General features: G+C 40.3%; 5 protein-coding genes across 25 annotated transcripts; 2 read left to right on the top strand and 3 right to left on the bottom strand.

Annotated features, from left to right (window-relative positions):
• The first annotated feature begins 58,294 nt into the window (after positions 1-58,294).
• Positions 58,295-88,720, top strand: GALNT15 (polypeptide N-acetylgalactosaminyltransferase 15). Of its 2 annotated transcripts, none has more exons than XM_054192644.1 (11): positions 58,295-58,465; positions 59,405-59,953; positions 65,203-65,369; positions 66,532-66,736; positions 75,074-75,241; positions 75,850-75,967; positions 76,748-76,942; positions 80,591-80,722; positions 81,809-81,910; positions 82,666-82,806; positions 83,749-88,720. In XM_054192644.1, exons 1-11 carry the CDS (start codon positions 58,440-58,442, stop codon positions 83,893-83,895), a joined length of 1,950 nt encoding a protein of 649 aa, XP_054048619.1. In that variant the 5' UTR covers positions 58,295-58,439; the 3' UTR covers positions 83,896-88,720. The 2 variants fall into 2 exon arrangements, with proteins under 2 accessions (XP_054048619.1, XP_054048620.1); XM_054192645.1 differs by lacking the exon at positions 58,295-58,465 and adding an exon at positions 58,874-59,198.
• Positions 88,721-88,825: 105 nt separating this feature from the next.
• Positions 88,826-105,015, bottom strand: DPH3 (diphthamide biosynthesis 3). Of its 4 annotated transcripts, XR_008465033.1 has the most exons (4): positions 104,823-105,003; positions 104,595-104,669; positions 103,949-104,123; positions 90,538-90,665 (listed from the first exon to the last, which is right to left on the bottom strand). XR_008465033.1 is itself a non-coding variant. In XM_054192664.1 (3 exons), exons 1-3 carry the CDS (start codon positions 104,928-104,930, stop codon positions 90,522-90,524), a joined length of 327 nt encoding a protein of 108 aa, XP_054048639.1. In that variant the 5' UTR covers positions 104,931-105,013; the 3' UTR covers positions 88,826-90,521. The 4 variants fall into 4 exon arrangements, 3 of the variants coding, with proteins under 3 accessions (XP_054048639.1, XP_054048640.1, XP_054048641.1); XM_054192664.1 differs by lacking the exon at positions 103,949-104,123 and having other exon boundaries at positions 88,826-90,665; positions 104,823-105,013; XM_054192665.1 differs by lacking the exon at positions 90,538-90,665 and having other exon boundaries at positions 102,556-104,123.
• OXNAD1 (oxidoreductase NAD binding domain containing 1) lies at positions 104,985-123,646 on the top strand. Of its 16 annotated transcripts, none has more exons than XM_054192655.1 (11): positions 105,003-105,089; positions 105,692-105,764; positions 108,257-108,332; positions 108,428-108,571; positions 109,334-109,496; positions 109,754-109,817; positions 113,080-113,186; positions 116,721-116,862; positions 120,113-120,355; positions 122,486-122,594; positions 123,277-123,646. In XM_054192655.1, the coding sequence occupies exons 5-11, from the start codon at positions 109,366-109,368 to the stop codon at positions 123,429-123,431; spliced, it is 951 nt and encodes a 316-aa protein (XP_054048630.1). In that variant the 5' UTR covers positions 105,003-105,089; positions 105,692-105,764; positions 108,257-108,332; positions 108,428-108,571; positions 109,334-109,365; the 3' UTR covers positions 123,432-123,646. The 16 variants fall into 16 exon arrangements, with proteins under 16 accessions (XP_054048635.1, XP_054048632.1, XP_054048627.1 ...); XM_054192650.1 differs by having other exon boundaries at positions 108,424-108,571; XM_054192662.1 differs by having other exon boundaries at positions 108,257-108,571; positions 120,113-120,149; positions 120,258-120,355.
• A 5,916-nt stretch (positions 123,647-129,562) lies between these two features.
• On the bottom strand, positions 129,563-229,621 carry RFTN1 (raftlin, lipid raft linker 1). Of its 2 annotated transcripts, XM_054191255.1 has the most exons (10): positions 229,253-229,621; positions 218,750-218,905; positions 188,821-189,007; positions 175,744-175,852; positions 161,445-161,868; positions 157,215-157,418; positions 148,347-148,462; positions 137,470-137,573; positions 135,916-135,997; positions 129,566-132,547 (listed from the first exon to the last, which is right to left on the bottom strand). In XM_054191255.1, the coding sequence occupies exons 2-10, from the start codon at positions 218,892-218,894 to the stop codon at positions 132,116-132,118; spliced, it is 1,803 nt and encodes a 600-aa protein (XP_054047230.1). In that variant the 5' UTR covers positions 218,895-218,905; positions 229,253-229,621; the 3' UTR covers positions 129,566-132,115. The 2 variants fall into 2 exon arrangements, with proteins under 2 accessions (XP_054047229.1, XP_054047230.1); XM_054191254.1 differs by lacking the exons at positions 218,750-218,905; positions 229,253-229,621 and adding an exon at positions 214,564-214,588 and having other exon boundaries at positions 129,563-132,547.
• Positions 229,622-250,596: 20,975 nt separating this feature from the next.
• On the bottom strand, positions 250,597-268,709 carry DAZL (deleted in azoospermia like). The gene is made up of 12 exons (XM_054190589.1): positions 268,353-268,709; positions 267,928-268,050; positions 264,215-264,349; positions 263,829-263,920; positions 262,397-262,448; positions 258,406-258,472; positions 257,943-258,076; positions 256,452-256,529; positions 255,540-255,590; positions 253,045-253,149; positions 252,187-252,285; positions 250,597-251,437 (listed from the first exon to the last, which is right to left on the bottom strand). Exons 1-12 carry the CDS (start codon positions 268,707-268,709, stop codon positions 251,384-251,386), a joined length of 1,347 nt encoding a protein of 448 aa, XP_054046564.1. The 3' UTR covers positions 250,597-251,383.
• Positions 268,710-288,358: the final 19,649 nt, after the last annotated feature.

The raw sequence follows: 288,358 nt of genomic DNA, 5'->3' as shown, positions 1-288,358 counted from the left end.
GAAGCTACCAGAGCAGAAACAGACAAACAAACTCTGGCTCACAGTCCCTCCATAATATTTCCTGAATGACTTTGTCCTGACAAAGGACAAAGCATACCAGCAAAGGTGTCACCATCACGCAGCTGCAGCATTTCCACCGGGTTCCAGGAGATCTGTGGCTCCCGACATCTAATTTGCCTCCCAGCCTAAGGGATGGACCCAAGAGATGAAGCCCCCTAGTCTTTGCTGTGTTAAGGTTGCTTTGTGCCACTGATACATGGAGGCAGCAAGGCTGGAAATTATGATCAGTTAAAAGACGATCTTAATGTTGCTTCTTCATGCATGTACATTTTGATGCACCAATCATTTTTAAATAGCATTTAAACAAGTAGGAATAAAAAATTCCCTTTGCAAATGCGAATGCTCCAAACATCTAGGACTGTATGCTCCATTAACTTTCAAGGAAATAAAGGCTCATGAGTGCGAATATTATTGTTGAAAATGAGATCTAAGTCACTTAGATCTTAGAAAGTCTTATGGCATGGCTTTCAATTACATGCTTGAATCATTAACGCATGTACAAAAATAACATTATAAATGTGTATAAATATCTACTTAATGGACACACATGTTCACATGTATTTAATTTAATTTTAAGATGGCTTTTGCATACTATCTGTTTCCTCTATTTATGGCTAGGACTGAGCTAAGACATTCATTTGGAATTTCCTCGTCTTCAGCTTCTTGTAACTTTCTTCTTAGGACAGGTGTTTGCTTACACCTCAAAATTACAATAACACCTATTATAGATAGGAAAAAACACGCACTTTCAGCTACTTTCTAACATTATCCAAACACTTTTAAAAAAATTACTCTGAAAAAACGCTATTCAAAAAAACGAGCTTCAAAATAAGGGTATTTTTTGGAAAGAAGAGATCTGCTGAGAAAACTGTGCTGTTTAGCACCTAGATATGTAGATCTATACTCATGAACTGCATTGATTTTAAAGGATCTGCTTGGAGTGGTAGGCTTATACACATACAGGCTGGGACATCCTGCTGTATACAATTTTCTTGCCTCTCAAGCACTCACTACAGATGCATTTCTGTTGTTTCTTAACCACTTACACTGTACTTTATTGGAAAAAAACACCAGTAACTCATATAACTTTTGAAAAGAATAGATTTTAAAGTTTTTGAAGCAAGAAGATTTTTTGTTCTGTATTTGACCAGCACCAACAGCACTACAATCGGCCTTTATGTTGCAATTACATTACAAGCTATAGAATAGACCAAGATAGACTTGACAGTTGAGATGCAGGTAACTGAATACCAAAGAAAAATGTGATTTTTCCAAGAAAGATTTATGTCTTTATACATTTTGAAGCCTTCTCTTGAATCAATATATAATAGACCACACCACTGACTTATACTCCAAATATTACACTTGCTTGTATATTAGTCAATTACCATGCCAAGGGAAGCTTTTCGTTTCATTTTTACTCCTGGCCCTGGTGTTTGTTTCTGCAGATTGGACCGATTCAAAAGCCAGTGACCTTGGCTAATTTGTGAAGGACAATTAACACTCAAGCAGAAGTGTTCCAAAATCCACCTACCGCTAACTTGCCAAAAGAAAGGACAAAGTCATAAAATGCACATTAGGGTTGAAAAAGAGAGAACCAAAAAAAAAAGACAGAGATTACTTCAATCCTGAGGAGGGAAAGACGACCAAGAGAAACTGAAGCAGGAATAAAGTACCCTAAGCAGTGAATTGTTTTCTTGAATGCTTGGCAAACTTGTGAGGGAGCCTGGGAAATAAAGAATATAGGGAAAAATACAAGCTCCCTATTCATGGTTGCTTAAAGAATAAAAAAAAGGCCATGGATGCAACAGAAGAGACCAGATGAAATATGAAAAATACATTATGATTCAGCACTAGAGCCAATATATTCAGAGTATTGGTGGCGTAAGTATTTTCTCACTGTTTAAGCTGCAGCAAAACACAAATGGATCTTCAAATAGAAAAAGAGATTCCCCAAATCCACCTCTATTTCTTCTAGGACTTCAGTAAGAGGAAGAATTTGTCAATAGACCCCCAACCTCAGCCCACCTTCCCACCACTAAATGCCTTTTGGAAGCTTAACTTTGAACTTTACTATCTTCATGTTTGCTAAAATTATTCTACACACTGATTTTGCCTCAGGTACTCTATTAGATGCTTTACAAAATACTTAACACACTTGTATATCCTACCCTTGAGAGGGTCTTAGACATCTTCTCGTTGATCATCCTGTTGAACAGGTGAAACTCAAAAGTTTCAGCGGGGGACAGGCCAGGGAGGAGAGGGACAGCACAAATTCTTTGTGGCAGAAGGCCCATAATTTGAATCATGACATGGAACGCATTCATTTCAAGCACCACGTCTACAAACAAATCTCCCTGGATGACAAATCCTTCCCCTAAGTACACTATAGCTAGTCAGAAGCACACGCACCTTGGGAGCATGTAAATACTCTGAGACTGGTTAGAGCTACCTACATCTTAACATCATATATTACAGCTGTTTCAAAACAATTGAGAATTTCAAATTACATTGGCCGGATCTTCTTTATAGGTAGTTGCATTGTGCTGGAGGTAGATCTTGGAGAGCAGACACTTCAGTAGAGAAGACTGCTGTGAAGCATGACCTACCTTTACCTTCCTTCCTTCTTTTCTTTTCTTTCTTAATAAGCAGAATTATTAAGACCATCGCATTACACAATGCAAAGCAGAAAATCTGTTCATCCAGGGCTCTCATACAGAAACTAATGTCTGTGGTTTTCAATGCACTCCACAATGGAAAGCGGAAGCCAGCGTTCCCACTTTGTAAGCAATAACAGGGCAGCACAGAGAGTGGAGTGACTTCCCCAAAACCATGCAACGCTTTGGCGACAGAGATGGAAGAAGAATCCGCGTCTCTTCGCCATACTTTAACATCTTTATCCTTACCCGAACAAGGGAGCAAACTGAAATGCAATGGAGAGGAACTTGTGGCAACCGCTACCCCTCGTTGAACTGTCCCCTTATAATTGCCCATTGAATTTTGTGCCCAACAACTGCAGCAATGGGAAGGGTAAGAGATGAACTGCAGTTTAGGGACTCGGTGTTGACAGAAAGGAAGTAGCAAAGATGTGGTGACTAATCTCAAAGCCTCCCTGGGCTGAACTGCAATACAGTCTGGGACTTCAGCAAAAACCTCAGTCTCCAATGAATTGTCGTGTACTATAGCTTTATAACCTTGAAAAAAAAAGCCACCAAAAGCTTTTGGACAAACCTCAAAACCACTGTCTGATCGTGACGTTCATAACCCCGCTGAGTACAAAACCTGGTCTGCAGTAGGGTTTAAAATGTGCAGATCTGAACAAGAAGAATGGAGAAACAACAGAATAAAATATTTCCTGAAAAAAAAGGTGAGAGAGTATGAGAAACCTTACGTGTTTTGTTCATGGTGCACATCTGTCTCCTCTCTTTAGCTTCTTTGGCAGTCAAGTTGAAATGCTTGAAGTTCTTCTTTTAGCCCTGTAGAACTGCTACCTGGTTTTCTTCACCATGAACCTGTGAATACCTGGATTTTGCAAGAGAAAAATTAATCAACAAACTGAGATTTTTCCACGTAGCCCCAACAGGGAAAAACTACTGGTAGGCGTAACATCTTTTTCATTTAAACACCTGGGCAAAGCACTTCTCAAGTTGTAAGTCAGTCTTATGGTAACAATTGCAGAAATTGAAATTATCCTTATTTTGAATCCTTTCCTATTATTCAAAACTAACTTTGTCTTGCCAGGCAGACATATGAGCCTATATCTTTCATAAGATAACTAGACACAAGGCAGTTGCCTCCTCTTCCAGTGAGTTGGTGGTATCCCTCATCTATTCAATAACGAATACTGGCCTAAACTTCTTATTTTTAAGCTCTAAGCTTTATCCATGGTTTTCTTTGGAAAACTTCTCCATTTCGGTCTCAGGTTTTTGTGCTCCAAAGGACTGAGCAAGCTGCTGAAGTTTTTCCTCAAGCTAATAAACCAGTTGGCTGGAACGATTTAAGAACAAAGTCCTGCGTTTGTATGCAGCATCTTTAAAACTGTAACTCACTTGCAAGGACAAGAGCAGTCACGAAACAGTAACTTAGCTCAAAATAGGTATGCAAATGTTGGCTGTACTGGATCACTAAGCCACCTGCTAGAAAGTCATTTGCATCTATTTAAGCAGAACGGGGTTTACTGGAATACACACTGCTCTCTTAAATATCTGTTAGGATCTAGGCAGGATGAAATTAATTTCTTAACGAAAAAGGTCAAATTCTGCAATCCACAAAGTAACAAGAATTTTGAAGAGCTAAGAATGACAGGATTAAGAATGCCTGTGTTCACATAATCAAATGAGTCTCCAAGATAAATGCCAAAATCACTTTAAAGGCAGATGAGTTATCTAATAGGCTTATATGAGGGAATGCAGCTCTCCCTGCAGTGGCAAGTTTAACACCAGGGCATGCAGCAGCCATTCCAGGTGAACAAGCTTTCTACAGAATTTGAATCAGAACGCTTTATCAAAGCAAAGATTTTTTTCTTCCTGCAAAGACGACACCACGCTGAAGTGCCAAGCGTGGCAGTTTCTATAATGTAATACATCTGCCTGCCTGTGATCACCTCTCCAAGATTTGAAGTCTCTGTGTTGCCAACAAACAGCCATACCACAGAAAATGTTTGATCGAACTGAAGTATTTTCACCCCACGGGATCATGTCTGGCCCTGGATCTTTTCCAACGCTGGTTCGTGCCAGCGTTGCAATAAATCCGTTAAAAACAGCAGAGTTGCAGCAGCATGAGTCTACAGTCTCCCTACTTTCATCTGTTAAAACAGAGGTGACCCTTTGCTGATCACTACTGAGACCAATGGAAATCTGTACCTGCTACTGAGATGGAGCCAATGCCTTTATGGGCTGAATCTTTAATCAGAAAATTACAGGCGTGGCTAGACAGCTACAACAGAGACAGAGCAGGCATCAACAGCTTTGAAGCAAGTACCCCTTTATAGAAAAGTTTTCCATAAAATTGTCTTTCCTAAACTTTCCTTGTGGGTCTCATGATGTGCCATCCTGTATAAGTACCTCAGCAGGGCCTAATTTTAGGATGCTGCTGTCAGATGAGGCGGAAGGGGTTTACGAGAGATCCTGGACACAACCAAAGCAATCTGAGACTTTGCTCTTCGTTGTTGACTGGAGACTCACAGTGAGAACACTGCTACAGATTTTAGCAGCAGTGCAGTAGAAGTATACCTAAATAGCTAAAGTACTACCAAAGTAAAAAGTAAATGCCAGTGAACAAATGGAGACAATTTCAAGAATGCTCATTAGATGATGTAAGCATTCACATAGCCTGTTTACATATCGGTATGTTTTTGTTTCTCTACCAGTATTTTTTCTGCAGCATAGATCTATCTGTATGAAATCTATTCAGCACATAAAACCTAAAGGTGGAACATATGTGTCTGATAAACAGCCTGTTACAAGCTTATTGTATTTCAGGATTGTTCCACTTCAGTTTACAATTTGTTTTATGTTCTTTTGAAACTGTTTCGGTAAAACTGGGATTAATTTAATACACATTTTATTAAAATTGTTTGCAGTAGAGTAAGACAAAATTATGAAGTACAGCAGATATTGAAGCACTGAGCTGCCTATAGTGTTTAGGGCAACTAAAAATAAAGCATGTCAAACTACGAATTCCACAAATTTCCTTATTTCCTGGCCCCACTCACCCTGTCTCAGATCCATGTTAGAGTGAAAGGTCTTTTATACAATTCAGCCTTTCCTTAGACAATATGATAGGTATATCATTAAATTATTTCCATGCAGCCACTGTGTTCAAACAATAAAATTCCCAGTCCAGCTCATTTTGTAAATATGCTATAGCTGTTCAAGGGCTCTCTGAGCTCATGCGATTGGATTGATGGCCCTCAATGGTCAAAGGAAGGGAAAATTATCTGCTGGGATTTTTCCATCTGGTTTACATTGCAGTTCAAACTCTACAGATCAAAGAAAAAGCATTTTCTCTTTCACTGCGTTATCTAACATGAGCCAAAGCATTTTTGGGCCTGTTCAGTGGAAAAGCAAGAGAGCACCGCTTTATAGAAACTACCTCTATTTTTATTAGTTTCAAGTCACTTTTAAAAGTCATAATACATAGTAATAGGCATGGGCACCAGCCATGTGAGTGCTGGTACAGGGAGCTGAACAATGAAATCTTTTCTCAGTTTTTATTTCGTCCTTAAGAAAAGCTGTGACACCCATTCCTAGAAAGCTAATCAGATGCCTGCAAGTTTAGAGGCAAACATAAGCAAATTTTTGGCTTTTCACCTCCACAAATCAATAGCAGAGCTACCAAACTCTTTTAGAAGTTGTAACCCTATCCAGCCTTTAGGGCTTGGGCTGAAATGCAGCAGTCTAGAAGACTCAGTTTAGTTACTCATAGAGCTTTGAAGCCTTCGAAGGCAGATATGCTCTACTTTCCCTTTCACCCACCTTATTTTAATCTTTCTTAGTTACATCAACAGTCTCTCTAAGTCATAAGTTCTGGTGCTCACTTCTTGTTAGCTGGCACCTAACCATGTTGCCTAGTAGCTAGAGATAGAAAAAAGCCTTTTAAAAGAGAGAAACCAAAGGAAAAAAACCCACAATGTGCAAGGAACATGGACTCTTTTGCATCCTGAAATTTCCAGGAACATAACAAATAAAGAAGCTTTGAACAGGGACACATTCTTTTCATGACAGGGTAGTGACTTCCAAAGAAAACCCCAAACACCCCACAACCGAACAAAACAGCATGAAGTAGCCATAGTTTTGTAGGTTTTGTGTCTCTTAGGCATTAGAGAGACTTTTAGTAGCTACAACTTCACAGAGAAATGAAGGATGTCAGTTGTGCAGTCACTTTGTTATGGACTGCTTATGAAGTCTTTTAGTCATGTCACTGTTTCAATGGGGATCAGAATTCCAGAACTTTTTGAAACTTGCTGGATTTAAACCTAGAAGAAACATCAAGATGAATTGGATGTACAGAATGTACCCATTGGATCCCATCAGATCTTGGTGAGAAGACCCTCAGTCAGATAGTAGCACAGGCAACTCAGCGTGCTTATTCTACAAAGTCTGTGAAGAGCCCAACCTTGCAGGAGGTAAGAAGCACACATGGGAGCAAGCACAGACATGCAGAGTGTCCCACTCTTGGAAAAAACTTCTCTGTCTGCAGGAAAACCAGACATTTTTACACCAGTCTGTGAAAAGGAAAAGAATATACCTAAGACCAGTGCAAAGCACACATATTCCAAATAAAAGAAATTTCGGCTTCGGAAAGGAAAAAGTATCAGAATTCAAGAGCTAGATACAACCACTGACTGGAATATTACGTTGGATTTAGATGAGATGATTATTACGAACAGGACATGACTACACTGATTAATGTGACATCTGAATCTAAAATAAAGATTTTGCAGAAAAAGTTGACTCATGTGGAATACAGATGGGTAAAACTTAAGGCATGCACAGGGCAGATTATTCCCAGTAAGGAAAAATAAAGCCTTGATAAATAAAAAAGTTTGCAATTGCCTATGGAAATGGAATACCTGTTCTTGGGTTGAAAACACAGCAGACCATATAAAGACTTTATAGTGCAGAGGATGAGAAAACCTTGAAAAGGGGAAATGTTTCCATAAAGAGGAAGAAAATAGAGTACAGCTCTGCGTGAAAGCTGACGTGCTGTAATTGTGGGCAGCCACCAAGAGGGGAAGGTCAGCCCCCTTTTGGGACTGCAGCATCTGCCGTCCTCCCATGCATTGGTCCAGCTCCACCAGTCCAGCTTGCTCATCTCCCCCAGAGCCACTTGCTGGTGGTGCAGGGGATCTGTCTGGAGTTGAATCCCTTCACTGAACCAGTTCCTGCCTTGACCAGACATTTAACAGCCTTTTACCATAACCAGGCTGTGCACAACAGGGGATGGAGGGGCGGTGGGACTGCCTCTTCTGGCAGCAGCCTGCAGTCAGACCAAGCTCCACATGGATATAAAACTCAGTGTGCGCAAGAGTACACCAAAGGAAGAGACAAACTGCCAGCATGTAAAGAAATACCATAGGCACTCCATTACTGTCTGTTTTTAATATCAGAAAACCTCTTAAAAAAAATAAACATCGTTTAGAACTTATGACAGAAAAGGCAGAATGAAAACAGTCTGAAATTGCATACGCAAATACGTGCAAGCAAACGTTAAATCCACGGTACAAGCTTGGCCTGGGAGTATTTGTTGTTGTTGACTCTGGGTAGTAGTTCTGCATTACTCCTAGAGTCATATAATCATAGAACATGTTGGGTTGGAAGGGACTTTTAAAGATCGTCTAGTCCAACCCCCCTGCAGTAAGCAGGGACATCTTTAAGTAGATCAGGTTGCTCAGAGCCTCATCAAGCCCGGCCTTGAATGTCTCCAGGCACGGGGCCTCCACCACCTCTCTGGGCAACTTGTTCCAGTGTCTCACCACCCTCATTGTAAAGAACTTCTTCCTAATGTCTAATCTAAACCTCCCCTGCTCTAGTTTAAAGCCATTGCCCCTCGTCCTATCGCTACATGCCCTTGCAAACAGCCCCTCCCCAGCTTTCTTATAGGCCCCCTTCAGATCTGGGAGGCGGCTATAATGTCTCCAGGGAGCCTTCTCTTCTCCAGGCTGAACAACCCCAACTCTCTCAGCCTGTCTTCATAGGAGAGAGAGTCTTCCTGTCACTATCCAGATCTCCTCAAAGAATATAATATATGATCTCATTAATAACCTCTATATTTAATACCTATGGCAAACTCGCTGAGGGTAATGACACATTGGATCACAATTTGATTATTATGTTTTGTGACAGCTGTGATTTGAATGACATTACTTCATAACCAGGGAACTACAATTAAGCTGTCTTATGGAAAACGGTGTCAATATTGTTAAAATGACATTTTAAAAACCTAATAAGTTAAGTTTGCATAGGTAGGGGGTATTAACCTGCAGGGCAACACACCTGGGACTATCACCTGTTGAAATCCTATATAATAAAAGTATTAGAAATAGGCCACTAACGTTAAAAATAAGAGTATTGTAAGTTCTTGCAAATACAAGGAGAAGGTGAGATAAAATAAAAGTGTTACAGGCATAAGCCTATGCACATATATAGTATGAAAAACACAATCCTCATCCCAGAGGCACTCATCTCTAATGAAGCTGCTTCTGTGGGTTGATTGCTATGGTCCTGAGTACAGCGCAGAGCTCTGTATTTTAACTCCTGCACGGCCTTGGGTTTTAGCTTCCAAAAGGCACTGTGGGAATTGGGGCAGCTTTTCAGAGGAAACTAAACAAGGACTTGAGGCACAGAGAAGTTGCAGAAAAAAAACCCAAACCACTTAAACCAGATGAGATTGAGGTGAAAGTCAGTGTGGCACTGAAGGTTTCACAGAGTAAAAACCATATAGCCAGCATTTAAATTCTGTGCATCAGTGACAGGAGCAGAGGAACATACAATGAGATGCCCTGGGTTTTTGTGAGTCCCCAGGCATGCACACATTTTTCCATGCTAAAAAAAATGAGCAAACCATGAATTTAGGGAGAGAAAGCATTTCTGTGACAACTGTAGCACAGGCTAATTTCTAAAGGAGCTCCATAAACTCCAGCAGAAAGGCAGTGTGAGCCAAAGGAGGAGAAAAAAAAATGTATATCTGGGAATGGTAGTTAAATGTAGGTGGAATGAAGAAAATCTAGCATGCTTTTTTAGTATTGCTTCCTAACTGAGTGCAATCACAATCACCTTGGTGTGTGATGTTTTATTCAGGTCTAGAAAGAGAAGGATCTGGGAAGTAAAGGAAAATGGAGTTCTTCACAAACTTCAGGATTGTAGGATTTAAAACAATTCATTATGTATTTACTGTTAGCTCCTCTGCTGCTTATGAAACCGCTAGAAATAGATTAAAGTTTAATGTAATCATTTGTCATGCATACAATTAAAACAAATCTTTCAGCTGATTGTGAATTGTTTACAGAGCCTAATAATTACCTGATATATCCATTTGAGACAGGCCAGCAACTACATAGTCTGTCTTCCTGGCTAGATACGCAAGAATAATTTCCAGTCGGAAAGGATGGCTTAGAAAGCTTGATTCTCTTGGAGAAAGTTGGCAGTACATGGAGAGGCAGAAGATTAAAAAGCATTAGGCATTTTAGACGTGTAAACTTTCCTTGTGAGGGCAGTTTACACTGCCTGATATGTCCTTTTCCAAAATATTATCTTTATTGGTCAGAAGCCCAATTCTCTGGTCACATTCATGGGCAGCTCTCATGAGAGCCCAGACTCAGACACTGAGGATGAGAAGCAGTTCTTGAACTCTGTATCGTGGATGATATGAAGAGGAATTAAAAAAAATACATCTCGTTCTATGAAATAAATATCACTGCCAGCTTATTGCAAATACTTGTGGACAAGATGCTCAGCAGATGTGCAAGTGTATAGTGTTACTGACTTCAGCAGCACAAAGACAACTTATTCTGGGTAGAACAAAGCCTTGAGCCTTCATAGTTATCAAGTTTTACTTCTGTGGAGGTTTGCATGGATAATGCTTAGATTGCTGAGCCATTTCCAGTACGCAAAACATGGGGCTGAGCAAAATTATTTTTTTTTAAATAAAATGAATGATTGCCCTCCAAAAATAGAAGCCTTGCACAGAACACAAGTTTGCCTCTTGTTTCAGCTAACAGGAATACCTCTCAGCTCTAAAACTTCACTCTGTCAGCCTCATGTAGTGCTTGTAAAGTACATATGCCTGTATATCTGGATATATGGCCTGCTGTGGTAACTTTCTGTTTGCTGCTGCTGAGGAATTTTGTTTGGCATGTGAAGTGGTTGCCAGCAACCACATATGGCATCCCAGCCCCATAGGAAGGACTTTATGCAGAGTTACACCGTGCATCCTCAAATGGCCCCAAGCCTGCAGTAACGTGGGCAAACAGCCCTGGCAGCGGCTGCCACCTTATGAGGCAGACGGGCTCTGGGCAACCATGTGGGCTCACCACACGTGAGCAAACCAAGGAGCAGCTCCGCCTGCGAGGCTGTACTGAGGGGACCCCCAGAGGGCTGTCAAACGGGTCCCATCCTCTACCAGCCATGGGACCTGGCAGCGTCACCCAGCATCAGCTGCCAGGCATTTTATGCTTTGTAAGAGCTAAAGTCCACTGAGGCAATTTCAACCAGTCTGGTTCAACCACTCAGCCATTTTTGTGAATTGTTAAAAGCCTTATATGGGTTGAAGTTTGTAATTTTTTGACTGTACCTGGCTGCCCAGCACAATGAGGTAATACATCTCCTCGCTAGGTCAGGCCCGGTCCCACAAGCCATGGAGAGGTCCTGGCACCAGCGCTGTTCCATGTCTGCCTACACAGGCCAGATGTTTGTGTTTTACAGCCTACAATAACAAAGACATGAGGCCCGCTGACTGCAGGCAACAATACTCCAGCATCTCAGACCAGATTCAGGTTTTGTCTTCGCTAGACATTCAAGGTGCTTGTGGCAGTTTTCTGTTGGCTCCTGAAGACAAAAGCTTTTTCCCAAAGGATCAGTAGATCAAGCTGAAATACCTGCTGTGGACTTCATCCTTAAGACGACCTTCATAGTTTGCTGGAGCAAAAGGGATTTTTTTTCCTTTGGAAAAATTCAACAGCGGCAGTTAACCTCAGCCACATGTATCTACATTGCTAATATATTTTTACTACATTATTGAAGCCTGGTGGATTAGAAAGCCTGCTGCATAAATTACACTTTGCAATCCTTTGCCAGAAGCTCAGAGGGAGACTAATTTTAACCAATCATCATCCCATCTCCTCCTTATGGGCTGTACTAATTTTCAACGGATAAATTCACCACAGCATTCAGGGTTCTAGTTTCTAGGCTTTTTTTTTTTTTTAAGAAAACAGAATTATATGATTACATAATGCAGAAACACTTTCAACACATTACTATTATGAAAAAGTAAATAAAAATCTCAAGTTTTATGTGCCTAGAGTTCCTGCTTTGGGAAAAGGCTTGGTACAGGGGAAAATGATGCAAGAAAAGCACCTTTGGGCTTTAGCGCATGACTCAGAAGCCATGAGATATTGCTCCCAAGGCAAACTGACACCTGCTGCACCTTCTCTTTACACCGTGGATGAGGGTGAGAGTGGCAGCACGTTCAGGATCATTCCAGTGAGCAGAGCTAGCCAGAGAAACCACAGCAAGGAAAGAGCCTGTCAGAAACCCTGGGGTTAATGAACCATGCAGCAGCACCTCAAGACTCTCATTTCATTCCAATGAATGGTTGTAAATGGAAATTAAAACCACCAGCAAAGCTAAAACCATGAAAGGAGGAAGAGATTTACACTCACCTGCATGGGGAGTTTTGAATCCCTCATTCCCTCAAGACAGACTCTTAACTCACCCAGCAGGAACTGTGGTTTGTCGGGATGCTTTGGCCGTACAGATTTTCCACATGAACACCCAGTACATATCATTTGTAGTCCATGAGCTGCATGTGTTACCAGGGGTGGGATCCACAGTCAAAAATAAAGCGAAGGTGAATCTACATGTTAACCAGTTTTTACTCACTTTTTTTCTTTTAACGTGACCTGTGAGAGCATACTTAATTCTTTTTCCATATTATAAATACTCATGCACACCTGTGGGGCACCTTTTTTTTTTTTTTTTTTTACTTAAGAGCTGTTTTGTTATTTTTTGTTTTAAGGTCTATGAGAAAGATTTCAGGAAGCTGTTACTTTTTGAAGGTCTTCCCCAACTCACAAAAAAAACAACAACAACAACAACAACAAAAAAAGTCAGCTGTGGTGATCTCTTGTGATCTCTTTTGGCAGCGTGTTCTGCCGTAAGCAGCCATTTTTGGATCCTCCATAACAAGGAGGTTAGCAAGGCTGTAGGCTACCAAAAAAAATAAATTAAAAAAGTAGTAACGAATACTTATGAGCTGAAAGCAAGTCTGAATTGCAAACTGAAGGCATTTTAGACACAAGATGCTTGATGAGTGGTTGCATAGCTGAAGAGAGATTATTTCATCAACAGTTTTTCATCTAAAATAATTCCCACCATATGAAAGACACCTTCCTCTTCCTTTTTTTTCACTTTTATCTGTGGGAAAACTAAAAGAAAAATCTTAAGGGGTAAGCTGACTTAAATCATACATCTCTGAGTTTTTGAATTAAACTGTTTGGTGTTTCTGTTTTTTTAAGGCTCGGGGAGCTGCACTTTGAGGCATTAGTTCCCATTTTACTCCAATATATTTTACCAACAAACTGTGGTCAGATCAATGCTGCATTTCATGGGAATTTTGATGATGGGTTAGCAGAAGAAATGCAGGTCAGTCGATGAGCAATGCTTACATGGAATTGAAGCACGAGACCATCAAACTGTAAATTTCAAGAGGCACTGCAACAGCAGAGGGGGCACGGGCTCATTTTGACCTGAGCTAGAACAAAGTATTCCTACCCTGTACAACATACTATTCCAAAATATTTTGATCAGCACCATAAAAACAAATCTAAATTAATGCTTTTCTCCACTTGCCATTCCATGAAATAGAATTGCAGGCTTTTCACCCTAACTGTACGTTTTTGCTTTTGAAACAATCTGGCTTCTCCAAAAGAGAGAGAGTTCACTTCTCCTTGAGCTCTAATGACGGCTCATCTCTCTCTCCTTGGAAGAGGTGGTAGGATGATGGACTCAGCGTGCAGCTGGAAAGCTGCTCTCCAGAGCAGCTAGAGACCCCAGGGTGTGTAATTCAAATAGGCAAATAACAAGTCCTTCTTGGTATGTGTCTTTCAGGAAAACACATCTCTAACACCTACGGTCACATCACACACTGAACACTAGCAACATGTCATTTAAAAGCAGGAATAGATCAAACTTTAAGGAATAGTGAAAAAAACCATAGCCAAGAGGTATAGAAAGCCATAACTGTAAGCCAGCTACACCAGTAAAAAGTTGAATTCACACGGTTGGGAGAAGAGGAGCTTTCTACCAAGGTTAAAAACAGGTTCCTTGTGGCAGCAGCGTGGAAAGAGATGTCACTGCAAGGAGTCACGGTTCCCACATTCTCAGCATGGCTGAGCAGCCATCCAAGCAATAGGGTGTCACACACCTAATTCCAAGAGGAAAAATCCTGCAGAGAGAAGTTGTACGATAACCACTAAAGGACAGGGTGGGAAAGGACTCAGTTAAGTCTCAGGCAGGATGAATTTGGCAGTTGTTAAATCCTGTTATTTAGGTCTTTATGAATCAGGAAACTGAGTTTGATCTCAGACCCCCTGTGGTAGCAGAAGAGGGACCAGGGCACTAACATGGCTGACCATCTCGATACGACTGGCCTGCAGAGGCAATTTCCCTGTCTCAAGTTTCAGATCTGCTGAATTTCCAGGATTGTTCAGATCAGCCTTAGGAAGACGTTTCTTACCCTCTTTTACTTCAATTTCAGTATAAAGTAGGCACAGAAGCTTCCAGCCTGGAAGCACTTTAATAAGCGTACAACATGCAACCGCGTGTCTGGGACAACAAAATAACTGATCGCTGAGATAGGAAAGCAGAGATGGGCAACTTGACCAGCCACAGATGGCAGAAAGGGGAGAAGGCTTTCTGACCTCTTTCTTTTTGGGAGATCATGAGCAGGGACAACCCATAAAGGTGTCTAGTCTGCTTTCTGGAGAGCAGTAATAAAACTCCACAAACGAGTGTGATACAGGATTTCCTTATTAACAGAGAAATTGAGGCAGAGGTGGATATTCATATGACCTAACTGCTGATACCTACCACAAGTCTTTTAGATTCTCTGTAGGTAATAGTGAGAGAGAGAGACAGATGCACCTCCCTAGGGTCAGCCAGTTTATCTCAATTACACTTCTGCTATAAATCCCCTTCTCAATAGAGGAAGCATCTCTGTCTCTCTCCATTAATAATGTTAAGAAGTCTAGTTCCTGACTCAGGAGCATAATCAGTGCCAGAAGTTTGGTGCTGTTAGTACTACCAGGTTGTCTTTTCTCTTTGTAGTGTCAGAGCTGTAGAGCAGGCTGTTCTCTGATCTTTCCTAATGAGTCTTGTCTGCTTCCAAACAAAAGAAAAGCACGGTTTGCATCTAGTTTGTGATTAGATACCAACACACTGGTACCAGATATGCACACAGCAAACAATAGTTTTACAATGAAAGACAAGCTAAATATTAATAAACATCCCAAAGTCTTCTTCATGGGGACCTACTCACAGAAAACAGCTTACAGGACTGTGCAAACACAGGGGATCGCTGTAAGTCATCACTGATACTATCCCCTAGCTGCAATAACATGCAGCCACAAGGACACTAAAGAACTCAAAATAAAGATAACAGGCAAGCTATATATATACACACAAATAAAGCAAACAAAACCATCCCACCTTCTGCTGAAAGATTATCACCAGATGGTTGGCTGGCTGACAAGAGGTAGCCCATCTCAAGCAAGATATAAGAAGAATAGGCCAGGCTGTAACAGGTTTTATTAGGCCAGCACGTACATTTGATGCAGTGCTTGAGCTTTTGGGGGTACGTATGCCCTTCTCTGGGTCTGAAATAGAAACAGCAACTACCCAGTAAACTTCCCAAGTATACATGGGAACAGCCAGTCTGAGTTGTGAGTGTAAAACCTACACCTAGACTGTCTTACTGTTTGCGTGATGCTCCCCAGAGAAAAAGTTCAGCTGAGAACAAATAATGATTTCAGGCCAGGTGGTTTCCGCACCGCCATTTGCAGAGGTGTTGCCTGGCCCTGTATGGGCAGCTGTTTTTAGAGAGGGACGGTGTCTTTATCAGCAAAGATGGTAGAAAGCAGCAAAGCAGCAAGTAATTTTCAAGCTTAAAATAAAGATAAAAGCCAAGTGGAAACCTGCTCCACAAAACTTTTCTCCTTTGAGCTGCCTTCCTCCTAAGGAGGAATGAATGTTTTGTCCTGAAAAATGCTATAAAGGAAAAGCTCCCAAGTATTTTTATTGTTAAGGTTTCCTATGTTAGAAAAACAGTTAATTTTTTTCTCCTAGTTTTAGCCTCCCTAACTCAGAAATATTTAAGCATAGGAGAAGAAACAGGGAAAAGAAAACAAAAGAGTAAGAAGGGGCTTTAAACTCTAGGAACATTTTTTCTGCAGTGAACTCAGAGAGACTGAAGTTCGTAACAAAAGTTGAGCATGTAATATTTTCCACTGCTTACGGTTCCCTTCTGAACTTCCATTTTGTGGGAATACACTTGGATCACTGCTGACCTGTCTCTGGAAAAGGCTCGCTGTGTATTTTGGCTTGGCTTCCTTCCATTTCTACTCCTCTAAGTCTGTTCCCCATTTCAACATCTCTTATTGCCACATTCCCAAACATGTTACACAACCCTAAAGAAGCAATTTATAGGAATATTAGTAATTCAGCTGTGAACAAACAAGCACTTTTCCCTTTTAACAGATCGTTCTCTCCTGGGAACCATAGTTATGTGGCTGTTTGCTCACTTGTTTACAGCATTGCACTGGATGCGATATTTAAACAGGCAAATGACTCAAAGCTGTATAAATCTGTGAAAGCCAGTGCTCTCCAGCAGCTTTCAAAGCAAAACCTGGCTGGAAATATCCCGTGAAGACTTTTCCAAAAGTGCCTGGAAGAGTCATACGTGAGCGTGTAACCTTCCTATAGCCAACCAAATTGTGCCAAATGAGTGTACAGAGGATACTGCTTTGATGTCTACAGCCTGAGGCAGCACCATCCTGGTAAGAGTCCTGAGCACTCTGGGAATGTAACCCATCACCAAGTACAGGGCACTTTTGTAATGCCAGCAGATGCAAGGATATGAGGCTGCATAACTTACCCCAAGACTGGAGTTACTCATAAATGATAAGTAGCTTAAAGGCAGTCTCACCAAGTGTACTGAATTTCCCAACTATTGCCTGATCTCGCAACCCCTATTTGCTTGAACACTGGCTCCCATGGGATACGCCTACAGGCTGTCCGTTTGCCAGGTCAAAGACCTTAGTTTTCAGTATTTTATCAGAAGATTACATCAAGTTCAATGTCAACTTGTCTGGAAAAAGAAGACCCCCACCATGCGAGCTTAAAACCCAAGCCACAATCAAGAACTTTTCATCTGCCTCTCTGCAGAATAAAAGCTTCTGATTGATAACATGAAGTGTATTTTGCTGATCTTCAGTTGTCCTTTTTACCCTGCTCCAAACGTTGCCACCCCTGCAGAAGAGCTTGCCGGGTGGAGTATCTACTTGCCACAGTTTACAGCTTGACACATTAGCATGCAATAAAACTACTGACTTCAAATTTATGCACTCGTTACAAGCTGCAGTTCATGGTCACATTTATTTCTGCTTGGCTCTGCCTCCAGCACTGATAAAGACCTTCGGAAAAAGGTTTGTGGCAGGCACTAAGGGCAGTAATTCCTCAAGCCATCTCCATGAATTCCACCTCCAAGTCAACCCAAAGGAAGTCCTGTAGCTGTACCGTGCTCTACCATCATCATATTCATCCTCTGCCATGCAGTCGGTGTAACCTAGCACCAGAGCTAAGTGGAGAACTGTGACCCAGAGCTACTCAACCTCTCGCAGAAATGAGAAAGAAGTCTAGAGACACCCTCTGGATCTGAGCCAGGGAGCACAGCCACAGGCAAAGCAGTGCGCTGCGGAGGCAGCAGTCACAGCCGGTGGCTGCCTGACACCAACCTGAAGGTAAAGCAAGTCTACTAAACGCAACACACCCAGCCTCATTTGTGAGCACACAAGGAGATGGCCTCACAGACAGAAAATGAGATTTTTCCATGTAAGACTACTCCAGCAATCCAACACAGCCTGCACTAGCTCCACTTACAAGCAGATTTTATGTTTTCCTGCCCCAAAGTGGTGAGCTCTGCAAAGAGCCAAACAATGGCACAATGTGTCACACAAAGAAGTTTTCATGAGAAAGACTCTACTCAGATGTAGGCAAAAATAAGTATCTTTATCACTGGTGCCATACAATTACCATTAATATCCTCAGTCTGAGAATGTGGGTACAGAATTACACCCACATACCTGCTCCGGAAGCGACAGATGTCATTCCCACCATACGTTGTTTCCTTTTGACATCCTAGCAATATCACTGATGTTTTTTCTGCCTTCAACTAGTGCCTACCTATAGGACAACACCGTCAACATCATTGCAGGGGCAGTGGGACATCTAGCTACTGGGTGACATGCAGTCAGCACGCAGCAACTGTCCAACCAGTCTAACTGGGCATTTCACCTACCACCTTCTTATCTGATAGCAGGATGTCTCTGGTTATGTACACTTAATGAATGTGTTTTGGTCAGGGGTCACCAGGGATGTGTGTGTATCGATAGGGCTTGGCATGATGGGCCCTCAATGGCTCTAGAGAGCTAATCTAGCCCAGAGGACCATTGGATCCATACACTTGAGCTTATTTGGCCTGGCAAATACAAGTTGCTGTCTATCTGCCACCTCTCTCACAAGTAAAGCATCAAGAAAAAGCTATTTTTTTAAAAATAATCTTACCAGTAAAGCTGAGGAGCAATGATGAAGCACAGGGCAGGGGTAGAGGCTGCAGGTAGAAATGTCATAAATTGCTGCCCACAAAGCCGCCGAATTGTGTAATACACCCCCAGCTTCTAAATGTCAGCACTAACGAGTAGGTTTTCTCCTGTTTCTGTGAGTTTTCCATTTCTTCCCAGGGCAGAACTGAAGGCTACGTAGGCAGTAACAAGGGAATGAGTAGGCAAACCAAGTGACAGATATTTGTCAAAAAAATTGGACAGAAAATTCCCACATTCTCGACAAGGATTTTAGTTGCTATAGAATCACAAAAATAGCATTGGGCTATAAAGGCACTGTAAACCAATACTTTTCTCTCACTGTCCAAACTGGTAGAGGGGTAAACAGGAAAAAAAAATACAAAATGAAGGCCAGAGCCATAAGCTATTGGGAGCCTTTGGGACAGAAGAAAAATAGGTTTGAGCCCTCCTGTGTGAACTTTCTGGGAAATAATAAAGTTATTGAAAAATTGCCATATCCAGACTCAATATAGAGATTTACAGATGGCTGTAGCAGCACAATATGACCTGTCAATTTGCTGGCTCCCCTCATCAACAAATACTTGAACTTCCTTTTGAGAACATTTTATCCACTTTCAGGCTGAAATACAGTACATCCCAACATACCAGGACCTTATTAGATGTGCCATGGAGATACTAGGGATGAATCTGGGGGACTTGTTACCCAAGTTTCATCCTGGGGGAATTTTAACTTGTCAGTACTAAAGCAAAGCTCAGAGAAGATGCATCACCCATTTTTTATAAAACATTTTGAAGAGATAATAACCTGAAACACAGTCTTACTAAGACTACCTGGACTGACTTTTAACTGCCTAAGGAGAGGCCAGAGTATCCCAGGGCTAAATGTCCTAAGCCAGAGGGAAGAACAGGCTTGGGCTGGAAGAAATTCAGAGGAAGAGGCCCAGGGAGTCCTGTGTGCTGTTTCTGCCACAACTGCAAGGGATGGAGGGTATAGATACCTCTTTCTCTGGGCAAGCACAGGACAAAGGTAAGGGGGGAAGACAATGCAATGCTTTTGTTAGAAGCAGCTGTAGCCACAATGGGACACAGCTATGACAGAATGGTTCAGACTCCACGTTTGCTTTCAGCCCCCTCCGGCCTTGGTGTCCACCCAGATCTTCTTGCCACTGCAACACTCAGTCTGCTAGCCCAAGTCCCTCGGTGCATGGTCCAGTGGGACCTGGGGCCTCCCAACCCCACCTGGCCCGTAGCTGCCATCACTGTGTTAAAACATCCTTCAGGGTGGCAGCGATGTGGTGGAGGTGGCACAGGACCAGCTCAGGGCTGCTCCTCAGTTCTTTAACCACCAGGACCCTTCTCCCAGCATGCAAGCCAAAACCCTTCCTCTCTTCCAAAGTACCATTCCTCTCTCAAACAAAGGTTAATGAATCAGAATAAAATCAGGCAGGGCATGGGGAGGCTGATCATGGCCAGTGATGCCCTGCTAGTGCCACCAGGGCCATGACAGTCCCAGCCCTTGCCTCGAACATGAGACCATAATGGCAAGCGGTGCCTGTGGGTGTTATTTCATTACGCTGATTGCTGCTTTGGTTTTCACCCTGCATTTGGAAATGAAAGCAACTTTTAATCAAGAAGAGGACAAAACACTGAGAAATGGGCAGGATTTTTTTGTCATTGGTGAGGGTGATGGCACAGCAAGGGTCTTTGCAGCATTTTGTTCTGCTCCAAGATACTTCCCACATAATTAGCCCTCTTGCCACTGTGAAACTATTCAATATATACCTTCCCTAGTGAGCAGTCCCATCTAACCACAGCAGTCAAGTAGCAAATAACACTTTGATTGTCCGTGCTTACATTTTCCATCTTCAGCAGAGCAGATATTTTTTTTCCATTAGATTTTCCAACCACTCTTCTCCCATCCATGACAGACATAAAAGAGGGTAGTTAACTCATACCTTTCCTGAGGCCACCTCATTTCAAAGTCTAATATCTAGATCCTCAAGAAAACTTGTTCTGTTCCTCTGGAAAGTGAGGGGGAGAAAGCATGAAATGAACAATTCTATTGTGCCATTTATGAGTTTGTGATACCAATAATGCAATTCTGTTCCCAAATCCTCAGTTGTTCTTCTCAAGACGATTGACTTAAATGTGAGTACTCCTACTCAATGGTTTCTTTTCTTCCAACTAAATTCATACTTTTGAGGTAGGTTTGTTTGTTTTTCCCCAAAATACTCGATATCCTTAAGCAGTGACTAAAGACAAGAAGATTGCTACTTTTCAAAGAAGCCAATCCTGTGAGAATTCCTGTCTCCACTCCTTTAAATGCATTAATAGGAACAGGAGAAAGGCAGAAGGTTCCCCCAAAACACATGGCTAATACAAACCCACAATAACAGGCTCTGGCCCTCATATGGTCCCAGGGAATGAATGCATCTGTTTACTTCTGCAGAGCCCTGAACTCAGATAAATGAGGATCACTGACTTCACTCTACCATTAAATCTCTGCCACATCAGCCTTCCACCATCACTGTCCAGGATCAAGAAAAATATTGTAGAACTGTGAAGAAAACCCAAGGTATTTTAATTTGGCTTTGCACTTATTTGTGGCCTATGTGACACCTGCTTTAATCTGGATTTTAACTTCCTCTCAGAAAACATTTCTAACTCATTAAAATTACTCACAGTCAAAAAAACCCCAAACAACCAAAGACCAACAAACAACCACAAAGCCCCCACAACAAAAAAATCCCAAACAACCAGGGAGGACAGGGCAGGCTTGTAGTCGTTTATGGTGATGGAAATTTGGTGAACACAGGGACACTTCCTAACTGATCGTTTTGCACGTTGTCTGCTTGTGGCAGAGAAAGGCAACCAGATAACAACAGTGAGCATTTTGTTAATTATTTTCCCCAATAACTTCCCCAGTTAGCTATTCCAAGCAAACCCTCTAAGAAAAAATTGTTAGTTTCTCAATAACATCTAACCTACATCTTAGTAGCCGCATCTTCCTTCAGCATTTAGACTCTACAATATGTTTGCTGTTTAAAAAAAGATTATGGTAATTATCGAAACCTATACGAGCTAGAATTTTATTCTGAAGTGGATTAATAATTGCCAGCTTGTTTTTCAGCAAGTGAGAAGTTGGAGAGCTTTGTGTCATACCACAAGGGCAGCAGAAACTGAAGAATTGGAGGGTCAGGAAACACAAATGGTGAAAAATTATTTTGAAGTATAATGTCTGAAGTTAATAGCTGATAGCAAGGTTAACACTACTGGGATTATGAAGCTCACACAGCGGAAAAGCAAGAAAATAAAAAAGGCATTGTTTTTATCCAATTTACCCCCCTCCCTCCTTTTTTTTAATAATAAGGGATTATTCCTCTCAGTCGGGCTAACATAGCTTCAAATAAAGTCTACTTCCTTTTCCTCTAAAAGATATTGTTCATTTTCCTTCAGGTTGCTGAGCTCACTTTCACACTAAGCACAAGTAGCTCAAGAGTTGTCTCAGGATCACTAGGGGATGGGAAGACCAAAGCTTTTTAGAGAAATGCAGCATTCAAAAAAAGGTATCAGTAGGTAAGAATTAGCATCAATATCCTGTGCTGCTTGTGTCACTTGCTTGCAGTCTCACAGCACTGTATATTATTGACCAGGTTTGCATAATGAGAAACTGGGACACTGCTGATTTAAGCTTAATTCACATCCAGATGCAGCAAGTTATTGTTTTTATCACCTGTGTCTCAGGGGAGCTGTTGAACCAAACAGGCACTTTCCTTACAGGGAAAAAAACATGGGTTAAAAAGGTAAGAGTAGCTATACTAGGCCAGAGTGCTGTATCCTCCATCTCAGTATCCTTTCTTAGACAGGGACCAGTAAGAGATGCTGAAGTCAGACTATAAGAAGAGGCTAAGCACACAGTGATGCTTTGCCAGAATGCACTCCCAGCAATTAACAGCTTTAGGACTTCTCAAACCAGAAGCACACACTCATGTATCCTAGCTCCTAATGAAGTTTTCTTATATGAGCTTGTCTAGTTGCTTTTTGAACATGGGTAGAGTGTTGGTCCCCACAGCGCTCTGTAGCACAGGCTGCCAGAACTTAACTATGGATCATGGAAGAAAATTCCTCTTCCTATTCTAAACTTTGGAATCTGTTATTTCACTTGGCATCATGTAACAGAAGTAGAGAAAACAGTGAATGACTGTTCCCTGTCTACCTTCTCTGCTACTCTTTATCTGATAGCTCTCTATCATCTTCCTCCCTCCTAGCCATTTCTTTTTCACATGAAGAGCTGTAATCTATTTAGACATGCCTTGAAAGGAAGACATTGTGTACCTCTGATCATTGCTGCGTTCCTTCTTTGTATGCTTTCTCTTTACTCACCCGTTTTGAGAATGGAGAATTCATGAGGTGGGCACACCATGGGCTCTTACAGCAGCACAACTGTTTCTCCTGGTTTTCTACTCTATTCCTTTCCTAACACCACCTAATACTCTTTTTGCCTCTTTGACCCTCACCGAGCACTCAACTGACAATTTCAGAGAACTGTCCAAAATGATTCAAAGATCTTTTGTGATCACTAGTAGCTATTTCACAGCCTATCACTGTATATGTGAAATTAAGGCTGTTCTCCAACACATACTAATTTGCTTTTATCAACAAAAAGCCTCAGGTGGCATTTTGTCACCCAGTTATGAAATACAATCTTTCTACACCATTTTGAAGTAAGTTCTGTTTCTCCTCTGAAACTTCATTCTCTATCCCCCTTTGGCAGATCACCCACGAACAATTTGGGCAGCGCTGGCTCTAGTATTGATCTCCAGGAGACTCCAGTGATCTCCTTCCCTGTAAAAATACGTTATCTATTCCTCCAGTTTGAGTGAGATTCAGCGTATTAAGAAAAACATCTCATGTAATTTTGTGCACGGCATAGCCTGTATGGTGCCAAGTACATTTCCCTTAAATCCTACGTCACATCTGTCAGCTTCGTGCAGACGTCTTGGGTATCACAGAGCATCTCAGGTGGCACAAAGTGCCTATTTTTAGGGCCACTGAATCCAACTCTTTGTTTCCTGCGTCTTAACAAGTTACTGACTCATATAAGGACAATCACATCGCTTAGTAGTTTTGTTCCTTTCCAAGTGTTTGGCAAAAGCTGTTTTGGAAATCCAGACCTAGCACATCAATTTTGCACACAATGCTAGTAACTACCCTGGAAAAGTCTCTAATAAATTTGTGAAGGATGAGGTCTTTCTAGAAAAGCAATGATTACTCTTTCCTACAATACCTTATTTATGTATCTCCTTATGTGTCTACTTTATACTACACTTCCTACAGTTTTTCTGGTACAGACATCAGAGTTAGTGGCCACTAATTCCCAGATCCTCCTGAAAAATCTGTTTTATAGACTGAAGTCACATTTGCCACTTTTTCATTGATCTGGTACCAAGGCAGGTGCTATATTACAGACTGAAACAGTTCTATTTCTCCACACTAAACGTTGATCTGAAGACCCTGAACTAATCCAAGCGTTGGCTCAGCATAAATTAATCCATGAATTAGTCTGTAATCCACACGCCATGATCACCCTTCCGTAAAAATGAGAGAGGATGTGAATCTAATTCTTGGTCTAGGGCCTTTTTGCGTTTAAAAGCTATAGCCATACCAGCAATTCCTCCTAGGGTAAGCACAATTAAGAGCTGGCCAAAAGAGTTCTTCTGCCGGTGTGGTTTGTATCTAGTCCTTAAGCAAAACATGCTACAGTAGCAAATGGGTTTTTTGGCCAGCATTTGCACCGGGACGATACTGCTATTGCCACATCAGCAAAAGGCTCTCACTCCTCACTGGTATTTCTATGCCAGCAAAACTTTTAAAGTGTGGGCTGGGCCTATATTTTAGTGCTTTCCCATGGCTGCCCAAGGGCCACAGCAAAACATCATCTCTCCACAGCTCTGTGGCCCCGGCCCCAGGTTCGGTCTTCTTCCTCCATCTTTCCCTCTACCTGTGCTTTCAAAGGAAACTACCCTCAGCTGCTTAAACCCCTGTCTCCCACTGTGCCCACGCCGGACACATGCCACCAGCAAATAGGGGAAAGACAGCAGGGCATGGATCATATATCTGGATTTTCCCTGGTGAGACAGAGGTGAAATCTTTTCGGGGATGTTTAATCCATGAGTCATCACCATCATTAAGAACTGAAATCTTCCTGTGAATTCAAAATGTGAATAACTGTTTGAATTGATTAAACAATACCTCCTTTGGCGTAATGAGTAGTAAAAAATAAATAAATTGTATCTAAGTGAGTATACTGTTGTGTAAAGCTGTTTTAGAGGAATCATTGCTCTTGTCCACAAGGGAATCTATCTGCAGATGGAATTTACTCCTTTATAGGGATCTTATTTCTCTGTAACATCAGATGCAAAATTTCTCTATTCTGTGCCTCTGAAGAGATTTATTCACAGCCACTCTTCTGGTAAGATACTTGAAACTTGTGGTAATATTTAGACGAGGTCAGTTTCTGGCTAAAACTAATGTGTTGCTGTAGATTATTCTTATCCTTAGCCAGTATCATATCACATAAATGCATTAGGACATTTTCCTGGACTACGATGCCTTTATACGTACTGGAACAACTACAGAATAAACAAACAGAAAGGCGTTCCCTGTGGCTGACTTGTGATTTGGAGTTCTTTCTCAATTCCTTGAGCTTCATTTTCTGCGTATAAAAATAAGCCCAAGCATCAAAACTCTACAACTGTTGCTTCCTCTAATGTTCATCCATAGCTACTTTTCTGAAAGGAATACAGTGAAAAGAAAGGTGCAGCCAGAGAGCAAGGCATAGAGCAGGTGGCCAACATCAGGTGAGCAGACAGCAGCTCCGTAGAGGGCTCCACAGCTGCTTCCCCGGAGCACAGCAGCACAGGATGCACACGGGGCCGCTGCGGTGACTCCAGATGCCCAACAGTGAACCAGCTCACTTGACAAACATTGCAATTTGGACAGGAGCATATGGTGCTTCAGGTATTACCCACACAGGTGGTACAACTCTCATTCCCCCTCAGGATTTCAAAAGTCTAATTTTTACCTTGGGAACACCATAGAAATATTGGGCTATAGCAGCTGGAACAAAGCATTAGTTTAAGAGCATGAAATTAGAGATATTTTTGGGAGTGGATACGGTTGACAGTAGGCTATGATAGGTTAAAAAACCCAAACAGCCGTGATAAGTAAATATCTCTGGGGGAAGGGTTGAGGATGTGGTGGGAGATTCCAGCTAGGTGGATGCTTTATCCCAAACATCAAGAGGAAACTTGCAGATGTTTCAGGGCCTATTTCAATATGCAGAGCTTGAGTTAAGAGTCTATATAACAGATGGCAGTTTCTGAGTCACTAAACGTTATTATTTGGCAACAAACTTATGCTCTCTCAACCATTTCTCAAGGGATCCTTGCCACAAACTGCTGTGAGCGTGATGTGTATTCTGTAACATTCAATTGCAGAGTTTCTAAACCAACAAGCAGAGCTCCATATAACTGTAGACACAGATATATATTTACATAAAAAATCTAAATTAAACTTGGCATATATCAGCCTGAGTCAGAGAAACCAACACTGGAGTCCAGAGGCCCACCATTTTCTGTATATTTCTGGATTATTTATGCTTGCACCTCACTATCTCCTAAAAGATCAAATCTTTTCTTCTTTTTTTTTTTTTTTAAGGTAGATTTTTATGAAATTTCAGTAAATATGACAGGGGAATTAAATCTTAAACACCAATATCTGGCACAAAAGCAACTTTCTCTTTAAGATGTCTTTAAAAAACAACCAAACCATATTCATAGGTTGATACCAACAATGCCACTATAAGTATTACGCTTCCCACTCAATAAGTAGATACAGGCTTAGAATACACCAAAGGATTCCAGTACCCAAATGCTTCCTGATTTCATTTAGTCCGAGTTTGTTGGGATTTAGGTACCAAAACACTTTACAGGGTCTGGTCCTGTGTATCTTTGCAAGACTATTAGAGGCACTACTCTCAGGGACAAGATTAAGAAGTCTCAGCTCCAGTCTCATCCTCAGTTTATTAGGCTATAACCTTTTCTCAATTGCATCAACAGAGTTAAAAGCAATAGCACATGACCTTCCTATGATAAGGCTCTTTATCACAGCAGCTTCCTAGAGAGTCATAGTGTCTACTCTGCAGAGCTAATAATAGACAACATTCCTACAGGAACATAATTCATGGGACTGCACGCACAAGGCATGCACCAAAACCTCATAAAGCACCAAATGAATCATGCTCTGAATAAAAACAAACAAGCTGCACACACTGTATAGTGAAATGTTCAATACAAGCCATCTACAGAACAGCTACGTATCTTAAACCCAAAAGGAGAGAGAAATGGTAGAGGGTAGGCAATAGCCAAATGATTGCGTATCACATCTTGGGCAACGAGGTTGCTATTTTTGCCTCTGTGGTAACTCCTTCTGCCTGTTATACATTTTATTCCTATCCTGTAAGGACCCTTGATTAGGAAAACTACGAACAACAAGAGCAGAAACTACTCACAAGAGATCAGTACGGTCTACTTAAACCTGGGAAAAGGAAATACAGAAAAGGGGAAAGGACGGCTTTTCTTAAAGCAAAACAAACCTCCAGTGTTAAAGCATCCCTCTTTCAGAAGGAACATCCTCTTTCCGCCCTCCCCTGTACCATGCCATGCAGTTTATCAAGTGAAAGTCCGCCAGATGAAATGCTTCTTTCAGCAATATGCCAGCGATATCTAGAACTGCTCATAATAGAAAGCAAAGTCTGCAACCATCTTTTGTAAACAACATTGTTGCTTGTAGGCACATATGTGTCTAGAAAGTGATGACTCCTTTCACAGTTGCCCTTTAAATTGTTGGTTTTGGCACAAACCTGCATTTTTGAAAAAAAGAACCAAGGCGTCATGTTACAGAGAAGAAAGACATTGTGTTCCAAGCTGGAAAAACACCCTCCTTTTCCCGTGGGTTTTGTCTATCAACACAGAGCAACAGAGCTTCGTAACCTTAATATTGAACGCTGATGTCAAGGTGACTGCTGTTATATCCTGTTCACTGGGCTGGGTATGAAAATTAACTCCAACAGTGCAAATGGTAGTAGCAGTTTGGGAAAGGAAGCAGTTAAAAAACACTGACTAAACTAGTCATAAATAAAGAGGAGATGACCCTTGTGGTTAATTAGCATATAGAACCTCTTGGATTTTGCTTTTAAAGTTCATGTTTTTCCCTACTATTTGCTTTACGCATACTGCATTTTTATTTTGATCTGGTGATGATTCATAGACCAAAAAAAATGTGTCTGACTCAAGGAACAACAAATCTATCATATGGGTAGCATCACAGCCTAATCTCCGTTGCAAAAGTGTATGGAGTGAAATCCTCTGCCTTCTGAAACGTGCAGGAGTCTATCATTGAGTTACTGAGTTCAACAGGGACAGGATTTCAGCCATCCACTGAAGGTATTTCTAAGTGGTAAGGCAAGGCAGCCAGCGTAAAAACATACTGGTTAACATCAAACAGTTCTTAGGCAGAAGAATTTTATGTTCATATAGTTTTGCTGTTCGAGAGGCTTGCAGGCACACTAAATGCATTTCCAAAGTCAGGGTTTACGAGCTCTCCTTCTGCAACTATGTAGATATGCAGAATTAGATGTCATTACAGCCAGCCCTTTGTGATTTCTTCTTCTCCTGTAATGTTTATAAGGTGTCCCTGGTTAGCAGCGTCCAACAACTCTAGAGAATTCAAACATTTTCTGACTTGACTTTGCAGAGAAGCAGACAGTAACAGACATGAGATATTCCCTAAGGATTTAACCTTGCCAAGCTTTCTCCTCCTCTATATTTTGCACTCAAGTAGTGACGTCCATGCGCCTCTACTGCTATCTCACCTTGCTCCTGAGCTTTGACTAGAAGGAATAGCAGCAATAGTTCTGCTTGTAGTGACTTCACTTCTTACGACTTTAAAAAATAAAAAAGTCAAAACAAAAAAACTGCTTTTCTTCCACCACATAGGAAGCAAAGCAAAACAAAATATTGACTCACAGGCTAAAATAGTTCCCTAAATCCAAAGAAACCTTTGAAAGTGATGGGTTTTTTCCTCCCGTAAGACAGACTCTGTAATCTTTAGCACATTCTTTTGTTAAGTAACATGTTCCATCTCACTTTAAGAGAGAAGCCGTGTAAAACCACCTCACCTTTTTTCATCACTACACATTTTTACAGTTGTTCTGTTGCTGCTTCAGGTATTGTAAAATGCACCAGTTCAGTCAAGTGCTGTTTCAGTCAGCGTGAAAACAGGCACAAGAAATTCAATGCCTTTCTAGTTTCTTTCCCTTCCAAACTCCCATCAGCCATCATTCCATCTCTTCACAAACAGCATCCAGATGTTAATAAACATCTCAATCTTACTGTTTTTCAATGGCACAACCTTTTTGCATTTAGCTTTTTTTATCATTTATTTCGTCCACCCTGCAGCTTTTGTTGTTCGCTCGTATTTCCAGCTCACCACGAAATATGTTGTATGAGTGTCAACAGAAGAATTCCTTTAACATGAACCAAAATAACATTATTTGCTTCAAATCCAGGCAAATAGAACCTGCATTTAAATTTATACTCATTGGATCTTCCACTAATATTTTTCTGGATGAGAATTTAATGTGGAGCATCACTAAGTGTTCCAGTTGGAGTTCAAAAGTGAACATTTATTTTCAGAGTTCACAATAACAAAGAGACTGAGGATCTTTTATATATTTTTTAAATGTGCTTCCTTCAGTAGAAAATAGGTCCCCAGGTCATGAACTATGGAGTGTAAATCAATACAGGTCTGACAAGGCTGACAAGTGACAGAAGTAAAATATACAGCACCTTGCACAGGCTTTGCAGCATCACTGAACACATTAGTACCTTTACATTTAAAAAAACCTTCTCACCTAAATTTATGGGCATGCTGATCTTGACTAGAGAAAGGGATTTTAGTAGCTATGGGAAATACAAAAATATACTACAATGTTTTTGCCACAGTTCGCATAATTGTGTGTATAGTGATAAACAGTTGTTTTCAACCTGAGTTCAGTGGACTCTGGAGCCTCCAGACTACTTCTGAGAGGTCTGTTTAAAGTAATGAATAAAAAAAATAAAGCAATGGCATCTTTTCCGGGTTTAATTCTGCTAGGGAGTCATCCTCATCTCTACTGATCAAAAGTGCTTGAAATGATTGGTACAACCTAAAGGAGAATGAATTATGTTGCCTACTCCATGACCCTGACAACAACAAAAATTGGCAAAAAGTGTTGCTAAAAAGTAGTGGCCTGTTCCCAGAGTCTTGGAACTGAGGCTGAAACAAGGGAAAACTCCCCAACAATGTACTACCTTCTCAGGAAGGCTCCTGAAGGGAACCTGAAAGACTCCAGGTTCTTAAAAAATGTTGACAGCAAGTCTGAGGAATGGCAGAGTTTCTCAGGGAATCTGAAAATTGCAGACACCAGAGACATTACACCTTCGAAAACCAGCTCAGGAACTGAGATGTGGTGCAAGTCTGAGCCAGACTTTTGCTAACTGAATCATGACTCTCCTGCTGCATACCCTGCCCTGCAGAGAGGAGGATAATCTTGTTTACTGTTGAAAAGCTCACTTGTCTGGCTGCGCTTTCTGCCACAGGACTGAGGCTTGCTATAAAGGGTTAAGCCGTTGTCTCCAAGTAATATTGTTTAATGAAGCTAATGGGTATGCTGGGCTTGCCAGCCCAAACTGAAGAGCTAAGAAAAGCCAAGGACTTTCAAAGCTGTGACAAGGGCTGGCAACATCAAGGTGATCAGGCAAACATGGAGCAAACAGCCTATGGACAGCTAGAGCTCTCCTGGCATGTGGAGCCATGACAACGTACAAACACTGTCCTTGGGCCTCACGTTCAGATCTTCCATCAGGGGAATTTGCTGCCAGAGCACATGCTATTTGCTAACACCTAGGGTCAGAAACTGGTGGGACTGCCAAAGCGGGATTGAATCAGACCAAAACCTAACCAAAATCCATTCAAAGCAATGTTTTTAAGTTCTTGTCAAATTCACACCAGCCTTCCCAAAATGTTTCTGCTAATCAGAATAACAGCTCAGCTAAGATCAATGCCCCCAGGTCGGTGCCAGACAAGCACCAGGACTGTCTGCACCAGTGCAGGTCTGCAATGCTGTGTTATATCCTATACCATCATAGCCTACATCCTCAACATCCATAGGGCTCCCTGCAGGGATGCTTGGTGCTGCTCAGGGTCCTGCCTGACCTCTGCTCCCCATTAGGACTCCCACACTGTGTGCTATCACTGGCTGCTTTCCCTTCCAAGATGGTCATTTTTCCAAATCAAATGGGTTTAAACTCTCTTGGGGTTACCAAAGTGGTTAAGAGCCCACCAGTAGCCTGCATGGGAGCAGAGCCAGAACAAATTCAGCCAGAGCAAAGTCCAAAAAGAAGAGAGTCATGGTTCAGCTTTCTGGTTTTAATTCTCCAAGGACTTTGCAAAAGAAAGAAAAATTTAAAGGAAATTGAATTATGTAGAAAATAACAATTATTATTACAGCTCACCTCTAGAGTCTCCTGTAAAGTCTGAGACCCGTGGGCTAGATTTTGCATCAATGGAGTCCCTTGGCTCAAAGGAGCTCCAACCCAAACATATAAGAGTGGAAAGGAAGAAAGAAAAACAGGGCAAAGCAAGCTAAAGCAGGGTAGGGACTGTGCTGTCTTTGAGCACAAGCCCTGTGCTCTGCTCCAGAGCAGCAAGGTAGGAGAAGAAAAATCCACAGAAAATGTCTTGGTTACAATCCCCCGCTCATGCCACAGTTTCAGGGTTGCTATTTGCTTCCTTGTGAGAGCATCTCACTTTCCTTGAAAGCTTAGATTATTTTTTCCCCCTGCTATCTAGACAAAAAACTTATCAGGAACATGAAATGAGATCGCAACTCATACGCAGCAGATGATCTGTTATGACAAGCTAAACAAAAATCAGTTGTGATGTGAGCGTGATTACGGGAAAGGCCTCCATTATTTTGGTTTGGTTCTAAATAATCTGTGGTCTGCAGCTGAATATTTGTTCAAGGAAATAATGGGTATAAAGTGATCACTGACTGTACACAGCAGAGGATCAGATGCTATTGGGTTACACTTCCCCAGAGAGGCAGCACTAAAAGTCAGAACACTACTGCCTCAATAAAAATACAACAAGTTAAAAACAACTCCAGACTGTGACAGTGCAGTCACTACTTATATTCCTACCCACATTTGTGTAACAGTGTTTACTAATTTTTTTCCCCAGGAGTAAGATTTCAAATAATTGACTACTCTTCTCGCTTGCAGTCTCAAAACTCTGCTCTTTTAGAGTCTTTGTAGAAAAAGAAACAGACTTCATAGAGTCTGAATTTGTTCACTTCCTTTCCAACTACAAGGTCCTCTGCAAACTTGATCATTTATACCCAAGAAATAGCTCCAAAGGAATCACTACAAGGAAAAGTGTTAAGAGATGATTATCAATGCCTGCGAAAATATTCAGGCACAAGCTCCAGATTTCACTTTGGCCAAGAGGAAACATTGAGCTTTTGTTGTCAAATTAGCATCAGAAACCTGGAGAACCCAGAGACACAGCAAGGTTCATAAGATGCTCTCTAGCTCCATAGAATCATGGCTATAAACAGGACTTTTCAGCAAAGTAGGCAAAATTGGATTTTGGCTCTTCGAATAAGGAGCTTGAACCAGAGGTTGAGCTCTTCCGATCACAGGAAGGACAAAAGAAAAAAAGGGGGCACAGGTAGGTTGCAGAGCCAGAGAAAAAGACCTGTGAACCTTTGAAACTGGGCTATCTGCTGTTCTAAGGAGAGAAGGGGAAAGCTGGTGGTCCATAACTCTGAGTCACGCCTCAGATACCCTATTGCCCTTCCCTCAGCACAAGCACCCTGGACTTTGAGGACTCCCAGGCAAACAAACTAGGATTGTGACTTTTTCTTTCTGCCTAGGGCAGCTTTGATATTCCAAGGGAAGGTCCTGGCTACCTATATTATTGCATCTCTGTGAGATGACTTCTGCAATGAGAAGTGAGGAGCTCCATTAGAGGATTCCTAAAATATTTTGAGGTATCAATCCAGTTTATAACCGTTACAGGAAGAATCATTCTTTTGATGACACAGATACATTTCACTGCATTACAACAGTAATATTACACCACAGTTTGTGAACTTTCATATACTGCACTTGGGACCAATGAAATGCATCCTCAGGGATGGATTGGGATCCATCCAATCGGATGGATCGACCATTGGGATGGATCAACCTGTTTCGTTGCACCACCAGTTAAGTCTACTTTGGTGCAAGGCATAATTGAAATATCAAGTTACAAACTCAGTAGCAAAATATTAAGATAATTAGTTGCTGTCATGACTCAACACATAACATTTCCCAATACTACACGTCACACACATTCATGTCTAGGATTTTCTTGTATGGGGTGGAAGGAGAGCAGATGCTTTCCATATCATACAGAGGTCTCATCAGATAATGCTCCACAACAGCCCATCCGCTCAATTATTAGAAAGGTTTTAAAGATATAGGAAATCTGGCATAGTGCCAGATTAAAATTCAGGATCACATTCACATCAGGACTAAACAATGCCAAAAGCCACTTAAGGATTTGGTACAAAAAGCCAGAAATTCAATACTCATTTCATGAAATTCCACCACCCAGAATGAACACAAATCGAAAATGAAGTCACTTGGATTGAAGACTTCATATATTTTAAAAAAAAAAAAAAAAAACCACACAAAACTAAAAACACACACACACCGTGATTTGATCAGTTTGCTGTTGGCCTATTTACCAGAACATGTTTGCCAGGAAGTTTCAAGCCAATGCAGTCAGAAGATGACTATTTACTCAGCTTCTTCACAGTTACTCTCTTACACACAACTGTAGTGGGCATTAGGCCCACTACATTTCTCTAGATCTTTAGAGGTGACACTTGGTATAGCCCCTTTGTCTGTACTTTGACTCCCATTTCAACCCTTCCTGGTGTTTGCTGAGCACTGGTTGAAGCTTGTTTACGGGAGAAGTATTCTAGACCAGCAGGAAAAGTCACTTTTCAATAAATCAGTAGCTGGCCTGTGGAGTCATGCATGTGAAATTGTTAAGTCAGTTCCTTCCCCATTCTGTATCATCTATTTTATATAAATCATTCATGAGGGTTGACTGTGGGTTTGTGGGTTTTTTTTCGGTTTGGTCTGGTTGTTGTTTTTTTTGTTTGTTTTTTAAAGAGTATGCAGTAATTCTATAAAGGATCATGTAAAATATTTGTGAGGTTTAGATAAAATCCACCTGCTGCATGGATGCATTACCTACCAAGTCTTACCTCAGTTGGTCTGGATTTTATTTCTTTTGGCTCCATTTTCATAAAGTTTCCCAACCTTTCCCACTCTTTCAAGCCACATAGTCTTCTAACCAAGGAACTTAAGAAACTAATGTCAATGAAGTCTCTTCGAAGCTTTCACTTTTACTGATTTTACCCCTCCATGGATCACAAACCCTGATCTGACCAGAGCCAGATGGCATGAGTATGCCTAACCCATTGTACTAATGTTTTTGGAGGGGATTACTCAGACAGTAAAGAGCACATACCAAAGAAGTAAAGAAGAAATACTTTCTTCTTGCTTGCACTGAAAGAAACAAAACAGCACTTAAAATGGACCCCAAGTTATTTAATTTGATGACTTCTCTCTGTAAAAAGGCCAATATTAAATAAATAAACAAACTATATGTGTAAGGATACCATGAGACAATGACATAAATGAGTGAGTTTTGCCAGACTCAAGTTTCATCTCTGCGTATCACTGCTCCCAAAGGGGAACAACTGTGCGGTTATCATTCCATTACACTGATGCATTGCTTTATCTCCTTCCAGAAAGTGAAAAACTAGAATATTCACCAACTGAAAACAGTTTTGCTCTTAAAAAATGATCATTTGGTTTGTCCACTTCATATTAGAATGAAGAACTTCCATTAGCCAAGGGCTTATCAGCACTTCTTGATGAACTGATCTATTAGGACCGATGTCTTTGGTATCCTTTTGTTTTCATCTGAATCAGTGAAGTGAATATCCTTTAACCTCTGATATTTCACATTTATTTCCAATAAAGAAAAACCCAATATGCATCACTGCATTAGAACAAGTGCCCTAAAAGCACGGTGTTAAGAGTACAATCATTATCTTTTTCACTGTAGCACTTGGTGATTTAGCTATTCAAAACAAACAGCATTCCATGACTAACATAATAATTGCATAATGATACTAAATAATACTAAGAACAATAAATTAAATACATTAAAGCTTTCTAACAATGTTTTTGGAGTGGACCATGAAAAGACTGTTAATGAGTGACCTGCAATTTATGAGGAGCTGGGGGAGTAGACTCACACTAGGTGTTTGTCTTAGGAAATGGAAGGGTAGGAGAGACAGTAGGCAGCTTTGAACAATCAATACATCCCCTACCGATGGCCGCACAGAGCTACAAATACACTGATTTCACGGACAACAGCAGGAAGATGACAGAAACACTGCTGAGCAAATTGCAGCCCAGCAAAGCCCAACCCTCTCTAGCCTGGCAGGCTACCTGGTTTATCCTGGTGGTGGGCAGGGTCGTATGGCACGATCAGCCCACAAATACGCTGCACAGCCGTTACTTTCCACACACACCCATGAATCCAAAGCCATATAGGAAAGAGAGAATCACTTCAGTCAGTTCACAGGCCAGAAAACTTCAGGGACCATTTATAGACTATTTGATATGAGTGATCATCCTTTTTATGGATAACACATTGAGTAGGATGAAAGAATGAAACTCTGTGTACCAGCTGCCCGGTCTTGAGTTTTAAACTTATAAACAGACTTTAGCTTATAAACACTCTCTACATACTAATTCTGGGAAAGATTTTTGGAACGCCGCTCTGCAGTTGGGTGGAAGAAGTACAGATGAGTCATGCTTTTTATTGGTTGCATAAACTTTCATTTCTATTAAACTATTTTCTGAACATGCATTTCATTTTTTTTTCCTACTTGCTGATGTTGATTTGGCATTGTTTTTGTCTGCACCAGAATAACAGTGGTTGCTGTTTTCATGGCATTCACATTTTTGGTAACAACAACAAAAAAATAATACTGTTTTCCCAGCATTCATCAACCCAGTTTATCACAATTCCAGAGCTGACAAGTTGTGGCTTCTCTATGGGTGCAGTTAAGCGTATGCTAAGCATAATATTCATCCTGGCTCTCAGCTGGATTTCACTTACAATATACACCACCTAAATCCAGAACAGCTCCTTGTAACCACGATCATAACCCAGTTCAGACAGTTAATTCAGGAGAGGAACATAAAAATACCACAATAATATTCAATGTGCTTAGGACAGCATCATTATAACCTACTAACATGCTAATTATGGCGGGAAAGAACCTGCAAGCAGGTAAAGACTTTCTGCTTCATGCTGCTTTGATGGAGCTTAGCATATACAAGTAAAGAGATATGGCACACAAAGCGTATGGTTGGAAGGTCAGCCTCCATATACGGCTAGGCTCGTCCAACAAGACTGAATGCCCTCACTGGGATACAGCCTGGGACATCCAATACGGGGACGAGGACCAACAGCTCAGTGGTCCTAGAAGTCGCCTCTACAGACATTCCAGGCAGGAGCATATTGCTCACAGCAGGTGAGGTGGGACAGAGACCCCCAGCTGACCTGATCCAGCCCTCCACCTTGCTCTGCTTGAGCATCAACACACAGATGAGGGAGATGCCCGGACTGGGAAAGCTCAAGGCTGGTTTTTGCCCCCCTGTGACAAATCCTGCTGCTCACTCATGGACAAGTGTGAAAAGTGGCAGCAATAAAGATACCAAAGGATGGTGTCCTTACAGGAAATGGTCAAACATACACTCATGTTGTGAAGGATCTGTTAGTCTGCACGCAACAATGAGAACAGGAGACATTTCACTGATTTTTGCGTCCTTTAAGCTCCGCATTACCCAAGAGCTCTATTCCACTTTCTGAGGTCACCTGGCACTAGCTTTATGTGACCAATGCACCAACACTTGCATTCCCAGCTCTAGCACAAAGCATTGAAAAGCTGCAGGTATCATCTGCTCCTCACCGTGCCATGAAGACATACTACAGGTATCCATGTCTTCCCTTGTCCCGCTGCATAGTTTGAGGTTGTTTTTGAAACACAGTTCACTGCCTGCCTTTGGCTTTGCTCATACTTGTGGGAGGCCAGCTTGTCACCTGGTATGGAACTAACACTTTCTCTCTTCCAGGAATGCAGCTTCTCCACTGCAGCACCACCATATGCCTCAGCTCTGCATGCTGAGGCAGATAATGGGAGAGAAGAACTCTGCCTTTCAGTGGGTACACTTTATTCTGCAGGGTTTTTTTAGCCTAATATTCTCTTTAAATACTTGTAGCATTATTATAGAGCACAGAGAAAGAGCGGGACAATTGCTGTCCTTTCACCTTAGCCAGGAGGCCAATTTATCTCAGTATCTTGTATCAGAAATGGGGGCTAGATACTACTGTGAGCTTGTAAGCCCATTTTAAATGTTCGAGGCAAATAACTTAGAAATATATTAAATCTGGGTAGTTTAATTCCTTGCCTGCCTAACATTTGGATAGCTCCTATAATTTTTTTAATACTAAGCCTTTAGGCCTCCGCTAACTAAGCTGGAAATTGTATGTGGTACTTTGATTATTTTATCTGTTTAAGTGTATTTAGGTTTTCCAAAATAGCTGTAAAGAAGAATTAAATTAATCTTAGATGCAAGATAATGAAAAAATATCCAGACTCATGGACTACAAGATTTGGTAACAATTCTAGAGGGAATCACAACAGTTTGAAGTGAAACAAAGCTTATTAGTCCTCTCCACGCTTGATGAGCTGGGGCCACTCTGATTGCATTGGGGAATGGGTGGGGAAGGAAAACCTTTACTCCTCATTCCCCCTTTCATTCTCTCTAACTGGTAATCAGCCACGTCTCACCACCCGAGAATGAAACTGCCCCACAAATATGTTACACACAAATAAAGGATTTCATATTTTTCCATCATCTCTAGCATCCTATTTTAGGAGGCTGGGTTTGGCTTTTCCCTCCTGCACCCCCTTTCCAGCAATGTTTGTCCCTACTTTTCCTTTCCCAGTTCCTTGAGCCTATTTCAATGGAGGCTCTTGCCGTCCTTCCCCCCCTTGCCTCTTGCACATTCACCTCTTTGCACTTGTTCCTCTAATTATAGTACCTCCACTTTTCCATAAAACAGGCTGGCATGAAACAAGTAACAAGCAGCATTGCCTTAAATGCAAAGACAACGTTTAACAGAGTGAGCGGACAGGAGGCAAACTCCAAGGAGACAAAATTGCAGTTACACAGCCCACACTGAGGAATGTCTCCAAATACCCATGAATAAACAAGATGTAAGAGAAGCAAGGGCATTCAGTCACAAAGATGGATGAAGTAACAGTTTCTTCTTCTCAACCGCTTGGCATTTAAATATATCAGTGAGATGGCAGCAAGCCTTGGCTTTAGCACAACTTGAGCCTACAAGGATAACAGTTCGTATCTCTGCCCTTGTGGGTGCCACATTTATGCCTTGTCAAATAGTAGTGTGAGAACATTTGCAGAGTTTTGCATGTGATTGTCAGAGACCTCCCAAGGTTACACTAGTAAACTCATGTAATAATAGTATTTATTGTTCTTCTTTCTCTAAATGGACACCAATTAGCCTTGCACTTTGCTGACAAAACCTTCCCGTTCCGCTCAAAATAGAATCTTGTGTTCAATAATACAACTGCTCAACATATTGTAGTGTGCTTCATCTGAGTCACGGCAGCTAAGTGAAAGGTAAAGACCCAACACTGACATTTTGACTTCTGTTACAGTTAAGCAGTTACGAACATGGACAAAGCAAAAGTTATGAAGTTATGGCAGTGAACTTGCCGCCTTGCCAGAATCCAAATGGATGAAGCTTTCTTCTCGGAATACCAGTTAACAGATATATGGATTCAATTAGCCCCAGTCCAATATGAATGGTGCATAATTTACCTTTATGTCAAGCTGCCTTATAAATCAGATAGCTTTACAGTCATCTGCCTACGAGGACCTTAGCTGCCGTTCTGACTGGCTAACACCATGTTTTGTCTATTTATGCACTGAGAAACAAAGGGGTTGTTTTTTTTCAGTTCCTATGTCCTTTAATTTTTGCTTTGGAAAGAAATACAGTGAATTTTCCCATCCTTCTTCCCCTGCAGCTCCTTATTAGAGGGAATAAGAGGGAGGGGAGGAAGGAGAATATGAGAAGAACAGCAGAAGGAGGAAAAAAAATATGTGAATGGCTCAAGCATGTCCTCATGCCTTCAAAATGCCAAGAAAGGATAACTATTTCCATTTCACTTTTTTCCTCCAGTCTCAAGCGCTCCATGGGAGAGGAGATGATGACTGGCTAAAGGCAGTAGGAGGTACACCACAAGCAGCAGGAAACCTAACAGTGTCTGAAAGGTCAGAAAGGCTTCCTCTCTCCATGAATTTGAAGTTGTGATGTAGAGCCCAGCCGTTTCCTTCTCCCACTTCACTGCTTACAGGGAGTGTTATCCCCAGTTCACTCTACATCAAGCTTTGGGGGAAGTGTTTTTCTCCATTGATTCTCCAGAGGTGTCCACTCATGGCCATATCCAAATACCACTTGCACAATTCATGTGCCACTAGCATTAGTCACTTCCCCTTCTTTTATTCCCTAATTGATCCAAGGAAAGCAAATGAGATAAGGCACACCACAAGCAACAGTTGTTCACTGAGTGACAAGAGCTTAGGCAAAATCAAGTTGAACATGAGTCTGGTAGGGCAAGAATCTCATATGAAGATTCTCTACCAGAACATTCACAAGAATGACATTAAAATAGATTTTGAAACATCTAGAAGCCTTTACAGTAACTTAATCTGTATTAATAAACAAGACATGGGCAGGACATAAGCCTTAACCACTGGGTCAAGATAATCCCCTAGCATTTAACTGGCTAGCATACTGCCTGGCATGGTTCTGGCATATCTGAACCTTAATTCAAACTATGCTCAGACAACATAGGCCAGAAATCAGTCCTTTTAGAGAAGGTGGCCAGAGGTGCACTACACCTGGCATCCATGCAGCTGGAAGCTGGACCATACCTCTCTTTCTCCCACAGAGGCTGGCTTGTGAGATATACTAATATAGACATATCCATAAACTTCTGGTGGTGGGATACCACCAAATATACAACTGAGAACTGCTCCCAGAGAACAAGGCCTGTTAGTGGGTGATGCAGCATAATGAATCCTCAATGGAGCCATGAAAAACGCACCCCATGGCATTCTTGGCATGATAACACTGGCAGTTGAAAAGCTTGTTGTAGGGGAAGATTGGGGTTTTTTTACCCCTTTTCCCCTAGACTCCTGAAAAAATCCAGGGGAGATACAGACCCTTTGTAGTAAACTTAAACCAACAGACAATGCTTGCATTTTGGGGGGGTTTGGGGTTTTTTTGTTTGGTTGGTTTTTTGGTTGTTTTTTTTATTTGCCTTCCATGGTCCACAGATTTCAGAAACAAACTTACCTGGGAAAGTCACAGTTGTAATGCAGTAGATCTACTTTTTATCACAAACCACCACTTCTGATATGAATTAGAGGTCAGATCTTGCAAATGGTCAGTCCTCTGAGAAGCAGCCATGAATCTGTCTGCTCCAGAAAGATACTTTGGGGTGAGGTTTTTTTCAGGGCAGTACCTTGTCTGGAGATCCAGAGGACACAAGTACACGCAAGGCAATGCGCCTGGCACGACTCCCAGTACCACCACACCGAGTAGCGTGCTGTGTCCCGTAGCACACCTGGGACAGCAGCAGAACCTCCCACAGTTGCTGTTTTCACTTTTGTTCACTTGCACAGATACCAGAGAGTTTGCACTCTCTGCCTGCGGTGACTGCTATGTGTCCCTTGTCAGATACTCTTCTCAGCCCTGGGCTCAGAAGCATAAATCACCCTGTTACCTGGAGGCAGCAAGCCTCGTCCTTTTCATAAAGCAAGCACCTGAGCACTGCTGTCAGCAGGGAGGCCACTACAGTGGCAATCAAATAGCGTCAGATCATCTAACCAAGAGCTTGGCCAACCCAGATCTCTGCCCCTTGTGCGCCACAGGGTCTCTTCTGGTGTTCAAGCTGCCTGCAAGGAGGCTTCATCCCACAGTCTAGTTAAGCTGGCTGTCAAAGAAGATTATCTGGGCATTCAGCCTACATATTTCATTCATATTTTTTGTGTTGATACTAATTTATGCATATAAATAAGCTATATATATACATTAGCTTTTCTACATTTTAACAGCCAAGTATTTCTGAGATGTTAATAACATGGCAAAGCTAATTAAACATTGAACATGTTGCTATGTAGCTAGCATTTTAAGGAGAGCTACAGCTGCTGGGATGGGATTTCATTTATGTACAAGAAAACATCCTCTTAAAATAATCAGAGATATATTATTCAGAAAAATACAATCTCAAACTATTTCAGCTGTCAAAATAATCAAAAATCTGATGAGAGCAAATCAAGCCATTTAACAATTGTATAAGAAAGCTCCAATTTACAGGAGGAGGTGAGGCTTGCTTCTCTTATACCCTAGATGATTGTGGCTACAATAACACTATCTATTTATGATGGATTTGGATGAAGTAATCCAGTCTTAAATGGAACAAAAGGAGATAAATACATATTAATAAAAGCAGAGATAAAAAGTGTCAGCAGATATGCTAAGTATCTCCCAGTTGTCAAATACAGAGATGGCAAATATCTTTTAAGAGTTCAGTAAATATCTACTCTGAATGTTAACAAGCGCAGGCACACAATTTAAACAAAGACTAAAGCAGCAGGCAAGCCATACTGCACTGCCCCAGCTGGCTCTCCTAGTAAGCATCCTGTATCATCATGCAAAATTGTTATTTTCCTATTCTTGATTTATATGGTAGATCAAAGTCTGAAATAGAGTTTTCCATACGAAATGCCATTGCCAACTCTACTTCAACTCTGTTAATGTAGCACTACAAAGTTCCATTTCTTTTTGTCATTTCCATGTCAATCGTTATCTCTTTAAGCCTCTTTTTTTTTTTTAAATATTACAGTCTCTATAAGCACCCTTTGAAATGTGAAAATAAACCTAACTTATCATAGCTTGTCGTTCTTCTCAAGCATCACAACAGCTATACTGCAGCTGTACAGACCCTGGCATCTCATATTGTGCCTTCTGATAGCTGCGCAAACTGCAGTGGGTTTACACAACAAACGTCTGCAACTTAAGCAACTCCGTAGACAAGACAAATATCCAGTTGAATGCCTCTAAGTAGCATCAACTCATCTAGGAAGAAACAGTTAGCAAAATTAAGTATCAAAACCAGATATGGTTGTATCTGCAGAGGAGTCAGAGATGATAAATGGCATAGTGGCTACATTAAAATGGAAAAAAGTCATAATTTAAAGCCATATTTGTTCTGCAGGGGAAGCCCAAACTTACCTCTTTGGCTACAGCAACTGCATATAAAAGGATAGAAGCAGGCCCCATCACCTCAGTATTACTGAGGCATTCTGAACTCTTGAATGATTTTAAAGAATTGGAATATATCCAAGCAGGCTGAGATACAGCGCTCCCAACTCATGCAAAATTGCCCTTGAAATAAGGAAGATGTTGGCACACCATGTTGGAGCAAAAGCAGACTTTTGTAGTGGGATGAAGCATTGAGCTATTTAGACTAGTAGCAACAAAGATTAGACGCAGCTAATGACGATGTTTTATATAAACAGAATCAAGCAGGTTATATCCCAGCACTTCAACAGCCTTCCCTCTTCCAGACAATCCGTCACCCCTATGATGTAATAGGGAAGCCTCCAGACAGGAGAAACATTTTCCTATGCTGCTTTTCACTAAGGTCTAAAGATTCACTGCAGAGTTATTTTCACCAATTGGCTCCCACAGGTCAAACCCACGTGTTTAAGACATGCATCTAAAAAAACTATCACTGTCATGTTCCCCAAGGCAGCGAGACATAGGGAAGATTTTGCCAAGATTTAAAACAAACAAAAAATCCTACTAAGACTGAATGCCAATATGCAAAACTGGTTAAGTAATAGCCCTGCATAAAAACAGTGACATGAACCTTGCATCCCAAGATTGTCCATGCTCCTAAATTTGGGGCTTTGATTGCTAAGTGAAAGATTGTCTTCATGAATGTCTTTAAGGAACAGGCAATATAGTGGCCAGAGATAATTGCTTGCATTCAAAGCATAGCACGTTCTGCTAAAGTTCTGCTAAAGCTCCCATCTTCCAGGAGGAATAGCAATCTGAAAAGAGAGAGCAGCTGCTGGGACGACCCCTTGAGCGGACTGCAAGGACAGCTTCTTCCACAGGAAAATGGGAGACAACAAATGAGGTCCCATGGATGTGATCTGAAATCTCATGGGATGGTAGAAGATGGGTGCTCTAATGATAATTTGTGCAGAATATTTGCCTTGAACATACAGAGAATATGACATAAAGACTTTAACCTGAACTATAGCCACTCTTTTTAAAATCCTCCCTTCACTCCATACTTGTCTGTGGGTCTTCAGATCACCCCAGCTTGAACTAGTAAATTTCAAGAAGCTAGAAAGCTCTCTGGCACGACCCGTGAGGGTGCAGAGGAGACAGATTTGATTTTTCTCAGTTTCACTCCTGAAGCTCGCAGGCTAAGAACTCCATCCCCAGAGAGGCAAGCATATCTCTTAAGTGTGGTTAGGAATGAGGCAAATTGGTTGATCCAAAAGACTAGAAGTGGTATGGCTGTTCATAAGCCTAGGTGAGCCACTAGCAAAGTAAACGTAGAAGATAATACTGTTAAGAACCACTTGATGTACTGTGCCCACTATCTCATTACAGAGAGAGTTAATCAGCCAGGGCTCAGACCACAAATGAAGAAGACTTCTTTTGCATTTAGAGACACTGAGGAAACCTGGCAAGACTTCTTCCAAAGAACAGAGACTGGCTCAGGTAAATGAGCCCATCTTTGCTTCAAGAGCAACATGATCAAGCATTTTTTTTATATTAGCAGAGAAAAAAAAATTATGTAGTCGTCTTACATCTTCGTGCAAAACATTAACAAAATGACCACACTACAGCAGAGAGTATAAAAGCCATTTTCATTAGAAATGGCACAACTGAGACTATCCAACAGTAGGCTACAGCTTAGCAAGTGTGAGTTTAAATCATTGTAATAAAGTGCAAATTTAGAAATGTAACAAGCAATTCCCATTAGCGTCAATTAAGGGCTTAGCAGAAAACACTGTCAAAACAAAATGCACACTGTAAAAGATATAGAATGAGATTGCGCCGTATTTAATACTCTAAATTAAAAGACCCCAGTGGAGAATGCATGGCTGCCTGATGACATTTTGTTTGCTAGAAGGTTGAAAAGAAGAGTACCCGCACTGTTACAAATTCGTGTTGGAGTTGCTGAGGATTTAGAGAGATATAAACAGGCAAAATGAATCCCTGAATCTGATTAGGATTCTTTACATATCATCCATGATAAGACCCAAACGTCTGTTTTTTCACAAGGTATAACACAGTGGTTATACAAAAATCACCACTGCAAGTGAACCTGCTGTTTAGAAATTTTAAGAGGGTTTTTTTTTTTGCCTTATTCCAGAAATGGTGAGAAATAATCAGGCACAAAGCCATTCGTTCTGCAAGACAGACAATAAAGCAGCAAGCTGCAGCAGCCAGCCACTCTGGCATGGCAGGGCACAAATGGACTTACTTTATCCAGCAGCAACACAGTTAACGTTCCTGAGGAGACCAGAAGATCATATAATAGAAAGCAAAGCACACCCCAGAGACTAATTGAGCATAACAGGCCCTTAGGTTGTTCTAACACATCTGAAGTTTTGCATCACATCAACATGGATTGTAAATTACTGCCGTTTCAGTGTTTGTCTCAAGCACCACCACACATGTAAGTACATTTTCAGTCTGTAGAGAAAGACCTGGCAAGAACAGTTCTCTCGTTAAGCAGCGTTCATTAGCTGGGACTGTGACACAGGGTACAGCCCCACTGCGGGAGCCACCTTCAAGCTGCACAAGAGCCTCAGGTCTCCCCTGAGGGAGAGCCCTGCTGGGCAGCAGGTGATGGGAGACAAGTATCCCTGTCCGCTGCCACAGGGCACAGTACACAGGGATATTCTCCTGTATTAATTTCTGACAAATAGCGCACAACGGCAATTAGAGCAGAACATGCAGGGTCAGTTGCTTTGTTTTTAAGATAAATTCATTCTCAGAGCAGTCAAAAGGCATCTCAGAGATGTGATGATAGTCTTCCGCTCCAGTAAAAGCATCAGGACAACATAGACCTATATTAAAAAAAAAAAAAAACAGCAGGAAAAAACCACACACACCGTAAGACTGAGATAAGCTTGGCATAAATGGAAGGAACGTAGGTGCATTTTGCCTGGCACAAAAGCAGACAAACCCACAGTGATGCACAGAACATGATTTGGCAGGAACCTTGGAGGTCCCAGTTCGAAACCTGATCTCACATCCACTGAAATCAATGCAAAGACTTCCAGAGACTAATCTAGGCAAGATGCAGACTGAATCCTTAACCAACACAAGTGGGGAATAAAGTGGGTGATTGTTTTCAGGGAATTTAGTATTTGTTTGAAACAAGCTTTTCCAGGAAGAGTTCCCTAAAAGAAGGAATTCCTGTCACAGTAAAACATTTTTCTTCACCATTATAATTTTATTTTTACTTAATTTGCCTTTAGATTAACTTTAAAAGCACTTTAGTGGCAGCACTTCAATACATCTCTGAGTGAACAGAACATACACCGTGAAACATATGTTCCTCTAGCTAGTTACTCGTTGCTAGATGTAAGCTTCAAAATCATCCCTCTCACCACCTTCTTCTCTTTTTAAAATTGGTGACTTTACACAGTTGCACTCTTTGTAGTAAGTACCATTTCAAACAGCATTTGCCTGAACAAATCTGGACTCCTAATTGGGTTTGTAGGTTGGATACAGTTTAGGTGTGTTTGTCTGAGTCTTTGCTGTTGTCTCCAAACAGACAGTGGCAGGTCCTAGAAGAGCTGCTTTACAGTTAAAAACAGTAAATTTGATCCATTAGTAAGTTACCATTTAATTATGACAGGCCTCAGAAAGAGTTTGAAAAGAGGCTGAATGGTTTTCAGCTGTCAGTACTGTCCAGATAAAGTAGGGTCAGAGAGCTACCAGGTTTAGTGCAACAAAATTGTACCTGTGTAAAAATTACCTTCTGGGAAGAAGAGGTTAGAAGTCAAGCTAAAGAAGGATGCAGGATGGTGTGCAAGACCTCTTTGTGAAAGAGGAAAATTTCAAAATATGTTTTCCTAAAGTGACCACATGAAATTAATACATGTTCAACCTGCAAGAGATCACGTCCTACTCATACATAATTATGATATTGTTGCAATATGGCCTGCTTGGGCAGAGAGATATGAAAGGCTGTTAGACTCATGTTAAAAGAAGCACTCAGCCCAAGGCTCTCCATCAACACTGGAGTACTAAACAGCTGCCTGGAGACATGTGGACACAAGTTAAGTGTCCATAATCTATGCACTGTACCCACAACAGAAACCAGTCAGCACAACATAAGGGACAGACAGAAGCACCCTCCAAACTGCCAATTTATCATCTCTGACCTATACATTAGCATCTGGGGAGGTGCCACAGCTCCATTCAGGTTTTGAAGCCACCCCTTACAGGCCACCCTTCTTCCCCACTGCTGCAACCACTAATGCATGCACTTGCATTAGAGACAAGAAAGAATGGAGCAAGTGCAGGCTGGCATGGGATGATAAGGGCATATAGGAACAGAAGGCAGTAAGGATATAGGGCATCTCAATGGGACGAGGTCTTGATAGAGCACACCAAGAATGATGGTTCTCATCAGGATTCAGCCAGTTTGCCCCTCACTTTGCACATTGCCCCCAACTAATAGTAATCAAGAATCTCTCCCTGTGAGCCTGGAGCTACCTCCACAAAAAGACTCGGTGTTTCCTATTTACCACATCACCACAGCTGTAGGCCTCATCCACTTGGCATCCTGTCACTAGACACACTCCTCACATCAACTGAGGCAACAAGTCCAGCCAAATTAGTTTACTGCTGTTTGTTTCTTTGGTTTCCAACTCGTTCTTCTGCCTCAGTCCTCCCTTGGCACTAAGCAATAATTGAGCAATAGTGTATGCATCTCATATTTCCACTAACACAGGTTCAACACAGAGCACAAATCACAGAGACAGATGTAGGGTGGGTGTGAACCTCTGCAAGCTGGGGCTGCGATGCCTCAGTCTATGAATAGATGTCCTGCTGACTAGTGGGCAGCCCATGCATCCAGAACTACAAAATATCCAGCATTAGCACTCATCAAGGTTCTCCTGGTTTGAAGGCCGCCCTCATAGCCATGTCAGACATTTTTTCCACACCAAACACTTAGTATTGGGAGACAATGGCAAGATCCTCACATACCACAGGTCCCTCATCTCTCCACACCATGCCAGAAGCGTGGAGCAGCTGAGTTTAGGTAGCCTGGGAATCTGTGGATTTGCTTTAAGCTCAGTGGAAGCAAAACATAGCATAGGATGGTCTGTTTTATCACACTAACACAAAAAATCCGTCAGGAGACATGGGAGAGGACAGAGTCCTGTGGTAGCAATTGCTATCTGCAGCAGAGAGAAGCAAACTGCATAGTCCTCTGATCATTTGCAGGAATAATAGCTGTGATGTTATAGACCTAGGAATTTTTATTACAAGCTCTGTATGAATTATATGATGTCACCTTACATTATGTAGTACTGTACTGTTTGAAGGATACTCTTTAAGCAACTGTCCTGTTGTAAGAGATGAACAAGTCTGTTAGCAAGTCTGAAGGATACAGGCTGCTTTTGAATGCCCCTTTCATCGCAAAAGCTTAAAAAAATACAGTGAACAGCAAGTAAATAATTAAATATTGCAGGAAAACAAGTAATTTTTGGTAGATGTTAACAGCCACACTGAGCTGAGGATAACAGCATGTCACAAGCTCTTTCTGCAGCACTCAGAGCTCCAGTTAGTGAACCCACATTTGGAAGAACCAATGGAGGATTAGTAGAGACAAATCTCTTATCCTAGTATGCAGAAATGTCCTAGCCATTTTGATCCTCTTTGTAAAAAGGATGTTCTGGCTGCAATCCCGTTCCACCGGTAAATTTTCTTTTATGAGGGATCTGTCATTCAGAGCTAGAGGTGTCTGCACCAGTCAGTTCCACCTACATCTAGCTGTAAGGTTACTTTTTTTTTACAGCTTTGTAAAAGAGCCTCATTATGGCTATTAATATGTCTGATGCTACACTATGGTAACTGGGAACTCAAGGTATGACACCCTGATCCAAGCTAAGAGCAGCTTCCTTGAACTTAAGGGTTCCCTCAATTTGCTGTCCGCAGTAACTCCAGGCTTTACACAACTACCATTAAGGTTAGGCTGACATTGCAGAGATGCTGTATGAACAGCTGACATAACACAGGTCCCATCGAGAGACGGTGGAAATCTAAACAGACAGAAATGTAGGACATAAACAGAGGTAAGCGATCCACCAGCAACAGCTAAACATGAGGAGAATCCACATCTCCTCATATCTCTCCTTTGTGTAGTTTCCAGGGCACTATCACCATTAGCTACACCTTTCTGAAGCAACTTTCAAGGAGTTTGCTAATTCTCTCTACCTTCCTCCACACATAGATAGCACCACAGGGCATATGCTTTAGTGTCGTTGACAGAGCAACAAGTAACAGAGTAGTCTGTACAGCTTCCAAAGGAATTGCTGGTTGCTTACACTGCGGTTATCCTAATACCACTATGCGTTTCCTGGTTACTTCTCTTTGCAATGTTTATATGAGAACAGGTGATCGTTTCATTGAAACCAAAGAGCCTAACCTAGTGCAGAGACTAATTACAGTATAGCAAAAAAAGACATATATCCAAGCTGATATCTATTTGTAGGAATATCATTTTTTTTCCATGTTGGAAAATATCCACTTATTCTTTTTTAAATTAAACTCTAAGAAGGTAATTTGAAAGATAAGTCTGGAATCTGTCCTTACTGCATGATTCTGTAATTAAGATAGAATTCTGCAAAGTATTTCCGAAAAGTCCCACGCTAACCAGGTACTTTTACATGGACAATAGTTGTTCCACCAAGAATTCATACAATACTTTTCTTAAAGAACACCATCCACAAAGTATTGAATTACTGGTAGCAATGAGACAGTTTCACATCTAACTTGAATGGTTTTGATTCTGTATATTGCATCCAAGCAGGCAAAGCAAATTTATTCCTTTGCTTTGCTAGTGTTGCTTCCCCCTGGCTTCTAAATAAAATATCAGAGGTGTAACACAGATTAGTCACATCTGAGAATTTCCAGCACATTAGTTTGCCAGTCATTAGCAATCTGAATGGAGTTCTGTGTAAAACTCCCACTAAGAAAGCAAAACGCAGACAGATTTTACCAAGGGTTGCTCAGATAAAGAAGGAGATCCTTGAACTCCTTTGCAGGAGCCAAGCAAAATGCACTAGCTTGCACTCCCAGAACGTAGGGCCAAGGGGAAAACAAACAGAGCACTAGCCTCACTTATTGGCCCTGTGCCCTTTCCACACCATAAAATGGCTGAGGCAACATGGAAATGTTCTCCCTACCCTGCTGAAACGGGCCAGCTTGCTTGTATCCTCATTTCCAAAGGCCCTTCCTTTACTATCAGCAAATGCATTGTTTCTTTTTGGGTGCTTGTATGATGTTCAGTGTTTCACTTTCCATAGCTGGAGGTTTGTCAGCTTCCATACTGTCAAGGAACACACGGAAAATGCTGCCGTGCAAGAGGGCGAGAGAGAGAATGAGGTGCAGTTTTGTATGTAATATGATCTACAGACTTTCATACTGCATGCAGTAGGAATAAAAGGAGTCATTAGTGAGATGAAGTATAAATTTTACACTCCTGTAGTCAGTTACTTAACTGATCTTTCCAGAAACTTGGCAAAAGAAGTGTACTGCAGCTATGCATATATATTATACTTAATGATGGCCATTAAGCCTGCAGTCACAAGATTCAGTTTGCCTTTTGCTGATAAATTTGTAGTGCAGCCTCCCAGATTTTGTAATAGTTACTGACAAGGTACAAAATAATAGTCCTGTGAAATCATGACCCTGATTAGTAAAGGGGTAACCGCACCCCCCTCTTCAACTTCATTGGTCCCAGTGCGTTTATACCAACAATAAATTTGGTTCATTCTTTGAAGATGAAAGGTGCTATAACATGCACTTTATTAAAACCACTATAAAGACTTGTTATTTTTGCTCATATACCTGCTGAGTGATGGTTTCCAGAAGTCTAACAGCACCCCCTGAACATGTACACTCACTGTACTTTCTGGCTTGGAGAATTTCTCTTAAAATTGCAGGCCACTTCTCCAGCTTTTGGTGTACAGCTTCTCGTATGCTCCAGGACTAAAGATCACCCTTTCTATAAGCCAGATAGCTATGTGGGAACACAGCTATACTGTAACGTAGAAGTGACACAGCATCTTAATAGATGGAGATGATCCAGCAGACCAGGTTCAGACTCAGATGCTGATCTTGACTCTTGACCAGGCCACGGACTGGTGGGTTTGGGTTCAGGTGTGGCAGTGCCAAATTCTCATCATCTTTGACCCCAACCAGAAATCTCCCACAATCTTTCTAGCAATGATTTCTTCCCCTGCATGACAACTTTCCTTATATAGGAAAAATCCCAACAAGCCTGCAGGACCATATTTTAACTTCTACTGAAAAATTTCCTCCCTCTCTTTCCCTTTTGATGCAGAAGGTCTGAATCACCGTTTCCCAAAACTCACACTTTTGAGGCTGTAAACAGAAATGTTAATGCTAGCAAAAGAGTAGCCCAGGTTCCTAGTACCCACACCATGATATAAATCTAGTCACCAGGCTCTTCCAAAAAGGATGCCATCTCCAGGTATGCACCTTTAAAAGTAGTACTCTTCCTACCAAAGATCATCTGCTTAGCATTTTCAGTTTCTGTTGTATGGATGCCAAGAGTATGATTTCTGAGAAGCACTCAAAGACCTTGAACAAAAGCTTTGTTCAAATTACTAACTTCAAGCCTGCCTCCTGAACTTTCCTTTTCTCCCCATTTAACAGCTCTATCATTCATTTCAATTTCTGTGAGCATTAACCAGCCAACTGGCTTCTTAGACTCCATCTGCTAACCACCTTCACAAACCAAACATCCCACCTATGCCTAGAGAGCCTTTTTCCTAAACAGAAAAATAAAGTTAATTTAAAAAAAAAATCAAGACTTAACACAAAGAGGAAAGGAGTTGGTGAAAAAAAATCTTGATTGTCTTGTGCCATATGAAGCAATTAAGTAAGAGAAGAGAAACAAACTTTTACTTCCGTCAAGAAAATGAACTGGAATAATCAGTCGCATATCTCAGTTTGTGTTCTTGTGCAGTTCAAAGCACATCCAGACTCTGGTGAATGACACTAGTTTTCCCTGGCATTTGACAGTCAGAAATCCCTGCCTCAGTGACCTTTACAACCTGGATGATATTTTTGCAGGCATATCTTTTAAGAGATTAATCGATGTCTATTAATGATCTGTCTTGCTTATGATCGAAGCACTAAAACCTTTCATGTCTATTCCTATTGACTCTTGTTTGGCAGTCAGAAGTGACCACAGCCTGTACCTTCCACCACCTCTGCCCCTTTCTTAACTTGCCAACAAGTGAGAATTTTTAGATATTTAACCTATTGTTATGGCAATCCTATTCCTTGTAGCTTAGTTTCCAAAATCCCCCTTGCTATTTAAGTTTTATGTGCAGAACAGAAAAAGCTCAGAAAAATCACACAGATGACTCTTGCAAACTACAGACACGAGGAGGCTTTTCTTGTAGCAAGTGTCCCTTGTAGCTGCATGCCTCATCTCCTTCAAAGGCTATGTTTGGAAAGGACACCCTTTTCCTTTCTAGCAGAGCAGTTCCTTTGGAAACACAGGCTTATATAAGGAATGTAATAAATTAACACATATCTCAGCTGTCTTGCCTCTTCCTTCCACCCTGTTATTCTTTTTAATGTCTTGCCAACATGAAGATATTTTCATTAGACTGTGAACAAAGGGGTCTCATGCCCCTTAGCAGATTTCCTTAATCGAGGTTGTTGAGTCTCGTATTTTAAGACAGAAGAAAATAGTTGATCCAAAACAAACCAGGATTCACAGTGATTGTCACAACATGGAAGCAAGTCTGCTTCTGCCGGAGGATTTGCTTTAAATCATTCTCTAAGTTCCAGCCGTTACTGAGCAACTTCCCAGAGCATCACCGTTAACCAAAAATGTATATACATAGCAAGTTTTAAGAGTATATTAACAAATTAAAACCATATACTTAATTCAGCTGTACAGAATTAAGCGCTATACTGCTAGAGGGATGAGAATAAGAGTTTTCATCTATTCCAGTTAAAAAAAAGGCAAGAAAGGAAGTATCTTCAGCAGTTGGTTTACTCCTTTCTTTAGTCACCCTACCGCAAACCAAACAGAGCACATAGGACAGGATGGTAGGACAATCAGGTGGAATGGACACGTGAGTCATGAGAGTACACCAGGTTGTTTTTATTTTATATATTTATACTGCCATACACACACACAGATATAGTATATACACAGACTAACGTTCTACGTGCACACACACACATTTCCTTTCTGTCTTTCTCCTTAAATTCAATCCTGCTCTTAAACATGTAGACCACACACACAGCTCCCACAGATATCAGTGGCAGCGCATATGTGTATTTTGGGGCTAAACCTAATTTATCTAGCCCATCTTAGGCATGAAGCCCAGTTTCTTTTTTTTTTTTTTAAACACTGCTTTACATGTAACTTTTATTCACTCTACACAACCATCAATCCCAAGCAAATATAAAGAAAAGCACAGGGTTTGTTTTGGATTCCTGAACAAACGTTTCCAACATCTACATCAGCATACAGTGTTTCATATTTTATAGAATATCCGTCCCATCATGAGCTGCACATGAACAGGGCAGCATGGCTAGGGGAGGAATCTATGCCTTTATTTTTGAAAGTTAACTTTTACATACACACAGCTGAACTGCATCATAAGTTCAGTATTAAGTCTTATGAACATAAGTGATTTTAAAAATTGACATTAAAAAATAATAAGAAAGGCAACAGGCTTGCAAAAATTAGTATTCTACACATTCCTCTTACCAAATAATTAAAGAATATAAGTCTTGTTTGTGAGATACTGAGAGAAATCACATGTCCAGCTCACACACATGTGATACTAACATAGCTTAGTTTCATTTTCTCTGTATTTTCCTCAAATTAAAAGCTAAAACACTGTAGCCTTACCTCAAACATCCACCCCACATTTACTGTAGCTCTTCATCACAACAGCACTCCAATATATGCCCCCGTGCTCTCATCTTACGCTCACCTGCTACCCAACTGCAGCTCATTAAGCTGCACACCTGCAGTGACTTAACTTGGGCTTTACTCAGCTCTTAACTCACCCCAGCAACAGCGAAATCATTTGTTCTTCATGCTACCATTAAATATTGTCTTCTCATCAGGGCTGTCACAACTATGATACTCTCTGGCAACTTTCCTGATAAATTAAACCCCTAATATTCAGCAAGTATCTGAAAAGCAGCTATTTACTATACCAGATACACACAAATATATAACTAGAAAAAAAAAAGGTAATTTCCAGCTCAGGTGATGCTGATGACCATTGCATTGAAACAGGTGTCATCAGTTGTGTAATTGCATGTTACTCAATACTTTAGTGAGTCGAGAGATGCAAGAACCATTTAAAGTTTTTTCTTTTCACTTAGCCTAAACACCATTTTATTCAAAAATAGTTACTATGGGGACAGCCTCTCCATATGAATATTGTGACTTTTAAATGCTGTCTGCATTTAATGTTTCTGGGAAGCATACACTGTTCATGTATCTATCTCCTGCATATGCAGAAAGAAATAGAGCAGATGTGGAGTTAGAGCTGCCCACCAGGGAAACTGTACTTGGTAAGGAAAAAAGATTTTGCTGTGGGTGTCTTTAGTATCACTGAGACTTCTAGAGGTGTTCTGTTTGCAAATGGTTTCATGGCCTGTTCTGTGGAAGTAAAGTAAATTTCCGACCACAGATGAAACTCTACGGGCAGAGTTCCCCAGGGGGAACTTGTGATGGAGATTTCCTTCTTGTGAGCCTCCACCCGTAGAGCTGAATTTATCCCTGAAGTAACTCTACTGATGGTGTTAATACTACATGAAGGATCAGTTTCCCTTACCTCATTTATTTCATTTTCACAGCCAAAAAGGCCAAGCCAGTCACTTCAAAGGAGTAAACCACCTTATTTCCATTTCCACCTGTGCAGCTACAGCAATTTAGAGACAGCTAAGAACTTGTCCTGCTGTCTCTAATGGTGGGTTAGATTTTATGGTCAATGTGGGATGACTTTCTAGTGAAGGATTTTGACAATAATCAACAAATGGTCACAACCAGTTTAGTGCTGGATTCAGGTTACCCAGTTGGGTTCCTGGGGGCTGAAGGTATACAGAACCCTCTACAGCTTAAGGATATTAATAGCGGCTGAGTACAAGAGGCAGGAGGTTGTGGTGGCATGCGGGTTGCCCACAGTGCTTGAGATGTATCATTTCTAGGTTGGCTAATACTGATCAAAGGTCTCACACCTCCCAGATAGCTGGTAACTGTCTAAGGCTGTGTTAGAAGCTAGGTTTCAGGCACAGAGTACGACTACTGCCCTTTAAGTCCTGAGAGCTACCATTTCTGAGTTAGCCAGAGCCTGTGGTGCAGGAAACCCAGAAGCTGTCACTCCTGTGATATGTTCCGTTTAGTCCCCAGCAAGTGCTGCTGACCTTTGTGCCCACAGAACTGCTTTTGCAAAGCAGTGCAGAGGTCCATGGCTTCCGTGCCCTGTTTTACATTGGCCACGTGATTTATGAGCAGAAATCTTGTAAAAATGGAATTTCAGCTGTATTTCCTCCACTGACAGATTGGCAAACATCTTGTAAATCACAATGCTAGCACCAAAAGCCCTGCCAGTGATCAACAGATTTTATCAAGCTTTCTTAGCCTCCAAAACCAAGTTCCACAGAATCTTGTTCTAATTTATTATTAACCTGCTATTAGAAAATGTCATTGAATGAACAATATTTGGTGCAATGCCAAGTACACAAGCATCTGCAACACCTGCAAATAAATTATATCTTGTGATAATCTGAAAGTACGTATTTCTTATTGTACCCTGGGAAGAATGGGGAAAGTAATTTGATTATAAAACCACCACAAATCCTGTACACCGTGTAATCAGTCTCATTTTATGCACTGACTTTCTTCACATCTGTGCAAATAAAGCCATTGTTAAAACGTACAAAGAGCTGTGGCATATAATACATGCAGCTATGAAACCAAGACTGCTGCTATGTGTTGAGTCTTTAAATGGAAGGTGGCACATCTGCTTTTGGCATAGGAGTGTAAATCAATCCAAGATGTTTATTAAAGAGTAAGTAACAACCTGTCCACATGCTCTTTCCTCCATCCAGCCTTTGTTTTGTTCTTTCTTCGTTATTTTCCTGGCAGTTAAATACAGGCTCTGCACATTGAAAGTATGTGTTGTTTCTTCATGTACGGATAATATAACATGTCACATAATATTTAACGAGTATGTGATGGGGAATGGTTTGGACAAAAACGCAAGCCAAAATGAGGTGGGGAGGAAAGGGTAAGTACAAACAGCTACACCACAGTTGACTGAAGGGTTTATTTCTCTGGATAAGGCAACTATGTTTCCTAATACTTTTCAAATTAATAGTAAGACCTAGATCTGATTTCATGTTCTAGCTCTTGGCAATTAGTGAGCAAAGTTTGCAACAGTGAAGGATGGTGAATATTTTCTTCCTCATCAACCAGAAGCATACAAGCATTAAAAAAATTGAGGAGTCAACACAGCTGAATTTTTATTTACTGAAGATATGTATACTTTCCACAACCAGGTCTGCCTGAGCAGGACTGGTTAGGAGACTAAGTCTTTCAGCACTTGCATGGGTTGACCAGCAGGAAAGACAACACAATATTGGCACTGGTCAATACTGGCCCTGGAGGTTGGCCCTTTCTAGAGCAATTGCTGATGTATTTGGCACAGCGCTTGTAACATGTTCCTCTCCCACTGACTGAGGAGCTCTAGGATCTGCTGTATGAACAGCAGCCCGAGGACAACACCACCTTTTGTGGGCAGCCATTTTTGTGGGCTACCTGCATGAAGCAGCACTTAAGAGAATGGAAGTGTGGAAGAAAGCAGCGCCTCTAGGCCTGAGGGTAGAGCCTGGGGCATGCAGTGGTCCTTCCTCTCCTCATCCAGCACAGGAACATGTCCTAGGATGCCTGGGGAAAGGGACTCTCCCACAGCTATGCAGGAGGGAGCAACCCATTCTGTGTCCCAGTGAAGGGCCTACTTTGTGCTTTTTAGTAACCATCGAAAGAAATAAAATACCTTGAATGTCATCTTCTTGACTTCCAGGTGGGGAGGTGATAAGGAAGTGATGCTATTCTTCAAGTACATTTCGGAAACAAGACATGTCTTCTCAGACTGAAGGGCTCATCCATTGGAAAGACAATCCCTCTTTTGTTTGCTGGCAGTGGAAAACCACAGTGCTTTCCTGGGTCATTTTTAAGAGACAAGGTTGGAAGACAGACTGTTTGACACATGATGGTTCAAGAAGACTCTTTGTGCAGATGGTTGTGTGATGGGGATGGCTGTGGGAAAGCTTCAACAGGGAGGTCCATGCTGGACAGGGAATAGAGGCTGCTGGAAGTGTGCCACCCCGTGTTTTATACTTGCACATTTAAGTGACCAGGCTGACCTCCAAACATCTTCTGTAATTGTTCATTTCTACTTTGTTAAAATAGTCAGGATATATTCAAAGGCCAGATTCTATATGCATATGTTCCAGTGATAATATTACCTATCAGCTCTGTCCCAAAGGTAGCAAAGATTGCTGTGAATTTATTAATTGGGTCTCTTTTCATCTGTAGCTGAAACATAGCTGCACAAGAGACCCAGGTGGATTTGGTCAGCAACACAGAACATACCAGGACAGAATCTATACAGCAGTTACCACTGCAGGCTAGAATTATCTTGATCAGAGTTGTTAACAGCACACTGTTACAATATTTTAGCCAGGGCAAAAATATTAATTAAATTAAATCAAAATACTTGGGTAGATGAGAAAAGTGAAAAAAAAGAAAAAAGGCCAGTCATACTTTCTCTCAATTATTCCACACATTCTTAAGTTCCCCCTTTTCTTTTACTTTCTTTTATTTTCTTCCGTATGCCTGATAATGGGACTCTGTGAAACTGAACCTTTTGCAAATCACTGGTGCCAGCTTTTTGCAGAGTGTTTCGGACAGGTCTCTTCATTTCCATTTAATTTTGTCTTTCTATGGCTGACACATATTGTTATTTAAATGAATGCTTTTGAACTCATATTTTTTTAATGCAAATGTGTGCTGCTTCCCTACTGAATTGAAAACATCAACAATTGTTTTTTTCCCTATGAAAAGTAGGATAAAGAGCAATATTCTCAGGGCTGAAGGTGGGTTGGGACGTTACTTTTCTGTGAATTTAAGCTAAAAAAGGGAGACACAAACAATGGTGAAGTATCAAAATATTGGATAAATCTTCCTTCTACCGAAGATATGATTAAAGCAGTATTATATCTTCTAATGAGCAGCTGAGGTAGAGAAGGTGCCAAGACACAGCAGACTGGTCACACTACCTCAATACCTTCTGTATAAGGCAGTTAATGGAGTACACAGAAGTGCCAGGCACTACATGCCTCCAGCAATTTTAAGGTGCTCTATCCAGTCCTTCCTTTTGAAGGCCACGATTCATTTTGCTTCAAAATTAGCTGTCCTCTCATTTTTATTTTAAATTTTTGAAAGTTGTTTACCAGGAACCATAGGCTGAGCTTACAGAAGTTCTTACAGGGAAGTAATGGGAAAGAAGGAAAAAAAAGACCAAATCCCTGGTTCCCTTTAGAGTAGACTGCATTCATGTCTTCTGGGTGTTTTTTTTTAACCTGTAATGTCTAGAAATGTATTTTTTTAACAAAAGGTGAACGTGGAAGTTCTTCGGTAATCACATGCCTCCTGGAGCTGGAGCTTTCTGCTCATCAAATATTACAAGATATGCAAAAAACACATCCCATGCTCCCAGTGTCAAAAGGGTCAGTAACACCTGAGTTACATCCATGCTTGATCTCTGCCAGACCAAGAGGCGTGTGACACTGAAGCATGTGGACTGTCTCAGCCCTTTTCCCATTGGACAAGCAGCCATTTTTCAGCAAAAAAATGCCACAGTCCATGCCCACTAGCACCCATGCCAGCAATATTAGCAAACAAACCTCACAGACTGAGCTCCTCTTTTAATCACAGAAGTCGTTGTTTTCTTTCAGTGTCAGTAGTTGTTGTTCCGGCACAGGCTTTCTACACGTTATCCCTGGACTATTGAAAACTTGAAGTGCTGCTTCCCCTGCAATATCAAATTTATGGATGAGGAGACAACTCCAGTCTGCCAGGTGATAATTTGGCATCCTTACGTCAGTGTTAAAATCCCTACAGCTGTAAATATTTATTGAAAATGAAATATACTCATATACTCCAGCTAGCATATTACCCTATGAATAAATCTAGCCTTAAATAAATCATGTGCACTCCATCTTTTATTCAGTTTATAAAATTCTTGCATCTTGCTCTGAGCATTCTTAGCTTAAAACAGCTATTCAGAAGTAGAGCGATTCGTGGTATGCCTTGATTTCTTTTATAATACAACGTTTTGCTTCTTATATTTCACCTCTTACAGCTTTTGCAAAGTTTTGATTTGATAGGACAAGAACAGTGAGGGCATTAGGACCAAGAGAAAGACGCACACATTGCTCTGTATTATGTCTGGCAAAGTGCTTCCTGACTGAGTGCCGTAGTTATGTGTGAAACAAAGTCAGGGACCGACTAGTTCTCATCTGTTGATCACAGTTAACTTGAAGCCTCTGAACGGGGGAGAGCTGTCAGATCTGCTTTCAGAGATAAGGCGCTTCAGTCCAGGCAGCAACTGGAAACTTTGAAGAAGCAAGAACTACTCTGGAAGGAAACTATAAGAAATGGGATTTCTTTTTACTTAGAATTTAAGAAGGAAAAAAATGAAACTTTAGTTACTCTTTTCATCTGCTAAACCTGTGCTTTCTAAGCAAGCTGGGACTCTGTCTAATAAAGGATCTACTTTATCTTACTGGATCCATGCTACCTTTTACTACAGTAAGTGCAATATTAATAGGAATGTTATATTTTGTCTGTAAATAGAGAGGAAAGCATGAAACGGCATCAGTGAAATGCGAGGGGAGCAAAAAAATCCTCTTGGCAGATAGTGAAAACCAGGGCTTTACTGCAACCCGAGGACTGGAGTCTGAGAAAGATCCAAGTGATATTTAACATGACCATCTGTATCATTTTGTCACCAACAGTATGTTCTTGAGGAAGAAGTGCAGATATGGATCACGTAAGCTGCAGTTTCTCTTGTTGTTGCTGATGCTGGGCTTTTTGCTACTGATGGTTACAACGCTGAATCCACCACCCAGCAACCAGCACAGGGAAGGGACTTTCCAGCCGGTGGAGTTCAACCCCCGGGAAGGGTATCAGGTGGACTTTGCGGAGACCCAAGAGATGCTGGAGACCCAGGAGGAGAGCCAGCAGTATTACCCCCTGGATGGGCTGTCGCCTTTCATCTCCCTTCGGGAGGATGAGTTGATCGTGGCCGTCGTGTCGCCCACCGGCAAAAGGAACCACAGCAAGGCCAGGAAGGGCTACCGGGTGGTGAAGCAGCAGAGCAGGCGGCCGGAGGGGAGGGCAGAGGGTGACCCGGAGCCCCAGCTCCTGCCCCTTCCCCTGCAGGCTGGGGAAGGGGCTGCTGCTGAAGGGGAGCGGCCGCTCAGCCTGGAAACCCACGGCTTTAACGAAGCGCTGAGCGAGCGGATCTCTCTGCGCCGGGAGCTGCCTGAGGTACGACACCCGTTGTAAGTAAAACAGCCTCTTTAATCTCTGGGAGAAAACTCGCCTCTTTCCCCCGTCGCCGCGTACCCCGTGAACCTCTCCCCCTCGAAACCCCGCGACTTTCCTATCAAACCCTCCCCTCCGGTTCGGGATAACGTGTTTTTGCCCACGCCGTGTGAGGAACACGCACCCCGTCCCCCGCGCGCCGTTCCTCAGAGCTCCAGACTTCCTCAGAGCAGTCGGCGGGAGCCCCAGCCGCCCCAGCCGGGTCCCACAGGCCGCCCCGCCGCGGCCGCCCCCGCCCTGAACCACAGCCCCCGGGGACCCGGAGTCAGCGGCAGGTGCTGCCGGAGCCGGCAGCGGCTCCATGAAACACCGACGGTGTTTTCCAGCCCGGCAAAAATGGAGGCTGCGTGGGAGGAAGAAAGAGGGGGCGGCGACGGGGCGGCCGGGCCGCGGCGGCCCTGCCCGTCACCACGGCAACGCCGCGCCCGCCGGCCGGCCGGGCGGGCAGCGGCGCCCCCTGCCGACGGCCGCGGCGCCCCCCGCCGCAGCAGGTGCCGGGCGGCGGCAGGGGAGTGGGGCGGTGTCTGCCCCAGACCCCGCCGTTGTCCCCCCGTTGTCTGTCTGTCAGTCTGCCTGCCTGCTGGGGCTGGGAAGGGAGTCCGAACGGCGCCCGGGTGCCGGGGCTGTGCGGGCTTGTCGAGCGGGAAAGGCGGTGTCAGCGGCTCAGGCTCGGCCGGGCCCGGCCCCAGCCCACCTGACTGCGCTCAAAGGACCCAGCCATCCCTTCATGGTGGGCTTCTGACAAAGCTGTGGGGTCACGGGGCTTACGGGGTGGTAAAGGAGTCAGGAGTTGGGGCTTTCAACTCTTTTACTATAACAAGTGACCTGACAAACGCTGAAAGGGGCCTACAAGAAATCTGGAGAGGGGCTTTTTACAAGGGCATGTGGTGATAGGGTAAGGGTAATGGCTTCAAACTAGGAGAGAGTAGATTTAGACTCACCACTATGAGGGTGGTGAGACTGGGACAGGTTGCCCAGAGAAGCTGTGGATGCCCCATCCCTGGAAGTGTTCAAGGCCAGGCTGGATGGGGCTTTGAGCAGCCTGGTCTAGTGGGAGGTGTCCCGCTAGATGCACCAGAAAACATTTTAAGTAAGACACAGAGTATATATAATATTTTTTCTAGTGGTCATTTTCATATGTTTAAAGACAGATGGTGGCTTTAATTCAAGGGGACAATCTTAAAGGAGAAATGAAACAGTGTTTTCTACACTTGCTGACTAGGTTCAGCGTTAATTTGGGTAATTCCATTGAATAATGAAATGCTAATATTGTTTCAGTTATTTTTCACAATGCTTCACTGGCAGCTCTTTGAACCATGTAGTTCAAAGAAGGAATGATGATCCTGGTTTACTGCCTGTGATGTCAGCCAAAAAACAGTCTTATTTTGGCAGCTGAAGGGCCATCCAACAAGAGACAGGTTTAGTTAATACTAATCTTGGTAAGATTTAAGCCATGGCCTCAGAGCTCTTGGATGGGTTTTCCTGTCTGACTAGTTACAGCCTGAAGAGCCATCAACACCACATCTTACAGAGCCCAGATTGAAACCATGGATCTGAACATCTGAGGTTTCACAGTTGTTCAGATCTAAATCCAGATCATAAACCAGCAGCAGAAGTTTACCTCTAAGCCTGTCCTGCCCTTTATGGCACAACACACAAACCACAACGATATTTTTCAGGCCTAATTTACTCTGGGGGCCTGGCTCACAACTCTGTCAGTCCAGTTTTATACCAGTGTCAAATGACAGCGATCCAGTAATGAATGAAATTGCCTATTACTCTATTCTGTTTGACTCATGTTGCTCCTAATAATGGCTGTTATTATTTAGTTAGAGAAAACCCAACCAGTCAAGAGACATTTCGGTGAGTTAGGTCCATGGACTTGGTCTCCCTCATTTCACTTGAAATTAGACAGCAAATTCTTCACACCAGAAGCTATGTCTACTAATTGTGAAGCAATTCCAGATACTGTAAAATAAAGCTGGCCAGGCTGCACACTTGTATACTTCATGTTTACTCTTAAACCAGGGTGTAAGGTATAAGGTAAATGCCATAAGATACACTTCACTGTTGTTCCTTAGAAAATCACATAAAGAGGTCTGTTGTGCTTTGCATTGGAGCAATGAGCAGCATAACTACAGTTTCTTCTTATGTGCAGAGTACAGAGCTCTGCTGGAAATAAACCAGAGCCTGTGAGCTGTGCTGTGCTGTGCCTTAACAGCCCAGGATCCAACTGCCTCACCTGGAAAGCAATAGTTTAGACCTTTCTCACCCGAATCCAACTTCTAACATAACCCCCGTCTCTTTGCATGCCTTTCAGGTGAATGTTTTAATCTAATTTTCAGATGCATAAAACTGTGTCTCTTCCAGCACTCCTACTGATCCCACAGTAAAACATACCCCAGTAGATGAATCAGGTACCTTGTTTTGCCGCATTTACTTTGAGAACCAGTTTTGAAACAGCCTGGGTCTGTGGGTGAAAAGGCCTAATAACTTGTCCAGTTGTAGTAGGAAGTTGTTCTTCCCCATCAAGACTCATTCTCTAAGGTACTTTTGTCCCTCAAAGGGCTTTTTTGCTGGTCTCAGTTGGTCCAGCTGCCATTGACACCCTCCTGGGACAGTGGACCAGAATCAAGCCTGCCATTGTGACTTTTATGATGGGGTTGTGCCTGTAAAAAAGTCTGGTTTCCTCTCTCGGGCTTGAGCATCAAACGTATGCAGGCAAAGAGAACTCACAAGCTGTCTAAAAAGGTTTTAAGTTTCATTACAAAAGCATAGCTTCCACCTGAGTGCTGTTGAGACCTGAATCTCAAGGAGACATTTTCCTGAAGGTAGGTGGGAGTCCCCGTCGGCAGTGCCTTTGCCGTGTCAGAATTGCTCTCCTGATCATTGCTGCTTGTTACGATTCCTTATTTTTCACAAATTGGATTAAATCACTATGTCTCATATCAGTCACAGCCCTGACTTTTTGAAATGCCGATTTATGATGGACAGTCTATGAAACTGCTCCAAATTATAGGGAAGGTATTTCTGTATACCAGTACCATTTCACATTTTTCTGAAGATTAGATATCTATATTGCAAGTCTTTGCTGATCTCCATGGCAACTAAACACTCACCACCTAGGTTGTGTATTCAAGTACAGTTGTTTTCAATTCTTTTCCAATTAAGATTCCACAACAGCCTTTTTTTCTTGCTATAACCACAGTACTAGCAACAAGGCATCGTAGTATTATGGTGCAAAATATAGGTGCTTATAGCTGTACTGAATGTTCCTGGTTGGAAACTGCCTGGTAGTAAAAGGACTGTATCAGATCTTCACTTTTCTTAATCACCTCTAGATTCTTCTTCCTGAAAATACAAACACTGCCACATGATGAAAGTATACTTTTCTCCATCCTGCTGAAAATGGAAACAATTATCCCATATGAAATTGTGAAATAACAGCATTGTAGATTACAGAAAATTAGTAAACCAAGGACAACACAGATTCATTAGAATGTAAAAATCATCAAGAAAATTTGCCTCTCTATACAAAAAGATATTAATATGAAGCAGTATAACTTTTTATTAAAGTATAATAAACTATTATAATTGTGCTCATTTTAAATTTATATTCCAGGAAGTGTATCTATAGTATTCATTTATTTGTATTTGTTATTAAATCATTCAGACTATGGATTCTCTTAAATGATAAGCAGGTTTATGGCTGGATAGTGTCTAGCAGCGTAGGGCCTCTGTCCATGAATAGGACTAAGTAAAATGGTAATAAACATAGCAGTATTAAAATTATATCCTTCGCATGAGCTTCTGCTGAGTCGCTAATTGTTTAACAACCGCTGTAAAATCTGTATGATGATTTGCTTGGCAATACAAAAATGCTGAAATAACAATGGGCCACATCCAGCCAGTTCAGTAATTCCTTGAAGAAGTTCTTGCTGCTAGAGATTAAATGAGTTAGGAAACTGAATGACTGCTCCTCAGGAAATGAAAAGATTTTAAAATGTGTTTCCTTTTGTAAGCAAAGCAGATATATAGGCACAGTCTTTGCATCTCTACAACGGGCATTTGAAGGCCTTTTCTGGAAAATGTGCATCCTCATGCCAGTATAGTGTATCCTGTCTCTCTGAACCAAGACTGGTCCATCAGAAAACACTTTTTGTCATGAATGCGATTTGTAGATCCTTTACTTACATTTATGAAATCACCATTGTTTGATGAGGGTTTATAGTTTTCGTATACAGTTTCTGTGAGGATGAATAGGAAGTGTTTTTCGTTCTTAAATGCTGGGGTTGTCAAAGCAACATATAATTCACTGTAATTTTGATGGAACTTTTTTCAATGTCATGGGTGAATTCCTGGCCCCATGGAAAACTGAGGAGCCGTGTGCCCCAGCTGGCACTCTGGAGCATCTCTACAAATGCCATACAGTAACCCATGCAGCCAGGTGGCTTGCAGTAGATTGTGTCAGTACCTGGAGTTGTAAAGTAAATAGCAGAAAATGGCATAAAGATAATCTACCCAGCTGAGAGCCTCATTCATCAGTGATTCGTTTTTATCAGAAAAAAAAACCCCAAGCTGTATAAACTTTATAGGGAAAATACGTTTACTTTCTTTTGTTTTAGAAACAAATGTTTCTACATTTGTTTTCATTGCCCATGTAAGGATCCATTTCTTTCCTGTACAGGACTGGGATGTTAGCTTCGTTCACTGGTCAGGCAGTCCACAGGTACACCAGTCTGTTGTGCAGATGAGTTATTTTGCTTATTAGTCTTACAGGTACTGGACTTCAGTTTACTCTTTTCTGTGTTACTTGAGAAAATGTGGAAATTGGTGGAGGCTGACTGACTTCCTTTATTCCCCTCTCTGCTTTGCTCTAATTGTCTTCAGTTTCTCTTTCTTTGCCTTCTGGACTGTTTCTGTTGAGCTGTGTATTTTCAAGCAGCCAGAGCAGAATAAAGTATCCCAGAATACAGCAAAACATTCCTAATTTTGCATTTTAATTTTTATAATGTCATTCCTGTATTTTCACTTTGTATTCCAGTCTTGGGCACCTTAATACATCCTTCGCTTAAGTAGAAGTGAGACAATATCTTAAACTGCTTTCCATCCCTGAAGGTTTAGGTGTAGCTTACAACTTTGCTCTGAGAGACAAGCAGCCATTTGTATTAGTGTTTTAGTGTCTCCCTCATTTTATCCCATGCAGGTGCCTACAGCAAGAATATGACTCCAGTCTGCCTACTGCTAGTGTCATCATCTGTTTCCATGATGAAGCCTGGTCTACCCTGCTGAGAACCGTGCACAGCATTATGGACACGGCCCCCAAGGCCTCCCTCAAGGATATCATCCTAGTCGATGACCTCAGCCAGCAAGGTAGTCCCCGTTTCTCTGTATGTGAGCTCTTTCTTCCAAAGCTTCAGGGAACAGAATCATAGAATGTGTTGGGTTGGAAGGGACCTTTAAAGGTCATCTAGTCCAACCCTCCTGCAGTAAGCAGAGACATCTTTAAGTAGATCAGGTTGCTCAGAGCCTCATCAGGCCTGGCCTTGAATGTCTCCAGGCACGGGGCCTCCACCACCTCTCTGGGCAACCTGTTCCAGTGTTTCACCACCCTCATTGTAAAGAACTTCTTCCTAATGTCTAATCTAAACCTCCCCTGCTCTAGTTTAAAACCATTGCCCCTCGTCCTATCGCTACATGCCCTTGCAAACAGCCCCTCCCCAGCTTTCTTATAGGCCCCCTTCAGATCTGGGAGGCGGCTATAATGTCTCCCTGGAGCCTTCTCTTCTCCAGGCTGAACAACCCCAACTCCCTCAGCCTGAATTCATAGGAGAGGTACTCCAGCATCTTCATCTCATGGATCATATTTGTGGCTCTCCTCTGTCCTCCTCCAAGAAGCATGTGAGGAAAGTAGAAGGCAAAGAGGACCCTCAGGAAGAGAGATAAGCAAAGCCCTGAGCTGGCAGCCAGGTTTCACTCTTCCATTCCTAGAATTCAGCTTAGCCTTTCAACTTTGAAATATGTTTCTTTTTTCCCCATCATTTCCAATCACTCTGAACATTCTTATTTTAAAATAAGATCATAGTATGCAAATCTTAGCCTTCCCACTGGACCAGATCTGCTGTAATAATTTCCAGACTTGGACTTTGGCTGAAGCATAGCGTGGAAAACTCCACATTGCTAAAGTAATCCAAAGCGCTTGGGAAAGCCAAACACCTGTAGTATCTCACTCTGATCTGCGCCTTTTATGAGACGATGAGAGCATCCACCTTTTGCTGAAAACAGGAGAGGAGGCTATAAAGTTTCTCATAGGAATAGCTTCACACCTAGTGAATCTCAGTTTCCATTAGTCTCTACTTCTCTTTGACATTATGCTGCTGTGGGAATACTTGGAACGTGACCTACTTGGCCATGTAAAACAAATACCCCCAAAACATTTTACCAGCAAGAAGTAGCATCTCCTACTACCTGTTGCTTTTCTAAAACAGCTTGAATCAAAGCTAAAACATTTGATTGACCATTCTGTTTCTGACAGGGCCCCTGAAGTCAGCTCTGAGTGAATACATCTCTAAACTGGATGGTGTGAAACTAATCCGGAGCAACAAGAGGCTTGGAGTCATACGAGGTCGGATGCTAGGAGCTGCACGGGCAACTGGGGATGTCCTCATCTTCATGGATTCACACTGCGAGTGTCAGAAGGGCTGGCTGGAACCCCTCCTAGCCAGGCTGTCCAGCAACCGGTAAATATCCCTGTGATCTCTGAGCTCCCTGCATATGCTAATTTCTGCTGAAAGAGATGTACTTGGAAAGATTTGGGTATTTTTTTTATCCTGTCCTTGTTACCGTGTTCCTTCTGGTCATATTGCTTTTATTTTCTACCTTATCACCACATGCATCATTCTGATATGTGGGAAGCAGGATAGGTCACGCCGCTGGTAACCCTCACTTCACCACAGTATCACTGAACTGCCAGAGTTTGTATCCAGTTAGATCTATAAGAAGTCTTCCTGGTTGTCTGAATTAAAAAAGTTGCAGTCTCAAGCTGTTTGGAAATTGGCAAACATCCACGAGAGAAACTACTGCAAGACTCCATTATTTTTAGTTTTTATCTGTCTCAGTCATGAAGCCAAGGCTAAAATGCTTTGTCCTCCTGAGCCAATTTGGCTGCATACCAATGTCACTTGTACCATCTCTGTTCCACAGAAAAAATAAACTTTCTGGGCAGCCTAAACAGTTCTAGCTAAGCACAGGTACTTTCACTGACATCAAACCAGCAAAGGAAGATACAGATTTGCATTTTCTGAGTCTTTCATGTTTAGGGTGGTGCTTGGGCCTGCTCGCTAATGTACAGCTGAGCTCATCTATGCAGTCCTCAAGTCCTTCAAAGAGATTAAATCACTGAAAATGTTTCAAGAATTACATGGCAGTAAATGCTTTACTAAAGAGACTTTTCTGAAAGAAAAATCTGTACATTAACTTGTCTATCATTACCCATAAGCCACTTGGGAAAAAATGAATAATTGCTTGAGGGAGTAAAAGAAAAAATACATCTTTAAAACTCTTACCAGACCGTTAAATCGTCATATTAAAGACCTTCAAAGGCTGTTCCCAGGCACTGGAACAAGCTGCTTTTATGGCTGATTATGTTTGCTTATAAGAGAATTATTTTGAATTTTTAGAAATGAATACATAATTCGGATGAAAACATTAAAAATACTGCACGTAAGAGTAATGCTGCCCTAGAATGTCAGGACTATTCATATTATTTTTTGTCTGCTGACTTATTAGATGGTTTATTATGAATATACTTCATGATTCTTCTGCCTTGAGGTGTAGTCTATTGTTGATGTTCATGCAAAACTCCTATCTGTATCAATCAGCCAGTTATTCAAGGTTGTATTGCTGAAATTAAAGAGTTATAAAAAGTCTCAGAGGAGAGCTATAGTGAAGGGGGAATTACAATGGCAACAGAGAAGATAGGATCCCACCACAATTGTAGTGATTCACTGTCAAAAATTATCTCAGCTAAGGGAATGTAAAGCCACAAAGCCTACCATAGCTCTGAGATTTATGTAGCACTGTCACCAGGGGGTGAGAAAGGGATTCTCTTCCCCTATAGGGCTCATATGCTTATTTATTCCTCCAGGAGAGCAGACTTTAACACTGAGTTAGCTAATTGCTAATTGGATCCATGGAGCAAAGGTAGAAGGATGTTTGGATAATAGTATGGTCTAAACCATCCTTTTCTGTGTGCTGCATCAGTCACTGTGTCTGACCCTGGAAGCTTTGTCACTGCTAGCGTGGAGAACCTGTGCCATTCCCCAGTGCACAGGGAAGACATGCTCCAAGGCATCTGGCAATCACTTTCACTCGCTGTCCTTCTCTCCCCAGCTGAAGAATGGTGATAATAACATTGACCTGATAAGGAAGTTAATTCATGATTTTTCCCAAATTGCCTGTAATGCTTGTGTAGAGATTGCTATGGAAATGTAAAGCATTAGCATAGTCAACTTGGCTTCATTTAGCAGTTGAGGAGCTGTTAAATTGAATCATGTGCACTCCCTGAGACTACCCAAATGAGGAAAGTACAGTGAAAAAAGCTTACAGTGACTGGTGAAACATTCATCATTCCTTTTCTTAATGTACCAGTCAAGCTGCAACTCATGCGCTTTTGCTGGAGAGACAGGATGGGAAAACACTTAATCACCTAAAGTGAGTGAGTTGTTTGCTGGCAAGGAAAAATGCAGTCTCTCCAAAGCTCAAACCTTTGCAGAAGCTCAGTGGAGCTGGAGAGAGATTTTAACTTTGAAAATTGTGATTAAGCCTGATTTTCTAGACTCCTGATCAGATCTACCACTATTATTGTGACCTGTCTTAGAGTGATGCCAAGAGATCCTTGCCCAAGCTGAGACCTCACTGTGAGTTCAACATACTTACAGAAAGGGAGATACCCCCGGTTCCGAGTAGCCTGTGGTAATGACAGACAGGACAAACATGAGAAAAATTGTCCCAGTTTTACAGGTATGGAAATATTTGAGAGATGCTTGACTTGCTCTGGGTGATGACATTTCATTTCCCAATGTGATGGTTTATTCACTAATCCAATCAAAATTATTTTCCCCAAAAGCGTTGAATCTTTCTAAAATCATTACACATGCATTTATGGGCACCTTGACTGGGACTAGTTCTGTGAAGCATACCTACCAAACTGACTGGGAAGCTGTGCATCAGCTTAGTATATCGCCTGGAGAATGGTTCAGCAGTTTGTAAAGCATCCCTTGGCATTTTGATTATTCAAGGATGAATACTGTAGGCACCTGGACAATGTTAGAAAACTAGATGAGATGCCCCACAGATCATTTCATTTGGCAACTGTTTGTGTTCCAGGATAATTCCAGGTAAGTAGCATGGTCTACAGTAATGCAGCTGTACAATTATTACAGTCGTCTTTTGAGGGGTTTGCCTTTACCAGGAGACTGCAGGAGACAGCTGCTATTTTGTTTTCTGTCCAAAAGCAGTGAAAGGCAGAGGGGGCATGTAATAAACTGTGCCATGAAGCCTTGAAAAGGTTGCTCTTCTAACCTAAAAACAGTGTCCCTTAAAAACTGATCCAAAGTGTCGTTCCTGAGCATACTGCATGAAAGCAAAATGAATCTTGCTTATATTCTTGACAAGGAATTCCACCTCTAAAAAAGGCATGGACACCAGAACTGTGGCAGAGAGGTGGCTTGCAAAGAGGTAGCTTGCCCCTATGACTTTTCCCCTGCTCCTGGTTGCAAGGGCTGTTTCCCTCTGTGCCAGCGCACTGCCTACCTCACAGCTCAAATACTATGTTAGGAAACAGAAGCCTGTGATATTATTAAAAGAAGCCTATCTAGTTTCTAAAATTCAAAGTGCCTTTACTTAGCACTGTGATTCTAGGTCACTAATCTTTGATGAAAATGCTGTTAAACAGAATAAGAAATTAACATAGCAGTGGAAAGGTAGCTCATCTGCTGTTTGCTCCCATTCTGGACTGAATGGGAGCCTCTGCTTGTAGATACAGGAATAGAAATAGAGTTCTGCTGTCCAGAAAATTTCTGTGTGGTTCTAGTTTTATGGTAATACACTAGAGAGAAGGGAGATACTTTGCACTAAAGTTGAACAGCTTCTTCATCTCTTTTCATCTGATTCTCCACTTCTCAGTGGCCCAAACCCCAGCCTTTCAAGCTACCAAATACATAAACCATCTGTTTTCTACCTTCTTACGGGCTCAGGGAAGCATGATGTTATCCATCCAAAGCCCACACAACGCCAGCATCTGAGCATGCATTTCCGTGCTACTCTCCTTGTTTTGAAAACCTTCCATGTACTTCACATATAACAGCCTGCTTCCTGAGACTTCTCTGTTGCCTAATGCTTTTGTATCCTCCATTTGTCAATAACCCTCATTTCAAATTCAGTAAATTAATGTTCTGCATTTACATGGTATGTTATGTGAAGATATGCTATCGCTTTGCAGTCTTTGACAGTTGATCAAGATCAGTGGGTGACCTATTTTAAAGAAGTTGAGGTAAAGAAACTGAAGACAAGAATCTAAAGCCAAAAGCCAATACTACTGCCAAACGTAGGAGCAATGAGGATTTAGGCATGATTCATGGCACAGTGCCCTGATTGTCCAGTGTAAAAAAGGTATTGGTTGCTCCTACAGATTTTGGTACCCCACATACAAATTTGAATATTTTAACAAAAAAGACAGGTTCAAAAGATTTTTTTTTTTTAAATAAAGGATTCTGTTAGCACTCTACCAAGCAGAGACTTGACGTATATGTTTAGTGCTTAGCATATGAGTAGTCCATCAATTCAAGGAGACTGTTCATATGCCCTGAGTTAGTCTGGAGTTGATCTGTAAGGCATTTTTAAGTAATCCTTTATACCATAGTTTTACCATTCCTGATCACTGCATTTTATCTTTTTATTAACCCTAACTAATTTTAAATGTTTTGCATTACTATTTCCCTGAAGACTTCAGCCAGCCAGCGAGATGTTTTCAGTGAAACTGCCGTGTGCTGTGGAACCAGTGTGGGTTCTCAGTTACTTACTGAAGTTTTGACTATGTGCAGAGCCAGAAAACTTGGACTGCCTGGATTTCCTAGCTATCCAGTTTTTACAGGGAATGATACCCTCTGAAACTAGTTGAAGAAAGTACATAATTTTCATGTGGGTTTTTTTTTGTTCCTCCTTATTTAACGTGGGATTTAAACAGATTAAAATGAGTTCCCTTCCCAGCAAAAGAAAGTATAAATCAATAAAACGCACTTTCAAAAACCAGTGTATCTAAAACTTCAAAACAGATGTGTTAATTAAATCTCCCTCTCCTCATGTTACTTATTCTAAAAATATAAAAGAACATAATGTCCATGCTGACTGTAAAGGGTCATGGGAAGACATTGCATTTGCAATTGTATTTGGTTGAGAAATCCCAAACCAGGAAATTGTTTTTGTTTGGGTTGCTCTTTTTCATGGAATTGTGACCTTTTGTAGTTCATGTGTGTTCCAAGCATTTGAAATATTCGCAAATTAGTCAAATGGTTCAAAGTCTTGCTGCTAGTTGTATTTGAATTTCCTGTTTTTCCCTTTCCTTGGATTCCACAGAGTAAAATTAGCAGTAGTTTGCCAGTGTGTGTTTCATTTCAAAGTACTGAGAAGCTGCTGACTGTCTGCCAGTTACCCAGTTAAAAACAAAAAGAATAGCTAAGAACATCTCCCAATTTTCAATTACCTTCTGTTGCAAATTTGCATTTACAACCACGCAATCATAAAACCGTCACTGAATATGCAGAAAACAGATCTTTTATTAAAAAAAGCATTAATAGCAAAAGATAGGTAATGCACTGCTTGATTAAAATTGGACGTTGGCCAGTTTTCACACAGATAAAGTTACTGGATTCCTCTATTTCAGATCTGAAAGACACTCAAAGCATTTAAAATTTCAAGAAGGTGTTTCTATTGGTTTCATCAGACCTACACCAGCTTATACTAGGTGAAGATCTAGCATTACAGTTACATACTCTTGAAAATTGTTATCTTGGTATTCTGAAAGAGCTACTAGAGTAATAGCTCTAAAACACAGTTATCAGTTTGTACTGTATAATTTTCTGGGAAAGAAGATTAGATTTTTATTTTGTTCTGGTTTATTGTTGAATTTAGGCAAGGTAGAATGTGACCTATCTGGTGAGTTATTTTTGGCTGTCTTAAACACTGTAATTTTCCATGTCATAATTTGCAGATAGTTTGGATAATTGCTTGGTCTCCAAACCATCAGAATCCATTACATCACTGCAGGTATTTTTCTTGAAAGGCATTGAAGAGTCAATGCCCAATAACAAGCACATCAAAAGCATGCATTAAAAAGAAAGGATTATTTTGACAAGAACTGCTATTGTGGTGCTTACTCTTATAGCAGTTGCACTGATGCTAGAAGCATCATTGGAGTTTGGAGTTTTATAGTGGCAACAAATTTCAAGTGGATCCAAAAAGAAGGACAGGTTTTAAATGGCTGAAATGATATGCAAATGCAGGATAGTCTGAAATGTCTGGATCATCTGCTCCAGAATGTATCTGATCCAGAATATACCTGAGCATAACTGAGCATCCACATTGTCCCTGTCTGGAACTATCTTGGATATGTGCATGTGATATAGTCTCCAAGGTCAAGGTTTTTTGAATGGTTTAGTCTACGTTTTCTCCTCTGGCTTCCACTCCAATACACCCTCCTGATATTTCATTCTTGACTCTGTAATTGTAAAGTGAATTACCCTGGGGTCATTAGTTTCTCAGTCCTGTCTGGATGAGAATGGATAGGCAGGTAGCAATAGATAGCATTCATTTCAGCAAGTAGCAATGACCTGAGGTACAACTCGAACTACACTCCTAACCAGACAGTTGTCAGAGATGCTCATACACTGGAGAATGCAGCGGGATGTAGAAATTACAATTACGTTGACTTTTCATTTTTTGAAGTTTAGTCATATAAAATCCATTTAATTTGTCATCTGGATTTTTCTCAGCATATCCAAGAAAAAACATGTGCTTGTGTGATTCCACTGGGACACTACCTTTTAGTAACTTCTAGAAGCAGTTAGTTTACTTTTCATGCTGTTAAGTGAGTAAAAGTTAAATACAGCTTTCAGTAGAAGGGCTTTTGCTGGCTGGAGTTTGAGGTGGTTGCTCCTGCCCTGGATAAAAAACTGTGTCACAGGGGTATCACCAAGGGAATCACGGAGGATATAATCTTTACTATTTTTATTATCATTTCTTTCAATTTCTTCTTGAAAGAAGAAGCATGACAACAAATCACTGCCTTAATGTATATGCCTACAAATGTTGCAGGTGACCATAAAATTTTCTCTTCTATTTATAAATCCAGTGCTTGTTTCTAAGAGTGCCTATTATTACCTATTACAAAGGCTGGTTTTACACCTGAATGGAGAAATATAATCACTTCTCTATTGTAAATCTTTCTGCCTTTAGCTCATCATAGGACAGTCTGCTTTTATCAGGAAACAAAGGAATAACCGAGTCATGTTAACGCTATAGTCTGCATAGATCATCTTCATACAATTCACTGACAATCAGTAGTCTCTGTTTCTCCATGCGCTTCTAAAATTCTCTACAGGAAATCGCAACTGTGATAAAACAAAATTTGGAGTTTCCCCCCACCCCGATACTAAAGAAACATTAGTCTAGTGATTGTAAAGTCAGAGAAGATACGTCAAGATTACATTAACATCACCCAGAGCTACCATCTTCCTTGCCTGGTGCTGGTCTCTGCCATGGAAAAGTAAAAAGGGCTCACTGTGTTGGAGACTTCTGAGATGACCTTTCTTCATTGATAATATTATGTTTTAAGCATATTTCTCTCAAAAGTGATCTCTGACCAACATATATATCTTTAAAAGAGGAGGTAAAACCTTCTACTTATTGCCCCAGAATTGACCATTTCACTTCTCTCTCTCAGTTTTAACAGGAAGTTATTTTCTAGGGAAAGAGCTACTCCAGAATAATTTCTTATATGGATACTCTTACTCTAGAACAAGAGTAATTTTTTCCAGTGTACCTTAATCCCTAGTAAGTGTTACTGTTCTTTCTCCAAAGGACCTTCTGTCTAGAGGCAAGGCCTTACACTGAGACCAGAGGTTATCCTTTTTGCATAACAGAAAAGAAATGGATGATGTTCTTCAACACTTTTTTTCCTGCAGTCCCTGATACCATTGCATTTATACTTTGAAAATTCCCAAATGCGATACGTCATTGACCTGGAAACAAGGAACACTGGTGGCTCTTCTGAACTACCAGTTAATTCCCAGATGATGTACGAGCACACTGTGAAATACCATGACATGTTTGCCATGGGGAAATGTCTAATACCTCTTCTCAGACTAATCCAAATTTAGCTGAAGTTAGAAATGAATTGGAGGATTGCTACTTATGGTGCAATGGCTCTGTTCTGGCTCTTAAAAGTAGATTCCTCACTGTGACAGTGTATTTGCAAGAGCATTTTAAGCTTGTGATAAAATACAAACAGAAACTGGCTTGTGAACGCAGTGATAAATGTTTTTGCAGAACAGCTGGGAGAACAAAATAAGGATAAGTGCACTCTTTGTTGGCCTGAAGTGACAAATTCATGAAGTGTGTGGAACATCTACAGGAAAATGAAAGTGTTTGGGGCCAAAATCATCTTTTGCTATGGACTTTGCATCCATGCAAAGTCTACAGCATCAGAGGCTGGCGCCTCTGTGGGACATAGCTTTATAAGAATTCTGATGGTTAATTTGTAGCAAAATCCTGCATAGCTTTAAATGACAATGTAAGGTACAGGTTATCAATAAATTATTGATCTTCAGATTCCTCACTGCAGGCTCAGTATTCCCATGCACTGAGCACCTGAGCTTCTATCAGCAGGGAAAATAACGGCTTTTAACATCTAGAGGAGTGCTTGTGCTTGACAGTGTCAAAAAGGAGAACCACTGTTTACTAAGAGTAGTGAACGTAATTTGCGGGTTGGCTTTGAAAATAAATTATATTGTCTTTTTCAGAAACAGTGTCGTCTCCCCTGTCATAGATGTCATAGACTGGAAGACTTTTCAGTACTATCACTCTGTGGGCCTGCATCGAGGTGTTTTTGATTGGAAGCTCGATTTTCATTGGGAACCAGTGCCAGAGCGTGAAGAGAAGGTACGACAGTCTCCCATCAGCCCTATCAGGTAACAGTCCATCAGCCAATACGACTCCGCTCAGTTCAGCAGCAAAACTGTACAATTTGGGTCATCTTCCAGCTAACAGAAGAGAGACGTGGTTAATTGCATATGCTTGGTTAACGTTTTTTGAAGGGATAGGTTTTTGGTTTACACTGACTTTGTTTGGCCTTTAGTAAATCATTCTAACTGTATTGCAGTCATACTTTCAGCATGACAAGTATTTTCCACACATTGAGGCAACTAGTATACAACCTGACCAGACACAGTGTGGAAGTTTGTAGGGAAAGCAAAAGATAGATCATGCAGAGTTAAAAGAGCTGTCTTAATCATTATCTGTTTGTCTGTTGTTTTGGCTGTACGTGTATGTAATACTTCCCACTCTTCTGAGCTTTATTTAATACTTCAGCCCTTGGCTCCCTTCTCCAAGTAAATACTAGAATTCAGATCCAATTATTCTTTCTTTTGGGTAGATAATCAATTCATTGAAGCTTATACGGAGTAGTATTCAATCATTTTGCAATACTATCTCTATGGAAATGGCAGGATTTTCAGCCTTCACGTAATTCCCTATCCAAAACTAAGGCTGTTCACATCCAGACTTGTTTTCTACAAAGGAGTCCTGTGGTAGCTGGTGCAGTGGTGGCCATGGATCGACATTACTTCCAAAACACCGGAGCTTATGATTCTGACATGACCACGTGGGGAGCAGAAAATCTGGAGCTATCTATAAGGGTAAGAACTTTTTAATTAAAACATCAAGCTCTGGTAACTATTGGGCTTTTAAGGAACCTGAATGAAAAGGCAAGAAGCAATTTATAAATGCATTTAAGTGCAGAATGTCTTGGGGTATGGAGAATATCGCTTTCCTCTCAGATATCTATCCCCACGCTCTGTGATCTGACTGTACAAGAACATGCATCTGCTGTGAGTTAGGAGCATTATGTCAGGAGACAGAAGTTTTACTGGCTATCACTATCTGCCCAAGGACAGAGTCACTGGTTTTGGCACCTTCTAAAAGCTGCCTCTTCTTTTTTGGCATGTAACATGCACCAAAGGGAGAGTAACCTTTATTTCTTTGCCAGCCTGTAGTTTTAATACCAAACTGTTTATATTATATTGTTTGCATTGATTTTTGCTGGATACAAGGAGGAACTGATACTAAAAAGCAATGAAATATGCAGACACAAAGGGCACAGAGTCTTTAATGTCCCAGACAAAAGAAGGTAAGCCCCCAGGCCTCTTCACTACACTGCACTGTTTGCGCACAGAAAAACATAAAAGCATATAAATAGCCATACTGAGTCAAATCAAAAGTCTGTATCTTCTCTGTGTCTCTGTATCGGTGGGAAGGAATATATGAAGAAGCACATAATAATGCTCTTGCTGTTTCCTGCAATGTGGAGATTAGGATTTCCTGAGGCAGAGTCTATAGTAAAGGAGCTTCTCCTTTTTAGATAAAAGTAAGCAAAATAAGATAATCTCTTTTTGTGCCTTCACCTTCTTTTGTTTCAGACCTGGCTCTGTGGTGGCTCTGTAGAAATTATTCCATGCTCCCGAGTTGGGCATGTCTATCGAAATCACTTTCCCCATGCTTTCTCCTATGAAGATGCCATTGTGAGGAACAAAATCCGAATAGCAGAGACCTGGCTGGGCACTTTTAAAGAGAACTTCTACAAGCATGACACAGTGGCTTTCTTAATCAGCAAGGTAAAGATATCTGTAGTGGTTTATTCCTGAGGGAAGGAGTGCGTGTTGAGGTAGGTGAAGGGGGTGGAATAGAGATGGGGTGTCTGTGTACGGTCAAATGTTCAATGTGCGTGGTGTTGGGGGTAGTCTTCTTACGAAACCTTCCAGTAGAACAGCTGTCAGATCAGGAAGGAAAGAGAGAAACTCGTACCTAGGTGTTGTTTGCTGAAGCTATCAAATCTCTTAGAGTATGACTCCTTCTGAAATGACTCCTTCAGCTTGCCCAACAAGCTGTGATTTTTTTGTCCACCAATAGTATATGGAGTGTTGCAGTGCATCTGAAGTGGAAGCTAGTAGCGCTGTGTGCTCAGAAGGCCCTCCTAGAGAATTCATTCTTTGTTACTGAAGGTCTTCCTCATGCGATTCATGAGGATATTCAGTAATATTCACGGGCACGTGGCAAACTATGATGTCTCTTCTACTGGAAGGGAACATATCTGAGTGGTCCATTGACAAAAAAGGTGATTTTTTTTTCCTGAATTGACAGATGTCCAGAAGCAACAACTGTCTGTAACTGAGAAAGTCAGATCTCAACATGGCCACTATTTACAAGTTACTTTTTAATTAGAAGCATCACTCAGGCAGCAGTCAGACCTCCAAGGATTTGGATTCCCAGCAGTTTGTATGCTAAGACAGGTTTGCAGCCAGGTGTGTGGCGTGGCCCTGGCATGCAGCCACACTTGAACTGCCTGCAGACTACACACCATCCAACAACTACAGAACAGCCACACTTGTTTTTAAGCCACTGTGTAATCCATTGCAGATCAGGATCCGTCAACAGTCTGTATATCCTATGTATTACAAACCAGTGGATGTTTGTTTATTGGGAGTCATGCAGCTGTGGTTCATGTTGTTAATGTTAACCTGGTAATAATGTGAAGTTGTTAATGTTGCTGCAGTTCTCAGGAATTCTCTGGCTCCAATACCCTTTCTTGTAATGATATCCTCTCCTACAAGGCAGTGGACAAACTTGGGAGCAGTTGTGAATGAAAACGTGTCATTCGTCTTCTTGTTCATTTAAGAACGCCATGCTTTTAAGAACAAAAAGATTCACTGAAAACAGTTAGGCAGAGCATGGGTAGGTGCTGTGCAGAGTTTCCCATTCAGTTTTACTCATGCATTTCAGTCCTGCATGCCTCAGTCATTGCAGTGATGGCCATTGTCTAAGCAAGTCAGATCCAGCAGGAGCTGCATTGTATTGGGGAGAGGAAAAGTTCTGTGCGTCAACGTGGCTTCTCTCCTGTCACCTAGTCTGACATCCTTATACCCCACCAGTGGATGTGCCCCTCCAGGCAGCTTGCTATGCTAATCCTAGAGTCTGAGGCTATCACATTCCTTTTTTTTAATCTACTTTCACTTTTTCTAAAAAGCTTCTCCCTCCTTGTATGTGTTGCCGGTTTGAACCCCACTGGCCAGAAGTTCATCAATTGACTCACAAGGGTTACAGACATGAAATTACAAGGACGATGCTAGGCCAAGTCTTTTAAGATGGGCAGTTAGGTCTTTTAAATAATTTAATAATTTCATGAGGGCCTTTCTTGTCAACTCAGAAGCAATTTTCTGTACTAAAAACTACAGACATCAATGATACCATTTACTAACTCTAAGCACCATGACCTTTTGCCTAAGAGTTTATTCTAGCCAGAATACTTTTAGTACTCCTAAGTATGATGCTCTTTCAAGTGATCAATTTTACGATCTCTGTGCTCAGCATACCATAACATAAAAGGCCTTTTTCTCTCTTTCTTTCTTTCACAGCCAATATTTTCAGTATGTCACTGCAGCGGGATGTTATTCAAAGGGCAGAAGCAAGCGATGACATTACTGCCGCTCAGCTGCAGAGGGGCCCTCCGGGGATTTATTGCACTGGGAGGGCAAGCGGAGCCACCTATTGGCCACTAGAAAAATCTCCGTGAGCCTTGACGGCCGACGTTGCCCTCTGCAGAAAATAACTAGTGACCCCCATTTAGGTTGCTTTATAAATCTTCCCATTTTATGGTCTGAATCGCATCCTGCGCAGGATTCCCGTGGGGTGAGCGTTAATGCAGATGAATAAGGCCCTTCCCAGCTCTCTGCTATTTCAGCTACCGTCTCTTTTTCTCCTTTTCTTGTGTGGTTTGTTTATTTAATTTACAAGCAGTTTCCTTTCTGATTGGTTTACAGGGTTAATGACTTTCTTTACATTATTTACAGTATTTATTCGGCATTAAATGCAGACTGTAACTAGTATGACAAAACGAGATTTACTGCCATTGCCTTCTTCAGCCAAAGCAGAATCTCATGAGAAACATCTCTTGTTAGGGGAAACGTTTTACTTCTCTATTTCCCTTTTCCAAGAAAACCTCTTATTGAATCCAAGACTGATACTCAAGTGTTGAGCTTTGCCTGTGCAGCTTACAGGGGGTGGCAAAAAGTGCCCCGTGGCATGATTGATCCCTGCCTTTAGAAACTGATACCTCTCCATGGATCTCCAAGGCCCTTCATTTGTCAGTGTTTTCCAGGCATGTCGCAAAGTCCTTTTTTTCTTTCTTATGGATGCAGAGAAATAGCTGGTCTGAGGAAAAGTTGAAAAGTAATTTATGGGCAATTCTTTGCTTATGTTACCAATTTTAATTTCTGACGTAGGAATCCAGACCAGTTTCCTGGAATCCAAACCTGCATTTTTAAAAAGTAGAAACTTGAAGGGGGACATTTACTGCTGGCAAGAAAAAGGAGAGAGACTTTTAAGGGTGGTGAAGATATTTTTAGTATCAGGGCACTGAGAGAGTTAGAAAAGTGTTTTATGTGGTTTTGCAACTGAAGGATTAGGCACCTGCTTAGAGGTTTTCAGAACCCTGTTAGCCATCTTCAGTGCTAAATGTCCTCAAATATTCAGGCTCTCAGTCCTTTGCAGTGCAGATGCCTGTAGCTGCACCAAGGTTTGAAGGCACTTTTCTTTTTTCAGAACAGAGTTGCTACCAGGAAGGGTGAGAGTTGATATTGTGTGTATATAATTCAAGAAAACACATAAATCATAGAAAAGGGTTTATGACATTATAGCCACAAAACACATTGACTTACTAGATCTAGTAACTGTCAGATAATGTGATAGACAATATTTTGGGCTAAATTCTGTCATCACTTACATCCTCTGATCATGGAGGACTGACGATAACTGGGTAATTTGGGCTATTAAAGGCCAGGAAATTGAATTTTAATCAGCAGGGCAAATTCTATACTGAATTACAATCTAACACAATCCCACTGATTTCAGTGCAACAAGTATCAAACTTGTCCCTGACTTTTTTAATTATAAGGATGACAAAGACCGACTTATCTTGCAGTATAATAATCATTTTCAGAGGAAATACTTATTTTCACAGTGTATGCTACTTCTGACACATTTACTTCCATCACAATGCCAGACTAAATGCTGTTTTAGCACAAAATTGGAGGAAAGCTATAGCTGGTCCTCCTCCTTTGCATATTCATGAGAAATATATAGCGATATCTATAACATGCAGGATAGAAGAGGTGGTAGAAATAATTCCTATGTAGTCATTTTTACTTCTATCATCTTTAACACAAATAGACTAGTAACCTTGTTGCCCCTGTGCTTTCTCCATAAAGGCAGAGAAGCCGGACTGCAGTGAGCGCCTTCAGCTACAGAAAAGACTGGGCTGTAGAAACTTCCAGTGGTTTGTATCAAATGTGTACCCTGAACTCTCCCAGCCTGAAGACACACCAAGATTCTCTGGCAAGGTAAGAGAAAGCACACTATAAAGAATGATTAGTGGTTTTGCATTCTTCAAAGACCCCAGTATTGCTTCCATGTACTAAGTACTCAGAGAACATAGAGTAAGAGGCTGTTCCTGCTTTGAAATGTTTATTATCCAAACAGCCAATGCAACTAGGATGGAAAGAGAAAGAAAAGGACAGAGGAGACAAACATTTGGTCCAAATTCTCACATAAACATCGAAAGCCAGCCAGGGGATGAACCCATATTGTCTGAATCAGTTCAGTGTCACAGCTCAGAGGAACCTAACCTTAGGTTCTTTAGGTGCCATTAGTGAAGGAAAAGAATTGTGTTGCCTTACGCAGATGGCAACTGCAACAGCAGCTGATATATCTCTGTACTGACCCATGTGCATGAAGAGAAAAAAGCATTTCTTCAGTCCTGCACTTCCCCCAAGGGCAGAGGTGGTAGCAATAGCAGTTCCCTGGCTGACTGTGTACAGGAGGCAATATTCTCAATGTTTTCTTTTAAAACACAGAGGATGATAATTACCATTCATTAAAATATGAATTTCTTCCATTACTGGAAAGGGCTTTCCCCCAACAAGGCAACAAGATCCACTAATTAAGTCACTGCTTTCTGTAGCCAGATTTTACTGTGTCCTTTTACTATTTCGTCTGTTCTTTATCATCAAAGTTTGCTTGAGAAGAGTGTAAGAACTGAGTGTGGATCACAGGAATCGTCACGTTTTTTTCTTCTGGAATATCTTAATTTTTTTCTGAATACAGTGTCCAGTTGAAGTGCAATTTTCCATTAGCATAAAAATGTTGAAAGATTTATTTTAACTATCATAATAGTTAACACCAGAAGTGGGTATCTCTAACTTAAGCAAAACTCGTTGAGTAACACTGACCTTTGGTGGGACTCTGCCTTTTGTATCAGAGCAGTTGGCAAGTTCAATATGCAAGATCGAGTCTGAAAGAAAAAAATACTGCCTGAATTCTGAGGAAAAACATATATCATAAAGAGATATAATCACAAAAAAGTTAGCTGAAGGATACTTTGTTTGTATCTGATTGTGCTTTATTTCAGTATAAACCTTTACTTACAGCTTTACAATACTGGTGTTGGCTTCTGTGCAGATTACAGACCTGGAAGAGCCATTGCAGAAGGCTCTATCGAACTCTCCCCTTGCAGTGACAGTCTCACCCAGGTACTGTAATACTTTAAGAAGAAGACAGTCACTCTGACATGTAAATGGTTGGGTTGACATTAGCGGAAATACTGATGTGTTAAAAATTAGGCATGTGCTAAGGCAATGATGCCCACTCCTGCAGCTGCGTGTCATTTGAAAAATGGCAATGTTCCATATGTCACTGAGGCCAGATACCCACACTTTGCTCCAGCAGACATCATCAAGTGCCTATTTGCTAGTAGTAATTGGGATGGGTTTCCCCATTAGTGCCTAAAACTGCAGTTTAGTGCCTGAACTGCAGTCAAAGACAGGAGGGAAATTCATATAGACTTCCCAGCTGGCATTAGACCAGCAAGTTCATGCGTTAAAAGAAGCCAAACCAATACAGACTGACTGCAGACATTTACTCCAAGTCCCAAGCAAGTTTTGCTGCTTACACTTAGCTCAGGGAAAGCTGCAGGCATGCTTCTAACTGCAACGTTGTCAGAAACAGCCTTCTGTTCAAATATTTATTAAACTAGAAAATTTTATTATAGGATGGGTTTACTTTATACATGATTACAGTCCACAAAGCCTTTCCTTAGGTAAATAGTTATGCCAGAATTAGCTAGCCGGGGCAATTGCTTTGCAGGGTCAAGGCTGTTGGGTGTCCATCACTCATGTTGGGATTGCATCTTAACAAACATGTACAGGAAATTATTTTTGGAATTAGCATTTTAAAATGATTTGGAATGTCCTTCTGTCGTTGTTCAAACAAACCCTCTCTTTTCCAGCACTTTGAATATAACAGCATGAAGGAAATCCGGCTTGGTTCTGCTCCGCTGTTTTGCTTTGATGTCAGACACGGGAAGGTTATCCCTCAAAACTGTACAAAGGAGACAGACAACAGCCACCAGCACTGGGATGTCCAGGAGGTCAGTAGTGACTGCCGCGAGGGGAAGGCAGCTGATGGTGACTGTGGGATCACTGAGTGATTGACAGGATTCATGTGTGGGGAAGGAACGAGGTATCTGAAGGGCAAGTTTCACTTCTATACCATTTTCACCCAGGAAATTTAGGATGACTCTTGCCCATTTACACTGTCTATGTGAAACAGATTTGGTTTAAAAATACAAATTGCAGGAATACTACCTAAATTCATATGGCCTTGTCCTTGTACTGGTCTTACAGGAGTAGAATCAGAATCAGTGGCTGTGGAAATAAGAGCAGGGCAAATCCTTGCCCGCTTCTTTTGGATACAGGAAGGGCCTGGGAATCCTGAACTCTCCCAAATGAGAACTCTTTGGGAGTAGGGCAAACACTAAAATTCCTCCTGCATTGTAAGCAAAGAGCAAACTTCCTATTAGAGAAATTCAGTATTGTTCAGTGGGGTTCACCCAGCAGAGCAGGAACTGCTCTACAAGACTGAAAAACGTCATGCTGTAGGACAGCCTGGGAAAATAGCAGTTGCTGTAGTTGTAGGGATGCTGTAATCTTCTGGTGCAGTTCCTACTGTAATTTGTTTTGATTCCTAAGGGAAGCAGTGGTCCTTTTGAAATTTTGTGGCCTGTAGTACTGTAGTTGATGCTGATGACAACCTGTATACCTGTAAGAAACAAATAGTGGTGGAAAAGAAATTTCTTGAATTCTGCACCTACCGCTCCTATCAGCTTTGAAAGGAATTATGAATACTCACCATGCCCTGGGCTCAAAGCTAAACCTAATCATTATATTTAGAGCAATACTTAAAAATTTTTGAGCAACCAGTCATTACTGGTGATCTATTGTATGCCAAAAGTTTCAGAAACGTGGCCTAGCTTTTACTGGAAATCCCTTATTTTTAATTTGTTCTTTCTTTCCCTTCTCTCATCTTGCAGAACGGAATGATTGTCCATGTCCTTTCTGGCAAATGCTTAGAAGCAGCAAAGAGTGAAGATGAGAAGGACTTGTTTTTGTGTGTCTGTAACAAGAATGCAAATCAGGTGTGGCAATTTGAACAATCCCATGTGCTACGTCAGAGATGACTGACAGGTCATGACAGAGATGACTGTGGGAATCAAATTTCCAAAATTTAACATTACTTCTGTTTGGGATTGAAGATACATTTCCTGCATGGACAAGAAAGATGTTTGTGTTTGCTGTAGCATGCAGGGAAGTTAGGAAGGTCTCTCCTTTGAAAGCCTGGTTCAAATAGTTGCCGCCAGTTCCTGGTTTATTCAGCTCTAGCTAAAATTTCTATTTATTCTGTGAAGCAGGGAATAAAGATACTGTGAGCATCAATAGATTCTCAATTCTGCTATTGCAGAAGACAGTTAAGTTTGCCCTTTGAAGGAAACGTGGAAAATTGGCTGCCAGACAGCTTGTCTTTAGCATTCTGTGACTTCTGAGGATACAGGAAAACGAATGTTTGTGAAACTTTTGAAACTGCAAGAGGAAGCCAGCCAAACCAGGATAAGAGTTTAACCTTGTTTTACAGTGCACTTGACTCATATAAAACAAAGTAGGTTTTGTATGCATGAAAGTAGTGGATGTTTTAACGTGTAATAGCTAGAAGTTTGTTTTCCAACTAGCCTGAGCCAAATGTCTACCCTCTATGAGATTGCACAGAGCACAAATTAGCACTTAATTAGGCACTAACTGCTCTAGTTGACTTGGAACACCAACAGTCCTCAGCGTTTGGCACACCCTTCCTTACATCCTTCGTCCACAGTCTAATTTGGATGGGATAAGACTGAAATATTAACAACTTTTTTTGTTGTTTTAATGAAATTGAAGAACAACTTTTCAGGAAACTTTTGTGGAATATGGAAGAAGATTGAACTAGGTTCGAGAGAAGGGTAAAACCTTCCCTGCTTATTTTGAAATGGGAAGTATCAGTGGCATCCGTTTGCTCTTACAAATCTATGGGATGAGCTTATTATTATTCCAGTGACAAAGGTGCTGGCTGAAAACAGCAAAGGAAGGGAAATGGCAGGTTTCAACAGTGGCTACCTAGGAAGAAAATACTGCTGCCTACTTCCAGTTGCCTGCATCCTGAGATAAGTCTTTCACAATGTGAAAGTGAGTAAGTCTTTCACACTGTCAAGTTTTAGCCAAGAAGATCTTTTAGATTCTTGGTGTTGTAGGTCTCCAAGCTGTTTTTCCAAAGACAGTAGCATACAAAATTGTCTAAACAAGCTTCTTCTGCAGAGCCCGCATCCCTGCTGACCTCCTGTCTTTCAAAGAAGTGAAGGAGAGTTGATGTTAGGTAATGAAAATGGTCTCATACAGTAGGCACTAGCAAAGCAAACGTCTCTTGGTATTTTGTTAGGGCACTTTCAATTTTGGAGTTAAAACCAATAATGACGACACTTTCCAAGAGCCTGCTAAGATAGAAGAACAAAGATTTGGGAGTCTTCCCACATCAGCACCACACCTGATTAGTAGTATAAATCAGTCATAACCATATGTATTTATTAAAGGGGAAGGGTATCCTTAACGAATCTTAATTTGTTTTTGAGATTTTTTTCAAAAGACAGAAAACTGGGGGTTTTTGTAAAATGTAGAGCACATTGTTTGAACTTTAGACAAAGGAATAACAGAATATTCTGCTCAGAGCCTTCTAGTCACCTGCTCTTGGTAGATCATAATAAATTAGCTTCAAGCATACAAAATTGGTTACAACAGGAGAAAAGAACAGCATTCTGTGATGTGTTGTCCAAAATATTTCCCAGTGGGGTCTCTGCTTTGAGTGCAACAGATTCCACACCATGTCCAGGCATCACTCCAATTACCCTAATTACCACTTACTCTGATAGCATCAGAATCTAATACCATTTGCTGATGTGTCATTTAAAATTTCCTGTGACATTCTTGAAAATGCTTCAACTTTCGGCTGAAAGGGTGGTAGCAACTTCTTCCAGAACACCAAGTGATCCCTATTCATTGCCCAAATCTAGGGTGAGGATTTCTAAATGAGAATTTCTAAAATTGCATAAAAGATGAGTGAGATGCTGTTTTAATGACATGTGATTCCTTTATTTTAAATTAAAAGTATGCCAGATTTTTTAATTATGTATTATTTATTATATTTTGGACTCTACACTGGGAATATCATTCCTTCAGCATTTAGCTTAATGTTAAAAGAGTGTGTATACAAATATGATAATTGATCGTAAGTGAGATTTATCACAAAGGAGAATGAAAATATTTTTGTTTTAGAGAGGAAAAGTTTGGAATAAAACTTAAGAGATGATGTGGACATCCTCATACTGCTTTTTAACATAATGGTAAAAACCTAGAAAATAAGGTTTGCTGTAGGTATATGTACAACAGAAATATATGTTACATAATACCTCTTCCAACAATAAAATGAAATTTATGTTCCCGTACCATTTTAAATGTAATTATCATTATATTTGTTGCTTTTAGTAACAGTGTAACTGTGTGTTTGGTTTCCAAGAGAACTAAACTCCAGAGCACCGGGTCTCCATATGGGGACAGCCAGGGGACACGGACTGCGGGCCATACTATGGAGGACGCTTCCCTCTAGTATAAAAATAACTTATTATTACACACACACAAAAAAAAAAGAAAGGGAAAACATCTTTCTCCTCCTTTTCCTAGTTTCCTTCCTGTATGCCTTCTAAATGGATCAGTTGGTTGTACCAATGCTGTTTCCCCATTGGGGTGCTTTACACTCCGCCCCTGTTGTTAGATCCATGAACTAGACCCTTCTCCTCACGCAGGTGGTTACAGGGGGCTCAACCTCTGCTAAAGGTGCTGGGGTGTCTTCCTCATTCTTGCCCACCTGTCACACACCACTAGCAGACAGCGATGCTTTGAGCATCCCAAAACATGAAAATACTTTTAGCTCTGTATTTAGACAGGGACAACATTTCAGGTTCCTCTGATTCCTATTGACAGGAGAGAAGCGTAAGAACAAAACGTTTCAGGCAAGAACGGAGTGGCAGTTTTGACTTTGAAGGCCTCCAAAGTAGAGCCTCAGGCAAGAGCAAAGGAATTCCAGCATAACAGGAGTAAACATCTTATAGTCTAACTCCACCTGTTTCTTTGAATTTGGCAACCTAGCCATAATGAATGCTTGGAGCCAAACCCACCCACGAAGCTGAGCTAAAAGGTCAGATTGCAGAACAGGTCACCTTTCGGTTGACAACGCTTACTAAACAGCCTGGTTTGTTCCTCTTCCAGTTAACTGGAAATTGAAGAATATAAAGGCTTGTAATGTTATTCAACTTACTTTTAAACCTAGACCCAGTTGATGCAGTTGGTATTGGCCATAGTTTGGGGTTTGACCTGTTTGGTGAGGTGTCATCCCTGACGTAGAGAAACAGAATGGCAGCATTTTTCTCCGTGTCTGAACCTGAAGTGTGAACAAGGGGAAAGATAGAGCAACCTTTATGTTAAATCCTGTAGCACAGAAATGTTCAGGGCATCTCTCAGTCCACATCCAGGTGCCTCCAGGTCCTTCCTTGGAGATGCTGATTGAGCTGTAATACTGTCTGCTTACTAAAACACAGTAGCTGCCGCTGCAGATTTCCCCAGGAAGGAATGGGGCTATGCTGAGGCAACCAAGACAAGAACAGAAACAGCCTAGATTTCTTTTTATAACAGCTGGATGGGGATGTGCGAGTGAGAGTTTTCAGTTTCTGCCTTTGCATCTCATTTTATCTCCAGCAGTTTGATTCAAATTACAAACACGTTGGGAGTAAAAAAGGATCATTTCGCAAATATTGGTAGCTTCTTGGCTCATGTTGTCAAGCTACGCAAACTGCGCCACTTCTGCCCTGAATAAAGTCTATCAGTGCACAGTGAAATGTTTTATTTTTGTTCCTCTTCATTGTGATGTGATTGGCTGATGCTTCTTTTTCCTCATGCTGCAGAACAGCTGGCCTGCAAATAACCCCATCGAAAGCTTCCAGTGGCAATACCTTCATTTAGCTGTCACTTAATGGTCTTACAGAAATGTAGAGGAGGACTCGGCCGCCACAAACATCTCTTAGAGGGGGCTTGATTTTATAGTCCTTTGCCATAATTTCTATCGGTTTCAGCAGAAAGGTCTGAATAGGGACTACAGAAGTAGAATCCCTGGAAAGCACGATCTCTGGCTCACGATCTTCAGACAGCCCACAGCTGTTTCTTCACCAGGTGGCTTGGAAGGATGTACTAGGAAAACAAGCTGGCTACATGGCTTGGGATAGCAGAGATAGCATTTTTGCTGTCTTTCTAGCTGCAAATGGTGGGGTTTTGTACAATAGCTATCCCACTTGGGGATTATTATGCATTAGACACATGGGATGGGATTCGCCTCTGTTAACTGCAGCCACCTAAACAGTAGTCACAATTAAGCTAATTGTCTAGGCTTCTTTCTGTTGGTCAGCAGAGAACGCTTCCAGAGGTAACGTCTTTCTTTTCAAAGACAAGTATTTAAACAAGATGGGTGAATCACTATCTAGAAGTCCTTGCTTTCTCTACTGATTAAAGAGGGAGTCTTAGTGATTAATTTAGATGGCGCGTGTAGCTTTTAAACTGGAGTTAGGTGGAAGGAACATCATCTGAAGGGTACCCAGGCTAAAATCCCTTCCCAGAGCTCAACCCCAGTGCCCAGCTCTTCTGATTCCACCCAGATCTGGCTTTAGGCACAGAGATGACAGCCAAGAACAAACTCCCTTGCTACTATCCACAGTTTCCTCAAATAAGCTTACATCCAACAGCACATTTTTTTCCAGGATAGCTTCTCTGTTCACAAACTGAGAGACCCCACTGTGTAGGATGCAGTGTCACAGCATGATTTGGTCCCAGTGGAATACGAATTTAAATTTTCAGAAAAGCCTCTGTAATATTTTGAAGATGTTAACGCTAACATTAATGCTAAATCTTCTATATCTTTCTGCTGAGTAGGCTAGAAAGTTACAGCAGAATTTTCATGATATGGAACAAATACAGGTGTCAGGATTGTTAGCAAGGTTCATTTTAATTTGAACCTCAGTTACATACAGACCAGCCTAAAGGCTGAATACAGTACCCAGTTTCTAAGTAGCTACACAACGGCCTTTGTTAAAGTCCATGACCTTTGGTAATAATATCATGTTTATTTACACTAACAGTAATTTTGCATTATAAATTGAGAAGATGGTGAAAATAATCCATTTTTTAAAAATATGCATTATATAAAAATACTAAATATATTTTAAAACAATCTGAACTATTTTGTGCAATTATTTAAAAGATTGCTACCATGAATTTCCATTCTTTGTTGTATATTTATTAGTCTCTCAGTCTTACAGACTGAAAAAAAATATTCTAATAATGTCATATCGTTATAGGCATAAATGAGCCTTAAAGGATTACATCCTTTGGTATTATGTTTTTCACAGTATTTTTTCTTAACTTCTTAACTTAATATCCTATTAGGTGAAAAATGATTTTTTGTTACAGTCTCTTTTTCATCATTTAATGTGACATCTACATGAAAAATTTAATCACAGATATGAAAGAAAATCAACTGGCACTTCGATGCATCAGGAGTTCATCTCTCAAGATTTAGAATATCAGATATTTATATCTGAGTACAAGCCATTGGGAGGCTGCTTCAAACACAGCGTATTCTGTCAATCACTCTTTATCCATATGGTTTGGTATTACTGAACAAACCAAAAGCGGTCAGAAGCTGTAGCCAAACCAAAATGTTTAATGCGAAACAGCCCTATGGAGAAGATAATTCATTGCATTAGCGTCTTTCTCTTTTCTCCTGTCCCTTTTATTAGTACACACGGCCTGCTTTGCCCGCTTAGAAATCAACAGCCAAGCAGTGAACGAAGAGACAGTTTCATAATCAGAATATTTCAAGTGGGCAGATGCATAAAACTCATCGCATCAATTAAAAATAAGCCTTGCGGTAAAATTCTCATTGGCCAAGCTGTCTATCTAAAACACTGGCTTTCTGTCTTCTTATCTAATTTGTGTATGTGTCATATCCATTGAAAACTCATCATCTGCGGTGCCAAGAGCCGTTTTAACTTACAGATCAGTCAACAAATCATGGAGCCTGAAAGATGGCTTAGTCTGACCGAGCCATGAATGCTTCCCGAGTTCATGCAGCTCGGCTGATGGATCGCCAGCTGCCGTAGCAAGCTCCCGGGCGGTGGCAAGAGCCGCTTCTTCAGGGCAGTTTGAGGCTGATTCCTTTATTTGCAGAAGCAAAGGAAACATTAATTTCCTAGTTTCTGTGGCGTCTGCGCAGATACGCACACGTACAACCTCAGGAACGGAGCCTGGTGCTGATGCTAAGGAAATAACTTTTAGTTTTACATAAACAATGAGCGGTTTCAGCTCCAGCTCCTGCTGTTGGAACACCCTCCTGCGTGCAGCCCGTGACAGCGCTCTCAAGGTTCCCTCGTGCCAAGAACAACCCTTAAATCGTTGATGACAGGGAAGGGTGAAACAAAATAGGTCTTGACACTGAAAAATAACTTGATAAGCACAATAAGTACAATGAGGCCATAATTTGCTAATAACAAAAAAATGCCTGTCTTTTCTGAAAAATACAGTCTTTTGTACATTTTAATTCAACGTTAGACATTGTAACCTGATGCTCAGGCTTGGCAGAGAGTGGTAACTCCATTTCGCAGAACATCCAAGGTTTCTGAGTTCAGTTTGGTTTCAGTGTGGAACAAAACCCAGTGTTTCCTTTACTCTCTGAAACAGAGCTGGGATTCTCACTGGAGCCACAAAGAAAGATGTCTCTAGGCCAGGCTGCCCATGGCAAGGTGCCCGATTCCGCTTCCTTGTCGTCCTGTCGTAAAAAAGAACATTTTCCTGTGGGACAGCTTTCTTTCAACAAGCTGGCAAATTTTGATAAAAATTGTTTTGCCGGAATTTTCTCTGCCAGTGCTAGTGAAAGTCTTTATAACAACTACATGCTAGCAAAGACTGCAGAATCATCAGAACGGGGAAAATCAATGTTCAATTTTTAACAGAGGGAAAGAATAGGGGAAAGTGGCAAATGGGAAAAGCTGAATTTAAGTTCAATTCCCAAGTACATCCATCCATTTCTTTTTACAACACCTGAGCACTGTAGAACAACCCAATGGGGCTACAATGATAGCAGCAGCCTTGGGTTTATGTTGCAAATACTGACTCCTATTGGAATGCCCGGCAGGGAAAGCTTTTCTCTACATTTTCATGCGTTGGGCCATTTGCTCTCTCTTTGCTGTCATAGAATCATAGAATTGCCTAGGTTGGAAGGGACCTTTCAGATCATCTAGTCCAACCATCAGCCTAACTCTGACAAAAACCATCACTAAACTATACCTCTAAGCACTATGTCTACCCATCTTTTAAAAACCTCGAGGGATGGTGACTCAACCACTTCCCCGGGCAGCCTGTTCCAGTGCTTAATAACCCTTTCAGTGTAAAAATTTTTCCTAATATCCAGTCTAAACCTCCCCTGGTGAAACTTGAGGCCATTTCATCTTGTCCTATTGCCTGTTACATGGGAGAAGAGACTGACACCCACCTCTCTACAACCTCCTTTCAGGTAGTTGTAGAGAAGGATGAGGTCTCCCCTCAGCCTCCTTGTCTCCAGGCTAAACCACCCCAGCTCCCTCAGCTGCTCCTCATAAGACTTATTCTCCAGACCCCTCACCAGCTGTGTTGCCCTTCTTTGGACACTCTCCAGCACCTCAATGTCTTTTTTTGTAGTGAGGGGGCACAAAACTGGATGCAGTACTCGAGATGGGGCCCCACCACTGCTGAGTACGGTGGGACGATCACTTCCCTAGTCCTACTCACGGCACTGTTCCTGGTACAGGCCAGGATGCTGTTGGCCTTCTTGGCCATCTGGGCGCGCTGCTGGCTCATATTCAGCCAGCAGTTGACCGACACCCCCAGGTCCTGGGAGTTGTTCCTGTCCCCAGCACCTGGGGTGACTTTCATCTCTCCTTACCTGCAAAAGCAAGCTCTAGAAGGGAAAGGACAAAGCAGGAGTCTGGGGATTAAGGACCCAGAATCAAGTCCTCGAAGCAGTTTCAGCTGGTGGTAGCTGCCCTGCTGTTTAATATCTTGGCATTTGATTCACTCTTGGTTTCCGCTAGCATCTCACTTGTCAGATTTGAGCAACCTGAGCCTTCCCCCACAACTCAACCCTCCTTGCTCTAACTTGAGTGGCACAACAAATTACCCGAGCATTGCCCAAATGCAAGAAAAGCCTGCCTCCCACTCCTCTGAGACATGGCAGGAATGCATGAAAATCACTCTGTGTCGAAGGCAAAGCTCATCTCTTGTGTGCAACAATCAGACGTTCCTCCAGTCTGCCTAGGGCTAACCCGAGCTGTCAGCCAAGCCACTGGGGGTTTCAGTGACCTGGTACTCATGTCCACCTTGTGAGAATGCTCTAGTGTCAAATACATGGGTACATTGTGCCTCCTTTCCTTATTATTTTTAGGACCTCTAGTGGCAGAAAAAAAAAGTCATTTGTAGAGAAGATCATCTTGGAAAGCTCTTCATGTGAAAGACATGAAATACCAGTATGGCCACGAACTCCAGCCTGTAAGGAATGAATGCCAAAATGCCATTTCTTTAATTAACATTTTGGATTTTCTCCAGGAAGAGTTATCGCATCTTTTTCCTTCTCATACAGGATACTGCAAAATAATAAACTGAAATGGAGCTCTCTGTTTGTGGAGGGTAGTATACTTTTTTGCTAACCAAGGAAAGTCATGGTACACTGATTTAAAAAAAAGGTATCCTTTCTCCCCTCTGGTACCCCAAAACCCATCCTACTACTCTTTTGAGCACAAGTTGTCCAAATCCAGGGCTGCTACTACATAACTCAATGAAAGACTAAAGTCTGCCAGGAAAATATCCAAGACATAAAATACATTTATAGCTACTGGTGATTGTTATTTTATGCCTGTCAGTAATCTTTTTAGCAAACAGGTATCCTCAATTATTGATATTTCACTATGGGGTTTCAAGGTGACTCTGTAGATGAAAGATTTAACCCCTAATTTTCTGTTTCTCAATAGGAATACTCTTGGCATGATGAACATTGGAAATGTACAACAGGCCATGAAATTCTGTCCCTCCAGATAACTTGCATTTTGGCCCTTGGCACCAAAAACGTGTTGGTTTTTGCCTGTAGCCCTTAACTAGACCATTCCAGCTGTGCCGGTACCATTAAAACCTCCCCACCCTGTGTGGATCTAGTTCTGCCAGGCCAGTGATTTCCTCCTCTGAACTGAGGAGAATATTAAGTTGCAGAAAGGGCAAGAGCTATCTATACCTGCTCCTATACTAGATCTCATCAGTGCAATTCTGTTATTAAAAATGTTTAAAACACACCTGCAAAACAAATAGTAAAATGAATAAAACCCCTAGATGTGGACAAAGTCTACATCCAGTAAGAACATAGGAGGGACGTATCCTTTTTTCTTGTTTTTGGCAGTAGAAAGACAATCCTAATGGAGAACACAGGAGAGCAAATAAGAGCAGGAGAAGTGGCAGGACAGAGGAGGTTATTTCTCAGACTGAGAATGTGCAGGTGGTCATTTGTTCTACTGAGACCAAGATTTCTCTTTTTTTGGCTGGACGTGTCAGAAATACGCACAAATCTATACTTGAGGTTTCCTCCCTGCCCTATTTGGGAGGCTCATCTCGCTTAGCTTTCTGGTTGCTTTCTGCTGGACTGGCTATAACGAAAAAAATGATGGAATTTCCACCAGTAAAATAACTATATTGTGAACTATGGACAGTCTTGGAATTGTCATTTCTTGGCAGTCATGCGCAATGAATTACAATATGCTGCATCTGGGGGAAAAGATGGGAAAGAGTCTGCATGGTAAAGATCTGGATAATGCAAGAATGAGCGAAAGTAAACAGTATTTCACATTGATAAAACACATTTGACAGGTTTAAAATACGACAGTCAACTCAGTAAGAAAGCAGAATATTAAAACTGAGGCATTTCAGATTTTCTGAAAAGGATGTGTCTTAACAGCCGTTGTGCCTCCAGCCATGGGTGTAGCTCGTCGAAACTCACTGAGGCATTTTGCTCCTCAGTTGGTGCTGCACAACCGGTCAGGAGCACCGGGAGTGCGTGGAACACAGTAGAGGTGCGTTCGGGTCCATCTGACGGTGGGGCCAACAGCGCAACCTCATGAAGCAAGTTATGGCGATTGAGGCTGATTCTAATCAGGTACCTCACATCTGGAGGGTATTCTAATAGAGACTGTATAGCTGCCGAACAAAATAAGCGAACAGAAAGAATCCAGCAGACACATACAAAAAAAAGAGAAATCAGACTCATTACTCACTGAGAAAAGTCCCCTGAAAAATTAAGTTTGGGGGGAATCAAAATCAAATCTACTCACAGATTGATGTCAGGTGCCAGCCTGCATGGAGGGATTGTGCAGGGTGAGAAATACTGTGATATTTTATATTGACTTCTTCAGAATGAAAGGATTCATTTCATAAAAGCTGAAGTGTAAGAATGTGTTTCAGTTAACACTTTTGGACCGAACTGATTTGTATGCATTTAAGATTGCTTCCCCTCTCTCCTCCCTATTTTTCAGTTCAGGAAGAGAGAAAGAAAAAAAAAAAACAGGAGCCAGAGCTGACTGAGAGCAGTCGCAGAACGTGCCCTGTGGCACTTCAGATACAGGACTGGCCAGGATGGCATCACGATCTTAGAAATCAGTTTTTTGTCTATGGTTCTGCCTCACCCTGAGCTGTAACAGCCTCAGACGTGAACAACACCGAAATGCACTGGCCCAGTCTGATCTTTTGGCTGAACACGGTGAAGCAGTAAGAGAGCGTGAAATATTTATGAGAGACAGTCATGAAGGGCAGAAAACCCAGAAATTTATTATTTACTGCACATGTCCTTTATTCTCTGTTCATGAGTAATTCATTTAAATTCTGCCCTTCTGTGGGGTGAAGTGGATCTGAAGTAACATCCCCGAAGCTCCCTGAGCTACCACTGCAGATTTAGGCGGCTGTGCTGGGTGGCAGGATCTGCCTCGGAGCACTTTATAGTAGCTGTGTCTCACAGGGCTCCCTGTGCCTCAGGTTCAGAGTATCCCTAGCCAGCTTAATCTCTACAAGCTGCCCTTGCGAGGCAACCTGCGAGTGTGTTTACAAATCTAGCACGGTAATTTCTTACTCCTCGGGTTGATTAACCTGTCAGAAATTAATCCCTTTCTTCAGACCTCTATTTTTGCAGGTGCTCCTGGTATAAACGCCTCCACTGCACAAAAAAGCCGAACTAGACAAAATGTGCAGACGCTTTATTTGGCATGGAAAGAACCCAAGGACACGGCCCCTGCTACAGTTGCAAAAATAGAAAAAAAAGAGTGTGGGGAACTTGGCCTTCCTCGATGGAAACTCGACATTTGGGTGGCCCCGCTGCAGCCTGTGTGGGGCTGCCAGTCCCTGTCTCTGAATGAAGAGGCTGGCTTAACCTGGACCGCTATCAAATCCTCCCTCCGTCAGACCGTGCACTTGGCAGAGGTACTGACAGAAATTCTCTGGCTGAGAAAGCGCAATCAAATCCCGTTAGGCGTCATATCTTGAGGAGGGGCGGTGGGTGGTGGGTGTCTATTCGTTTAAAACACTGAGAAAGTTTGACTGCGGTTGTTTGGCGTTTTCTCCGGTTGCTGATTTATTTGAATTCTCCTTCCGTTATGAAAATCCCAGACTTGAAAAAACTATCAAAGGGTGGGGAACAAAAAAAAAAAAAAAAAGGATCAGAGTGTTTTCTAGGGTCCAGATTAAATTCTTCCAGTGCATATCTTCTGTACATCTTCCCTCACTTGCTGTATGCACAGGGGATAACTATGCAGCCCTAACTGCTAGGTTACTTGCTAGGTTTACCGAGAAAGAAACAAATTCTGAGATTAGTGCCTGGAACAAACAGCTGGGGCAGGAAAAAAATCCTCCCTCTCATCAGCAGGAGGAGGTGGGACCAGCGCATCGCCCCAAACCGCCCCACCGCCATGTGCTCTCTGTGTGTGTGCACACAGAGGAAATCCGCATGGGAAAGGCTTAGGGATCAACCCCCTCTCCCGCTCAACCTTGCTTCCACAGCAAAATCCCATCTCTAGATTGCTAAGCAGCTTGGAGCGAAGATGTAGGGATCACAGAAACATCTTTTCATGCCCAAGGCAGGATGCCAGCTTGGTGGGCCATCGCCTGCTCTCCCTCGGGCCTTATTGTCAAGGGATATTAAAAATACAGTCTTGGTTCCAGTTAACAGCGCTGCTTGGACTTCATGAACCATCCCTGGCTGGGAGCATGTCTTGCTGCTTGCCATGTCCTTTTCACAGTCCTACAATGAGGGATTGCATTTGCCCATCAGTGTCCCGCTGTGCACCATCCCAGCGTTTGGGAATTTTCCTGTTTGTCTCTATAGGAAACGGATTATGTTCCCGACTCCACAGCTTTTACTTGCCCACGGAAAGCTCGTAGGCTCTGACCCCAGGCTGTTTGCAAAGCCTGTCAAAACCCATTTGTGTATGAAGATCGCAGCAGCGAATATCACAGTTAAGGCTAAAAGGCAATTCTATGCCAAGCTCATTCTAGGTCACTAGCTTCCTAAGGGTATTCTTCCAAGAAATAGCTTTATCTTGAGTAGTTCTGCAAGAGGAGAGAGACCGTGAGTTACAATTAACCCCTTCTTCAAAAGGAAAAGCAAGAATTCTTCATTCGGTCACATTCATCACTCACAATTTATTCAGGATAAGACTTTTTTTCTTTTTTTTTCCCCCGGCCAGTATTAGAAAATAAAGCTAGAAGGAAGTAGATTTGAATGAAAAAAAAAAATATTCTTTGCCCTTTCAAAAAGGGCACTATTTTATATGTGCATCTTGGGCAGCATCCACACTCCTTTTAGAAAAGTAAATACAGTGTATTCAATTTTAAAAGAAACCTCACATTGAAACACACCACCAACTCCAGCCAAAGGCTTCACCGCCTGGAAAACCCAGATACCCATCAGGAAAGCCACTGTAGCAAAGACAAAGAAAGATGAGAGGCACACAGACGCGTCTTTGAAGAAAGAGATGAAGCCATGTAAGAAGTGCAATATGGCTAATTAAAAAGAACACGGAAGGGAAGTAACAAATTGCAAAACTAAACAAATAAAGCCAGCTAAATGATGGGAGGAGAAGAGCATTAACCAGTCTGGGACAGTCCTACCAGAATGCATGGAGCTGGCACACCTTCATCGTTAGGAGGTTGTGGTAGAACAACTACCCCAACTGGGAGAGACTAGCAGAAAGACCACCAGACCTGACAACACCTGACTCAGATCACCTTGTCGTCTTCTAAAAGACATCTTGGCCATGAGCAAAAGTAGGAGAAAGACATGGTTACTCTGAGGCTTAGATTCTAAAAGGCTTTTTCCTTAATTAAACATCAGCTCTAAGACAATGTCAGCCTAGCGCTCAACAAAGCGCATCAAAAAAGCACATCAAATGTTTAAGAATTTTTAGAAAATAGAGAACAGAACAGAGCACAAATACCATTATGCCAATTGTGTGCATGATGCACCTGCGTCTAAAACTGTGTACAGTTCTTATCTCCATCCCTCTCAAAAATGGTGCCGGAGACCTGGGCAAGGTTCAGAGACGGGCAACAGAGACAATTAGAGGTATGGAGCAGCTCCTGTGTGGAGTGGCTGACTAGACAAGGACTTTACAGGCTGTCAGAAGTAACTGAGGGGAAATAAGAAAAAATTCTTAGCAGTCATCATCAGGAGAGAGAGGAGAGAGCAGGGAACTGTCCCTTGCTGTCCCAAAAGTTTTCAAATGAACTAGGGAGCAATGGGTTCAAAACAAGCAAAAAGAGATCCCTGTCTTCACAAAGCGTACTTAACATGTGTAATTCCTTATATCCATGGGATACAGGGGATTTTAAGTTGTGATGTGGATTCAAAAAGTGATTAGACAAATTCATGGAAATATACATTCATTCATGCTATTAAACACAAAAGCATCAGTCTCAAGAAGTCCATGACTTACAAAGTGTGTAGTAGGGTGTTCTAGGGAAGTACTCCCAAATGCTTCCCCTGGTTATCGTCAGACTTGTCATTAGCTGCAGGGCAGTGCTGGGGATGGGATGGGACTAAGGAGACCTTTGGTTTGCCCTGAGACAGCCAGTTCTGCTCTGATGCACCTACCTGTTTTGCTGCCACAGTTCATCTCAGCCTCTAGGACAGCAGCTTTCTTTACTGGCTCTGAAACGGCACTCTGACAGGTGGTTTGTCTGTATCTCTGCCTCCAGACTGTTGTCACATCTAAATTCAGAGTCTGGTTCTCCTAATCAATCTAAGGGAACTACACCAGAACCCACCAATGTGGTAACACCTGTGCAGTGCACTGGGGGTCACTGAAGCCTCTGCATAATATAAAGTCAAAAGTATTCTACCATAATGAGAGAAAAGGTAGGATAATGTAGGGTTTATATTTTACCTACTGTTTTCGATATTTAATTACATGAAAGATTAATCTTAATATCTGCCACAAGCTACAAAATCCGTTCTAACCTCTGCTACGGAGTGATACAAACCGATAAATTTATGCTGCAGTATACAAAGCTCAGTTGGAGCTCACCAGTCTATTATCTGAAAGATAAAATAAATACCAGACGCTTGCATTGGCTTTGCATAGGTACACAATTTCCACAGAAAGATGCAGCAACAGGCCTATAATCAGAGATATGCAGAAATTACAACTGTTAAGGAGTATCTATTTCAATGTATTTTAAAAAAAACAACCAAACAAAAAAACCCAACTCCCTTGAAAAACGTAATTTTTTCCTAGGGATGCAAAATAGTTATTCTTCCTGAGGTTATACCAGAAACTTACATTTTGTGTAAACACATGTAGGACCACACACAAAAAGATCATGCTCAGAAACGTTGCAGCTATTTAGTGTTATGATGGACTGGAATAACTTTTACTTGAAATAAGGAACATGCCAAAAAGTTGTTTTCTGACTTGTCCAGCAGGACTACAGCTGAGACCAAAGCAACACCATTTGCCATGGAGCAGAAAGCACGAAGAGGGCACTGAAGGGGTGACTTATGGGTCAGTGTATTGCCAGCTCCTGTTAATTTTACCCTGAGTCTTGTGATAGTTGGATCTTTCCCTACAGCAACAGCTTCAGAATTCAAACAGCATGATAAGGACCTTATGCTTTGACTCAAAAATAAAAAATAACCACCACACAACAAAAAAGCGAATATTGGTAGCAAAATGAACATCTGAGCCCTAAAAGCTTCAATCTGACAGAATAAATTTAAAACACCTTTTTAATACTACAGTTTTGAGACAAACTTAGGATCTTCAGGGGCCCAACTCGTAAATTTTGAAAGCTTGGTTTCAGCAACATCAATGAGCTGACTGAAAATCTCTCAGGGAAGTGACTCTGAGAAGAAAATGGGACACTGAAAATTACACTGTATTCATCAGAAAACAACTGAAAATATGGAAAAGAGAAAAAAAAAAGACCTTATTTAACAATATATATGTGGGGCAAATATTCATGAATTAATTACTACTCCATGAATGCAAATTAAATTACTTTTCCACTAGAAGGAAGAGAGCAGGCATAAAATCATAATACTCACAAGTGAGTCTAGTTGCTTCCTTTGGAAACATTCCACAACGATGACCCCTTATTTGGGGCTTGCAAAAGTTTACTTCTCAATTACACAGCTGCCAACACCAGTATCACACGTATTTTGAATTATTCCCTTAGATCACCACCTGCTGGCAGAGCTCCTTCCTTCTCTATGGAGGAGAGGAAAGACAAAGAACACGAAGAACGAGGGCGGACATTGAAAGCAAAACGCGAGGGCTCACGGGGCTGTTCCTGCCTGAGGTTGGTGGACACCATGATTGATCTTTTGGCTCAAAAAAAAAAAATCTCCACACAGGTAGAGCTCTAAAGAACTCTCTGAGAGCCCCACTTTCTGCTTGACCTGGTTAAAGGGCTAGAATTGCATGTTGCAGCACATAACCTAATGCAGAAAATACCCATTTGTTGTTCACTTATGTTGTTTTAGAGATATAATTCTTACAGTAGCCATGGTGATCGCCTGTCCGGCTGGACGATGGCGCTGCCGGATGGGGCAGCTCTGATGGTGACCTTCATGCATCACCCGGCCTTGGGAGCAAGCTCCTCTTGGCTGGCTGCGCTCAGCGGCAGGGCAAACAGCATGGCACTGGTTTTCCATGACTTGACAGGAAGCCTGTGCTGGACTGGTGAGCTGCCAAGAACTTTGGAGAGGTGACCACCTGATACGCAAACAGATCGAAACAGTGACAGCAAGGGGTGGAGGAAGGAGTGATGACAGGTTGCTTAAGCCTTTACCCTCTTGGTTAGTCCCTTTTGACCCACTTCCTCCATGACAGCTGGTGCCATTGTGACAGCAGTTTTCCAGCTTGGCACAGCTTCCATTTTTCAATGTTAATAAACACCTACCACTACAGTTAGCCTGAACTTAAACTGTAATAGGCATGGAAACAGCATACATAGCAACTGTTTTTCTTAGTGACAACACACAGCTGTCAGTGCATTTAACTGAAATTTTGAAGGCTTATTTGAAACTAATCAGCATTTGCTTCTTGGTAAATGGACCTGGTAATCTAGGTAATGTTCTTTATTTAACTGATGTTCTGCAAAGGAGGTAATTTTTTTGACTGGTGTGGAGAACCAAAGTTAAAAATTGTGATGGAGGGAAGAAATGCCAAGGTGTTAACGTAAGTGTCCTTCAGGACGTTACAACTTCCCTGACACAAAGACAAATGGAACAAGTGCAACAGCTTAAATTGGTGGCCTCATGACCTCAGCTCTTGGAGGTCCAAGGTCGCTGTCATGGACTTCTGGAGCAACTATTAAAAACTAATCGTGTACGCCACTGACGTACAGGCACAAGGAGTCAAAAGTACATGACCCTCTCAGCAAGTTTCTTTGAGATGCAAACAAGAATCTGACTACTCGGAGAAGCTAAGCCTTTTTAGTTTAATGAAGAACAAATTATCTTTATTTCTCCCATAAAATTGTGGCTAGACAGCGTATTGCTTGTTTTCAATATTATATGGGAGTTTAGTGGTGTTTAACAGTGTTAACAGTGTTAGCAATTTCAGAGCATGAATATCTGAAGTTGATCTTGTTCCAGCCTCTCTAATCTCTAGTGAATACAACTTCCTCCATTAATGTTCACACGATGCTGTTTTCATCACACTGGCCTCCTCTGTGCAGAGTCAAGGACCTAATCAAATACATAATCAATCAATCTGCTGGTCAGATACAAACAGCAAGCAAAAGACTTCTTTGTGTCCTACGCAATGGCCTTTTTCGAAGAGAAATGAACCATTGGTTTCTAATAATATGTAATACACCCGTAACACGTAAGGGGCCTGCACGCCGCGCAAGAGCCTGCGGTGCTCTGAAGAAACCCCATGACTGAATTCCAGAAAAGGAACATTTCTGATGGGTTACTCAGATTGCCCTGACTGGTGTTTTGGAATTACACAGTACAGAAGAACTCTAAAAAGCTGTCTGCACTCACTGGAGTCAAAAGTTTCTTACAAGTTAACAAAACACAGAAGTGGGCAGCTGTTTGGATGAACTTTGTTGCTACAGAACTCCACTCCTCTCTGCAGAGCAGAATGGAAAGCCACAAACCAGCAATGGTTTTTAAACGCCTCTCTCTGATTGCCAAAAGCCAACAAGAGAGTTATATGACATCCACCCTTGTTTTATCTCCTTTTTTTGGAGACAGTAACTACCGTCTTGAGATCCTCACGACACTGCAATAAGACTGAGTTGAAAGCAATTTATGTGGGCAAGTGTGGCCACATCCTTTTCTAACAAAGTCAGTCACAACACTTTACTGGTGTTATGCTGTAAAAAACCTCCAGAAAAGCAAATGTAATACATACTTCATTAAAGCTTTGATATAAACTATGTAACCAAATAAACTTAATGTGCCTATAAATTGCACTATACAACTTGAATCCTGTCCATATTTGGTAAGAATATGCTTATCATGAAACCTTAAGCATTAACAGTCCCTAACTGATGTATTAAAGTAACTAATTTTGCTAAAGTTTATGTTAAAAAAGCCATTACCTCTATTTTAGGTGAGCAGGGAACACTACAGAGAATCACTTCAAAGCTTGTATTAGCATAAGCCAGTAAAATTCAATTGATAAACACTTTTTACAACCATATGGAATATAAATAGTTTTCTACGCCAGTGTCATAGAAGTCTTTGTAACAGTGCCTTAACTTCACTATAAAATGAAATATAGTCAAATTACTTATGTAAAATCCATGCACCTTTAGAGATGCTACACCTGTCAATTTACTTTGATGTAATTACTTCCGAGCATACACTCTCTGGTGTTCCATTTGAAACTTACTCTACTTCGTTTTATGTAGAAGACTTGTGGAAAAATCCTTAAGATATTTATGCAGTAGAAATTTCAATAGGAGCTTGAACAGCGTTCCTGTAAATTTGCTTTATTGCATCTTTCAATAGACCAAAACACTTTTTCTTAGCTAACGTGAAGAAATTCCAGTATCATCACCACAGCAGCACCAACTCAAGACTTCTGGAAATCATTGTGGCTGGTGCACAAACACAATAAGCAATGGCCCATTATAACCACTAGTGCAGTTTTAAATATCTTTATTTAAATAGACAAAATAAATATTTGATATAGCTAACCAAAGTACCACAGCTTTTTTTTTTTTTTTGAAGCACAGATATCGAAGTAACATGAGTGCCACCTTCTGGTTTAGGCATGAAAACACTTTGGGCTGTGCATATTGCATTCAAAACTTCTAACTGAAGGGTGCAGGTTTTTTTCTTTTTTTTTTTCTTTTCTGTTTTTTTAAGAATTAGAATGTTTATCTTCAACATTCACAGAACGTTGTAAGAACAAAAATAGTTAAATGCAAGAATTCAGTAAGACTTGCTTATCTTTAGTGCCTGGAGAAAAACAACTAAATAAATGCTGCATGAGTATTTTTCCCCAAATTTAACTTCACAGATGTCAAATCCTACTAAAACACACGAATGACCATAATTTTAAATAAATACTTAAATGCAGAGGCTTCTAATACAAGACGTAGTCTTGGAATCAATGTACTTTGAAGTATATTCTACCAATTCTTTTCTACCCTAAAAAATTCCTTTTTATTAATTGAAATGTGTGCATCTCCTATCCAGGAAACGACAGAAACCAACAAAGGAAGACTGAGAAATTCAGCAAATGTACTACTGCAAATGGCACAAAGAACTGCAGCCCATTTTATATTTGCTGCAACAGTCAAATCACAAAATTGTTGAGAAAATATGGGTAAACTACAATCCACTTTGAGTTCAAGTCCATTTGCACATTACTAGCTGTGCAGTGGTAAAAAAAGTTGGACTCCTTTTGTTTCATTTCACACAACACCCACAAAAGTACATCATTATTATGTCAGAGAGTCATTCGATAACAGCTACCAAAGGTGTTCCAGAGCAACTGCAATTCAAGAAACCAATTTGCCACAAATCAAGTGTTGCACCCACTGCACATATAAATACAACTGCAGCCTCTTTGTACTTACAGTAGTAAAAACAATTTACCAACAGCATTGGTTCTGGGTCTCTTAGTTTTCCCCTGTATTAAACGTGGGCTGGAAGTATGTGAGCCCACATCCTGGGTGATACCACACTGGATCAAAGCTGTAATTCTGTATGGCATCATGTCATACAGACTTCTCAATTTTGTCTCTCAACATTTCAGCTCCCCATGTCATTTCACACTGATACATGCCCACATGTCACCCACTTTTCTCCATAGGCTAAGAAGCCACTGCTAGATAAACGTTTTAATTTCACAACTCCGCATATTTCTTCTGTATATTGACTTCCTGTCAGTTGGGATCATACTCCTCAAATACATACGGCAACTTATGTAATTTTTAAAATGTATAACCCTTTTGAACAAAACCCATTCATGTGTTGATGTCCCAGCAAATTCTCATTCAAATTATGAAGACAGTCGGTTATTGCACCTGTATCTCACAGTAGCGAGCACTTCCAGGAAGAGGACCATGTCTCTTTCCACAGTTGCCATGCCCTTACTTTCTTATTCTAAAGCAGCAACGGTTCAGGATGCATTCATCAGCATTTAATCAACTCCTTGTTTGTCAAAGGTTCTGCAACGACTTCATCACGCATGAACTGTTCCTAAAGACAGCAAACAGAATTTTAGTTGATTTTCATTATTTTTGGTCTCCTCTCCCTCAAAAAAAACAGCAGATAAACATTTTGTTTTCTAGCCTGGGTATAGGTGGTATGAAACTGTCTCCCAAAACATGAAAACCATAACATAGCTACTCGGTAAGAAAAAACATTAGGCTAGCTGATAGGGCTGCTAGAGTCATAGACAGACCCTGCCACCACTGATGTTTTGCCAGTGTTCAACCCCACACTTACACAAGCAGGCATTTTTTAAACCCCAAACACGGCAGAAGGAGACCAGAAAACCAAGAGATGACGCATGAGCCGCAGTCACAAACAGCAGAGCCACGAGCTCACCCAACTCTATCCCACCTTTACCACGGCCTTTTAAAAGCTGCCACCGCGCCTTCCTCAGGGGGCGGCGCGGCAAACCGGGCCGCCGACGGGGCACGCAGGCCGCCGCCTCCCCGCACCCACCTGGTCGTAAATGACGCGCAGGATAAGGGAGCAGCTAGGGCAGGTGGCCACGTCCTCGCCGTTCTCCAGGTCCTCCTGCAACAGTCCCCAGGAAGGAGACAGTTACCGACCCACCGCCTCTCCGACCCACACACACAGACACCCCGCGGCCGGCGGAGGCGTGGCCGCGGCCTAGCACTACTTCCACCCTCCATCTCCCTCCCTCCCTCCCTCCCCGCCCGCCGTTACCCGCGTGATGAGGAAGCGGTCCCCGCAGGGGCACGGGTAGCTGTAGGTCTCGGTCTCTTCATCGTACTCGAAGTCCTCGATCTCCACCTCATCGTGGAACACCGACATGGCGCCCCGGGGAGGGGGGGGGAGGAAGAGACCGGAGGAGGCGGAAGGGACGCAGGAGCGGACGCCCTCTATCACGTGACGAGGGCGGGGCGAGAGGGGGGTCACGTGACGTGGCAGCGGGTAGGGGGTTGTTGCTGCGGTAGGGCGCGCGACCCGGGGGTCTGTTGGGAGGGAAGCGAGGGGGAGAGCGTGGGGCGGGGGGACCCTCCCTAGTTTGTCCTCTCATGCTGGCGGGAAGTAGTTTGGCGGCCTCGGCCCACCCTCGGCGGCCGGTACCCTCCGCTACTCGGCCTTGAGGGTTATTCCCCGCCCCGGCCTCCTGCCCGCCTCGCAGGCGGCGCGGCAATCCCGAGCGGCTGAGGGGGACACGGAAGGGTACTGCCGCCACCTTGTCCTTCCCCGCCTCCATGGGCCGAGGCGGGAGGGCGGCCCTCCAGCCTTTCGTGCCGCCCTCCAGCCTTTCGTGCCGCCCCGCTTCAGCCAAGGGCAGGCTTCTCCCGTTCCCCCCCCCGTCCTTGGGCCCCTTAATGCTAGTTGAAAGGGGGAAAGCTTTTTTGGGTGATGATTTTTACAGGAGGGACAGTTTGGTTAGAAGGATATGTATCTCTTACCGATCTGGGCACTTGCTTTTGGTAAAAGATGTCTTATCCTGCTTGCTTCAGTGTCCTTGCTTGCCCCTCAACACTCTCTTGCATTAACTTATCTAGTAGGTTGCTCTTAGGTGTGGTAGGAGTTGACTAAAAGTAACTCTCTCCCTTCAGATACTGATGTAGGACTGAGGAAAAGAAGAGATGCGGTCGTAGATCTCAAGTGATATTAACCCAGGGCCAGAGGGTAAGGAGAACGAATGAATTGCTTGATTATAATTCTAAGTGAGAAGGAGTCATATACAAAAGAAACACTCATTTCTGTCTGCAGAGCAAAGGAAGATGGGGAGTATTTGGAATGGCTGTTTCTGTAAGGGCTTGGGTAAGAAGAGAAGGAAAAATAAAGGGAGAACATCCCACCAGACAGGAGCTTGGGAGGCTGAAGCACTGCGCTTCTTGGAGGGCAAGGAGTTGCCAAAGAGCTGGATGAGCCAAGAAAGTTGCCGAGATGGCAGATGGGGGAGAGGCTGTTCGCATTTTGTAAAAGCATGACTCAGACTTTCATATGGTAGAGGAGAACGAGGGCTCATTAAAAGAGATTTTGGAATTTATTAGTTACAGTGTAAAAATTGCAGTTGATTTTTATTGTGCTTTTTCAGGATTGGAAAGTGATTGATGATAGTGTAAATGGAACAAGTATCTTGAACTACTGTTCAACAGTTGTTTTTAATTTAGGGTAGAGTCTCAGTCTTAAAATAGTCTGTATCAATAGAATCTTTCAGCTCTGACTTCAAAGTTGTAGCTTGTACAATAAAATAAGCCTGACATTTATTTTGTTTTCAGTATTATGTATTGATACTGAACTTTTGTTTGTTTTGTTTTTGTTTTACATTTTCATGTGTAGAACTGAACACGTTTGCTTTCTAAATTGGTAGCAGTGAAAATGAGAATAAGGCTGGTTTTAAGTGCCTGTCAACATAAGCAGCAGAATTAAACTAAATATAAATAAACGATCCAGAATCTTTGTAGTGGATTTTAAAGTTAGGCTACCTAATTTACCAGCAGATGTCGCTGTGTTTACTAGCAATTAATTACGGAAAGGGTTTTGAGGATGTGAGGTGATTAAAAAAAACTATGAAAAAAGAATAATTAAATCTTTATTCTCAGTCTTTGGCCTCTGAAGCAGAGCGCTGGATTTTATGTGGTTCATTGTGATGATTTAATTAGTCACAGCTATTGGCATAAACAGCTTACATAAGGATGTCTACTTTCAAACATCCTTCATTTTTACTTTGAATTAGTTAATGTGGTAGAGTGAAAAGCTTGAAAACATGAATCAAAAAGCATCTGAAAGCCTAAAGAAGTAGATGTAGATGGATATAATCAAGATCTGCTATCTAAAAGGCTCCAGATCATAAAATGATCTCATGAATTTGAGTTGCTTAATGATTTGTAAGCACTCAGGGTTTGCAGACTGAACATGCTGATATAGAGGAGCGTGACTTCTTCATTAGATGTGTACTTTGTCTTGCTAAAATAATTTAAGAATGTTAATACTTTTGTTACCGGTAGTTTGTCCACATTTGCATGGAGAAAATGCTGAAGTATTTTGTTTAAATATGGTACTCTGTAGATGCTATGGCAAAAAAAAGTTTAAGTAATTTTGCTCACTGGTGGTAGATGAATTTTAAATAATTCCACTTTGAAAAGTTGCAAGCTGCTGTGAAATTAAATGCTGAAAAGCTATTAAAAATTATGGACAGTTAAAATCTACAGGAAGTATTTTTTGTGCGTGAAAGTGGGCATTTTGAGTAGTTACAGTAAATGTATTCCATTTCCGAGCAGCCTAATTTATGAAAGCTCTGCCTCCCGTTTGTACAAGATTACAAACAGGGCAAATTACTAAGTGACCAGCCAACACAGCTGTCAGTGAAAGCCTAGAGAGTATAGGCCTGATTAGTTAAACAAGCTGGATCATTGCCATTTCAAAGGATTCAAAATGAAAAACAAAAACATTTTGAAAATAAATTACATGCTTTTAAAGAATGCAGGAAAAGAGATTTAAATGGAAGTAAAAGATTAAGAATGCTTTAAAGAAGTAATGGACTGCATCATAGAAATAATATGATAATTGGATAGGTGATGATAATATGATAGGGAATTATGCTAATCCATTTTAGGAAAAACAAAGGCAGATTTACGAGCAATGAGAAATATCTCTTCACTTACTATGAGCCTGTTCCTACACTTTGTAAGTGAAGGATATTTGTGACTTATTTTGAATATTGTACATGTCAGTTTATCTTTCTCTGTCATAGCTCCGTTTGAGCGTGCAGTTTTGAAGCTTCACACCATGTTTCCACTGTAGCTTGTGTCTGCTACTTCCTTAACTCTTTAGAGATGTAGGTATTGTGTAGAATATATGGAAGTATGAGGGATTTACATGTTTTTAAATAAACCTGTAAACAAAGTTTTATTTAGTGTTTATAAAATTTTCCAACTAGAATGCTTTCTTTATCAATAGAAAGGGAATGCATATTCAGTGTTTGTCTGATCTTCTTCCAAATAAAATTGTTGTTTAAGCATTGAGAATCAGAGATATGTTGGCTGCAAGGGACTTCTGAGGGTCACCTAGTCAAAGCTCCTGCTTGGAGCGTGACGGTTGCCAGCACTGGACTAGGCCAGCCCCAGGTGCAGACCTTTGTACTTCTTTAAGTTCATGAGGTTTCTGTTTTCCAGTCCTGCAGTGTCTCAGTGTTCCTTTGAAGTGAGGCCACATCACTCAGCATGTCAACCATCCCTCTAATTTAGCATGGTACATTCTGTCTCTTCACCCAACTTAGTGATAAAGTTACTGAACAGTACCAGCCCTGATAACAACCCCAGAATACTCTTACTGTTGTTAGCCAGCAACTGAAGCGACTTGAAGCCATCAAGCCTTCAATTCACTCTGCCTGCCCAGCCAGTTTTCAACCACTCCAACAGTCCATCTGGCCGCAGCTTCCTAAGGAGTATGCTATGAGAGATGGTGTGAAAAGCCACAGGGAAGTCAAGGTATATTCATAGAATCATAGATTGTATCCACTGCTGTCCCCTTAGCTGCGTGATCAGGCATTTCCTCACAGTCAGTGTTCAAATTTGTCAAACATAATTTGCCCTTGGTAAATCTGTGTTGAATCTCCCTGATTACTTTCTTAGCTTTCACACAGCCAAGGGGACAAGCTCTGAGCATTTTTCCAGAGATTGAGGTGGTGCTGACTGGACATAGGAACTGCTTCTTGCCTCTCTTAAAAATGACCATGCGTTAGCCTTTTTCTTGTTAATTGACGACTTTCTCTGAGAACTGTGTTTCGTAGGTAATAGATAAACAGTTGCCTCGCAAACGTGTTAGCCATGCCTCTTAGCAACCTTGAGTGTAACCTGTCTGGCTCTGTGCATTTGAATACATCCAGCTTCTCTAAGCAGTTGCTGGCCCTACTTCTACTTATGCCTCTCCTTCCTCGATGCTGCTGGTACCAGCAGAGGTCTGGGTGCAGGCTTTGCCTGTGAAGACTGAGGGAAAACGTTGAGTACTTCAGTCTTTTCCGTATCATCTGTGACTAGGTTGTCTTTCCCGTCAATCAATGGCTGCACATTTTCACTTCTTTATGATACTTTCGTACTTTTAAAATTCCTTATTGTTACCCTGTATGTCTATTGCTAGTTTTAGCTCCAGCTGAGCTTTGGCCTTTCTGATTTAATGGAAATACAGGGTGAAAATAAGGCATGTCAAACAGTGGGTATTTTATTTAACAAATATTTATATGGATTTTTCAGGAGCTGGTGATTCTGAAGACAGCCTAGTCATCATGGCTCATGCTACTATTCATGTGGGGTTTACTGTTCCTCATTTACTGAGAGGTGCTAGCAGGATTTTTCCCACTCATTCAGCATTGGTGGTGTTGAGGCACTCTGCTTTTTGTTACTGCACAGTGAACGGGTATGTTATCCACATACAAAACCTTTTTTTTTTTAAAAAAAAAAAAAGTCATAGTAACACCGTCAAAATGAAGCCGAGAAATTATTACAGACCTATAAATACTTATTTAACTCCCAAATATATATTTGTATTTAATTCTTGTTTGGACTTATGTCATCTGTTGTCTGGATTGCTCTGGTAAATTGTTACGTTAATAGAAATTCCTATCTAGCATAGCTGTCAAAATGACAATTATCTTTGTTTGGTTTTTGTTGCAGCACAATAAAATCAAAAAGGAAAATGGATCATCTAGACAGGACAGCAAATAATTTTCGCCAAGAGGTTAGTGTTCTGTTCTTTAGGATGTAAGTAATTTTTTTTTGGTGTGAAGAAACTGGATAATGGTATTTGATTCTTAGGCTTCATTTTGTCTTCTACTGGACTCTGTTTTACTACTTTTCTCCTCATTTTTCATTTTGATATTGTAAAGCGAGTGTATTTTGTGGTCAATGGGTGAAATGTAATGAGTTATAAAAATTGTCAGTGACATGTAATGCTGCGTAATTTATGTTGAACAAGAAATTAAACAGAATTCTGGTCAAGTATGGATTATGATAAGTAATGAAAGCACACTGAAACCCATCATCTCTACACAGGCTTCTCAGATTTTTATGGATTTCTACAATTCTGGTTCAAATTTGAGATTAAAAAAATGCGGCAAATGTCCTTTTATAGGTGGTAAGATTAAAAAGTGTAGACATTTTGAAGGGAGACATGACAGTTGCAAAAAGGATCTTACTTTGTATCTATTTTAATTCAGAAGTACAAGGAAGATAGAGCATTACTCTCTGTCAAAATCCAGAAATGCTAATTCTGAATCTCAGTTTTGTGCAGCAAGCATTCTTTTTCATTATGCTCAGAGGTGAACATACTCTTGTACTTCATATAGGTATTTCCTTTCTGTAATTAGCTAAAGTAGATGTTTTAAAATTTTTAAATACTGGAAGAATATGACTTCAGGTCTCAAAAACGTTTCACCAGTGAAACAATTCTGCATTTTTCTTAGACTTTTCAGCAGAAGTATGGCGCTTTTTTGGCTGAAAAAAATCTCGTCTTTAATTCCCAGGAACTGGGAAACAGTGCCCAGTCTTTCTCCATTTTTAGTTAGCTTCTCTCAGTGTTAAGGAGTAGTCATTTGTGACAGGCCAGTCCTGTGTGTGTCACAAAGCAGGACAAACTCTGTGTTCTCAAATGCCCTAACAGTTATTAATGTGCATGTATGTACGTCATTAAGTCTTCTGCTACATTTTTCCCTTACTGTGGGTATAGTTGAGAATAAGTCACAGGCCTAGATTAGCCTTGCTCATGGACATATGGCTTCTCAGGTGGATCCAGTTTATGCCAAATTAACTCAGTACATGGACAGAATGAGTATGGAGATGGCTACGGACAGATGCACATTCTTGTTTACTTCTGACATGAAAAAAATGCTTGCACTTGAGTTTTGCAACCATGTGTTTTTTATCTTGGATATTTCTGATTGCTTGGCTGGATTACTTTTTCAGCTCAACATAAATGCTGGGTAGCTGGAAAATATGTGGAAAATGGATACTTATGAGGTTTTGGAAGCTCTGAGGTGGTGCAGGGAACCGTGTAAGGTTTGAGAAAGAAGTTGTATGGGATAGGTGAAAGAGCAGGGCTCAGTTCTGGTACTGCAAATTCTCTGCATATCAGAGGATTATGCTGTTTCTTTTTTAATGCTTGATTTATTCTTTGTTACTTTATTTCTGACTGCCTTAAAATCAGTTTATTTTAAATCCTCTGCTTGGTTTTAAATTCCATATAATCAGCAGTTGGCTTCCCTCAGTCTGTATTGCCTTATTTGGCCACTTCAGTCCTGTAGAAAGATGAAAGAATCGTAGGTCTGTGTTACATTAGCGTGCATGCTACACAATATTGCCTGTTGAAGAGTGGTAATGGGGAGGACCAGGGCAAGAAAAAGTGCCTAACACTTTCTTGAAATACAACAGCAAAGTCTGGAGTCCTCTGTCCTCCTCCCTCTCACTGCAGCCTTGCTCTGGGTCTGTTGGATATTCTTGTGATGGTCCAAAATACTGGTTGAACATATTTGATCACCCTGATTCAAATTCAATTTTTGCAATAACTTCATAAGAATTAAATTGCCAGTGCTCTGTCAGATGTATCAACCAAAGAACAAATTAGAGAGTGTACTGAAGAGTAAAGAAGGGAATGAAGAAGATCCAAACTTAATGTCCATTTCCTGCGCTTAAGGTTTCTCTATCAGAACAACCATTTAAATCGTGTATCTGACATTTCTCTCATTAACTTAGAGTGATTGCTTTCCCCTTTTAATACTGTCTGCTAAAGTGGAAAAGAAATGTATGCTACTTTATTTTAAATTGGCAAATGTCCTGCTGTTTAATGGGACAGTGGATGTGTTCAGATGTTGGTTTATGAATAAATTAATTTCCTGCCATGTGTTTTAAATTAGAGCATAGTTGCTTAAAGTTTAAATAGTTCTTTAATCTGTTTGATGTTACACAAATGAGAAACGGTAGAGTTGTGGTGGTATTATTAGTATTTCCTAGTGTGGTAAATGACATCTGAATTTTTTAACGGAGTGAGATCTGCATATTGGCCTATGTAGGAAATATTTAGGGCATTACTCTCTGTGTAGAGGAAAAAGGCTAATAATTATAACTCAAAAATAGTTGAGGAGGAAGGGCAGGGAGGGGAAGGGAAGAAAATCCACATTGCATCCACAGTGGGCATCAGAGTTTAAGTGGGGAGCTCCTCCCCGATGGTTCTGTTACAAAATCTGCTTTTCATTTAGAAAAGCATTATTTTTCATAATTTATTTTTTTAAAACTCTTTAAAAGTGGTATCAGCTATGGCTCTTACATCCCCTCCCATCTGGTTGCCAAACAAAAACTCTTCTGTTAACTTGCAATGAATGGTTGTGTCACTGTTTCCCCATGTTCATAGATCACATATGTGGTCAAATGGGTATGCGTCTAAAAGCAGTAACACAAGGCTCGTTGGTTTTCTTTCATTAATGCGTTACACATTAATGCATAACCTTTCAGTAGTGCATTTAATTACTTAAGTAAAACTAGATACAGATCCAGAATTCTCCCTGGGACTTCAGTTGCAGCTGATATTTTATGAGTTTTCTTTGTCAGTCTTTATATCAGAGATCTTTTACTTTGTTGCTGGAAAGATACAGGAGCGTTTGCCTTGTATAGATGTCAAAAGAATCTAGAAAGTGGTAACTAGCAATCGCTTCTTTTTATCGTTATGTTCTCTTCAACTGAAATAAAATAAGTTTGTATATAATCTTGGAATAAACCTGACAAAAGTGCCACACGTGGTGGACTGTAAGTAGAAAACCATTTCTCCATTCAGTGACTGTGTAAGTGAATCCATTTTTATTTCTCTACCCCAGTGAAAAAATATTGGTGCTTTAGGTAATGAAATGCCACAGGTAACACGCAAAGCGGTAGGTGTCTCATACACAGATTCTTGAGTACTTTTGCTGCAAATGATATCTACGTAACACAATGGTGTATTTTCCTTTTGTTAGGTAATTTCACAAGCAAAAGTGTGTGGAATCACCAATGAATCGAAGACAGTCAAAAGACTTCGTTTGGCTATCGCAAATAAAGATTTTACTTTCAAAGCAGGACAGTGGTAAGATCTTCCAATATTTGTGGGGGAAATTACCAACAAAATATTAAAAGGCCTGTGATACTTGAGCTCTGGAAAAAAACATTAATTTATATAATGTGATGTTTTATTATTGAGTGCTCCGTGAAATAGCTGACATTTCACATAATTTTATGCTAAAATTAGTTTTAAAAGGGCAAAAATCAATATTCTTTAAATGTTCAGTTTGATTGTTTCAGTATTTTCCTCTGGTTTATGTATATTACATTGTTTCTTCAAGAATACTTTGAAGTAGGCTGCACTTTAGTCTGCAAGCTGTCTTTACTGTCTTTATTTACTAGTTATCTTCACAGTGGAGCCGAGACTGATGCTGATTTGCAAGTTACTTAGTTTTGGTTTATAATTAAGTCAGAATTGCCTGGTAACTTTAATTTCTTCCGCTAGAAGTTTCCATGCTGAAAATCAAGCCTGTTAGGTCAGATTAATATATGAATATAGATACTCAAACTTGAAAATAAAAAAACTTGAATTATTAAGCCTTTGAAATAATCAGCTGTTTGTTTAATCAACCTTACAGCTTTTTTTTTCCCAGGGAAATAGTGGATTTTCATGGTTGTTTTCCTTCCTTGTTAAAAATACTCTCCACTCAATCACTTTTTTTTTTCCTCTTAAAAATTAATTTAAAGCTCTGAGCATTTCCTTTTGGCGTTGGTCATTTAAATGTTCTTAAACTTTTTATTGGCTTAGGCCATCTGAAAGCGGTTTTGCTGGAATCAAAGTATAGCTGCTAGGGTATTAACAGCGTATGTTACTCATGTAGTGTTAATATGCTGGCTTTTAAATTTAGAACCAGAACACAAGATGTTGATTGCAATAATTTGTTTGTGGAGTAATTTGCTGCAGTTTTTGCACATGTGCAGTGACTCATATTAAATTCTTGCTTGCCAGTACTTGGAAAGTGCATTTACCCTCCAAAAATGTTTTAGAAATTATGATGCTGAAAACTGAAAGCTTTAATTATAATTACTCTTTTTCATTTTTTTCTTCCTTGAAAGTATTCTAATGCTATTGTAAGGGATACAGCAACTTTTCTATACTTGTAGCTATGAACTGTGGTTGCATTTTTTGATGAGTAGTACAAAACACCAGTCAACGATTTCCTGCGTAGAAAAGGCTAATTTGTTAGAATTTGCTTTAGGAAGACATTACAGCCAAAGATTGTCACTAAAACACATATATTTTTTTGAAAGTGTTCTAATTATCAAGTTTTTCAGAAGTAAAAGTGAATTTGTTTTGCAAGCACAAAAAAACCTTACTTCAAGTAATATTGAACTGTTACCTGTTTTGATTTACTAAAACATGCATTGAGGTATATGCATGTTATAAATACTTTGACGAAGTAGCTTTATGGTTTTAATATTTCTGATCTCTTCCTCCAGCAATTGCCAATGGTTCTTCTTTTCTTAAAGATTTGGCTTAGGTAGCCTTTAAAAGGAGGGAAATGAAAAACCACCATAAGATCTCCGTTTTATATCTTTTTGCGCCTCTCTCTGTTGTGGATTTAAATAGGGCTGGTTTTTTTCCCTTTTTTTCCTTGTACAACTACTCTTTTCCCTTAAGCTGTCACAGGCAGCATTTCTTCAGGAGTCCTCTTATCCTTCCTACACACAGCTAAGATGAGACAAGCCATCAGAAATGCAAGCTGGTCCACTGTAATATAGTATACTGTGCACTGAAATCTTTCATAATTATGTAACGGGAAAAGAAATAGTAATGTAGAAAGAAACATATGCCTACATTAGTACTTTAGGAAGGTAAAAACTATGTTTAGTTTAGATTTTACAGCAATGTTTAGTTTTGTATGTTCCCCCCCGAGTCACAAATAATGTTTCCCTTATATGTCAATCAGAACATTTTTACTTGAATGCAAATTGTTACCTTACAGCATAAATGTAACATTTTATCTTTTTTTTGTTGTTATTAATGTAAGCAGTAAGATTATTTTCCACAAGAGGGTGGTAAAGAGCTTTAGTAGCATCTTGCGGTGTTCTTTTATACAGTAAATGCTGCAATACAAGAGTTGTCCTTTCTAATCTCTTAGATCCTTACCTCCAGGAAGGCTGAGCCCCATGGTCAGTGGGGCTGCAGAAGCTGAGGACAGCAAAATAAGCCTTCTCAACTGGTTTTGGTTGTTGACCTTTCATTTGCAGTCAGATACCTCTATACGTGATCAAATTTATTAGCATAAAGTTAAAAATTATATCACTATAGTATTGTATATATCACACTTTGTGCATTTTTTGAGAGAAAAATGGGATATTTTTCTTTGAAGGGTGAAGTTTTGTGGGGAGAAAGCAGGCAAGATTTTTTTCTTTAAAAAGTAGTGAACTATTCAAAGTGCTTCTCTCCTCCCTCAAGAATTTGTGATCTCCATGAAGAATACAGCCTTGCTGTTTGAAGAAAATATCTGTGCAGTGGAAGCCAGGCTGTATTTCTTGTTGTATTCTCATTTAACTAACACTGAGCCAGCCTAACTCAGGCTTGAATTGAATAATGATTTTCTAGTACTTGGCACTGCTTACCAGCGCGGTTCTTCCCTAAGTGGAGCAGCACAATTAGTTTTAAACCTTTGTTTTCTTTTGAAATACAGGGATTTTGTTATGTGCTGTAGAAAATTAAAGTATTTTAAGATTTATGCAACACCGAGGAGTTTAAATGTTAGATCATAAACTGACTCCTAACTTTTTCTGATACTGTTTGGAATATCAAAGCCTTACTTTTACAAAAATGAATTATAGCTCATGTGTAATAATGGCTTGCCTTCCATACTCTCTAATTGCTGGTGTTGCAAAAGCTTAGACATATGTTGCCTTCCAATCTGTAGAAGCTCATGCATGGTTTACTTTTAACTTTAAAAAATATTGTAGTAATTTATTCCAGTTCAATTTTCTATCAACTAGAAAAAGATACCTGCCACCAGGGGGCACTGCAGTTCAATAGGTAAAGCAATTCTGCTTCTAGTAACTGGTTTTTCATATAAGAATTTTTTTTACAGACTGTGGTTTTACTTCACATATTTCCCAAGAAATATCTTCTCAAGAAACGAAAGTGTCTAATCAAAAGTAATTTCCCTAAAATTATTTTTCCAATCTTCTTATGTTTCAAAATTGAAGAGCCCATCAAAGGGACTGAAAAAAGTGAGATTGAAGCCACTCTGTCAGACCATATTGTATTTTTGTTATAATATGCAAATAATTTACTTAAACACTTAGAATTCTAGTCTGTTGTGAGATGTGGTATCTAATGCTAAAAGCAGAACCGTTTAAAAACCTGCTAGTTTAACAAAGGTGATGACATGTTTCTAGATGAAAATAATCTTAAATAAATGGCATTACTCAAGATTAAGTCCTTTTTTGGAAAAGTTACGTTATGGAAATGAAGATGTCTTTGTAAAGGAAGAATAATTAAAACAAAGGCAGACATTTTGGTTTGGTTGTTGTTTTCCATGTTTGGGGTTGTTGGCTTTTCTTTAAACTTTTGTTTCTGGTCTATTTTTAGGGTTGATTTCTTTATTCCTGGAGTATCTGTAGTTGGGGGATTCTCAATATGTTCAAGCCCTGGCCTGTTGGAACGAGAAGGAATATTAGAGCTGGCAGTAAAGTACACTGCTCATCCTCCTGCTCACTGGATTCACACTGAGGTAAATGAGATTACCTGTTGATCGTGAGATTTGGATGTTTATTTTTTTTCTTTTTGGGCTGGGGGGAGAGGGTGGTGTGTTATTTCAGACCACTTTTTTGCTATTGACTGCAAAACTCCTGTTGACTTGTTGAACCGTTTTTAATAAAACATACATCTTAAAACCTTTTATTCAGTAAGGGAATGAAATTGGATGTTCATGCGGGAATATGGTTATTGTGATCTTTGACTCCACTTGTGCTTGGTGGACTTACAGTGATATTGTAGTTAAGGTGTATAAGGGTTTTTACTCCTTTGGAATTCATGAACTGAAAAAAATTGAAAAACCTCTGTTAAAACTTGTGTCCCCGAGAACAGGCTGTGTTACACATTACAAAGTTACATCTGATAAATTGCCATCATGCCTGGCCCTTTCTACAAATACAAACTGGGAATCATTGTCTGATAAATACAAATAGAGATTATTAAGGGGGAGCAAAAGGAGATATTTAGATCACTGTTTCTGAAATAACAAAACAAGAGAATACTTCAGAATGTCTATAGTATTCTTTTAAATATGCAATATTTTTGTAATATTGACACAACCCAAATCTTGATTTTTTTGCTATATTAAAAGTCAAGTCTGACACTTTGGCGTCTGGCAGTGTTTTGTTCATCCGTTTACCCCATTTAATTGTAGTCAGAAGAGTCCTGTTTCTGCTGCTGATCATATTTCATAGATGACCTGTCCTATCAGCTTTAGTTCTTTTCACAACCCCCTGTGATCTCTCCTATTTACTGTTCTCTGCCTGGCATTTGTATTTCTTAAATGTGGCTGCAAGGTTTAGATTGACACAGTCTTTCAGGTTTACAGATACTTCAGTTTTGTTCAGTGGCGAACAGTTGCAGTAAAGATTGATGCAAAGTTATTAGAATTGAGAATATCCAAAGCGGTGCTAATCCTGTAGTTAGCATGTGACCATCCACAGTATTTTAATTGCTGTTATAGCAAGTTATAGCACTGGAACATAAACAAAATAACCTTTTTTGAGATGTGTAGAACTAGTAATGTATGTGCCAGCAGAGCACCTAATACTGAAGAGGATTGTGTGGGTTTTGGTATTGCTCTTTAGAGAATAGGGAGGCCTCACTTCATAATTCCCAGTCTCTGGAGGCTCTTTTAGGATTTTGTTTATAATGACATAAAAGTCAGTTTGCTGTTGCTGAGTTTTCTGGTTGAATTTATAGGACAATCTTTAGTTAGTGGGTAAGCCTAGGTTAAAACTGATGCTGTGGGCTAACCTCCAGGGTATATACGGACTCTTCTAGCTAAACAAAAGCGCATGCTTTTCCTTAGGAAAGAAGGGAAAAAAAAAAAAAAGCAACCTAGAATTTGAAAAGGTTGTATATATGGTGAAAAAACTCTGATACTTAATTTAAATAATTAACTTTTAAATAAAGTTATTTATAACTGAAGTTGATATGTCAGAGTAAAAGATGTGATGACTCATTTATTCACTTTTTTCATAGGTATTTAGAGTTGTTCTTCAATATTATTGTATATAAAATAAAATTCAGGACAGTGTACTTTATAGCTTAGGAAAGTACAGCCTTTTATTTAGAAGAATGTATGTGTAATTGATTGCTTTACTTCTCCAAGCCATTTCAATGCTGTATTTACAAACCAGGCTAAAGGAAAACACTTTCTCACCATATTACTCTAGACTTTATTGGGTTGTTTTAAAAAAACCTGACATTGCCATGGTTAACACACTGAAGTATGTGGGAGACTGCTGGTTAAGAGAGAGTCTTCCCGTGTCCTATGTCCCATCCTGATGAGCTACAGCAGGTTAAGGACGCAGATTGGACCAGAATGAAATTGTTTCAGAGATGCATTAATCCAGGAGTGTTCCAGATTCATGTGGCAGGAGGAGGACATAGAATATGGTATCCTTTGTGGAAATAAACATTTTTGGGGGGAAACAAAGTAAAACATGGTGGGAAAGCCTGGCAGTGTCCATTGAAAAGGGAGAGAGAAGTTAGTTTCAGATAATAAATGCTGGTTGTCTTACACTATAATTGAGAGATAATACTTTATGTAATAATTAAGAAAGGCAAAAAGCTTTTTTTTTAATGGTCAATGCTCACTACTGTAGGAACCTCTGTGGTCTGTGCAGTACCTGTGTCAAAGGGCCTCCTTCCTCCTCCTGGTGGAATTGTTACATATTTAGACCTTTGCTTACTATACAGGTGTCATTAATGAAAATTCTTTTGTTTCAAGCACTGTTTCCTGATATCAAAAATATTTTTTTGGTTGAAGTGTTTTTATTCTGTAAATTATTAACTACTAATTTTTCAGCTTTTCTTGTAGCTTTACTTTTTTTTTCTTCCCTCTTCTCCTTTTTTCCCACCTTCCTTGGCTTCCCTATCCTCTTTATTTTTTAAATGCTGTATGTGATCTGAAGTGAGTTCGGTTTTCTGCTTCTGTTTGTTCTGTGGGCTTACGGTGATGTGGGAGAACTCACCTGACTTCTCTGTGCTGCAGTTTCACCCTTCATACGGGGATGCAGTTTACTAAGAAGATATTGAGCCGAATGTTTTATTTGCTGTAGTTTTAGTTTTCTGTGTATCAGAAAACATGCTTTGGTGAATTTCTGTAAGAAAGGATTTCTTACATACGAACGGAGAGGAAGAGAGAAGGTTTTCCCCTGATTTTTCTTCTTCTGCAACTCTGAAGTTGCAAATGCAGAAGTGGTTCTGCAAAAAATATTCTTGTGGATACTTGCTTCATGTATGCGTGTTTTTTATTTTTTAGGAATGGGGATGGAAAAACCTTTTGCATCTTTGCAAGTCGTTCTGACTTCCTTCTGTGACCTCATAGCAAGGCCTTTTTTGACATGACTGGGTTTGGGTAAACGTGTCATCTCACATGTTAACCTCGGGTTTTCACAACCCCATACTGCTGGTGAAAAACTCTTGCATGAATCATTCCTCTTTCAACTCTTAACAGGAGTGGGAAGGGGAGTCACCACCCTGGCTTATCAGAAGAGTGAAACTTCTGAGACTTGAACTAGATCCCTAGAGACACTGAAACAGATTACTGCAGATAGCTGGAAACTGCGCGTTTATTTTAAAGTACTCCAGTTTTCCTTCACTGGTCAATAAAAATAAAAAATTACAGCCCAGCAAGTCTTGTGACTGTGGTGCGAGAAGAATAATACTTCAACTTTTGCTTTTAGTTTTGAAATGAAATATCTTCTTTTCCATCCTAGTGTACTCTTGACTCAGAAGTGGCTCTGCGAGTGGGAGGTGATTTCTTCTTTGACCCTCAGCCTGGTGACTCCCCTGTAAAACTAGTGCTGATAGCAGGGGGTGTTGGAATTAACCCATTGTTTTCTATGCTGCTGCATATAGCAGATCTTCAGGGATACCAAGAGGGTAAAGGAAATGGATACAAAATGGGAACAGTGAAGCTGTACTACAGTGCAAAAAATACAAGCGAACTCTTATTTAAGGTAAATAAAAAGTTTTTTAAAAAAATAGATCTCAGATATTCAGCTATTAGTGTGTGTATTGTTTTGTTGACAAATTCCAGAGGACCCCTCTGTGTAAGACAATGTACAGAGACAAATGTCCCTTCCTGCCTCAAATCCCACGTGTGTTTTAATTACTTATACCAGTGTACAAATGGAGGATGTTGTTGGGCATAACTGGCCTTATTGATTCACTGATAAGTCAGCCCTAAGTGTCTGCATTTGACTATAATCACATAAGACCATCATAGTATACTAAAGATTATATATACTATAATATATATGTGTATATACACACTAATAGTATGCATAATGCTATATGCTATAGCCACATCATTTTAGTACACGTTGCATTGAAATTTAAAGACTAGCAGAAGCAATTACATCCAAAGGAAATAGTTTCTAAAATAATAGGGGAGCTTTATTGATACTGCATTAGTTGTTATTGGGTACTAGTGTAGGAATAAAGGATTTATAAGCAGTTCTTGTAAAATTGCTTGTAATAGTACTTCATCAACGTTTCCTCAGCTCTTAAAGATGAGGTGTCACACTCGGCAATTAAGGGTCACTGATAACATTTTAGGGTCAAATTAGCATAGCTTCTGTAAAGAATTACAAAGGATAGCACAAAGGATAACTTTGCTGCTTCAAGATGCTATTTAGCTGGATTTTCCTGATTTTGTTAGGACTGAATGTGACCCTCGTTTCCTTGTGATGGCTGGGACACTGGGGATAGGCCTTTTCCTTTAGGTCGCGATTGCTCAGCTGTCTGTTTCATTTTATACACTACCTTAGTAAGCTGCAAAGAACCTGCTGAGCTGTTGAAATTCTCCTTCGTTCAGTTAAAGAGAGACTGTCTCTTGTCCTAGGATACTAGAAAATAGTACTGCGGCGGTTTATGTCACATGTATGATACTTGCCCCTTTCTGTCCGTGTCACTGAATTGCAGAGCAATAGGTCACAAGTAGGCGTTGTGAATGACTGCAGGATTATTTCAGCAGGTTAAGTCCCACCTTAGGCGTGCTTTCTGGCGTGGTCCTAGGACTTCAACTCAACAGGATGTGATTAGTTTCAAAAGTGCTATCAAATTGTACGTGGTTCCCTATAAAGGGGACAGAAGTTGAGAGTCACATGCAGAAGAGCGAAAGCAGGCTGAGGTACTAGTGGAACAGCGTACAGCAGCATCTCTCTGTGCTGCTCTTCATTCCAGCTCTTCTTAGGGAATCAGAAACAGATTTGTCTATTAAGTAGAGTCTGTCTGGGGTTATTTTGTTAAGCTGCCCATGGGCAGACTGCTCAGTGTAGTAATTAGTTAGTAAGCAAACCCATAACACAATGAGCTAATTTACCTATTCACAGAATAGAAAATGTTTTTATTTCAGAATATTTTAGGAAAGAATTTCCAGTGTCCGTTCCAGCAGTGAAAATCCCAAATAGTGCAGAATGTAGACAGTAAAGAAATCTTAGTTTCAGAGCTAACTACAGCATCTGACTGACGGATTTAGTTGGGTTTGTTTTTCGTTGGTTTTTTTTTTTAACTATGATTTGAACTGAAGCCACTGGGGTTTTGGTGGTAACTGTCACAGTTGTGACTCGGGGAACTGAAAAATCACAGAGTTTCTACTCTGGTAAAAATAGCATTAGCATTACGCTGTAGTTGGTTTTACTTGGAGAACACAAGAGAGTGAAAGGTCTAGTCATCTTACCAGAGAAAGCAGACAATACTCAAAAAGTTCCTAGCAAATGGTAAATACCAACCGCAGGGCTTTTTTTTAAATGGAAAACTCATATGGAAGTGGAAGGAGGAAATGTGAGAATTTGCATGGGGAAGAAACTGGGAAAGGACATAACCGGTTCTTAGATCCAAATCTTACAAATTGCAGCCTATGTAAAAAAGGAGAAAACATGGCTGGTAGTGTACTCACATTCCAGCTATGGAAATTCTGTGTACGTGTACAGGTCAGCCCTGCAAAATCAAGCCCATCAAGTTCTCAGCGCTGAAATGCAAAAGTCTCGGTACTTGGTAATAATGACTGGTGTTCTGGGACCGCATGCATACATCTGCTTTGATTTAATGGCTTGTGGTATAAGCAAGTGTGTTTAATGTTACAGAAAAATATTCTTGGTTTGATGAATGCATTTCCTGGAAAGATCACATGTCGTTTCCACGTTACCCAGCAGAGTTCACAGATCTGTAAAGAACTTCAGCCACATGTTACAGGTAAATACACTGGCAACGCACGGAGGCGATTTCTAAAATCTAAGTTTGATTACATCCTAGAGGATGAAGTTTAATATAATTAGTTCTAGTGTATGCATAATTTAGTAGTTTTACATTTAAAGATTCAAAATGAGATGTGAGTTACACCTAAATAATTTCACTGTACGTATTATGCTTTGGAGAAAAATTTTCCCTTTGCAGTTTTTGTTTTCATTTCCAGTAAACCTCCTCTGTTAATTCTAAACTTTAGACTGGTATTTCCCACTGCAAACTTTATTACAGAAGTTATTAAGTATTTACTTTGCTTAAGGTGGGATTGTTGAAGGATAAGCTGACTGCTTGTAAGAAGAGATACTTCATCGTGTTTCTATTTCTGTTGTGTTTGAGATATGTTGGGTTTGGTTTTTTTTTTTTATCTGAATGTGGGATTTTTAGCTGTATGTAAGCCATGCTCCTCTTCAGTGACTAGTATCTCATGCATCCCAACTGGAAATACTGATCTAAATTCCCAGAAGAACAAATGGTTTTGGAAGCCTCAAATCTTGATACCTATTATTCTTAAAACAGGCCTGGCATTTTTGAGAAAGGGGTGCTTGAAATACCTCTAATCAGTCATTCTTTTTTTTTAAATTACTTCATGATTAATATTTCTGTTCTCATTTCCTACTTTTTTCTTTGTCAGAGCGAAGAATATCTGAAAAGGATCTAGAAAAACATGTATCTAAGGATACTTTATGGTACATCTGCGGTCCACCTCCAATGATAGAATCTATATCCAAACTACTGTCCAGCATTGGTGTTCCTAGAAACTGTGTTTTCTTTGAGAAATGGTGGTAGTGACACCCGCTTAACAGAAAAAATATTATTTGTTTCTAGTGTATTTTAATACGCTGAAATGTACAGAAAATGGACTATGAATTATTTGGAAGATTTTACTTTATACATGAAGATGTCCTCAGTCATGATGGTGTTCCTTTAATTTGTAATGCACTTGTAATACAGTGCTGCTGCTTTGGGGGAAAAATGATTTTATATTAAAGACATTAATTGTTCTGGGGTTTTTCATGGTTTGCTTACTTCTTATGGGCGGCAGCGCATTTTCACTTTACACACTTATTTTGTTAGTCAGTTTTTACAAGCGTGCTAGTGCCTGATTCAGTAGTTGCAGAGAATCAGGTGTGCAGCAATGCCAGGTCAGTTTATAATAAATAACAATTCAGGCCACGACTTCTGAATCTGCCCCGAATTGTTGTGCTAACGTGTCAACACACTGCCTTCCCCCATTCTAGATAATAAATTAATATTTTAATTAATATAAATATTAATAAATTAATATTTTAATAGAAGTAGAGTTGCTGTGTTCTGACTTCCTTCTCTTGACACTTCTTGTTAAAAGGAAAAAAACCAAACCTTTTATGTGGTTTGTCAACTGTGTTGACAGTAAAAGGCATTTTTTCATAATCATATTCAGACTTGAGTTTAATTTTAAAATAAGAATGTGTTAAAAATCTGTTGGCCTCTGACAGAGCTGTTCAGAGTTATTCATGGGAACCTCAGAGAGCCCATCCAGCTTGTGCTTCCACGTGCCACGTCCTCAAAAGCAGCAATGGCCAGCACCAGCCGAGACAGGAAATCTCCCTCCTCCTGCTTCAGTGCAGAGTTTTAGAAGGCTCCAGCACATCCCAGTTCTGTTTGGAAAAAAAGTCTCTGTAAAGTTTGTTCTTTTAAGGTATGAGTTTTTACCTCTAGGGATTACGGCCGATACCGAAGTCCTGCCTCAACTTGCAGAAAAACTCGTCGTATAAATGTTGAGAATAACAAAAAGCCATAACGAGTGAGTTAATTATCTGTATAGACAGTTCAAGTCCTTATGTGGCAGAGATTCCCGCTGTACATTTGAAAACCTCAATAAGGAAAACTTAAATTATTAAAAATACTAAATTATTATTGAATTACTAAAAACGTTAAACAGATCAGGCCTTCTCTTTATTAGTGGCTCTTTTCCTGGAGTTGGATGTTTCAGACAATAATCAGATAGGTAATGCAGCATGTTTCTTGCCATCAGCATCCCTCTGCTCTGCCTTAAACAGAGGTTGCAAAGATACCAATTCCATCACCTGGTCTCCAGCCTGCAACAGAACTTTTGGTATGAAGCACTTAATTTTTTTTCAAGGATTACATCCCAGTGCTTAGCCAAAAAGGCCTCCAGCCCAGCCGTAGTCCTCTCCCAAGAAATCATTTCAGCTTCAATATGCTGAGTTTAGCCTCTAGTCTTAACCTCTTTTTATCAGTCTCTGGTATGTTTTAACAGCATGTAGGAGGAGGGGCCAGGCTCTTTTCAGTGGTGCCCAGCAACAGGACAAGAGGTAACGGGCACAAACTTGAACACAGGAAGTCCCACCTAAACATGAGGAGGAACTTCCTTACTTTGCAGGTGGCAGAGCACTGGCACAGGCTGCCCAGAGAGGTGGTGGAGTCTCCGTCTCTGGAGACATTCAAAACCCGCCTGGATGCGTTCCTGTGCACCCTGCTCTGGGTGACCCTGCTCTTGGTGACCCTGCTCTGGGTGACCCTGCTCTGGCAGGGGGGTTGGACTAGGTGATCTCCCTTCCAACCCTACCTTTCTGTGATTCTGTGATACCTACTGCCACGTCCACATTCAGCTCATCTTTAAAAAGCAGTGAGACAGCCTAACTGGGAAACTCCAAGCCCTTGCTGGAAGAATGCTGCTGTAATTGTTGCAGAAGTTGGTTGAACAACTAACTGAAATACTCCTAGAGCTTTTCAGCAAACTGAGCTTCAAAGAGAAAAATCTGTATTCACCGCGGCTTAGAACAAACAGAACTTAAGGAAACGGGCTGTATTTTGGATCAGGAAGAGGTAAACTCTGAATGATGGACCTTAAAGAGTTGCCTTTTGGGGACAATACCATGATTCCGTGATGAGGGTTTGCCCATAAGTGTTCATCTTCTGGTGCCTGCAGCCTCATCCCCTTCAGCTTGTGCTCCTCTGCCATGTGGCACTATACGCAAGCTGAAATGACTCACCTCCTCAGCGGCCACTGCAGACCCAGCGGGGCTGTCTCATCAAATTCCCTCCCACTGAAAGGAGAGGAAGATTCCTTCTGAGTATCCCTATTTCAAGGAATGGTTCCTGGTTCGTTCATTCTAGAATGTAAATAGGACTGTGCTTGTCACAAAAAATAAAACCAAGGGGGTTTTGTATTCACAAAGATCGCAACTGACATGTTGGAGCTTGATGCTTGAAGGAAGCAGGGTTTTTTTTTTCCTAGAAATGTGCAATAAATTGCTATTGGGAAGCGCTGGTGCCCTAAAATAAAAACCAGGTGCTAGGCTCCTGCATGTTTTAACAGTGTAATGGTAAAAGATTCTGAGAAGCCTTCTGATGTTGTTTTCCTTATGACTTCTAAATCATTAAGTGGATTATACACTGGTTTACCCTTTTTTCCCTTAATGCACATGCTTTCTTCAGCCCAAATGACATCTCTTTCACATACCACTCCTCAGACTCGCACCAAAATGTCCATTTAACAAAAGGCATTTCAAAACCCTTTGCTTCTGTAATCATCCTCTTTCCCTCTAACCTCTTTCTGTCAACCCCTGTTACACTCAGCTTGAGCCCTATGGAGCAAGGACACATCTCTCTAATTGTACGGGCTCACCCGCCTAAAGAGTAGTATTCAACCCCCACACACACACTCTCTCACTCTCACTGCACCAAAATATGGAGGAAAACTAGAATTTCATACCCCCCCCAAATAGCAGTAACCTCCTGTCACTGTTAACAAGAAGCTCTTTCTTACCTTGGGCAGTTCTCCTGCCGAAGGGCACGGAACACCTTCACTCCGTAACGCAGCGAATGGTCACAAATGCCATTTCTGAGCCAGGAAAATTAAAATCCCCGTCCTCCGTAGCCTTTTCCTCTTGACACCTAAGAATCTTTCGGAAGTCTCTTTCTTTCTAGAATTTAGTGGTCTTGTAGTGAAACATCAGTTTCACCTTGAAGTCTGTTACTGGATCCGACTCCACCATAATTGAAAGAAAAAAAACCCAGGAAAATTAACCTATATAAACATATGCTGTATAAATAAATAAATGTGGTATTAGCTTACGCTGACGGGAACAGAGAACAACCCCTGCTGTTCAGCAGCTACTGAGTTGGAGAAATATTCTCATCACATTGTCGAATCATAGAAAAATGTTTATTCCTCTTATATTTGTGTCATCAGCTAAGGAGTGATTTGAGGAGAAAAAGTAGACTGATTTTTTTTTTTTCCCCCAAACAAAATATGAGAGAGATGCAAACCATCTCTTTAAGTTAAATATAGATGTATAGATGGACAGGTGAGTTACTGCTTTATTAGACTGAATCTTTTTCTTCCTGTGACATTTATTTTACCAGTTCGCCGTGTGCTCATCTGGTACAATAAATATGAAGTATTCCTATAGGATTTGCCTTCATTAACTGGAAAAAAGATGGGCTATCCAGTTATCATTACGTCATTTTGGTTAGTAGGGTGCTTTTAGAATGAATAACAGAAAGCGCTTACATTGAAAAGTGTCTTTTTTCCCCCTTTGGCGTATAGGTAAGGTACTGATTAGAGTCCACCGCCACATGCAGCACCACAGGCACCTTTCTGCCGACGGAGCCTTTGGCAAGGATCATCCTCTAAAGCCAGAAGCGCGTCTCCTCTAACAGCCTTGGAGACATGAATCGCATCCACAACTCTTAATTCATAGGGGCGTTGGTATTGTTAACCAGCGTTCCTCATACTTTTGAGAAGCATTTATCAGCAAGAAATTAGTATCTGCTCTTCTTATACTCTTCAGACCTGGGAGGATGGAATTCCTGCATAAAAAGCTGATCGTGCTTCATTTCTGCCCCGTAATTGGCTCCCTGAGGCAAATGTACAGATTCACGGCAACTACAAAGAAAAAGCAGGGTATCCGAATGCAGAGCCCTTCCTCTGCTCACCTCAGAAACCCAGGCTGACAGAGCAGCCAAATTAGGGGAAAATAAAAGTAGTATATTGGTTTGTTCTTCGCTTCATTTCCACACGTGTGTTAAAGCTACTTTGAGGTATTTCAGTGATTCTGTTTTCAAGTGCACAGGTCAAATAATCAATGAAATTATGCAAGATGAACTGCTAGTCAAATTGTCTGTGCATTTAACCTCTCCTAAGCTCTACGTAAACTATTGAAATTATATTATTATATTAATATGTACTTATTAATTATATTATATATTATTATTCAACATTTTGTACTTCTTACCCATCTTAGCTCTACCCCTCTACCTCTGCCCCCCGCTGTTTATTTTGTTATAAAACCTCTTTTCCATCCTGCCTTTAATTCAGCCGCTCCTCGTTGCCATCTTCATTCGGCCTTTGACGTTTCTGCACTTGTCTGAGCTGGGTCCTCTCCGTTGAACTCATCCCATTTGACGACTGTTGTCTGGCTCAGATGACCACCTGCTCTAACACCAGCACAACTCCTCCCGACAGAGTAGCCTGTGTGCTCCTCCCTCAAAGACAGGCGGCTCTTGGGACTGGTCTATACACGTGAGTTTTGTGGTCTAACAAGGCCATGGTCACATTAAAATACACAAGTGCCACTTGCGTGTGCTGTTGTGCTTCATTGTCACCAGCCGGCATCGGTACCATGTGGTAGCACAACCCATCGGGTCGTTCCCTAGGCATGCTGGCAATACTCACTGGTGTCTCCTTCCCTTACAAGAGAGGCATGGTAAGATTAGTTTGCATTCTTACTGGGAGATTCTGCCCAGTTTAGGGGAAAAATAGGTTGGCGTCTCTCTCAGTGGGAAAGGAAAGGGCCTGGCTTCTCTCTCCACCATCCGCTGGGGGTGACAAACCCTGCTATGGAGCTCAGAGTAACTGTGGCTTCTCCGGGGAAGAAGTCAGTATGGAGTCCTGCCCTACCTCTGCGGCCAAACTCCCATTTCAGCTTCTCACCTATGGTGAGTCTTTCCACTGTTGGTGTGTTTCTCCACATAGATCAGGTTTTCAGATACAGGAGGTTCAGCTCTGGCCTAGCCCTTTCTCTTCTCCATTCAGGCTTCAAATAAGGTGATGACCGCTTGCTTTCACTTCCTTGGCCACTCTGGTGGTCTGGCTTTTTCAAGCCCAAAAATGGCAAAGGCAGCTGAGGTAAAAGGCAGGTAACAGCTGTGCAGCCTTGCTGCCGTACCCCAAGCCTGCCTTCCCCAGCCCTCATCACATCTGTATCATCCCTCCACCAGGTGATTTGAGCTCTCTCACTTTACTTGAGACAGAGGCATGGTGAAAGCACACACACAGAATCACAGAATGGTAGGGGTTGGACGGGACCTCTGGAGATCATCTAGTCCAACCCCCCTGCCAGAGCAGGGTCACCCAGAGCAGGTTGCACAGGAACGCGTCCAGGCGGGTTTTGAATGTGTCCAGAGACGGAGACTCCACCACCTCTCTGGGCAGCCTGCCACCCTCAAAGTAAAGAAGTTCCTCCTCATGTTTAGGTGGAACTTCCTATGCTCAAGTTTGTGCCTGTTACCTCTTGTCCTGTCCCTGGGCACCACTGAAAAGAGCCTGGCCCCATCCTCCTGACACCCAGCCTTTAAGTATTTATAAGTGTTGATAAGGTACTCCCTCAGTCGTCTTTTTTCCAGACTGAAGAGACCCAAGTCCCTCAGCCTTTCCTCATAGGAGAGGTGTTCCAGTCCCCTAATCATCTCGGTAGCCCTTTGCTGCACCCTCTCCAGCAGTTCCCTGTCCTTTTTGAACCGGGGAGCCCAGAACTGGACACAGTACTCCAGCTGCGGCCTCACCAGGGCAGAGTAGAGGGGGAGGATGACCTCCCTCGACCTGCTGGCCACACTCTTCTTGATGCACCCCAGGATGCCATTGGCCTTCTTGGCCACGAGGGCACATTGCTGGCTCATGGTCATCCTGTTGTCCACCAGGACTCCCAGGTCTCTTTCCACAGAGCTGCTCTCCGGCAGGTCAGCCCCCAACCTGTCCTGGTGCATGGGGTTATTCCTCCCCAGGTGCAGCACCCTACACTTGCCCTGGTTGAATTTCATAAGGTTTCTCCCCGCCCAACTCTCCAGCCTGTCCAGGTCAAACTCCAGACAGCTGAACTAATTCAGAGTAATTCAAAGTCACAAATTGGAACTGATTACGTGACCAAAAAAAAAACCAAAACCATTTGCCCTTTTTAAACTGAAAAAAACATGGAAGTTCTCCTCGAATCTTCCCAACCCTAAGCCGCTCCCGCGTTTACAGGAACAAAGGTTTACATCAAGTTTTCACTTAAATAAGTGCCACTTCCTCATAGAGCCTCATGTGCTCCGTCAGACTGGTGACAGAAAACCAAGTAGCCAGTTCTCCAGCCCTGGTAACTCCTGCTAATTCGTGGTGAGGAGCTTCCCTTCATCACTACTGAGAGATCTCAAGTTCCTCCTGTTGGGGACAAACTGTTGGCAGTTGTGCAAGTACCACAAATAAGAAATCTCCTCGTGACCTTTATTTCTCTTTAGTTTTTTAAGCAGTTGGGATCCAGTTAAACAAGGTCAAGCTGCAATTCAATAAATGCTTTATATTCAAAAGTACTGGGACGGTTCTTTCTACTGCAACACTTTCTACTAGTAAAATGTTCATTAAATACAGTATATTTTTAAACAAGATTAATACAAAGCTAGTCCTTGAAATAGAAACCATCAGTAGAAGGATCTTATGCTAATAAAATTTGCAAACAGGTACTTAAAACTGTACAGAATGAAGACCTTATATTTAAGTAGAACAACTGAACCTTTTTTTGAGGCTATCGGAACTTCAGTTTAATGTCAAGAAACAGAATGAAATAATTGAAAAAAATACCCTCAGAAACCGAAATTAGTTACAGTCCTGCAGTTAAACCACTGAATTCAAAATAAAAACTCTTTAAGCAATGAAAAAATACCACCGTGCTTTGTGTGTGTGAAATCGAATGGTTTAAACTTGAGTGCCGTTGTCCCAATTAGATGAATATTCAAAGTGCTCTCACTTTTTTCCCTTCTCTGCAATGTTCTGCCAACTGTCTAATTTTTAGGCATGGAAGATGCTTTTGAACCACTCTAGGTGCACATTTGATACAGAACATAGTTTTTTGTACAACATTTTGATTTGAAGACTAAGGAAAATTATCAGAAAGAGATCAGTCAAGGGAACAAACAGCAAAACGCTTGCAGAGTTCTCCCTTTAGACAAACAAAAATCAGGGGAATTCAGAATGTATTTCTCACCTTGTTCCCAGATTACTTGACCACTTCTACATAGGGATGAAGGTGGTTAAGAAGAGAGAAACTACTTCCTACATGTTTAAGAATACTGAAGTACTTGGAGAGCATTGGCACAGAAGCTATATTACACATGTACATTCACTTGTAAATATTTTAATGTAGCTCCAAACATAAAAATGCTGGTAATTTTACAGAATTCTGTTAGGTATCAGTCCCAAAATATGGTTCCTTGTATTAAAAAAACCCCTCTATTAAGGTATTTGCGTTTTGTAAGGTGATTTAGTGACATGTGTTGGCCACTGACCCCTGTGTACAACTTCAGTTCCTTCCCAACACGTATTTCATACCAGCGAGGAAGTGCTGCGAAATCACCTGGAAGAGTCAGGAGGTACCACCTAATTGCAATTTTAGTTGAAGAGCCACTGAAAGAAGTACATTTTATCTGCTTTTTTGTTTCCTGTTTTCCTATCTTCTGCAGCCCCCACAACTACTGATGAACTGCTGATTGGCAAAGAGAACAGAAACGTGAACGGATAGGAAATTGCATTTTATATCGGAATTGTCTGCCTCACGCAAATTTACCATGGGGTTTGTTTACCCTGTGTGCCTAAAATAGGTACATAATTTCCTTATTGCTTAAAGATCTGCAAGAGTTAATAAACTTCAGAGTATCAGCAGTAAGTATGCTATAGGAGATAAATACCGATAACAGCCATCTTACCTAAGCTTTCCAATTTCAGCCTGTTTTAAGCCCAAATACCAATTTCATGACACTACAAGCTTAAGGACAAAGTAACATATGGCACAATAACTTCTCCAGCAAAGATACGTGGACAAGAAAGTATTACAGAGCAAAATCTGACCAAGTGGAACATTTGCCCTGACCTAGATAAAAACCTAGTTTGCTGAGGTCGGTCACAGTAACACCCGAGTATGTTTTCTGTCCCTAGTTTTTAATTTAAAGTGTAGCTCTAGGAGATAGTGTAGGGCATTTCCCACTCTGTAAAGTGGATAAAATGGAATTTTGTAATTAATTTCCATGGTTTAAAAAACCCAGGCCCTGCAGTTACTTAAAATACCAAGATATCGATGTGCTAAGGAGCAAAGGAAGTACAATGCCAAAGAAATGTTGAATTGAGCAATGGAGTTACCGATGGCAATTAGCAAAATCTGTTCTTTTGTCTTGGCAAAGTATCAGCAACTCACAGGACTGGTGAAGCGCGGCTCTTATTCACCAGAGCAGCCCGTGTCCTGCCCTGCCCCATCGCTGCCATCGCAGCCGTCCGGTACCGGAGCGCAGTCTCCCGCCTCTGTTCCCGGATCCGCACAGCAGCCAGATGTGCTCTGGCTGAGGCTGACCTGCACGTCATTGTCATCAGTATCGGCAGGACACGTTTCTTCCGATGCCCTATCGTGATGGGTACCTCTGTCGTCGGTCCCTGCTACCTCATCTCCCAAGTCTATGACATCATCCAGCTGCTGTTCGGGATCAGGCTTTGTTGCTGTTGAGATCTGTGCTTCTAAGTTTCTTGTGTTCTCCGTGACTTCAAACTCCTGCTTCTCCTCTGCCATTTGCTTCTCCTTAGTACTTAATTTGGCCTTCATGGATTTCTTCGTTTGTTTGTTGTGCGTGTCATCTTTGGAGAACCTCCAGTGAAACTACAAGTAAGAGATCCAAATGTTAAAGGCCACTGGAGCCAATCTCACGTGGGCATTTGCTTTCCTGAGCACAAATTGTTGTATTGTTTATTTTTAATTCAAAGACTAGCTTGACCAAACAGACCTAAGATTTTAAAAAACTGCATGACGAAATCAGACGGTTTAAGATTATTTCTGCCTACACGTATATATCTGTTACGCAGAGAAAAGAGAACGTGACGCATTCTGCTGCTGCTGCTGTTGCAGCTGCCCGGTGGGTTCCTCTCCACACGCTGTGTCACCCTCGAGGTCTGCAGCTCCCTGGCAGCCAGCCTGCGCTGTCTGCAAAGCAACACTATGCAAAGCTGCACGAGGGCAGAGGGAGGAAGCAATCCTACGGCGTTATTCCAATGGTTTTCAGCAGGTTAGCAGCAGAACTAACGCTACACCCAAAACTATATCCAAACAGTAAAATACTCCGAACCATTTGTATGAAAGGTTTTTGATGAGAAAGCGTGAAGCTGCCTTTTGCAGCACTCGCTGCAAGACTTACCACAGCTGCCATTTCAGAAGCACGGCTTTAACTACTATTTAAAAAAAAAAAAGGGAACTACCACTACCTTGAAATACTGACTTGACAGGTATAACATATATAAAGGCTGACAAATATGCCACTAATATACCTGCTTCATTTGTCAAAAAATAAACGGACCTTCCCAAGGGAAGCCAGCCCATGTTCCAAGCCCCTGCTGAGCCACCCTACCCAAGTTTGCTAAGTACGTGTCAATGTGCACAGCCATTTCGTCAGCAGCGTCCACGCTGATGGAAACTCAGGGACGGGTGGGGAGGTGATGTTTCAATGGCAGAAATAATCTCAACAGGACATTCAGCAAATTCAGCTGTGGTCCAAAAGCTATTTTTTCCAGTGCAACCAGGTCTATGCCAAAGTTGGTCAAAAGAAGGACTCGTGTTCATAAATTTTTGATCTAGTTATTCCTTAATCAAAAAGACATTCAAAACCTACTAAGTTTATTAGATTTCAAAGATGGAGCAATGCTCTTTCCTTCTCCTAGCCAGGATTTAATGTAAAAAGAAAAGAAAAAAAACCCCTGGCTTTCACAAAATTCTTCTTGGTTTTACTTGGAGGAAGCTATGTTTCATTTAAATATCATTACCATTTGGAGAAAGAGGAAAGATAACATCTCAGTTCTAGAGCTCAACTGTTTAAAATTCAGAGACACCTGACAGGTGACAGGGTGATAAATGTGATAAATATCAAACTGTAGGAGAATCTGTGTTTTATGGGCAGATGTACGTATACTTAGTCAGGTATTTATATCGTATTTCACAAAAATGGATACAGCCAATTTCTGCTGAAAGAAGCATCACTTTTGTAGAAAGCGAACAAACACAGTTACCTCATCACTGACTGAACACTGCACTAGTAAAAGCGCTCCTGTCTTACTGAAGAGAAAAATAAGTTTCTCTTACTGAAGAGAAAAGTAAGTGAATACGAAAAATAAACATGCATCCTTGCACGTTTCCTTTTCTGTTCCTCTGGCTAAACTGAAGAGCAGTTGGTTGGAAGAAAGGAGGGATCGCTTTCCAACGCTGCAATGTCCTTTTATTCTTATCAACCTATTTCTCTCCTCCGAGGGCTTCTCTATAAACGTTTTAGACATGCTATATCACAGGTTAGAAAAACCCCGAGAGCCTGTGACGTATGTGTAGAATATTCAGCAACTTAATCAAACGCTGGGTTTGGCATCTTTGAAGTGACTCACAACAACCACTTACAAACGTTGAACTGGTCTTACATTTCTTTATATAACTATAATCAACGTACCCCATTTTTCCTTGACCTTTGGTATGAAAATGTGCTGTAGTAATCTCTGCCCTCAAATACGTCTGTATATTTAATACTACCAACGACTAAATCCTTTGTTTTGTCAACCAGACATTGTTAAATAAGTTTTTATATCCCCAAATGAAAAAATTTAAACAAAGTTTTGAGTCATCCAAATGGTATGCATTTGTTATTATAATACAAGAAATCAGTTATCACACTGGTTTCTCTATTTGAAGTCATACAATTGCTTACAGGTTCCCACCCTTTCCATTAAAACCACACACAGTGGTAGGAAAAGGATGACCAAATAAATACAGGCACTCCAACCCTCATCCCAAGATCCCTTTAATCGCCTGAAAACAAAGAGGAAAAAATGAGAAAGATGGGCTTTGTAACACATTCACAGAAAACTCTGGGCTCCAGCTTCACTAACAAGGGAGGGTAAATCCTAAACCACAGTCGTGCTCCCAGCAGTTCTCTCCTACTTCAGTCAGTTCAAACACTCTCCTGGTCTCTGCTGTATCTAAAAGACGACTTTCAGAGAATCTGGCTCGAAAACAATGAGGGGTTCGGAGATGAAAACTATCTGAATTATCCAAAATGTTGGGTAAAATGCTCATAGTGCTCAGCTCCGCTTAGCATTTCTGATCTCCTACTCTAGCTCAGCTTCTGCCGGGCCTCAAGCGCACCACTCCTTCAGGTGACAACTGGCGAGCCAGCACTCACATAAGTGCACGGAGCTAGACTAAAAACGAGCCTGTATTAATTAGCAACCTCTTCATCACGTGGTTTCAGAGATCCTCTCCATACGTCACCTGGATTTTCTCATCCCTTGCCTACTGAAAGGGCAAGGCAAATTCAAATACTGTAGGAAGGTCAGCACTTTCCCAGTTTCCAATTGAAACCAGTCCTGGTATTTCCCTCTCAGCTGTACAGCGTGACAGGTTTGGGCAGGGGTTCCCACAGCTACACATTTGAAAATGGAAATGGGAATACATATGTGTATCCATACACGTACATCATTAACTGTCAGCTACGTTCTTGGATAATTTAGCTGGATTCAGGAGGCTTTTTTTGGTTAAATTCTAGCAGAATTCATTAACATCCACACAACAGACAAACACCAGCCAAGATCCGGCCTGCACGGTGCTAGGCTCTATCAAAACACGCAGCAAGAAAGAGAGAGCAATTTAAATAGAAAAGACAGGCAATGGGTGAGAGAAAATAGTAGTGGTTCCACCTTTCAGACAGTGAACACGGGCAGAGAATTTTAGGTCACATATGGAGGTTTATGGCCCAGCTGTAAAGAGAAATCAACATCTCTTCTGCTGCCGTGAGTTCAACAGAGAATGAAATACAAGAGCTTTCACATCATTTGAGCATTTTTTGTTTCTCTCATTTGAACAGCTTCATTCCTTGTGTCTTGCTACTGTAGCACAGAAACGCTGAGTAGGCCATTTTTACTTCTACGGGAAATCAAGTACAATATTAAAATATCTCCAGTGAAAACCAAAGAAACCAGGAACTCAAGATTATTTACCTTTGATTCTCTCTTCTTTGCTTTCTGGGGCAAAGAAGGTCTCTGAAGAAATACAATTTGCTTTGTAGATAAATTCCCCTCCCTGAAAAGAAACAAATGCACACTCCTGAGAATGAATTAAATTCACATCCAGCATCATTCAAAGCGAAAATCCATCTCAGTCATTTATTTCTGCAGGTCAAAGAAGAATAAAATGAAGAATGCCCTAAACATTGCCTGTCCCCAGTGTCTTTGAGCAGCCTGGTATTTTTTTGGGGAAAAAAGAGCAACTGCTCAGCCTGATAGAGCCTGTCATCCTGTGACATACTTTCGCTAAATGTTTTAGCGTTAGTGCGTAAACACAGAATAAATTGTTTGGAACAAAAAGCAAGAATTCCAAGCGCCCCGGTGCCTGTGTGTAGCAGCGTCTCAGAGAGACAGGAGTGCTCCCTCTCTCCCCACTGGAGCCCCGTTCTGGAATGGGGCTGGGTGTTCCCTACAGGTCTGTGGCACAGCAGGAGGCACAACCAAGTGCCACCAACGGTCAGACTGGGTGGGTGCCCTTCTGCGCTGCCTGACCTGTGTTACTGAGGTTATAAATGGGATACAGGAAGCCAGAAGAGAAAGAAAACCATATTTACCTTTAACAGACAGGGCTTACAAATCATAATTATGATTTTTCCATTCATTCCTATATTTAAACATATATGAAAAACTTAAATACCATTTTTCCCCCAGCACAGATGGCCTTTACTTTTTAGGCTTTTATGTGTAGGAGTAGTCTTCATCTACATCTTACAAAGAACCAGGCGTATTTTTACTCTTTTAAGATAAAAAATCATGACTGATTATATTGGTGTATATATAAATCTATTCCTGACCAGCGAAAATCCACGATGCGCCATCTTCACAATTGACAAGTGGGATGATTATTTTTCACCACAGTTATGAAGAATATTTTTAAATGACTTGCATTTATATTTAAAAACCTCTGACTTTTAATAATAGCAAAGTAGACCACAGAATGATTACATATGCGAACAAGGCTACTAAAGTAATGATACGCCAATCTCACATGGTTCTGCTCAGCTAGACAGTGTATACCAGCAGCATTAGACAAACATCAATTAAGAATAAAATTACTTTTCTTCAGAGAGGCAGCACCTCACTCCAAATGTTATCACAGGTTTTGTTGTTGCTCTAAGATGAGTTACTGTGAGATTCAGAGCAGGAATTTCACAATCAAGGGGTTTACAGAGGGGCAGAGACAATACCCAGAAGGTTCATGCAGAAACCACACTGCCACCTTGCAGTATGACAATACCCCGAAAATTCATGCAGAAACCACGCTGCCGCCTTGCAGCATTTTGCCCGCCAGACACGTGCTTCCTGCCCCACGTCGCTTGTGATGCTCAGAAAAGCCAGAGAACAGCTGCAGCAGGGTTTTGCAAGGGCAGCTACCGCGTTGCACGCAAGGAAATCCATGCTGACTCCCCAGAGAACTGCCAGTACGGACTGTGGTGCTCATACAGCAACTTCCCTGGCCAAAAGGCAGTGCCCATCCCCTCTCCCTACCTGTTTGTCTTCACAATCGGAGTAGGAAGCACGCACGTCAGCTGCCAGCCATACATGGCAAGGGAATTCAGCAGCGGAACGTAATCTGTCTGCACTTCAACTCCCTAGGAAAGAAAAATCAACAGTTAGCATCATCACTTGGAGTGTGACATTCAGTATGACACACAAAAAAAAAAACAAACCCAAGAAAAAATAAGTGTGTGGGTTTTCTGGGAGGGAGAAAGGTTTTGGTTTTTTTTTTTTGTACTGAAGTGGGTCATTTTTTATGTTCAGCTAGGCAGGAAGGAATACGTTCGAAAACATGAGACGCGGGACCAATCACCCGTATGTTACAAACTATTAAATTAGTTTGTTTAAAATGGTAAACATCTGGGATCTTGTTTTTACACTGCCTGAGTCATCCATCTAGCTTTAGATGATTCCAGATCTGAGCAGGACAAATTCATTGTATTTTATCAATTATCTCCTCCCGAGCAAAAAGATATTTAAGTAGTTAAAAAACTACAACATTGCTTTGCTTGGATTCTGCTCTTGTCTAGGCTACAGTAAATCCTGAAGATCTGCACAGTGACATACTGGTGCGTTGGATGGATGGATCAAAAGCAAAATAGCCAACAACAACAACAAAAATATAAGTACAGGTCTATTCCTTTTATCACCCACAAATACGCATCGCTTCCTTGTTGTTTGGAATGATAAAATCTGTGGGTGAGACCAAGAGTGTTGCTTTTCAGTGCAGAAGTGTGGCTGCAGCAGCAGATCTACCCAGCAGAGCCTTGCTAATTCTCTTTCTACTAAATGGCAGACCCTGTAATTCGCACAGGAAGAACCACTGGTGGTTTCAACACAGACTGCTCCAGTGCGGTGTCTAATTGCCAAGACTGCCAGTAATTTTAACAAATAGATGCAAGAGGACATTTACTGGTTTTTAATTTTAATAAACACAATGCAAGCAAATGGTAACTACTAGTCTCTACAAATATGACTACATTCCATCAGAATAACAATTACATTTGCCAAAAAGCTCAGGCACTTGCACTGGTTTCATGTGCACGCACGAGTTTTAACTGCCAATTCTCAACACTGGGTAAGGCACAATAGTTTTGCAGCTCCAAAAAATCCATTTATTCCACAGTAATAAAATAGTCATTTGATCAGAACTAATCCAAATCCTGCTGTAGTTATTTCAAGGTATTTTAGTGAATTCCAGTCTGAGCTATTCCTTTCTTCAAACGAATGTAATTTAGGTCACTTGATATCTTCATAACTGAATGACTGCCTGACTGTACCTATTAAAAACCTGATCATGACTACAAATGCAAATAGCTGAAGAAGCTGTACCCCTCCTGCTTAAAAAGGAGAATGTTTAAACACTCTACTCCAGAAAGCGTATGGAAGAGAACACTCTACTCACGTTACTTCTGATTTCTGTACAGAGGCTTTCAGGGATTACAGAGCGACTGCTACTTTACAACACCCCCATGTACAGACCAGAACTGCTTACTCCAGGAGAGGAAAGAGGTGCCCTGCGAGAGGGGAGCAATACCAGTGGCCTTTGACTCACGTCCTCTGAAGTGATCAGAATTTATCCTACAGTTGCGATCGTGGTAGATTCACCCTCCTCAGACTCCCGTCTCCCTCCCTAAGACGGATATTTCCACCGTCTTTCCAGTTTTTCAAATAGAGTGTCCAAGGGTAATGCAAACATTATGACACATCTAGATGCCTTTAAGAGCTAGTGTCTCCAGAAAACACATTAATAACACACTGAGATTTATGAGACTGGTCAACAACGCCTCCCAAAAATAAAGACGAAAGGATGCAACGTGAGCATTATGAGGAAGGTCGGAGCATCCACCATCGCAAGCCTGCCATGAGGCGCCTGGGCGAACACATAAAAAGACCTGACCAAAACATTCCCTCCAACAAACAGCATTTATGGAGGAAAAACCAGAAGGGGCTCACTCATTTAGAGGGTGGCAGACTAGCAGGTCAGGAAAGACTGGCACAGCAGACCTTGTTTGTGCCCCAAGCAACATCTTATGTTGCAAAGAGGATTTCTGTTTTGAATTCATTGCCTAAGGTTGTCGATTAGCCAGGAGAACCTTCTCCTTGCATCAGGATGTGCAACAAACGTCAAAAATCAGAGGAAGATTACAGCAATGAGGAAGGACATCAATACCACGCAGAGCTCATTTGGCTGCTGCAGAAGCCCAGTTGTTTCAGGGACGCGCTGTCACTGCTGCCACAGCCCACTGTCCCTGCAGGCTCCGAGCGGCGAGACAAGGCTGGCTTTGGACCTGTCTGACTTGTCAGGATTAAGCATCATCTGCAGCAGAACATGTTGTATTTCACAACCCCAGGGGTGCAGAAAGGAAAAGAGCAGGTAAGCACATTCAAAAGTGTAAAGTTATTGGAAAATAAATTTAAGATTAAAGTCAATTAGGCTTAGAGAATTAAAAAAAAAATATAAAAAACTGGAAATGTAAAAAACTCTGTTGAAAGAGTGCTGTACAACTGTTACAAAAAGCTGACCTCTTATTTTTCATATGTGCTGGTACCTGACACCACAACCTGAGTGTTAGGCTGTTGGGAGGAAGGAAGCGTGTGCATTATGCCGAGGTGCACACCTCCTCCCAGCTCCGCATGCGCTTTAACAAGCTCTCTCCGACTCTGCACGACGCTTCACTGGAGTCAGGCACCGCACCTCTTCCCCAGGCCCCTGGGGGAATAAACTGCTCCTAATAATTGCCTGCATTTGAAGATGATAGACAAGAGAAAGAAGTCACTCCTGAATAAACAGGTGTAATTCATACGGGCTTCAAGCTCCTTACTTGCAAATACAGGTAATTGAAGCTTTCTTTAAGACCACAAGAAATGACTTCATCCTCCCCCTCCTGAATCACTGGTTGTAATCCTATCCCACGACTGGAATTTGTGTGCCAGCAGGAGTCAGGGTTACACAGACCTTTAATTGGTGTCACATTAAATGCCTTCCAAACCAAAAATGCTTCTCAACAAACAATACACTGGGGGACGGGTGCAGAGGAAAAGAGTCATCTTGTATTCATTTTATATTTAACACAATAATTAAAATTATTTTATCTACTATTGTTTGAGACAATGGAAATAAAATTTCAAACATACAGTTTCATAAGACGAAATTACAATGGCTCTTTCTAGCTAGCAAATATTGGATTTGAACCCCAGCAGAAGCAGAAAGTACGTGCCAGAGCTCTACTGAAAAAGAAGCGTTCAAATAATGCGTCTCAAACTGCGAGACATTTCATTCAGTGAAAGGGTGGAAAATTTTAATTAACTTGCTTCCCACTCTCCTGTGGATGATAAGTAATCTCTGATCACACCTTGAGTGTCAAGAAGCCAGAGCATATCGAGCTAGGTTTTTCCCTTCACTTGCATCACATGAAAAGAATTCATTTTATTTATAGTTGTACTGTTTGTTTTCAGCATTTTCTCCTTTCACAGTTGCTTCTGCTCATTAGAAAAAAAAAAAGATTAAAAAATGATAACGATAATATCTAGGGCAAGCTACACAAACAACTGCATTAACAATTTTTCTTTTCTTTTCCCCCCCTACTGAGGCAATTTTAACCACAGCAAGACAATAAACAAGACGACTACTAAGCTCTTGTGAGACAGAAAGAAGTTCTTTAGAAATCATTCTTTCCTGGGCTAAGTGGACGTGATTTAGTTACAAGGCATCTACGGACTGTCACTATTTAATATTTTTTTCCAACGTGGATTGAAGAGTGGAAGATTGAAAATCCCATTAAATAAACCTTAATAAAACCTTTATCAGCAAATCCTAACAGACTGCGTACTAAGATCTACAGACAGATGGCAAAGAGGATGGGAAGGAAAAAAACATGAGTCGCTTTAAAAATGTAACCTACTGTTTGTGGGGGAAAAGGGGCAGTGTGTTCAAACCCAGCTCCTTACAAAAAAATAAGAGGGAAAAGCCTGCGAGGGTGGCAACGCACACCCCCAGCCAGGGCTGGTTACTGGTCCCCACTACTGCCAAAGCCAGAGCTTTCTCCTAGGGCACTGATGGGAGGATGAGGAAGGTGCAAAAGCAGGACTTGCGCCTTAGTGGAAAAGAGGGAAAATAAAATGAGAAAAATTGAATATATGGCCTGCCTGAGAATGACCCCGTAAAAGCGTGCTGCAAATGTTTTATGTTTGCAGTAACACAGCTGACACGGAGACTAAATCCAGGCTCTAAATTTGTGCATCATTTGCCTTTTTCCCTTTTCAGGCGTCTTCCAAAAGGTAATTTCTGCCAATAGTATAACATTATCTATCCATTAAAAACACTTATTGGAAGCAAAAGAGAAGTTTCAGAAGTGTTTCCGCAATAAAACTTGGGACTATGCTCCTCTACTATTAAGCTGCTCCTAAATTTCCATGCGTAACACACCACAGGACCTTGCCAGCAGACACTTGCTATGGACCGTTAGCTGTGGAGCAGAGGGGTGTGGGATGGCTCCTGCAACCTTAGAAACCACCAGTGGCTTTTGGCAGCAGATGGGTCACTGACCAACAAACTAGCTGCCAAACTGGGACCTTGGTGAAAAGTTAACAGAAAAAAAAGTAATAAACAAACCCACAGGCAGGCTTTTTGCTCTTATGCCCATATTGCTCATATTCTGGGCATATGTAATTTAGAGTTATTTATGATTACTTAAGATACGTGAATTAATGCACTGTGAAATATTTTCGAGACTATAATAAGGCTGTAACACTATATGGGATAGCATCCTGTTAGGACAGTTTTTCAAGATGTATCCAGTCACAATTTCAATCCACACATAGGCTGCTGAGTAGCATTCACATCTCTCTCTACATACAGGGTAAAATAAAAAAACAACCAAAAAACCCTCCTGTGCCCACAAAGCCCACTTCTCTGGGTGACTTCCGTGGATGCAAATCCTACTTTCTAGCATATGTATAAACTAACAAGAACGTTTGAGTGCTCCTGATATTGCCTGCACCTGTAACACAGAAGCGTATCGCACAGAAACACAATTTTTCACTTATAGAAGCACTGGATAGGTAGCAAAAGCTCCCCAAGGTGAATGTGCTGACATGGAGGGCTCTCCACAAAGGAAGCATGGAAGCATCATATGAAATGAGTTAAACTTACTATTGCATAGACAACGTACATGTGATAGGACAACTCCACATAATTGGCCATGGGGCTCAAGAAATAAATGTGATCGGTACATCAGTACATTTTCTTAAATAACTCTGGCATTTTACCTTAAGGTAAGCGCTGATTTTACTGTTTGTCCATCAACGGTTTGGGGGAAAAAAACCCAGCACAGAAAAACACTACCTGAGAACTTGTACACTCCAGGGTGCCTTACCACACACTGCCTGTTCATCTCCACGCAGCTTCCCCAACCTAATTTCCTTTGGCCATAATTTATTCTCAAACAAAATCTGGCTCTTGCAAATGCACCACTCCACCATTATGGAAATTATAACCTATTTCCACGCGAGAAACGCAGCTGAAGCACCACAGACCCTCTGCTGCCAGCGGGTTCAGGCAGCAGGAGAGCAAACATTGGCACTGCCCTGCCCTTACGCGTGGGCTGCGTGTGTGATTTAGGGGGTTCCAAGCACCTGCTTCCCGTGCCCCTCAAAATGCTGAGGGCCCTCCCAAACCTGCCTGGCAGCAGCGTAGGGTCAAAGAGGCGCATTCACCAGGGCACTACTGCCTGGCTACAGGTGACCTGCTGGGGAAAAGAAGCATGGCTTGTGTCCCGCGCGGTTTTTTAGGAAGTCAAAAGAGGACTGAAATACTTTTTCTCAGCTTGTTCTTAAGTGGAAAGTTCAGATCTGGTATGCTTACTTTTTCCTGAAAGATTTTACAAGTGAACAGAGAACTACTTGTCTTTGATGCTGTCACAAACCTAAGCAAAACGTGACAGATAGGAAGCAATTTTTTTATTTTTTTTTTTAATTCAGACTGTTGTAAATCATGTGCTTTTCTGCCTGCTTAGTGCAAGTGCCCTTTACTGACATGGAAGAAGTGTTCACTTTGTTAGACTTTCAATACTGCCAGCGCCACAGGAAAGTATCAGGAAAGTTCCAAGTGTGTACTGCTAGATTTTATTACTAAATTTATCAAGAACACCAAAGAAAGATTAGTTTGCGCATTTTAATCCCACACAGAGCACATGTCTACTGAGTTCAGCAGACAAATACGTATATATGCCGCTTTCATATCTTACATAAAAAAAAACAAAAAAAACCCTATAAAAATCTGTTGAAGAGGCTCCTGAAAGTGGGGTTTTTTTTCAGTTTTTCTTAAAAAGCAACAAGAGGCAAAATGCTAAAATATTATGCCCAGACAACACATATGTCTTCTGGATGGTAAAGAGGGTCACTCACAGAACTGCATTTCATGCCCATCGCCATCAGCTCCTTTGCTGACCGGGTCATGCCTTTCTCCCCTGGCTAGAGACAGCAGAACGTAGCTTAACTGACATATGACCTAAATCAGATTTACAGACAAATCAAATCCTCGTTTCCAGGGAATTTGTTTCAAGGCTTACATTAAGGCAACTTGCAACCTAGGCTCAGCAGAGATCATTTTTTAAATCTTCTGATATGTTGTACTTTGAAAGGTTTACCATGTCTACAGCAGACACTGACCCCATTCAATTCTGCCAGGGAAATGGCAACACCATGATGTATTTGAGACTTTAATTCATGTCAGTACACCAAAGATATATGGCATAGCAGAAAATAAAAAAGTGATGAATCACCAGCTGAAGATTTTCAATGAGAAAATACCTGTAAATTAAGGACAATATTTTCAAAATGAACAAGGTTTCAGAAGCAGAACAATGCAGAAATCTAAAATAGATGTTATAGCACTCAATTTTAAAGACAGTATTAGCTATTTTGTCTTGGGTAATGGGGAAGAGAAGGTGACAGATTAGAGTTGGGGAGAGGAAAATCATACAGGGTCTGATTAATCAGAACTGTCTACCCACATTTGCCTACGCAAGCAGAATTAAAACCATCAAACAAGTTTTAGTGCTAGATCTCAGAGGCTGCGGTGGAAATAATATGGGCTGACATTTTTAGAGTTAAAGTGATAAGGATGAGAGCAGCATTTTGTCATTAGGAGTCCTGTGGTCATTTGCAGAGGATGCCACAGCTCTACTTTGAGAAGAAAGAGTTAAATTACTCAGAGCTATTACATCCTGTCTGCTGCTTGGCGGGACCACATACTGTGACAGCTGCGAGCTTTACATCCTCTACAAACTGACATTTTACACACATACTGAGTGCATCACACTGTTCAGCTTGTTTTCTCTATTAGCCTTAGCAATTAAAAAGGCAGCACTTTCTCTGCTGAGAAGTGTGCCAACCCCTCTTTTTTGCCTTTATGGTTAAACAGCAAAACTTTACCTTTTCATTTAGAAAGGTTATCTTTTCGTTACTAAGGGCACCGATACATGCTACACGTCTTCCTTTTTAAAACAGCTTTCTTTTGTTGTGGCTGGGATTCTTTTGTTTGTTTCTTCTATTTAATTGGGCTACAGCACAATAAATTTACATTCAGTTCAGACCACATCTGAACAAGTCCATAGCTCATCCAGATAATCAAATCTGATACAAATTTAAAATAAGGATCCATTATACACATTTACGTCATGCTGCCCATCAGTTCTTCCACTACCTTGGTACAAACAAAAATGACAAATGGAAAAGGTTACTCTAGATCAGAGCTGAACCTATTTCAAAAAGAAAAAGAAAGTCTACATTAATGAGTCATTCCACTGCTCCATAATTATCTCTGTGATAATTATACTTTGAAGTACTCATAACAGAAACAAAGCCTTTACTGGCTTTTGGACATCTTCTGTCACTACTGAACGTTATCACCTTCCCTCTGCATCCCCCGTTTTACAGTCCCTTCCTCTGCCACTGCATTATTCCATGTTTATGGTAAACAAAGGTGAATTCTGATAGGGTTTAATAGAGAGGCAGCTTGGTCTTCTGGGTACGGCACTGGGCATGTACCTGCAGATCCCCCAGCTTCCAGTCTTTCTTTCATTCATTTGATGACTTTGCCTATCTCTGCCTATTACGTCTCAGAAAGCATGAAGCATCAAAAACCCAGGCAGTTATTTAAATGTTAGGAGAAGAAAACACAGGCAGTCAGCTCTGTTTTTCCTGTAAACGGGTAAGACCTTTGCAAGAGTTCCCCAATGCCTCAACCTCTTCCTTCAGTAGGCTTTTTCTTCTCCATATGCTTCCACTTGCAGGTTGGTAACATGTTCATAATGTCCCCAAAAAGAAGGGCACTTGATCTCAGAAGAGCAAAACTGTCAGGGAACATACAGTATTCAAGGTTCAGACTGCAGCAGAGAATAATCTGATCATAATGGCGAGCTGTGTATATGCTATCAGTCAGTTTCTGAAATTGCACATACCAAATCTTATGTTTGGAACAGGCGATTCTCCACATTAGCCCTCACACAGACATGGGTGCAGCACTACAGCATCTCCTGACACACCAGATGGCATTGGGAAGTTGGTTCCTTAATCTGTTCACCAGCTGTGTCTCCGGCATGGGATTGCTAGAATTGAAGACAAATGATACTCCACCTACCAGGGCCCTAACGCTTCAAGAGGCCCTTCTAGAAGATACTAGCATTTTGTTCACCACACTGCCATCACAGGATCTCCATTATCAGATGCTGTGCTTGTCATGTAGCTTGAGAAAAACTTTCTTGTGTCCACATAGAGGAAACTAAGAGGTGCACAGGGGGCATTATGGATAACTTTGTTGCAATATCCTACTGAGACAGAGAACCTTTCACTGGTTGTCCAAGAGCCAAACTCATTCTGACCAAGAATCCATTTAACCCAGAAAGCTGTCCTCAACATGGCTATAAGTGACAGCTAAGGAAGAGTAACATATATTGGGGCAAGCATGTAGGATACCTGCCTCAAATGTTTTGTGTACTTTCTCTCAGCATGCCTGGAATCCAGTTTGTGCAGTATGAGACCATTCTGTGATGTGAGCTGAGGTATATTAAGTAGGGAGGATCAGGGGGTTCAGTTAAAAAACGCACTCCTGATCCAAATTAAAATGCTTGTATAAACAGAGATAGATAAGGTAGAGGAAAAAACAACATTGCTTCCACCTGAAGCCATCTAAACTTCTTGAACCCTTTCTTCAGCATTCTCCAGAAAGGAGTTCTACAGATCCGCTGCCTGCTACACAAAATATTACCTGAATTATTTCCTTTTGGTTTGTTTTGCACCTAGCCCCTACTAGTGCCATTTGACAACCCTTAGTTCTTATACTGGAAGAGACAGCAAACAGTCAATCCCGTTTACATGCCTCACATGATTTAGGAGACCTCTACCTATTCCATTCCCTACAACTCTTTTCCAGGCTGAAAGAACACACCATGTGAAGTCTTCCCAATATGGAAGCTGCCTGTATCACTGATCTTCCTCGCTGCTCTTCTCTGAACATTTACCATGCTAACGTAACCTTCTGAAACAAGGTGCTGCCAAACCACGGTTTATACAGGAGTATGTAGTCGTATACACTTGCCGTTCCACCCTCTATTCTTTTCCTAACAGTTTTTTGCGTATGGTTAACATTAAAGCTTCTTAACATTTGCCTTCTTGATCAGCACTGACCTAATGCACTCATGGAACCATCTGTCATTATCCCAAACCCTTGCTCCTGAGTGGCAACACCGCGATTTGACGCTAAAAATGAACAAGAACTTCCAGTCAAGTCTGTAATAACTGGAATAACATTAAATGTAATATAGGAATCATTTGTTCAGATGCACACTGGCACAAGAAAAGCTGCCATTAATGCGCTACACTGTGCTTCAAGAAGTTTCTAGCCATCATTATATGTCAATTTCTTGCTACACTACAAAGTCATTATCTAATAACCAAGCTCTTAACCCTAGTCTCCTGGAATTTTACACATTTAGTCTAGCATCTGTCTCATTTTCCCTTAATCCATCCTTTTGGCATGTGTGTGCCATGCTTGTCTTAGGCTTTTACACCACTTACAATATATTCCAAGCGAAAAGGTCAGGCACTGCCTTTATAGATGTATAACATCTATTTCTGGCAGACTAGAGTAATCAAATAAAACAAAAAAAAAGCTTCTAGGAGTTACACAACAATATCTTCTTTTCCCCCATGACCTTTTTGCTTCAAGTCACAGAGAATTTTAAGGCCAGCTTTTCAACTACTTATCTATCAAATTTGCTGTGGAAGATCAGTACTGACCTGATCTAAACGGTGTTTCTCCTGATCTGAGTGTGCACTTGGATCAGCAAAAAGCCAATCTGTGACACACATGGTTTGTTTATAGGGACCCATCCAGGATATACAGCGCTCTCAGCATATGAAGGAGGTCAGACAGAAGCGAATGCAGTTATCTGTGCATTCCTACTGCAGCTAAGCCTACCTAGAGGGATGCCTTCTTTAGAACTGCAATGCTACAGTGACTTGTGTCATCATGTTGCCCTGACAACCAGTGGAGATCCCCTGTACAGTTAATCCAGCAGACATCTGTAATTTGGGACAGACAGCCCTGAGTTTCATTGCTCACCATCACTCACATTTCCTACCCCTCTCCAATAAAGCATGGAGATGACAAAAATCAAAAGTGCACTGTACAAACCTAGAGTGTGGTTAAATGGGTTACCGTTACGTTGCATCCTTTTACCTCAGTTGCCCTTCTGGTACTGTTGAACCACAGATCAGTACATAAGAGTCTGCCTCGCAGTCTCCAAGTGTTTTGATTTACCAAAAAAAAAAAAAAACATCAAAGAGGAAAACTGCGCTCATACCTTCAGGACGGTCCACTGCTCTACAACAATTGCATCGTAGCTCTGTGTGGTTTTACTGTCTTCCACAGGAACATCTTCAAAGAGAAATACTCCATCCATTGTGCCGTGTAAAGAATCTATGAAAACACAGGGTGATCTGTGAGCTTTATGGAATGCACCCCACGTGTAGTGAGGCATTTGAATTTATTAATAACAAATTCTTCCAAGGATGTCAATAAAACGTGCATAGACCTTCCTCTGATAGTCGAGCTCTATTAAATGAATGAGACTAATATCTCTAGCAGTTTTTAAAAGCAATCCTACTCTCAAATAGCAAACCTCACTATCCACTCTGTTATTTCAGAGTTTGTCCTCAAAAACCACAGCTCTCCCATTTTGAGCAGGCAAAATTAATTCAGTCCTCAGTTCAGCAGTATTGCTCGCCTACCTAAAGTTATGCCTACGCTTTGGGGGCTAAAGGCCATGTAATATGACAACTTTTCGAGGGCTTTTGAAGGTACACTGATATTAATGACCATACCCATTCATTCACACAAGTCAGAACCCTACATATGCATCAGCCTTTGCAGTTACAGTGATCTACATGGACTAAGGATGATCTGGCATATCTGAATGGTGTGAAAGAAAAGATACATTCATAACCATTTAATCAATTTATGAAGGCATTTTGACCATCTGGTTTAGTGACTCTTTATTCTCATTTGCATTCCCAGCACATTCAGCCTTTTTTCAGACAACACATACTATTAAAGTTACTTGAGCAACACTTTCTCCTTCAACTTAGCTGTATAATCAGCAATCACTCCCATACCCAAGAACTCAAGTTTTGTCAGCTTCATGACAGAAAAGAATCAGAATAACTGGAAAAATTACTTACCTTTCTTTGCTAAAATAAGCTAAATGATGAAGCAATAGAATTAGATTTAGAAAAACTGTAAATAAGCAGTACTGTACTCTTTATGAACACAGAAAACTCCTCTCATTGTCACAAAGCGTGTTTTTCAACCTTTCTAGTTTAAACAATACATTTACCCTGTATGAACGGTTATAAAGTCCTTGCTCATCTCCTCCCTAAGTGCTGTATTGTGCATAATAGTTTCTTTACATTTTTAGGAAAACTATGTTCCTTGCACCGGTATGATATATGTTTTTGAAATGCAACCACAGAGGCCAAACCAACAGATTCCTGAACTGACAGGAGAGTCTTCTAGATAAGTCTGGTTAGCTGCCTCATCAGGTCCTCCTGCTTTCCCTAGTGGATGTTATGAGGTCAAGAAATGCCAGTGGGAAGGCATCGCTGCCTCCAAGGGAAAACATGTATCAAACTCAGAACCAATTTTCACAAAGGAGACAGTGAAGAGGATTAAGAGGCTTCTTACCTCTTGCAGACACAATCTCAGTCAACATCTTCCAATGTCATTATATGATCTAAATTCAATTTATTATCTGGAAATAATAAATTTGTTGCAGGCAAAGCCCACAACAAACCAGACTCGTACATTTGAAGGCTTATGTCTACAAACACAACATAGCAAGACTGTTGCTGCAGATGTCAAGCATTTTGCGCATCCCTTTGCTTCTATTTGCACGGTCCACTACTCTCTCTTGCTGCAATTTCAAGATACCAAGTTGTACGTGAGCAGATGCAAATACTCATGGCTAAACTACAACAGTATTATTTTTTTTTGCTCGGTTGTGAAGGAAAAAAGTTGTAAACCAGTTACTAGAGACTCTGCTAGGGATTCTGTTGGGAGACTCAAAGAAATTTTAGAAAAATACACTGTGTACTTTCAAGCTGACTGTCTCCCCAGACAAGTTCCCTGTAAGTCCATTTAGAATAAAGAGGGATGAAGACTCCTCACCACTACAGCAAGCCAGTATTACACATCGCTCCAAGGAGGACGAACTGGACTACAAAGCAAACTCCTGTCATCTACATGAATTTTTCATCTGAGTGAAGAGAACAGATACTTGTGAAACAACAGGCCAGATCACTAAGTAGCTGGGTTGCAGATTAGAAAACATAGCGAGAACAAATGGGTACAAGAGATAATTATCTTATTTCATTCAGAAATGGCACTCTGTTAGACCCCACACTTCAAAGGGGGAACCAACTCAACTTCTGTATAATGTACCACATTACAACACCCACACCCATACCCAAATCTATTCTAGAATGCATAATGTACAAATAACCCTTTAATTTTCCAAAGCAGGGATGACAGGACAGCACCTAAGGCTGAAATCAGAAACCCCATGGATCCCTACTAGACACAGACACCCAGGTCTTGCCAGGAAGCTCTATACAGCCTTGGTGTACTGCTCCTGTATCGTGAAATCTTTTAATGAAACCCAGTATCGCACTGTTGGCACAACTGCAGCTTGAGCTCACCCCACGCATTTGCCAGCTAATTAATAAGCGATCAAAACACAATCAGCATGTGTGTGTTTACGCTCCCTTGTAAATCATCCTTTATGTTTCACTCCGCTGTGCATTCCACTCGTGCAGTTCACAGCTTCCACATATGTGAACATTATGGCACATATGTAATGTTTTAGAAACTAATAGCTGAGCTCATGAGACCCTACGGGCAGCAGACAAACTTGAACAGGACTTCCCTGTTGAATGTACAACAATTACGGTTGAATACGACATCCAGTCAATCCTAAGATCCATCACCTTTTTGGCCAGGAAAGAAACCTATAGAAAATGAGGAAACTGGAAGGGGAAAAACAATAAAGGGGAGAGAGCTGCTGCATACTGGTGCCTGCTCAACAGAGTGATGCTGGTGAAAAACTCTATAAGAGAAACTGGTTAATGACACTAAGATTTTCCCCCTTAACCATAACCAAATCTCCTCCCTACCTGTCCTACCACAACATTTAAACTTTCATGCCATAAATGCATGCCTGCCAATTCTCACACCTTGGTCGTACATCTTCCCTTTTACAGGTCATCTTCTACTCTTCCAGATGAAAGCAGGAGGTAAAGGAAAGAATAATAGGATCATTAATTCCTTTGCATGTGAAGCATTTCAGATGCCGAGAATAATTGGGGGAAAGGAGAAAGCAGCAGAAAGAGAGCTAACTGGATAATGTTCTGGAGAAAATAACCCATGCTATGGTGTCAGGTTCAGCAGGAATTTCAGGGAAACTCTCGCATAGAGGTGTGGAAGGGCAAGGAGATGGACAGATGCATTGAGTCTACTTGCAATACCTTTATCACACAGATGCTCTAGAGTTCTGCAGCAACTTAAGCCTACAGTCACATGTTCCAGAGCTGGCCCCCTAGGTGAGATTTATATAATCTAACATTAGATATTTATGATATAGAGGTCTACAGCTGAATCAGTCATCGAAGGCTCTCTTTACAATTGATGGAGAGAAATAAGCATTATTTCATTCAGGACCCAGTTTCACAGAATCATTCAGGTGAATGGGGACCTCAGAAGGTCTCCAGTCCAATCTTCTGCTCAAAGCAGGTTCAATACAAGTGCAGAATAGATTGCTCAGGGCTTTACCTAGTTGCATCTTGAACATCTCCAAGGATGGAGCCTGTACAACTTCCTGGGCAGCCTCTTTCAGCATGCCTGTTTTCATGAACAAAAAGGTTTTCATTATGTCCAACCAGGACCTCTCTCTCTCATTTCAATTTATGCACAATTTTTCTCCTCCTACCATACACCTCAGTCAAGAGCCTGGATCCTTCTTCTTGATAGTCTCTCCTCATAGGCACTGACAGGTACTGTTAGGTCCCTCAAAGCTGTCCCTTCTCCAGGCTGAACTACCCCAGGTCCTTCAGTCTTTCCTCACCAGACAAATGCTCCAGCCACTGACTATCTTGTTGGCCCTCTGCTAAACTAGCTCCAGTTTGTCAACATCTTCCTTTCCCCTTTTAGGGGAGGGCCCAAAACTGCACACAGTGTGTGGTCCAGACGCAATCTAATGATCACCAAGAAAAGGAGGATAATCGCTGTCTTTTATCTACTGGCTATATTCTTCTTCTTGCAGCCTGATACACTGTTGCCTGCTCTATTGCCAGGGCATACTGCTGCTTCATATTCAGTTTGCTGTCTACTAACATCCCCCAGGTCCTTTTCAATGGACCTGCTGCCCAGCCAGGCAGTCCCCAGCCTGGACTAGCGAAAAGGCCCCTCCCTTCCCAGAGGCAGGACATTTGTCCTCATGGAATTTCAAAAAGCTCCTGCTGGGACTTTCTTCCAGCCTGCCCAGTTTTTTACCGTAGCTGTCCTCCCATCTAGGCTGCAGGGTCCTAACTTGGATACAAAAAGCCAACGTCAAACTTCCTTGATGAATTCACTTCAAATGATACCTACTGCTTTCCCTTCATTCATAAATACAGTGATTTCATCAGAGAAGATAATCAGTTTCATCAAGTATAATTTACTCTTGTTAAATCTACACTGACTGTTCCTAGTCACTCTCTTCTCCTTCATGTGTCCAGAAATGTGTTCCAAGAGGACTCAGTGATTTACTCAGGAATGAAGTGAGGCTGACCACCCTCTAGGTCCCTGGATTGTGCTTTTGGCCTTTGTTTAAAGATGGATGCAACCTTTGCCTTTCTTAAGTGTTGGAAACCTTCCCTGATCTCCATGACCTTTCAAAGGTGAGTAAGAGTGGCCATGTTACAACATCAGCCAGGTCTCCCAGCACCCTTGGATGCAGACCATTTGGTCTCAGGAACTCATGTAATCCCTGTCTTGATCTTCATCCACTGCTCCTAGTCCTGCATCTCTCCTTGAACCTTGCCCCTAAGCTTGAGGCTTGGAAGACTGTGTCAGTGAATACTAAGGCAAAGGAGGCACTGAATATCTGTCTTATCTAGGTCTGTTGTCACTAAATCACCCACTCCAATCTATCTCTCTCTTTTAGATACCTGATGTAGGATGAGGTGGATCACAACACAAATCCTACTGACTATATTGGTCTAGGCCTAGATCTCCATTGACTATAACAGCACTTTTGGGTGACAACTCATATGCAGATACTTGCAGGGCAGATGCCCACATTTATTCAGCTGAATCTTTCCCAACCTATCTACAAAGATCAGCCACCTAAAGCTTCAGAAGCGAGTTGGTCTTTCCAGTTTCCACTGTTTCTCATGCAAGGTATTTCCTGATTCTGATGCAGTTGTATTCGCTTGTGTCTTGGTAATCTCTTGTTTAACAAGGTTTAGTTCCTGGAACTTAGCCTACATTAAAAAAGTCTTTACTAATTTCAAACATTAGTTCATTTGCAATAGGGCAGTATGGAATGCCAATAAAGCAAACCATTTTGACTTCGCTGTTTGTGGTATCACTTCCCAATCTCTACTCTTTAACTGACATAACTTACCTCTTTCTTAAAGAAAAGGGTCTGAACATAAAGGTTACAATCACTGTCCTTCCTCTGAAAATCTTCCATTACCACTGAATTTTTTATTAAGGTATCCTACTGTGCACAAAAAGCTATTTTCACTGGGTTGTATAAATATTTGATGTAGCTCGGTTGACAAAAAAAGCTATTTTGATGTTCTTGCTTCTGATTTACAAGAAGTACATGGGAAAAGATTTCTTACTTTACCATGACAGCTTTCCTAGTGGGCAAAAATTTTCCCCTTTTTGTCTTTGAACTACAAATCCCCCTTATCTAGGAAATTAACCTTTAGGCTGTTGTTGCTCTCAATGAGGAAAATTACCTATCTGTGGCTTTATGTGGCATGTGACCTGAATGTTGGCCTTCGCTTCATATTTGTATTCCTCCCTCCTCTTGAATCTTTTCACCTTCAGTACACACAGATAAAAATAATTCCATATGGATGATAAAAATCCCAGCCACTTCAGTGAATAAGGTGACTATAATTGGCCAAACGCATCACTGGTTCATCTCTGTCAGAGGCAGTGCAAATATAACAGAGACCATCAATCTGACCCTCTAAAAAATGCCTGTGTCCCTCTTCCAAGCAACTCACATTTTTATTTCATTGTCTTTGTCTTTAAGTACTGTCAATGTTTTCTGGTTGGTTGCCTGGCTTTTTCTAAGTTCGAAAGGCAGGAAATTCACAGACAGAATGGTAAAACAAATACAAGGATGCCAGACATTTAAAGACCTGCAGTTCAAAATGACTAAAGATGAGCAGGCTTGTGATTACTCTGTTAAGGCATCAAAACATAACCTTAGCTTTGACTCTTCCTCCCTCCTCACTCTCACGTTCTCACAGTGCTGATCGGAGACTTGCTGTTATAGGGAAGAAAGAGATCCCACTGTTACATCCTTTCCATTTGCAGTGGTATTAATCTGCAGCTTGCTGCTACAGTCTCCACTTCTCACTAGAAGAGGGCAAGGGTGAAGTCCCATGATCACTTCAGATCACTAAGCAGGACCAGTTTACACCCAGGACTACAGGCACAATTAGCAATGACATGAGTTAGATGAAAAACATCAGCAAGTAACTGAACTCCAAATTTAAGCAACTGTTATTTGTCAACATCTGTGAACATTCAAGGGCCAAGGAAGCTGCTGTTTCTAACTTACTAGCAAAATCTGAATGTATGGTGTAACTCTGCGTGGTTTACATATTGTAATTTGAAATTGCATTATATTTCTGTTTATAATTATCTGGTACAATAAGCAAAAAGAAAGAATTGTTATCAGTGAAGTTTAGAACTCTTTTAAAGGCTAATTAATAAACTGTTGGCAGAAGGAAGAAACAGATTTATGACTACTGACAATCTGGAAATCTTCACTTCATTGGGCATTCCAAGGACATGGGGGAAAAGAAGAAGATAATAACCCTGCTTTTAAGTCTAATAAGCAAAATAATGAATTCGTACTATAAGCCAAAGAGAAAACCAGCCCTCAGAACAAAGAAATGTGATATAACCAATTAAAGAAAGTATGTTATTACCTTAATTTGGAAGAGGATTAAACGGTGAATAAAAGACCAGCTATGAAGAGCTGGACAGGATGCCGTAAAGGACTAGACAAAAGTAAGGAGCTGAGAAGCCCTCAGCCCACTCTTTCTTCCCTCCTCCCTACCCTGGGTTGTTTCATACTCATTGGCATATGAGTGAAAAAGCCGTTCTGTTTCTCTGCAGCATAGGAAAATTTTAGAATTTAAATCATAAACATTTCACTGCAGCTGACAGCAACTTACAGATGTTCTTAGCAAATGTTCTTCTAAAAACATGTTCACGGCGTCTTAACATAACTGTTCTAATTAATACACTTTTAGAAACCTTAACTCTGAGCTTTTTGACTTCTAAACCTGTTCTTCCTGTAACTGTAAAACCTAATAAAAATGTTTATTAATTGTTCATTTTCAATCTCTCATCTAACTTAATCCGGAATCTGACCACTTTTATACAATTCGTTGTCTTGTTTATGTTGAAACTTTACTGCCATCATTCAAGCCTACTCTATCTATGTCCGTAGGCAGTTATCCAGCACTCCCCACTCTGGTATCCAAGTACACGAACTTCCCCCAGGCGTCTGTTATGTAAATGAACTTTAGAAGTTTAAATAACAGAAAAATGCTGTGTTTAAAGCATTTTAGAGAGCACTGATAAGCAGTTTTTATTAAAGAAAACACTGAGCCTGACAGAGCCAATTAAATTTGCCTCTATGAGTTGCAATTTATACACATAAAGTAAATGAACATTTGTTTTTAAGCAAGTTAACTAGCAATTACAAGGCTTTCCAGGAAGCTGTGTGAAAGCATTCCATCAGCTGAACTTTAGACCTTCCTTTTTTGCTACTTGCTTGCAAAATGAAAAATTAGGATTGCCTGTTAATTTCCTGATTGACTTTTACCAGAATCGACTCATATTACTGTGTTTTATTATGGATCCTGGAATTCTGACCAGCAGCAAAATGGAAAGACGATGCTCTGGAAGCAGTTCCCCTATAATTTTGAGGCACAAACCCATGAACCTCAGTAGCATTGCCCAATCTATGGGTTACCACATTCCTTTTGAAGAATGCAAAACAAACCAAAATTAGGTGAAAGATTCAGCCATAAGCACTTTAACCATGAAGTATACTAGTCACAAAATTTTCCAGTAAAATTAATCCGGCTGTAACTTCAACAGTTTTATGTTTGAGTACTTCCCGTGGTTTGTTCTCATGGTCCCTTGGTTACATCTCTCACATCCCTACTATGCACCAAAGTCTTTCTTTGTACAGCAGGCTTGTCTTCAGAGACACCATGGTGGCCACGAGTGTAGTACAGATTGGCTACAGCATTAAGCTGGATTCAGTGCCACATTTTCACAACATGCAAAAATGCAAAAATCTGGTTTTTAATCTTCTCTTCTGAATTTAAGACCATCATTTAACCATCACTTATATGAACACACTAGCTAGGATGAAACAAACATAGAAGACAATTTTATAAAACACTGTGCCATCAAGGTGGAAAGGGTCTCTGGAAGAACTGGGAGTAACTGACTACACGTTGGCCACATGGAACTGGATGGTCCTTACAATGACCTGCAATCAGCTCCCACCGCACTGTGTAGCCGGACAGCTAAGAGGAAAGCCACTCTTCCATTTAAGTCATCTGCTTTGCAATCTTATTAGTTTAATTCATTTTACTTGGTACTGTTTATTAACTCTGTGTATTTCTGCAATTACAGGGTCATCTCTAGTATGTTTATAAAATACAATACATGATCTGTTTTCCTTATTCAAATGCCAAAATATTTCCTGTGCTTTCATTCCATTTCACTGAAACAGGCTGATCTAAACCGAATCTGCCCCAAGCCTATATTAAAGCACCTCCCAAATGTCTTCTCTTCAAAGATAATGGCCTCTATTAGAGGAGAAAGGAAAATAATCACAGCATAATGCTTTCTGTAATTTCCATACCATTTACCATTCCAAGGCTGAAGATGGCATTTACCAATGAGCCTCCTTTCCTGAAGTGATCTGTCATGTGCTCCAGCCAATTTGCTTCCAAGCTGTTGACGGTCTGCCCATTCCTGGAGATCCTCATAGGGATAGTCACTGTATAATACTGGCTGCATCTTTGTGGGGTTTTTGGCTTGTTGAAGAGAGCGAAGATCTCTGCTTCTACCAAAAAGTAAAAAATGGAATAATGCAACAACAACTTTATGATATTTCAGCTAAAACAACGTATAACCCACTGTTTGCCTTTGCCTGATTACACTGTGCAACTGCAAAAAATACTTTGGGATATGGTTATCTCCTTAAAACATTTCTGAAGTGCCCAACACAGTAGGGTCCCCAAACCCAATACAGTATTTTGATTGCTGTTGAAATATTTGTTACTAATTATAGATTCACTGTTGATAATAAAACATTTAAAGACAGAAATACCTGAGTACTAACAGGCCAACCCCCTACTGGAGTTATCAGTGTAAACCAAGATAGGAAAACATACTCCACAAACTGCTTTAAGTACTGCAGCAGTCACAAAATCACTAAAAATTAATGCACAGAGTACCTTTAACTTTCTACTGAACGAGATGTTAAAAGAACTGTGACACTGAGGACAGTTCAATACAAAATCTTATTGCAAATTTAAAAGGAACTGCATTCCATAGATCATGGCAATTAAAGTATTCAATAACTTGGTTTTGATAATACAATGGCATGGGACCAGCAAGTAGTAGCCTCATCTGGAGGAAATGCAATGAAACATTACTGTAGAGACGTCACTAGCTGGCTATTTGATTTACTGTGGTTATTTGATTTATATCTGAGCCAAGATGAAACATTAACACAACAGTAAACAAACTTTGAAAGTGGAATTGTGAAGAGCTGTACAAATGAGGACATTTTCCGGACTCTGCTCCATACCTCCTCTAGTATATCGTAGGAGCAGTTAATGTAGGCTTACCATCACAAAAAAGTCACTGTTGACAGCAAAGCTGAGCTTTCACAGCCCTAAAATTGGAACAAGTGCAGATACACCTTCCAAATTCTCAGACGGGTACAACCATCAATAGAATTACTGATAAAAAATTTTTTTGACATTAATATTTTACTTATTAATGGACATGGAAATCAATGGTAGAATTTCTATTGACTTCCAAATGCCAAAAATTCTCCCAAAATAAACTAAGATAAAACATTATATGAAATTCATTCATTCAATAAGCTCCTCTTGTTTCCAAGTTATTATATTCTAATCTCAAGTATTAAGGTAAAGAAAGAGATTTCAAGAGAAATGTTAAGATTGCTCTCTAACAAACGTCACTGAGCAAGTGGTGTGTAAATTGAAAAAGATATTAGAAGGCAGATGCTCAGAGCCAGGCTGGCACCACTTGAAGAAGACAGCAGGAAGCTCACGATATAACCACACATGAAAGAGAGACCTAATGATCTCAGACATGAACCATGATTCAAACAGAGTAGAAAGGAATAAATTGTTGACAAGAACCCTCTTGCTGCTTACCACTTGTTTAGAAAGAACAAAATTATGATAATCCTAACTCAGAAGAGCATACACAGAAAACTTCTATGATCGTTTTGATTCTGATCCCCTAAATAGACTCATGTTGAAAATGAAGATCTTCTCAGTGTATATGAAGACTTCATATTAACAATAGTAAATCATGGAATTGGAAAACCATAGGGAGATGATAAATTGGATTTGACACCAGGCTGTTGACAACATGCTTTTAAGATGTGCGGGAGTGTTTCAGTGATTGACCTTGTTTGTCACCATTATTGAGTTTAGTACCTCAGTCCTAACGACCATTCAAGTCACTATTGACAAGAGTTTTCACTGCTGAAGTATGGACAAAGACACCTTTGGTTTGGTTCTAGGTAACATGGCACTTTTGGACGTACCATTGGAATATCTGTGCCTTGATCACAGGCAAATAATTTTCAAAACTGCTTTGAAGAGCCCTTTAATAAAAGAAAAAGGGAATGAGCGCTACAAAATATTCAGGAAAAAAATGGAGAAGCATAAAAATAATACTTGAATAGTATAAAACCTAAAATAAAGAACAAAATTAAGATTCCACAAATAGTAAGAAATATTACATTTTTTTTCTGAAGTTTTATGTAGGGCAGATGGAGTTCAAGAGTGGTAACTTCCTATAGAATAAGTAGGCTAACTGGAAAAGAAAAACACCTGATGCTTTCTATCTTTATGTTCCCAAGGAAGGATGGAGAACTGCTGCCAAAGACTGAAATACATTTTCCATGGGAGGAAAAGGCAGTGCTGTAATAACAAAATTTCATACAAGAGTAATAAAGAAATCAGCAATGTTGTACAGGCAATAGATTTGGGAAAATCCTGCTATAGGTGAATTGCCACATAAAACTGCCTTCTCAGAACTTCAGTCTTGGAAAGTATTTGCATAACTCACCAATTAAAAAAACTGTATGAGAAATAAGTAAAGCCAAAAAAGCACTCAGAGAAAGAAATACAAATGAGGAAACTAAAGGCATTTTTAAAATAAAACCTCTTCTCTGGAAATCAGCAGCTCTAATAAAATCCTGGGGTGTTACAGACAGATAGAAGTTGGGAAGACTGGAGGTCATCAGCTTCACATTAGGCAAAAATATTAAGAATAGGATTACTTGTAGCAAAAGGTATCCGCTGTTTAGTATGGAGAACAGCATCAAAAAGATTATTAAACTTGCTTGGTTAACTCTCTCAAAGACAGCATATATAAAAAGAGAAAGAATTGCTCTGATTAGACTTGGAGATAACTAATTTAGAACTATAAAACCAAGAGAGGTTTTATAATGTGTAAGATTCTAATGTAAACCAGAACAAATTACTAAAATAATAGCTATGCTTTGACAAGATCTGGCTGCCTCCTTGCCCAACAAAAATTGAAGAAAGTATGGTGAAAGGTTACTGGAGTGTCGTCCAAATCTGATGGCAAAAAGCTAATTACACCAAAATGCAACGGAAACCAAGACAATAGTCCAAAGAAGGTACAATGCAAAAGCATTCTCAGTCCTACATACAAAATCCCCAAAGGGGTAAGATTGTTTCACTGATTCTATGTAAGATATACAGAATAGGGATAAAATAAAGTCAAGGACAGTACCAGGTGAAAGAAATATAGACGGAATTTTCTTACGTAATTTGTAGCTTGAAGGAAAGTAAACAAAGCAGTAAGAGACAAGAGTGTACACACTGTTTTCTAGGATTTAAGCAAACATAGGAAAGAAAAATATTTTGAGGTTTAAACTGGAAACGGGACAAGAATATTTTTTCTGATGACTTTTCATTTTCTAAATTACTCTGGTCTACATCCTATTTTGAACTACAATTCCTGCTACTGAAGGAACCTCCAAGCAACAAACACCTTAAGGAGGGTATTTTGTGACCTCAGCTGAGACTTTTGTTTTTAGATGTATACCTGAGGAGAATTACGTCAAAGAGATGAAAGAAAGAAAACTGGTATATGAAGAATAATCTTACAAAAATATGAGAACTGGAAGGCAAATTATGAGGAGCACCACTACCAAGAGGACCTTTACTGTGAATTAGCAAACATGAGCCATTAACAAAGTAACTGCTGCTTTCCAGTAATTACAATTCTGACTGCAGCATTGACCCCAGCCTGACCATAGGATACTAGGAGACTTCAGAGTGCAGATCGCACATATTCCTGCTATTCCTGATGTGGTTTAATTTCAGCTGTCTGTTCACCTGCTACAAAGGGGCTAACTGTGGTAAGGCTTTGTGACTTACTCCTTCTATTGCTGCAAAACCTTGTCAGGCAGATCAGCAGCGCTTTTTGTTCAAACCGACAAAAAGGATGCAAAGATCAAGAGCTCTCAGGATATCAAAACAAATACAAAAAAGAACCAATTCAGTTGAACAGCAGACAAAAATAAGTCTTTACACTCAGGCATACACACGGGCCGTAAGAAGGTTGCACCTGCTCATACCATGTCTTCATTTGCCACCTGACTTGTCTCAGTCATTGTGAACTGTGTAACCACGTTGAAATCAGGTTAAGTGGCTCATTTGATGCATTTTTTCTTCGCCATTACAGTGGTAAGGTCCTCCCCACATCCCCACACCCCAAAGCAGCTGGGAACATAATTGAGGCAATTTTAACTCGGCTTTTACGTATGAAAGGTCACTACAATACTTACTGCCAGTAAGTGGTTTTAAGTGTCGTGCTGGTGTTTCATTCTCTGCAAGTCCATTCGGCTTGTCTGCTGCTTCTCTTACACTCGGGTTCGCTTGTTTAAACTGTTCTTCATTTCCCTTCGCAGACTTGAGATTCAGCTCGTCAGTAGCCTGTCCTTCACTTCCCCAGCCCTCCCTGGATGTGTCACATTGGTCACCACTTTCCTCACTCGGTGCTGGAGTATTGCATCCATTAATGCCACCTATTTTCTCGCCATCCGGTGAAGCATGATCCTCGGGACAATTTGAAACATTTTTATTATCTCTTGATTGCACAGAGTTGTTGCTGGCGGGTGTCAGGGAGGCGCTGACAAGACAGTTCTTTTGGGAATGGTACTGAGGTATAATTCCAACAAATTTCAAGCCTTGACTTGCAGCATCTTGAATCTACAAGTCAAAGAAGATTAGATTTTTAACTGTCAAGCTGTCTTAGCTAAATAGAAATACAGAAAATAACACCCTTCAAGGCAGCTAGCATGTCATTTTGCTACTTTTGTCCACTACCACAAGAAATTGTCACGTTACATTTACATAAAAACCTACATTCTAGATAAGCAGGTTGACAAGTTTCCTAAACTGTCCGAAAATGTAGAAGTGGGAAGGAAAAAAAAAAAAAAAAAAAGGAGAGAGAAAATGCCTACGTATGTTGTACGTTTTCACAAGGGATAAAGTATCTGAGTGAAAATTTTGTTTAAGCTAAATTACCAGAAGTGGTATTACTCACACAAAGTTTTAGTATCAACATTATGAAGTAAGGGACTTAATAGGACTTAATATTACATCTTCTCTGTATTAGGTATGTGATTATGACATTATGCAAAAAAATGTTAATTCTCTCTGTTATACGCACCATTATAACAACAGTTGTAACACCATTATAACAACTCGGAATAGAAAAAGGCATGAGATGAGCTAAGAAGAAGACAAATGGAAACTTGGAGGTGCTATTATTAATCCTTTACACTTTAGGTAAAGGAGGAAAATGAAGGAATCAAATCGCAATAGATCCTAAGAAAAAAGCATTGGACTAGTAGCAATGACAATTAGATAAAGCTGGAATTAACTAAGGAAGGTTTGAGATGAAGCAGAAAGAGAAATCTCTTTTAAGCAGACTCAGCACTACGGAGGCACCATCCATTTGAGTCACCAGCCTCTAACTCCTCAAACCCAGGAGAAGCTGCAATGAGAGCCAGATTTCTGTGAACACACGGGTGTCTGCTGATTCATTTATCAAAATCACCCACCAAAAAGGAAAGTTTTCCATGTAATGTATACCCTTCATATAATATAAAGTGTAAACACACATAAATATTTCAAAAAGAAATGCTTTCAGAGTGGAGAAATAATTTCACTTTCTCTGCATACCATGTAATTCCAGAGAGTTAAGTGTCCTAATTATCTCCAAGGTTCAATTTAGTATGATCTTATGTGAAACAGTTCAGGCCTTTTTTTCAGCAGCAAATAAATGGGAAGAATATTGTACTTTTTTTTTTTTCTTTTTTAATCTAAGAGGAAGCTCATTTCTGCATCTTCCCTACCCAGTTTTTTGGGGGTTTTTTTTGGTTTTTTGTTTTGGGTTTTTTTTTTTAAATGAATCATCTGCTTTCTGGTAACGTGTTACTGTTCTGAACACACAAACCTACAGATGGTACCTGATCAACAACAAGAACTTCCTCTTTCAGACCACTATTTTATTTTCCATATTAAATTAACTCTTGATTTCGTGATCACAGGAACTTGAGCAGAGCTCTCCAGGAAACAAAGGAACGGTCTTCACAGGTGTTTAGCCTGGCAAACATGGGATGCTGACTTAACTAAAGCTCATCGCTAAAGAGGACAATAACCTCCAAATAAAAATACTGCCATCAGTATCCTGATCAAACGAATTTCTGTCTACAAAGAAAGTTAGCATGTAAGAAGCTTGTTCAGAAAGGTTTAAGTGAATGTCAATGATAGATGCATTCATAACATGCTTAATGGTCCTGAACCCCTGATGTAATTTTACAAATACTTTTTGACAGAGTCAATGATCGAGTTACAAATTCAGTTCATTTCTTATCACTAATCTACAGACACACCATTACATTTGACTAGTAGGTTGCAGGGCAGCTAATTATAGAAATTTAAACTAGTATGCAACTGTTAAGAGTTTGAGGATAGTACATGTGTAGTTATTATACTGGTCCTAGTTAATAAAGACTGCTTGTCAACCTATACCAGACTCTCCCACACTGTGATTAGGATAAGAACAGCTTTCACAGGTATTGTAGCAATGTTTTACAGTCTTGGCTCTCTCAAAAAAAACATGTTTGTTTTAAGGAATACCTGATCCTAAGGTTTTTCTTTGGAGGTTCGTTCTCAGAATGGAAACAGGAGGAACTAAGGACTGAATGACAGTCTAAGCTGCACAGGCCTAATAGTTTAACAGAAAGACTAGGAAAAACGACTGTATCTTCAAGGCCCTTTCCCAACAAATTAATCGGCAGTATACAGAATACAAAATCTTATTTAAACCCGTATTTCAAATTTTCCCAATTACATAAGGGAGAACCAAGCATCCCATTATTTTCAATAAAGCCAGTTTAGCAGGAAATGTTACATCAACGCTGCAATGTAAGCTGCAGAACAGCAAAGTGATGTATCAGCAGACACAAACAGTCTTTCCTTCCAACTTTCCACAAAACCATGAAGAGGCTAGATCACGTAATAAATAAAGTATAAAGCCTGAACATCTTCAAACTACAAAGACAATTTGATTTTTTCAGCATCCTATTGAGAGCTTAAATAGTACAAAATTTTAGTTGCCTTCACTTACAGAATGAACTATGCCATCCAGTATACACCACATTTTCTGTTTCCTGTATTTGAAATATCGAATATTTGAGTTATAAAAAACAAAAACCCAGACTTAAACAAGCTCAAACCTCATTACCGGAACAGGTCATGCCCAGGAGCCACACAGGGCAGAAAGGCTGTTTCTACCAGCCACCTGGGGGTTTTGGACCCTTTGAGGCATCCTGTGCTGGTACACACAGACAAGTATGTCTGTTCCAGCCTTTTGGGAAAATATCTTAGCAGATGAGGTGCTGGGAATCAGTAAGAGGGCAACACATGGGACAAAGCAGGGGTAAGGGTGAACTGAATGGGAAGAACATTATGCTGCTCTGACATGGTCACCCAGAATATATTCCAGATTGGATAAATACTACAATTACTTGCCTTTATGTGCCAGTTTAGAGTACTAACAAAGAGTACCAACAAAGGTCCTTCTCATACCACGCTGTATGACTAAATGAGAGGAAAAAGCATAAAAAGCAGAGCAACTGCATCTCCACCACTTACCACATTGGAAAAAAAGCCAGATTAAAAATACTCTTACATTAGGTGATCCATACTAATTTCAGTTGTTTTACTGACCTTTTTTGTATTTTAAATACACTACATACTTGCTCTTTACATTTTGGGAAATCTTTAAAAGGGAAATTCCAACAAAATTTACGATAATAATAATAAATTGTTTGGTTCTTTCCCCGGATAGGAACAGAAACATTATTATTGCCTCATAAAGTGCTGTTTGGATGATACTATCCACAAATACAAGAACAGGTCTCCATCACAAAAGATGTTATTGTTCAACAACAGAAGCAGAATTTAACTCATTTATTTCGACCTGGAAAAACCCCCAAGTGGGTACATACACATCAGTTTATAACTGGCTTGCAACAAATTGGATTTACGCCAGTTTAAAAATAGAACCTGCTTAAAGATGGGGTGAAATTTCATGTGTACAGAGGGCCGAGGCAGCTAAAGAATTTAATGTCATCCCTACAATTTGCTTGATTAGAAACCTGGCATTTTCCCTGAAGGGAAAAAAATGACAGATTTAGCCTTTGCTATCTGTGAAATAAATATCAAATCTCCCACTAACTCTAGCAGGAATAGGAACAAGCACCATATCCAACCCTGATGTCGCTACCTTAATTGAATTTTAGCTGGGGCACTTGTGTTAACATTTCTTAACAAGTATGAAGTGTTATTGTTTATTTCAGAACTGACTGACCGCTATTTTTATACTGCTTTTGCAAAAAAGGAACCATCAGCAGCACAAAGCAGTGTCACTAAACATTATGTTGATGCAGCAAATTTACGTCCCATCTTTTTAAATACTTCTGGTACTCCTGACGGCTCCCTGCCTCATTAGAAAATGGCTGACAGCCTAAATATCTGTAAAACCACACCTGACAACAGTATGGCTGAATGATGAAATCCTCTTTTCTGAAAACTACTTGTTTTTAAACTGTAGGCCTCACAACCATGAAAGACGTGCAGAGGCTCCAAGTTGAAAGCTCATTTTGACCAGCTGCATACAGGTTTTCTTTTCAAATCTATTTAGAATAAAGACATTTGGCAAGTTCATTGTACAGGCCACATACTGTTTGTGATTCTGCATTTCTTGTTGCATTATCAGCTCCGTAATAATCTCCTATTCATAGCAAGCATGATGGTACTACTTATAAATACATAAGCTCAAGGATATAGATCCCATGCTGAACAGACTCATATACTTTTGTCAGCTTTAGTAATTGCTTACAGGGAGATTCTATGCGTTTCTCCCATGGGATGGCACACAGAAAATCAAACACTCAGGATAGTATTCCACCCACATCAATAAACATGGGAAATAATGCACAGCGATTTAATAATGAGGATCTCTCTCTTGGATAAGGATTTTCAAACAAATTATTTAATATGACAAGTGCTAGGAATTTCTGTTAACTCTGGTATGCCAGGAGCTGGACATCTTTGGGATGCACCCAGAGAAAAAGCAGTTTTACTAATGTCATCAGGGTGCTCTAGTTTATAGCAGCCCTAAACGGTCTCAAGGCTTACACTTCCTGATGAGCTGGAAAAAAACTCCTTCAAAACCTGAGCATTAGGACCGAAGAGTTCATTACGAGGTTTGCTATATGGTTCATGACATAATAAGGTACAGAAAGAATGACATAGCAACCCCGTAAAAGGGACTGCTAATATAAAACCAAACAACAGGGACAATTTATAAAGAGCACACATAGCAAAAATGCTCTTGGAGAAAGGACAACGTTCTCTGTGTGCAATGAACTGATTTTCTGATGGTCAGATGCATTTAGTTAGCTCGGCAGCAAACTAAGGGAGAGACTGCTACTTAGTCCTACTGATGGGAAAACATACGGCCTCTGAAACAATAGCTGGGTTAATTTTGCTCAGAGCTATCTAAAACTTTTTTAAGCCAAGCATAAGCTGTCCTAGCCAGTAAAATAAATTCTTGTCTGTCCGTCTGTTTATTTGGTTTCTAAAAGAACAACTTTAGAGGCATTAGACCTCATAATGTGTACCAGAAACAAGATCACTGTTATTTTTCTACGTTCTTTTTAGGATTCAAGCAAATCTCTTTTGACAACAGATGTAGCATCCCGGATCTTCATGCAAAGAACATCATCTTGTGGTTTGAGGGGAATGCTATGTACTGCATACCAGGAGTTGGAACTGGAAAAGGATGTTCAAGACATACTCTTCCAACTGTGTCCTCCTTCATTAATATTTAGTACTACATGTTTCATCACAAATACCGAACATCCCCTTTCCAGTTTGTTCATTTCTGAAAACAGATGTTTAAAATTACGACAGGCTTTTAGTTTGCCTTGGATATTTTCTGTAGGTCTCACATGCTGCTTCCTGAGAAGACAGCAACAACAGTCATCAAGAGTTTACTGCTTATTTTAAAACCAATTAGGCTTAGCTAATGTTCTGAAGGAGGGGTTTAGTTCTTTCTAAACAACTCTAAACTTTTGTGACTTTGGCAGTTTTGCATCTCTAGTACTAAGTACAAAAAATGACAATTCTACTTATCAAAGAGCAAAGCAGCAAATGCTAATAATTTCTCTCAGTCCTGTTAGTCTGAGACTCTGTTTCACTACTTGCAGATTTCCAAACTGTGCAACCTTTCTGACTAGGACGCTCTGTCATTTAAACCTGTACTTCCCATGCATTTTTAACCTTTTCCAGTCTGCACTCACCAGTTCTGAATTTGAGATAGACAGTTCGTGTTCATACAAACGTAGCTTTTAGAAAGTCAAAACCCAGTCTGCATTCAGGCTTTCAAATTACCAAGTATTTTCACTGTCAATTACAAAAAATAGGCCATGACGGATCAAACACTGGAGGGGTGCCTTGAAAAATGTTACCGTAATCCCAAACCACAGAGTTATCCTTTAAGCGGTGTTGTTAACTGTGTTTATATTGATACTTCCAATAAAAACCTTGACCAGAATTTTACCATTTGGGAACTTTAGATCTAAAGACTGTTAGAAAGAAGTTGGTAGATCCAAGAGAAGATAACAGAGTACAAAAACAAACCAAAAACTTAAAAACTAATTAGTTTCTTGAAGAAACAAATGTACGTTGCCTTTCCATCGTTGCAGTATACAGCCCATTCAACAGAACCATTGACTCGTCACTTTAAGCTCTCACTGTATTTGTGGTGGAGCAGAACTAGGCACTGAACAGGGAAAAGAAAACAAGCTTTGCAGTTTTACAACATGCTCACTGGTAGCAGCCTCCGCAAAAGGGAACTGAAAGCTACAAACAGAACAGGGAGAAATACAGGGAAGCAAGCAGCTACTGCAACCTACTGCTATGCCGAATAAAACAGAAGATAGGCTCTTAAGACAGTGCTGCCAAGAGATATTAAGTTACAGTGAGCTATATGTCTCCTGCTACTGGAGCCAAGGCAAGGATGAGAGTAACAACTTGAAATTCCTTTTCAGCTTGCATTAGCTGTACATTCATTCCTGAGAACAATATAACCACACTAAACATGTAGTGCAGCGTGGTGCCAAGTACACTTGTTCCTTTCAGCATATCTCACTAGATGACAGGTCTTGAAACCATACTGTCTCATCCTCTGTGGTCTTGGGTGCGATGATTCTTCTCAAATTATTGTCTTATTTTAGCATCTGTTCCTTCACAGAGCTGGCAAAGGGCAAACATTGCTGGATACAGGCTACAAAGATTCAGTGACTGTGGCACCTGCCCAAAAGCCATGTAACATACCTGTGTCCTCCCATCCTTGCCCTAAACTCTGAAAAGAAATCCTGAATTTAACCATGTCATTTAAGATTTATTCCCTAAAAATTGTTTTAAGACCTGGGATAAACTGCTATGAAGCAGCCAGCTATGCTCATTCAACTCAAATACTCTATACATGTTGTCAAAAAAAAGTCTGTAGAAACTCTGTCCCAAGCGCTTGCTCTACAGAACAGACATTTTCAAAACACAGGCCACGTCTTGTGCATGAATCTTTTGAGAGAAACTCCTACACCAATGGGTGAACATAAGCAAGGAGAAAATAAAGATTTATAGAGATGGATGGTTGCGTATTGTATCTAACAGACGTTTTAGCCGGATGAACATAATTCAGTATTCTTTGTAGAACATGAGAAAACAGTTGCTTATTTGTGATCAACTAGCACTAATGTGATTCAAAACTGGCACACAGGTTTAGTCCATCTCTGTCCTAAGCAACTAAAACAAAAACCTAAAAGGTTCAGGAGAACAGGAATATTTTAAAAATTAAGAATTCAGGATACAACTACAATACAAGTTACAGACTTTACATTTAGTTTACAGGGAACGTTTTCTTTTATCTTTATATAAACCAAAGAGTGTTTCTTTAGAATCGCATTGTTTCATCAAGCCATCTGTTACTCGTAGCCAAAATTACAATTTGAAAAATTTGCCCATATTTTATTTTAGCACAGTATAAAATATTATCATCTTTATTGTTATTTTTAAAAAAAGTTATTTTTCCCACCAGACAGAAGTGGGATCATTAAAAACATCAACTACATACTTTATAACATCTATTTTTATCTTGGTCAAGGGGATGACTCTGAAAGCTGCTGGGGGCAAAGGATTATAAAAGCACAACCAGGCTCCTGGGAGAGTCCTGAAAATAGTTTTGCAACGTTCATGGAAGATATATATCAACACCACTCTTACAGGGCTTAGTCTAAAGAACACAAGTTGAAAGAAGCTTAACCAGGAACAGATGTTTCCCTTCACACCAGGCTGTTTAAAATACAGTATATGCTATTTTTTACCGTCTCTTGTTATATATACACTTACAAAATGTTAACAAAATGCACTTTAATAAATATTATCACAGCAGATCACAAAGAGCAGAACTATTGATGTGGAGTTTCAACTTCAACTTCATGACCATATCTACTTCTAAGATCCAAATACTTCAAAATAAAATAGGCGCTCTGTTTGCACTGCAAACATGCAGAAAACAAAGCGGTCGGCTAAGTGCTCAGCAATGGTTTTCATTACAATGCGCTAAAGAAATAAATGTTGTATTGTTCTTTTGCAAATACCCTGGAGAGTGAAGGTTTTGGGGTGGGATTTTTTGGTTTGTTTTAAGGATGGAAATTATTTTAGAAGAGGTTGAGATCACATCTAGATAGTAATCTTAGGTAATAAACAGTACTCTAGAGGGGTCATTTTCTAGCCACAGAAGTAAATTTGAACTGCTTATTCATTTGAAGAACGATCCTCTGAGCAATATTAAAGACTCAATTCTCAATTTTTCCCCTCTTCTATCTTTTACTGCCACCTGCTCTGACTTTATACCCTACAGGAAATTTCTGAACAGGCCAGCTAAACATATCTAAAGTAAAGAATAAGGTTTACAGTAACGATCCAAGGAGCCCTGGCACCAACAGAGCAATCAGAGACTTCACACAAGAGATCCTTGTAAGACTGCAGCAAGAGAGTCAAGAAATCCACCAACAGTCTAGTGCTCTTCAGAACGTGTAAGTGCATCTCTGTTCATTCTAAAAAAGAAATCTCAATGCAAAGATTAAGAGCTGAAGAAATGACAGACAAGAATGTGAGAAATACTGGAACAGCTATATAAAAAACAGTGTTTTTCTTAGCGATTGTAAGTAGAAGTAAAAATAATTACAAGATTAGCAATTTTCACATTCATTTTTTCTAGGAAACTGCAGACTTCTGTCTTCGAATTTGCCTGTTACAGTGTTACAAACACAAATAATTATAAACAGAAAAAGAACATATTATTATGGACAAATCTGTCCTATGACACTTTCTCAGCTGCCACATCTTCTTGCCATTTCATAGGTAGGTGCTGAAGAGAGTTTTAAAACGCCGACGTTGAGAGTTCAAAATCATTTAATATCACTTTCATACACTATATGGATATGTGAAGTCCCTTGTTTTGATCATGTAAGACAAATGTCAAAAAATATGTAGGAAATAAGTGAAGAGCCAAGTCTGGGCTGAATCACTCCCTTGACTAGGAAAATCTATGGAAAAGGTTTAAAAAGTTTTTGAGAATTCATATAGGCATTCAGTTTTTATTTTATAGGAGAAACAGAAGTCCTCCTAAATACTCCAACCTTGCTTCTACCTAGCACCTTAAAAGAAGCAGGAGAATTCGGCTGCCTTTTAACAGCAATACTAATACAAAAATTCTTCACCAATTAGTGCCATAACACAGATGACTCTCCAGAAAACGATGTGCGTGAACTAAGATAGCGGTTATCTTGACAGCACCGAAACAGCCACAGGTGAATGGAGGCTAAAAACAAGAGAGCAGGGAAAGAAGCATCTCGGTAGTTTGATAAAAGCATCGATACGGAGAAACATGCAGTGAGACTGACCTGTGGTCCTTTGGGGTGTGTAGCAGTTCCTTACCCAACTGCTCAGCCAGTCTCCTGCCTGCTGCTCCCTCCAAAGGAGTGAGGGCAAATAACGGGCAGGGGCATCGAACCCCTCCAAGAAATGTCTCACCTTTCAGGAGTACACTCATAAGTTCAGCTACAGTTTAAACTAGTTGGTAGTAATGTGTATTACTTTCCAGTGTATAAACTAACACTTGAAACATACTAATTCCTCATACCAGTTCTACTCTTGATAACATTTTCTTTTTTAAAAGACATTTAGAAAAATTCCAGTAAATACCAGTTAATACCATATACTCCAAGGGCTCAAGAGGGCTCAAATTTGTTAGATCTTTCAGCAATGTAGGATGAGAGGTCTTCATAGAAGTGTTAGTATTGTATGGCCTTTCTTTCAAAAGTCCAATTCCCTACACAAATTGCTTTTGTACCGGGGAGAACTGGTGGTCACTGTTTCAGATGTCAACTCTAGAACATGTACGAGGGTGGCAGTGTCCTTGCAATGTGTTTTGTTGGCATATTCTTCCCTGGGGTCCCACTTGCTCAACTCTGAGAGGTACCATCACTTCCTTGGCTCAGCAACGCTATTACTAGAAAATAAATGTCAATAAAAAAGTCACTACATTTGCAGGAGTCAAGATTATTTCTAGGGTACTCGGGACTACAGAAGTTGTTCAGAGGACCACTTAAGGGAGTGTTACTAGTAGCTTTTGAGCTAGTGCTGGTGATGGCATTTATATACTCTCTGAAGTTCACCAAGGCTGTGAACAGAGGGAATGGCAATGAGAAGATCCGACACTGTCTTATTCGGCAGATTTTGCTGCAAGATAAGCATTACACAGGTGTTTCAAGATGGCAGTTGTGTTCCAAGCTTAACTGGTCCACCTCTGAAAATGTAAAACCAATTATTCATCTGGATGGCCTTAGGTTTGCTGGAAGAAATTAGCCTAATTTCTGAGTCAAGTAAGGACAGACCATCAGGGAGAGGTCCTCATCTAGTCAAAAACACAAAAGGAAGATGTCTGCATTTGGATTTCAGTTAAGCTGTAGCATTTTTAAACTACGCTTTTCTGTGCTTATCATACTTCCCTAGGGAAGGATAACGAGCCCACAGGGACAAGAAATATGAACTCTGCAATTGGGTCAGACTCAAAAAAAAATTTAACGTACATGAATTTCCTTCTGACAGAGCATTATTAAGCAAGCAACCAAGGATACAAAGATTCCCTTCCTAAATTTTGAAAAGTCAGAACTGGGAAGAAATGGTAAAGAAACTACCCTCCATTTGCTAACCTTCCACCAACACCGCAAAGATGTGAACACAGGAGCAAAACCTTTTGCCCCTTACAGTTCTTCTAGAGCATGTAACTTAGATTGATGTGGAAAACAAAGGTCATGAGAAACATATTTGGCATTCATACATGACTGCGTATTCAAAATAACTCTTTTCTTGGGATGTCAGCCTAACTTCTCCTTCCCTTACTTGTCTCAGCAGATTCAGGAGAACACTCTCAGATGAAAAAAATGATAACAAGATACACAGAAATAAAGAGCAACTAAGGAAGCAATTAAAGGCTACCCTATTTTACATGAGACACAAGTCAAAGTATTACAAAATACAGTATCTTAGAAGTAACATCTTGCGAGAACTTCAGAATGATCTGAGCCACAGCAATCAGAAGTTAGCTTTGCTCATTAAAAAGCAGACGAGCAAGGCTTTAATCTCTGTTTTGCCTGAGAGCTAGACAGGAGTGCTAATACCAACACAGGAGTAAAGTACATACACAACAGTTAAGTTACTTCTTTCATTACCCGGAAATTAAATGACAAAGACATCATGGGACTGTTTGAGCTCTCTAGGGCACGTTGATCTGCACTAGATCCACACTGATACGAAAGAACAAACAGAATGTAGTGATGTCAACATGATTTTAAGGTGTGTACCTCATGCAACATTACGTCCCCAATACTCAACTGTGTCCTGCCTCCCATGGCTCTTACCATGGTTGGAAACCACAGTGTTGGCAAAAATGTACAGGAGAGACTAGAGAACACGGACAGAGTCCCAGAGCGCAGGAGGATCTCAGCAACAGAACACAGGTTGGACCAGAGAGCTGCCTTTGGCATTTCTTAAATGTTTTATAGTCAACACTGTACTGAGGCGAGAAGCATTCTCCAGGTGAAATAACTTTCTTGTTTCTACTTCATTACTCTTAAACACTTATATGGAGTTACAGAAGAAGAAAAAAGGTACTACCTATGCTGTATACCACTGCAAAATTGATTTGTGTTTGCCGGGACCTAGCAGTTAATATTCAACATGACATACATTTTCAATGCAATAAAAAGTCAATTGAGAAAAGAAGTTATTAAAATCACATCCTTGTTCAAACTCCATGTAAACAATAATCCCTCAGTAGTGCATGATGAAATTAATAAAATTAATTTTCTCAGGGTAGAGGAATTTTTTCTAGTGAATTCACAGCTGGAGAAAATTTTGACTTGTTATTTTGTTTTGAAAATATGGCTACTCTATTTGGTATCTTTTTAAAAAAATTTAGTAATTTGCAATGCAGTAAGATTGTAAACCTGTGCTAAAAGCCTCTGTTACGAAAAGCTCTGCGATCAAGGATTTGCCTATTCAATTACAACACTCTATTAACTTCAATTGTATTCCACAGTTCGAGGAATTCCAGGGTTGTTCTTTTTTGAAAGCAAGCAATTGCCCTCTCTAAAAGGTTTTTGTTACTACTTTCTTTGAAGAACATCCTTTATTTTTCATTTATTTTGTTTGTAAATATCTGTTTTATATGCCCTTAAAAGTAATGGACATTTTTGTTGCTCAAACAAATTAGTTAATATGACAATTAATTCCTACTCCCAAAACAAGTCCTGTTTCATGAGTTAAGATTTATATAAAAGTGTTGAGACTTTCATAATGCGTTTAATCAGATATAGACACAGCACACACTTGACAGCAACAGCTTCAAAGAACTTCAAATTTCTCTACATCAAATAACATCTGAGGATGAGCGACATACTCAGCCACAGAGAAACAGTAAATATACATTTTAGCTATTAAAATTTAAATGATTCTATTTCAAAAAGGCATCTTCATAACCCCATAATCAAATAGCTTCTACCAACAGAAACACCTCCATGTCTAGAAAAGCATTCTAAAGAGTCTCAGAATTGGATATTTATGGAAATAAGCTGACTCCTGGATTGTCATTTTGTTTTCATGTTAGCCATACTGTTTCTGAAGTTACAAATACAAAGAAATTTTCTGTTGCCGTGATATAAAATTTTGCTACCAGTTGTGACAGATAAGTCTGTATTCCTAGTCTGACTCAAAGAACTGAAGAACAAAATAAAACATGTTGGAACTGGTACACAAGAACTACACCAGTTTTGCCTAAGTGTGAATACATTGACATAATCGAAGATAGTGCCAGAATAAAAGTGCAATACCACAATAAACCCTGAAACGAAATTCGGACTCAAACTTTGGAATATTAGTAAGCGTTCAGAAAAGTTCAGTTTGTTCTGATACCAAAATCTATATATCTTTAAGTCTGATGATGATGATCAGATACTCATAGCTGCAGTACTTTTAATCCGGTTTTTACAATTCATAGTAAAAAGGAAAGACTGAACACGAGTGCAGTCTGTCAAGCTAATACAGCCTGTGCTGAAATTTGTTCTACAAAATTTTCTTAGCTATCATCACTGCAAGATGGATTAAAGCTAGGAGAGTGTGCCTACTCAGGCTGGTCCTGTACCATGTGGCTAAGTAAATATAGCATTTAGTGCTAGTTTTTATAACACGCAATAGGACACAACAGATGCTGCAAAATTTGAAACATGCACAATGAATCTGTCTTCACTAAAATGGACATAACCTGCTAATTTCCAGTCTGGCAGAATATTACAGCATCAAAAATAATTTGAAAAAGAAAGCAACAATAAAGAATTGCAGGGTTCTTTTCAAATTCCCCAGTATGTGTAAAAGTTTAGTGAAAGCAACACTATTCTGGATGACAAAGGTATCTAGGTTACAAGTACCATTCTCCAACTGCTAACATCATGTGATACTGAAACAAAATGTAAATAATCTGGGGGATTCCAGGAGTTAATAGGTCTTTTAGCTACAGTACTATCCAATGGGATATTTTGATGTTAAAATGGAAATCACCTATATTGTTTCAACTTCAAATATTTATACCGTTATGGGATTGTCTTCTACATTTGTAACTTAGTTGATATAATCTGTGAGAGGGCACTCTCCTGTGACACTACAAATCATTTTCTCATCGTAATATGGTCAAACTTGCTTCTCTCAAGAAGTATAATTGCCCTTAAGATAATCAAAATTACAAAAAACCAAATTCTAGTGCAGTGTTTAAATTGCACAAAATGTACACATATTCCTGTTGTCTGACAGAACTAGAAGCAGTAATTATAGTGCAAATAAAAGCATAGCGTGTTTTGGTTTTTGCCTTTTTTTTTTTTTACTCACTTTCTTAATAAAATCAGGTATCTCCTTTTTGTCTGAAAGTTGGTTTAAATAGGAGCAGCACTCTACCTCCAAGACATATCCTTCACTACGGACATCACCTTTTGGAGACCTAAAGAGATAGAAAAAAAGAATCAGTTTCTGGTCTTAATACTGGATACCCAAACATCCCCTTTATAAATATTTCCTACGGAGAGCTAACCTTCAGACAAAACTTCAGTTCCAGCACATTCACTCCATTGAGCTCAACACAGTTCTGACAAGCGGCAACTACAGTGTCTCACGTACTTGCTAGGGAAGGGAATTAAACCAATGACTGTGGATGGTGGAGTGCCTCAGGGTCTTCCAAATTTCTTTATCTGTCCAAGAAACGCTCTGTCAGCCTGGCATCTATGACCAACGCCAAGGAGATGCACAAGTGATGTAACTCAGAATATGCAGAAAGCAGGTTCCAATGCAATGGGATGACAGATGCTCTGAGCCCCACAGGGCAGCCCGAAGTGTTTCACAGACAGTAATTAAAGGAATCCCTTCTCTTATCTACCACCATTCTAAGTCAACATTTAAAAATCAGGGACTAATCAAAGTAGTCTATCCTTCAGTTTTACCTTATGCTTTGCTGTTGAGAAACTTAAAGCTATGTGTGAATCCCCTTCTCTTTCAGAAGAAACTATCTCTTAAAATAATTCAAAGTGTATGGCATTTGACACATACATTGCTGAACAAACTAGTGCTGTGGAAACATGATATTGGTCAAAATATGCCAAGGGAAAGTTTGGAAGTTATCCCGAATGATCTTGAGAAACAGTCCGTAGGCGTGCACTGCAAAGCAGTGCTACTGAAGGCAGTTTTCATCTCCTCTGGACTCCTGTGAATGGAAACTGATAAGCCTAATCGATAGAGGTAATCTAGAGAATCATTTGTTTTATCAGTTCTTTAAGAGAACACACGGAGGAATGTACAAACAGAAAAGCTAGCCTTATTAACTCATGGGATTAGAAACAAAGTAGTGATCTTAACATCCTATATGCAGAATGAAAAGATCTAGTTTGAAGTAAAGAACTAACCCTGGCCAGCAGTCACTTGATGCGCTGGGTACCTACAGGACAGAAAGAAATGTGCAGAAGTTTGAATGCAGAGTGCTGAGGAAACAGCAAACAACAAAACAAGGGCTTTGCAGGCTTACCAAAGCAAGTCAGTGTAAAAGCCCTGTTCTGGGGACTGAGATAGTGACACAAGTAAAGCACGCTTCAGCTACAGATGGTCCCAGGGGCTTTCCCGAGACGCTCACATTTACTCAGAGCCATGAGATGCGTAGGCTGCCGACTGCAAACTGGCAGTGTGTTTCCTAGGCAATACTGCAGAAATTTTCTGAAGTATCACACGACGTTGTATTTTGTACTTTCACACGGGCTATACTCTCACTTCATTTCTCTTATGTCACATGTGGGACAGGCGGCTTCAGACTGTAAATTGTTTGGGAACACTGAAGTCCTTTCCATATTTGTTTTTTCCCTCCTTACTAGGTTCTTCTCATAACTTGTGGTCCCATTTTGCTCTTGGTTCTGGACAAAAATCTTAACAAAGCGTTAGTGTCCATGGAAACTCTTCAAACATCTTTATAGGATTTACAGAAATCACTGCTGGGGGACTAAAAGCGGTCTACCCTCTACTCCTCTATAACAGTTGTACAGAAATTAATTTAAGCAGTAAAGAACAACTTTCTCAGGAAAAAAAAATAAATCATTTTGTGAGGGACAACCCATGAACTGCGGACAACCATTTTTGCTGTTCTAGGTAAAGTCCTAGGTAAGATAATCTATTCTATTTTCCACCACAGGTGAACTCAATGAATTCAAGAACATAAAAATAAACTTAAGAAAGTCTCTCTGCTATAGTATTTATTACTATACTTATATTTTTTTTCTAAAATCTGAATATGAATAACCGGAAATGTAGCCCTGATGTTATCTAGCCAGATAGAAACAAGTAGGAGCTAGGGCCCTCTAATGCTCTAGCAATCAATAAACCATCAAAACTGCCACTTGATATTGCTTGATATTGCAATGCAAGGTCCATACCACATCAAATGGAGCAAACACAATTCTCCAGTGCTTTGCTTGTTGTTTAATTACAAACCACAAGTGGGTTACCAGGACCAGGCAGCAAGGAAACAAAGCCTGTTTAGAAAACCAGACCCATTTTGGGGGGACAACACTAAGCCTCTACAAACGTGAGCATCAAAACACCTCTTCCAGTTCCCTCACTGGAAAACCCACTGCATTCATCACAGCCCCCTTCCAGCCATATTCCCAGCCTGGAGACTTTGAAATCATACGGCTCAAATTCAAAGTTAAGATATCAAATCCCAGAAATGAAGTATGTGCCATGCTATTTCTGTGACCACTCTTTCACCAAGGCTTGTTCTTCCGTAGTGATCAGGTCTCCATGCAAACTGCGGCGCTGCTGTAAATATTTGCTGTGACAAACATAAAAACTTACTATTCTAATTGCTCCGAAAGAATGAGATAGAGTGTATTTTCATGTTTAAACCCACTAGCTACTTGTAAAAACAAGTTCTTTTCAACCTATATTGCTGAGTTTTATACACAGGTGTAAGGAAGAGGGAAGTTTGCCCTTGAACGACTTTCTCCTAATTCCTCTCCTCCCCCTCAACAGCTCCCTGGACTCTGATTTTGTGCCGTTTTTAGAGGACTTACTTCCAACTTCTTTGAAAGCAGTATGAGTTATCTGAGGTACAGATTATATCCATAAAAATATAGTGATTCTTACTGCAACTGCTTAAAATGACCTGTTTATTTTTCCTCCTTTAACAAGTACTTTGAAATACACTTGCTGCTTGTAAATATTTAAGCAAACAGGAGACAGTGAATTCTTCCTCTAAGAGTCTCAGAGCTACCTCTGCACTAGAGCTCATAAAAGAAATTGCATCAAATACCACTGCACTCTGTTAGGAACATTATTTCACAGAACACACATAACAGATCCTGCTAAAGGCCATAAAATCTTAAGTTAAAATCTTCCAACAGAAGAACTCTGTATTACCAAAAAGTATTTTTCCATGCTTTCAAGTAAAATATATCCGTATATGTTAAAGCCAAGTCTTTGTCTACACGGGTAATTTTCACCTTTTTAGGAAACATTTAAGAGTCTATTCTTCTGTCAAAAACAAACAAAACAAAAGCCATAGCTTCTCACATAAGAACAAAGAGTTGTGGATTTTACAGACCACGAAAATAATTTTCTGAGCAAATCCAGGTGGGCAAGAAATTATTTCCAGCTTCTATAAAATAAACAATGCATTTCATAAATTAATCACAAAGTATTTCATAAATATCTTAGAAGTCTCTCATTAAACTCTTTGAATATTATTATACTCAAAGAGTATAGCTGTACAGAAGTAGCTAAATATAGGTACAGGTAAATTCTATACTGAACAGAAATTATTATATTTTTTGTTTTATTTATTTAATGGGACTACTTTTAGGACCACCTTCATTAGAGACTATGAATTAAGACCCCCAAAAGACGCAAATCTATCAAGATCACAGAAGTCCAAGGAAAAGCCAAAAGCAGAGCTCAGGTCTCCAGACTTCAGTCCTGAAATCTTCTTGGCGGCTGGTCACCAGTGGTGTCCCTCAGGGCTCAGTTTTGGGGCCAGTTTTATTTAATATCTTTGTCGATGATCTGGATGAGGGGATTGAATGCACCCTCAGTAAGTTTGCAGACGACACCAAACTAGGTGGGAGTGTTGATCTGCTTGAGGGTAGGAAGGCTCTACAGAGGGACCTGCACAGGCTGGATTGATGGGCCAAGGCCAACTGTATGAGGTTTAATAAGGCCAAGTGCCGGTCCCTGCATTTCAGTCACAACAACCCCAAGCAACGCTACAGGCCTGGGGAAGAGTGGCTGGAGAGCTGCCTGGCAGAAAAGGACCTGGGGGTGCTGGTGGACGGCCAGCTTAACATGAGCCAGCAGTGTGCCCAGGTGGCCAAGAAGGCCAACAGCACTCTGGCTTGTATCAGGAACAGCGTGGCCAGCAGGACCAGGGAAGTGATCGTGCCTCTGTACTCGGCGCTGGTGAGGCCTCACCTCGAGTGCTGTGTTCAGTTCTGGGCCCCTCTGTACAAGAGGGACATTGAGGTGCTGGAGCGTGTCCAGAGGAGAGCTACCAGGCTGGTGAGGGGTCTGGAGACCAGGTCACATGAGGAGAGGCTGAGGGAGCTGGGCATGTTTAGCTTGGAGAAGAGGAGGCTGAGGGGAGACCTCATTGCCCTCTACAACTACCTGAACGGAGGTTGTAGAGAGGTGGGTGTTGGCCTCTTCTCCAAGGTGAATAATGACAGGAGCGGAGGAAATGGTCTGAAGTTGCGGCAGGGGAGGTTTAGATTAGATATTAGGAAGAATTACTTTACTGGAAGAGTGGTCAGGCACTGGAACAGCCTGCCCAGGGAGGTGGTTGAGTCACCGTCCCTAGAGGTATTTAAGAAACGTCTAGATATGGCACTTCAGGGCATGCTCTAGTGGCAGAGATTGTAGGTTGTTTGGTTGGACTCGATGATCTTAAGGGTCCTTTCCAACCATGAAGATTCTGTGATTCTGTTCCTGCACTTCCATCCCCCTGTTCTCTTCTGGAAAAGGACTGATATCAATCATTTGAGAAACAACCCAGTAATCCATACTCTGGAGTCTCTTATCATTTTTACAGCACAGGAAGTTACTCAGAGTCCAATCTGTAAAATATTTTAAAATTAGAGCAATGGTTTTAAGTGAAGTTAATTTCCACTTTCCCACCATAAAATATTTCTCAACAGAAAGTGAAAGAGAAATGCTGAGATCAGTTTAGTAAAAAAAACGTGTAAGCCCCTACAGTTTGGAAGATCTTCCTTTTCTTCTGGATGTACAGTCATCAGTTTCTTCCTCTTCTCTTCCTTCTCCCAGGTTGGAAAACTGAATCTTCCTTCCTTCATTGTCCGCAAACATTCGAGTTTTTTTAATTACCTTTGCTCCTCTAACAAAAAATCCCTGGGTTAATTAAAAATGGCACAGTCCTGAAAAAAGAACACCTGGATACAGTAATGCTGTGCTCTGCTTGGCAGCTAAGATGAACCAGAGAAGCTGGTACACCCTGGATCATTACAACGCCCTGTACTCTCTCTAACAGCTTTGTGATACCTGAGAGGGAACAAAAGGGACAATGCAAACAATGCCATCGCTTTGCCTGCAGTGGGGAAAGGCCATCTCCTGCCCACCACCCCCGGAGAGGATAACCACTGGTTAACTGTGGAGACCAACAGAAATTTTCACTGCATCTTATACACCCTGGGCTTTCATTTGTTTTTCTTCCTTTGTTATATCTCATCGTTCTTTTATCGATTTTCCCAAAGCAGAATTTTTCTGTCACTGTAGGTACCCTTGGTGACCACCATGGACAATGTTAACCAGAAGGTGGCAAAGAGCACAGAGAGAATTTCAGTGTACGTGGTGCTGTGCAGAGGGATGGCATTTGCGGGCACATCGAGGCCGGGGACAGAGGGTACCCTCAACTGTTACTGATACGGAAAAGGCTGAGGACCACAGATTTAAAAGGAGTGGCGTCTTGAATCCTAAATAGGACCTCTAGTGCCACTAAAGAAGAAGAAAATGCATAGAATAAATAAGATTTTCACTTATAATTGGAAGTTCACTGGCCAAAAATATTTTACAATGGTTGTTTCAGTAGGCTGTCATTTCCTGCACAGCTGTTTGCAGTTAAGTGCCATTTCATGGTAGATAAACCATAACCAGCTGCAGAGTACCAGTAACTTACACAGTAACTACTAAAGCTGACAACTTGGTGTCTGTTACAAACTGGATTTCCACTCCTTTTCAGATACAAGAAGGAAATGAGGGAGCCAACATTTGGTCCTAATCTTCCTGAAGTTCTCCATGCCCACGAATTCGGAAAGCCAAAAGCACACTCATAAGCAGTGCAGACAATCTCAAATGACTATTTGATTAAGACACTGCTAGGAATCTAAGTGCTGTTTTGAGATTTTCCACTACATAGGAACAGCTCTACAGTCCAAAATATAACTGTACATTTATAACAGACCGATCTACATTACAAAAAAATAAAACCGCATCAAAGTGATTAACATGAGCAGTTGCTACCTGTATAATTCCAGGTTTTATGATGCCCACCCAACAAGCACACCATTTTTCATAAAAATAAAAGCAGGTATATATTGTATTGTAACAACCTCAACTCTAACCCACATTGACTCTTTTAGCTTTATTAGCTACACATTTTCTTTACCACAGGAAACCTTATCACTGGAATATATATTATTTGTTAGTAAAATCTATAAACTTTTTTTGATGACAGCATATAGAGCTTCTGAAGAAAAGTTCGGGCATGTATGGATACATAGGCATCTTTAATATGCGGTGTTTATAATTTTGAGAACACAGATGAAAGAACATTTATTTTGGGTCAATGTTGAAAGTTGTTTTGAGGAAATATGTATTTCTTTGAACTTGAAACAAATAACAGGCTTTAAAAACTCAAGCCATTGTCCCTTGAGCTAAAGGAAGATATATCTGTTGACTCTTGGCCATGGAATAAATATTATTTTTTCACAAGCTGAAATCAGCCTGCTGAGAGCAACAACACACACTGCTTTTGCACACAAAATGTGTTTGATCCTAATGCTCATGAATGCAAGGTCAGACATTTGCCATCTTCAAGCCCAAATCCTACGTGAAAACCAAATAGATAGCTATATATATGCACACACATTCATGCATTTACATTTAAATTAAAAATATATTGTACCAATGCAAAGCACCTGCTCTCCCCAACTCAAGCAAGCACAGGAGCACTGGAGGAGATCACTGGTATTTTTTGTCAGACTGTATTGTTTTGAAATGCCTACAACTGGAATTCCTGTATTTCTACAGAGATCCTTTGTAGCACATTTCAGGGCCCGTAACAGAGAAGGATGCTGGGAATGGATGTAGCAAGGGTAAATCATACTTGACCAACCCAAGTGTCTTTGATGTTAAAATGAGTGGATTTGTGGACAAGTGTAGGGAGGGCAGTTACTGTCTTCAATGGCAATTTTAGCAAGAGGTTTGGCACTGGCTCCGACGCTATTTGTATCCAAGTCAGGGTACTACAGTCTGGAAAACCAGATGAGTAAAAGCCAGTTAGTTCCATGGTTAATGGTGACACCCTGTCTGGAGGCCAGTGACAAGTGGAGTCCCAACCCAGGGGTCTGCAACATGGAGCCTGTCATGTTTAACATCTTCATTGATGACACGGAGGGGTATTTGCAAACTCTTGTCAAGTTTGCAAATGACGTCAGAGCAGTGGATGCAGCTGATGTGGCAGAGTGCGTGCTCCAGGAAAGCTCGAGACCACTATGCATATTTTACACAGTGATATGCCACTGAAGGTCAAATGTGGCATGAAAAATTTTCACATGGAAAATGAAATAATATCCACAGAAACTCAAAGACAGGCTTGCCAGACAGAGGCACTAGTCATGGCTCAAGGCTCTATCCACTGAGTTCTACACAAAGTCAGAGCAAGAACTCCCTGTTTCAAGTGCCTATCAAAAAAGCCTGAAGAGAAGAAAAGCTTTTTGGGGCTAGAAAGTGTCTCGAACGGCTAAGAATCAGAAACTTGAAGAATTATCTGGATGTTTTTACAAACATTTTCCTTTGCCTTCAAAAGGCAAATGTGCAAATCCAAATGCCAGAGGACCAAAGCAAGACCTCACAAAGCATAACACTTCCAGAGGCTGCTGCTTCTTCCCAAAGCAACTACGTCTTTTCATACTTCATCAGTTCCCTGGTGTAATACAGTTTTCCTTCCTTTCATGGAAAGAGCTGTTCACTACTATTAAAAAGGGAGTTTAGTATGACTGGAAAAAGACAGTGTGAAAGAATTGGTCTTTCAGGTATGAAAAATCATGATTTCCCCTGACTTGGCGGCCTGAAACCCCTGGTCAACATAATTAAGCAATTACCAAGTGGACCCTGACAACGGCAAATGCAAATCTGCAACTGCATCAAACAAATAACACAACTACTGCCTTGTTTAAGTCATTTCACAATGCATGTTTAAGTCGTTTCAGTCTTTTGCATTCACATCATGCTACATCTTCTATAAATCCAGACTTTCTATAAATCCATTTTCTGTATTTTCTGTAAATCCAGACTTTAAACGACACAGAGGACACAAAAATCTAGCTGTATCTCAGAAGACGCCATTAATTGAAATAACTTGGAATTAACATTGCATACCAGCAAAAAAAAAAAACTGTAAAAATCCTGTTTTACTATTAAACTTTTGAACTCAGTCTGTCAAATTCCTTTGCAGATAAATAGAGTTATTTTTGGCCAAGTGATGAATGTTTGCATTTCATCAGGATTAATGGATATAGGGAAATTATAGAAATAGAATCAGAATCATCTCATCAAGTATATCACTGGCACACCTGACACCTCATTATTTTACAGAAAGGGAAAACAGCTGCAAAGTTGTTTGAGGTAAACATAGAAGTCTACTCTAAAAAAAAAATTCTGAATCATACTACTTAGCCTACTTCTACATGGCAATGTTTCCCTGATGATTGCTTTATTGATCGCAGGCAAAACCTGTAGAAGGGCATGTCCTAAGACACAGATGGAACCACAGAGAGAAAGACCCCTCTGGAATTCAATTTATATCCCCTGCTTCACTCTACTGTGGATAAATGGAGCATCTGCAAACATGTAAACACTATTGTAAGCAGACAGTTTATGAGTCTGCACCATGTATCTTTCCTAGTGGAAGAGAATGGAGCTTTGCTTTCTGGTGCGCAGTATTTAGAAAGGGAAATAAAAACATTTTAATTGACATGAATTTTGAAACTTTAAGATACCAGACAGGGGTGTCACACTACAGGCAGCTGCGAATAAATTAAAGCAGCTTTGTGCTATGGTTTTTTTACAGTTTTGTTCAGGGGCTGACTCTGTGATTTCTTTGCAGGGAACAGGTTATCTGCAACAGACCCAAGCTGTCCAAAATAGTAACGTGCACGAGACACCTAAACAGAGATTGTTATATTAAAAACTAGCAAGTATAGAAATAAAAGGGCAAAGAGAGAAAGGTTATTACACACACGAAGAACTAACGATCTCTGTTTCTCAGGGGAACGTAAGTGACATACGTGCTACTCTCCTTATCTTGGCTAGCCAGAACCTCCCAAATGCACAGACCTTCCCCTGTCCCCTTGCCAGGAAAGATACGCTGTCACACGTTCCCGCTTTCTAGGGTACCACCATAAATACCTTTTCCTGAGATTCTCGTCTTCAGGTGTAAATCAGTGTGAAACCCGCAGTCCAGGGGCTACACTTCACACCTGAAGCCTTCCCCGTATTCACCTAAAAAACCCTGGGCTTGAAGATTTTTCTTTGCATATTTTTTTTTTATGAGACGCTTTCTCCAAGAAACTCAAGTATCACAGAACTCAACGCAGTCAGTAAACAGTCAACTGCTTTTTAATTATAAAGTCCACTGAAATTTAAAGAGAGAAAGAGAGAGAGAAAGTATCGACAGGAGCATTAAAGTTGTTATTTCTTTATCTGACTCTTTGACTTCCAAACTGCTTCCAATTAACTGGTTAGTGTCCACAATGCAATCAGGTGCTCCAGAAATATTTAAATTTATTATATTAAATTTAATGAGAGCAATGGCAGAGTCGTTCAGCTACGTAGCAGAGCACCTTCATGCCCAGTGCCTCTAAAGAATTAAACACTCCTATATTTACTTCACTTACTTTAATTGAACACGATGCTTTTTGCAGTGCTAACAATTGTATTTTTGATTTAAAATAAAAATAAAAAAATCTGTCCTTTACTTTCATATTCTCCCTAACATTTCCAAGGGATAAACCTTGCTTTTCAATATTTACAGCTTCCATATATGTTAGAAATGCGTTTCCTCAAACGTGGTAGAGTAGGAATGACTCCTACTTCCTTATTTACTGGAACTGATTAGATAGCTAAGAAAATTAAGCCACAGAGATACCAGCACAGATTAAATACAAAACTATTGTAGTGACTTTAAAAGTCACCTTAAATGTACAATGACATTGCAAATTCACATGAAGTATTTTAAAACTCCAGGACAATGGCAAAATAGGAAGAATAACACTAACAGGTACTTCTTCCATGAATTTTAATGCATAACACATCTAAGCACTACCTTTTCCATTTCCTCCTTGAACAAATTAAGGCACTGAGAATCTCAGCAGCAGCGTGTAGTTCCTGACGCACATCATCTGCTGCAGCTAGTATAGCTAGGATACCTTCAAAATGGTATACTCAAAATGTGAGTCAACAGTATTCATTTTAAAACACAAAACTGACGTATAAAGGTGCAACACCGATTAAAGACTAATTCAAATGTTCATTTCTGTCTCTGTATACACAGGATTGACATTACTGTACCAAAAAGGCACTAATACAACAATTTCATTTCTATTCCATTCAGGCAACAAAAACAGCAAGGTGAAAAAACAGCTGGTACCTGCCGGATGACTGACAGATGAAGCGCATAGTGTTAGAGCCACTGAAACACCTGCAGTAAGGAAGGAGCTACAGTCCCAGGTGTTTTGTAGAAAGTGCTCGGAAGGCCTGAGAGTGGGCCCCACACCGGCGTACGCAGCTTTTTATGACTCCTTGGCTCCCCATGAACGACTGGCACCACCACTACAGAAAACAGCAGGGGACCACATTGTACTTCAGAGCATGAATGATGTTACTAGTGATACTACAACTGTAGCTGGGCTACTTATACACATAAAATCTTACAACAGAAATAAACGCTCCTCTGATCAACAAATATCCTAAGCGGACCTTAACTTCTACCCAAGAGTTCAGCTGCTTTATATAGAGACAGCCTACAGATGCCACAGACCTGACAGTCCTCAGTAAAAAAAGTATAATTTATTCTTCATCAACAGTATAATGAGAAAGGTTAATTAAAAAAATTAACAGTATGTCTTTTTTTCCCCTACTGTCACTTATTTCTTCTCCCCAGCTGTTAGTGGAATAGGGTAAACTCATGGTTCAAATACAGCTGGTCTCCATGCAGGCCATGGTCATCTGAAATCTGTGCAACACGCATCTCTCTCCAATGGTCTTGGCAAAGCAAACAGTCGTTGCACCCACACACTCTGGCAGCAGCTTCTCCCATACTCTCAGCCAAACTCAGGAACATTTAAACTACACGAAACACCAAACTGATGTCATTTCCCTTTCTGGTACTTGTCTGGTTTTTCTCTTCTTACTGCACCAAGTCTCTTCCGCTTCCCTAGGCAGTCAGAAATGACAGATAAGGGAATGCAAAGAAATGGAGTGTGAATGTAAAAGGAAAAATAATTGGTTCAAGACTCTCTACTGTCTTCAATTTTGTACAGTCATTTACAGCTGTCTGAAGTGTGTGAAACACTGGCACCCAAGTGAGTGAGTAGGCAATTAAGATTTTGTACTCTTTCACAACCATTCTGCACAGATGTAAACTACTGGATACAGTATGAGACAGCAGCGACACACTGAGCGCTCTGACAAGAAGGATGCTGCTTTTCCCTGACAAGCCTTCACAACTCAGTCCTGGAAGATGCTGAACCCTTGGGCCCCAATCCAGCAGAAGTGCTTAAGCGCTTACTTAACATTGCAAACTTATGCATGTAAATACTTTCATTATTTGCAGCAGGGTATTTTGTAGGCGGGGAAAGTAAGGCCCCAAAACGAGGCGAGCTCAGCCCAATATTACTTAAGAAGTCCAGCCAAACATTTTAGGTTTTGACCATAAAACTGGAAACCCTTTAAACAATAATATCAGGCAAGCCAGTGTGAAGTTCTGTCTTAATAAAACTAAAAGCAAGTCAAGGTAAATTGAGAGTTATTTTAGAAGCTAAAATTGCCTGCAACACCTAATGCCTACATGTATTTGCCAAGGAAATGCAAAACTTTTTCCTTAGGTCACAGACTGAAGTCCTACCCTGTCTGAATTGTGACCGATTGATTACCAGGCTGTAACAAATTGAATGGTGGTTTTACTCTAGTTTTAAAGAGGTACCCAGAACAGTTACATCCTTTCCTTCAAGCATCAGCATGAAGAGAGGGACTAGGATTGGCCAACGGAGGTTTAATTATCCCTCAGCCTTCAGTACGGGTCACTGTAAGAAGGGGTGGACTGGGGAATGCAACTAACGTGGGAGAACTGCACAGAATGGCTGCAACAACACACTAGCTGCTGAGTTGTGGGTGGTCAGAGAATGTTAAATTATGTTTTAAACCACTAACTAAAAATCATAAACATATGTTGATAAATATTCACATTTTAATTTTCTTCTGGGCTGTTCAGCAGCACGTTCTATTGATTTTTTTAAAAATCAGATTAAAACACAAAAGAACAGTATTCCTGTTTGTTTATTCATCTTCAGACTTTGATTACGTAAAACAATCTTAATACATTTTAAGAGACCGAACAAAGCAGGAGAGTCATCTTTTTATTTAAGGAGTTTGCACTGACTGAAAAATTAAAAGAACTTGTATTGTTTAGAGGACAGAAAGGCCTTAAGCCTACACATAAATTTAAGTATGCATTAGTACGGCAGTTCTCAAATTAATTGTATTAACTGTCTAAACACAAAATATGCCTTTTCTAAGCAAATATTTCTTCTGTCTTAATTTAATCTCATAAATTCTTAAAGGGTACCAACAGTACCATCCTCGCAAATTGTCAGGCACAGGGCTTGTTTCTTTGCCTCTCATGACAACACATCCCAAAATACAGAGCATATTTCAAGTTGTTATTCTCCGAGTTGTCTGCCAAACTGCAGATGAATTGTAAACACGAAGAACAAGTTAAGCCTATTCAAGCCCACAAAAAAAAAAAAAAAATTTAAAAAAAAAACAAGTCTTGCACAGTAAACTCTGCTATAATTTCCTGATGTAGGTCAAAACCCAGCAGGAAATCACATTGTCTATTTTTATCCCAGTTCACTGGAAGTGCTTTACCTTTCTGTTTTCTTGATAAGCACAGCCCTGAAGATTTGTTCCTGGGGAGATTTCTCTTTTTCATCAGTTGGTTGCACGAAAGGGTGGACAGCAGCCAAGACGAAGCCCTGCTGGTACAATTCTTGCAGCTGAGCTGGAAGATCACGCAAGGAGGAGAGCTTGATTGCAGATGATCCTGGCAGCTCAGCTGGAAACAAAAAGAAATCGGTCAATAATCCTACACTGGACTATCATGTTTTTTAAAATCCACGCTCTTCAGAGTCAAGCAAGCTTCACAGTACTCTACAATATTAACACAAAAATTGACCTTTCCTGAGGCCCGTTTTGTATTTCAGATTTTAAGCAGGCTGTCTTGGAGAAGGTCTTGTATCACACAAGAGACTGGTGCAAATAAACAAGAAGTCATACACATTAAAATGCCAAATTCACTACACGGTCTGCAAGAGATGAAGTGGAGGATTTAATAAAAACAAGGCAGTCGGTCAAAAGGCATTCTAAGTTATAATAGTCATCACAGCAATGCAAGTTGAAGAGAGCAAGCCATGAGTCAAATATATAAAACAAGAGAAAGGGGATATTCAATAAAGGTAAAACACGTCAAATTCAAGAGCAATAAGCAGAAGCATTCATCTATACAAAAGATGTATTATCAGACTAAGAGATCACTGATGCGAAATGCTGCTGAGATCAAATATCTACCAACATGCCTAAAGTACTCTGTAGGTATATTGGTAACAGGAACACTAAGAGCAATGCATACCTGTAGTGATGAGAAACCTTTTAGAACAGACATAAGCCTTACACCTCAGGGTTAAAACAAACCTATACATATAGGAGATGATTCCTATACATATTAAAGATGAGGATTAGACCTCGTGCATGAAAATAACCCTTCCCCAATCTGCTTACTGTGGGGTTTTATGCCTTCCTGTGAAGCATCTGATGCTGACTCCAGTCAGACACCCAACATACACACAGATACCGCAGTCAGTACAGCAGTTGCCCTTGTTTCCTTGGAGTCTTGTGGGTTTCAAAAGAAAATCCCTTAAATCACCTAAAATAACCTCCCATTCTCTTCGTCCCTACATCAGTAATTCTTCACATGTTTTTCATATTTTATGGGAAAAGGCATCTTTCTTTCCTGACTTTTGCCTCTTCATTTCCATCTCTCTTGGGGAGTATTTATTATTTCATCCCTAGCCATGCTAGGGCATACAGGGTGGTGAGGTGCTGGATGTTCTCCCCTCCCACTGAAACCAATAGGGAGGGGATGTTGCGAGAAACACGATGGAGGTTCCCAGCACCTTGCAGGCCTTCATTAAAAAAAAAAAGCACTGGAGAACAGTGCGTATGAAAGACACCAGCTATGCAAAATAAGGTTTCATTGTACTGTTTTTTTCATCAAACTGTGTGGCTACCCTTTATGAATAATGAAAGAGGTTATAAAAAAACTAATAAATATTCAAAACCAATAATACAGATGAATAATTTAAATAATAATGGAATAGCTGTGCTTGGTATGCTTTTGCTTCATACAAGACCATGTTCCAGAAGAGGATAATGGAACTTTTTGACCAAGAACTATAAGATGCAGAATTTTTATTATTTTTGCAAATAAAATGAGAAATCCAAGCAACGTGTATGCTGACAGACAATAGGGCTCTACCTTCTACAACAGCATACAAATCACTCCAGACTCATAAAAAGAGATGGCCCAATGAATAATGCATAAAAAAATAATAAAACCGACTGTTACTTACTGGACCCTACTGGGGCTCAAAATGGGGAAAGAAACCCCAGATGTCAGAACTCCTTTTTCCCCTCTTGTGACTCAGAGACTCCAAAAATTTTAGACTACACAGCAAATAGTTTAATTCATTAAAAGAATACGGTAGTCGGAATACCTTTCTAAATGAGGGTTTTACTTGAATACAATGGAATCACCACATTGTTCATTAATGTTAATTCTGGTAATGGTGCTCCGATTTTTAACAATCACCTACGAAAAGTGATGCTTGTCTTGCATATGAACCTAGTATCTGGATTCTTCTGAGGATGCCTTGGTAAAACTGGTAGAAAGTCCAGTCATTAACACGGAAGAATGATTGCTTCTTCCTAAAAGCTAAACATGAGGGGAAAGCGTGAAAACGCATGTAATTGGAGCCTTGGGATGTACACTTGATGATTAAAAAAGAAAGGTAGCAGAAAACAGAGCTGGGAGAGATTATCCAGCTAGTCCATCCTATTACCTAGAGGCAGGATCAGTTCTGGTTTAGCTATTTCTCACAATTTTTCTCATCTATTTTTAAAAACCTTTAGTAATTGAGATTCCACAAGCCCCATAACTTATGTTTCACTGCTCCTATATTCCTACTGTTCAAAACCTTTTCCTACCACCTGGCCTAAATTTCCCTCTCTGAAATTCAAGACTGCTACTTCCTCACTAGAAGATTTCTTTTCTGCATCAGCATTTTACAAGCCCTAATACCCGTCACGCCTTAATCTTGCCTTCTTTAGACTATAAACTCAGTCCTGTCAATGTTTCCTGTTCCCTGTGTTTTCTAGATTTCTAAATAATTTTTCATGGTTCTCTCCTGATTCTCTTCAGTTGGCCCACATCTTTCTTCAAGTATAGTATATAAGCCTCACCACAGTGATCCAAGCACAAGCCTCATCGCTGCTTTGTAGAATGGAAAAGCTCCTTCACACTTATTATACGTGCCATGCCAGTTTATATCATTTAGGGGAAAACATGAAATTCTTTTCCACACAACTACCAGTGGCCAAATTTCCTTGCCCTGAGTGAATTTTAGGGGTTTTTTTCCTTTCCATTTTCAAGGGCCATTCTGGATTCTGACCTTCACAGCATGAACAGCACTTCTCAGATTGGCAAACTTCAATTAGCATACTCAGCAGTCTATTGCTGGAACAGTTAATGAAAATGGTCAGTTTTAACAGACTCCGGACAGAACCATTTTAAGCCTTACACTCAATACATCTTTTGGGTTTGATGCTGAACTGCTGCTAATTTGTCCTTGGACTAGAGATTGTTCAAAAAGAAAAGACAGTTCCTGTTACACAACTGATGCCCACAAGGTCTCCGTGAGTTTCCTGGGTGTACAGAACTGTGCTGTTACTCTTGTTACTCTCCCACAGAGTGGTTCACGTGATGCAAACTCCTCCCCAGAAATCCCTGCTACACATCATCCTCTAGATATTTCGTAAGTTGTTTGTTCCAGTATCATTGTGGGAATTAACTTAGGCTAACAATCACACAGTTCTCTTTAAAAGTAGGCTGAAAAAGGACATAACACCTTCATGGAGAGTTACATTCATCATTCAACGGTCTTCAAACTTAAATGGTAAGATTTCAATTATTTCTTCAGCTAATTCCGCTTAAGTTGCGTACTTGTAGGTTCAACCTACTTGAAAATGCTTAATTTGTGAAACCACGTGTTGATCTAGTCTTTATCTTAGAAAAATGCTAACATTTTCAGAAAAACTTAACTTCCAATAAAATCCATGAAAACTTTTGGTTCAGTTGTTAAAGAGAATTCTAAGCATGCCACTTTCAAAAGAAAAAGGAAAATCAAAATTGTGTACAACAGGGACTTGTGTAAGGTAAAAGAGCAAATGAAAAAAACAGATACAAAATCTTGTGTAACTCCAGTGCTTATTGTAAGCCTCTAGTTTGCCAAAAGATAAAGCTGAATTCTTTCATCAGCCTCCATGTTGCTCTTGAAACGCAGTTAGCTCTAAGTTTTATATTCTGCACTGTGTTTCCTTATTTATTGTTGCACTTCACAACCTGACCTCAAGAGATTCCTTGGTTTATTCTGTCTACATCTAGACCAGTGCGTAAAAAAACTTGTAAGTGACAGATGTTGTGTTTTTCAATTTTGCTAAGGCTGAAAGTGGAAATAGAAGTGCTGGCTCCTTTTGGAGATGATTACCAGGCAAATTAATTTGTTGCCTGACTGATAATTGAAGCTGAAAACACTTCCAGAAATGCTCAGATACATACAGAAAATTACAGCTTAGAAATCCTTCAAAAAGGAAAGGAAGTTTGTGTTACACAACTGATACCTGTAAGATGACTTTCCTGGGTCTAGGTACTTGCGCGTTCTTTGCTGCTAATGGAAAAACCTGACCAAACACTCACACTGTCCCCATCTTGCCACAAAAAAAAAAAACCCAAACAAAAAAAATCAATAAAAGGATTGAGTTGACATAAAAATCTACAGGTTGAGTCATGTATATTTGAAAGGAGTCACCTCTGCAGCTGCAAAAAGCAATTTATGGAAAACAGAGGAAGGTGGTGCAGTCTGCCAGAGGGATCCTGAGGGACTGAGAGCAGGTTGAGAAATATGGTTGGGGAGACAGGTATTGAGGAGAACTGGTTCCTCCTGTGTTAAGGAGCTCTGCTTTCCCTCCCAATGGGTCATCCAGGGCTTCTACCACAGAGATCAAACAGCCACCGACCAGCTTCAAACTGAAGCATCTCATATTACCTCTGACAATTGCACCATGGTCCATGCTAAATAGGTGGATGTATCCCGATCTAATATTAAGAGAAAAGACAGTTACAGCAACTGTCTACAACAAGTAGGTTAAATTTTCTATGTTAAAACAATAGATTTGGGTACCTTTGAGATGCTATAGCCCAACACTTTTAAGTAAGAAAGATATATTATGCTTTATGAAATAAAGCATTGATTCATGTATTAGCTCACACTTAATAATCATCAACTACAGTACATTTTTATATAATACATATACTCAACAGAATCAGATGCTTTTAACTCTATTCTATTTGATAAGCAGCAATTTTCCCTTCCTGCTAGTTAGGTTTATGACAAAGCTAAACCAAAGTTTATTGATTTGTAATTTCTTTCTACTTGAATGATAGCTATGCTCCAGGAAAAATAAAATGTTAAATGCTAAAATGGCATTTATTTAATTTCTCTTTACTGAAATGGTCAAATTCAGAGTCAAATTTAGGTCAGTTTCTCAGTGCTTATCCTTAATACTTTATTTAAAAGGACAAGCATACAGTTCTACTCTAAATTTCTATTATCCTGTGTTAGCTGTTTACTTGGTTTGCTTGCTCCAACAAAACAAATTAAATGCTGGGATTTGTTGGTCTTCATTTTTTAACATGTTTTCTTGATTAAGCTTTTATGCTCTTATTCCAGTCACAGCTGTTGAAGACTGGCGGAAACCTTAATGACAGTTCACATTACACACGAAAATGTTCCACAAAAACACTGGACTCCTTCTAGCTAGTTCTTGTTTCCCTTTAAACTTTTCATGTTCATCTGCATTTTCAAGGTAAAGTTCATCAATTTATTATGTAACATTAACTAACCTTTTTTCCTTTGCATTAAAACAATCAAAGATGAAATCGGTGTATACATAGATCATGCACACACTCTGTCTATACTAGGTACCAAAGAAAGCACTTTGCACCAATACACGCCCAAAATGGGGTATGTACTGGGGTCTGAAACAAAAAAAAAGAGGACTGGCAAACTCACTGGACTCAGGCTATTAAGTGATGCAGCAACTCAGTTCCCCGGCAGCAGCAAGCACAATACTCCTATTCGATCAGGATTAACATACATCAGCAGGCTCAGACCCTTCAAGAAATACAGTTGTAACTGTTTTCTTTTTCAACACGCAGGATGAGGCCGTTCCCAAGTCTGTGGTCATTCCTGTGAGCCATTCCCATTCGAGGCACCCAGAGCCAGCGACCTATGGAATCACTTGTGCTCCTCCTCGTACCTCCTCCTTCCAGCACGACAAACTTGCAGGCCCTTCTGCAAAGCTACAGCTCCTCCAGATGACTCATGGGAAGGACAATGTCATAGAATCATAGAACGGTTCGGGTTGGAAGGGACCTTAAAGATCATCCAACCCCCCTGCCATTGGCAGGGACACCTCCCACTAGACCATGTTGCTCAAAGCCCCATCCAGCCTGGCCTTGAACACTTCCAGGGATGGGGCATCCACAGGTTCTCTGGGCAACCTGTTCTAGTGTCTCACCACCCTCACCCTCACAGTGTCCTCACGTCTCCTCCCCAGGAGAGCTAAGGGCTTATGGAGCCCTCAGAAGAGGGAGATGGGTGGCAGAAGGGCCAGAAGGGCAAGCACAGCACAGATCTTCCCACTGCAGGCTCAAAGGCAGGTATTTTCCCCTGAGCGGGGTTGTGCCTGTGAGCTAGAAAGGAGCAAACATTCAGGCACGCTACATACTTAGTCACTCCTACTTACTACTTCCATGCAGCTCCCTACCCAGCATGAATTTTTTGCTGCTGTCCTTCTAAAGCAGCTGAATCTCCCTCCTCCACTCCGCAGAGCACGTAGGAGACCACCTGAAAGAATCTGAATAGTGGCCAGGCATTAGCATCTACGGTCCTTAACAGATCTAGCAATGAGCATGTAAAATGAAAACACAATGCAAGCAAAATTATGGTCATAAGGCAATACAGCCATTACCCCAACACCATCCACTGACATCCTGCAGGGCTTTATAATAGATCTGGCTATTTACCTCCTGCCTTTAGTGACTGCCTCATGGAAAACGGCATTAGCTCGCTCTGTTGTGCCTCATGCATCCCACCAAGGTGGTCGTTATTGCATGTCCGCTGGCAGGAAACTAAATAGCAACAACAAATGGAGAGAATAATGTGGGAAGAGAGTATATCACCGAGCATGTGTGTGAGCAAATGCATAAGTCTGGCCCGAGTCCACAAAATTTCCCATGTTTTCACACAGGGCACTTCCCGAGCATGTTTATGATTGTTTAGAACAGCCCTGATCATTTTGCAGAGTACCAAAGCAAGCACGCTTCCTCTGTTTAGCATGAGGACTGCCATTTCTTAATTTAATATTAATTCCTTTCCAGCAACTTTAATTTCATTTCAAAAAATCAAATCTACAGCAGACTAAGTTCTAGTAGAGCAAAACATTGTCTTTGCATTAGGGACAGTCAAAAAAAATTAACTAGAAAGTTTACTATGTGAAGATGCAGTTTCACCTACATTAAAACATTTCACTGGAACACGTCAAATGCAGTTTAGTTTTTCATTTTGATAACGTTCAGAAGTTTAAATAAAAGTAATGCATTAATGTTTTACACGATGACAATGGTTAAACAAACAGCATTTTTTCAGTGGTTCTGTGAATTTTCACTCCACTTGAAATTTTGGAATTACCTGTATTACTGAAACCGTGATTTCTTGATGGAAGATACAATTGCAGTGACAGAAGGCACACGCTCACAACAATTAGGATACACAAACAAAGCAGTGCCTGCAAGCTGAACGCTGACTGCTACAGGAAGGACCACCCTGTCAGGTCTCTTTTTGGTTTGTCAAAGTCCTTGGGTTTATCTGTGTGGGCCCTGAGGGCTGGATGGTACCGCAGCTCCTTGCAGGGGCGGGTGAACATCAGAATCCACCTGGAAGAAGGTGCAGGGTAAAAATCTATTGTGAAGTGCTGGCTTTCGTCTAATGATGCAGCACAGACTGGAAAAGATCCCCCCTCTGTACTATAAATAAGAAAGTTTTTATGGAACTTTTCGCTGACTTATTTAGCAGTTGGTTTGGAACAGATGAAAGAATCCAGATCATCATCCTTTCCAACCATTAAGGCTTGGCAAGGCCAATTCATTACTCCAGAGAGCAGAAAGCAAACTGTTACTTCAACATTATCAAAACACTTATTGACTGATCCTGGGAGAATGCTGTTATTTCCAATCAGTGTCAGCCTCAAACAAAAAAAGGCATCTGTATTAAGGCACCTATTGCAAATTTTCATTTTTTGTCACAAACACTAAGGAACTCTCTTTTAGGCTGCACAAATTGTTTGCATGGCAAAACAATGCAGTCATGTCACTCTCATTTAACTATAACTGTTCTTTCCTCATCAACCCACAAATACTTTCTTGTCAATGACAACAACAAAAACCTACCAGGGAATCAGAGTACCTCCAATGAAAATAAAGACAAACCCACTAATAATGTAATTTAAAGATCACAAAGCAGTAAAGAGATTTCTGGGGAGTTTTGTGAGGAATTCCAAATAATTGATTCTAAACTAAAACCTACCAAACAAATGCTCAAGCAGTATAACTAAGCTAGCAGAAAATATATGGTGCTTCTGACACTATGGCACAGCTTTAATTACCTGAAACACACTAAAGGTAGAATTTGTGAGTTAAAAGCTCAGTCTTTTGGAGTAACAACTATACAAGCTGTACTATAGTCTCTTTTCCTTTTTAATACAGCCTGAGGTTCCATGGGGTGTATATAGAGGTTCCTTAATTTTGAAGACAGGACAAACAGTCTGGATGCATTACTGTTCAGGCCGTTGGCAGAAGCAAGACACTGGATGTTAATATGTCACACTGCTTTTTCATTATGCTAAATGACATTCTCAGTGGTTTTTCTTTCAATCTTCAAGGCAAATACAATAAATGTCCCCATCAAAGAAAGTAAGAATGAATATGCAAGAGAAATCAGGACTTTAAATGAAGGATGACGGTTCAATAAGCTTCTAATGTTTACTTTTAGTGAAAATGTAATAATGTAACTAAAAAATATTCAAAAGCAAAGCACTGTATCTTAAGAAGGCAGAGAGAGCAAAAACCACAGAAAGACAATGAAACTCCATATATACCTTTTGAAAGTATGTATGTATATAAATATGTGTATATATAGGTATGCATATATATATTTGTACGTATATGTATATCTACACAGATGTACACCCACATTCTTTTCTTTCCTTTAGGAAATAGTAGATATGCGCATTAGTCAAATCGAGAAAGTACTAAGACAATTCACAGATGCAATGAGATTAGACAACTTTATCTAATCGATTGTGTTGTCTAATCACATTGCATCTTTTGAGTTATCTTGTTTGTTGTCCATTCAAAGTTTCATTTCTGTATCTTGCAAGCATAAGATAAATCTCTTAAGAACTGGGTACATTTGCCACAAACATGATGTGACTATATACAGGATACTTTTATTTTTGGTGTTTCAGACAAAAGGAAATACCCAGGCTATCACTTCCACTAAGCGAGAAAAAAAACAGTACCCAGAAGTTTAGTTAACAAAATAAATTGACAAGCACTTCTTAAATGACTCACAGCTTACATATATCAGCTTGTGGGCAGAATTATGCAAAATGGGCAAAATTAAGACTACGTACTAGACGCAGGAAGGGTTAATGACTGTGCAAAAAGCAAAAAGAAAGAAGATGAAAAAGGAGTCTTCTCATTTAAAACTTGCACAGAAAAAGAGAACAAAATCCTATCCTTTTTGTATTTAAGCAGCTCTTTGAAATGGTATTTTTTTAATTTGCCCCTCCCTCCTGCTTGGTTCTACTTCCTAAATTGATGCAGACCAAACAGAGACAACAAAGACAGATAATTTACATTTCACAAATCGAAGAAAACTCCAGTTATGTCTAACCAAAAGGAGAAAGTGTTCAAAGTTGCAATATTTAATTCATACAGACTTGTTTTCTGTATAAGCTCCAAAAGGCAAGTATCACACTGAATTACAGAGAAGGGGTTAATTCTGAACTGCAGTGGGGGCCAGCATGTTAATTCACATCTATTTGCAACCCCCAAAAAACTCCTGGTTCCCTGCCCTAAAGCCTTTAGACACCAAGTTAATCTCCTCGATGGCAATGCTTTAGTTGCCCAAGTCAAACACTGGATGCCGTTCATTTCAACAGCTTAAGAAGTTGTGCAATAGGACTTCCCATCGCTGCCACCAGTGGTGCAGCACTGGTGCACCACTATGTTCTCTCACTGCAAGTACCCAGTAATCAAATACTTTTAAGAGGGAGGGAAAGAGGAGCTATCCAAGGAGAAAAAAAAAAGTAAAACATGCTGAGGAGATCTTCTGATAGCTTAGGAGCTGGTGTCATCACAAGATTTGCACGACTGATTCTTTTTTTGCTTTGACCCCTCTTCAGCTAACGTGCCTACCATTTTTCTTAGCAGCAATACTAATGAACGCTAGCAAGTTTCACAGCTAACCCCGCAGCCTACAAAATCTTCTCATTCTCTCCCTCCCATACTTTTAATTTAACACATATATGTCTTTTTTTCCTGGCATAGCCCCCTCCTTTTTCTTTTCCTCTCCTCCTCTCTGTTTTATGCTTCACTTTGATGTTCTTTCCATGTATCTGGCAATTTTTCATTTCAGATTTTAGAACTGCAGAATCTAACAAAGAAGTATCACTGGATTCTTTGCAAATTTTACAATGAGCAAGGTTGGACTGCAGTAAAAGAACTGTAAAAAAAAACTCACAGATAATATCCTCAGAAGAGTACAAAAAAATTGCCTACTTTAATAAGTTCCAAATTATGCAGAGTTTATTCATTTTATGTTAGACTTAGCTAGATGAGACAATCTCTGAAATGGAATTTGTAGTGTTTCTAAGCTTTCCAAATCACTATATCCTATTGTCAATAAAACGCTGCATGTGCTGACTCTTCAAGGAGCTAAAAAGCAGAAAGGTTCATATATCAATTACGTACTTCACAGAATCAGAGAATGGTTCAGGTTGGAAGGGACCTTTAAAGATCACCTAACCCCCAAGGTTGCAAGGGGTTTGCACCATCCACATCCAGCACACCCCTGGACTTCCACATAAATTGTGAAAGTAGGGATTTTAAATCCCAATCTATTCAGCCTTCATTGCACCCCCTGAGCTGCCTCGTGACCCTTCTGTGCTTTGGTACCGTATGGGAACTGGAATGGGAACGGGGGTCTCCGTCTGGAACTACCTCATACTCTTCATTTACTACCCCTGTTTCTTGTTTTCTTGGTTTTTTTGATTTCCATCCAAACTAACTGAGAACAACCTTGAGATTACTCTTTTTATTCTTAATCAAGCACAGATGAACAAAGTAGGTTGCGTGCATTATATTAGGGATTTTTTTCCATACTCACAAGATAGTTAATAACTATAAATCTGATTGAAGCCTAGTTTCCAAACTGAAAAGTGACAAGAGGATTTCAAAACCTTTAATGAAAAGAGAGCAGAAAGAAGTCAACAGTAGTAACTGCAGGTGAATACATGCACTGTGATATGGTGTACATTTCTCATGATACACTGAAAATTGTGATTAAAATCAAAGATCTGGCACAACTCAGACAAACAAGAAGATAAAACTGCCAAAGTATTACAATAAAAGGGTTTTTTTTTCTCAGTTCATCAGATAACTGTTGTGTATCGTAACCACACACCAGGAGAAATAACTGGAAATTAGAGCACTTAAAAGTTTGCATTTTATAAATTCAGCCTTCAACACAAAGATCTAAATTCACTGACATACCGAGTAACCTTAGGAAGAAAGGTTTGGATTTATCAAGATAGCTCTTATTCCCCAAGCCAACCTGTGCAACAGAGAACTGATAGTCTCCAGGGAAACCAAAATCTTCTTGGCAGGTCATGACTACATATACTTTAAACATAACACTTTGCATTATGTATACAGAAAAGGACAGATAGTTTTATAAATGCTTGAAGGCTTTATTCAAATGTCACCTGCTAGTTTCTGTTTCTTTTCACTTTAAATCTCCAGTGTTTCACATGCATTTTCCCCTTCTGTTGTCATAGGTGCTTTCAGTCTTTCTTGTAAAATCTTATTTAGGATGATACTGTGTGCCAAGTTTGTTTGATTTTTTTTAAAAGCTAGAAATGGATTTTTTCCAATCCTGTCACTAAAGTCCATTTATTACCCTATTTCAGATGTTCCCATTTCTTGACTGCATCAACCAATAACATTCCTTTTTTTCAAAAGGCAGTGGTACATACTAAGCACTTAATATTTTAAATTAGAATAAGTAAAGTATCGTAGTTACTTTCACCTTTTTATCCTTTTCCTGGCTTGAAATATTTTATTTTTTAGATAAAGAGAAGACATTTCCAAATTATGTGTGTTTTTCATTTGGAAGGGAAAATGAAGTTTAACTTCTCAGTGTTCTTTTGGTGCTCCTTTAAATCAAATTCCCTTATTGAGGAAATCTTGTAATTTTTCATAAATGTCTGTTAAATTGTTTTCAGCTTTACTGGCAAAACTAAATAAATATTAAAGCGGCCAAAAATGTAACATACATTGTATAACTAAGCAAGCGGTGTTACTTCAAGATATATTCTCTATTAGATTTTGGCCCCAGGTTTAGTTATGTCAGAAAAAGAAAGCTGGGTGAGAGAATGCTACATGATGAATTCGATATAAACAAGTGATATTCAGGGGCAGGTAAATTAAATTCAGATGAAAAAGAGAGATAATGTGTTTGGATTTTTTTTTTGAACACATTACCCTGTAGCCATTCTAAGACAAACACTTCCATGGGCACCTATACAAGACCCAGAACACACAACAGCTGTTAGATTATAAACAGAAACAAAACTGATCCATCTAACTGCGTCGAACTCTCCAGGAAAACTCGAAATTCGAAAAAGGAATAAGAAGTAAATTAGATCTGTCTTTGTTTCCAATCATTAGGCCTGCTTGGGGAACGGCAATGAAAAACCAAATGCAAAACATTCGAACTATTTACCATTCCTCTCAGCTCTCCTGCCCCATGCTTCTACTTTTTGTTCAGCTTTACTGCTAACAGGAATACATTCCCATCACTGCAAACTGTTAAGAATACCTCTGTTAAAGTATGTGAATTTCACGTAAAGAGTCTGTGTCTGTACGCAAGCAAGATTTAAATTTTACTGTCACAGCAGACCTCATATCACCCTCACAAAACTTGCTCCCAGTGCCACCGCTGAGCTGTACTTGGAGATTTCAGCTACCCCAGAGCATCGAAGGGAGCAATCCAGTTGGAACTAAAGCTTTTCTGATATTTGCAGAAAAACAGGCCTGAAGAGGAAGATCTGGTGATCCAAATCCTCACCGTTTAAAATTATCACAGGAAACCCCCTCTCTGATGACATAATTTACACGCAAAAATTTGCATGGGAATGTATGAAAATACAGGGTGGCAGTAATCCCTATCAAGCAAGTTCCCCAATGGTTCCTGATTAATTTGGCATGTGAAAGAGCCATGTATTACCCCATCTATGATTTTTAGAATGACCACACAAACTAAAACTAATTCTGCAAGATACAGAGCTAGAACCACCAAATGGATGAGCTACTTTGCAATGAATTAGGCAATTGTGTCCTTTAGAAATGAGGTAAGGGCAGCTATACCAAAGAGGACCTACTTTACAGTCAATACATTATTGGATTTGCTGACTCTATTGGTACACAAAGGTGGTTAAAGATTTGATTAAAATCAGTGCTAGGTAAAATACTTTTTGCTACCTGTATCACTATATATAGTGCTATTATACAAATTCCTGCTCCATTTTTTTTCCATTAGCATAGCAAATGAAGAGTGATTGCCACTGATGAGTCTTTTGTTCTCCAACCTCACTGCTGCCACAACCACAGACTTTCCTTCTTCTCTTTTCTTCCCACCCCATGGATTGCTCAAACTGATGAGAAACAGAGATTCTGTGGCTTTTTTGGAGCGATGCACTGGCTCGTTGGCCAGCGAGCTGTCACCAAGGGCAGTGTGCACGGCTTGGTTCTCCTCACCTTTCCCTGTTCAATAAAGGTTTCTGTCCTCTACACATCTGCCAGGTCCCACATAATTAGGAGCAGCCTAATTGTCTTTAAAAATTTCTAGCAAATTGGTTGGAAATTGCATGGTTATAATTATTTGGAGGAATGAGACAGACAGACTGTGAGCCTTTTTTAACTCTCGTTTCCCTAGGAAACCGGTTCAGAAACAAAACAGAAAAACTCATCACACTACCACCTCCACACCCTCTGAAAAAAAAAAAATCCTTCAAAAATAAGGACCTGAAGAGAAAATCCTGCAAAAGGTATTATGGGATATTGCCTTTTGTAACACCTCTGACGGTGTATTTAACAGCGATAAGGCTTTCACAGAATATTGAAAACGACTAGCAAGCAATAGTTCACCACTGCCACCTAAAAGAAGTATGTCACTGCCAAACACACCACATCACTTCAACTTGGCAAGAACACTTGATAGAAAGCCAAAGAGTAGTGGAAAAGGCTGTTAAAAGTTAACAAAGCACTTCCCAAAAGTACTGTTTTGTTTTTTTAAGCAAGTATGCTAGAGCATGGGTGATGGATTTACTAAAGAAAAAAGTTTTTCTTGGCAAAAAAGCCCTGCTTTTTTTGCTCAGAGCAAATTTTCCTGTCACTCTCCAGAACTTGAACTCCTACTCCCTCGTTTCACAAAAATGTGTCCAGTTTCTGTTTTCAAGCGAAGAATTCCCACACAGTAATATTGATAGCATGCAAATCTATTGTTTAATATGGGTCATGGGAAAATGGCCACAAATTCAAGCATCATTAGAATGGAATGACCATAGTTAAACTGTAATTTTTATTTATTTATGTTGCAATAAAATGGTCGTTGTTGCAATTTTGTTTGCAAAGAGGAGCAGAGTATTTCTCCAAATGTTTATGAGAAGGAATTATTTTACCTTTATTTCTCAGCATAGTTCTGTCAGAAAAAGTGCATCCAAAACATTTATTGGAAATAAAAAGGCTAGAAGCAGAGACACCTTCCCCTCAAAGCTGCCAAAGAATGAGTTAATGAAGTTATTATAATCTAATCCCAAAGTAGTAAGTATATGCAATAAAGATGTAACACGTCCTGTCCAACAGGGACAGAATTCTTTCACGGTATGAAGGTGGTAATTAAAAAGCATTATGCAGACAATCTTAAGATCTAAGACTTTTCTTACCCCCTGGGTAGAATCCCTTTCGGGTTAGTGACATCAAAAAATTAGTTTCATAAATGCACAGTCTTATTGATTAAATAATAAAATACAGAAGCAAATAAACAGGTCGAATTCTCAGTTCCCTTTGCAAGGAATAGAAAATAAACTTTATAGGTGGCACAGTGGTGTACGATGATGCATATTCACAGCCAGCATACAACAGCAGAACTGTTTGCTATTATTCTTGTCAGCCACTGCCAGCACAGGCAATACCTCAGGAGCAAACCTGTGAAAGCGTGCAAAGCACACTGCCTGTGTGCCTTGGCTAATACTGTTTTCTCGCTGTTCCTAATAACGCAACCCAAAGAAGGGTCACAAGCAGCCTCACGTGGCTCTAACTTCTAAGCATATGACAGCCCACGCTCAAGATACTTTCACTTCTCTCCATTCCTAAGCGTATTCTGCAAAACAGAGAATCGTTTCTAAGTCCTTTTCAGTCAAGATGGGCCAAATCTGCTACTGGCTAATAATGAAATATCACTGATAAAACAGTCTGAGTTTTCACCAAGGGTTCTGGAAGGGTTCCCGGGAAGTATCTGTTGATGAGCAGACCGATTTTTTCCCCAAAATTTACTATAATAAAAAAAACTAAACAAACAACAAAGCTGACAAGTAGTGCAAGAGTGCAGCTTGAAAACACTGTCTTACAATTATAAAGTATTTTATTCAGTGAACACGTGGTGAAGAACAATGAAAATAATCCCACAGAATATGTACAATTTTATCTATTTGATCATTTGAAAGGCTTCATCAAGGCATTCAACCCAGCTGGAAAAATCGGGTAGAAGGACTACAGAGAGAGACAGATGCTGCATCTGAGCTGAGCATTCCTAAGTAAATAAACAACAAAAACAAAACAAAACAAAAAAGCGATTCTGACACAGTTCCAAACTTTATGAGACAATAACTTAACAAAAGACCGTTTATTCTGTCACTCTCTTTTCGTTCTTTTGTTTTGTGATTTGAGATAAAAGTAGATGCTAATTTTTTTTGCTTACTAATAATCTGTACAATAATTACTAGTGAATTAACCCATGCAATTTAGCACTATTTGTCAATTCTTATATCAGTTGTTATTAAGAAATTCAGGAAACAATTGTTCAAATAAAAGAACACCAATAGAGGGCTTAGCAATCAAGGAACTACAGCAGTAGACTGCTGTGTATTTATATTTCACCAGTAACTATGTCTTGGCTTATTGCTAACTTTCTCAAAACTCCATCTATTTATTTGTAAACCTCATACCTCATTCTCTTTCAGATTTAAGGCCTTTTATCAATTCATTTGGAAACACATGGCATCTTTAGGACTTCTCACATCCTTGATGTCTTTAATTTTTTATGTGCCACATAGTACGCAAAAGCCTCTGTATTCTCAGACTGAGATGAACTCTTTCAACTGATGACTGTTTAACAGAGACGGGTAATATTTTTGCAGTTCTTAACTCACCTGATGACTGTCAAGCTTGTCTTTCGCGTGTTGATCAAGAGCTGCAGCTCACAGCAAAGGCTTAATGAGATTCTCTTCCCCTTGAAAGGGCTGTTTCTTTCAAGAAGAATCTGTAGCTAATCACTGCAGGTCTCAAGTTGAGAGGATGATTATTCAGGGGGAGAAGGAAAGGAAGGAAGCTCGGAGTCCTTTACAATTTCAACTAAACAGAGCTCCATTTATATGAAATAAGCAGGGTTTGCAAAAACCAGTTGGCTGGAAAGCCTTAAAGTTGCAGTTCCTGTACAAGACCTTGTACAATGCATGGGTTACCATTTACCAGTAAGAGCCATACCAGTTAGCTACAGCAGCTGCGTAAGCACCCGACTCAAATTTCTCATATGCCACCTCATACCTGCGAAACCCCCTAACAGTGCTGCTGATTCAAAGTTTATCATATACGACAGTGTGTCACAGATATCAAATCATTTGCAAAAGCATGACTGCACACAAACCAAGAGTTTGCTGGGCGTGCAAGTTATCTCACAGAAAGCAAGTTGCAATTTCATGCAGTAATTATGTTACCTGGACTCCTCTTAAGTCCAGGATATCACCTATTTGTATAACTGCAGTAAGATGAAACCAAGTCACAGAGACCTGTGTTTAGCGTTTAAGATACAGGGCAAAAATATACGACACGTGCCAGGGTTTTGCCAAGATACCTGAACGAGTGCCAAAGAAGCTAGCTTGGGAACTGGAAGCAAGACTCGCACGGTGCTCAGCAAATGCTAATAAGTTACTGTCCTCTACATGAGCCATGAACATTTTTCCAGACTACCTCATCACTTAAAGAGGCGGCCACAATCTGGAGGCGCGGATCAATTTTGATCAGCTTTGTAACATGTTATGGCTGTAAAATAGTAATATTCAAACAGTATTTAACCAAAAAAATTACACTGAAGAATTCTGAAATTGCTCCAGAATGGCCATGAACCAACAAGCAGGTGTCAGAAGCACCTGGAACGCAGCATTAAACTGAGACCTAATGCAAAAAGGCGCACTATACTAGTCCCAATTTGAGATGTTTGCTTGGCAATACATTTACATCTTCTACAGACAGAACACTTATTAGGGTGCCTATCATCTGTGCACATACACACAGGCACTGAAAAACAAAACAGAAACAAAGGTCTTGTGTAGATAATGCACTATCAAAGACATAGGATCGATGCCTCTATGTGAAATCAAGGTAAAGAAAATGCAGTTCAGGCATTCACACACAAAACCCATGCAAATGCCATAAGAAGACTAACCTGAAGAACAGTTAATACTTGAGACACAATCATTAAGGTTTGCAAACTACATTATTTTTCTGAGTACAATATTCATAACCTTAATTTAAATTGCAGTCACAATTATGCTTGTTGCTAAAGCAACAATTCTATCTATTTACAGAACTGGGCAAAGAAAATGAAAAATCCTGCAGTTTCAATGCACAATAGACATGATAGGTTTGAACTACCGAAATGTTCCCTAGTTATTCTTCAGATGAAATTTAAATTGAATGTTGATCTTTCCTAGAAATGATAGCATTTTAAGGTTTAAAGTAACCCTTCCCTGTACAGTAATGAAATAAGTGTAACAAACTCAGGGAAGGTTTTTTATGTCACTTCCAGTTTCAAAAAACAAAGCAAGTTGTCATGAAAGACCCAAAAGGGATCTGAACCCAGCAATGTAAATTGTCATCTTCAGTACAAGACCATGTGCCGTCCCAAGCACAATACTATGGGTTTTATACAGGCAGAAATCAATAGCAAATCTCGTCAGAATGACAGCTGCAGTCCGTGCTGGGCGTCATTGATATCAACACAACAAAAAGGCATCCCTCCAGCAATGGAAAGCTCCCAAAGCTCATGCAATGCCATGTCCTCTCTTCTTATTTAACAAGTCAAATGATATCTGTCCCTCCATTTTTACTGCCACCCATCACCCTCAAGGTTTTTCAGTTTGTGTGTTCAGCTCCTCCTGTCCCTTGATATTCTTTCCCTATTTTATGTGCTCGACTTTCTCTTGATGCCCTCTCCTTTCTGAAGGCCTTGTCTCATCTTCCCACCATGCATAAGCGCCCGCATCTATCCTGGCGACAAAGTGAGGAGAGCATATGAAGCGTCACACTAACACAGCCCTCTCAGGCTTCCAGGTACAGAGAGATGCTGCTGTGAAGCCTCTTCCCTGTTCAAACACCAGGGAACGCAGTGGCCGACACCACAACAACGGCACTAAGCACAGTGCTTGGGGTCTCCAGGCCCATGACCTACAACCACATGGGTCCAGGCCAGGGTGGTTCTACCTCTCTGAAAGACATAGCAATAGGTGGTAGAGGCCATCAGGGCAGTGCCCTTCCCTTCCCTTCTGCACTCATGAAAAGTCACCTGGTCACATACCCAGCACCAGCAACAGAGTCCTGCTCTCAAAGTCCTCCCAGCTGTGCGCGTGACCCTCTGCAGAGAGCCCACAGCATGGATGAGTTACATTGTATTGGTGGGGTGTTCACTGGAAGGATGCTGGGTACAGACCTGCTTTTATTCCCTACTTCAGCATGCAACAGGGTGTGTACCTCTCGTATTCTCCCCATGACCATAGGTGCAGTGCCAGATGCCCAAGCTGGGCTCTGCTGTTTAGTCTTTGCTCCAGTTAATCCTCTGGACAAACTGGGGAATTATTTCTGGTGTAGGCCATATCAGCACCCCATCACCTTTTTTCCCTGTCTTTGTCCCTGCTCCAGAAGTTACAGGCCCCACTTTCCCTCCTTTGCTTTTCACTTCCTTATAACTTTTGGGTCATGTTGGTCTTCTCCGAGAAAAAAAGCTGCCAAAGGTGCCAACTCTTTTGCCGATCCATTGCTGTTCAGCTGCAGCTGTGCCTTCCACTTTACTTTTTCAGCGGAGAAGCCTAAAGCGCCCGCATTTTCTAGGGTGCAGCAGCAGGAAAGCTATGGCAGGGAGCCTGGGCTAGGGATGTTACAGCTCATCACAACGCTGACAGACATCTTGATTGCTGCATTTTTTGTGGAAAAGAGCGTGGAGGCAGTTTCTAGGATTGAAGGATTCTGGCTATGAAGACCCTTTAGAGCTTCATACGAGCAGACATGTCAGCAGAGTGTTGACAGCCTATCAAGCAGCTGACAGGGCACGGTCCTGCTCTGAACGGGGTGCTTCAGCCAAAAGCCTAGGAACAGGACTGGCAGGCCATTTCCTCTGCAAGCTAAAAGGAAAGCAGGGAAGAACAGATGCTTCCCAGGGAGAAATGCATGTTTCCTTGTTGAGAATAGGAGAGAGTTGATCTCCATACCGCAGAACTTAATCAGCCTGTACTACCCCCCTTCCTTGTCCTTAAAAGTCTCTCATCTCCCAAGCCAGGGGAGCAGAAGGACAGACTTCATCACTCTTCCCTTTGTCACTTCTCAGAAGAGCAGGGCACAAGATTCACCCTCACCCCTCCCTTTTCCTGCATGGTGTGCTGCTGCTACTTTTCAGCTATGCTTTTCCTTAACGAACAACTCAGTCCTAAGTCTGTTAGGCTTCCTGAGGGCCACTGAGCCACCAGCCAAAGGCATCCACCAACAAGAAGAAAAAGTCAAAACAGGCATTGAGAGTCAGGGAAGAGACAAAGTAACTGCGCCCACCTAAAAGGGGTAAATGGTCAAACGCCATTAGAAGAATGAATCTCCTCACTTCTAGACGCTCAGCTCTGCTGTGCCTCTCTGCAAGGGCAGTGTTTGGAACAGCATTTGGAGGACAGCACTGCAGATCTTGATCATGACTTTGTCCAGTGCAAATTTGTCCTCCCTCCCCAAACTGGTCAGCCACTGACCAACAGGTACTGCAATCATGGGACTCCATATGGCAACAGCAACACCTGTGAGAGCAGGTTTGGACTCCTAAAATTTCATCCAGTGATGGCAAAGTCACAGCAGTAGCTTGTAACAACAGCATGTTCTCACCCACCACACCACCCTCAGTGCAGAGAGGCAATCACTAGCCCTACCAGTCTAACCGTGTGTCCCACACCCTCCAGTAGATGCAGGGCAGAGGATGCAGAAGAGTAAAAACTCAAGAAAGTAAAGCACAGTCCATGTCTTCCTCCTCAGACAAAAGGAAGGAGGGAGCAGAAGGGATTCAGCCTGTCTGAGGTGTGCTCACACAGCACAGGAGGACGCTCATCGTTTTTGCCAATGGCAAAAAAGTCAAGAGAAGTTGTCAGACAGCAGGTGCAGCAACAGTAGCATATATGAAAAAGCAGGAACAGAAAACAAACCCAGAACAGAAGTAGAACAGAAATTAGACTTGTTTCTGCAAGTGAAATCTCTTTATAAGTGTCACTGGCACAGGCAATGACAAGCTACCATCATCTGCACAAGACGGACATTGGGACAAAATGGCACCTCCTAGAGCGGCCCCCAGAAGGGCTTGTAAGCCAGAAAGCAAAAGTTTTTCAGATACCTTTCCTTCAGGCTGCTTTGAAAAACATGCAGTGGGATGTTCAGCCTACAGGAGGAGACTACCTTTCATCCCAAGTAAGACCTCCAAAATGCATTCAATGCAGTGTAAAAACTCCCCAGAAGCATTTGCTGTGACCTGGCTGTCTGCTTCTCTTGCACCACCCCACTGGCTTGAGATACGCACAGCCCGATACCATCCAGGGCTGAGCTATGGGGACCCTTGGCTCTGACCCACCAAGACACTGTTACGGGTTATGTGAAATAGCTAAATGCCCACGCTGTTTCCATCACAATAGAGACTCTTTATTCTTCATATAAGATGATTAGAAAAATAAATGTGAACAGAAAAATTCCCCCATAATCAAGGTACATCTACTCAGTATTTTCTTTTCAGTATGACTAAGAAAACCGACTTCTCACAGTCAAGAGCAGCTGACACCAACAATTCCTGTTTTTTTTTCAAAAAGAGTATCCTCCAGTCAGGAATAACCAATTCTAAGCGTTTCATTTGCATGAGATTTTAGCGAAACAACAGCACTTACTTACAAAGTAAATTACTAAGAACTCCATTAAAATGAAAATATTGCATAATTTTGTATACCATCTTTAATCTGGCTGATGTCAAGCAATTTGTAGCAACAAGTTATAAGCAGACTAAGTAGATCACTAGAGAGATGACTCCTAATCACTTCTCTCCCATAATGAAGCCATGAGGTATTTATTATTTAAAGTTACAAGCCACTGCGTGATCTCCTGTTCCAGTTAAACACAGGGGAAGTTTTGTTTCTGAGAAAACAGGATTGGGCCCTTGTGGCTTGAAAAATTTCACCATTCCATCAGAAATGCTTGTCTACCAGCCTTGCAGACTGACAAGTCCGGCTTCTTGGCTCGTGCACGGCATCAGGAGGATGAAAACCACATGAAGACTGGAAAAATGTGCAAAGCCAGAAACAAAAGAAAAGACAAGGCAACTCAGAAAGATCATGTGCAATTCCTAAGTTGCTGATAGAAAGAAAGAGTTTCTTGGAAGTTCAGAGCTCTTTTCAGACAGATCTGTAACTACTTGTAATTCACTTGCATCATGACAAACATTCATGTATATGTGATGTACGGTATGCACCCCTTGTAAGAATTCAGTCTAATAATCGGTACAGACTAGCAAAGTTAGCACAAACATGACTATTGCAGGCATGTTTTTTCACAATGTGGAACATGCATAAATAGAAAGCATCCTACCTTAGTCCATTTTTCATTGACTCACACCCATTGCCCAAGTACATATGGAGAATCCATGTAGAAAAAAGTGACTGTTACATCACTAGATGTATTTGGGGTGAGATTCCATAAAAGCATCTAAAAGAAAACTACGTTTCCAACCACAAGTCGAAAATACGGTTCCAAAACACATCATACTCGTGCTTTTTAATGTATTTGCAACTTCTAATACACGTGCCATATTGCATCTAAGATTTCACCTAACCTGTAATGTATCATTCTAACACAAAATAGCAGTGCCACAGTTCAGCTGAATCTTGAGGAGACTGGCAATACCAACAATTATTTTTTTTCCATCTGAAAGTATGTGAAAGGTACAGGTTTTTTGCAGGAATATAACTGCTAAGATATGGGCTAGCAAATTTCATTCATAATGTTGACCAGCCTCTTGCCTAGGATTCAGTGAGAAGGGTGCTTTGAAGGCTGTGATCCAGACACTAGAGCACTGGACTGCCCAGGACCTATTCCCAGTTCTGTCACAGTCATGACAGGACTTTAGACAAAGCTCTTTGTATCTTCCATTGTACAGCGCAGCCATAAAGCAAACCACTAAAAAACCCTGAATGTTTGTATCCTCGTTAATTACCCCTCTCAATAACATAAATGCATATACAATACACACGCATGCGTATGCATCGCACACATATTACTGATGTACAGATATAGATATGCTTACATGTATACAAGAGAGAATGTGTGCATACAATTTACCATAACAAGGATCCATATACAATAATTATGGAGAGCAAAGCTTGTATTTAGAAACTAAAATATGTCTAACAGATTTTACTCTGTTATGCATCCTTATTAAAAAGCCAACCATGGTAAAGAACTTCAAATTATTCCTAACAATTCTTTAAAGCAGTTACATTTATGATGTAATTTATTGCATTCATTACACTACTAACATATGGAATGCTCCTTTTATGTCAAATTGCAAGTTTCCCAAGACATACAAGTAAGTTTTAGAAATTGCTACAGCGTGAACAGTTCATTTCGCTGTGACTTGGAGTGGCAAGTCCTGAAGGGTTACATATTACTACAGACTGCAAGTCCCTTGAAACAAAATACCCAGAGAAGCCAAAAAATTTCATTTCTTCATGTCTGCATTAATGGAGAGGACTGAAGCCCAGATGCAGCAAACCCCTTATGCCGATTTTTTTTTTTTTTTTATCACGTGCGTATTTTCATGTGCATATAATCAAACTACATTGAATAGGATATGCACATGGACAAAGCTTAAACAAAGGGGAAGCATTAGCAGAATCTGGGCTACACAGAAGTAATCCATTGACCTGTCCTGCTCGTCGTCTCACTGCTGTGAACCTATGACATATTAATCTCTTCTGAAGCAATGCTTTAGTCCGTTCTACACGATCTATACACAGTCCAGTTCAAGCTATCATCAAGCTAACAATATTTCACCTTGCTAATTTTATTTCATCACTGCTGAGGACAAAATAGTGGTAACAGACACGATCAACTGGAAATACAAAACTCGAATGCTAATTTCATTTATATTCTTTTGCTTATAGAAATGAAAACAGGAAATTAAATAACTTCACCAATGGGGAAACAATTCCTTTTACTAGTCTTAAATCAAATAATAACACCTGCAAATGCAGGGTGTGTTCTTTTTTTTCAGCCATACAGCCATTTGCTCGGAGAAGTGGGGGGTTTTTGTTTGGTTTTGATGTGTTGTTTGCTTTAAGTGAAGGGTGAAGAGAAACAGAAAGCAGAAGCCAGGCACAAATTACTGTTTAATGTAATATAAAAATTACCAATAGGAAGAGATGGTAAGCATCAAATCAACCACAAAAATTATGTTCTCTAGCAAACAGCCCTTCCTGATAAAAATGGCATACATATTCTATAGGAAAAAATGCCTTCTCTATTCTCAACTCGCACACTTGCAAGTGCATGACACTTCCAAGTTCCAGTTAGACAACTTCTTTCCCCTCCTCTGAGGGGAAAACTGAGGGGTTTTTAGTAATTTAAGCCTACACACAATTGAAATTTAATCCCAAATTAAGAATATGTCCATACTGAAGCGTTTTTTAACTATTGATTCTAATATAATAATGTTTCCTATAAAGGATCATTAACATATTATTTATGTCTTGTATTAGCAAAAAAGCAGTAAAATAAAAAAAAAAACCACCAGTCAAAAGCTCAGCCATTGTAGTTGTAGTAAGACTGTAACAAATCTTTTTTGAGCAGTATAACTGGTTCCAAACATTATCGTATAGTATCCAGAAGCTTGTCAGAACTTGAAAGATAGATACACTTTCAAATTTTATATATATATATATATGCATACATATAAATTTACATACACATAAATATAAAAAAATGCCTCAAATCAGAAGGTTTTATATATGTAGTAAATTTGTTATAATAGGAGTACTGTCCTGGTAAAATACATGTCCTTAGACAACACCACTTACAAGACTCAAGCAAAAAATTGGGTGGAATGCTACTAATAACCTTACTTTTTAAATACTTTCCTTCATTTTAACTTTTTTTTTTTTTTTTTACTAAAGAGACAAGTTCTTGACAATAAGGATAAAAACCACATGCCCTTGTATTCACGTTATAACTTAAGAACTTCTTTGGGACAAGTGAAGCATTGCTATTTTTCATTCCATCAGTCAAAACATCTGGATTTCAGTGGTTTTATAGCACAAATGGCTTGTTCAGAGTATAGCCTTTCCCATTTAAAAGAAATTTATACCCCCATTTCATTCTCATCACATGGTTAGCATATGTTTCATGCCAACTTTATTCAAGGCCAAAACCTGTCGTAACTCATCAGGCCAATGAGTTACTATAGGAATGTAAAGCAAAGCAAAAAAAATCTCCAATCAGGTCAGTAAAAAAAAAGTCAGAATACCAAAAAATTCCACAGTATCCTGAGGAGAAGGAAAGACATAACTATCAGATTCTCAGTTTCTCTCTGAAGGTCATCGTAACTGAAAAGAGGTGGAAGAAAAGAAGTAAAGAATGAAGAAGAGGGAGAGCTCAGTGTCCGCATGACCTGTCATTGCAAGTGAAGTTTTCCAAAATAAGTAGATCACATAAGAGCCAGGAAAGCAATGCAGAGTATTGAAATATTTCTCTTTCAAACAAAATAACAAAACAAATGAGCTTGCCCCATGAAGTCACTGTTGAAAACATGGTTGCTTTAAATTAAAGCTATTTCATTTGTCAGCGCACATCCTCCTCAGGTTCGCTCAACATTTACCTCTTATTTCCAATAAAACTTGGAGATGAAAGAGATACAAGACAACAATTATTCAGCTCCTTCCATTTATACAGAGAGGGATGCAAAATAAAGAACAATTTTTTACTTTTGGGGGGGAGGGTGATATAGTATTTTTGTGGGTTTTTTTACAGTAAAGACCTGAAGTATATACATATAGATCCCAATTTGTCTCTTCTGGCTTTGTTGCAAAAGGTTTGCTGCAACGTTAATCTAATGCTAATGCCTTTTACTGTCCTTAATTTTTTATTTTTGTTATAAAATTCAATCATTGCTACTTAGTATTGCCTCAAAGTCAGTGAGGAGGCATCCAGTTGAGCAGCTCTGAAGTGAGGATTAGCCAGCAGAAAGCTACAACATTCAAACCGCAGATAAAGCCATTGAGAGTAAGCTGTTAAAAAAGCGTGCACCCTCTCCAAGGCATTACCTGCACTCATTGCATGTCACCACTGGGAGTGTCAGGACAGAGTGACTCAGAGGGAGCAGCAGAAGAAACGACCGAGGGTAGAAACCTGTCAGAAGAAGATGGAGATGATGCAGGACTGGACTGTACAAGTGAGACTGACTCAGTGAAGGAACGAGCCTTACAAGATAACAGCAAGGTGGCTCGAATTCAGGAGCTGGATGAGCACACCAAGAATGAAACTACATGTTACAACTGGGGCAACCTAATAGCTCACTGCTGCCAACAGGAGGAAGATCCTGTTCTTCCTCTGCACCATTTCTGACATTTTGCTGACCCAGCAATGAGTCATCCAATTTACAAGCCTGTTAATGTCTTCTTGACAATTAAAAAAAAGTGATGATTTTACCAATTTAATTCAGCTGAAATCTGGTGTGATTTCACCAGAGGGAGACCAGCAGCCCAGAAGTTTTAGACACTACAGAGGATTAAAGAACTGAGCTCAGGATGACACTGTCCAAAGACAACACTGAAGACAGACTGATTTCTTAGAAACGGCCACCTTAGCATAAACAAGACAGACAAGGCTCATAAGCAGACATTATAAAGACAACAATTCAAAACAAGCATAACCACCTCAAGGTTTTGAAATGCCTCAGCAAAGTGCTCCTTATTCCTCAAGTGCCAATCTACACTAGATGATAACCCTTTGCTACTATCAACTATCACACTTGCTCAAGAAGTAAAGGACAGTGGCAAATCTAACCATTTTAATTCTGAAGAACCATGCAGATCACCAGTGTTGTGGCACATGATGGATGCTGATGGGTTCTTCATAGTCTAATCTCCTCGAAAGCCTGGGAAATCTTTCTCTAGACACTTTACTTCCCAGTACATCGATTCTGTTGGGAGATGTCAGAATGAAGGCTATGCTTGCAACCTTAATTCTGCCTTTTGCATCTGTGCATTATTTATACAGTACCTAAATAAGTGATCAAACACTATCTTCATTGGACATCTGCGTCAGTGAAAAGCAAGGCTCAAGTTTGGAAATGAATAAAAATGTATAATAAAGGAGCGTATTTCCTTACATTCCTTTAGCTGTGTATGTCAGAAGGCAAACAGAAACCAAAAGACAGCAAGCAAGAAAAGTTGAGTTTCTGGCTAACATAGCAGAGAATGACCAGCAGGACAGCATTTGATCCCTGTTTTCAACAGAGTGATGCTAAGGGAATGAGTTCCTAACAGTGTGAGCTGATTTAAAGAAGGTCCTTTTTCTTTTCCTGACTGCATACTCCCACCACTTCTGCCAGCTCCAGCATTCTTCAGGCCCTTACACAAGACACTGATCTGGAAGATGATAATGAAACAAAAAGATTGCATAGCCTTCTGCCAGATCCATGAGTTAAATCAAGTCGCAGAGCTGACAGGAAGCGAGAGAGGGGATAAATATCTCCAGATAACTTACCTGCCTATGAAATTGCAGTTAAGACATGCAGTTAAACATTCTGGAAGTGATGTCTGGTTATCTGGATATCAGATTTGAGAATACATGCAGTTTCAAACTGCGAATACAACCACCATCCACATTTACATCTAAAGTCAATGAGAGCTGCTTTTGGAACACATGAAGAAACACTAAGGACTTTGAAAACTTGCTAGCAGTAAGTAATCTGTGCATTAGCTCCCACTTGTAACATGGAGATAATCACACCCTTCTCACCGTTAAGACTAAATGCTTGTGAGAGATACAGTTATCAGAGCAGTAAACATTATAGAAAAGCCTCAGAGAAAAATGAGTACCGGTCTTCAGAGACAGGCCTACTAGTGTTGTAAATAAGGCATAGAATAAGGCTACAATAAAATACTCTGCAGCTACTCATAATTTAGCATGGCTTATTCTAAAAACCTAATGAAGCAGAAAGCCCGTGGAAAAAATGATGTCAGGATATATATACACACTGAAAGGGCTAAAGTAGATTCACAGAACACAGACTTCACAATCCAAATGTTCTTTTTACACAGCTGTGAGCATTTCATTTCTAGAAGCCTCTGAATCCATGCAGGCATAGGTGAAACACTTATCAGTTTTGGTTATCTGCAGAGGTTATTTCTGAGCAAAAATATAAAAGAACCAGTGATGCTCTCACCATTGAGAAAAACCTGGAACTATGTGGTGGGATGTGAGCTTTCATACAGCCAATGACATGAATAGGGAGGGAGCTGCGTTAACGATGAGCTGTTGCTCTGCCAATCCTGAGGACACAGCCATGGGTGATACTAAGGAAAAAGAGCAGGAGCAACAACTCCATCCCCTCCTCATCTGCATATCCGCTGGCATCTTAAGAGACTGGAGTGATGGGGATACAACATGTCAAAGCAGAACTCAATGGGAGCTGAACAGCTTATCCTCTTTGGCAAGCCAAAGAATTTGATAAAACTACTTCTACTCACAGTCTCTTTAAAGCCATGCCTCCTGAAATCATCCTAAAGCAATCTATGATGAGTAAGAAAAACGTGTAAGTATCCTTTACAACAAACCTATCCATTTAATCAGATTTGGAAAGTCTGGATTTAATTTTTTGCTCTGTGGCAGACATCCTCTGTGCCTGAGGCAAGTCACATTGCCATTGCATATACTGATTCTTCCTCCATACAGTGACAAAGATGAGACTTCATGAGATAGCAGGAGAATGCACACGCTAAAGCTTGTGAGGCACTCAGACAGAACAGTGATGAGCATCCCAGAAAACCCCATAAAAGTGTGTCCTCAATATTAATTCATATTCACTAATGACACAGTACATCTCAGTAAAAGTTATCTATCTATCAAATGACATAAACAGTTCATTTTGAAATAAAAATACGTAAGTGTAGAAACAACTGCAATACATAAACATGAAAAAATACCCTCTCCCTTAGGTTCTTTCAGTAACTGCAGGGCATCCCAATCCCAATACCCCCATTAGTATAACAACAAACAGAATAATCGGTGAATAAAAAGAGAAGCACAAAGAAAAGTCCGCAAAGACAAAATTTCTCAGCTCCCATACTGCCCACAAAAGCGCACTCCTGTCCGACCACCTACTCCAAACTTCCACCTTTTTCCAAATTCAAGTTCGCTTGTAGCAAGCTTTAAAAAACAACAAATTCACTCTACTCTGGGCTGAATATACTGAACTGCACTAGAGGTGTCAGGCCAAGAGACGCACCAGCAGCTCTTTGTCTGACACAGTGAGAGACGTACGGCTTTGGCTTTGCCTTTGACCTGACTTGCAAAACAAGAGAAGCAGCCGCGCACTGCAGGGCAAAAGCACAGAGGGTCTACCTGGCATCCCGCCAGCTAGCTCTAACAGATTTTGGTACTGTGTTGTTTTATATATAGCAAGAAGCAGGTCCCAGCCTTCTGCTCAAGCTTCAGATTTCCAAATGGTGCGAGGAGTAATCGCTTGTAGAACAGGCTAATTTTGAAGCGAAAGAGGGCACAGGCGATGGTGTGAGCAATACTGGCAGAGATGCTTGATGTCAATCAGGAAGTAAAGAAATGAAATATCTGTGAATTGTCATTTGAATTAAAGCATGACTATTTCAGAATTTCAGATAGGGGAAAAAGAAAAAAGGTAAAATCTGTATGAGACTGGACCTTCACCCCCTTTGATGTTTTAGATCTTCAGTGTCTCCCACTATCCTGTTTCCACCCACATGGGTGCACCTGTAAGTATCTGTACCCACATAAAAGTTATTTAAGGTAAGTTAGCAAAACTGAAAACACTAACTTTAACCTCTCAAAATACTCCTGAAGGAGCACAGGGAGCAGAAGGGGAGAAAGAAAAAAGAGCAGACCTGGGAGACCTGAATTGCTTTACCATATGAAACCTGGATAAAATGCAAACTAAGGAGAAAAAAAAAACAAACATATTAGAGTAAGCCAAAAAAAAAAAAAAAAGGAGGGGGGAAGAGAGTGCGTGGTGTATAAGAACCAAAAATCTGAGAAGCTACAACTAGCTCTAAGGTTAACAATTTACAGAAAATTCTCAATAAGATCTCTGTGTGTCAACATTATGACTGAAGAGAAGGTATTTACTTAAAGAAACTAAAGATGTTTTACAAACTTAGCTATTACATACACTATTCAAAACCCATTATGAAGCAATTAACATGTTAACTTGAATAGAAAAAAAAATTCTAAAGTAAAATATTGTGTACTTACTATCATTTAGTGTCGTGAAGTCCAGAAATCGATATTCATAGCAAACATCTATCTTGGTTTCTACTTGGGGCCTCTTTAAAGTTGAATAGATATTGCCAGGTCGTTTTTCATCGTGCTTCTCTAGTTTGTTCAATCCACAACCCATTTCAGCAGCTCCTGATACAAAAAGGCAGGGAAAGAAAAAAGTGAAAACACATAAACACCATTCATTTTGGTTTTTTCTTTAAGGTTTCATGCAACACAATAGTACATGACGGTGATTTTTATTTTTTAAATACAAGCTGCCTACAACCTATGTGAAATTGAATAATTAAATAAATGCTCAGACAGTAACTTAAGTATATACCACTCATATTATCCCTCCGGTATGCTATTATTTTACTGGAAAATTGTCAGTTTAATGCATGTATTTTGCATCTTTGACATGTATTCAGTAGTATACTCTGGAAGACACATATTCCATTACAAAAAGTGGACGAAAAAGCAAAATAACTTGCTGATATAAGGGTTGACAACTTAGTAACAATTTCTGCATGTGCAGTTATTATGAGAGGAGATAGTATTAGCTTTTACACAGATTTCTGTAACATTCAAATTAATATGTAGACTTGTAATTTAATGGAAAAAACAGGTCTGCAGAGAACTACCAGCATCTAGAAGACTACCTCATGGCCTTCCACCTCATTTTTTCAGGTAATCCACAGGAAATAATGGCGCTTTATGGATGCCATCTTCAAACCAGAAGAAGCACATGACCACAGAACTGGACTAGATAAATCTAGTTTCTCCTTAATAAGCTGCCAGTCCACAACATTTTAAAGGATTACTCCTGACAACTATTTCTGCTACACATTAAATGTTTCTCAATATCCTGTATGTTACGGCTCATCTGAGTATGAAAGAATGGAAGAATTGCTTGGTGAAAATACTCAGATGATCCAAATCCTCTCATTCCTCTTCAACAACGCTGGGTGGACTGAGGGAAATCATTTCAACCAGCAGTGAGTATAAGGAGATAAAAAGACACACCAGCTGGGCACCTGAGGTTTTTCCATTACAACGCACCCAACATCCTGCCTCCACCTACATGGAGAAACTCATGTGACAGGGAGGGACATGCAGAATAAACATTCTGGGATGAAGAGGGGCTCCCGCAGGCCACCCCGGGCACTTCAAGGCATGGGATCCACTCAGTGTAAACGCTCTGCATGAAGCATCATAAAGATCTGTGTCAGGCTCCCTGCAACCTCCGACAGACAGCAATGAGCACATGAAAAACTTCAGCCACAGACTAGGGCTGCCTTTACCTTGACAGTTAATAAACCTAAAGCGGAGAATGAAAAACTAACTCAGTTTCCCTATCTCCAAAGATAAGCTTATGCCACAGCTTCATTCCTTAAACAGTTACGAAGTTAGTCAAATTTCCAGCCCCAATGTATTTGGAATCTACTTGCAGAAATTTATTTATACTTATATTGTGCTTTAACTTTCATAATTTTTATCCCCCCTCCGCCCCCCCATATTTCCTTGTGAAGTCATTTTTATGAAGTTACCATGTCCCTTCCTGTGCTCTGCTAGGATCAACGTGCTCAAGTCCTTTCCTGCCACTTACAAGACAGGATCTCTGCTCCCTTCATCACCCCACTCCCTCTTGTTTGCATCACTCCTGTTTTCATTTCCCTACATGAACACAGGTGACCATATGCTCAAAACGAGATCTTAACAGGGCCATTAAAATAACATTAATGCTTCCCTGTCTCTACTGCAAATAACATGCCTACTGCACCTAAAATCATCGGTCACAGGTGAATCACATTCAGAGTTTATGGTCAGCTTCTCAGTAGCCAAAGAACCTATTTCTCTTTATTTTTATCCAACACAGCTAATTAAGAAGTTCCCAACCTATAACAGAGGGCTTTGCTCATCGCATAACCTCGCTCTATTCCATTGCATTTCTACACTACTCAGTAATAATCTCATGCCATTTTTCTGCATTCCTGGAAGAGCTGGAAGTTATTTCAGGCTCAGCAATGGAGCCCAACTTCACATCATCTGCAGAGTCCGCGAGTACACACCTACGTCTTATTACAAAGTCACTACTAAATACACCAAAATAGGACTCACCAACACATCAAACCTTAAAACAATCCCATAGTAAATATCCGATCACACAGAAACTGGATGCAGACAGAACATTTGCTAAAAAGACGCAAGAAAAATAGATGATGTGTCATACACATTCCTGAACGTTAAGTATTTGGGGATTCATCCAACAGATAACAACTTTCCCTGCTTATTTTGGAAGAAAAGTAAAACTACATTATTTTAACAATTTCTATAAATGAAAGATAGGTTTGGGGATTATTTTTTTTGACATTTAAGGTAAATATCCTGAAGATCTTTTTTTATTTTCCAAAATTATATTTTCTACGATTTTTTTTTTGGTAATGACAACTACTACTACTAAGTGAAAAAAAAAAGGATCATTCTTTCATATATACAGCAGCTTATTTCTTTTGCTTAAGTCTAAAATGTTATTTCTTTTAATATATCAATGTATATTGTGTATTAATCTGCCTAACAAGATACGACGAGTATTTCCATGGTCTGTAATGGAACACACCCAACAGTGTACTTGTGCTTTAGCATACTGTAGAGCAAGGAACTAAGACAGCAACATGTTAGCAAGTGTATCTAATTTCTTGTTTCAGTGACAGCCCAGTAATTCTTACACATCTTAAGTATACAGAATGCTATTTTGTAAGGAAAAAAAAAATCAGTTTCAGAGGTCATTAAGCAGCAGCGCCTGCAACCCTTAGTTATACAAAGAGTCTGAAATCCACAAGATTCTTCAGACAGTGATGGCTGCGGAAGGAGGCCTTAGGGACTTGGTATTTCACATCATGGTGAGTTTTGCATTCTTTCCTAAATTCGGGTGAAAGTGCTAGAAAATACAAGCCTGCTTTTCCAGTGGCAGCCATGGACACTCTGCTGTGCTTCTCTAGCAAACATTTCCTTGGACCTTTTGAGAAAAACAGTCCACCCTCACTGCCCACGTGAGTAGTGGTCTCTGCAAACAGTGCCAACCCACAAGTCATTCAGCATGGAGACACCTGCCCACTTGGGATTGGACTGAAAACGTACTTTTTTTGTATTAATTCACTGAGTGACTGCTTACCAGAGACTGATTTTTACCTTCCTGCTGCTTGGCTAAAACTTCAAGTAGCATCCTTGAGGATAAATACTTCCCCACATTTCATTAAGTATAGACAATTATATGTATGTTACTAAAGCACACATGTGGAAAAGGATGCTTTCATTCGAATAAAAATGAGGTATCAGTAGGAAAAATAAGTATGACAACACCACAGTCTTTTTTCACAGTAATTAAGACGCAAATGCTGCTGCAGTAGAAAAGAAATCTTAAGAAATAAAGTTCCTACTTTAATACAGGAGTCTAAGTATTTAAAAAATTCCAGAGATGAACGAACACTTAAAGTCTGCTCAAAGATATTGATAATGTGTGTCTGACAAGTAATCACTGAATCACCAAATTCTGCTCAATGTTATCCCACAAACTTCTACTGGGACAGCTTGCTTTATAACCTTCCAAAGATTTTTTAACATTAGTGATTACTCTCTTCCTTCCTTTCCTTTGCCGCAAAGTTAGTGCTGTTCAGAGTCTTTCCATGCCCGCCTGAAAACATCTCCTTGCTTTTCAGTTACAAATCTAGTTGTCAACAGGACATTATTCACCTTCTTAATTTGCTACATTGAAGTTATCAGAGTGCAGTAAGAGGTGTTCGTCACTGATCATTACTCATCAAAGTAATCTAAACCCACTTCAGTCCCCTTTTTCAGCAGGTATATTGTTTTGCTATAAGGGATGCTTAAGGTTACTGTAGTATATGTATTTATCCTGGCTTTTTATACCCACATGTGAATTCTACTTTTTTTTTTATTCGGTATTAAAACAAAATATCACTAATACTCACTGTTTAGTAAATTAAAAAACAATTCTTCAAAAAACACTGCAAAATTTTCAAATATTTTTTGCTCTGCCGTAACTTTTCCATTAACGTAAAAATCACCTATCAACTCACTAGTTCCATACATACAAGAAATACCTTGAGTGAGGGAAAAAGTAACACCTAATGAAGAATATTAATCACCAAAATTAATGTTTAGCTATGGGCTCTTACAGCTACATATGCTGGAAAAACTAATTCTGTCCACAAACTCACTTAGGTTGCAAATTAATCTTAAGTGTAATCTTCATAATATCTAAAATTGGTCTTGTGCTCAGCCACGTGACGATAAAACTAGAACTGAAACCCAGATCTAACAACAGATTTTTTTTTTTTTTGTCTAGATCTCATTTTAATTTTGCGGAACATGAAAAATGGAAGCTGTGATGAGTTACAGAACAACAGCAAGGCCTACAGTCAATTAATTCATCTGTCTTGTGAATGACAGCAAAGGCCCCCACTGGTTAGGAAAAGAGCAGCTTTCATCTGCAAACTGATTTCAAAAATTTAACCCAGGTTTTGTACATACCAAGCAAACGCCCAACTTGCAAGCCACAGAATAAGCCTCTTGCCTCCACCTCCTCCTCCCCATTACTGCCCCGTGTCATGTATTTTAAGAATAGAGGAGCTCTGGGGAGAGTCTAGAGGAACAGGACAGAAACCCACCCCAGCATGGCAAATAACCTGCCCCAAACGCTCCCTCCCAATGCAAGTTTTATTGAAACTGGTACCAACCTTTGCCATGAAAAACAAAAAATTACAAAAAATTGTACTCAGCAAGAGGAAAAAAAACCCACAGTATTTCCATTCTTATCTCCGTGATCCATGAAAATGTGCGTATCTTGAACAAAATATCGTAATTTTTATAGCTCTCAGAGATCTGCCAAGTTTTCAACTCGTCATCTCTGAACGTAAGCTTTGTTAAAATACTCTCTGCAGCTTGGGTTTGCTTTCTCACTTTACTAGCTTGTGTTCAAAATAGACGAAATACAACAAGTTCAGAATTAGCTAACAAGAACAAGCATAAAAGAATATCATGTAGCTAACAACTTATTTTCTTGATAATAGTGTCTCAGGCCTCAAGAGTCCTTTTCAGCAAGAAGAGGGCACAAAGAAGAGAAGAAAAAAAACCCTGCCTTCTGCCTGTTTGGGGCTTTTTTGGGAACAAATGGAGCTAGCTTTCTGATGTACCACCCCCTCCTTTCATGGAACTCCATAACAATTTATCTCCAAGGAATAATAATGAAAATTACACTGAAACGTAACAGAACCACATGGCTAATGGAAGCTTGAATAGATTACCAGATTATGTAATTTAAGGGTTGTTTATCAACTAAGTATATACTGGCTAAACAGTTTATTTCAACTACATCAGTATTACAGAAAATATCGTGTCAATGACTGCTTACAGGGATGATTTGAAAACACTTCCTAAACAATTCTTTTAAATACATATAGCATTGGAGTCAACTGCTAAGCATATAGCATTAGACTGAATATTCTAATACGCATGTAAATGCAATACACCACCACCTGAAATAGAAACAAGGTAATTTTAATATTTCTAATGGCATCCAAAGAAAACATGCCGTACAGGCAGATTATGCTACTGTCAGCTTGTTTTTAAGCACAATTAGTGAAAACAAGCTTGCCTTCATTAACACATTTAAAATGTTTATTGTCTAGAAATAGTGACCTCATTTTGTGAGCTTTATCATCAATTCATTTATTTTTTAAAATACGTATCATAAATTACTGCTAAAGTTCCTTTCACAAAATCACGGAATACAGTGTTCTTACCGGAGAGTGCAGCAGCAAAACAAGGTAACTGCAATGTATTAATAGGCTTTCTCTCTTAATTTTGGTTAAGTCCTTTCATCCTGATTCTTTCTTCCATGGGTAACACTTAGCTACCTCACAGGGATGCTAGAAGGCTTTCACAAATAATTACAGGACTTCAAATTTGTTGTGCAGTAATGAGATGCACTTATTTTCTTAAGCCCTCACTCCTGCATCCTCACCTTTCCATTTTCAAAATAATAAGCACTTCACGCTCAGCTCAGTTCACTTGCTGGTATGTGGTCACTTAATTCTTGCATCCTTTCCAGTCTACAAAACACCAGAGTGTTTAGTCCCTCATTCAGCTCTAAACAAACCCTGACAGAGCCTGCAAATTATGGTCGAGTCCCTTTCCTAGCATAGTTAAAGCAATGAAGCAGAAGAGGAATAACAAGGCAAAAAAAACATCAGGCAGAGAAGCATAACCAAAGCAGAGGATTAAAAACTCTAGACCTGACAAACTGGATGTACAGGTAAACACAGAAAGGAGAGTAGTATGCTAGGATGATCCTTCATACGTTCCCAGAATAGAGCTATGTTCCTGACATATCCCCATGTCCTGGTTTGAGGTAGAACAGGAAAGTAAGAACTTCCTACTTTTCAGAAAATTTTTCCTTCTCTGGCTTACCACTGTATAGGTTTTTTTTGTGAGATTACACTTATTAAAAGGGAAATTCTGTACCTAGACACACTACTTGGTCCTTTTCGAAGAGTATTACTGTCCAGGTAGCCATGGAAGCACATATTCAATAAACACCGCAATAATTTTTATTTGTGGGGAAGGATCAGTTGTTAAAGTAAATAATGTTTACCAAGTAATTTAAAAGATTCTCCAAGTCTTATTTTGAAAATACAAAGAACAATTACTGTAAATCAGTCCTATCTATTGATGGATGTCACAACTGACCAATTTTTTCACCATATACTTACCAATTTGACTAGCATTATCAGGATTTTAGACTTGCAGCTGATAACTAAATCTCTGCTTGCAGAAAGGTTGGTGAAAGAATAATCCCAGATTTATTCTTTATGATTGATTTTATTTAAATGAAACAGTAGAGTAATGCAAGTAAATCTGCAATTAAGGTTTTCAATTTCAAAAGGCAAATCTCAAAAACTTAGGGAACTCATTAGTGAGATGAACAGGAATGAAAAGCTGGAGGACATGAGCACAGGGGAGGTCTGGAACACGTTTAAACTATAATATGAGTATCTGCAGAATTTGTAACCCAAGGAAGTGACAAGAGAATTCATAAGAAGGTTTCCAGACCCAGTGAGATGAATTACCTAATAAAGAAGGAAAGGTAGAATAAGCAGAGAGCTTTCAAGGGACAGGAAAAAAGCTCAGCAGAGGAAACTACAGTCTCGGATCAAGAAACACCAGCACAAAGTGAAATGTGCCAGAAGCCAAGCCTAGTTAGAGAGGCCAAAGATACCACAACTAAACAGAAGCAGAACGCAAATCAGGAGGACTAATTTGGACTCATACCAAGAACTCTGGAAGACCTGTCATGATGAACTGCAGATCCAACCACTGGAATTAAAAAACAAACTATTGCACTAGGTTTGGTACCATCTCCCTGGGAGACAAGAAAGTGTACTGCCTATGCGAAAAAAGGAGGAAAACATAATTTGGCCAATTAAGACAATTGCTAGTTTATCCTCAAGAGTTTGCTAAACTTTAGGAAACTTTAAGAAAAAAACAAAATAATACATGGATAAATATGATATAGATTCAGTAAAGTTAAAACAGATTACCCTGACAGGTCTTATACACAAGTCACGAAGAAAGCACAGCCCTAGCATGCAGCATGTCAAATAACACGCCACAGTGATAACATGATTTCAACAAAATATTATTAGGTGCTATTTTTATTATGGCGTTCACAACACTAGTCTTGGGATCAACTCTACTGCTCTCTGTAACACACACTGCACTGTCCCTGGGCTACCTCTGCAGGCTCTCTGCCCGTAACCAGGGGTTGCCACCAGCTGCGCTTAACCCTCTCTAGAGAAACAAAGCTGGGTTGCCTGTGCGTGCATGTGGGTGAGAGGGTGGGAGGAAGAAAAGCAAACAGGATCAGAAAGAACTGGTGGAGGAGAAAGGCAAGCCTTGTGCTGGTGTTGGGGAGCAATCTGAGGAACAGTAGGTTGGAGAGAGACCCTTGCTCCTCACCCACATCACCCTACAACGCTCGTCCAGAAGATGTAATGCTTGGTGATACCACAATGCTGTCTTTTACAGTACAGCAAAAGATTCAGGTGGTACCACATATTTCTACAAAATACTTTTAGGCGTGCTATTGCTGGTCAAGATAATGAAGTATTATCATCACTGGACAAAGCACAGGTAACATTTTTTCTGAAATACCACCACCGCAAATGTTCAAGCAAGATGCCTCCATGTGAAGACAGGAGACTACTGAGATGTGAAGGACTAGAGAACTACTCTCAAGAACTTAAGGGGAAACTTTAGCAGCTAACATTTATTATCTAGCAAATTAAAGACTGAATGGACCTGAAAGAAGCATGCAGAGGAACGTCAGATATGAATCCAACTTTCCTTTAAAGTTAATCCCACACCACTCTGAACCCACAGCAAACAAGCATGAAAAACAGATGCATGTTGCAATGTATGCACATTAGCTTCAAGGACAGCGAGTAAAACCATGGTAAAACACAAAGCTAGACAGACTTGACAGTCCTATGCTTACTGTCTTTTGCTAGTTTGCCATGGAGTAAAACCCTGGCCAACCAATTTGGGGTAAAAGGCAAAGTGGACCACTGGAGCCAGGTATGAAGCTGTGAGATCACACATGAAGTTAGGGGATAGAATAACAGTTACGTGACTATGTATTTTTTTTTTATTTTTTTAAATACAGGCTTCACAGATTTTTATCTTTGCTCTTCATAGGGCTGTGGCTCCAGCTTTTCAGCTTTTTCGCCACAGATCCTAAGGCCACTTCATTATACCCAATATGGTATCTGCGTTTCCCAGTACCACAGCTCAGAACTCCCCTAGGTATTTAATCACAGCTGTATACACTCATTTCATACAACTCACTCTCTCTCTCTGTAAGACCAGGGGAATGCCAGCATTCAAGCAGTGGAAAGCCCCTTGTCTAATATAACTAACTTGAGGTTAAGTTAGATTCCTAAAATAACCCTTCGTTCTGAAACTATTTTTTCTTAGAAAAAACAGAAATTAAACACAAAAATGTGACCGCTGGTATTGTGAAAAAGAGGGTTATTGCCAGTAACTTGTTATGTGATACCAGAAGCTGAAAAGGATTGGATTCATTAAAAACAAAACGTAAAAGTAGATGTACAAAAAGATTTCCCCATGTAAACTAGAGATCAGCTATGTCTTGACAATGTTAATTATTCTCCTACTGAATAATAAAGAAAAAACTTTCTTGACTAAAGAGTGAATAAAAATAGAAGCAGTATACAATCATACCATGGCTTCCAAACTTTGGCTGAAAACTTTAAAGAATGTTTTGTCAGGTATAGTTAAATTTTTATTATTTTACATCCAGCAACCACTTTAGCACAACAGCCACCCCTACCAAGACGACTCCGTCCCCGCTGCCTGTCCTGCTTGTCCTGGCCCAGCTTGTTCCCTGGTCCCAGCCGGCAGCGCGCTGGAGCCAAGCACGCTTAATGGTAATGGAGAACAAATGCCTCTCATTAATTATGTGACCAAGTTGGAAGTATCACAGAAGAGCTCTAAGAGTCCATCCAACTAAATTCCCGTTTTCCGAAAACATACAGGCTGCGAGAAGTAGCTGCTCTGTCAGGAATTAAGATGAACAAGAGAGGAGCGAGATGTATTTCACGCTCAGATACACAACTGCTGACCCTCGGTCGCCCTACCTCTCCTTATTTTGTCCTAAAAACGTGCGGACTTAAAAACGGCAATATCCATCCCAGCCTTCGAAAACAACCGTAAAATCACAAACCCCAGCCAGCCACACGATGGCACGCCGCGGTACGGCCGCTGCCAGGTGCCCGGCGTGCGGCGAGGGGCTGCGGGCAGACCCCCGCCCGGCTGCTCCCGGAGCGCTCCCCCTTCCCCGGCTCTGCCTCGCCGCGGCGTCGGCCGGACGCGAACAACCGCCCCGGCTGGAAGCGATTTGCAGCGATGCCGCCTCCGGTCCCCGCAAGCGCCCCGGCCGCAGAAAGCCCCGGCGGAGCCCCGGGTGTCTCCTCACCGTCTGACAGGACGGCACCGCCCGCCGGCCCCGCCGCCTTCCCCCGGCCTAACGGCGAGCCCCCGCACCGGCCCCTCGGAAACGGCAACGACCGGAGCGGGCGGGACCGCCGCCCCCCTCGGAGCAGCCGTTCACCGGCGCTGCACAAACCGAAATCGTGCTCGGGGAAGAGGGAGGGAGCGCCTCCCCCCGCCGCCCCCGTGGAAGCCTCGAGCAGCCCCTCCGCAGCCGGGCACGCCGGGCAGCCCACACCCCGCTCCCAACTTCGGGACCCAGAGGATCAAGACGAGTCAGAGCCCGGTAGCCGCTTTCCCCGCTCTGCCGCGCCGACCCTGCCCAGTAGCGACCCCCCGACTGGCCCCGGACACCCCCCGCACCCCCGCCAAGTTTGCCCGCCGGGCCGGGCGGGTGCGCGTCGGTACCTGGGACAGGCGGCGGGCGAAGCGCAGCCCGGCGGTGCTGAAGGATGCCCGGCGGGCGGAGACGGCCGGCCCCACTGACAGTGCTTCCTCCTCCTCCTCCTGCTGCTGCCGCCCGTACCCGCCCGCCGCGCTCCGGGGCCGCTCCCCCCTCGGCTCCGCCACGGGGAGGTGCCGGGGCAGCGCCGCGCCGCCACACGGCCCCGCTGCCCGGCAAAGTTTGTGCCGCGCAGCCTGGGGGCGGCGGGGAGGCGCCGGGCAGCTCTGCTCCGCTCCGAGCCCGGCCGGCCTGGGGCCGCGGCCACTTCCTCTTCCTCCGAGCTGCCGGGCCGAGCCCCGCGCCCAGCCAGGCAAGGACGGGGGTAGCGGCGCTTCCCGCCTCCGCCACCGAAGCGGCCCGAAGGGGGATTGCTCCGCCCGCCGGCCAGGGCTGGAAGTCCCTTCGGCACTGCCGGTCTCAGCCCTCAGCCCGCCCCGCGCTCCCCCCTCGGCAGCGCTGCCGCCTTCCCCTCCGCCTGTGGGCTTTCAGGCCCACACCGTCTGGCCGGACTTGGGCTCACCGCTGAGGAATCGGCCTCCTTGTACCCAGAACCTGACCCTCTCCTTTAATATGCCCGTTCTCTCACCCCCCCTCAGATGGGGGCAAGCCCTCCCTTCTCCAGGTCAAGCAAGTTCAGCTCCCTCAGCCTCTCCTTGCAGGACACATGCTCCAGCCCTGGCCTTGGTGGCCCTCCACTGAGCTTGTCCCAGCTTAACAACTTTCTTGTCACAGCATTGTGGGGGGAGGATGATACACCTGGACACAGTATGTGGTCTAGAAGAGCCCTAATGAGTACCAAATAGAAGAGGATAACCACTTTTTCCGAGATACTGGCATGCTGCTGTTACCTTCTTTGGCTGTGGTCACCTTGCTGCCTCCCAACATCCCCCCAGCCTTTGCAGCAGAGCTGCCACCCAGACACGCAGCCCTCCATTCCCAGAGGCAGGATGTTGGTCCTTGTTAAATTTCCAGTAGTTCATGCTGGCTTGTTCCTTGAGCCTACCCAGGTCCTTCTGGAGAGCAGCCCAGCCCTGAAGCTTGTCAACTGCAGCCCCAGTGGGCTCATGTGCAAACATGGCAACAGTGGATCCAGACATTTCCTCCAGGTCCTTGAGAAAGATGTTAAATACAACAGGCCTCACAATAAGCTTTTTACCCATATAGCTGTCCACCCACCCAGACATCAGAATCCTCAGCATATAGAAAAATAGCACAGGAGCCAGTGCCAAGCACCTTACTAAAGTTGCCATGGCATCCACTACCATTCCCATGCCTACAAATGCAGCCTTTCTATCATAGAAGGCAAACAGTTGGTGAGGCATGATGGCACCCTTTCTAGACACATAAAAATACACAAAAGCAATTCTGGTCCAAGGGCCCTCAACGATTTTCCTCGGGACCGATTTCCTCATGGTTCCCCAAATTGTCCTTGGCATTTTCTTTAAAAGAGTGCAACATTTGCCATGCTTCAGCTGTTCCTCCTTTAGTCCTCACCCCACTCTAAACAGTAGAGAGCAGGTGTGCTCAAAGCATCAGTCAGATCTTCCCTGCAGCCTCAGACACAGCCCAGCCGGTCTCAGATTTGCACAGATCAAGTTCTCAGAAGGAACCCCTGTCTTGATCCTCATCCATTGCTGGTAGCTCTTGCTGGAACCCTGCCTCCATGCACACTGGTCAGTAAGACCAAGAGAAAGAGCAAAGGCAGCTCTGAGTACATCAACCTTACCTGTGCGCACATTCAACAACAGGCCTACATATTCCTTGTTCAGCCTCTTGTTCTGTTTTTGAGAGCAACATGAGATTCCACAAGCCCTTGTGTGTGTCACCACCATCTCTACAGGCCTTGGCAACATTTCTAGTAACTCCTTTGCCATAACCTGTTCTTGCTTCCACCATGATAGTTTTGCAAGGAAGTTCTGGTGTTCCCCATTCAGCCTAGCTGGTGTCCCAATTCATCAACTTGTTTTCCTATTTGGATGTGCCACTCTTACGTAGGGAAAAGGTTCCTCTTAAAAACCTACCAGATTTCCTATGCTCCCTTCACCTTTCAGAGCTGCCTCCCATGGCATCCCATTTACCACTTCCCCAACTATGACAAAGTTTGCTCTCTGAAGTCCAATGACTTACCCTCCTCACTCCCTTCATGACCTTGAGCTCCACATGTCTGATCATCACTACAGCCAGGGTTGCTGTTACAACATTCCCAAACAATTCTTCCTTGTTAGTGGACATGCATTTGTGCAACGCCTCTGGCTGGCCCATTCAGTACCACTACCAAGAAAGCTTCCTGAAATCTGCTGGATTGCTTGCATCCCACCATGTTACCCTTCCAAGCTGTCAGGGAGATTAACTCCTCTCCAAGCATCAGGATCTGTCACCCCTAGATATTGCTGAGTTGCTAAAGGTTTAATCAACCTTCATCATGAGTAGCTGGTCTGCAGTCCAACAACATGTGACCCTCAGTATCCTCTCCTTTGATCCTTACCTTTCTCAAGCAGTCTGTCATCCATCCAAGAGAGCTCCATACATTCCAGCTGTTCTTTTCACAAAGGGGGCAACCCTCTATCCTCATCCTCCTTGTCTCTCCAGAAAAATGTGTATCCATCCCAAATGTCATGCTTGTGGACCAAGTCTGGAACTTTGCTTGCCACCTTTATTGTACTTCCCCCTATTAGGTCAGAAACCTGCTCAGCCACTCCTAAACCACCCTCGATTAATACTGAAACTGCCCGAAGCCCTTATGCCCAGCGAATACAACTACATTTGCTACACTTTGCCCACTTAAGAATCTCTCTCCCTACTGTGCAGGTGCGTAAACCAAATTAAATTATGTAAAATATATAAGCAAACACTACATTAGAACCTCAATTCCCTCCTAACTGCAGAATACTTCTGTATTTAAGTCTGGTATTGCGATGGATGAAATCTATTGGAAAGTACTCCCTCCACTTTTCCCCTCGAGTACCATCAGGAAACAAGAAAATTTCCCCAGAGTGGTCTCTGTCTGCGTTCAAGTCCTCTTAAAGCACAACTATCAGCATTAGCTAGTAGTCAGTAGCCAAAAGCATAACATCAAAACAGGGAAAATGAAGTTACTTCTTTAGCAGCGCTGAACTATGAAGCAAACACTAGTAATGCATTTTGCGTGGGAACTTTACTCATCTCCTTTTTCTATTTCCTTCTGCGTGTTTTTGTGTTTTCCTCTCCATTTCTTTTAATTATTTACACAGTTTTTCCTTTTTCCTCGTCCTTCACCATTTTTCCTCCACTCATTAGTTTCTCTGGCTTTCCAACTGTGTGAGAAAGCAGCATGCAGTCACATCAGGGTGCCACGTAATTGAGCTGTTTTTCTGATACTACTGTTAAAGCATATGGGGAAGGATTGCTAAGTGCATAAGGAAGAAGCGAAAATGCAGCTTTCCTGTATTATAAACACATCAGGTCATAGATGGCTCCAGAAGGAGCATCCTGGGCACCAGACCTTGCCGACACCATAGCATTTGCAGATCCGCACCTCAGGGGTTGAATCAAAAGGCTGTCTGACAACAATAAAGACTTTTGCTGGTGTAATGTCTTCTCAGATACAGAAAGGGACATCACCACTAAGAAAACAACATTCCTGGATGGCCATAGATGGTTAAGAAATAGCAGTCCTACGCAAATGAGAAGTGTTTCAAATTAATGTTTACAGTGCATCACACGGCACAGACCCAGGTGCTACAAACCATCTTTCCACTACCCACTTGACAGTCAGTAACGATCAGACATGCCTGCAAACTTAGAGCTATCAGGTCAGGTGTTTGGGCGCACCAATTTCAACCCGGGATTCCACTACTCCAGGGTTAAGTATACAACCCATTAAGACATTTCTGCACTTCTTAAATAGAGACAAATTTGTATTAAAATTTTGTTCCACAGGATTTTTGACATGAAGGTGTTTTTCTCTGACTGCAAAAGTATGTTACAGAAGCAGCAGATTAATTAGCAGGATAGGATATCTCTACTGTCACCTATTTAGGTGTGTCTACATTGAAATTCAAGGAAACAAAGATGGTTCAAGTGCACGGTATCAAGGCATGTAAGTTGAAGCATAGCATACAATCTACCACTCTGAGAATTCCAGAATTCCACTCTGGCTTGCTGGTGTTCATACATTCTTTAAAAAAAAAATAAGCACTGTTTCCATATTTTGATATTATTTGCCTCTTTCAGAACCATTTTGGTACAGATTTGATTTCATAAGATATTATCTAAAACTTATTCTAACTGTAACAGGTATTTCACGTGGTGCTCTAACAAGAGGGAACATTCTGCCCATGAAAAATCTGATGAACTTGAAAAAACCTAAACAAGCATCCTAGACATTTCAGAGTTGTTCTTTATACGTGTGTATATGTATATATATATAAAAATGCATGTGTATATACACACACCCCTCACCTCAGAAGAATAAACTCCTGCAAAACACAGTGACTTGGTAATTAAATAGTAAAATACTGCTCTAACAACCATTTAACTATAAACAACTGAAGGACCTTATTGCTTTAATCAACAGTAAGATGTTGCCCCGAGACACTCTGTTAGGGAATTTAGTTTACCTTAGGAGTTAAAAAGTGCTTTGATACACTTTATTTCTGTTTCTAGCCACTGTAATTTCTCTTGTCAACCCACACATTTAGCAGTGCAGAGCTCTACAACCTCCTGTACCACAAGCAGAAGTGATCCCATTTTCCATTTGCACTTTGTAGTCCTGGGTGCAGCTGGGTAAGGCAAGGTGTAAATTGCTACTGGTAGGGATTGAAGAATTCTGCTTTGCCAAATATCTGTACTTATTTTGGCACAGGCAGAGAAGATCACACATTGTGAAAAGCAGCGAGAAATCACATGCACAGCATTTCTCTCTCCTGCAAGGTGTTTCTAGTTACACCGCTAGATAACCCCTTGTTGGCTATTGCAAGCCTTATTTGAACAACTAATTGGAAAGATCCACATAAGCATAAGCCATTTATTTCTTTTGTACGCAACTCAATATACTGCCAGTTACTGTATTTCAACTGCAAAGTTAGACTCCAGCATTCAAGTTAACCACATCCCATTTTTCCAGTTTTCACAGTAGTATGAAAAAAAAAATTAAAGCTAATTTAGAACAAAATTTGCTTCCTTTGTCAAAAAGCAACAGACGCCTGCAATATCACATTGAACAGGATTCAGCAAAACTTAAGTTACTTCTGATTAAACTTAAGTTAATCAGAAACAGATACAAAAATATCAGTAAAGAAAAATATTTTATTATTTACCTGCCACTCTGCACAAGCATGCTTAGTACATACTGAGATTTCTATCAATAAGATTAAATATGAAAGAAAAGCCGAAATATGAAAAACTAGACTCCATTTAAGATAGACAACTCATTTAGCGTATCTTACTCATTTATTTCATCAGGTATTATTGATAACTAGGCCACAGCTCCTCAGAAATAACAGGAAAACTACATCCAAATCACAGAAGGAACCAAGACAGAATAGAAAGCTATGGAGAAGTCAGGTCGATACTGCAGCTAAAGAGAGAACTGTACCAGCCCCTATTGCTGGTTATTCTGCCCCAGCAGCAGGGCACAATCTGCCCTTTGCTCAGGAACAGCAGCTACTTTTCCCTTTCCAGGGTTCCGGAACAGAGAGAGTGGGCCAGCAGCTAATGCACTTATGTACTCAAGACTGGCTCACAATTTTAGCGCAATTAGTTATTAAAACTAGCTCATATTCTATTTCCAAAGACAAGAGTAACTTCAACATGAGTCCTACCACTACATCATTTAATGGCAAAGAACTTTTTAATTTTATTTTTTATTATTTATTTGCTTCTATTGCCCATCTCTAGGCAACTACTAGGGAGCTGCAGAGGCTAGATATCATTAAGGATCAATTTTCTATTTTGGAGGCTCTTTCTGAGAGCTGTTTTCTATCATTTGGAAACTTAAAATACACTTGTGGCCATAGATTTCTCAAGACTACACATAGTTTATAACATTATGTGCAGGTAACTTTGACTTGATCAGTATCTGATAAGATACGCCTCTGTAGGAGTAAGAAGAAAGCTGTGGCTACATATTTACTGATAATCTATTTAACTCATCCCTATTTATTTTACCTTTCTTGAATGTTTCATTACACATTTGATCAAAATTATTAATGAAATGAGAATGTGAAATCTGTATAATTTCTGCTAAATGCAAGCTGTAGAATAACCTTCAGAGACAGGAGAGATATGCCACAAAATCACAGAATCTTAGACCAGTTGAGATTTGGAAGGGACCTTAAAGATCTAGTTCCAACCCCCCTGCCATGGGCAGGGACACCTCCCACTAGACCAGGCTGCTCAAAGCCCCATCCAACCTGGTCTTGAACACTTCCAGGGATGGGGCATCCACAGCTTCCCTGGGCAGCCTGTTCCAGTGTCTCACCACCCTCACAGTAAAGAATTTCTTCCTAATATCTAATCTAAATCTACCCTTTTTTCAGTTTAAAACCGTTGCCCCTCGTCCTATCACTACACTCCCTGACAAAAAGTCCCTCCCCACCTTTTCTGTAGGTCCCCTTAAGGTACTGGAGGGCTGCTATAAGGTCACCTCAGAGCCTTCTCCAGGTTGAACAACCCCAACTCTCTCAGCCTTTCCTCACAGAAGAGGTGCTCCAGTCCTCTGATTATCTTCATGGCCCTCCTCTGGACCCACTCCAACAGGTCCATGTCCTTCTTATGTTGGGGGCTCCAGAGCTGGATGCAGTACTCCAGGTAGGGTCTTACGAGAGTGGAGTAGAGGGGTAGTATCACCTCCCTCGCCCTGCTGGCCACGTTTCTTTTGATGCAGCCCAGGATACAGCTGGCTTTCTGGGCTGCAGGCGCACATTGCCGGCTCATGTTGAGCTTCTCATCAACCAACACCCCGAAGTCCTTCTCCTCAGAGCTGCTCTCAATCCATTATCTGCCCAGCCTGTATCTGTGTTGGAGACTGCCCCGACCCACTTGTGTTCACTTGACCTTGTTGAACTTCATAAGGTTGTCACGGGCCCACCTCTCAAGCCTGTCAAGGTCCCTCTGGATGGCATCCCTTCCCTCCAGCATGTTGACCGCACCACAGAGCTTGGTGTCCTTAGCAAATTTCCTGAGGGTGCACTCAATCCCACTGCTCATGTCACCAACAAAGATGTCGAACAGCACCAGTCCTAGTACAAACTGCTGAGGAATGCCACTTGTCACTGGTCGCCACTTGGACATCAAGCCATTGACCACAACTCTTCAAATGCGGCCATCCACCGATGGACAACTTGGCTGCAAAATGGCTGCATACAAAAAACTGCTGGTGAGAGAACAAGACTTACTGCTTCATCAAGGCATCACTAAAGCAGCTCTTGCTCTAGGTGATCAAAACAGGGGCCAAATCTTCCCTGTCAAAACAGCGAATCAAAACAGGCCTTAGAGAAGCTATGACCCGTCTCAGATGGCATTCCCCAAGCTCTCTCTCTTGCATCTTCATTCTCAGAAGTAAAAAAATGGAGAGTTATTAATTTCTGAAAGGTGCTTCAAAAACCTGCAAATGAAAACCCTATATAAAAGGTCAGCTTGTAAAAAGCCAGTGCAGGAGGTTGAGTAGGATTTAATGTTAACAAGAAGCACTACATTTCTGAAGCAGCTGGAATATCTGCTATTTCCTTTCTTTGGATATACAGACCAAACACTACTCAATACCATCAAGTAAGGAGTTAGATATCTATTCAGACATATTTCTGTTTCTTAAACATTCCAGTAGCTTAATAGAGCACTATAATCAATCAATGGGTGGTTATATCAAAGAACTGGTTGGGGATGTGAAGGCTGGGGGTAGCCTTGTCAGCAGTGCCCCTGAGATGGTGGAGTTCAGGATCCTGTGTGGAAGAAACACGGCAAAAAGTGGAATTACAACCCTGGACTTCAGGAGAGCTGACTTTGGCCTCTTTGAAGATCTACTTGGAGCAATCCCATGGGTTAAGGCTCTAAAAGGTAGGGGGGTCCAAGAGAGCACCACTTCCTCCAAGCTCAAGATCAGTGCATCCCTATGAGTAAGAAATCAAGCAAAGGAGGCAGAAGACCTGCATGGATGAGCAAGGAACTTCTGGAAAAACTCAAATGGAAGAAGGAAGTTTACAGAATGTGTAAAAAAGGACTTGGCCACTTGGGAGGAATACAGGAACGTTATCAAAGTATGCAGGGATGCAATGAGGAAGGCTAAGGCCTACTTGGAATTAAATGCAAAGGATGTCAACGACAATAAGAAGGGCTTCTTCAAGTACATCAGTAGCAAAAGAAAAACTAGGGAAAATGTGGGCCTGCTGCTCAATGAGGTAGGTGCCCTGGCGATGGAAGATGCAGAGAAGGCAGTGTTACTGAATGCCTTCTTTGCTTCAGTCTTTACTGCTAAGGCTGGCCTTCAGGAATCCCAGACCCTGGAGGTAAGAGAGAGTGTAGGGAGAGAGGAAAACTTTCCATAGTTGAGGAGGATTGGGTTAGAGATCATTTAGGAAAACTCGACACCCACTCGACAGCGAGACCTGGACAGGCTACAGTGTTGAGCAGAGAGGAACTTAATGCAGTTTAACAAGGGCAAGTGTAGGGTCTTGCAGCTAGGGAGGAATAACCCCATGCACCAGTACAGGTTAGGGGCTGACCTGCTGGAAAACAGCTCTGCAGAGAGGGGAGCTCTGGGAATCCTGGTAGCCAACAAGTTGACCATGAGGCAGCAACATGCCCTTGTGGCTAAGAAAGTCAATGGTCTCCTGGGATGCATTAAAAAGAGTGTGGCCAGCAGGTCGAGGGAGGTCATGCTCCCCCTCTACTCTGCCCTGGTGAGGCCACATCTGGAGTACTGTGTCCAGTTCTGCCCCCCCGAGTTCAAGAAAGACAAGAAACTACTGGAGAGAGTCCAGTGGAGGGCTATGACAAGGAACTGGAGCATCTGCCTTACGAGGAAAGGCTGAGAGACCTGGGTCTGTTTAGCCTGGAGAAGACTGAGAGGGAATCTCATCACTGCTTATAAATATCTAAAGGGCTGGTGTCAAGAGGATGGGGCCAGACTCTTCTCAGTGGTGCCCCGCAACAGGACAAGAGACAACATGCACAAACTGGGAAACAGGAAGTTCCATCTGAACATAAGGAAAAACTTCTTTACTTTGCGGGTGGCAGAGCACTGGCACAGGCTGCCCAGAGAGGTGGTAGAGTCTCCATCTCTGGAGATATTCAAAACCTGCCTGGATGCGTTCCTGTGCAATCTGCTCTGGGTGACCCTGCTCTGGCAGGGGGGTTGGACTAGATGATCTCTGGAGGTCCCTTCCAACCCCTACCATTCTGTGATTCTGTAATGCGTTTTTCAATTTCTCAATTGCATTAAGCTAATTCATATAGAAGGGAAAGTAATTCTCAGAACTTTTGATGTTTTAGATTCCCATCTACCATGTATCTGATGCCGAACTGTACTAACGAGGTCAACTGAGATTCTCATTTGAATAAATTTCAGTAATATGAATAAGGACTAGGCAACCAGGCACTTTAAATAATGCAAAAAGATTCATGAAATTTTTAATAAGTCTATTACCTTTATAGTAGATGGGTAAGTAAGCTACACCCCGGAAAAAACTATTCCACAAATCTGCAGCAGCCCAGCTGTTCCAATGGCACAAACAGTGACTAGACCAAACAAAAGACTAGAATGGGTCACTGCATCCTACAGTCATTAGCACTTGACTCTAGACCTACTGGTAATAACTTGTGGAAAGAGTTTGCTTCATTTCCATCTGAATAAACACTACATAAATACAATGCCAGGAAATTCAATATTTAATGCCATGATCTGAAAATCGGTACATTTGGTAAGTACGGTTTCCCAACCTACAGAAAAAAAAGTATTTCTGGGTAGTGGAAAGGGAGAAGCAACAGCAACTTGGTATAGGAGCTTACAGAAGAATCTGTATCATCCAAGGGGATCCAGTTCATTAAGTTAAAAGCAGTATCACAATCTAAGACTTTCTAGTCATGGAACAGTTCTCCCAATCCAAAAGTCACTTTGCTACTTTAACAGGAAAAAGTGTTAAAACCCTTGAGAAAATACATCCCATGGCAGCTACGACCCTTTACCTGGCCCTCAAGTCTCACTCTGAGCTCTGGTAAAAGAGAATGACATCAAATTCTAAGAAATTTCACCTTTTTTTTTTTTTTTTTTGATATCAGGGACTTTTCTGCAAGTTAACTGAAGACACTTAAGGCTTCTTAGTCACACACAGATCAGATCTGTAGCAGTTTCAGTGGAAGTGCAGAACCGAGATCCAACTCTAGTTCCCAGGGAACAGTATAACAAGAAAATGAAAAACATCACATGACAAGACACTCTGGTATGCAGAATCTGGTTTACACTAGAATTAGTATCTCAGAAATGCAGTATTGTTGATATATTCCAGCAAGCTTTGATGAAGTACCAAACTTAGGAAAGAGGTTATGCAGCTGCACAGACACCTAATGCATTCAGTACAAGGTACACAATGTCTTGCTGAGTGACAAAAACTGGGGCAAAGTGCCTTGAGTCCAGGTGGTCTGTGAATACACCCGAATATTCAGCACCCTTGGAAGCATCTGCACAGGTAACAGAATCAGGATGAAAGGCTGAAGACTCTTAAGCAACTATTTATCAATTTGTGGCAAAAGAAAACCTAAAGATGAACACAGAAACTTTGGAAGCCCTCTAACTTTAAAGTCAAGATCTTTATCAGCAAGTATGAGGAATAATTTTGTATGCGCTGCACCACAGTTAAAAATGCACAGCCAATCCTCCAATAATTAGAAATCCACCTGCTCAGCAGAACTAATATGTACATGTTCCTGATCTGCAAGTGAAAACTAACTCCCCCCTAGCACACCTAAGGAAATCACCGTTGAACATAGCAAACTAAACTTGTGCATACACAGTAGATGCATCTCCAAGCTCGTTTGAAAACAACAAAAAAAAGACCAAAAATATCACTTAAGTGACACAACGCTTCCTGAATGAGAAAGTAAATTGTAATGAATTAATCCTTTTCTCAAACTTAGAATCTCCCACAAGTTGTATATGAACTGTGTATTCAGAGTGAATTAATAGGTTTTATACAGAAGTAGTATCACCTTGGTCTGAACTACCTACCTCTAAATTATGTTTAAGCTACCCAGACCTAGAAGTCTTCAAACAGCGCGTTTTACCCTCCACAGTAAAATATGCAAGACGTTTTCAGGTATCTTTGTTGTGTAACTGGATCAGGTATAGATCCAGTTAGATCTAATAAGATAAAGCTTGTCAAGAAAGAATATGGACGAGGACCACCGGTTCACGAGTATACTAGTAGAGGATCTAACACAACTCCTAAGCAGCAGCACAAAGAATGAGTATCAAAAAGCACTTTCTACACTAGATCTAACTAGAAGTATCAGTTCAGGACAGGACTAGCCTTCTCCAAAGAGACTCAGTTATCAATAGAAAAGCACGAGTGGAGGAGCTACGCATTCGTTTCACATTTTGAAAACTATAAAACCATACTGATCTAGGCAGTTCCATTATGAAAATTATTTCAGCATACGGAACTTTATAAATCTGTGACACCAGAGACAGAAAGCCAATGGTGTTGAAAAGAAGCTGCTTGAACACATGACAAATTAACAAAGCGACTAGCATTAGGATAAAGTAAATGTGGACGCCATACTAATTAGCATTTCCATGTAGATATAATAAAACACAAGCGTGTCTGATGTTGTATGTACACTTATACTAGTAAACAAAGATTTTAGTTGACTAACTCACTGTAACAGCAAAAGCTGGTATTTTCTGCACTATTTTAGTTTTCTGTAATGGTAAGGTACAAAACCTGCTCCAAGTCTTTAGAAATCTATGCAGTACACTTGGGGAATAGTATTTGAAAAATAAAAACATTAAGTTTCATCCTTGACCCTACGGCTAAGTATGTACATTTAAAATATATCCTTGTTGTCATAGGTAACAAATACAGTAAGAAAACACTAGTGGCATTTGGGACTAGTCACAGCAACTCCATTTTCCCCGCTAGCTCCGCCTTCTCTTGATCACTAGGTATGAAAAGCAGCACACAATCAAAGAGGAGGTAATAAGATTCTTAAAATTAAATATCACAAAAATCAAGTTTTCAAATGTAACTTTCCTAACAGGTTAAAGAGACTGAAGTTTAAGTTTCCATGTTATTTAATCCAGACCAAAGGAAAAATTAACTCTGCTCTTGCATAAGGCAAGATGAAGATCATGTCTGTTTCCCACATTCTAGCCAACTACCCTTCAGCCAACAATCCTCTTAACCACTCCTATGCTTAAACTTAGACAGAATTCTGTCTCCAATTAGGTTTGAGATTTTCTGCTTTCCAAGTTGAAAAGCATTCTTTCCAAAATAATTAAAAGTGCTATAATACAATCCTGTTTCATCCTTAGCTCATACATATGTGAGGGAACAGACACAGAAAAATGAATTTTATCGTTTCTGAAGCTGCACATTACAAGCCAAACGGGCTGGTTTGAGATAACACATCATCTGCTGCCAAAACACAGACCCCTGCCACTTGGATTGAGAGACCACTCTAGTAGCCGTAACAGGATCCGTCAGGAAGATCTCAAAGCTTCAGGACACAGTCAGTCATCATTAGCTATGCACTTCCCCTACATTTGTTACCAGAATCTTATTCAGGCAATACTTTATTATATACACCAGAACTTGCCTAATTTAGCTTGTCTGGACACAACCTGTGGCCTCAGGACCTGGTTCTAATTCTGCATACAGGATATTTTTGGCTGGTTAGGCAGCATGTATACAGCACTGGAAATTACCATATTCACAATACTGAGTGTTTCTGGAGAGCTCTAGGTATAAATACAGAGTAAGATCTACTACTGCCTTATTTTTAGGCAGTTCGATCACAGGGTTGGGATATTTTTATATAGAATTTAAATTATTTTCAGAACACCAAGTATGGCAGAAAACCTGTTAAAGAATTCTAATGGTCTAATTTTATTTGTTTAAAGTAACAGTTTTGTTACAAGTTAATGGATTGTTATTTAGGTTAAAGCATTACTAAGTTCGTAAAGGCAAGGATGAAAACACACTGGACTCATCCAGCAAACAGAATTCCTTTTATTTCTAACACCATTCTATGACATTGTGGCAAAATACTCTAGTACAGTCTCCCTTGCTACTCCGTTCAGTATATACCAAAAGGAAGGACCAAAGACAACCTCTAGCTCAGGAATCCTGAGGCACAAGTTGCTGGAAGCTGAGCATATTCTTGAGAATCTACTTTCTTGCCTTTTTATTTTTCCATTTACAGACAGGTTTCCAATAATGACCTACAATACTGAACTAGACAAAACTTGATCTGGACAAGTACAGTGGTTCTTAACTATGACTGGTTAAGGGTCATCACCAAATGTAGGAACTCAGCAAAATAATACTTTATTATTTTTTCACTTCTTCAGTGGTGCTTCTATAATAAGAAGCTAAGCAAATGCATAACTGAACCTCAACTTTTTTTTCGTCTGTTCACTGTTGGTTTCGTAATAGCCCATCGTACATTGTCATTTATATTGGAAAATGTCACCCAAGAAAGCAAACATTTCAGAGAGCTCATAATTCCCTAGGGGAAGCAGACACAGCAACTGAAAATTAAGTTATCCGCAACTTCTCCTAGATAAGCGCCTCCTGTTCTCCAACCAACCTAGAAGGATCTGGTACTAAGAAACACTGAAAACAGCACGTAACACTAAGCACTAGTAGCAAAGGTAAACCACATAGCCGAGTTCCTACCCATTGCTAATTACTGTGTTCTGTTTACAAGAACAGAGAGATCCAGAATGAGTATCCAGTTTAAAGAAGTGGTCCATGTTCTTACTCATTTCAACCCTACCTCTGGAAAAAAGGGAACAAAGAGGGCAGCTAAGTGAATACATTCATAATACACTAAGATTTAAGTATCACGCTAGGCTTTTCTTTTTACTATTTTGTATTTCTCAAATTCTTGGGATTGTAGGATAAACTAGGCTTACCTGAAAGCAGAAAGCAGGACTGAAGCCTTTTTGGACTTATACCCCTTTGAAATATTGTCAAGTTCATTTCAGGATTTGATTTGTAAGCACTGCACAGAACAGAGGAACTGAGAGGAGTTACGAATAAGCTGACAGGAATTTTTCAGCTATGGAATACATCAGTGGTTTAGGCTTCCCTGTCCTGCTTCCCTGTGGAGAGCCCATCTTGGTCCTAACAATATACTCAGAACCAGTGTCAAACCTGCTAACAAACCCTGCCTTTCTGACAAACCCGTCACGCGTTGTAACGTGACCTTTGGTGATCTACAAAGTGTTTTCATTGCACTTCTTACAGCTTTATTTTTTAATGCAGAAACTAATTAGCCTACAATAATAACTGCTACATTCCGCAATGGACAGCTTTCATTGTAAAAAGAACAGACTGTAGTGTTCCACAAGAGAAACATTTTTTTAAATTACAGTATTTGGTAGATTTTTGTTAGCTTAATGCCCCACCTGCTGGCTGATGACTAAATTACATTGTGACAGTTATCAAAGAAGTCACATGCCTATTATTCTGTCACCAGTAGGCAGCCATACGCTGTCATGGCAACTGGTACAATTCTATGTAGAAGATGGACTGCACAGCTGGGTCCACCACAGTGTGAAGATTAACGTACAGAAATAGAACTTAGATGGTTATAAAACAGACGTTAGTCTTAAGATTTTTAATATCCATCCAGATTGATCACACAGAAATATTACAAAGCATAATGTGAATAAGAAATACTACAAAACCAGTGAACTCCTCATGTATCTTTGGTCTGTAAGGATTGCTACACCTTCAGCTGTGCCCAGCTCAGTCCCCATACTGGGCTATGTTACAGTCAGGAACAGCTTCTCAAAAATGGATCAAAAAGTCTAGAAGAAGAGACAAAAGTTGAGGTTTATAATGAAAAAATATTTTAGTGTCATTTACTTGTGAATACCATTTGAAAGAACAGTTTTAAAGATTAGCTTATTTTAAAGAATGAGTAGAGTCTCCTGCTTGCAAGCCTTACTTGGTCGAAGGAGCTCACCTGAGTTTAGGACCTGCTTAATAATTTGAAAAAGCACAAATAAGGTACCTTTCAGAAGCAGATGTGCCTGCCTGTCATGTCTGTCCCCACAAGCTCAGGGAAATGGAGTCAGTAGACATTTGCTCAGCTATGCTGAGACATGAAATGTTTCTACCATGGCCCTGAATTTACACAGAAACCTAGAAAATGTTCTTTCTCCGGACATACAAGGATTTGCCAAGGTGCCAACTCCAGGATTATCTTCTATTTCAATCCACTGATTCCCCAGCTCATGTCCCCTGAATCTCTTGCAGATACTTACACATGGAATCAACTGCCTAAAAGACTGTTACTGAAAGCTGAACAATCAAGTCACATTTGGCAAGAGAAGTCAAAAATCCATATTCAGGCTTCCTTCACCGCACTATATGTTTAGTACTGTCTGTGTTACAAAGCACGCCTTGGTGTGAACTGTGACACAGCACAGCAGCTACCCATCTTCGAGCAGCCCAGCATTCTTACCTCCTGTGCGCCACGTCCCCAGAGACCATGACAAAACAAAGCTCATCAGCCCACACTTCACAATTTACTAACGGGCAACACAGCAGTAAAAATACCATTTCTGAAACTCCACCACTATTGATCCTTTTTATCTTACTTTGAAAAATCTGTTTTTAAAACCTGTTAACAGAATTGCACTTGTAATTAACGAAACTACCACCGACTTCCTAAGTGAACAAGTATTTCTGTGCCTGGCTGTCTCCTAAGTCAGGGAATAACCACTGCAACAGTGGTACAAGCACAACTGACAAGGTAAGTTTTATGAAAGCTATTGTAACTTTCAAAGGGAAAGACCACACAGACTTACTTCCCTGTCAAAAACAGATGAAGTCCAGCATTTACAGGAACTGTCTTATCAATAAAGATCTGTTGTCGCAACATTTTTCTTTAGAAGATTCAGCAAATAAGTTGCTTAACAATGTATACAGATCTCTACTCTAGTGAAAGCAGAATCAGGAGCACTAAGCAACCTCAATTAGCACTCCTAACATTTAGTGCTGTAATGGCAACTTCTACCTGCACAAGTGAAACACCTAACAAAAAGACCTACTTTTTGTTTTTCTTTAGAAAAAAATAATTTACTCTTGTATTTTATGCAAACCAATTCTGCCTATTTACTCAAAATAAAGGTCAGTAACCCCCTTAACTTCAGGGACAGTAAGGGAAATCTTACAATGTAAGGTTTGGTATACGTATGTACAAATACATAAATATATACACACACACATATATAAATACACACACAAACATATATGTATATATTTGTATATATATGCTACACATACGTACCTTGACCACCGTTTTCAGTTTAATTGCTGTTTGACATCTAACTGCAGGATGATGTTTTGACGTAGCACTGCACGCCAGAGCCCTCTAATGGCTATAGTGAAAATATCACCTGTGGCAGACTTGAAACCTACCTGCAAATCACAGGGCGGTTGCTCAGTGCGATTGGGTATTGATTGTCCTACGAATCCTGACAAGTCTGAAGAGGATTTTCTCCCAGTAATTAAAAATACTGCCTTCAGAGATTTCCACCCTAGTAGGTACATAAGAGAAGATACTTTAAGGGTCTGTCTCAAAGCTTTGCAGGGAGAAAATTAGAAGGGCCAAAGCCCAACTAGAACTTAATTTGGCTACTGCCATAAAAGACAACAAAAAATGTATCTATAAATACATTAACAGGAGGGCTAAGGAGAATCTCCATCCTTTATTAGATGTGGGGGGAAACACAGAGACCAAGGATAAGGAAAAGGCTAAGGTACAAATACCTTCTTTGCCTCAGTCTTTATAGTAAAACCAGTTGTTCTTCAAGTACCCAGCCCCTGAGCTGGAAGACAGGGGTGGGAAGCAGAATGAACTCTCCATATAATCCAAGGGGAAATGGTTAGTGACCTGCTTACAGCACTTAGACACACAAGCCACTTTTCATCATTTATCAGCAGTCCTAGCTAACTGGAGAGGTCCCAGTTGAGTGGAGGTTACAAACGTGACACCCACCTGCCAACAGAGGCCAGGAGGATCGAGGGAACCACAGGCCTGTCAGTCTGACCTTAGTGCCAGGGAAGGTTATGGAGCACATTACCTCAAGTGCCGTCACGCAGCACATACAGGACTCAACCAGAGCCAGTCAGCATGGGTTCACAAATGGCAGGTCCTGCTTCACTAACCTGACCTTCTCTGACAGGGTGACCCGCTTAGTGAACGAGGCAAAGTCTGCAGATGTTGTCTACCTAGACTTTAGTAAAGCCTTTGACAGAGTTTCCCACAGCATTTTCCTGGAGAAACTGGCTGCTCATGGCTTGGATGGGAGCACCTTTTGCTGGATAAAAAACTGGCTGAATGGGCAGGCCGAAAGAGTTGTGTGAGCGGAGTTAAATCCAGCTGGTAGCTAGTCACAAGCAGTGCTTCCCAAGGCTTAGTATTGGAGACAGTTCTCTTTGGTATCTTTACCTAAATCATCTGGACAAAGGGATCAAGTGCACCCTTTGTAAGTTTGCAGGCAAGGCCAAGTCAGGCAGGAGTGTTCATCTGCTTGAGGGAAGGAAATTTCTACAGAGGGATCTGGACATGCTGGATCAGTGGGCGAACGCCAATGGTATGAGAATCAACAAGGTAAAGTGCTGGGTCCCACACTTGGGTTAGAACAACCCCAAGCAGAGCTACAGGCTGGAAAGCCACCTGGCAGAAAAGGACCAGGGGATGTTGGTTGACAGCCAGCTATGTGCCCAGGTGGCCAAGAAGACCACCAGCAGCCTGGCTTGCATCAGAAACAGTACAGCCAGCAGAACTAGGGAAGTGGCCATCCACCTGTACTCAGCACTGATGAGGCTCCACCTCAAATACTGTGTTCAATTTTGGGCCCCTCACTATAGGAAAGACTTTGATGTGCTGGAGCATGTCCAAAGGAGGAGAACAAAAACTGGTGCAGGGTGTAAAGAACAAGCCTTGTAAGGAGCAGCAGAGGGAACTGGGGCTATTTAGCCTGGAGAAAAGGAGGCTGAGGGGAGACCTCATCATGCTCTACAATTACCTGAAAGGAGGTTGTAGCAAGGTGAGCATCAGTCTCTTCTCTCAAGTAACAGGCAATAGGAGAAGAGCAAACTGCCTGAAGTTGCACCAGGGCAGGTTTAGGTCAGGCATTAGAAAAATTGCTTCACTTAAAGGGTTGTCAAGTATTGGAACAGGCTGCCCAGGAAGTGATTGAGTCACTATCCCTGGAGGTATTTAAAACACACATGATTTAGTGCTAGATGGGGTAGTATTAGGTTAACAGTTGGGCTTGATGATTTCAAAGGTCTTTTCCAACTGAAATGATTCTATGATTCATTATTCTATCACCTGCCTTAATATCCTCCTAAAAGGCAAGTACACAGAAGTTCACACTACAGCAAAAAACTCTGATTTTATTCACAGCAGCTAAAACCACAACAGGCACCAGGGCAACATAAACAACTTCGTCAACTCAGCTGGTGCCTTCTTTCTTTAAAAAGTTACAGGGATAGTGTGTCACACCCCACACACCACCATCACCCCCACCCCCCCAAGAAAGTTTAAAGTGAAGTTCACCATAAACTTTAGAGTAGGAATGACAAAGTATGAAATATGAATCCATCTAGGTTGTAAAGCTACTTAAGCTTTTTCTTGAGATGAACATATCATCTGGAGAAATCCTGATACTTACTGTTTGTAGCCTGGATATTTTTTTTTTTTACTTTCTCAGCTACATTGAAAGTGGCAGACATTGAGGCTTTTAAGTTATACAACATCTATCCTAAAATACTGGTCTACGAAGTCATTCCTGCAAAGAATATAGACTGTATACCTGTTAGGGGACTTAAATTCTTTTCCATTAAGGCATGCAAAAGAAAATCTCATGAAATACAATTAAGAGAAAATCCTTTTGTTCCTTTGTAACATTCAAAGATCAGATCACCTTCACGTAAGAGAAAATTTAGCATCTTGGTTTAGCACACAAATACCTAGAAGGAAAAAAAAAAAATTTCCACTTTGACAGGGAATTAGTGTTTGTGCCAGACAACCATTCTAATGGAGATCCAACACCACCATCTGGCTGGCTGTCTCATTCCAAGAATGCTTCTGTCAAGTGGCAAAGCTTGTAAAGAGAGTATGAAAAGGCCACAGCATCAAGCAGCTCACTGGGACACTTGAAGCAAGAACCATGAAACAAGTGTCATAGTTCTATAATACAAAGTAAATGCAAGCATTGTGTTTTTCTATCTTGTCTAAACAATTGTTTCTTTTGACAAAACACTGTCTTATTATTTAAAGGAGACTTGCATGCTCTTGGGTCACACACAGAATGTATGTGCTCTGTGCAAGCGAAGGCAGATCCACAAGACCTCACTACAGCCTACGCAATTAACACAGTCCACTTGATTTAATAATACGAGAGGTACAAATTTGCAAGAAGCTCCAATTGTGTACCTATTTTGGAAATGCCTTCAGCTACAGCCATATTAAACAGATGTTTCAACTTTCTGAATGCACCACAAAAGAGATTTACCTACTGTTTTTGTGTTATGCTTATAGGGTACTTCAAAAGAACATTAAAAATGCATGTTCTTAGTTATAACTTGTTACTTTTACTGGCATATGCCACAAAGTGTACAGTTCCCAGATGGGAATAAAAAAATTAGTTTCCTACGGGTGTGAAATGGCTAACGAAACCAGCACAACATGATCTAATGGAAGAGAAAATAAATGGCAGTCATAAGGCCTGGGCTATGCATTTCACTGTGATAAGCCTTCTCCGCATGCTTGTAAGAACAGTTCATATCTAGCACCACCATTTCAAACATACTGAACAATCAACTCGCTCACCAGATGGTCCTATGAGTAACACTTGGTCAAATAAACATAAAATATGCACTCAATGAAGTTATCTTCTGTTTTATCTCTTCTTTTGGTGTTGAGACTCTTCAATGAGAACTATAGATAGACACTTTGTGTTTTCTTATAGCTACAGCATAAAGCCTCAAATACATTCCAGGGCAATCAAGCCAACTAGAACATTAAGCGAAAATGAAGTTCCCATTTGCAAAGAAACAATTACCTTTATCAATAAACTGGCATCACAGCTTTAACAGCCCGAGTAGGCTGTTTAGGTACTTTGAAGTTGCAAAGGAAAGGTTCCTGATAGTCAGAAAACTCTAGATTTATTCTTTTTTAAAAACCATTGAGTTTAACTGTGTAAGATTAAAAAGAACACTTATAAAGAAGCTGGTAACACAGAAGTAAAGTATAATCAAGCTACTATCTTTAAACCAGTAGTCTGGGAAAAACATGGCAAATTGGTATTATGGGACCACTTAACACAGTTATCTTTAGAGACATGGAACAGTCTGAGCAGAGAACAGATTATCAGCTTGGCTTTTTCAGATCAATTTGTATTATCAGAATACTGGTACAATTCTGCAAAAAGCATTATTTCTATTTCCCTCTCCTCCCACGCCACCCCCCCTTAACATTCTATCCAGAACACTCCTGAGAAGCAGTCCTTAGGCATTTTTTATGCTGCAGCCATACTCCCTTAAATGTGCAGGTCAGTAGCAACTCAGTTCCCCTGACATCACACATTTGACTAACCTCTACATCTGGGTAAGCCCCTTTTAGGCCATTACTACTTCTAAACCTTCCAGAAATTTGAAGCAGGACATGCAATCCTATTCAAACTCATGTATACATTCTCAAAAGAAGAGGCATGATTTCATTTTCAGTCTAGAGAGGTTGAGGTGTTGGGAGTAGGAGAAGAAAAGCAAACTAAGACACAACATATATGCAAGACTCAATACAGTCCTCAGTTCTACTCTTTCAAAACTGCAGCTAACTACTACAAAATCAAGGTTGTTTACCATGAATTTATAGTAAGTGGAATTCTCATATAGGATAATAAATCTTCAAGAGCTTCAACAAATCTTTATTATGCTGTATGACTTTCTCAAGGTAGCATAAAAATTAATTACTATTATATTAGCGCGTCACTAGAAGTTTCAGATGCCAAGTCAAAATAAAAATTTATTTTAATTGTTTCAAAACACATGACTAAAATCTACATAATTATTAAAATAAGCTTACATATACTCTTTGATTAACAGTTTGCATCACACAAAGACATATTTTAAATGCAGTATTTTCCTCACAATTTTAACATACAGGTATTGCTAAAATTTTTCAAGTAAAAAAAGCACACTCTACTGAGTAGCCAATACAGCTAATTACGTTCTTGCATCTTAAAGTTACATATTGGAATTTTAGGATTCTCTTAATTACTTTCCCAAAACTAATAATGATGCTCAAGACTGCAGGTACATAAACTGTCATTAATGAATATAACCACATTTGATTATGTAGCTTAAAGACAACCAGGACTTAAAGGGCTTCAGTTGAGTTACAACTTGATGTCTTCTGTTCCACTGATTAAGAACTCCATTTTAAAATACAACCTCTTGGGCAAGTAACTGCTTCCATTTTTAAACTGCAAGAGGTAACTGGTCAGTGTTAGTCACTTAAATTGTGGTTTAAGAAAAACTAAGTGTAACATGCAAACTGTACCTTAAAGCTCAGAAGAAAATCCACATGCAGCAAACAAACTGAGAGTGTTTTTCCCATACAAACTCTTTAACATTTCAGTTAGTTATCAGAGGAAGCATGCAAACAATTAATAAAACCTGGAAGTTTGTCAACTATTACAACTTTAAACTTCAAACTACCCAAGCAAAACAAACTGTATTGGAACAGGTAGAACAAGAACACAAACTTCAACTGGAAGCAACTTTTTGAAAACTGTTATGCTGCGTGTATTGCTAAACTGAACTGTAGTAACATCAAGTTAATGAATTTAGATACTTTGAAGTCTTTGTTGATCAAACACTTTTGAGTACTGCTCTTCCTTTTCTGAAGTGATGCGCCTTCCTCTCCTGGAACGGGATAAGAGAAGACAGGAAAAAATTTTTCTAGCTAATAATCAGAATGAGGCAACTGAATTTTCATGAAAGTTATCTCAAGACCTTTATACTCTATTTAACACCCTCCAAAACTGATAAATACAGCCTCTGTATTCCTGCTTCAGAGTACATATGCCTAGGTCACATGTCTGTCCTTTGAAAAAAGGAAGCAAAGTCTTAAATATAACATTAATAAAAACCAAAAGTTAAACACTGCTTGGAGTGTAATCAGAAACTGCAATCCTACAAAGACTGAACGCATACAGCAAAAATACCGTTACCAGCTACCAACCTGGACTACAGTTTATTGGTTAAAGCATAGGTATTTTTACACAAAGTATGGAGAGCCACCATCCACAGTGGCAGTTCACTGGTGTAAGGACTACCACGGATCAAACCCAACATCCCCTAGGATGTAAAACTAGGGAGTAACCCACTGCCCTTTCAGCAATTTGTTATTGAGAAGTGATTAGCCAGTCTCATGCTCTAAATATCCACAAGTTGACTGTTCAGCAATTTTTTTATGCAGTTTTGCTTAAATCCACTGAACCCAATTTCAGCACTTGTTTCCAGCATTAAGCAACTGAGAGCCAAACCCATACATCTGAGAGTACGTTCAAGAAAAAATTCAAATGGCATCCCTTCATCTTTATGGTACCTGTAGGTGAACAAACTGAAGGTGAGTTGTGTTCTAGGGATTTAATTTTGCTTTCACTACGTACCTTGAAGTAGTCTTCTTGTGATACAAAGGTGTTCCTCAAACGGTTCTCAGGATTAAACAAACAGGATACTACTGTTTGTATGCTCCTGTCCACAGACTTCTGAAATACAGTTATAGGTACATCTACAACAATACTGATTTTCTTAGTTAGGCCACTACTAGCGATGAAAGCATGTCACAGGGTTTACTCTGCATTCAGGATTCCTCTCAACTACGTTATGCTCCCTGAGCATTTTGTCTTTTTTTTTTTTTTTTTTTTACATCTTTTGATCTTGCTAACTGATTATCACCCTTAGATGTTAACAACGTAACAGTTCTGACCAATGACACACCAGTTCAGTTGGGGAATAGGCTGACAGATGAAAAATGAAGTCTCAATTAGAAAATTCAATTCAGAGTCAACTGTTCGCTAAACTGGGGTCACCTTCCACAAAAGAAAGTGAAGAAGGGAGTAAAACATTACCGATTCAGATGCTTGAAGCTTAAAATAAATCTGTGTAAGACAGCAGGCAGTGCTATCTAACCTTTTTTAGTACCTGCAATTCCCCTTGTAATTCTCAACAGATTAAGTAAAGCCTTGTCACTTAAAAACATTATTGTACTTAATGAAGTAGAACACGTATTTTATACAGACCTCAGCACTACAGACAAGCACTACTAATAGTTTCAAGGAAACACGTGAGGCTGCTGAAGTTATACACAGACATTGGACACAGTGGATTGAGTTGCTACTTTAGCCAGTTGCTCTAACCTTAATTTCTATGATACTGGTCAGAGACCCTCTTCACGTAATCCTCACATGCAAATTTCTGGGAAGTATTTATGACAAAAAGCATTAAAGCTTTGAGAAAGTACTTACCTTCTGTGGACTGTTAGTAGACGACTGCGTGGGCTCTGGGACAACACATTCTGTCTGTATAAGTTCTGGATCCTCAGTGCAGTGATAGCTTACTGAAGTATAAACCTGTATAGTTTTTTAAATATTGCAGTGTTTCAGTAACGCTGGGCAAACAGGCACAGTTGTGCTGTCATTGGTCCTCACCACCACTTTATCTTCACGCTTTTGATAAAAGTTTCACAAGTGGGGAAAATGCTGTACCCTGTTCTATCAAGACAGTTCTACTTCCTTCCAAAGAGGATATATTCTAGTTAGTGTCTCTTCTCCCCACTGTAATCACTCTTGAGATCAGCTCCTCAACCTACTTCCTCCATGTATGGCTTTTGCTGTCAAGCATATTGAGCAATAAAGGCGTTCACTGAGAATTTGAGACAACCAGCAAGAAAATTCAAGAGATTAAACACCAAAATCAAATGAAGGAGGGGGAAGCAAAACATCTACCATCACCGCCCTTCCAAGAAGTTGCTTTTCTCTGTACAGTTTCTTTCTTATTTTAAGCTTCCTTCATGCTAATATACTATATTTTAAAATGTAAAATGGTCTAGAAAAGACATTTTACAGCCTTTTAAAAAAAAAAAAACACAAAACCAAAACACTCCCCACTTCCCTCTGCTTACAGTGCAGTGTTGCAATTGGCAATCCAATGAAGGGTTTAATCACAATAGCAAAGAGCTTGATAAAGCAGTTACTCTTTATGGAAACATCTTTCCAGAGAGGACTGGTAGGTTTTACAGCTAATTTTACCAGGATTTCTATGTCAGGTTTAAGCATTCTCACTTTTCAGGGGTGAATTTATCAACTCCCCCCCAAAGTAGTCACATTTACCCAGACTTGACTGTAGTTTTCAGTTTCTTGCAACATCACTCTTAAAGATGTTATTTGTGATTACTCACAGCAACCACAAGGTGTACCACCTGACACTCCCAAAAGCCCCTGAACACTGCACTGTAATTTCAAACTGGCAATATCGTGAGATACAGAAGCCTAGAGGGTTAGCAGACTATTTCTTTCTGCGCACCATCCCTAACCATCAAAAGGTATTTCATATCTGACCTCATCACAACTGGGGCATTCCATTTATGAATGGAAATTACGATTATCCACCAAACAAATAGGTAGATAATAAAGCAGTAGACTGAAGGATGAAGTTTCCTATCTCCTTATGTGCCTGTCCTCTTTTGAGTCCGTAAAGCATGACAACGTCGCTTAACCAAGATAGTTCCAGAAAAGTTGTCGGCTTGTAAGCAATCAATCTGCAGTAAGTAATCAAGCTTAAAATGTCTAATGAGAACCATCATGCACACCTACTCTAAAAACTCTTTGTCTTGCTACCATTTAATTGCTAATGGATATACTGCAGCTGGTTCACGTTCATGGATGTTATTCAACAAAAATTATTTCAAGCCAACAGGGTAATCAGTATTCTAGTGACTTCTGAACTCTTTTGAGTCCGTTTCTTCCCCCAGTAAAGCAAAGATAATTCTCACCAACAGAAATACAGACTTCCCATTAAAAAAAAAAAAAGGCTGCTTCTCTACTGAGAAGCTCTAAGTAAAGCTTAGTACACATGACTGGAAGTGAGCAGGAATAAAGTATTTTTCTAATATGATCAGAGACAGAGTTATCAGATGCATGCAGGCAACAACCTATACACACATAAAGTTCCATTTTCTCCATACACACACACACACACCCCCCCCATTTACCTTCCACACATTCTACAGACATCTGCTGGGAATTAGCCTGAAAGAAATACTGTTCAGAAGAAAATTAAGTATTACAGCTTTTAAATACCTAATAGAAGCTGTATTCAATAAATACAAGATTATACCTAAAGAACATAAAAATGCCGAAGATGCAAGTTTAAGTTCCAAAACTGTTAAAGAAATACACAGCATTTTTTCCTCTCTTGTGGATGTCACAGAAAACAAGTAATTTCTTTAGAGGCCATCAGCACCATCTACAGTCTGTAGCAGACTGGCAAATCATTTAAAAAAAACAGTTGAAAGGAGCCAAAAAAAGTAATCAGTATTTCCAAAGCAGAGTATTTTGAGGCTTTTTAACTTTTAAAAAGGTTTGGAACAATGAACAGTAATATTAAACAGATTTTTATGACTCAGGATTGTGCATCAGGTCACCACTTAATTTTCTTTCAACTTTTCATGAAAAACCAGTCCTGTACATGTTGAAGTTCCAGAATTCTGTGACCAAAACATATGGAATAACACCATAAACCAGGTAGTTCTGTTTTGCCAGGCAGCTCCTAAAAAAAGCACCATGTCAGTAGGAAATCCTAAACAATTACCTACTCTGTCAGCAGCTACAGATTTGTATAGACCAGATTACATACCGATCCAAAACAACAGTTTGATTTTTTTTTTTTAAAGTATCAAGTTTTCAGAATAGTGTGCTAATGGAGAAGACAAAATTCCAAAAGTTTAAATTGATAGACTTACCGGAGGCATAACATAATTTCTTTGCTCCCCAGCAAGCCATTGTGGTTGAACCTTAAACAAGAATTGGACAAGAACCAGCTTTTATTCATTCATTTCCAACACAGGCAAGTTAACTGCTCTTTAAAAGCATTTATAACATTTCATGTCTGGATTTTTCATTAAACAGTAGTTCACATTCTTCTGTCCAGCAAGATAGCTTTTTCACATGTACCTCACAGTGTTTAGCACAAGTTCATCCACGAATTCAATTACCTCCTTCCTCTTCTCATTCCAAGTTTAAAAAAATTAAAATAAGATTTTTAAAGATCAGGAAAATAAGGGGAATCATATCAGCCACACTGAAAACATCTCAACCTCTAGTTATTTCCAGTTACTGAACTACTTCTAGTTTAGTTTCAATAACAGGACTCACTCACACATTTCACTTATGAGTTCAAAAAAATCACTATCAGCTAAATGCCTTCCCAGGCATTTTTAGAGCTCAAGAGCACATCCCCTCTCTATATACATCCCATATTTATATAGTCTAATATGAGTCAGTGATTCAGTTTTAAGTAACTAACATCAACTGCCCACACTACAGCATGTACAAATGCAAAGCTCCTTCCCACTGAGGAAAAAGTATTACTGATCCATGTAAGTTTTGCTAATTTGGAAGTTGTTTTATCATTGCATATTTTAAAAAAATCAAACTAAAAAAGAATATGCAAAGTTATTTATGCATTAGAATAAAAATATCACCAATTTTGTTTGGGGTTTCCCCCCCCGCCCCCATGAAGCAGGAGCTGAAGAGAAACAGAACTCACAGAAAAAGAAACACAGAAAGATAAGACTCTGGTTAACACTGTTCATTCCATTGAAGTTTTGCCAGGTATCAAACACCCTTTCTGTTGCTACTTAAGAATTACATACCTGATAGTTGTAGGCTGGCTGATATCCTACAGGGACTTGCTGCTGTATCAATACAGCCGGTGAACTGTATGGGTATGTCTGCAAAATAAAGCTTTTTTAAAAACACAACTTTGAAGCAAGATAAGAAGATATTTGTAAAGGTATTTATGAAGTCAGGAGCACATTTTTAGAAATATGTAGTCACATTATTACTTCAATTCCTGTTTCAGACTAGCTTAATTATTCAAAAGCAACTTTACAGATTTACCATGGCGCTTCAGCACTTCAGGCACTAAAAATCTCAAGTGGAATTCTAAACTATTACATATCTAAAAATCCCACATCTGCTTGTAGCTGATCTTCTAAGTTGTTTCAGAAGTACAACTCCCCTCATGAACTTTCTAAAGTAGACCCGAAACAGACCAACTACCATGAAATAATGGACTATTGCCTGAGGATCGGTTTTTTAAGTCAAAGGCAAGCCTTTCTGAAACAATTCAGAAAGTTTCCAAGCATTTCTTCTCTGCAAGTATTTTGACACACAGTGTTAACCCGGAACCTTCTCAGCTTCTTCAGCTAATAGTTAAGGCACATCCCAGCATTTAAGAGACCAGGTCCTCCTATGCTATTTCGCTGTCCCAATAGAGAATCAGCAAGAGTATTACTATCAAGCTCCCTGCCTTAGAAAAGAAGTATTTGTGAGTCACTGCAGTCTGCTCATCTTCATTTGCTTAAGAAAATATACAAAACAGAATCAGTTTGCAATTAATATTGTTCTGTTGTATTGCCATATCATACAGGGTTAATACAGGAAGAAACTATAATTTGGAAACCCTTCTATTCACAGGACAGGACTCATAACAAGGCCAGAAGTACTCTGCCTACACCTCAGTAGAAATGCTCACTAAAGTACCAATAAAGGGATGTCCTGTAGGCATAACGTACTGGTCACAGCTGTTAACAGCAGATGCCATCACAAAGTGTTCTTACAAACACACAACAGCAGTTTAGAAACAAGAATTTATTTGGCTAGGAGGATTAAAAAAAAAAGAATTATTACAGCCAACTTCCAGTTCCATACTTGTTTTAAAAAATACATTTTAAAGTTTGTGGTTTATTTTGAGGCAGGGCAGCAGTATATTAAATATCTGGATGCATTTGATTTGTGCAGTGTATCTGTCAAGATGAACTTAAAAACAAGATCACTTAAGAACTGTTACATAATTAGATCTTAGTTCTACCTTCAACAGTTTTCTCATTCCCAAAATGCAAATTATCTCCCTGTCTTTTGTTTTTTATAAAGAGATCACATCAGTGAGTAAATTTTTCAAAGTTGTTGGCATTCTTTTGAAGTGGTTTGAAGTTGGGCGCTTCTTATTGGATAAAGTAACATGAAAACAAGGAGGTACAGTAAGATTGAAATCTCAATACATATTCCTGAAGTTGTATGTGCTTGCACCTTCAAAAAATATCTAATTATGACTGAAAAATCAGTGGCATGAACAGCCTTACCTGAACATACTGTGTTACTGGGCTCATTACAGCTGGAGGCTGCATGTATGTCTCTGTATTTTGATTACCCCATACACTATGGAACTGTGGTGCAGGAGGATTGAAGACTAAAGGTCTGGGATGCACATAAGAACCTTGTTTTAAAGGAAAGAAAAAATAAAGTATTAAGACATTTTCACATGTATTTCATTAATAATCAGAATTCAAGCTGCAGAAAAACTTAGTGTTTTGACTCTTAAATTTAACTCAACACTATCTGTATTGTGCTACTAACTTGAGTTTTATAATCAAAACTGTCCAACATCACACAAGTAGTGAGGTCATAAAATTCAGAACTGAAGTTTAATTGCAATATACATATTACATCAGATAAAAAGGATTTGCAATGTTAACGTATAATTAAGAAAAAACAAATTGGCAATATATACTTGTAGTATGAACAAGATTTTTTATATTTACTTACACAAGTTTTGCTGCTTTCTAATTGCTGGCCCCAGTTTCAGCTTTTTGCCATGGAAGTTGATTTGTGACTGAAAAACAGGTTATTCTGTAAGCTGGGGAAATCTGTGAGGTGGGTGGTTTGCTTTATTTTTAAAGAGACTGTACTCTGCTTCTACAATGCAGTATCATCAACTCACACAGGTTCAACAGCCTCTGTTCTCCTCTCCTACCTCAACACCTCAGACCTTTTAACTTTAGTTTCCTGCAATGCTCTCAGCATACCCGTTTGCCCACTCACTGACTCTCCAAACCTGTTATATATCACTTGCCTTAAAAGCAACATGCACTACTAGTAGTTTGCAACTACATATTAGCTGACTGTCATCCTTCTGATTTTATACACAGATTCAAACTATTCTTGCCTCTGGAAGAATATTACTGTGGAGTGACCATTATCTAGGTTCCCTTGAAACCCTATTTACATCATCACTTACCTTCCTTCCCAACAAACTTCCTAACAGGCTTCACGTAACATGTTAGAGGCTGTCCACCTACTATTAAAGGAAATGGAAGGCTGTCTAAGCACTACTGTTTACTTGCATGCTACTGTATTCTCTCTAGAGAAATTTTCACATGCATTCCTTCAGAACATCCAACAAACATGCTGCTACTTTGCAACATTTTTGGCCAAAGCATCTGTGCAGCACACAGATTAATCAAGGAAGAGTGAAACTGAAATATGGTTCGCATGTTCTTTAAAGACACAAACCCAGGAATACAAGCATCTGAAAGACTTGCAAAACAGGGCTGGAAGCACTCTTAAACAGTTATGCATGCCTCAGGCATTTGCAGACTTATCATTCTGCAAGTTCTGCCCAAATGCTAGCTTACACAGAAGGCAGGATTTCAGGCTATCCATGATTGATTACTGCTTTGCCAGCACAGTAATGGGGGCCATGACAAAAGCACACAAGAATTTCAAGCGCCTTCCCTCCCTGCAGAAGTTGAATTCTGTGTTCTTCAGCAAAACTGCTTAGTTTGAAAACTAGAACATTCACCAATGTATGTAGGCTAAAATGGCACCACAGCATCCTTACACTTCAAGGTCTAGTTGGACTGACTGTAGAAGAGGGCCTGTAAGATTTTGTTCTCTGTAAGATTACAGTTAAAGCCTGGAGTATAAGGAAGCTGCTTTAATGCATGATTTAAGCAGATTAATATTCATTCAGGTACTAAGGAACTTCTCCACACAAAACTCCCAAAAAAGAATTCACCTTTGGGTCTGATCTCACATTCTCCGTCAAGATGGTGACAAGAAACACATTTACCTACCTATGAAAATGTGTATAGCACATATGACGCTACCTAAAGTAGGTACTCTGTTACAGTTCAGAGGGCTACATTGAGATTTACAAGTGCTTTACACATCAGAAGTGAAAGATTTTTTTTTACCCCAACTAAAATTTAGTACCAAGTATGAAAATCAGTATTAGATGCAGATACACAGTCCATCTAGATTCAGTCTTATGCAAGACTAAGGACTTGCCTGCTTCAGAAGAAAATATGCAGTCTGCAATCTTAACAGACACCCCACTAAGTTTTTTCCCCCCATTTCTGCAAAAGAGTGCTTTGAACATAAGAGCAACTTTACTGCTGATTGTAAAAATAAGCAAAATAAGTAGAATAATAGTGATATTAAAAAAATGTCTTATGTGATCATCTTATCATGCTGATAAAACAGAATAAAGTAAGATGTGGGTGGAAAAAAAAGATGAAATACCCTGACCAGCTTGACAGGTGCCTTTTTTTTATTGACCCTGCAATCCTGTTGTGCCCAGAACCATGCAACCACCTTTTCCACCCGGGCAACAAGAGCTCTTGGAAGACAGGCCTCCCCTCAAAGCAGAAGGTAGCTTTCTGTTCTGAACCACGAACGGATTCACTGTGGACCAGAGTGCAGTTACAAATGGAATCAGACTTAAATCAGAATAAAAATACTTTCAAGTTGCACAAAGTTACAGAGCTAGGGAGATAAACACAGGCATCTAGGGTGATTCTAACCACGGAGAGACTCTGTGTTGTTCGTTTACATAAAGCATTGTGACCACTCAGTACAGATAATGCCTGAAATGGTTTAGTGAGGTGATCTCACCTATTGACTTGAGCTCTAAAATGCAGATGTTCATTCTTTCCCTTTTTCCATCCCTGCCTGAAGCCAACAGCTGTGTAAGGTGACTTCTATATGGATGTGCTTCTTCCTGACAAGGTACAATAATTTGTACTGCCTGTACACCTGAAATCTGCACTGAGAAGAAAATGTGCCATATACCTACGTGTCTTGCAAGATGTCTGATATACAAAATCACATCAGTGAGCACTACATTAACAGAGATACACTGAAGGCTTTTAGTTTCAAAGAAATGCACGCAAATTCAGCAATGTACATGGCTCAAACAACAATGTTACTGAAGGTCTCTGCAGACATTGTTGCCTCAGAGCAAGCATTCCACAGTGATCTAGTACAATAAATGTAACCCATGCTGAAAAAAAATATTCTCATACAGAGTCTGTTGCTCAATACAGCAGTATTTTCATCCGCGTACCATGAGAGTTAAAGAACAGTAAGCTTCTGAAATCTTTTGGTGAGAATGAAGAATCCCCTACTGGAGTTTCACCACTCTCCACTTTGTTCAAACATGTTCTCTTCCCCCTTAAGATGGACATAAGTCCTCAGCACAAGAAGGTCATGGACCTGTCAGAGCAGGTCCAGAGGAGGGCCAAGAAGATGAAGGGCTGGAGCAACTCTCTTATGAGGACAGGCTGAGTCAGGGTTGTTCAGCCTGGAGAAGAGAAGGCTCCGGAGACACCTTGTAACAGCTTTCCAGTATCTGAGGGGGGCCTACAAGAAAGCTGCAGAGGGACTTCTTACAAGGACATGTAGTGATAGGACATGGGGTAATAGCTTCAAACTGGAAGAAAGTAGATTTAGATTAGATAGCAGGAAGAAATTTTTCACTGTGAGGGTGGTGAGGCACTGGAACAGGTTGCCCAGGGAAGCTGTGGATGCCCTGTCCCTGGAGGTGTTCAAGGCCAGGCTGGATGGGGCTTTGAGCACCCTGCTCCAATGGGAGGTGTCCCTGCCCATGACAGGGGGGTTGGACTAGATGATCTTTAAGGCCCCTTCCAACTTAAACCACTCTATGATTCTAAACACATCTGAACATATCACAGGAACGTGTGCCTGGCACATTCATCTGGATTTGTCTTTCCAATCTACTTCCCTATCCAAGAGCTTCAGAAGCAAATGAGAGACTGTTCATCCTCCAGAGACATGGGGAGTTTTCTGAGGCGAAGACTACAGAGAGGGAAATATTTTAGTACATGTTATTTTCACAGTTATTGCACCCATTCTGAAGTCTTAAGAGCAGAACTAGAGCTGTAACAGTTCTAACCCTTTATGTCCTGTGTGAACTACAGGAAAACCATGAGACATGTGAACAGTTGCATCTTATAGTCAAGGAAGCTTAAAAAAAAATACTTGTAGCATGTGTAGCATCCAAGTGCACAAATACCACAAGAGAGAAGCATAACTTCAACAGCTGAGACTAAAGTCAAAAAACTAATACTGTTCTCTATGTTACTGTTATTCCCAATAATAACACTGACAGGTCTATGTATCTGCTATAAGCACAAGGGTTTTATGACAATGATCCAATACAGAAAGCAAGCAGCCAAAACACATGAGGCTTTCAAGCATATAAATAAATGAGAGTGACCAGAAATACAATGACATGAGATGTTCAAGCACACCAAGGCTAAAACTGCTTTTGTTTCTTAATTAAGTAAATATACAAGATTCTACCTACAGTGGAGATTTTAGCAAGCTCACTTTCTGGGCAGCCCTACTTTTCTTGTCCTAACTTACTCTACAGGGGACGTGACTTGGTTTCCCCTGAACACGTCTCCAGCCTTCACTTATAAACTTCTTCAGATAATTTATGCAAAGAGCTTACTTCTACTATTTTTTGAACATCCACATTCTCCAGGAAAGATACAAATCCATACCTGAAAAGAAAGAAAATTATTCAATAACTCGATTTTCATTTGCTTGTTAGATAAATTATTTTGAACATGACCAATTAACAGCATACATGCCAGGTACATTATATTGCATGCCAAAAGTATCAAATAGGACATTAGTTTATGATTCAGCATGAAAATGTATTTACTGCTAACTAGCAGCATATGCCACTGGGCCAGATGAAAGGAACTGAATGCCAGATTCTAGAATAATACTAAATCAATGTAAGGGCTATTTTTCCATTTCCACTAACTCAGAAAGTAAAAAAAAACCTCCATATTACTAACTCAGAAAGTAAAAAAAAAACAAAACCAAACCTTTTAAGATCTGAATCAAATTTTTTATTTACTACAGAGATTTGGATGAAAGCAGGCATTACAGGAACAGTGACACCAGTGCAGGAAGTGATCCTTGAAGAAGTTTTTATTTCACTGTCCCCTAGTTTATCCAGTCTATAAAATGAGTAATTTCAGAGCCTAGTTTTATCAATTGATGGAGTATGTCAATTCATTATTGATGCTCAGAATGTACACAGGCTACTGGCACAGCAGAATTCACCACGAAGACTAGCAAGGGAAACGAGGAAATAAAACACATTTCCAGCTCATGCATTACCACATATGCGTAAGAAAAAACATGGATTTCTAGGATCTCCCCACAGAATCTTATGAAAAATTGTGCTGGAATGAACCTCCAGAGGGTGAAGACTACTTCTCAAAGCAAGGATAACCCCAAACTGGGAAAGCTACCCCAGAACTCAAACTAAGGTCCTATATATCCTTATTTAAGTGTTTTACCACAGACAACTCAGAATTTTTCTATATCCAATCCGAATTTCCTTTGCTTCAACTTTATTCACTTACTTAGTTTCACTCTTCACCCAAACAAGTTCGGTTGTTTTCTCTACAACTTATCCCTAAGTGTCAGAAGAGTGCAGTCCCATGGCCCTGAATAAACCATCTACCCCTTCTCTTAACAACAAACTGGAGAGAGTTCAGGGTGGTTAACTGCTGTAGCCATCAGACAAGTCCTATGGAGGAACTGTCTGCAGAAGCATCACACAGGTTTCAAGCTTTGTTTCCACTGGTTAAGTGGAATAATAACAAAATTAAGTGACAACAACCCTCTCTTCCCTGAACAGACAGGCTGAAGTCAGAAGAATCAGGCTGTTCTTTATACTATTATACAAATTTAGGGGCAACCTAGATTAACAGGTTTCACAGTGTTAATTCACAACAGAAAACTGCAGCTAGCATTAAGGCTTAAGCACATCAAGTGTGTTGCTAAATAGCTGCTCATATAATCGATGACAAATTATGTCCACATCAACAGCAACTTCAAAGAACTATTCGTGTTCTGCTTACCCTTTGGAAACACCAGTTCTGTCAGTGATTATTTTCACCTCTTTCACAGTACCATATCGTTCGAAGAAACTCCGAATATCTGCTTCATTCATCTAAAAGAAACAAAGTCTTAAACTTCTTCAAACGCATTCAACTTTTTATAACTGATTTAAAGCAGACAATACCATTTTTAAATCCATCTTCTGCTACCATAAGAACTAAAGTTACTCACCTGTTCCAAAAGTCTCTCATGACACTGCAATACCTTAAGATTGGTAAAGACACACATTAAAAAAAAAAACCCACACACACCACAAAACCAAGAACTAACCCAGGAGTTAAATTCCCCATTTCCTTCCCACTGAAGTGTCCTATTCTTATCTTAAACAATTAAAAATATATAATACCCTTATATCAATTCCACCAACAAAGACTGTGTTTGGCATGATTTTTCCTTCCGGTAAAACATATCCTTGACTGGTTGTTGACAAACGGGTGTTATCCTCTGAGACACCTGCACACTGGGCCTCCACATTTGCAGACTGAAAAACAGAAATAAACAGAAATACATATTCCTGTCAAATTATTATAGTACACTAAGATACAAGAACACCTGCATCTTCCTATAGATATAGCATGGGACGACAAATTTCAATAGCACCTTTCCAGTTACTTAAAGCAAGTATTTGCTGCAACTAGACCATTCATTGGAAAACAAGTAATTATTCTAAGCAGCTTTAAAAATTTACATCTAGACCTAACCTAGGCTACGGTAAGTAGTAGTAGACTATATGGAGCTTTATGACCAGTGTTGCTACTACCAAACACAGAGTGAGAATGCCAACATGACTCATTTCAGAACTTTCCCAAATTCCTTTCAGATGTAAGCAAGAAATTAAATTCTTTAGTGATACGATTTCCTGTAAATTGATTATCCAATAGAATAAATTTCATCATCTTCCTGGTCAAAAGCTTTTAATACCTGAGATGCAAGTAAGCTTACAACAGCCTTAGAGCACAGGTAATAGGGTTATACTACAAGTTAGCTGTAAGAAGAGCAATCAAGACCTTAATGGAATATCCATGTTTTTCATTTTCTCAGAAAAAAAAGATTTTGTCAGTTTAACTACAACAGGAATATGAATGACTACAAACTTGTTTCCAAGTTGTCTGCACTGAAGCAGGATCTTAAGAATGCATTGCATATACAGAAGAACTGGAAAGAACGTTAAGCTTATAAAGCAACTACAGTCATGATATGCTGTGCACACGCAGACTTCAGATGCACCCTTTTGGTCGTGGTGCATTTTGTCACAACATAGGAGTTATGGGTTTATTCAGCACAAAGGAAGATACGATGCTCCCTAAACAAACTAATTCAATATTTTGTTCAGATGAATAGACCACATGCAATTCTATTTCTTGTTACTGATGCTAGCAAAGATGCCTTCCCTACTCCGAAGGGTGTTTTACCAAAGGTACATACAACAACTAAACCACATTAGCACGACAGGCACTGCAAACTCTAGCCCCTCTCATCTTCTACCCTCCTAAATGAATGGTTCTAGCTACGTGCCATGCTTTGCCTGGCTGGTAAGAACATAAACCACTCTTGAATAGTTCAGTGTTACTCATCCCTCTATATTAGTGCACTCTGAAACGCTAATAAGGTTCTCCTTACAATTCAACTGGTGTGGCACCATCCCTACTTCAGATACTCCAAACTTTGACTAAATCAAAGTTATCTGGTATTTTGAAACCTAGTAATTTGCAATAGGTAGCATCCAATTTTCCAACATAATAATTTTCATGTTTAATGCAGCTGTGAGTGACAAGTACTCATTCAAACTGAACATCCAGGAAGGGAACGAGAAAATTACAAGAACCAAACTATACGTGTGGCACTGGTTTACCTAGCAATTAAAACAAGGCCAAAACTAGAATTCAGCCTTCTAAATATGATTTCAGTGTATCTGAACCAAATTAACAACACACCATTACCAAAAGCCAGAGAGGGCTTGCTCCATTCCTGCACCTCCTCTGTAGTAACAGGTTCTAACACTTGTCCATTCAAATTAAGCTGCCTCAACTCAATTTGGTAGCAAGATTAACGGGAAGTGAACAGTTTTTCACCCAATTAGTATTCTGCTATTGTATAGAACTCATTAGCTTACTATGCTATCAGACAAGCACCAGATCCACCTCAGGATCAGTAGATGCAGAAGAGGAAACGGAGATGGCTTAGCCTCTTCTTCCGAGAGGCATTAAGCCATCAGTTCAGTTCAAAACCATTTCATGAGGCTATACCTTCGACAGAATCTGATTCAATCACACCAAATACTGTTTCCTACACTCAATTTACTGACTATGCTTCCTATTGCAAAAATCATTCCCTTCCCTTCATCCTCTAAGTCCCTCTACCCTCCAGTGAAGTTGGAAACCACAACTTCCACTGTGTTGAGTAATGATTGTGTAACAGAATATTTCTCCTGTAAACAGAGAAAGGGTAGTTCTCCTCCTTCCCTCCTGTTGTACCACTGCACAAGGAAATCAAGCCTACGTTTCACAGGAGAAAACTTCTGCGGCACTTTTCAGACAGATCCGCTTCTGATCCAAGCTCATTCTGTACTTATGTAAACTCTTGCGCTAGCATAAGAGCACAACAACAGCAAATAAAAGCAAGATGCAAAGAGAAGACCATTTCTCTGTCTGTACACCCAGATAAAGGGCATTTGAACTTAAATCTGAGATGAAACTGGAACTCTACAGCAACCTTAAGCTGACCTGTTGGCTTCTACTTCTTTCTGGATCTGTTTCAGCAAACCAGGCTGAGAGCTGTATTCACTTTGCTGTGCAAATTCTCTGGCAACCCAGAACAGGAAACAGCTCACAGCAGAGGCACCCAACAAGTGCCAGAACCACAAGGAAGTGGGTAGGTATACACATACTGCTGGTACACAGGTTGTAGATGGCCTTGGCTACCATGGAAATGCAGCGTTTGTTTCTCACCCTAAAGATAAGGAACACAATTTTCAAGGAAAATACACTTGCTTAATGCTTTTACACATTAAATATCTAAAAGAAAGAGCAAATAGGCTATTTAGGCATTCTGATAAATTGGTAAATGTCAAAAATAGGCTGTAAGATCTGTTAACACATGTATTTCTTAGAACTTGAAAAGGAACTGTTGCTGAAAAATACACTGGTGAAAAGTCTTATAGTATGAAAACAGGAAACAAAATCTCCTCCTTTCAAAGTTACTTTGCAAGTCTTCAGTACTACAATGCAAAACTTTTGCAAAGTCAAACAAAGCATTGCCCTATCTAAAACCAAGTTATTTCACCAGCACAATAAGTAATTATTTAACTACCTAATACAGCATTAAGTAAACAACTGTATTTCTACATACAGTATGGCAAAGCACTCACACTGCTGCTGAATCAGTGCGATTCAGCAAGCCTGAATCACCTAGTGTTGTCAAAATCTGGGGAATCCTAAAGTTGACCAATGGGCTATCCTAAAATTACCGCATCAGATGCCGTGACCCAACCCTTCAAAAATACTTTGTGGATATTTTTGTCTATCCAATTCATGACATATCTTTGAAATCAAATTTCTAGATGTCAGGGAACTTAGGGCTTACTCAGTTTTTCAGCTTACTTAAGTTAATAGGTTTTTCCCCTTTCTCTCATCACAAGGTAAATTTAATCCTTGCATTATTCCAGCAAGCAAATTTAAATTGATGCCAAGAAACTAGATTAACCTCTTCTTGGTTACAGTAATCAAGAGACTAGTTAGACCTTTGGCAAAAAAAAAAAAAAAAAAAGAGAGAAAAAGCCTACCGTTAGGGCCAGGTGGTGGAAATACCTAGCTAATCAAGTGGGTTACAAACATCACTCGGTCTTATGCACATCTAGGAGAGGAACACCTTCTCTTTTCTTTTGGCCACAGAAGTACAAGTCCCTGATTTCTCAGCCTTCTCCCCGTCTTTCCCCGTTTGTTTAAAATAAGTTGTAACCATTTTCTTTTTCAATTTAAACATTTCAAACTCCCGATAGATGTCCGTCTGTGCAGACTTTCTGTGCCCAGAGACCCGTTACCATGACAGCACACTACCTACAGAAAGAACATGGCTGCGAGCAGGAGGAGAACGTCGTCGTCTTCCTACTAGGCAGCAGGTGGAGCCACCGCTCAAGTACTGTCGTACGCTCGCAGGCCAATGGCTGCGACTTCCAAGGCTTAACTTTTAAAAAAAAAAAAAACAACTACTTTTATGTTGAAGCGTCAGCGTTACAACCGCAAATTCCATTTGTCAAATTAGAAGAAAAAAAATTCCTGAAGAAGAAACGGCCGCTAGCACGGTGAAGGAGCAACGCGCGAGTTCAGGCGACAACTCCCACTGACCACACGAAGCCCCACAACGCGCTACGGGAAGCCTCCTTTTCTGGCAGGTTAAAAAAAAAAAAAAAAAAAAAGAACGAACAGGCGGAAACGGCCCCAAGCCAGCGCGTTACGGAGCCAACAGCCGCCATTTAACGGCCTCACGTCCTGTGGGCTTCGCGCCTCGCCAAACGGCCTCGGTACCAGGCGAGGCGCAGAGGAAAAGGGTTTCACGCTCCTCAAGCGATGCGGGACAAAGGGAAAGCGCCCTTCTGAGGGCGATGGAAGCTGTTTTAAAGCCCCCGACGCCCGGGGCGAGGGCTCCCGCCTGAACCTAACGGCTAGCTGGGGACAGGCGGAGGAGCGGCCGGTGAGGCCATGAGCAGAGCGGAAAGCAGCAGGCGCTGCGGAGCGGCGCCATGTGGCAGGGCCGCCACAAAATGGCCGCTCGTGGTGTGAAGCGCGTCCTGTAGCGAAGTCCTCACCAGACCACGGCGCCGAGGGCTGAGAGCCGTGACACATTTCCCCCAGGCTTTTTACTCGCAGTATTCCCTCCCTAACCTTAATCTCTCACCTCCTCTTGAGACTTTTAAGTCTTTAAGGTGTTAAAAATGACTAACCCTCATGGGTTTAGCTCAGGCAGCGGCGCACCCCTCACTGCGTTACAAGGCGACATTGCCGCAGCTCTGGGGATCCCCGTTCCTCACCTTGTAGTCAAGCTAAGAAAATTAAAGCCCCATTCCCACCTCCGCTCCCCGCGGGGGGACCCGAGGAAGGCAGTACACCGCCCCACGGCTCAGCATCCAAGCGCATCCCCTTTCTCACCCCGCCGACCATGGCTCCCGTCCTCCTCCACTCACCATCATTCACCGAAGCTGAGGCAGGGCCCACACACTTAAAAATAAACGAGGTTTTGCAAAACAAAGATAATATGAACTTTTCTGAAAAAAACAAATACTAGACAGTCCTCTCTCTTTTTTTTTTTTTGTTTTTTTTTTTTTTCTTTAGTTTAAAGGTGGAGAAAGGCGACTCCTCTGGGTTACCGCTCTTCTCCTTAAGTATCCCCAAGGGGGAAGGGGCGGGGAAAGGCCGCACCCGCCCTCGCCGCCCTCTCACAGCCGGCACCGCCGCGGCCTGGCCCGGGAGGGGCTCTCCGAGCGGTCGCCCCCTCCCTCCCGCGTTTCCTGGGTCAGCTCCTGTGTTGTCTGTGTTTTAGGAGACTAGTGTCTGTAGACAAAGCGTGAAGGGTACCGTAGCTTTTCTCTTTGTGTAAGAGATTAGGTGGGACTGTTGTTTGCGGCCTTTGAGCGGGACGTTGCTGTTGAGTGCGTGTGGTAGCAGGACGCTCCTGTCATTTTGACAAGGACTAGCACTTCACTTGGGTTTGTTGAGGTTTGAGAGCAATGTATTGCTGAAGAGGCTTTCCCTCACTTTGAGACAAAAGCTGAAGCTTTTTCATCAGTGCTTTCATGAATTAATGTAATAGAGCTGTTCTAGAGTAAGCTGTTTCCATCGCATCTCTTCCCGCCTGTGCTGAAAACTGATCCGCTCTTCATTTGGTCTCCCAAGACCTTTCTAGAAACCTAACCTAGAAACCTACAGCAATAAGATGCTTCTACTGGGTTTTGGAAATCAGTTTTAAATAGTTGGTTGCCACTGGAGTCAAATGTTCAGAACAGATAGCGATTTTAGAAAGTTTCAGGGAGAGGGCACAACATGGATACCTCACCAAAATAAACCCAACCTCTGACTGGGCTGCTTTAGTAAGTTTCTTGCTTTATGTGTTTGGTTGTGGGTTTTTTTTTAATGGCAAAAGCATAAGAATTATACTTGTTTATGATGAAAAATGGAAGTGCAAAGCTAAACTGGTAAACTGAAGTGTATATAACAAGAAAGCTATTTTTTCCTATGAGATTTTATTTCTTCTAATGCGTAGATCTTTTTTTTAACAATATACCAAGTGTTCACCTTTTTCAAATCCTGGTATTAACAATCAAAAGTAGACTGGTGCACTAGATATACCTGGCCCCAGAGTTGTTTTAGGTAGTAGCAATAACAAAGCCCTGATGATGGAAGGTGCATTTATGTTAACTATAGAAGGGATTTTGTTAAAGCCATTGGGGTTGCTGTTATTATCTAAAGGTAATTGTATGCATGGGCTTTCATGCAGCTAATGCCTGTTTACTTAAATAAAAGAGATGCTCTACAATACCATATCAGATCTTTTTATTTTAAATAGCCAAGACCTTGAAAATGTGGTCCAACAGTGAAGGGGAAATATTACATAATATCTTCTTCAATAAAATGGATTCATATTTGGCCTTAAGAATGGCAACAGGTTAGTACCACTGTTTCTTAAGTGCAAAAAGAGTACTTCTCCTTTAGTAAATCTCAAAACTAAAACTAGTCTTAATATGCCAAAATAGAGCAGAAGCCAGATTGGGGGTGGGGTTGGTGGTTTTTTACCTTTTTTACTCCTTTTTATGGCCCTAACTGGAAGTGTTCTGAAGGATCTCCTGTTTGCTACTAAGTGGAAGATAATTGTCCTGGAAGTGATAATACAAATACTGTTCCAGGAAAAATAATTCATTACCTTTTATCATGGAGATAGTGAGTATTGCCCTCTTCTAGCAAAACTGGTATGACTCCAATGTAAAAGCAGAGTAGCGTTGTTGCTATAAAAAACCAACCCCTTACCAAGGCATTATAGATTCTAGTTTTGTCAGGCTATCCTGCTGAGCTTCTGTGGACTAGGTTTGAGTCAGGATTGTGTCCTGTTTCTCCTTAACTCAGTATTAGCTTCTAAAATTGGAGAACATCTGTTGCTTAAAACAAAGGAGAGAGTCATTTACTTCTGCTGCCAATACACATATCTCAGAAGAGGTAGAAGGAATGGAGTAGGAAATTATTGGCTTGGTTTGTTTTATTAATATTGCTACTGGAAGGGTTATTGCTCAATAGCTTTATTTGTTAAATGCATTAAGTAGCAGAAGAAGAAACAGATTTTATATTCTGCTGTACCATACAGTACTTTTTACTTTAATACATATTTAAAATAAAAACCTGAGTATCTTAGCCAAATTGTGTTCTGGAATCATGATTTTAAGTAATGTAGGAGCTATGTTCAGTTATTGTGTTTGTCTCAATATTACCAAGAAGATGAATCAGGGCTTCACTTTCTGTCTGTAGGTTGTTTGCATTTTATTTTATTTTATTTTATTTTATTTTATTTTATTTTATTTTATTTTTTAATTAGACTTACTGGTAAATCAAAATAATTCAGGGAGTGTCTCTGGTTTGGGATCTGATAGGCTGCAGCAGGTGAGAGGATTCTACAAAAAATTCTGATGAAAAATTATCAATCTGATTACAAAAAGCACTGGTTACAGCGTACAATTCAATAGTCAGAAGTACATACTTTAAAGATCAGATTAGATTTAGCCTTCGTAGGTGTAGAACTAAAACTGGATAGCAAGAATATCATACAGCGTTTCAATTTTAATAGCATTTCTTGGAACTCTTCTTCCATTTTGGATCCTCGAGAATCACGTTAAGTCTTTCTGTACAGCTAAAGCAGCTAACTGCTCTTGGGAAATAACGTCAACACGAAAAGAAGGACATAAAAGAGATATTCAGGCTATTAGGTTAAGAACAATAGAAGGTTCCAATTTTTAGACAGCTAAGCAAGCTGAAAAAGAGGCTGAGTTACCAAATCGTATTTGAGTGTCTGTTTTCTGAGTTTCCTGTTTTGTACTGAAGAGAATGCCACATGCATTTCACAGCAGTCAGCTTTAAAGGATCATGCTGTATCTAGTTAAATTTTGGACATTTCCTTTACTGCTGTTTGCATCGGGGTAGCTATGTAAGGGGTTATACCGTAATGTTGTGATGAACATCTGTATTAAAAAAAAAATAAATTATATACTGTTGTAATTCGCATTGAAATTGCTAGTAGAGTTTCCTTTGCCTTCAGTAAGCAAAACAGAATCTATGTTTTTATCGGCATAGTAGAATCCTTTGAAATGTAATGGATCATTTGCTGACTGATTTTTTTATTTTACTTTTTTTTTATTTCCCCTCTAACTCCGTAAGAAGTAATGGAACTTATTTTAAAAAGACACATTGAACTTCTGCATATATAAAATGCCAATAAAATTACTTTTTTTTCTTTGGCTTGGAAATACATAAACCAGAATATTATTTTGAACATTAATCCATTGACTTAATTTTCAGTAGTGGAATTCCTTTGGTAGCTTATTTTTCTAGAAATTCAATTTTTTTAGAACACTTCTATTAATCTGATAATAACTCTAACTCAATATAATATACAGGCAATAGTTCAGTGAAAACACCTAAACTGTACATACTTGAGTTACCCATAATCTAAGATGGCACAATGCTGAAATCATTGTATGAGATTGTTCTGTGGTTCTCCTGGTTATATTTAACACTAACAATTAATTGTGATTAGCCTTTAGGCATTGAAATTCTGATTAGTTTATTACATTTTAACCTGAATAACTTTAGCACTGTAGGAGTGCTGATAACATGCTTTAGTTTGTACTATGGCATATGGCATGATTAGAAACTTACAATATATTGTACAGATATGTGTTACTCTTCATCCAAATATTTTACAATAATGAATTACGCATAGGAACATATAAAAACGGCTATACATGGTTCAGATCAGAAGTCCCTATAGTTCAGTATCTCTGTTCATGACAACCAGCAGGAGTGCTTAGGGAAAGGATGTGAAGACAGGACAGGTGTAGAGTGTTTTTTCTTCCTTGTATTTTCTCCTTGTGCTTGACAACCTCAAAAGCATTTTTGAGGTACCTTTATTACTGTAATTGATAATACTTGATGATTTTTCCTGTAAATTTCTCTGGTCACTTTTTGAACTCAACTTATACTTAGTTCTGCACAACAGGGTTTGGTAGTGGGCGCCACAAGGGAAATAGGCATTTTTTAGAAAAAGTACTTGTTTGCTTAAGCTTTTCTCCTGATAATTTAATTAGAGCCATCACATTCATGACCTAACAGCACATGTTTGTCCTTTTGTCACCTTTTGATACCGGTCATGATTTTATAGGCCTTTCTCATAGCTACCTTTCAGTTGTCTCAGCTTTCAATGTGAAGTGTCTTAACTGTGTTCCCACTTCCCTTTCCTCTGCAGGTCAGTACCTTTCAGAATGGGTGAGTGGCCAGCTGCCTTGGCTTGCTCAGCCTCTCACAGGGCAGCAGCTCATATGTTTGTTTAAACTGATTTGTCTCCCTGTGTCACTAACTCATATGCTAGAGCAAGGCATCAGCTACAGCAGGCCACAGTCAGCACAGAGCTTCCCAGCCATTTCAGGCCCAAAGCTGCACTCCACACAGAAATCCAGAACACTCTTGCCCAAGTATGATGAGACCACTGAGTCAGCTGGAGCTTGGAAGCGGGTATCTCTAGGTCTTTTCCTTAAAATGAGTTCCCCAAAGGTCAAAAAGGCTTAAACACCAAAAGACTGGCTTTGTTCGAACTGGTAATTAAACAGGACAAGGGATTTTTTTTTTTTTCCTGAAAGCAAAAACCACTAAATAAGGCAGAATAGAAATAAAAATTGTTTATAAAAAAATCTCCCCTTGCCATCCTATACTTCCATAAATCAACTTTGTTAAGAGGTGGGAAGCCGCTGAGCTGACTGAAACTGAGCGGATGGGCAAGAGCTGCTCTGTATTGTAACACATTGTTAAGTGTGTCCTCTAGTTTCTAGTTTTTTTCATTGCAAGGGGAGTTTGAATATCTATCTGCTTTTCTCAGTTTCTTGGGTGTGCTGCAGGTTTTTCTACCTTTTCTCTAACCCTACTCTGAAAACTTTTCTTCCCTGAACATGGCAAGGAGTGCAAGTTGCTTGCAGTGACAGGAGCTGTGTCCCTCCCTTCAGGGAGTTTCACCTTAGTGCCTCTTGTGTTAAAAGAACAGAATGTAGAAGCTAGAACAGACACACAGAACAAATACTGTCTGTCACACAGGTTTCACTGTATGATGGCATTACTAATGTCATCTTGTCACTCCCTTGCAGAGCATCACTCTTCCATCTGCTATACGTGAAAGAGGAGGAGGAAAAGCAGCATCCTGTAGTGGTTTTCTATATACTCTGGAATGGGATGCCAGCCTTGTTGGAAACATAAACCCGTGGCTCAGAGAACACTCTCAACTGTCTGCCTTGGCCCTGATTTAACACATCTTTTGCCCAGCTGTCTGCTTCTGCAAGATTTCGGTGTGCTTCTGAGCCTAATGGCTGTTCACGTGGTACACTACATACTGTGGATAGTTCTTTCTGGAGAAACACTAAAAATCCCCCTGCAGTTCAGTACTACTGAGAACTAAAATGTTCATCCTCTCACGCCTCTGAGTCCAAAGACACCTTTTTTCTTATACCATTTGGACCCATTCTTTATTGCCTAAATTTCAGCCAATACCTCAGTAAAGTAATGACTTCCACAGAGTCTGCATTTTATATTTGATTAAATAAACCCAACAATTTGATTTTTATCATTCTTCATTTTTATAAAAATGATCTACTGAAAAGGATAGAACTGAGAGATGGGTAATGGTACTTTTAGACCTTCTCTTATACAAAATCCTAATTCAAAGTGCTATTTACAGTATATGTTATAAATGCTTTGACCTTCTTAAGATTATTTCTGACCACAGATTAAAAATCACGTAGACATTTGACATGATTGAAATAGTGGGCTGTGATCTTCTATGTATATCCAGATTCTTGTACACTAGTGTACAGAATTGAGAAAGTCTAAAAAGAAAACTTAACACATTGAATGTGCAGATGTACGCTTGTATTTTGAATCTTGGACAAATCTTTCTGATTTTGGTCTGTTTTCACTTATGGCTTAAAGTGTACAGGCATTTGTATCTTGTGACCTTTTAGATCTCTTGGTCTTGATTTGTAGCTGAAGGTTTTGACTTGCTGTTGCACTGAACTCTGCCTGCTGGGTTTATTACTCTCTTAAATTCAAGCAAACTGTATTCTACCTTCCCTGAAAGTTTCTGTCCTGTGTGTTGACACTCTGAAGAAGATGGAAAAACAGCAGTGAATCTTTGCCATTTTTTCACATGTAAGGAAAACTACTTGATACAAATAGCTAGTACTGAGTTCCTTACATCAATGCTGACTGCCACATTTGCAGACAGCAAGTGAGAGCGCACACTCTTTTTTGGAAGTAAAATAGCTTATCCATACTTAGGGTAAGAGGTCTTATAATACTGGTTTAAACTCTTTCTGCTGCCCCATCAGTTTACTACAGGACACTGCCTCCCTGCTGGAAAAGGCATTAAAACTTCTCTCTTGCCTTGGAAGATGTCCCACCTCTCATGTAATGAGTCACCTAAAACCTTTCGCTAGTCACCAAACAGCAGCATTTGGTACGTATGAGGCTGCTTGAGTTTATTTATGGATGCCATTAGGTTGACATCTTCCTGACTGAAGTGAGAAGGAAGAGGAAGATGAATGATATTTATCACCTGCTGAGCTCAGTATCAGAATGAAATATTTACAGTAAACACTACATTTCTGGCTGTTCTCCTTTCTTACACAAAGAGTTAAACAGTCAACAGTAGGATATTTGAGTTGTCGTTGGTTATTTGAGAGTTAACAGCAGCTTGAGTGAGCTCTTTAACAGCTATTCGACCAGTAACTACAGACTTTTTGAAGACCCAGTACTGAATAGTTGAGGATTATTTGCATATGACTGTCTACAATTGGCAAGTTTGCTGGTAGAGCTACCCTTGTGCTGGTCATATCAACAAAGTCTAATGATGTAAACACAATTCATGTCTACATGACAAATGGGTAGAAAGGCCCATTTGCTGAAAACAGCTGTATTCCAGTAGAGCAAAAATAAGTTACATTATCCAAGTTACTTGTGTAGTATAACTGCATTTGCAGTAGAACTCCTAGCTGAGATGTATACACTGCCAAAAAATAAAAAAAAAAAGTTGCATTCAGTCTGTATAGCAAGCATATTATGCCAAAAATTCTTGTTGTGTAAGTAAATCCTACAAAATCTTTTGCAAACTTCATACCTCAGCCTGTTTTCTAAAGCAGCTAGCATCCTTTAGGAAGGACAATAGCTTCCTATACATGCTGTTGCTAAAGGGAGTCAACAAGTTGTTGACATAAGGGTTATCATTGTGCTGTGTCTCACAAAGCTGCTGGCGTAGGGTTATAAAAAACAAAGTCCACTTTAGATTCCCTTTTTTTTTTCCACAGGATCACAGTATCATTTGGTGATCAGTCATCTGAACCAGCAGCCAAAATCATTACTTTTCAAGCATTCAAAAATGTTTGAATCAAAGGAAACAAAGAGGAGGAATGGCAAGTACTGAGAATGGGCTATGTACAAGTCTTACACATCTATTACCAGTCTAGACATGTGTTATACCAACAATATTAGGTGGTGATGCTCTTGTGTTATCTGCCATACTAGTCTTGTGGCCTGAGCTCTCTGAAACCCTTCCTGCATGTATGGCAAACTGGCGGGTGGGGCTGTTGCTCTGGCATACAAATCCCTTTATTCTGCAAGACAGAGGAAAAGAGGGAGGTTCTGGTCCTGTGTGCCGTCTGCTGATGTAATCTTTGCCATGCAGTTATTGTGGACTATGAAACAGTCCTGACCCTCAAATAAGATCAGATTGTTTATGAAGCGAGAGGAGAGAGACAGCTACGAGGCCTGAAACCTAAAAGCCCTTCTACAGAAACTTAAGACTAGTGTGTCTTTTCACTACGGTGAAAAGCTATTTCCTTTTTATATTTTTTTCTATAGCTATCGAAAAAGGTCAAAATATTACTCATTATTAAATAAAATTTTTTGATCAGCTGTTTAATTTAAGATGCTCCTACAAGGAGATCACTACAGATAGACATCTAGGCCAGCACGAAACTTCTTGTGAATTAAAGCCTACTGATTTTTTATTTTTTTTTAAATCCTATTTGGTCACAAGTAATTAAAATAGTCTACAAATGATCTGATTAATTCCATGTACGGGCAACTCTCATTCCTGAACAAACCAGTTTATTTTAACTAAAGTGGAATGAGGCACTTCTGTAATAAGAATGGCCCCATATGGAATTAATCAGGAACAGTTCCATGTGTAGAAAACCCTTAATTAACTTTTGAATGAGTTTCATTTGCAGTGTCTTTGCTGGAATGTATATTTGGATCTAGATGTATATATAGGATATTAAACTACTTGCAAATCAGGCACTAAATCTTTGGTTTAAAGTTTTTGCCAGAAGTCTTAATGATGAATTTTTTTTTTCCTTTCAAAAGTCTTACTATATATTGGTGGGAAACTAAAATTAGAACAAGAATCTTTTTAAGTTTTTAATGAGTATGTTATGCTTTCTGATTTTATGTTACATGAGTAGCACTTTCCCTTTTTTAAGTTTAGGTTCTTGATTTTACTCAAAGAAATAAATAGCATAAACCTCTTTCATGCGTTAATTACCAAAATTACTTTAAGTAATGTTGAATATTCTGGAGTACTGTCACACTGTCAACTTTCATTGCCAGAGTGATTGGAAATGTCTTTATTGAGGTAAATTTATAGATTAGTATGTTAATAGATATTTATGTTCATAGATACGTTTGATGTCCTTCCTGAGTAGTTTGATTTAGGATAGAAAGGTAACATCATAGTCTAATGTTTTGATTTATACTGGTAATTAGGGTCTCTTCAGTTTGAAATATAGTACAGGCCATACATTTTGATGTAATAGTATAGTAAATCCCACTGTTCTATCTGTGAACATTACTCCTACTAGTGAAATGATATCAATTACAGAATAAAGAAGGATGTCTAAGACTAAAAAATATACTTTTGGCTTTTAATTGTTTCTTTTGAGTATTCACTAGCAATAATTTAGCTAGATCTTTGAGAATTTCCATTAATCTTTTCTCTACTTTCCTTGAATATTAACTTTTTTTCACCATATGGCTAGATTTTAGATTTAGTCTTGTGTTGATAGACATCTCTTTGTATTCAGTTAAAATCATCATTTTGTATGTATAAATCATTTTCTCATTAGAATCATAGTTTTTTTAGTGGTGTCTAGAAAACCACTAGTCATCTCTGATTTATCACAGTGACTTGTGTGTAATGAGAGAGGATGGAGTGTTGGAGAACAGAGAAGATTCCAGTATTTCTGAGTACCTTTGTACAAAAACTTATCCACAATTTCATTAATCATGTTTCTCTAAAGAAAAAAGTCTCCATTTTATTCTCTGCTTTTGATATTTTCTTCCCTTCCTGAACAGGACTGATGTAAAGGGTATTATGTCAAGCCACATGGCTGGTGTCCCCTGTTGGTGTGGCACTTGACTTAAGAACAGTTAAGAAATGTTTTTTGTCAGGGGAAAAAAGAAGCAAAGCCCTCAAAATCTTTTTTCCAAAATGAAACGTTTATTTCTTTATTTAGTGGAATCATTAGTTACCTGCTCAGAAAACCCTTGTTTAACTGAATTGTCTGAATTAAAGTTTACACTGTTTCTTTTGTGTCCTCCATTGCAGAGGCATTCCTTGACTTGTTGATCAGAATTATGTGAGGTATCTGCTTGAAATTAGGAACTTTCTGTAAGAATCTGAGTGTTCATAACTTTTTTGTGCCTACAGTTTTTCAAAACATGGATATCCCCTATAGTTGCCACAATAGACTGGAAAAGAATTATACAGAACAGAATAAGCGGAGGTGCCTGTAGCCACAGATGGTGGCGGTGCTCAGAAAAAACAAGGCATTGGACAATGGACTTGCATACTGGGATGGTGGTACCAGGCTAAGCTAATTCAAGTGTTTAGGCCTGATACCAGTCATTTAGCATAATTAAACAGGAGATACTGTGTTTGAGACCTTTTTGTTAAGAGTTTCTTGTGGCTGCACATAAAATGAAGATTGAGCTACAAAAGCATACTCTGGAAACTCTCTCCAGGGGTATAAGAATAACTCACATTCCAACCCAAAAGGTGCTGGAAAGGCACCAAATCAGAGATTTGGCATTAAGTCAAGTAAGAATGTTGAAATTTTATTTGGGGTGGCTATCTACAAAAGATCATGTAGCCCTGAGATGTCTTAGAAACCTTTTTGAACAAAGATTTGTTCAAGAAAATGCTCTATGTTACAAGTTATAATGAAATTTAAAGAAAAAAAAGAGGGGTTGGGGGATTGGGAGAGGGATTTAAAGAAGAATTTGATACAGGTGGAATTGTCACCTGTATTCCTTCCTTACCTTTGGAAGGAGGAAAACAATGAAAAACAATGAAATTTTAACGGGCATTTAACTTGCTATTGTATGCTGTAGAGCTGATAGGTGGAAGCATGTGAATTTGGGCAATATAATTGCCTCGTCAGCCTTTGGAAAAGTCCAGTTCTTTACATCGCTGAATTTTAGACTTTCAGAATTGACTTATAGTGTCAGTTGCTGAAAAATATTATTTACAGATCTTAATCTTAACTTCAGGTATTTGCTGCTACGAATGTAGATTACTCCAGATTCACATGTCAGCAGAATAATGAGAAAATTATCTACTTTGAGAGAAAATAAATTGTGTACTGCATTATTGTTAACATCACTGGAATCTTCCCTTGATTGCCCGTACATGCTGTTGTCCATCATCCCACACCTTCTGTTTATCTCTTTGGAAGCAGGTTGACACGCTTCAACTTTCTTATTAATGAGATGGTTTCTCAGTCTTCGTTAAAGGAAGATAGGAAAGGAAGTTACATATAATGGTTCATTTTGGAAGAGATTTTGAGAGGTTTGCTTTTTATTTCCCCTTTTCATTCACTTAATCACAGTGGAATCTTTTCTGTCAATTTTGAATTACTGTTCTATGACTATTTTTATATAAACTTGTATAATACTAAAGACAGTATCTGGGCCTTCTGTTGAACACACTTTGAACATTGGATCATCACTCTGCATGACTATGTGACACAGTGTAGTGTTGAGTAGAAATAGCTGAGTTAGCTCAAATCATGTTATTTGCAAATAAGCAGCAATGATCTAACCAAGTTGATGCAGAGCTCTGAATAATTACTGCTGTACCTGGAAGACACAAATGGTGAGGTAGGGACTCTGATTTGGATTAGGAGGGAGAGTGCTCAAAGAAGACTGAACCCTATAAAACTCAAGTTCTTTTAGAAAAGGATGAAGTTCAGTGATTTGGCAACATTGACAGCCCTCTGGTATTTCCCGCTGCCTTACAAGGCTGTACATGAGCCTGTAGGAGCCTGACATTCCACGTGTCCTGCACAGTAGTCCTTGCTCTGACAGCCCCAGTAAGCGTTTTTGCATACATATTGTTTCCACACATATAAATAGCTCATTGTTGCTGAAGCTAAATTGCCTCTAGTTCCAAGCCAAGCTGCTTATAGTTGTTTGGTCACTTCTGTCATACTATAGGATCTGCAATAAGTATCCTGATAGATGTCACGTGCATTTAGTGCAGGATACTGACTTCGTGTTGTATGAACAGTTCTGTCACTCTGATCAGTTCTGTCACTCTGATCCTTGCATATGACTGGGCCTTGGAAACAAATCTTGATATCTTACTAGTCATCCTGTCACACATTTTTATGATATTGACATCTCAAGCATTCAGAAATCCTAGTTTAGGTCACAAGCAATCATTATGTCACTTAAAAATCAGAAGCTTGAGAAAGACACACATTTCAGGTTCTTTTTATCTGCTTTATTGTCTTCCAATGCTTTGGATTTGCATTTTCCAGCTTTTTTTAGCAACCAAAAATTAGAAAAAATTTCTGCCAAAACCAAGTGTTCAAAATAATATATTAGGCCTCCAAAAAGAATCGATTTTAGAATTATGACATTGTAGAAAAATACTTTGGCATAGGTTTCTGGGTGGGTGTCAAGCTTTTGCTGTGCATGTGCTTTGTATTTTGGGGGGCTAAATAGCTAATAATCAGACTGGAAAGTGGTGCGGGTTGTTTTTTGGTTTTGGGGGTTTTTTTTGTTTGGTTGGTTTGTTTGTTTTTGGGGTTTTTTTGTTTTTTTTTTTAATTGAGAAATTTAGCATTCATATGGTTCTGTTAGCTTGAAGAACAATAAATGTACCACTTGTGATAAAACACTGCATCTGTTACTCTACTGCATTTTCTTTTGATTCGTCTACTTAATATCTGGCTTATCTGCTTTGCAGTAGTGCAAGGGGATCTGAAAATGCCCATATGAAGCCCTAGTGAGAAGAAATTTGTTAATTTCAGAGAATAAAAATAAGGTTTGCAAAGTGAATGATGTCCTTTATGTATGTTAAGGTACAATTTCTGTTGCAGAAACTAAGCTCTATCTACATGTAGTTATTATACTCACTGTGATGATAAATGTTCTAGAGGTGCCTGAAATAAAGACAGAAACAGTTACACTTGAATTTAATGTTCATGTCCAGAAAGGAATAGCTGGCAGATGCTCGGTACTCCGTATTGTTGACCTGTGTGACATTTTACTTTGACCTTGTGTAGTCTGCACTAAAGCATTGGAAAAGTAGCTCTTTCACTTTAACAGCTAATTATGTAGGTCAGAGACAGAAAAGACTTAGTAGGTCAGGATGCTCTTAGTTAAGAAAAGGAAATAGAAAAGCATAAAACATATAAAGAATTGTATAATAAAAGTCTTGGAACATGATTTTAAAACTAGTAGCTCTCAAGTGTTTTCAGGCCTAAGTCTATATGAGCTATTCACTGAGAGTGCTCATATTTCTATGACAGTTTCATCAGGCACTGAACACGTAGCTTGCCACACTTACAGTCCAGCATTAAAATGAGCTGAGATCCTTGACTACAATGTTAAAATAACACTGTTGGAAGTGGTGCTACTCAGGCAATTACTGATGGACTTTTGCCTAAAAAAAAATAAAATTAAAAAGTTACGTTAGTGGTTCAGTTAACATGACTGTTGTTCTGCATTTCCCATTCATTATAAACCTGTATTTTCTTAATTATAAAAATAAAGGGATGCCCTGATCTGCACAGCCTGTTTGGGCAGTTGTAGCTCAGTCTTTGTCATCTTCCTCCCAAGCCCTCCCAGGCAGGTCCTGACAAGATCACATTGATGAGGAAGCAATGAGAGAGAGAAAGAGGTACCCTTATACCTACTCCTTGTTAAAAGCTTTGATACTTGGCAATATGATTTTGTGTTTTGATATCAATATTGTGAAGGATTCAAAGAATATTGCCTCCAGCAGGTGTGGAGAATGTTAAAAAAATGCAAGACTAAATAAATATTCTGCATCAGTTTTTAAGAGGGGAAGAAACTGAAATGAAATCCCAAGAAAATGAGAAAAGAAAGAAGTGTTGGAGTATGTTTTTCATTCAGTGAGAACTGATGCAGTTTTGAATACCAAATCAGTATTGTAATGGGTAAATAAGATAGTCTTATACATTTTAATTTTTTGTTGCTCTTACCTTGCAGTTCAACTTAAAATTCTTGAAATATTTGCAATAAGCTGCGAAAACCCTCTAGTGATAGTATTTACAGTAAATTATTTTTGTGGCAATGTCTGCTTTTTTTTAAATCCTGTTTGTATAGACTACACCTAGTAAACATGGCACACAGGAGGCCAGGGACCTCCTGCAGTATGAAAACCAACAAGCATCTCTTCTCCATAAACTGTGGATCAGTTTTCAACTGAAAACAAAAAGTATCATCTTGATTTTGAACCTTCTAATGCTAACAGCTGGATTATAAAGACTGGGTGTTCTGTATGACAACCTGACAATGCTTGGAAAAAGCCAATTTTAATCACATGCCTAATTGATGGTTGAGCTTTAATGAATATCTGATTCAAAATGTCGCTGCTGATAACTTGGGCCACTTCACGAAAAATATCCTGTCAAAAGCATCCAGCATTCGGAAACTGTGGGGAGGGTTGGTCTACCTGTTTTTAATGAGACTCAAAAGAGTCACTTTGATTTGGGTAGCAAAGGTAATGAGTTTGAGTTCAAAACTGGATTTGGAATTGAAAGACAACCCATACACTCTTGTATTGAACGATAATGTGAAAATAATATTGGAGAGTCTGACCTAAGCAAAGTGATGCTGAGCTAATGAGACGTAGTTCCTCCAGAGTTGTTGTGCAAAGTTAACCGTTCCCTCCTACAGTAAACACTGCAGTACCTACACTGTACAAGTCCTGGAATATTTTTGCATAAGGTGAATAGAAGATATGGGAATATATTTTAACTGTGTGATTTAATTTTTTTGTTTAGAGAACTGGAAAGTTTCTGTGTTTATCTTCTTTTCTTTTTTTATCGCATCCGTAAATGGCCTGTGAATTTCAAATTGAGATAGGTGCTTAATTTTTAAGGTTTTTTTGTAGGTTTGTTTCTAAAAATATTTTCACCACATAAAAAATGAGTGAACGACCTGTTTCAATAACAGGATTGTTATGCTACTACACTGCTTCATAAACTACAAGTATTTATTTATACCCACTATGGAGTGTCTGTTTATAACCAATGCTAAGTAGTCCATGGAAAAATTAAGTTTCTTCAGCCTTAATTAAAGTAGAACTACCAGAATTTCACTTACAGTAGTCAGGGACTTCTTACTATTTACGATTTACTTAAGCAGAATGAATTTTTATTCCTACTTGTTATCATTCAGAAATACTGAGCTGACTTTAAACTACTAGATGTGTTTTACCATTGTTTTTAAACAATTAAGCTGAAGCACCTCATTTTTATGAGATGTCTACACTCGAGGTTTCTGTCATTAACATGTGCCCCTCGTTTAGATAAAGCTGTGTTCTTATTATTATGTTCCTTGCAGAAATGATAGTTTTGCTGCAGTGGTACAAACCTAGTGTGTCTATGCTGGAAGCGCTTTGATTTCATTGACTGATACTCTAATACTGATGAACTGTAGATAGAACAGTTATTCCACCTTGAATTAATTTCCTGTATAGAATAGGTCATATTTAAACCCTACATGCTGAGTAAATTTGTTCATCTTCATTAAATTAAAAGTGTGGTTTTAACCTGCATGATCTAAGTAGAGGAAGAACTATTTTTCAGAACTCCAGTCTGCATGGCTAAGAAGCTGAAAACCATTGGGGAGTTTCTGCTTTGCTAGTTCATGTGAGAAAAGTGAATTTTGTGCCTTCAGTAGAACTTGAGCTCATCTTAATTATCATGCCACTATACTACTAAGCTTACTGGGACAATGTTTTGACAACCCCTAAATATATTGTTATGCCAACACAAAATCTCTGATAGTTTGTCAGTGTTGTTTATGGGGGTGGTGTCCAGAAAGAAAGTGCTGCTGTCCTGCATTGTCACAAGGTGTGCAGCTATGCCAAATTAGTGGAGTGGTGGAAATTCTTCTAGTACAGATAGCTCTTAGGCAAATTAATTTGAGAATGTGAGGAAAAGATAAATGCCATGTTGTGTTTGGAACAAGGCTTCCAATTGCAGCTAAGCCCATACTATTCCAGTTTATTTGAAACTGAAATATTCAAATCATTAACATAAATGGTTTATGTAAACACCACCTATTAAAGCACCAGAAAAATGGTGCTAATTACAAAATTTATGGTTGACTTTAACCAGCATTTGTGGTTTTAACTTAAAATTGAGGCTTGTTAAAAACCTGTATGGTACTAATAGTTCTGATACTGATACTATGGTTACTGAGTAATCACATCCTTACTCAAGTAAAAGGAAATGGATTTTTGTCTCACTTGTGTATTCAGCTTTGCTGGGTATTTTCCTTGGTGGGTTTTGTGAAATTGGGACATTACATACAGAATCTGAGTTGGATGCAACAATCCTCTGTTGCACAGATGCCATGACTGCTTTTTATTATATATAGTTAAGGAGAAAAAAAAATAAGTTTCAATTGTTTTATCTTAGTGTTTTCAGACATAGTTTATTTGCTAGATTGTAGTTTATATTAGCTCCTCCAAAAGTTTTGAAACTCTTTCCACACATTTCCAGCCAACTTAAGCCCATTCACTGCTGTAAGCCTGTGTATAAGCTACTTTCATAACTACGTGAAATAAACTCTTCTGTAAATCAAATCAGTGACAAATGAGTGCTACTCAAATCAGAAGCAGAAGAATCCTATTTTCTGAAACTATTCAAGAAGAAAATTGATGGTCAGGGTGTAATTTTAAGGTAGCTCCATTTTGCATATGGAAGACAAGCTCAGGGCTTGTTTACTCACCATGTAGCGTCTGCTAAGAACACAAGAATGAGAGTGTGTGCGAGTGAAAGTGCTAACAACTCTGTCTACAGATAAATTAACTTGCAGAGTAGACTGCTTAAAAAACTACAGAAAAACTACATGAGCACTATGTTTTATAGTCTTCCAGCCAAGATTTTTGCTGTGCTAGATTATTTCTGTGCTAGAGCAAAAGTCAGGAAGGGGAACAAAAGCAACCTTGGTGCCCATTCTTAGCTGTGCCAAGGAATGGACAGACCAGTGTGGTCTGATCTCGCCCTTTGTTTCTGTAACATCCTCAGGAAGGGAAAAATGGCAGTACTGTCCAAAGACATCTCCGATGGAGGAATTAAAGCCTTTATCCTTCATATAAGATTACTTGATAGCACAAAATCTGAACTTTCACCTTTTCTCTGGCATCGTGATTATGGGCCTGATTTTCTATATTTTAGCCAGATTATTTTTTCACTGAATTTAATGGGAGGGTTACCCGAGTTAGAAGTTATACAGATGGATACTGGCATTACTCCTTCTGTTAGTAATTCAAGACTTAAACCATTACAATTTCACTGACTTCAGAGAAAGTACATTAAGTTGTCCAGTAATAGTGTAGCTGAGAAAAGAATCGGTATTTGCATGTTTTCTACCATGTGGTACTACAGGAATCAAATCAAAAGAACATTGAATAACAAATCTACCTTTGCGTGTTCCTTCAGTTTTTTAACATATTACTTGAACATGGAAGGGTGGAGAGAGAAGCATTATGCAGTATAATCATTGAAGCATTTATATTTTTCTAGCTCATATGTATACCTCATGGGAGAGATGAAGACTTCTAATCTGTTGTATCACTTACTCAATTTTTATGTTCTTTCAACTGTTACAGTGCTAAGTTGTATTTTCATTTGGAATCAAGGTGTGCTTTAGCTAATTTATCTTTCTCGTTCTGTCTCATAAAATTCAAATGACTAGAAGTCACTGGATAGTCTTATGTGGGACCTTGTTTACACAGGAGAGTTTTATTCATGGTGATGTCAATGGCGTTACATTGCAATGACCTTAGCAACTCAGGAATTATGAAAAGATTCAAAAAGTTCTGGGGATGAAATGTTTCAATAATAGTATTTTCAGGCTTTTCCTAGAGATCATCAAGGGAATTCTGAACTGAGATACTATGCTGTATCTTAGCCACAACCTCATGACAGGTCAATGGTAAAGATATGAAATGCTTCTAAAAGAAAAAGAACCATCTAATTGTGATTCCTTGCTTTTTGAGGAGCTGCCCACATCTTTGTCGTAAGCCATCGCTTCTGCTAGCTGAAGACTTGGAGACGAGTATTGCTTTTGATATGAGAACTTGTTAAAAGCCAAGAGCTTTTCTCAGGGGAAAAAGGCTACCTGAATTCCAAAAGTTTAATGAATCATGGACTTGAAATAAGCACTCAGCTTTACAATCTTGTCTTCAGTTGGCTTCCTAGTACCGAGAATGCTTGACCTATTAACCTTGCAGGAGACACCACAATTGGTAAATATTTCTTTTTGAATTACATTTGTCTTACACCTTACAACTACAGTTGGGTTGCTTTTGTCAGGTGCAAGTTGACATGATTACATTAAGTGGATGTGAGTCAGTAATCTTTCTGAATATGATCCTTGCATTGTAAAAATAAGGACCGTTAGGAGCCCAGTTAAGAACTTACCACAACGGTAAGAATTTAATAGTTTACCTCACCAACCCCAATCCTTTTAGCAGTCAGTCTGGTTCCTCTTCCTGCTGCCTCTCTGTAACATTTGTCATACCTGATTTTTAAAAGTCACCATAAAAAATATTTACGAAGTGCCTTGCAAAGAGCTAGACAGTACCTGAAGTAAATGTCAAAGTGTTATCATAGAAAACATTAAAACATTCATCAAATGCAGTAGTTTTTTTTTCTAACTATGAAGTAGCATATTTTCAATGCTACAATATTTAAGGTGGTATCTTTGCAAACCTGAGGCCTGGGGAAATGTATAAGAGCAGACACAAATTTGTAATCCTGAACATACTGACAAATCATTGCAAGATGACATTTTATTTTATGGTATTTCACTTCTCCTCAGCTTCCCAAGAGATTAAAATGTAATGTTATGTCCACAAATTCTTTAAAGCCTCTCTCAGACTGTTCTACTAGTCCAAGTCAGAGATGGCCTTATCATTTATTTTCAGAAGAAATAGCTATGACATTTCAGTCATTCAGAATGTCAGGTGGGCAACATCAAAGCATATTTCCTGGACTTCTCTCAGCCTCCTTAAGAAGAACCTTCTCAGCCTTCATTCACAGAGATCAGCATCACATTTTCCAGTGTAAAAGTATATGTATATTTGCAAATGCTATTACGATCCGCAGAATTAATGACTTAGTGGCATAATGACTTCATGACTTACAAGCTTTGTAATCATCTTGTTGCAAGACCACTTGCAAAAGATGCAATTGCAGTTGTCCCTTATATCTCTGAAAGCTCTGACAAATAATTTAGTACCTTGATGCACAATAGTTGACAAATCACAATGACTGAACCATTTGTGGGCTTCCAGAGTTAGACAAGTATCTTAAGAAGTGGAGCAAGCAATAGGTATAGAACTAAGAACAATAAACTATCTATCTGTTTTGATTGTTGAAAGATCTTGCAGAAACTGATCAATTAATTTCTTACCTCTGTAACTGTGCCAATGATATCACAGCTGTTATTGCCAACATTTAGTGTTGTTTGCACATAAGAAAGAACTTGAAGGCAGTTTCTGAGCAGCCCTCTGGTTTAAGTGCTGGCAGCAAATGCTCTAAAAAACACAATCTTTAGCAAATCTGCAGTCACGTGAATGAAAACTGGTAGTCCGTATGGATGGCTGTGCCTGAAGTAGCAAATAATCTTTGATTATGTTATGATGG

The sequence above is a fragment of the Rissa tridactyla genome, chromosome 2 (genome assembly GCF_028500815.1).
Source record: "Rissa tridactyla isolate bRisTri1 chromosome 2, bRisTri1.patW.cur.20221130, whole genome shotgun sequence".
NCBI classification, from domain to species: domain Eukaryota; kingdom Metazoa; phylum Chordata; class Aves; order Charadriiformes; family Laridae; genus Rissa; species Rissa tridactyla.
This window is presented reverse-complemented; position numbering and strand designations above follow the sequence as displayed.

What these genes read in the sequence shown, in the direction of transcription:
- RFTN1 (XM_054191255.1), bottom strand. Translation starts at nt 218,894, where the DNA reads ATGGGTTGTGGATTGAACAAACTAGAGAAGCACGATGAAAAACGACCT. An exon ending in AGCAGTGGACCGTCCTGAAG is followed by an intron (nt 137,574 to 148,346) that starts GTATGAGCGCAG and finishes TTTCTTTCCTAG; the next exon opens with GGAGTTGAAGTGCAGACAGA. An exon ending in CAAAGAAGAGAGAATCAAAG is followed by an intron (nt 132,548 to 135,915) that starts GTAAATAATCTT and finishes TCTTACTTGTAG; the next exon opens with TTTCACTGGAGGTTCTCCAA.
- DPH3 (XM_054192664.1), bottom strand. Translation starts at nt 104,930, where the DNA reads ATGTCGGTGTTCCACGATGAGGTGGAGATCGAGGACTTCGAGTACGAT. An exon ending in ACCGCTTCCTCATCACGCGG is followed by an intron (nt 104,670 to 104,822) that starts GTAACGGCGGGC and finishes GGACTGTTGCAG; the next exon opens with GAGGACCTGGAGAACGGCGA. An exon ending in TGCGCGTCATTTACGACCAG is followed by an intron (nt 90,666 to 104,594) that starts GTGGGTGCGGGG and finishes TTTTTACGACAG; the next exon opens with GACGACAAGGAAGCGGAATC.
- DAZL (XM_054190589.1), bottom strand. Translation starts at nt 268,709, where the DNA reads ATGTGTCACGGCTCTCAGCCCTCGGCGCCGTGGTCTGGTGAGGACTTC. An exon ending in AGAACTGGTGTTTCCAAAGG is followed by an intron (nt 262,449 to 263,828) that starts GTAAGCAGAACA and finishes CTTTCTTTTCAG; the next exon opens with GTATGGATTTGTATCTTTCC. An exon ending in TAGAAAGCAGCAAAACTTGT is followed by an intron (nt 258,077 to 258,405) that starts GTAAGTAAATAT and finishes CTTTAAAACAAG; the next exon opens with GTTCTTATGTGCATCCCAGA.
- OXNAD1 (XM_054192660.1), top strand. Translation starts at nt 109,366, where the DNA reads ATGGCTCATGCTACTATTCATGTGGGGTTTACTGTTCCTCATTTACTG. An exon ending in ACTTTCAAAGCAGGACAGTG is followed by an intron (nt 113,187 to 116,720) that starts GTAAGATCTTCC and finishes GTCTATTTTTAG; the next exon opens with GGTTGATTTCTTTATTCCTG. An exon ending in CTCACTGGATTCACACTGAG is followed by an intron (nt 116,863 to 120,112) that starts GTAAATGAGATT and finishes TTTCCATCCTAG; the next exon opens with TGTACTCTTGACTCAGAAGT.
- GALNT15 (XM_054192644.1), top strand. Translation starts at nt 58,440, where the DNA reads ATGAGGAGACAACTCCAGTCTGCCAG. An exon ending in AGACAACTCCAGTCTGCCAG is followed by an intron (nt 58,466 to 59,404) that starts GTGATAATTTGG and finishes TGTCACCAACAG; the next exon opens with TATGTTCTTGAGGAAGAAGT. An exon ending in GCAGTGACAGTCTCACCCAG is followed by an intron (nt 81,911 to 82,665) that starts GTACTGTAATAC and finishes TCTCTTTTCCAG; the next exon opens with CACTTTGAATATAACAGCAT.